Source organism: Ictidomys tridecemlineatus, chromosome 8 (genome assembly GCF_052094955.1).
Source record: "Ictidomys tridecemlineatus isolate mIctTri1 chromosome 8, mIctTri1.hap1, whole genome shotgun sequence".
NCBI classification, from domain to species: domain Eukaryota; kingdom Metazoa; phylum Chordata; class Mammalia; order Rodentia; family Sciuridae; genus Ictidomys; species Ictidomys tridecemlineatus.
The window spans coordinates 33157257-33433707 of NC_135484.1; the positions used below are offsets into that span (position 1 = coordinate 33157257).

Genomic DNA, 276451 nt, shown 5'->3' on the forward strand with positions numbered 1-276451 from the left:
CCAACTGGCCTAGTGACAGTTGCGATGAGCATCAGCCCCAAGTACTTGAGACAGAAAGCTCCACTGTACTATGTGACAATCACTTCCCTAATTTTTTTTTACCTCAATTCTCCTTTTCCTCCAGTAGGATCTGACTTTGCTAAATGATTTTTCCCTTCAAGCTCAACCACCAGTGGAAGATGTTCTTTCCCAGGATGGGATAAGGCATTGATTCAGGAGAAGGCATATGCTGCCGGCAAAACTCTTCCAAATCTTTTTGTCATCTTGGCTTTTGGACTTCAGGAAAATAATAACAAATATGCAAACAGAAAAAAAAGTGGCAAGACATTTTCATGGTTTCTTAAGAAGTGCTTTTTTGTGGTTAATGCCTCTTTGTGTTATGCTGCCCCTGAAGATTATAAGTCATGTTCACAGCCTTGTCCATTGTCTTTGGAGTTTTAACAAATTTATTAAATAAGACTTGCTCATAGTTAGGATGTCTACCTAAGTCATGTCTCTTCCTGGCCTTAATAAGATGAGGCCCTTTAATATTTAACATAGACTTCTTTTATTAAAGTTATACAACTTAAATAATGAGAACAGTTTGGTTGCAGCATTCACACATAACGTTGTCATTAATTCCGTTTATTCTTTTATTTTTATTATTGTGTCTTAAAATATTTAAGAATGACATATGACCTCACATTTTTGAACCCTTCAAATGTTTCTGAAACTCAGAGTAAGCTACCAGATATGTTTTTTCTCATTTGAAGTATTGTTTGCTCCTTGGTGTAGAAGACCACAATAATATATCCATAATTTATGTGAGAGGAAGTTCTAAGGTTGCTACTTGAAAGATATTACATTGCTTAGGGAGTGATTTTATTTTCTTAAAATATTCAAAAGAAAGTATGAGCAAAACCTATTTTTTATTTTATTATGTTTGTTATGAGGCTATAATTTGATAACTGTCCTGTTTTTACCAAAACTAAACTTAGATTAAAAATCTGCAAATGAAAAAAAAATAATATGTGTTTAGTTCCAAGTACTCATTTTATTTTCAAATTTCTGTTTACCCATCAGTGACTGACTGCAAGGCCGTATTTTCTGCTCTGCATACCTTTTCATCTTGGAGGTTAGAGAATTACCCCCCCACCCACCCCCATCTCCTTACTTTTCTATTTTTTTCTAAGTCCTACTCTTCACAAGGAAGTCAGAAGTGTGACAGAAAGGTGTGATTTTTAATTTACACCAGAGTCTCGCAAATAATGACTTTTCACACCCTGATATTGCTGCTTAGCCTAGGGGAGGAGCTCTGTGGCTACTGTTTGTCGTAGCAAATTAAATCCACTGCTGTAATTCAGGAAGACATTCTTCTATATTTAACCCTTGTTTTCAACTTGTGTTTGTGAATACTTACGAGTGTATGGCTTATTACTTTGAAGTATGCTTGTTTTCTAGGAAATCATTTTTGGAGACTGTTATTGTCAGATTGTCAAGTTTGAAGGGAAACTTCTTTCTCCTTTCTACTGTTCTCACAGTGATGGTGGTAATTGTAACTTATTTAAATATTCAAAAATGAAGACTATGACAGTATTTACTTTTAAGACTTCCAGCAATAAAATTGAACTACATAGTCCAACACATACTTTTATTTTTTATTTTATACTTTATATTTATTTTTTATTTTATATCTTTATAGATTAAATATTTAACATTTATAAATTAAATATCTTACATATATATTTATATTTTATTCCATTCCTCCAAGAGTAATTTTTCTCTCTGTCTTTACAGAATGGTCAGTATTTTACTATACTAATAAATATCATTGAAATTGAATATAATGTTAAAAAAATAAAATGTTTAAAGTTTTTTTCAGTTTCTGCCCAATCCATTAGAAGTCTTTTGTACTGAATTGTAAAAAAATAAATGATCTGCTTAAGGACAATAGGAAAAATTATTAATTTTTTTAAATAAGAAAAATCATTGAAATCAGTATACTAGATGGCTGCAGAATAATAGCCTGTACAAGAACAATAAGAAATAGATCTTGCAAATTCTGTGTACACCTCTCTCACTTAGACAAATATTAGAAGAATTTAATTATTTTCTAATTCTAAGTCTGCCCAATTAAGTAGAAAAGAGAAATCAGTGTTTGAGTTCATCCTAGTTTTCTTACCAATCATAATGGTGTTTAGTGAGTTCTAGAACTGAATGGGTTTTGAGTGGTATTGGAAGAAAGGGCAGATACTCTCGGATTCTCCTGAGGCTCCTCTTGCTAAAGCAGACCATGAGCAGGGGCTGCGAGCTCTCTTTCCAGGCTGGGAGCAGCAAGGGGTTAAACAGTCCTGGTGTAATAAGTATCTCTGTCAGGCTTTCTTCTGATCCTTCCTCTTTTCTCTTCTGCCCACCCTTTTTGTAAATGTCAACCACTTCCTGATGGTTTCACACCTTTCTTTTCTTTGTGAAGAAACCTGGGTGTACCATTGTATGTTCTGGCTGGCCGTGAGTAAAGCTGAGGGATGCCTGTGGGGAAAAGTAGGAGCAGGTGAAGATATTTTAAAAATGAGACCAGGCAATGGGTTAAAATCAGTCATGTTTGTAACATGCCTGTTAGCAACTTTTAAATATGTATTATAAAAATATTCATTTAAAAAAAAAAAAACTTAATGTTGGGAGTCTAAAGGAATCTAGCAGAAGAACGAGATTGTTCTTTTTTAAATATATCAAAGAACGATAATCAGGAAAAAACAAGAACAACAACCCTGGAGAATCCTTCCCTGGCCTTTTACTCTACAGGTGTACTATTTATAGGATCCTGCAATGGAAACTTGGTCAGTTGATCAGGTCTGCCTTTGGCTGGTGGAGAAAAACTTAGGAGAGCTAGTGCCTAGGTTTCAAGGTGAGTTGTTCACCCTTTTAAAAATCTTATTTGAGCAGCCTGGATATTGTGAGTTTCTTCTGTTATTAAAAATTACTTTGCTGCTTCATGTCTGTGTGTATGTAAATGTGGACGTGGAATTACTGCAGTAAAGAACTTTTTAGTTCTTTATTTACCATGAAAGAGTTTTTATTTTACCTAGTATCTACAGGAGAAGATATAGCAAGATGAACTCAGTCTTGAGAGGGACTTAAAATACTTATTTGGTACTTATATTTAATATAGACTTTGCCTTATGTAATCTAGTATGTGCAATGTTAAATTAATAAGTATTTAATATTGGTCAGGAGGTATTACTAAGAATTATTTCCCAAAAAGTTTTTTTTCTTTATAAAAATAATGCATGTTACATGGGGCAGGAGGCAGGAAGGGAGGGGGGGAAGTGCTGGGGAGTGATATTGGCCAATTTATATTGTTATATTTACGCATGAATGAATATGTAACAGCAAATCCTATCATTATACACAACTATAATGCACCAACAAAAATATGAAGAAAATAAAAATACTGCAATTTAGAATTAGAATGGGGAAAGGGCATTAATGAGTAAATACAAAGTTTTTATTGTGAATCCCTTTCCTGGTTCTTTTTTAGAAGCAGACATCAATTTGGAATTGTGCAATATCAAAGTTATATTTTTGTCAAAGATACATACAATTTTATAACCACAGAAAACAAGTTTAGACAATCCTTTCAACACTAGAAATAGTTCTGTTTATAAAGCTTGTGTTTTGCTGTGTTTTACTGGGAAACCATATAGAAACTAATTTTTATCTGTTTCTCAGAGGAAGAAGTAAGTGGGGCCGCTCTTCTAGCACTTAACGATCGGATGGTTCAGCAACTGGTCAAGAAAATTGGGCATCAGGCTGTTCTGATGGACTTAATTAAAAGATACAAGCAGAACAATCAAGGACCAAGGTTTCCTGGAAGCCCCAGGGAGATAAGCCTGATCACACAAGCAGAAGCAACCCCAGCGTAAGTGATGTTAACAAAAGGCCTTGTTTTTGATACTATGCTCTCCCAAGAATGGCCAGAGCATGAAGGTTGGGGTTTAAAACTTTTTGGAAAATGTGACCATGTTCAGCTAGATTTATGGGTAAAAATATTTCTAATATTTGAGGAAAGGGCACTCTGCAAAATTTTACGAATCAAGATACATCATGTTTTTTTTCACCACGCTTTAAACACTGACTCCAATTGGTGAAGTCCTAAAAGGATGGGGTTCCTAAATAAAATGCTGTAGGATGAGCAGCGGAAATATAAGTGAAAAAGTGGAAATGAATTCCTGGAAATAAGATTTTAATCCACTAAGCCCCATTGTCCCAGATGTGGGACGCCTATAAAAACTTAAATTGAGCAACAAATATACCACTTAAAGTAACTTTTGAAATAAATATTATGTTTTTAGAGTTCTGTACTTTTGAGAAAAACAATAATTGAATGATTAGAGCACTTGAAAATGCATATACAAAGAATTTAAGTTCTAGATTGTGATTTCCAACCTATTTTAATGTGTCGAATTTGATGAAATTTTTGCAGGTCTGAAAACTTGGGACTTACGAGTTAAAAACCAGGGCTTGCAAAAGGCATCTATGTCTGCTCCTGAGTATTTATTCATGCATTTGTGTCCTTTAGGACCCTATATAGTGACTAATATATACTATCCTCTAGAGGTCTTAGAAAAATGATTTACTAACCATTCTTGCCACAATGAGTTTCCTAATTCTTTAAGAGTATCCTTAGAATAATTAATGCTATGAAAGCACCCCACAGGAAACATGTGGAAACATTTGTGGTGGCCCATAAAAGGCCTTGGTTTTGATCCTATGCTTTCCCAAGAATGGCTATAGCATGAAGATTGGGGGTGTTTTTTTTTTTATCACTGATTTATGCATTAAAAAAATGACAACAGAATTAAGCAAATTAATTTTTTTTTATTTTACAAATCTATATCCAGGATGCTTTCAGGCATTCTGATTTGATGTTTCCTTATTAAGAACTTTTTGCAAAATTTTTGAAATGAAATACTTGCTTCAGACCAATCATTCATTTAAAAATAAGGTTGTCATGTTTGATGATATCCATTCTATTTTTTATCTTTTTGGAAGTTAAATGGGTAATTCCCTCTTTCTCTTTGATAAGGAATACAATATTAATGAGAATTGGCTCATGTATTGATTTCTAGGATTTTTGAATATTTGGGACTTAAAAGCTATAGGTAGTCTTGAAGGGCTGGTGTACATGGTCTATAAATTCTCCCAAATGATTTATTTGAAGGATTTCTAAGCACCGTTATGGTGTATTCTCGAACATATGACTTTTGGAGAAGTTCCCATTGCAAGCTTTTACTACTGTCCAGCAAAAGAGAGGGTGGAAGTTCAAAGCTGGTGCAAAGTAATTTCCGGGCATTTTTGATGAGTAGAACTTTTGAACTGGAAGTTCCTCTCAGTTGACTGGAATCTTGATATTGCCTTAGGCACAGCTTAGAAGAGAACAGGCATCCGTTTTTTTCCACTGCAAATCAGTTTATAATGTTCTCTAGTAAATGAGAGTTGGCTGGATTGCCAGGAAATCTGGGCTTCGTTCCTGGTTCTTCCACTGACTTGGATTGATTTTACTAAATGTTGGCACCCCTGTCTCTTCATCTGCACGTTGTGAAAGTAATATAATACCTAACTCCTGTCAATTCACACTCATGTCAGGAGTATTGTAATTTCTGGACAGAGCAAATCTCTCTTCACTTTCCCCACTCAAAAACAGTGCTTTGTTAACTTGTCCAAGAAGGCTATTTTTGAGGGTAGCCAATACTGGGAACACTGGTTGCCCAAGGATTTAGGAGGGGGTACTCATCACTTTTACATAGTAAATAGCCAACTCACTTTAAGGATTGTGTTCTCTTGTACTTAGGTTAGATTATTCAGGTGTAAAATTACAATTTCATGCGAGAAGAGAATGTTTGTTGGTTATGTTTGCTTATTGTCAAATATATTTGTCAAATATATCGTCACTTGACAAGTTTGTTGTCAAGTAGGAATGATAGCAGAGAAACATGAAAATATGCCCTTTAATTAAACCCTTATGGGAAATGCTTATAAAGATTCGAAACTTGGTATGAGAAAGAACCCGGAATTTAGGTATCAAAATACCTGCTTTCAAACCTCTGTTAGGATATTTGCTACTCATCTAACAAAAGAAGATAAAACTTGGACATTTGTTTGACTTGTTTTAGTTTTAGCTTCTTCAAGTGTAAAATGTAGTGGGTAAAATAAATGATGCTTTTGGCCCCTTCTGAGAGTCTGTAAAGGCATTCCAGATCAGAGACAGGTTTCAGATTCCATTTAATGGCCAATGGTTGCCTGGTATGTTATTTTTGCAAAGGATTTTTGACATTCTATTTAGAACTAAGCAAACAATAGGATATCAATAGGAGAGTATTTACAGTTACTTTATGGTGGCCTTGTTGAATCTGGTAGAAAAATTACTGGACAGGAAATCAGGAAAACTGAGTACAAATCTTGGCACTACTACTGAGTAGCTTGTGGCCATGAACAACTTGCTTTCCTTTCTGGACTTCAGTTGTATAGCTTAGAAAACGAGAGGGTATGGCTCTAAGAATGATGAGATTTTACAGGTAATAAATGCTCCCCCCAAATGGCAAGGAGTGGAGAAAGGATCTGACAGGTAACCATTTTATTTTGCTAAATAAGTATATTAGCCATATGTACTATTATCACTCTCATTTCATAAATGAAAAGATTATCTTAACAGCATTTAAAAATAAGACAGATTGAGGGCTCCAGGCATAGCTCAGTTCCATTCCCAGTTTCAGGAAGAAAATACAACAGATTGGTGAAAACACCCTCACAAACTGGTATCTGTATACTTCTTAGCATATAGAATGCACTGAGGGAGACGTCTTCAGTAGGTCCTCCCTTTTAGTCATGAGTCTCACATGAGCTTGGACAGGAACTCAGATCACAGCATGTACTGTGGGTTGACCCCTTACCCTCAGAGCTGCTGTGAGGTCAATGTTTGGGGCTGTCATTGAATAGCCTCACACCAGTTCTTCCTTCTTTTCTTGGTTCCAGGGATATACAGTCCTCCAGTCCAGCCAGTCATGGGGAGCAGAGGCCGTCTTTCCATCCAGCTGAAAACCTTGATAATGGACTAATTGACCAAAGAGTATTGAAACAGAGGTGAGGTACCAAAGTTAAAACACTTCAAAGCTAAATGATAATATTCTTCTTTATTTGTGATGAGATTTCATGTGTTTAAAATGCATTTCTAATTTGAAACTCTTTGTTTCCCTAGAAGGAAACTTTTTAGTAAGTGATAAAGATGTTTAGTACCACTTGAAGATTAAATTTTATGTGTTTTGCCCTAAAAAAAATTGAAGTTTTGAAGTGATGTTATACATCTCTTTCAAGTATGCATTTTAAGGAAAAATAAAAGAGGATTTCATAAACTTGTCCAAATTAATTTGCAGTGGCTACAAAACGATGGAATTTATTCTGTGGATAATGTTCTATAGAATATGTCTTGGGTACAGTCTTTGCTTTGTTTTGAATTTTGATGTTGTTGCTTTAATTTGACTATTGAGAGACAGTCCCTTTATGTTCCTATTCTGTATTTTATATGGTATAATATTTCAGTGTATTGGTTCCATCGAAACAAAGGAAAGTTCTAGACGTAGAGAACCACACGTAGGAATATAGTGCTCAGATAAAGTCATCAGAGTGATCATTGGTAAGAGGAGCTTCCTGAGCCTTTCATGGCCACCAAGCAGTGCATGCATCTATCATGCATGACAGATATCATCTCTTGTCACTAACTAGCCAACACTGCTCTTCAGGGGCACTGTCATTGTCTGGCTTGCACAGAGGGGACAGCCAGGCAACAGCCAAGCAAAATGGTGTTCTTTTAAAGTTTTCATGCACCCTTTATTCTATCGTCTCATTGAGTCCCCAGAGCCTTGAAATGCTGTTCTTTTAAAAAGTAGGTAGTGTAAAATAAAAATATGCTATTGTTCGCTGAATTTTTGAGACTCATATTGCTAGGGAGGCCTCTTTCCTTCAGAGAACTGTGGTGCCACTGTGTACCCATAGTGTAACACAATCGGTTTCCCTGAAAGAGAAGTTGCAAAGAAAGGAGCAGAAAAGTATATCAAATGGGAATGGCAGAAAGGAAGATGTCTGTTGTTTCATGAAATACATCAGGAAGTCCAGAGAAGGCTATTTATTGGTTCCTGATTCCCATTGGGTTAAAAATCCAGAGATGAATTTCTCTTTTCAAAGTAAGAAAATTAAATCTAAATGAAAGGCACAAATGTATGGCTAGTGGATTTATCTCCAAACAGAATATAAACCAAAAGTGATGGCTTGGGGACAGGAATTTTCAAATAATTTCTTTATTGGAAATATATTTTTAAAAAACCCCACCGTCTTTAATGGAAGTCTGAGAGTTTAGAGAATCCTAAAGGATGATGATAAAGTTCAAGATGATTACTAGGTGGTGGGGGGCCTGGGTGAGCAACCATTTCATACTGGGCAGATGGAGTCTCAGGGGCTGCAGAGCTGGGGAATGGAGAGATCACCTGATGTGGTTGATGGTGCAAACTGTTTGACAGAGCAGTCACTCCTTTCTGCCCAGAGGGGCTTGTTGATTCTTAGAACTCTACTTTGTGGTGGCTCCAGCCATGAGTTTTCTACTACTCCTTTCTTACATGAAACTGCTAAATGCAGCCAGTCTTTTCTGCCACTATTGAAGTGTGAATGGAGACAGGATGATTAATCCTAGTGGGACCTACTCTGGTACCACTGTTTCAGATCTGAAAAACAGGGATGATAAAGATCTTTTCTCAGGGTGCTATCATCAGCATGAAAATAGATGATACCTGCTGAGTTCCAAGCAGAGTGGAAGCACATCAAAGGCCCTGGTGTACAGCCATTTCCCCAGTCTGCTTGAGTATTCCTACTTGTCCTGGGGCATCTTTTCTCTCCCTACCTGCTGCCATTGGGAGATGAGGATGTGACCTTCTGTACATGAAGGTCTTTTCTCCTTCCAGAATTCCTGTTCCTTATAACTGTGCTATGATACTGGGAGAAAGGATTATTATTTCCATTTTTTTCCACAAAACTGAACAAAGAATGGCCTGTGTTTCATGGTATTTCTCATTCTTCATAACCAACGAGGGGGAACAAAACAACAGGATTGCCTTAGAAACTGAGAGAAATGGGAAGGTTTGGAAATCATAACTGAGACCCCCAGGCCTTTTTCTCTCATCACAGCGTCTCTCCTAAGCCTTGGACTTGTGCCTCTGACCTCCCTTCGCCCATTTCTCTACACAACAGCCTCAGTTGTTTCAAAAGCGAGCTCACCTCCCTGCCTTAGAGCATGCATGGTTGGAGCGCCTCTCTGTTGTTTCCCATCTACCTCCTTCCTTTGCTTCTTCCTATGCAGATGGCTTTACCCTTTGCTCTGCTCCCCTCAGACTGGCTGGCACAGCTGACTTGCCACCTCCGACTCCAAAGGAAACTCTCCCTGAGATCAGCTAAGGGCTCAAGTCCTTCCTGTCAATAGACCTGACTTTCCAATGCTGCTTCATTCTAGAATCTGGGGAAAAGAAACAGGCCCAGTGTGAATCTCTGTGACAGAAGGTGGAGGTGGATAAGGGCAGGATAGAGATGCCTATTTTAAATATTTCCCCTCAGGAAATCTGCCTTCTCTCTAGGTCTGCTGATTGGGCTGGAATGGAAGATTCTGTCCCTTCTGATGTACTGCCTCATTCAGGACACCATCTGGCTTGTGAGCTAAAATAATGAGAGCTAAACTTGATGCTTCCCTCCTGGTCCTCTGCTTAGGGCACTATGTACTCAACAGTTATTGATGAAGGGCTTCTTGAACGACTTTTGTATGAGGCTGGGTTCCTCACCTAAGACCCGCTTATCCTTTAAGACTGCTCGAAATCCCTCTCCAGCAAGCCTCCAGAGATGTTCCAGACCATTCAAGGAGCCCTTCTCTATGTAGTACTCTCTATGTATTTTTGCTTTGCTTGTAAAAGTAGATATTGAAATTGATTACTTTTAAGTCTGTATTTCCTCCTTAGACACAAGCACCATAAAGACTAAGACCATTTCCTTTTGCTTTTATAAACTAGTATTTATCTCAGCTTCTGGACTAGAAGCTCAATCAGATGTTTAAAATTGAACTAAGGATATGTGAGCCAAAGAAAGATTGAATATGATTTCATGGGACAGGAAAAATACTTAAATAGCCTCTATTACTATATAGACTTTTTGATACAATCCATAATACATATGTTAATTTTTTTAGCAGAGTTGAATTTAACGGGTTAATATATCATTTACCTACATCAGGCTAAAAAGCTGAAGGTATTTGGCCAGAGGGCTTCCACAAAGCCAACTGCTTTCAGGAGGTAGAAAGGGATAGTAGAGAAAATGCTGGCCTTGGGGTCATCTCTAGACTCCCCGGTTTACTTTGCACCACATGGGATGGAACCACCCATCTTGATATATAGTCTCTGAATTCCAAATGAAATAGCTATCAAAGCATCTTGCAGCTGTCACCACACCACACACAGTGGCAGTTACCATTCTTGAGATATTTCCCCCTATGTTCCTTGAAAGGAACATACGTTTTCCATCCAGACAATTTGCAAACAAAAAGAAAAAAGAAGACTCTGGAGACTGGAAAGTCACCTGACTTTGGCTCTTGAAGAGTCTAGCAATAGTGAAAAAATGAGGTATGTGTGTCCCCGTGGATGAACTGGAAAGAAACGCTAGCATGCTGTAGCACACACAATGCAGCTTTCTTTGGTGATGGGTGACCTGTGCTCTTTACTGAATTACCTAAATACTCTTTCTGGATACAAGGATTGTGGGTCCCAACCTCATCATGTGTTGGGAGTCCTTCAAGAAGAGCTTTCTCTGCATTGAGATTCTTTTTTCTTTTCTTCTTCTTCTTCTTCTTTTTAAATCTACCCTATTAGAAACTGCTTGCTTCTCCTTTGGTAGCTAATAGTGCATAAAATCAGATAAACAGGTAGCAGTTTCCTACATGTTACTTTAAAGGCACTTCATTTGAACTTGAAGTATATGTGTGCAGATGTTTTGCTTGTGCTTTGGGGCATAGCTATAAATTAGTCATGGTTTCATGCATATTTAAAAATTCTTTTAATGATGAGGAATTTTTTTTTCCTCTTTGGTCTGACTACTGCTATGAAATGGTGTAAAGGGAGATTACCATTTTTCAGCCTATGCTCAGTAAGTGAAGAAATGTCAATGGATCTTCAACACATTCAGTGCATTATTTTTAGTCACTCTCACACAGGTAGCTCAGACAAGGGATGACAGGGTTGTGTGTGCCTCCTATTCCAGTATATAAGAAAAGGTAGATTTAGGAGGGGGAGGCAGGCTAGTTTCAGGTCTCATAGTACAAGTTTCCATTAGATGTGTAAGATTAGTCTTCTCAATTCCTACATGTCTAGGTCCTCTATTAGCTGAGAGCTCTAGGAGGTGGGGGTGTCAGGGACCACTCTTACTCACTTCTGTAGGGCCTGACATGACACAGAGTAGGTGATCAACAGATGTGTATTACATGAAGAATCAGATGTATTAAGCAGTTTTTGTGATCTTCTCCTGAGTCAAAGATATGTGACCATAATAGAGAATGAAGGAACCTTGTAAGAGAACAAGGGGTGAGACATGATATCTTCAGACCTATTGCCTTAGTCACAGCTATATCAGGCAGATGGGGCAGGTAAGAGGTAAGTGCAGGTATTGAACCAGGATGGCATCCTGGTTATAGCCAGGTTGGTAAATTTGGAGACACAGGATAAGCAGGTAATTAAGAGTTTAGTTTTAAACCCTAGCTCTGCTGTTTACCAGATGAGTGATGCTAAGCAAGTTCTCCAGCCTCAGGGAGCCTTACTTTTCCCATCTGTAAAATAAATAGAAGAACAAGTTAATGTATTAAAAAAAAATTTTTAAGGCCTGGGGCGTAGTATGAACACATAAATCTTAGCTATCATTTTTATTTTCTGGCTGGTTACCAAGCATAAGGTTCAATGAGACTCAAAAATTCTGCTCTCGATTGTAAAAAGTGGTCCCAGGGATTGCACCAGGAAGTTCTGTCAGACAGCACAGACAGCAGTGTCTGGAAATCCGGCCAGGACTCGGGCTCCAGGCAAAAGGAGGAGATGCTCTAGTCTCCCCAGAAGGCCCGGGACATCGGTGGATAGCTGCCATAGAAGATGAAACAGAAACACTTCCTCTGAGCCAATATGAAAGAAGGGAAGGAGGAGAGAGGCTTTAAGAACCGAAACAAAGAAACCCAGTTACCACTGAGAAGGGCATCAGAGACCACACAGTTGAGAAAAACTCTCCCATTTAGATGCAGAATCCCAGATTCAGCCATGGTGTCCCGTCTCACCTTGGGCCCAGAGCAATGTTCTCTGCTATCTATAGACTGAGGTCTCTGAGACCACGAGACCCAAGTCCACTTTCCTTCTCTAAGTTGTTCTTGTTAGGTATTTTGGTCTCAGCCACACAACAGATTAAATAAGCTGACAGATGGGAGATTTTGATTTTGACCAGGTCACTGAAGATTTCTCCACATGAGGCATATAAAATCAGCACTCTGGGAAGATTCAAATAGTGGTTTTTGTACCCCCAACCCATCCGCATAAAGGTTCTCTGTGAAGACATTTGCTGTTCTCTGTCAGGTCAGGATCCAAAAGCCTAGTAGTGAGTAAGTGGATTAAAATGAAAGTTGCCCTAGATCTACTTAAGCTGAACTAAAAACCAACATCTTGCTACTGCTGAACTATAAAATAGTAGTGCTGAGCCATCTTGAAATAAGGAATAGATCATGTCTGGTTGCTTATTTTTATGTATGAATGAGGAAGAATAAAAGAAAAAGAGGGACTCAGACATGATAGTTATGCGAGACCTGATTGTGTAACTGGCGTGGTAAGTGTAAACTTTGAAGACAAAGGCCAGGTTTCTGGAACTTTGTGTTTCTGCCAAATACGAAGAGGAACTGGGGAATAGGTGGATGTAAAATATTTATTTATATATTGTTTCTTTTCTGATTACTCGGAACCCCAAATACAACTAAGTCCTTAGATTTCATGTTAAAAGCCAAGAACACCGAGGGTAACGAAGGAGTTGCCTGAATGTGGCTGTATAATAGCTGATACGTAATAACTTGCACTGCTCAGCTCTCTTCCCTTTCTTTCTGCTTAATTATGGGTTCCCACATGCATTTTAAAAGGTAAATTCCTCCGGCAGTCTCTAGACTGATTGGCAGATTTGAAAGCCTTGGCTAAAAAAAAAAATATATAGCTTAAAAGCAAACATGAACATTCTGAAAGTGCAGGGTGAATTTTTCTGAATCAGTGGTGGGCACCATCATTGCACCAACAACACTGCATTTCCTTCATAGTCCACACTTGTTTCCTATTTTGAAAATATATATCATAATATCCTTTTCTGTCCTGGAACAAGATAATAGCAAGTTTCTTAAGCAGATGTTGAAGTCTCTCTTTGCTTCCTCCTCTTCTTCTCTGTTTCCAAAATACGTAAGCCTTTTAATGTTTCTGAGATCGAATGCCATCTAGTATGAGAGTTGACAATATACAATTGAGTCCTCAATCTATACTGTTCTTAGTATATAAAGTCTGCAGCCTTGGATGTAGAGAGAAGAACCCAAAATGGGATGTCAAAATAGAGGGCTTGTGGAACATCATCTTTCAGTCCAGCCCCTGGAGAGCATGATGTTTGCCACTATTTTCTCTCTCTTACAGTGGGGGAGTGCTACTCCTGGTGGTATTCTCGATGTGAAAACTTAAGGGTTTAGTGATCTGGCACTTCTTTTCATTGGCATGTTGGCTTGGTGTCTTGCCTGTCAGTGGATTCCTTGTCATGAGTGGGTTGTTTTAATAGGAAAAACAAAACAAACAAAAAAAAACTTTCTTCTTTGAAAGTTATCAATTTACCAGGGTGGTTGTACATGACTGTTATCCCAGTGACTCAGGAGACTGAGGCAGGAGAATTGCAAGTTTGAGCCTCAGCTTTAGTCTCAGCTTCAGTAGTGTGATCCTGACTCAAAATAAAAAATAAAAAGGACTGGGGAAGTGGCTCAGTGGTAAAGCAACCCTGGCTTCAATCCCTAGTACCAAAAAATAATTTATTTTAAATGAATGATTCTATTTTATATATATAACCACAAGTTTATAGAACTGGCTGACGTAGAATTTTATATTTAGCATTTTATCTCTCTCTCAAACATTTCTAGTCCTTTCTATAATTTTTGTCACAAACTGCTACTCAACAAGGACATAAGGAAATCAAAGCAGATGGGGAGCCAAGATAGAACTGAGTGCCCGTCCACAGGGCCCATGTCGGACCAGGCCTGTGTCAGACATCTGGACAAGAAGTTCACCTGAGGGCCAAGAGAATATGGAGGAGAATTCACCCCAAAGAGCTCCAGATAAATCTGGAAGAATGAGGAAAACAGGGTATTTGATGTGAGAGAATCCCACTGCTGACACATGTATAGAACATTCTGGAGGTTTAGCAAGGCTTGTATCTTGACTGCACCCGAGACTTCACCTTGTATGGTAGTTGATGATATGACATCATACAAAATTTACTGTATTTTGGATTATTATAATTATTAAATATGAGGAATCTAATTTAAGATGTTAGCAATAGAAACTATGGAATTTTACTTTTTCTCATGGAATCTGAAAATCCTATCCCTTATTTTATTTGTGGAGCTGAGTAAAAAAAAAGAATGAAAAAATTTCCTTGGATTTTGGAATCAAGTAAATTGGAAGCAACAGTTTCAAATGCGCAGGAAACTGCAACTTGGTTGAAAAATTTTTTTAAGGAAGGAGAATTTTGAGGCTCTTAAGATTCTCTAATTCATAAAGAAACACTGAAGCTTTCTAGTTTGGAGGTTTAAGAGTTTACTTTCTCCCCAAAGCAATGTCATCTACTTTCATGGGGATAAAATAACTACAAGCACTCAATAGTTCCAAATGGAGTTTAATGCAAAGAACAGATTCAGGTTTTTCCTTTCAAATATGATTTTTTACATCTAAACATGTAACAAATCATAGTTATTTTTCTCTTCCTGGAAAGTCCCAGAAACCCAAAGGGATGATAAATAAAGGATGGGCCTGGCTCAGAATTGCTCTCATAAATAGGAAGCAATAACTCAACTCTCAGGGAGACGAGTTACTAAAGATGCTGTTGGTCACAGTGATTTATATAGTAAACTGGGTTGCAGATGATCTACCTGCCATGTTCACCACACAGTGTCTGTCGGAATCAATGTCACTTAGCATATGGAATATGTTGTCAGGAAACTAGATTATCATGCCTATGATAATTGGAAGAATATCATGCATTTTGCATATGAAGAATTACAAAAGGCAGATATCTGGTATGGTCAAGTAGTGAATGTGAATTTATATCTCTCTCATACACTTGGTCTTTAAATTATTGGACTTTAAAATTTGAAGTTATATTTCCACATTGGTTCCCAGTACTCTTTCAGTACCTCCAAGTAGTATTTGAAATTCATTAGCAGAATAAGGAATAGTATGTAGAAATGCTGGATTCTTCAATATTTGGTCTGCATATGGCTCATACATGAGGAGTCTAGAGACAGCTCAGCTGTCTTTATAGACTCCAGTCATAGGAGTAAGACAGACAACTAGTGGATTGTCCTTTTGAGTAAACTTCTTCAGAAGACAAGTTTAAGTGATAGTCCAGGTGTTCTTCAAATCAGGGAAAAATGTTTCATATGATCAGGGCAAATGTGAAAGGCCCCAAATAGTCAAATTTACATCAATGATGCTTCTTTTTCAGCTCCTTATGTTCTTTGTACTTTGTGTTTGCCTTCTCTTTAGAGACACTTATCTATGGATATGCCTCCTAGGAATCCCCTGGAATCCATTTTACCATCATCACAAAGCTACCCAGGTGGAGAAGGAAACTCTCTATAGAGGCTGGCAGGTTACAGAGAAATATTACTTCTGAAAAGTGTTCTCAGATTTTTTTAGCCAGCCAGATCTCACAGTAACCAGCTCCGAGTTGACATAACTTACCTTGGTTACTCAGTCCGACCAGGAGTCCTGCACCCAGAACTCAAGATGCTTCTTTCTCTCCAGAATAGTTACAATATCAAGTAGGACAGGTTTATTTTACTGGGACCCTGGACTATGTCTTGAGTGGCTGGCCTGGGAAGTCAATGGCCAGTTCTGCCTGGCCCCTCCACTGACTAACATGATGAGATCAATGTTTGTATAAAATTGGATAACATTTCAGAGAGGAAAAGTTTTTATGTCTATGTAGGGGGATAAATTTTATGAAATTGGAATTGGAAAAAATGGACCATTTTTTTAATTTTTTATTTTCATTTCTCTTTACAAATTAGATTATTTCTATTGATGTTTCTTTAAATTCATTGACCATTTCTTCTTTATGCTCCATTCTACTCTATTTTTTTTAAATAACTTCTGTCTCTCTGCCAAAATTTCCTACCATTTCAATCATTCTAGCATGTTTTTCTTTGAATCACGGAACACTGTTAAATTAGTTACTTTGAAATTCTTGCCAACATCTGGATCATCTCAACATCACACACTATTGCTCATCTTTACTCTAGAGAATGGGTCACAATTTTTTGTTTGTTTTTGTATTTTAGTGTGTTACTTAATTTTAGATTGTGTACTGGACATTGTGAGTATTGCAATGTGCAGATATTTGAATAAGTCCTATTCACCCAAAGAACATTGTTTGTTTTAACAAACAGTAAAATTGATTGGACTTTAAAACAAAAAATTTCTCTGAGATGTCAATTAAATCTGTTTAATTCTTTTATCTTTGATTGGAATATGTACATGTGTGGTTCAGGATCATTCTAAGACTGAACAATTTATATGCAAAATTTTGAGGTTAACTTCATTAACTTTTTCTTTTCTGCAATTCTCTGATTTTCCTCCACTTTTCCACAAGTTGATTGTCCTGAATGCTGTCACTAGTGTAGTCACTCATAAAAACTCCAAGCTTTCTATTAGAGTTTTAGCAGGTCTGCGTGAGGTCTGCTCTCAGGCTCAAAGCTTTAATAGGGGAAACACTCAATATTTTCCTCTTTGAAGTGTAGTATTGTCTTTAGGATCTTACATCTTTTCAATCTTCAATGTTTTCAGTTTTTTTAAAATATGTCAATATTTATTATTAATATGTGTGGAATAGTTGGTCCACTGTGAGCTTTGTAGACCACTCTAGAAACAGAGCTCACCTAGTAGACTGCTGAAATTGTGAGATGAATGTTTGTCTTAGTGTAGGAGCATGAAACCCAGTAAGAAGTACACAAATATAAGAGATAAAATGTACAGAATTTTTCATGACATCTAGGTGTGAGAAACAAAGACAAGAAAAAAGTCAAGATATTAAGGCTGAGTTGCTATTAGTTAAAAAATAAATAAAACCAAGGAAATTGAAGTGTAGTGTAGGTCAGCTCAGGCTGCCATAGCACAATACCATAGACTGGGTGACTTACGAATAGAAATTTATGTGTCAGAGTTCTGAAGGCTGTAAGTCTGAGGTTAAAGTGCTGACCAGTTCAGTTTGGGATAAGGATCCTCTTCCTGGCTTGCAGACAGCCACCTTCCCTCTGTGTCCTCACGTGGCATTGAGAGAAAAATTTTTCTGGTGTGTCTTCTTATAAAGATAGTAACCATCATTTAACCTTCATGACTTCATTTAACCCCTTTTCCATGAAGGTCTATCTAAAAATACAGTCACATCAAGGATTACAGCTGCAATATAGAATTTGGAAAGGAGGAGGACACAACTTAGTTCATGACAAAGGAGAATCTTGCTCAAAGCAAAAAAAGATCATGGATTATTTTGGATATTTACATATGAGAGGAACAAGTTACAAGTTGTTAGAGATTTGCAGTGGAACATGGAAAGAAGAATATTGGGGACCGATTTATAATCCACCAATGAAGAAGAGTCAGAGCTGATGCTGTGGCACTGGATGACTTCTCTGAGGGAGAAAGCATAGTTCAATACAGAGGATTAAGGAACAAGGACAAAAACCACCTGTAAACTCCCGGAGAATGTGAAGGAGGAATAAATTAGCAAATGAAGAAGTTGTCAGAAAGATAGGAAGAGAAACAGGAAAGTAAAATAGTGTCAAGGGAGAAAAAAAGAGTTGTGAGAAAGAGAGGGTTCTGAGGAAATGGTCAACAGGGATAAGCCCAATAAGGAAGGTCTTGAAGAGGGCCACAGTCAAAGTCCCTATGTTTGTAAACTAGGAAATCATTATTGACTTTTGAGGATGCAATCTCATTAAAGTGATTTTGAAGAGACTGAGATAAGAGCTTAAGTCAGAGCAGGATGGGGCTGATATGAGGGACATATTTAGGGTTTAAATAGGGAGTTGGATTACTGGGATAGTGAATGCAGTTAAGAAACCCTAAAATGTCCAAAACTGCCAGAGAAAATAAAGCCTGCTGGGTAACCTATGCCTTCCAGCTTACCTCATTCATTCCTGCAGCAAAAATCATTACATATCACTTTATTAAGCAATGTTGCATGCACAATGTAAAAATATAGCTCTTCTCTCAAGTAACATCTGAGTCTCTTCTGCTCCCTGCCATCACTCAACTTGTGTTCTTTTGTGCATTCATATTTTTCCTGAGTGAGTTGGCACTCAACTAGACCTGCTTCTTAACAGGACCATGTTCCTTATCCTTTGAGAACCCCCACTGGATCATACTGTTTGCTCTTTTGGAGCAGAAAAAATCAAATGATTGTTTACTCTTTTTATAGTAAGACAAAGTTGGAGAGTCAACATTGAACTTTTCATGAAAACCCCCATCATTCTTTTTAAACATTGAGGCATGATCAAAGGGTATAATGCTTCATTCAGTTAGAAAGGAGAAATAATGGTAAGAATCTGAGGTGACAAATATATTAGCTTGATTCAATAGTTGCATATTATGTATAGATATATCGTAGAGCTTCACTTTGACCCCATAAATACATAATCATTTGTCAATAGTCAATAAAATGTTTTAAATGTGATAACGATACTGCCAATTATCAAATTGTCAGCTTAACTCTTAAGTTTTATTTGATTTAGGATATAAACTTTTATTACTCATATAAACTGAGTGTTTAGTAAGTAGTAGACTGATTCATTTAGACTGGGGTCAGTCCTAGGAATTAACATGTTTTCAAAGCTTTCCCGTTGACTTTATTGTGCACCCAATATTGAAATTCACTGAATTAGAGATCTGTGGTTTTGTGGTGGTGATTTTTTCCAAAGACTCTGGCTTTGAGGTGGGAGCAGAAACATTAATGTCCTCTGAATTTGAGAGTGCTTTCTGCCCTTGCTCTTATTTTAGAGTGACTTCTGTTGGTACTCTGCCCAACTCTAACTTTTTAAGGATATTATGAATAATTTTAACAACACAGTAAAGGATTTTTTAAAAATTCCAATGCAAATTAAATTTTACAGATGAAAATGATTACGCCTACAGTTTATCTGCTTCCAAATCAGAATGTATTATTAGTTTTATGAGTCACCTTTATTGTATAATTCTCATTTTGACTTATATTAGTTGGCATAGTTTGGACTATAGCCACTTTTCAGAATATTGTTACATTGTTTTAATGTAAAGAAAAGGAAAATTCAATGCCTCTGTGTCTAGTAACTCATCTGGAGCATAATGAAAGTATCTGTTTTCAATAGATTATGTGTTTCTAGCTACATTCTAGGTGTTCAGTAGAAATAATCCCATGTATTATAGTTCCTATCATAATGTTGAAAATACTTACAGAAAAATATATATATAACAGATAAAAATTGTACCAAGCCCTATTTTATAATATCAGAATATCAAAGATACCTATTATATGGTGTGAAGTGAGTGAAAGTAACCTCAAAGCCTAAAATAAGCTTGCAACTAGCTTAGCTGCTTGAAATCCACTGGGGAAAAGGATATAGACACTGAAACATACTAAACCAAGTTCAACATCTGCCTAGTTAAATCACCTTTTTAAACTCCAGGGAAGGCACGAAACATAGCCAACAAAACTTGCCTTTATTTTATAACCCTTGGTCTCACAGATAAGGGAGAGATAATTTGGCCATGGAAGAAAAAAATAAGGAAAAAAATAATAAATGTGTAGTTGAAAATGGCCTGTAGGAGAGTAGCTGCCACATAGTAGACTCCTGATGCACATTGGTTGAATGAACGAATGAAATGAGAGAAATACACTGGCAAATAGTTTGGACTGAAGCAGAGATTTATGTCTGAGAATTATCTGTTGCTGTTATAAATCCAGGATTAAATTACTTATGTGCTTTTTTTTAGGATTTTTTTTTCCACCACTGATATAGTAACTGCCAACCAGGAGAAGGCCAAAGGAACTTACCATGAAAACAGATGAAGGTGTTTTGTCCTGCTTGCTTCATTCCCCATAGTCCATTATAACTCCTGTGTTCTTACAAAGGGTGACCTAAAATGCTCAAAGAAGCCTGACTTTTCAAAGCTCATCTGGATTTTGTTTGAACTTCTAAGAACTCCATCATCATTAGAAAAGTAACCTACTTAGGCTAATTTAAGAAATTTCTCTGTTGTCTTCAACTTGGCGTGCGACTACGCCGTCCCTTCCATCCCAATCCATCTTATTAATGGAATAGGTTGACAGTGTTCTAGTGCTTTTGATTAACTGCTGCTTAGAAATTTTACTTTAGATTCTTCTTTATACCCACTCAAAGATCACCCACTCACTATAAGGTTTTAAAGTGGTTCTGATATTTGATTTTATAAACAGCCTAATCGATGTTTAATTTCCATAACATAAAATTCACCCATTTAAAGGGGACAGACAGTTAGTTTCCATCAATTTAGGTGGCCACGCAACCATTGTCACAATCCATTTGGGCCATCCTTAGCCTCAGGCAACCACTGATCTGTTTTCTGTAGTTATAATTTTGTGTCCTGTTTTGTAGAGCTGTCATGTGAATGGAATCAGAATATCTCTGATACACTTATTTTTTAACTAAAAAAAAAAACTAAGTTTATCTTATTAAGATGGCCAAAGACCAACTAAATTAAGTGGACCTTGTATTTCACTATAAATGATGAAGGAGTAATTAGAATTTTCTTATTTGGGTGTGAAGACTAATTTATTGTGGGTTTCATTTACTTTACTGAATTGCAACTTCTTTTCTTTCTGCTAGATATCTTGTTCAGTTTTGAGCTATGCTTTACCTGTTACCTCTTCAAAATATATGGGTTAACATTCTTTCCAACTTCAGGCTTTTCTCTAAAATCTATGTTATTATGACACATTTTTCCAGAACGACAAGTACTTATGTGTGTGTAAAGGCAAAGAAAAGAGAGACTTCCAGAATTTGTGGATAGATGAATGGATATATGATGAATTTATGACTTTATATATTTAGGCTTCAGGAAGTTTGTTTAAAGCATTAGTTCTCAGGGTGTAGAGAACTAATAAATGGCATATATGTTTGGATTAGAATTTCATTTCTTGTGTGTTTTCATTTCACAGAAGAAATATGAAACATGTTCTAGCAAGGAATAAAGCATTACAGTGGACCAAATCCTACATTTTGCCAGAGTTTCCCTATGATGTCAAATGCATGTTAGCAGAGCAGAAATGTCCAGATCACAGCATGAGGATAAGGATCATTGAGTTTCTCCAGGCCGACATGACTAAGTATCTGGAAGGCTCACTGTAAGTGACAACAGGGAAAACTTGCTGGTTTGGGGGAGGGTCTGCCTTGGAGTAGTGTAGAACTCACTTGCAATAAGGTCTCTTCAGATTTTGAGTGACATACGGCATTAAGTCTAACATGCCAACAATTGAGTGTCTATTTTGTTCTATAGAAAGATTTGAAGAGGAGTCAGTGCAATTTAGACTCCTCTTGAATATGGACTGCTAGAAATGAAAGCTATCTCCCTGTTATGAACAGGTATCCCACCACACAGCAATACAATGATGTGGTCAACGCCCTGCTGCACGCCCACCCCTTCCTGGACGAGGATGGCTGTGGCTTTGTAAGTAATGACATGGCACTACCATCCTGTTCATCTGAGTCCATCTTAAGATAATAGTCTGTATTGTCCACTTAGCTTCTGATATTCTTCCCCCTTTGGTTCTCTCTCTTTCTGACTGTCCCTACTTCTTTCTTTCTTTTATTCTCTTCCTCCTCTCCTCTGTTACCTCCCTGTGATAACTTCTCTGTCTCTGCCTCACCAGTGTTCCTTTGTCTGCCCTTCATCATCTTTCTGTCCTTCTCGTAAAGCAGTCTGGGAGCTCCCATGTGACCCTCTAGGAAGGAGAGGAGATGACATGTGTCATGGCTGTCATCAACCAATTGTCTCTTGCCCTCTGATTAGAGCCAGTGGGGAAGTTGTCTGGTTGGAGGTCTTGCTTGCCTATCTCACCTGCCCTTTCACAACTGAGTGTCTTGACACCCCAAGATATATGGGCAGCAGTTCTAAACTCTGACTGCACCTCAGGAGACCCAGAGATTTTTGATTTAATGGCTCTGAGGATGTCGCCCTGACATGAGTAATTTTTAAAGTCCCCCAAATTATTCTAATGTATATCCAGGGTTGAGAACAGCTGCTCAGTACAAATCCAACTGTCTGGATCTGCCTATTTCTTGAATTTGAAAGACTGAGATCTATCTTTGTTGTACAACAGTATAAAAATACTTCGTCCTAGTGGATTATACTCTTAAAAATATTTAGACTATAATAAAAGGTTGAGTGTTTATGATATGCACTAGCGGTATATGATTTAATAAACAATCATAGGGAAATACAGTTCTGCGTACATAAAAACCTACTACTATCCCTGTATTTCTATATGACATGTGTATATACAGTGGTAATCATAGCTAAGTAAGATATATGTCTTCCTGTATCTTACCATGTCTGGGTTGTCAGAAAGTACTTTTTTGTTGTTGTTGTTGTTGTGCTTTCTTAAAGACATAGGGTAGGGTTTAAGCAATTAGTTTCAAATTGAACAAAAAAGATACATGCCAACATCATTTAAGGCCTTTGCTTGCTTGCTTGAATGTTTACTTTGCTTTCTCTCTCTATCCCCCTTCCTTCCTCTCCTCCCTCCATCTCTTTCTTCCTTCCTTTCATTTCATATTTTCAGAATGTGTTTCATTATAAATGAATAAAATCATAGACTTTCTGGAATGAGAAAAGATCTTAAACATATTTTACTAGCCATCTAGAAACTGTAAAATTGTAAAGCCAAGACTAGAATTCAGGAATCCTTGCTTCTAGGATTCCATCTTTTCTAAAATATGCTTCTACCTATAAAACACACTATAAAGTTACCAAAGTTTCTCTAAAATAAAAAAATATATATAATGCATCAAAACCTGGGGTCTCAACATTGTAGTCATTGCAATATGGTTGACAAAATCAAATCTCAGCATTCCTTTGACATTCAAGATACAGGAACTATATCTTGAATTAGTATCGATATCAGTACTACTGTGTATAGAAATACAGTCAGCCCCCCACGTTCAGATTTCACCTCCTGGGATTCAACAAACCTTGAATACTGTGCTTTGTAATTAGGCTTATGATGGTTGTATCTGTACTGAACAGGTACAGACTTTTTCTCTTGTCATTATTCCCTGAACAATACAATAAAACAATTGTTTACGTGGCATTTATAGTGGAACAGGTATTACAAGTAATGCAGAGATGATTTAAAGTAGTGGAGGATGTGTGTAGATTATATGCAAATACTTATGTCATTTTATATGAGACTTGATTACCTATAGATTTTGGTGTCTGCCACAGGCTACTGAACCAATCTTCTGTGGATACCAAGAGATGACTATGGTTGAATTTTTAAAATAATTTAAATTTTCTTTTTGAATAAATTATACATTTACCTAGTTCAAAATTCAAAAGTTTCAAAAAGATAGAATAGTCCCTACCCCAGTTTTCCAGCCACTTAGCTATCCTATCCAGAAGGAACCAATGTTATTAAAGATTCCTTCCAGAGAATCTTTGCACATATATAAACAAATCCATATCTCTCCAATTACATTTTGACCTTTACTTTTATGGTTATCAAAGTGAGACATGCACAGAGTAATAAACAGTGCTTACTTTGCTCTGAAGTGCATTTTACCCACGTCTGTTCCCAGTGGCATTAACTAAAGATGGTTAACTGAGAAAGAGACAAGGAAAATTGCTTAGCAGGTTGTGGCCACTATTTTCACACTTAGAAGTATAGAAATACAGAATATATGGATGGGTGCTTACTCAAATTCTCCCCACAAGTGTTACATTGCAAAGTATAGAAAAATTTTAAGAACGTTTGTGTAGAGGGGGTGGGGAGAAAGTAGGCACTTGATTACTTTTAGGGCTAATTTTATTTTCAACTTTTCATTTTGAAAAATTTCATATTTGCACATAATTAGAATGCTGTGGTGATACCATATACCCTTCAACTAAATCAAGGCTTCTCAGCCTTCACATTATTAATGCTTAGTGCTGGATAATTTTTGTGGTGGGAGTTGTCGTCTGGCCCTGTGCATTTTAGCATATTTAATGGCATCCCTGGGCTCAATCCATAGTACTGGGAGAAAAAAAATAAGAAAAACTGATCTCGGTTCATTAGCTATTAACATTTTGCCACACTTTCGATTCTTCTCTCATGTTTGTTTTAGATGAACATTTAAAAGCAAGTTACAGATGTGATTTCTAAATACTTTAGTGTATATCTTAAAAGTATAAGAACAATTCTCTACATAACCACTATGCAATTTGCACCCAAGAAAATTAAAATAATTGTGTAATATCACATGTAATCTGTATTGCTATTTCTCTAATTATTCAAAAATATTTTTAAAGTACATTATTTTTTGCTATAAAACCTAATCATGGATTATGCATTGCATATGGCTATTATACTTATTTAATTTTGCCTAGGACAGTCTTTCTAACCATTTTTGTCTTTACTGACATTTACTTTTTGGTCAAATGTAGTTCACTTGTTGTGTCAGATGGTCTACATTCTGTGTTTGTCCAAATGTTTTCTAATGATTATATTTTGGATTTAAAATATTGAACAAAGATCTGCTTTGATGTTGTGGTCTACTTCATGTGTCACAACAGGCCCATAATTTCAGGATTTCTTTTTTAAAAAAAATTTCAGAGTGATTAGGAGAACTGTATCAATGTAGAACTTTCATGTCTTCTAGTTGGAAAAGTGTAGAGAAAAGGGATGATTATGCTATACGACAAATATTTTTTACTGAGTCTGTCCACCAAAGGTATCTATGCTCAGTAAATATCATTGATTGAATACTCATTAATTGTACTCAGTTGGTTCTTTTTCTCTTCTTACCAATTAATAAGGAGAGATGGGAGAATCTAAGAAAAAGAATCTGGCAATTCAACAATGTCCTAGCAGTTGATTGCAATAATAACTTCTGCCAGGTTTAGCAGGTGTAGAGGCCCTTCAGAACTGTAGGAAGTATGAGAAACAAATTATTTGTTCTAGTTTATATTTCAGGGCGAAGAGAAATATAAGCCTTCTATTATTTCTCTGCTATTGTATGTCAGCCACAGCAGAGACCACAGGCCTGTGAGAGGTAATAAACATCTCTGATGCACATGTGCCCAGGAACCCAATCTGCACTGAAGCCAGCCCCAACTTCAGCCTGCAGCTCTCCTGGCCAGTCTATCCCAGGGTTTTATGATCAGCAGTTTATAAATACCTTCAATGAGTAGCTATACACTTGATTCTCTTAAAACCCCAGTACAGGGGCTGGGGGTGTGGCTCAGTGGTAGAGCATTTGCCTAGCACATGTGAGGCACTGGGTTCAATCCTCAGCACTAAATAAATAAATAATAAATATATTGTGTCCATCTACAATTAAAAATGTTTTTTAAAAACCCAGTACAGTTGAGGACAGCTCTTATTGTTCCATTTTATAGTCAAAGAACAAAAGCTACAGGGGTTTAATTGTTGAAGGTCATTTGTATTAGAGCTAATACTCAAACCTGGGTCTTCCCAACATAGGTCACAGTGCTTTCTGAAGGGCAGAGAAGACTCTTATTGGAACTTGAGCCATAAAACCAGGAATGGCAAGATCCAAAAGCCAAACACTTGTCTAATGTTATCTCAGTGACATCCCCATTTGCTCCTAAGGAAATAGTTTTTTCTCTGATTCTATTTCCTTAGCTATAATTAAAGGATTATAATTTGTATTGCAATGTCACAAGACTATTGTTAGGATAAATCAAAGAATAGGTACATCACTTCTTTTACTGTGATATAAAAATAATTTCAAGCTCAAGAATCACAGGCGAATATTTTATTGTTTATATGGAATTATTCTAAGCTCCTAGGATTAACTGGCTTGCTTTGTTATTTTATGCAGTTTTTATGGAAACGAGCCCTCAAAGATCGTTTTAAATATGTCCGAAGACCCATAGAAGATGATGAACAAGTAATAAAAAATAAGTGCAAATTTGGACACCGAAGAGGCCAGACAAGGAAATCTCTTGCTGATATAAGATTTGATGAAATTAAAATTGTCCAGATAAAAGTAAGATTGAATCCTTAAATGTTCTGACAACTTTGACTCATTGGTTGATTAAGGAATAATAAGAAGAAATTAGCATTTAAAATCATTGCAGCAAAATTAGAGAACTTTTAAAATTTGAGGTGTGGTCAGGAACCTATTAAAAACAATGGTTTGTGTGGTTAAGAATGTAAGTCATATTTCTAAAAGAGAAGTGTCAAAAACAGTTTTTAGCAAGAATACTATTGAAGATCTCATAGTCCTTTTGTTACAGCCTTCAAAGAATATGAACTAGCCCGTGAGTTCTGGGACCTGAAATGATTTCCCACCCTATCCTTCTGTAACACACTGCATCTTCTTGACAACCTTACTGCATCAGCAAGTTTTAATACTCAAGCATTGTAGAGGTCAGGTGGTCTTGAGTCTTAGGATCTAGGGAGGCAATGGGTCACATGCGTTGGCACAGAAATTCATGCTGGCCTTCCCCTTCCTGCTGGTCCAGAATCTTCTCTTTTGTTGATACATCCATCATCTTTGAACCAGTTTTTACACTCTGTTCCTTCTTAAAACACCCAAGGAGCTGTAGACTTTCTAGTTTGCCCCTTCTAGTCCTCCAGATGAGCCTAAATCCTAGGATGAATCCTGCTGAGACCCATGTAGGGGTCTTTGCTTCAAAAAGAACAAGGAATTGAATATATCAGGGTTAGATGTTAAGTTGCAATAGAATTTAGTTTGTACCTTCCTGTCCGCTGAGCTAAAAATAGCAATTAGCCTTTTTTTCAGATCTAGAGAGACAACATTTTTCCTGGCAAACAAATACAATTGGAAGGATTTACTTTCCCTCCTTTAAAAATGGAGCTGCAAATTGCTGATTCTTTCATGCTGTAGCCTGTTTATGATCTCATGTTCTACAAAGCCAAAAACATTAAAGGATGGAAAATAATCTATACTGAAATATTACAGAAACCATGTATTTTGTACCCTCCCTGGTGATTAAAGCAAATTTATAAGCACCGAGAATAGTGGGAGTGAGAGACTCCCATACTTTGAATTTACCTCACGGAATTGTATTTTCTGGTACTAGGAATGGAACCTAGAGCCTTGGGCATATTAGGCAAGTACTCCATCACTAAGTCACATCTCCAACCTTTTTTTATTTTGAGACAGGATCTCCTTAAATTACTCAGGCTGGCCGCCAGCTTGTAATTTTCCTGCCTCGGCCTCCCAAGTAGGGGAAGGATTGGCCTGAGGCAAGGTGCCTGGTTTACTCATGGAATTCTATCCTTCAGTCTGATTGCTTAAATTTCTTTCAATCTCCATTTTGACCTTCTTCTGATAGCTCCTTTTTAATGTCTGAAGATTTCTTAAGATAAAAGTTTGTTTAGATTAAGACATCCTTGGGCAACTCTTACATCTTTTAAAATTCCTTGTCTGTGCACAATTTTTCCATAGGAAAAAAATTTCATGTGCTACAGAGATGAAAAATGTTGACGCAACCAGGAAGTAGTGGTCTGTGTGTCCGTGCCTTCAAAGGCAGGGAAGTGGGTTGGGCTAGCTGGAAGATCTTGAGAAGGGATATGGAAGGAAAAGAGATCTTAATTAGTTTTTGTTGTGGTGGTGGTAGATGTTCTATTTCTGCTATTGTTTGCCCTTTTGGTGGGAGGATGAAAGAAAATAGATGTCACAATGAAGAAAGGTAGGGATTTTAATTTTGTGATGTGGGCTTCCATAGATAACCCAAAATATTGCAGTACTTGTCTGGCTCTGAGCCCCACTTTTTTTTTTTTTGTCCCCAACCCTCTACCTTCCAGAATCTCTTGTGAGTTTAGCTCTGCTTTTTATTTGGCTACAAAGCCCAGATCATCTGAAATGCCAGAGCAACATCTGTGAGTCATTGTGGCTGGTTCCTCTTATCCCACTGCTAAAAACAATTTCACAATATTACACAGGTGGCTAGACTTGTCATAGTCCCACAAAATGCTGGTTATTTTTCAGTGCTTAAAAATGCCTTTCTAAACTTGGTGCAGAGGTGCACACCCGTAATCCTAGTTACTCTGGAGGCTAAAGGGGGATAGCAAGTTTGAGGCCAGCTTCAGAAACTTATTGGGACCATGTCCCAGAATTAAAAATAAAAGAATCTGAGAATATAGCTCAGTGGCAGAAAATCCCTGGGTACAATCCTCAGTAACCATGCCCCCAACACTCATGCACATGCAGAGCCTTTCCATTCCCAGACCCCTGTTGCTGCTCGTATGCTTGTGCAATCAGTGCAGAACTGTACCATCCCTTCTTATGCATTGACTTTTAGTGTAAAAGGAAACAAACTGAAACACACACACACACACACACACACACACACACACACACACACAGCACAGAGCAATGAAAATATTCCATGAGTGAGTAAACAGGTACAAATGAATTAGGTCCAAATAATATGTAGCCCTGTGAATTGATAAATTTGTTTTCTTTTCTAAATTGCCTTTTATTATCCACATCTTTGTATATTTATAAAGAGATATAGTTCAGTTCTCAAAACAATAGATCTAATTTCAGTAATTTTGTAAGCTGATGACATTATCTTGTTTAAATGATGAAAACATTGATTTCAAAACCTTACAGGAATTGTGTGGAGCTGATCAGCAATATACTAGATTCCTTTATATAGTAGTAAATTTTGTAAGACATCTCAGGTTAATTAAAGTTAAGTGAATCAAACTCCTCACTTCATGGCACATTATCACTGTCCTCTGTTAGGATTTTCTCTTGCTTTATCTATTCATTTTTATCCCCATTCTTATCTGCCTTCCGCCCGCTCCACCTCTGCTGTGAACAACCATTCTAAACATTTCATATGTGTCTGGTTCTTTGCCAGTGCTCTAAAAGATGTACTGTCACTTGGGTTTGTATACATTTGATTTAATGTGAATGGTATCCTATCACTTATCTATTTCACTTTTTTAAAAACCAATACTCTATCTAAGATTCACTCATGTTCTATAAGTCTCCAGTTCATTGATTCTAAGCAATTTGAAGTACTCCTGGTATCAAGTTCTGTTCCTCCCCAGTACAAACTACACACCAGAGAATACCATTATATTTATCTGGTTATGGAGCGATGAGTTATCAATTTGGACTATACATCCAGAAATAAACTGATAGGACACAAGGTGTGCATGGACTTAATGTGACCAGTTACCCTCCAGAATGCCTTCACTAGATTCACTCCCACAGCAGCACAAACCCCTATATTTCCACAAACCCTTGGCATTTTCTGACCTACAAAATTTTGTCAAGACTAATAGGTATAAAGTATAATCTCATTCTTGTGGTTTGCATTTCCCTGGATAACTAATGAACCAGCATTTCTTCACATATGTGTTAGCCTTTTGAATTTGCCATAGAAAATTATCTCTTTAAGTCTATTGCCCACTTTCTAATGGGTTGGCATCTTTTTCTTGTTAATACGAGAAGAAGGAAGCAGTCTTTATAGGAAGCAGTCTTTCCCATGCCCTAAGCCACAAGGATGTTCTCCTACTCTAAGAGTATGTACTAAAATTCCCATGTTCAGATAGTTAATTCATCTGGAATCTATCTTTATATTAAATAGGGATCTCTACATAGTGAACTGCTTTCTGTACACCAATGATTAAACAATCCATCATTTTCTCATTGGTTTATGGTATCCCTTTATTATTTATTAATAGAGCTGGGTGTGTCCTGGCAATTCTCTTATTCCGTGGGTCTGTCAGTCTCTTCTTATGCCACTCCACTTTGCATTTTACTCTTTTATGTTTATTACTTAGTATCACTCAGGGTGGTCTGGATTATCATGCAGGGCATGCTGCATCAGGGTCGCCCGTCAGTGGAGAGCATTCTGGGTAGGCCATTCTCATTTTCAGAATAAGGGGAAAGACAAAGGGCTATCTTCTCATGAACAAGTACCCAGGACTTCTTTGTAGTATCTTTCTTCTTACAGAAGAAATAGCCCGGGCTAGGGGTGCTACACACAGGTGGACCAAAAGAAGGTTTTGAGCATCTGCCAGTGTGAGAAGCAGCAGGACATGTTCTGTCTTACTCTTGTGGAGGATTGGCTGTGATGAGATGGAGAGGGCCTGATGGAAGGATTCCACTCCTTTTGTCCTGACTCTGGAATAAGAGATGTCCCCCTAGGACGGTGATTTCTGATATGCATGGGGCACCAGAACTTGGAGTGTGAACATTATTCTCAGCTTGATGCTCCTCATTTCTTGGTCTTGGTTCCTCCTTCACCCAGTGGATTCATTTAACCTTTCTCTCAGGTCTTTACCAAATGCCACATTGAAGCATAAACGTGTAGACATACTTTTTGAAATGTTTCAATTCTTCCTTAATATCTTTTTTTTTTGACTAATGTATGCATGTTCTTTTCTTAGTCACAAAAATCCCTTTCAGCCAGTAGCACTCTCAATCTATTATCATAAACTTTTTTGTTCTCGGGAAATAAGTTGAATTTGACAATAGCCAGAGGTCTTTCCAAAATCCCCTAAAACACAATGGATTTTATTTTTTAGATACCCAGCTCTTCAAATTCATGGTTGAGCTGTTCATCTCTTTTGAAAATATTCTGTCTGTATGGGGTAAATTCACTCTAAATTGGATGCTTGGTGAAAAATGTGTTTCTGAGCAGTACAGGAAGGACTTTGAAGTTTCAGTTACAGATTTGCTTCTTTTTTTCTATGTTATCTTTCTTTCCTTTTTTATTTTTTCAGTGTTAGAAATTAAACCTAGGGCCTTGTGCTTGCTAGGCAAATGCTCTACTACTGGGCCCTACTTCCAGCCCCTTCTGTTTTTTTTTTTTTCTTTCTAACTCTGTGGAATTGTCTCAGTTTGGAGGCTTTTAATTGTTATCTTGTTGGTTTATGACCAATTATTTGCTGATGATGTTTAGAAAGTACATTTCCCAAATCTTACAGACAGGACCTTTATTTACATAGGTTATTTTATCTTTGTTAGTTTAATGTACATTTGATTTCTTTTTAAAAAATTAGTCAATTTAGTATTATCAAATGTTTTCTCACATTTTTTTAAAAATTTCATTTTCTAAGAAGTCTTCATTTTATGATGTTTTTCACTGTATTTTTTGAATTGTCATATGAATTATTCATTTTATGATGTATCCATGATGAATAATAATAATTTCATATGATGAAAAACAAGGACCTAAAATCTATGTTATCTTTTCCAGAAACAGCAGTTGTTCAAATTTTTTAGTTCCTTGAAATCACCTCCCTAGTAGTTCTCTTTATGATTCATTTTAAAAGTATTTATTATTAGATTCTTCAATTATTATGTTTGAATTGTCTTTTCTTTTCTTTTCAATTCCATCTGTTTCAGTTTTATTGATTTTGGGGCTTGGTTGGTAGGTGTATATAAGTTTATAATTGGTATATCTTCCTGATGTAAGCTTTTCCCATTATAAAATTTCTTCCTTTGTCTCTAGGAACACTTTCGTGTTTTAATGTTTTTTTTTCTCTGAGAGTTAGAGAGCTGTTTCTTTTCTCTTTTGGATACTGCTTGCCTAGTATACCTTTTTTCATCTTTTTGCTTTCAACCTATTTGTGTCTTTGAATCTGAAGTATGTCTCTTATAAATAGACTACAAATTAGATCATTTTAATATCCAATCTGCCGAATGGTAATGGAAAATTTGTCTGTTATTTTGAGGTTTTATTTTTATGTTCTTCTCTTTCTTTTATTACTCCATTCTACATTCTTTTGCATTAAGCATATACTTTTTCATGTACCAGGTTAATTACCCTTGTTATTTATCTTTCATTGTATTTTTTGAATTATTATTTTAGTAGTTATCCTGGGGACAATAATTGACATCTTAGTTTGTAACAATCTAGTTTGGATTAATACCAATTTAATTATAGTAGCATATAAAAATTTGCTTCTATATCACTGTCTCCAGCCTTTTGCGCTGTTACTGTCATAGAAATTGCATTTTAGAAATTGCATGTCCCTCAACACACCTTTGTAATTATTATTTCATGAAATTGGCTTTTAAATAGGACCAAAGAAAGAAAGAAATATAAACACATAATACATTTACACTGTCTCAAATACTCTATACTGTCTCTGACTTTTACCTTATGAAATGATTGTTTCCAATGCTCTTTATTTTCTCTTGTGGATTTGAGTTACTGTTTTTTCATTTCAGCCTGAAGGACCACCTTCAGCATTTCTAGCAAGGCAGGTCTGCTACTGACCCAGTTTCTCAGTTTTTATCTACCTCAGAATGTCTTAATTTCTCCTTCACTTTTGAAGGATGGTTTTGCCAGAAAGCTTTTTTTCAGGGGGGGGCAGGATTGTATGTTCTGGTGTCTCAATTAATATGGTTGGGGCTGGGACTAACAGAAAACTTTGTCTCAAACTGGTTAAAGCTATAAGGAAAGCTATGTTACATAATGAGAAATCCAGATGACTGTGGATGCTACTGCTGCTCAACAAGTTAGCCAGGTCTTTTGCTCGGACAAGCAGCAGGATTGTGCTTCTCCACTCCTTTGAGGTTAGACTTGGCCACAAGACTGGCTTTGAGCAATGAAATGTGAGCGGGAGTTACATGCACATTGCAGACCTAGTATGCAAGGCCCCAGTGCCCCACTTTCTCTTTTAGAGATCATTGACAACATTTCAAATGATGGAGCCATGTTCATGGGTTAGGAGGAGGAGGAGCAGGGCCTCAAGATGAACACTTTGTGTGAACAATGAACATTTGTTGTTCTACGGCCTTGGGCCCATTAGGGACAGCAGCATGGTCTTGCCCAACCACAGTGCCACCAGGGACTCCAACCACAGTTGTCTGGCTTTTGGTCCTTCTCTGTGATTCTTCTGTCCCTGTGCAACTTCATGATGTCATGGAGACATTTTTGAGGATGTTGCTGGCCCTGTCATCTTCTCCAGTGAACTCAGGGTCTGAGTTCTTGCATTTGGGGTAGGGTGAGAGACCTATGAGAAGTATCAACACGGGTTGTAGTAAAAATGTATAAAACTTAGAGAAAAATTACTTTTCTTTATGGAAAAACACCTAGTTTTAATTTTTCTTCCTGGGAGATTCTTTCCTCAGGTCTTTCATCTAGGAATAGATAATTTTCATTGTGGTCTCAGTTTTAAAGACATTTCTGAGAGTCTGAAACATGGCACAAACAAACTAATATTTTGCCCCATTTTTATATGATGCATCCTATCAAACACACGCTGGAACATCATGGCAGTTTCTTTGGAGAGGTCACTTTGTGCCTCCTTTTTATTTTTTTTAACTTACAGGATGTGTAGGACAGTGACAGGGATTTAATAAATGTTTTTAGGGTGTCCTTGTATTCCAAAGCTTTTCAAATAATTACTAAATAAATAAGTAAACCAACCAACAATCAGGTGTTCAATTACTAACACTAAGTTCATCATTCATTTCTCTCTTTAAAACATTCTCTTTTCCTACTTGTTCAGTATATATGTACCCCAGGCCTTTGAAAGCTATGAAGTAGTGTTTTGAGTTACTTTCTTTGGTTTAGAAATAAATTCTTTGGTTTAGAATTAAATATTGTACAAAAACTGCCTAGATGGTCAAATGCTAAGACCATCTACCAAAAACCAAGTTCCTGTAGATTTTGCTTATGGCATTTACTGTTCCTTTCTTTATACAACTGGCCCACAATGATTTATTATGTAAATACTAATTATTTTTATAGCCTTTCCCACAGATGTTTCTCTCATGGTTCAGAACAGAGCGAGACAGCAGAAACTGAAGAAAAATGTTGACAGTTTATTATGTTCTGGATAGAATGTAATTAGGGCCATCAGTGAGCACCAAATTTACTAACATTGCAAAGCTCTGTGAATCAGCTGTGCACTGGGAAACACAGGCAAGATTGCATGGAGGGGACTTTGCTGCTGACTGGCTGAGACACATGCTTGTGTGTTAAACTGAGACACTGTGCAGGTTCCACAGGGGAAGCATCATTTCCAAAGTCTACTTGATGACAACAAAATTGAAGACTGGGGACAACTGGAATTTGCTATGAGGAAAGCCCTAGTATCCCAACAGAAATGCAATACAAGCCACATATGTAATTTTTAATTTTCTAGTCTTCGCATTAAACAAAGTAAAAACAAGCAGATGGAATTAATCTTAATAATGTATTTTACTTAACTCAGTATACCTACAATATTATCATTTCAACATAAAATCATCATAAAAATTATTGTTTTTTTACATTATCCTTTTGCATATTAAATCTTTGAAATCCAGTGTTTCCAGCACACATCTCAAATTGGATGAGCTATGTTTAGATTGGTCAGAAGCCACCTTTGGCTAGTGGCTACCATACTGGATGGCTCAGATACACACAATCTTGGGAGAATTAAGAGAATAAGAAAGAGGAAACATTATAAAGAACATCATAGTTATCAGGAAACATGACCAATTATTTGCCAATGATGTTTAGAAATTATAGACTCCAGATGTCTTGGATGCAGGACTTTTAAAGTAGATTTTTACATATGAATTATTAAATTTTCACATCAAGATACTTTGTTAATTTATTTAGATTATAGAATGTAGAACAAAATTATTTTTTTTATAAAAGTCAGTCTGTGTTTTTATTCATTTCTGGGGGAAAAAAAGGTATAACTACATCTTTCACCATGCTGTGTCTTAGTGTTTCAAAAGTAGTCTCCATCTTCTGTAGAAATCTACCTTAGGAATAGCTGTCTCTTTATTTGTGTTCCAGCTGTCAACTTAAGACTCAAAAGTTGCCTAGAGCTGAGCTCTGCCATTCTAAGCAATGCTGGGAGCCATAGGTCACAGTGACGTTGGAGTAGAGATCCTTCCATGTTACTGGTGTGATAAAGGAGGATCCTCTTTGTCAGGATGCAACTGAAGTTCATGTTCTAATTAATTTATGCTGATTTCCTTTGAAATCACGAATCCCACGGATGACTCCTGCACTTCTCTTCCACATTTTCTTTGGTCAGGATTGATCCCTTCCCTGCCTCATGTCTTTGTCCTCTCTTGAGCATGTCTCCCAATATTTAAGTGACAGATACATCAAAGACAACTCTTGCAGCTGCAATTCTGGAAGACTCAGACATTGATCATTCACTGCTTCTCCCACCTCCATATGCACTATTAAGGAAATCAGCCTTCAGAACAAGGCTTCATTCTGGAGAAGCATGACCACACTCAGGAACCCCTATCCCTGGTTATCTCTGTGTCTGGGAAACTCACTTCCCCTTTAAGGATCTGAATGTGTTCAGAGTAAAGGAAGAGCATGAGCCAACCAATTGCTAAATTCCTTTAGCTCTAGTAATATATAAATCACTAATAATATATCTAATAATATATGAATCATTAGAAGAATGAGATTTTTGAGGATTTTGAATTCTGATACAACCTTCTGATAATGAAGGGCTCTTTAATCTGTAATACAACCCAGGAACATTGTGTTAATCCCAGAGGTCTGATCAGGCAGAAATTCCCCAACAACTTTAGTTTCATGATGAAATAGGGGGTACAGGGAAGCAGTACGTGACACATGTAGTAAATATCAATATAGCAATTACAGAATTTCCATTAACTTCATAGTGGTAAACTGTTTAAATAAAGTTTTTATTGTTTCTCTTATTGTTTAACAAATAGAATATTTTCTTTGTGTTTAAAAACTCATATTTTATGCATTTGAAATATACAGAGTAATTGATAATGTGTGGCATATATGTAATTCATGAGACAAAATGAACACTAGGATTTGGGTCACCAATTGTATGTATCATTGTGTGAGTCTGTGTTCCCTCCCCTCCTTCACCACTTGCCTTTCCAACATCACTGGCCTCTAGAAGTGGTCACTACTCTGAGTTTTATCATTTATCCACTTTTTAAATAAATAATTTTGTCACCTATGCATGAATTCACACTTTGAGTGTGGATTATATTTGATGTTTACAAATAGATATGAAAACCATGTTAGGTTTGATGACTTGCTTTTTTTCAATGTAATGCATTTGAGATTCATCCAGGCTATTAAGTTAAACTGAGTTTATTCATTTCCCCTTTGGCTTAATAATCTGCTATGACAGGGAACCACAGTTCCTGTGGCTGTTTTCCTGTCTACCAACATTTGATTCATTCCATTTTGGGCTGTTATGGATCATGCTGCTGCAGTATGTGCCTTGATGCATTTGTGCAAGCTTTTTCCAAGGATTTGTACTTAGGAGTGGAAGTGCTTGCTCACATAAGTGAGCAAATATTCAACTTTGTAAGACAAGGCCAAATTGTCCTCAGATGAGTATGACCATTTAAGACTCCTGAGAAGCATTACTTATGATCAGATTTCTTTCCCTGTCCCAACCAGTTGTGAATAAAATGCTGTCCTATTTGGTTCTGATTTTCATTTTTGTTATGGATGAATCGATCATCTTTTTCTAAATTTATGAAATATTTGTTTTCTCCTTTTTTTAAATATTTTTGGCCCATGAACTTTCCCTTCTTTCTATTTATTTGTAAGAGTCTTTCATAAATTCTGTAGTTTACTACTTTGCCAATTATCTTAATTGTAATTGACAAAGATAAGTTTGTTGTTTTAATGTAGTTAGATCTGTCAGTCATTTCTCCTGTTGATTCTTGTTTTTAGGAAATCCCCAACCTTCCTTCCCTCCCTCCCCCCCCTCTCTCTTTCTCTCTTTCTCTCTTTCTTTCTTTCTTTTTCCAGTTTTGCTTATCATTGAAGTTCTTAAACCATGAAGAAGCTTTTCCCCTCATGGATAAAACCATTCCTTGCACTTTTTATAAAACAGATCCTCTTTTTCTCAGGGGTTAGTGATGCCATCTCTGTTGTCTCCCTGGCTCAGTCAGAAACTCTGCCATATTGCACTATTAATTATCTATCCCTACAGGAATACCAGCTTTCCTTACCTGCATAGCTGTGAAATGTCTTGATACCTTCCCATCACTGCCTTATTCTTCTTTAGAAGTGTCTTGATTACTCTTGAGCTTTCAAATCTTTCATATAAATTTCAGGATCAGTTTATGAGGTTCTTAAAATTGGGGGGGGGGTTGATAGTGAAAGTAGAGTTTGTTCAATCTATAGCTCCATTTGGAAAACGGTGATTTGTTTATGATATTGCTGCTTTCTGTGAACATGGTAGACCTATCCTTTTATTTAGACCTGATTAATATTTTCTAATGATTTTGAAGTTTTCTTCATAAAGATCTTATACATCATTTATTAGTTTTATTTCTAGGTACCTTATAGGTGTTTTTTGTAATTGTGAAAAATCATATTTTGTTTGTTTATATATTTGTATTCCATGACTCTGGAGAACTCTCAGTTATAATAAATTAGGTGTGCATTATTTTAAGTTTTATCTTAAACTACCACATCATCCCTCCCTCTCTTTGTGGTGCTGGGGAATGAATACAGGGCCTCAGTCACGACAGGCAAATGCTCTACCACTGATCTATAGCACTAGTCCCAATCACATCATCTCTGAATGATGACAATTTTTGTTCTATCTTTTCCAAATTTTATACCTTACATTTATTTCTTCTTTTACTACTCTGGCATACTCATATCATAAGGTTGAATAAGAATGTAGGAGAGCAACTTTGTCTTGTTTCTGATTCTAAGAGAATCCTTTTAAAATTTCACCATCAAAAATTATGTTAGGCTGGGCGCAGTGGCACATGCCTGTAATACGAGCGGCTTGGGAAGCTGATACAGGAGAATCTCCAGTTCAAAGCCAGTCTCAGCAACTGTGAGGCACTAAGCAACTCAGTGAGTCTCTGTCTCGAAATAAAATACAAAGTAGGGTTGGGGATGTGGTTCAATGGTTGAGTGCCCCTGAGTTCAATCCTTGGTAGTCCCCCTCCCCCCCAAAAAAAAATTAGGTTAGATCTAGGTTTTAGGTAGATAACTTTATCAGTTTTAAAATTTTCTTTTTACCTTGACAATTTTTTTTTATCAAAAAAGGATGTTGAATTTTATAAGATGCTTCTTCTTTTCATCTTATTGGTTCATATGATATATAATGTTTAAACATATTTAGATAATCCAAGTAAAATCACATAGTTGTTAATATAATATATTTCTCAAAACCTACTTCTTTTCTGTCCCCAACTATTCTATAACAGTAGCCCCTAAATTGACATTGCAGAATGATAGCATGTGAAATGTAATGGGTAAAACAATCATATTTTTCTTTAGTTTAATATAGTGGTCTTACTAGTGTTGAACTGTCATGGGAGTCAGAAAGAGGAGATCCTAGAGAAGAACCTCAAATCCAGACACCAGGATTCTTGACATGCACAGTGGGAAAGAATTTCAGCATGCTTCAGATATTGAGGCACACAGAGATCTATACAAGAAAAGCAGAAAGTACACACTCAAGGGAGAAAGTGGGCTATTATAAGAGGAAGAAGTGCTTTTAGGGATCTCATGCTTCTCTTTGAAACTTGGTGAGGAGTGGGCATGGGAAGGTATGTGGGGATGACATCAGGCTGGTGGTCACAAGACCTTTTCAGTGGTCTGGCTGTTTTCAGGATCCTTAGGTTGATGTCTTCTGTATTATCTGATTAACAGATTAACACTGGGAAAGTTCCCTATATTATAGGTTCATATCTCCCTTTCCTCAACTTATTCTAAAAATGCATGTATCAGTGGGTTAATTAACAGTGTAAAGGGCAATTTTCATAAGTTATTTTCTAGTAAATTTAAGACTGTGAGTACAGATGTGTAGATTTCCCAGAAAGTTAGGAGTGACCTGGGAGAGAGAACTGAGTTGGGGAAGAAAAGCATGAGGAACTCAAGTACAGAGCTTTCTTTCTTTGGTCTCCTTTTGTCTCCTTTCTACCTACATTATTTCTTCTATCCTATCTCAAAACCAACATTGCATTTCAAGGATAAAACCAAGTTAGTTGTTCCTAATAATCACAACTTTGCTTATAAATGAGAGTGACCTGCACTTTTCCTCTCATACTGTTCTTTGTCCTTGAAGATCAACATCACTGTGGTTTTATAGAATGGTTTGCAGAGAATTTGGAGTGTAGCTCTGTAGTAGAGTGCTTGCCTAGCAGGTGTGAGGTCCTGGGTTTGATCCCCATTACCAAAATAAAAAAGCATCAGTGGAATGGGTTGGAAAGCATTTTTTTTTCTTCCTTCCTCTCTCTCTTTTTTCCTTTCTTGATTTCCTGAAATAATCTGCATAAATTTGGAACACTCTGTTTCCAAAGTTAAGTAGAATTTATCTATAGAACCTTTAGACATTGGGATTTTTCCTTGTGTAAAGCCCTTTGTCTTCTAATTAAATTCATGTAAGATTGTAGGAATTTCATTTTCATCTGTTCTGATGAATTATATTTTTCTAGAAATTTGTTCTCTCTTGGTCTATGTCTTGCTAGTCATCCTGAGTTCACAGAAATTAGATCTATCTGCCATTTTCCCAATGTGCTTATAAAATTTTTGATGTAAGAGCATTTTAAACTCTTGATTATCTTTTCATCATTTATTTAGAGGTAACAACTGTTCACATTCTGATCAGCTTGGAGTTGGTCAACTTGCATTCAAGTACAGTTCAGCCAAGTTGCTCTCAACTAATTTTTCTAAAAAGATTTTCTTCTAGTTTACTCAAAGCTGATTGTCTTATATTTTCAAAAAGAATATGTGAGGTATTTCTTAGCTGTTCCTACCACACTCAGTATACTCATTATAGCATGAACATAGTTTAATTATTTAGCATCACAAAAAATCTGCTGATATTATTCTGAATTTGGATTTTATGGCCTGGTTCTGCAGCTACAAAAAGTCATTTAAAAATAAAAAGACAAGCAATAGCAATAACACCCTTAATTTAAAAACCAGTTTTTAAAATTTCTTCATAACATTTTGTCTTCTAAAATTTAAATGCATTAAAATAAACAATATCCCTGTTAGATGTGAACTTTCTGGATAATCTAGATTTCCATATAAATGGGTAAATGGAAATTAAAGAAACTTTTAGGTCTGTCAAGAACTCAGATTATAATTCCATGGTAAGTAACTAATGAGCTATTGCTTTCATTAAAACTCTCCCTTGGTTACCTAAGTTCAAGGTCAAGTATAATTACACATGGCCATGCTCCCTTTAGGAGTACATTATTAAGGCATGGAATAACAGTCTGTAATTCAGGTTTTCATGATGTATCACCTGCCACTTGAAACATGAGATTCATTGATATTTTGAAAATATTTTGCAGGAAGAATCTGTGTGTTTAGATTCTGAGGTAGATGAACATATTAACTGGTTTCAGCAAGAATATATGAAAACAGAAAGGGATTGGACAGAAATTGACAAGAGGATGAACCAGACCTTGGAAGTAAGAAGAAAGATGATTGGCAGCAGAACACCTCTGAAGGACATTCTTAAAATGTTTCCTTTCTTGAAGTGCCCTTATCAGGTATTCTTATTTGGTTGTAACAATCTCTGATTACAGCATCAAATTGATTTCCCCTTCTTTCCTCTTAGAATAGTAAATGACACAACATAGCAAGATAGTGGATGTGATACTTAGGGTGGATGTGCGACCACTGATGGGCAGAAATTTCAGGAAGCTCCTTCAGATAATAGGCGCCAGCTGCCTGGAGAATTTCCTGGACGTATTGTGGAGGTTGGGGGATCATTACTAGGGATATTTGACAGTGTGAATCATTTCCCCTTTGCATGCTTTTAGATAATTAAGATAGTTTATTAAGAGACTCTTAGTATGCAACATTGATCACAACAAAGTAGATTCTGAGTAAAGGAATCATTTCATAAAGCGATCTTAAAAACACATGAAGCTTGATGGATAATTCTAATACCTTTGTATTGAATTTACTTAGGGTGGTTATTCAAGGTTATTAACTACCATTTTAATTTATTTTAACGAAAGATTCATCAAAACTTTTACCAGAAACACATTTCATGGAAGAATTCAACCAACCACACTGAAAATTAAACATTTTACATATTCTTTTTCAAAAAGAAAACCCTAAACAAGAATTTGCCAATAATTATTATTTTGATAATAATATCAATAGCAAATATCTATGTGTTTACTCAGCAGCAGATATGTTCTCAGGGCTTTATGCAAGTAAATTAAATTATTAATCAGCCACCCTATCTTGTGTTTTGTTTGTTTTTCTGAATCTTTGGGTTGCTAGGAACAGTAATAGCCACTAGCCAGATCGACACACCTGCAAAATATAATTTTAAAGCACAAACCTGATGAACTGATGGTTTATGAAGTCTTCAAACTAGGGAGCATGTTTTGAATATCAATAGTTCCTAAAGTGCCTGGCAGAGTCCTGTGTGTGACACAGCAGTGTTTGTTGGATTCTGAAGGAATTAGCTGGTGGTTGTGAAGGCTGCTGTGAACACTGATGTCACAGCCTCGGGTTCTTCCCTGGAGAGCAGCCCACCAGAGGTTTAGTGATTAAAATAGATGAATTATGGTTAAGAAGCCTTTCAAAGTGCCACAGATGATAGGAAGTCCAAGGCCCATCACGGCTGAGCCAGAAGCAAAGAGTACAGATCTAGGGCTCTGTCCAAGTCTCTCGCTGTAGTCCAGGTATGCTTTCCCTCCGTATTTCCTTAGGCTTTTCACCTTTTATGTCCAACATGTGGATTGGGGGACGGTTTTGGTAATGACTGTCTATATATTGTTTTAAACAAAAGAATAAAACATTTTTAGTTCCTTTCAGGAAGCATTGATCTAACTCAACCCTGCGTAATTGGCATTTGTTGTGTTTCCTAAAATTAAAGGTGTCCTTACTTACAAATACCTGCTATCAGCTATCCCTGTAGCAATCCTCTGCTCCACACACCCCATGCCATTTTGAACCATATGGAGCTTGGGAGTCGTGGATACAGGTGCAGAGGAAGACAGCATCGGTAGGAGGAAGTGGTCCTGGCAGTTAATACTGACCTTCCATTGCTTCCTGTACTACCCTCCTTCCCTCCAAAAAAAAAAAAAAAAAAAAAAAAGTTTCAACAGAAAATTTAAAAATTAAATTTTTTTTAGATTCACTTTATTAGACTATCTAAAATATTATCAACTTGGAATTTGTCCCTAGGACCTATAGGATGTGGTAGAAGGCAGTAGGAGGGGGTTGAAGAGAGTGTTAAACAAAATTTAAACATCTACATTTTCTAACAAATACTTGGAGATGCTACAGTTTTCATAACTGTAATAACTTATGTGAAATCCAGGCACTGTGGCACAGTGCTGTGTTCCCAGTCACACAGGAGAGAGGTTGAGGTGGGAAGATGACTTGAGCCCCATGAGTTTGAGGCCAGCCTGGGTAACATAAGAAGGAGACCCTGTCTCAAAAAGCAAACAAAACAAAACACCACCAACAACAACAACAAAAGCAAACCAAGGGAAGTACGTAAGAAGAATGCTAATAGTTTCAAAGGCAGTTTTAAAGAATCTGAGTTTTGCTTTTGGCTGTAATGGAGTACTCGACTCATAAATGTGGATGAAGCTGGAAGAACAATGGATGAGGCAGCTGCTTTCAGACATCAGTTAACAGGCATGGCAGAATTCCAATCCTTGGTAGAAGGAAAACACAGAAGATGTAGCTCAGTTCTCTGCTGCAGGGTCACTTTCTGGACCTCTGCCTAGAAAGGTGGAAGCCAAGCAGAAGATGGTGGTCTCACTGAACTGGATGGGAAGGAGTTGGGGAAAGAAGAGCAGCTGGTATTTGATTTGGAGGAGAGTATATAGATGCCCATACGGGGATCCCCCAGAGTTTTCGTCTGAGCACTGGACAGCACAGGAAGAGACTCGATGGTGTTTTACAGAGCAAGGCTGTTGCAAGATTGCAAGCTGATTTCAGAGGTCACACGATGTTGATAAATAAGAATTCTGCCTTGAGTGGAGAGAATCGCTGAGCCCCCAGGCATACACTTGACACTGCAGAAAAGTCCATGCCTTATGAGTGATAATCATGCCCTAAGCTTAATGTTGCCCTGTGACTAAGGACAAAACCCAAAATAGACCTGCCCAAACGAATGATAAAAATCAAGTCTGACCGGACCGGAAGAAACAACTGGTAATTTATCTGCCTGCCAGAACAAAATTTAGCCTCCTTTAAAAGAACACAATTTAATCCGAACTCCCTATGGTGGATCACTGCGTAGAGAGTGGTGCCACTCTGACTGTTACCTCTCGATTCTGGGACGGAAGTCATGGCTTTGCAAGAAATAGCACCACGTTTGGGCTGGGGATATAGCTCAGTTGGTAGTGCTTGCCTGACATGCACAAGGCACTGGGTTCAATCCCCAGCACCACCAAAAAAAGAAAGAAATAGCACCATGTTTTAGGTGCTGATTTGGATACCTGTCCTAGCCCTGTAAGTACTGCCCTTTAACTGATGCCACAGCCAAGTCTTTAAAGGCTTGTCCTGTCAAGCCAGTTACTAAAGGGTACGGGAACATGGTAAAATCAGTGAATTCTAGGCATCATCACCCTGGAGAGTCTCACAGAGAAACTGAATATGTGAAAAAAGGAACCAAATTGAAATTTAGAATGAAAAGTAGCATTTATCTGAAATAAACTCTTCACTGGATAGGCCTAATAGTATCTTAGAAAACACAAAGAAGAAAGGGTCTATGAATTTAAAGATAGATCAATAGAAATTATTCAATCTGGTAATGAAAAAGGATTAAGATTTATAACCTGTGGGACAAAAGCTGGTAGAAAAGGAGGATTTTCTGCACTAGGCCATTCACAGCTGGGAGTTTAGCTGTGTGGACATGGGGGAGGTTTGTGCCAATAAGTGAATACACTGAGGATAATGAGGGCCAGGTTTTTCACTACTGAAAATTGACAAGTATGGAAAAAAGGAAGGTTAGAGGAAGCCCTGAGGTGTTAGATTGGAATTGAAAGTAAGTATCTAACCTCATGGCTTTTACTATTTATATGTACATATACGGTATAGATGTTTGTATGTTTTTTCCTGTGTGCATCTGTATAGATTGTCAACCTAAATAACAAAGGGAGATTCTCCAAAGATGATGAATTTATCTGAGAATGGGCATGGCGTTAGAAGTATATGTGCAATGGTAAACCCTGTGTATTGAAGGACATTAACGCAAGAAGAATATTATAAAAGCAACATGAGTAGGATTGCATAAGTTGTTTTTGAAACAATAATCACTGGCTACCAAGGATCCATATCAAAGGTGGGGTCAGTCGGAGGTTGGAGAGGTAGCTGTTGGACAGATGTTCTTGCAGAAGTATTTTTGTGTAAAGTCCTGTGACCTTTGAGCAAGGTTGTGGTTCTCAGAGGCATTTTGTGATACTTTTGGTTATCTGGCATACATGTATATGAGTCCTTTTTTCTCAGCTATTGGTTTTATTTATTTAGTTAGTTTTTAGCATTTGACACATATGACTCTATTTTGGTTCTGACAACTTTTGCAATATATATATAAATATATTTGCTAGTTTTGTGCTATAAGAAATTCTAGTGTTAACACCACCTTTGTAGTAAGGAGTACATCTAGAGCTGAAATTTTAGTTTCTAAATGCTAATATTAGTTTATTTATTCTCCAATAAAAGGAACCGGGGCTCTTGGAGAAATGGCTGACTCAAAGGCAAGAGCAAAAAATTTAGGAAAAAAAAAACCAAAAAAACCCAACAAACAAACAAACAAAAACCAAGGTGAGCCTGAAAAGAGCTAGAAATTAAGGATGTGTTCACAGACTAGTGAAATATACAAGAAGAGTACACAGGAATCAGCTTAAACCAGTTCCCCACTGGCCAAAACTAGACAACTTGAGACAACAAAATATAAATAATTTAAGGATCAGATTTGAAATCATTTGATGGTAATTTATTAGTCAATAGTGACATAAACAAATATGTAAGTAAATAAGTGTAGAAGAAAAGAAAGTTCTACCCTACAATAGAAACCACTAATAAATTTAGATAGGGTAGAATAAGAAAATTGCCATTTGGCAGTAGACATAGTGACAGCTGATAGAAGCCAGAATCATCAATGGATGCTGAGTCTGGTGAATATTACATGAGGAAGGAGTTATTTACCTAAACTCAAGATATTCCCCCCCCCCAAAATATTACAACATGTAAATCAACTTTACAGAGGACAAACTTGGCAGATTCCATCTCAACTAAGCAATAAAGGTTAATATCTCCAACACTAGAACTGATTGCCACCTGTACTTGCTGACCCAGTGAGAAACGCTGGCATTTTGGCTCCATATGCATAAATCATGAAGAAATATCATGTAAACCTAAATTGAGAGATGTCCTACAAAGTGATTAGCCACTACTTTAAAAAATGCCAGGGACATCAAGCTGTTTCAGACTAGAGAATGAAGAGAGTAAAGGAACCTCAATCTCACCTGTGATCCTGAATTAGATCCTGGACCCATAAAAAACAAGATTGGAACAGCTGGATAATTTGAGACCTATAGATTAGATTTTGAGTGACCTTGTATTTAAGGAGAGTTATGGTTTGGATGTGGTGTCCCTCAAAAGTTCATGTGTGAGACAGTGCAAGAAGGTTCAGAGAAGAAAGAATTGGGTTATGATGGCCTTAACCCAATCAGTGAAATCATCACCTGATGATATTATTAAGTGGTGCCTGAAGGCCGGTGTGGTGTGGCTGGAGGAGGTAGGGCATCGGGGGCATAGCTTTGGGGTATATGTTTGTATCTGGCAAGTAGAGTCTCTCTCTCTGCTTCCTGATCATCATATGAGCTGCCTCTTTCTGCCACACTCTTCTGCCATGATGATCAGCCTCACCTTGAGCACTGAGGAATGGAGTCTGCTGTTTATGGTTTGAGATTCTGAAACCATGAGCCCCCAAATAAGTTTTTCCTCCTCTACAATTGTTCTGGTTGGGTCCTTTTAGTCACAGCAGCAAAATAGCTGACTAAAACAAGGGATATGGGAGGAGGGCATGTCTACAGCTTTTTTTTTTTTCCAAGTGGATCAGAAATTGGGGAAATTTACATGAAAAACATTTGTGAGCTTCTATTATTTCTTCTACTTTAATGTGAAGTTGAAATTATTTCAAAATGGTTAAAAAACAAAAAAACTCCTAGGCCTTGGGCCCAAGGAAGTGGCATTTTCTACCTTCTTCAGGTAGAATGCTTTTTTACTTCTGTCTGCTTGCTGAGAGAACCATTTTCTAAGGGTATTAATCTAGATTAGCAGTTCACTGGGCAGCCGCATACCCGCATGATGGGCCTCTATAAGAAAGTGCATTCCAGCTTTCTGACAACTTTCAGACCTAATCTTTGGGCAATTTACTTTCCATATTTTTATTAGTGCATTATAATTATACATAATAGTGGGATTTCTTGTTACTTATTTGTACATGCATATAATACAACAATGTAATTTGATCGATTTCTTTCCCCAGTATCCCCTTTCCCTGCCTTCCTGGGGCCTCTTGTGAGCTACCAAAATACCCAAGCAACAGTGAGGCCCAATGAACAGTGCATAAACTGTTCTTTACAGTTTTAAGGAAGGCAAGGATTAAATTAATGCATAGTAATGTAGATAGCTAGTGATCTGAATAATGTTACTCATGGCAACAAAAAATGTCAACAATGTTACTAATATCAACAAAAAGAGTGAGGGGGCAGTGGTGGTGGAATTCTCTAATGAGGGGTAGAATTTAGGAAATGGAAACAAAAGGTGGTTTTGAGAAAAAGGAGCTTTCATAAAGGCAAACTGGCTTTGCTTTGACTTTGTAGTCTAATCTTCTGCACTTAATTGTTTTGACTTAAATTGGAAGATCTCTGATCTTCCAACCTAGAAAGTACTCCCTCCCCCTTTAAGATGCTATGGTTAGGAGCTTTCCAAGGGTTGCTTCCCAAAGTCCAGAAGTTTTCTTCTTTTGTCTCTTGTTGGACACTGCCAAAACATAACAATGGTGTTTACCTAGAGAAATGTAAGGTCCTAGAATCCTAGCTGGGTAACCCAGGAGCCAACATATATACTTTGGAATCCTCATCATTTCATTGGCCCTGCATCTAATACTTTTTTTTTTTTTTTTGTATCAGGGATTGAAATCAGGGGCACTTGACCACCACATCCTCAGCCCTATGTTGTATTTTATTTAGAGACAGGGTCTCACTCATTTACTTAGCACCTTGCAGTTGCTGAGCCCGGCTTTGAACTCACTTTTCTCCAGTCTCAACCTCCCAAGCTGCTGGGATTACAGGCATGTACCCCATGCCTGGCAAAGTTTTAATTCTTAAATAATTTTACTTTCAATTCTAGAAATGGAAAACCCATCATTCCATAAAATAAGTGTTCCCCAAAGCTTTAATTCTATAGGTTTAGAATTTAGTCATGTCCATTATTTATCTTTTCTTATTCATTTTAGGCTTTCATTTTTTCCCTCCTCCCTCATCTTAAGTATTTACTTCCCTACCAAAGCTACTAAAATAATTAGTATGTATTTTAAATCAGCATTCAAAGCTTAATTCTAAAGTTATTTACTTCCTTACATAACATATGTATATAATTATATATATATATATATATATATAGAGAGAGAGAGAGAGAGAGAGAGAGAGAGAGATACACATGGAAGTATATGTGTGTGTGCTTTTCTTATGATCTGATATTACTTTCTTCTTTTATCAGATATTCAGAGAATTCCAACTTCTTACAAGAACAGATATTTATAAGAAAACAAGGCACATTTTGGAATCCTATTCAGAAAAAATACTGACTGCTTTTTCAGTTGTGGACAATCCAATCAACATTGCATTGCAAGAAAAAATGAAAGAGTACACAGATGAAGATATGTTGAAGTGTTAGTAAACCTGGGGTGGGGTGAGCCGGTCTCTGTTATCTGTGTAATACAGGATAATTAGGAAAGCTCTGCTTTGGTAATAAGTACAATTCAATGAAACATTGATGTGGGGGAAAAAACAATTTTTCAAATGGGGAAAAATGGAGGTATGGATTTAAAAAGTACACTCAATACTGTGAAATTACGTTGGGGGAACTAGTAACCTGTTAGTTTTATTATACAAATCACAAATTCTACAAGCTTATCCGGAAAGCTGCAGGATGTAGAATTTGTCTCTCCTGGCAGTTACCTGGAAAGCAAACCATGAGGTCTCCAGGTTTATTACATGTTGACTTAAATAAAAGTTGTGAAGCATTCCTCTAAGGCTAGCTTGTTCTCTGTGGAACCTAACTGTAAGAGTCCAGATGTTTTAACACCAGCTCTGTTTACAACTGTCGGAAACCTATTTTTACTCAGATACCAACATGTTTGCTCTGACAGATATGAAGATGACAGCCACATGTTTACTCCTCCCAGATGTTTTTGGGGATGATCCCAGCCTTTTTGCAGTTGTGAATGAGAAGGTACGTGTGTGAATGGCCACTGGTTTGCCATTCTACACCTCCATATGGCAATTTATTTAAAAGCACCACAGTGGTCCACTTGGAAGTCTGTTTTGTCATATTTGTAACAAGCTCATTCATTGTGATTTTATGGTTCAGTTCAGGCATGTTTGATTATTTAGCTACTTTATCCATCATGGGGTAGTGACTCTGTTTTTTTTTACAGGTTCAAGTGTCCACGCCTGTGTTGGAAGTTAAAAACCCTTTCAACATCGATGTCTGTGAGTTTTCTTTATATTTAGACAAAGAGAAGCTCACAAAGGTGGATGACTGTGTGACAGCCGTGGCGGCTCTAGTAGCTACCTTTCATGTATTTGGGATTGAGTGTCCAAGAAGACTGTCCCAAACCCTCAACTTCCTAGAGACACTGATCTTTGATACGCATAATTCCTGTTTCCCTTCTTTGAAAAAAAAGGAAAGGGAAGTAGGATTTCAGCCCCCAGTTACTTAACAGCTATTAAATATTGTATCAGAATTTATCTCTGGGACAAGATTTATAAAAAATTGTTTTGATTTAGGATTCTGGTAGAGGTAGTATTATAATATCATCTTTAAAATCAAAGATATTAATGAATTTAAATGCCTTCAATCTTTACACTCAAACTTAAGTTCTTTGCGAAATTCTGTAATAAATACTCCTGAAGCAATTAACACATTCTTTCTTTCTTTTGATTTGTGTTTTTAAAATTTCCATGGTCAAAGCTTTACTTTCAAGGGTGCCCTCCTTAGTTTTAAAAAATGATACTCTGCACTTCAGGCAAACTCAAATCCTTCCAGTTAGGATATGGCCTTGCACATAATTTGATGTGCCCAATTTTCAGCTGCACATTTATGGTCTGTGGGCAGCCTCCCTGTCTTTGGTCTAACTTGTAAACATCCTGAACTTGAACATTTTAAGGGGCACATACCTGTAGTTCTCTTACCCTGATGACTTGTCTGGTCCCAAGAAACTGGTTTCCTTCACTCACTTATTGAGAGCAAAGGTACCGTAATATTGAGGTCTCGCATTGCCAGCTGATCTTGGCGGCCAAGCTTCTGCTGGGTCCTGTGTCCACCTTTGACTGCTTCCTTCCCAAGGGAGTAGTGCTGCATGCCCACTCTCCACTGCCCAGAGTCCCACATGAGAACTCTGTTCCCAACAGTGGTGGCACAAGAACTCTTGCTTGGGTCTAAAAAGACTCAGTGTAGTCTTACATTTTTTTTTAGAATATTACACAGGGAAAAGCTACAAAACTAGTTTGTTTGCAATTCTGCAGTACTACAGACTGAACCCAGGGGTTCTATACCACTGAGCTACATCCCCAGCTCTTTAAATTTTTTTTTTTAAATTTTCATAGAGGATATCATAAGTTGCATAGATTGGCCTTGAGTTTACACCCTCAGAGATAGAGTGCTGAGATTTCCATGGAATCTTGTACCACCCTAATGATGCATATGCCTTGCCTCTACCATACAATGGCACACTGTCTAGACTGGATGTGTTAAGTATGATTTAGAAATCTCATTACAACATACACTTTAAACTAGAAATGAAAAATTTCTGATGTGTATAAGTCCTACTTGACAAAACCATGTAATTTTAAATTTGTTGCTGTTGTTATTGTTCATCATATCTTGGGACATAGTTTGACAAACCATACTAAATCCTAATCCTAGAGATTTATTAGATAGATGCCCTTTTTCATGTCCTCCTTTTTGTGGTCTTGAGGACCAAACCTAGGGCCTCCTGTTGCCGGGCAAGCACTCAACCTCTGAGCTACCTCCCGGCCCCTACAGGGCTGTCTCAACAACCCTTACGCTTGATGTTGTCCCTGATCTTGTTCTACCTCTCCTGTGTGGCAAGCTTCCTTAAAAATCATACATGTATAAAAAAGTATCTGCAATTAAGACTTTATTTCATTTATATCAGGTATAACAAGTGCAACTTGAATGTACAGATTCTGAACAGAACATAAAAAAGGGGGGGGGGAACCAACAACGAAAACTTATTTATCAGATTCATGCAAAGAAATGAATGGGACACTACAGATGTCACTGACCCTCTTTTACCTTAAATCATGACAAATGCAAAGGACTGCTAACAGATCCCAACAGAGCACATTAAAGGAAGTTCTACATCAGGGAAAAAAAAAAATGAGAGCAACTAAGGAAAGGGGTGGGACTTTCATCAGAATTCAGACAGCATGCTACAAACTTACTTTCTATTTTTAAAATAGTCCTTGAATAAATGTCTCATCCTGGAATTCAAAAGTACATCGAAAGACTGACAAAATAATTTACTTTTTCCCTTAGAAATGCATTCTTACAAAAGAAACACTGCCAACTATCGGTTTATAGATAATCAAGGGTTTTCATTTAAAGTGCATCCGAATGCTCAGATAGTGAGGCAAAGTATTTTACAGAAAGGGGAATGCTTCCAGAAGGGAGGTTCTTGAATGACTGCTTTGGGATTCACCTCCCTGACCTATGAGCACAGACATTTGTGTCTGAGGGTGCGGCTCCCTCACTCCAGACCCGCAATATAAAACCTAGACACTTGTTCTTCAGCCAACCCTGAAGAAAGTCTTTGGGTTTGGAGGACACCTCAAGACTGGAGACAGCTCTTCATGGATTAGTGTTTCCACCAACAGAATGAGCCTTTCATTGCTGAAAAGCTACTTCAATGACAATTAGAGAAAAGCTCAAGATAATCTCATAAACAGTTCAAGAGCCCTACAAACAGCCCCCCACTGCAATGTAACCACACATTCCTCTGGTACCATCTGACTCTCGTAAACAACACAGGCACCACGATGTATGAGACTGATGCCGCTCAGATATGCTACCTAATTTATTTATGTTTATATATTTTATTTTTCAATTCCATTCTTTTATATACATGTTTTTGGTAATTATAGTAAAGATGCTGGTGAAAAGTAATTTGTTTAAGATTTCACATAATGCGTGCAAAAGTAAAAACACTGATTTGAAGAAAAGTAATTTTTACAACTCTTCGGCCCCAACAAATGATGACAAGCAGTTAGGCAATACCATGACTTGCAAAGTTATACTTAGCATCATGTTGCAATTCAAAATATGGCACAAATGAACAATACAGGTAACAGTCCCACTGGCTAGACTCAGCCAGGTTTTGACTAATTTGGTATAAGTTGAAATTCAATTATATAAAAAGGTTTCTGAAAGTACTGAAAAAGAAAAAGTGTACATGAAAGAGAATTCAACAATGTTTACAAAATGCCAAAGTTCTTACTCTGCCCCCCCTTACCATAAATAATTAATGAGGTCCCCCATTCCCCCACCCCCCAGCCTCAAAAAGATTTACAAAGATAAATTTAGCTCAGTGAACAGAACCAAAAGATGACTGTTGTTAGACAGTACTTGGTTAAAAGCTCAAGCACTTTCCTAAGAATTCATATATATTGTCTCTTGAGGAATATAAATATCAGATAGTGTTGTTCTTTTGAGTTTTCGAGACTTCTCGCTTAGGAGTTATATCCGTCCTTGTGCTTTGAATAAAACATGAGCTTTAAAGCAGAAAGCTGATGGTACTCAGAATCCACCATCTTCAAAGTTCATTGTGAGAATTCTTCTCTGCAGCTTTGAACATCAGAATAGAATTGAAAATTTTGAGAGCAGGGCCCAGCTTAATGCTCATGATTTTAACAATGTCCGTTTGAGTCATGAGTAGAAATGCTTCTCCATCAATTTGCTAAAATATGGGGAAGAAACAGAAGAATGTGAATTAGCCAGGAGTTGTGCTGTGGAAGTATCCAAGGTTAAGTTCTTGCTGGCCTCCACACAGGAGTTACACAGAGGCTTGGTGTGCAACTGCATTTCCCAATATTACCTAACCCAGACCACTCAAATGTGGCCTGGAAGCAGAGCCCACAGGAAAATGAAAGTGCCCATCCCTTCTTGTGATTCCCATGAGTTAGGTGCCTAGTCAAGAAGAACATAGGAAAATCTAGGGTGCCCCACACCTAGTTCAGCAGACTTTTAAATTAAAGATAATAAGCACACAATGTGGACATAAGCCAAGGAATTTGAGAAAGCATTCAGCTTACATGCTAACATTTTTTTTTTCCATTTGTCCCCTACCATGAAGGAAAAAGGTGACAAGGATGACATTTACTTCTAGCATAGTCATAATTAGTCTTTACATACACAGAAGAAAAATAATCAGCAGTGTTACCACGTGGGCAACAGTAAGAAAGACCCTCCTCTCTCGGGACTACTTCTAAGATAAACGACCTATTCCTCTAGAAAGCACTTCCTGGTTCAAAGACACACTGCCACAAAGATGATGTCTGGTGTTCTTGGTGGAGAGATTTTACAGTTTTTTTTTTTTTTTTTTTATTTTGCACGACTTTCAACTCTTGGGGCATTCCACCACCTTAAAATACATTAATTCACTCCTCTTTAGTTTATCCCTTTGCATGAAAAGTAAAATACACTCGTTTTCCCTCTTAGACTGTGTTAGAAACTTCTTACAGCAATATTGCATTATGTAGTTGAATTATGTCCCCTGCAAATTCATGTGCCAATGTTCTAACCCCCACAGTCCCTCAGATTGTGACCTTATTTGCAAATAGGGTCAATGCAGATGTAATAAGATGTGGTCACACCAGAGTAGGGTGGGCCCCTAGTCCAACATGACTGGTGTCCACAAAAAAAGAGGGAAATTCAGATATAGAGACAGATACACATAGAGGGAAAACAGGAAACAGTGGCCGCAAGTCAGAAGGAGAGGCTGCTTCCTCAAGTCTGTAGGAGGAGGCAGCCCTGCCCCACCTTGACTTCCAGCCTTCTTCAGATTTCCAGCATCCAGCACTGGATAATAAATTTCTGTCATTTTGGACACTTACCTGTTTGTAATGGTTGCCCTAGCAAACCGATATAACCCTGAATTCTGCAAAGAGTTCAGTAAACAAAGGCTGACATAATAAAACAGCCATTTCTTAAGATCTCTCTTCTCTAAAAATAAAAAGCCCTGTTCATCTAAATTGACTATATAGTATATATAGTGTACTTAACTATTAAGAACTAGAGTCATCTTATTCAAATTCAAGTAATAATTATGTGGAAAAAAAGGTTTATTGACCTCAGTAAGAAAACCATCTGCTGCAGTAAGCTAGACAGAAGGACTGCCAGGTTGGAAGCGGATTCCATGTTCTGGAAATTTGGCTCTGGTTTCAATTGCTTGTGCTATGAAGAAGGCCAGGAAGAAAGGCAGGGCTGATAACATTTCACTCAACCAAGGAAGACCCTGGCAGAAGGGACAGCCTGACAGAAGTCTTCTAGATCCTTAATGAAAATGTCAAGTAACACATTGCATCCCAAGAAGCGCACAAGAGACTGATGAGTTGATTCCAATTCTGGACCCTACTGGAGGTTTGCAGCAGCCACCGAATATCCTTCAATGTCTATGTAAGACTTTAACATGACAGGTGACTGAAGAAAAGGAACATGTAGAGAACTGAGAGGCTGAGATTTGAAGTTAAGAGTATAAACTGGTTAAATTTTGGTAGATTATTATTTATAAGATTGTGCTAGAATGAAAAAAAATCTTGAAGCCAGTGCCTAACTCTGTGTTATCTCATACAAGCTGCTCTGATGTGTGGCTCTAGAATGAACTTCAAGTGGAAGGACATAAACGGAAGGAAGTGCATTGTGAGAACAGTGCTGTGTTACTGGGCTTACTTCTGATTTGCTTTTGTAATGCACACATAGTGGCCTGACTCTATAGATGAAGTGTTGTGCTAAAGCCCTAAACAAGGAAGAAGGGTTAGGAACTCAGGACCCCTTCCTTCTTTTTCACTGCTCTTCCCTCCTTCCCAATGCTTTTATTCTGTAAACCACAATGACATAGTTCGTTGGAGTCTTTCTCAGAGTATAAAGGTATTAGTATACGCACTCAATGAAAGCATTCTAAACACCTATTATATTCTAAACACTCTTTTGAGGACTGGGCATATAGCAAAGAATAAAACAGATAAAAGCAAAATATGCAAGCAAGCACAACCTCTCTGTGGAGTTTACATTCCAGGAGTGGGAGACGACAATAAGCAACAGACACAATAAGGAAGCAAATTAATTAGTAAGTTAGAAGGCAATTATGTGTTCTGAGAAAACAGAGCTGGCTGGGGAGATGAGTGGGCAGCTGAGCGGGGATGCTCGAGTAGCAGCAGATGGTGATTTCAAGGAAGACAGTCAGGGCAGGACCAATTGAAATGCTGGCATCAGAGCAGAAGGAGACAGTCATGTGAGCATTTGGAGGAAGAGCATTCTAGACAGAGAAGAGCCTGAGCATGTCTGGACAGTCTGAGGAGAGCAAGGAGGCTGGCGTGTGGAACTGTGATGGGCAGCCTAAACAAAGAGGCCAGGCAGCAAGGGGTGTCAGGCTGCAGGCCCCTGTCAGGACATGGGATTTTACTGAGAGACTAGAAGAACCTGAACAGAGAAGTGACATGATCTGCAACTAGGTGTGTTTTAAAAACACAGATTCCACCCTCTTCCTCTCTCTGCACCACTACCCTGGACTGGACCATCATCTCACACGTTGATTCATGCAACAACTTCCTAACAGGTCTCTCTGCCCCTTTTTGCTCTCCTGTATTCTATTCCCAGCACAGCCAGAAATACCACATCAATTTGAGTTTGAAATCAAACCTTACTTTAACTATATAATACAGCAAATCTATAAGGATTATCTAGCTATTAACAGAATCAAAAAAATAGAATTTACAAAATAAATTGACTGCTTGTTTATTTTCAAAAATATTTATCATTTTTAAAGGTAATGACCACATGACTCTTTCAAAGAAAGCACAATGACTCTAGGGTGTGAATCTAAGGCTATGCAGGGATAGAAAATTCACTCAGAGTAGTTTTCACAAAGACAGGACCTTAGGGGGAAAAAAACCCAAATGAGCAACTGGCAACTAGAAATCAGCTACAAAGAAGACAAAACATTTCTTCAGTAGGAACATAAACCAGAAAAAAAGGGCATGTTTAAAATTAGATCCTTGTGCATTTTAATTGGCATCCATCTAAAGAATAATTATATCTCACAGTTTAGTGCGGCCTACAACCAGTTGCTGAATTCTCAGCTGTCCTTACACTCTTGCAATGCTCTTAGCTGCAAGTGTGCTAGTCTTAAAAGCTGAGGTCTATACGTGAGGCAAACAAGGTGTGCATGAGTGTAACTGTAGACAGCAGGTGCTGGAGAAAGCCTTCTGAAATTATGCAGTCTGTTTTCTGCCTTGTGGCAGTAGTACACACTACCCAAATCAGAGCATTAATGGACTGCTCTGCTTAGGAGAGATGACAGGCAAGTGGCTTATTTTTACAAATCTCTGGTGAAAAGGCTCCTGCTGTACTCTGACTGCATCACCTCTAGGGTAGTAAGAAAGCAAATTCCTACTTACTCTAATGTTCAGTCCGGGTGGTCATTATTAATCATCCCTTATATTCAATTTTTGGAGAAGCGGTGAAACAATAAATAAAATAATCTTCCCAAAGCAGACTGTGATAAATGTCTATTATTATACATAATAATGAGAAATATTTAAGAGGTAAGGGATTGTTTTTAGCAATAATGGTAATATTATTTATTATAAGTATCAAATATAGTTAATCTTGGTATTGTTAGAAAAATATTTGAAAATAAAATAATGGAAACTAATTTCACTTTATTAAAAAAAAGTTGCACATTTCTCTTTTGGGCTTCTTTTTATGCTATAAGCTATGTAAGTGTATGCTATTGAGTTTTGTGTTTTTTAAAATAATGAGTCTAATGCTCCTGTGCAGAATAAAATGGTACTTACAAACATTCCTTTGGCTCTCATCTACCAAGACATTTTTACATAACTCATTACTGCTCTCTGTTAGACAACTATGTGTCAATTTCAACATAACCCATTTGTTGATTCTGCCAATTCAACGTATTTCCCCATTGGATGCACTCCAGTGCTTTGATCCCATTAAATGACATTACTAGCAATTTAATGGAATACTTACTTCATCTTTAAACACCTTTCCATGTTCTTCACACCCAGGTAAGCTCTGTATGAATTCTGACACCTGTCAAAAATAATACCAAATCTCTGAGTTAAAAAACAAACCAAAACAAAAAATTCAAATGCTACAGGTTCAAAATATTTAACCCAGATGTTTTAGGAATGTGTTAGAATAATTCCTTCTCTTACAGGGAGTAGTGGGGAAAAAAACCCAAACAGTACCCTATCTACTCTCAGTGTGTCGACTTCCATAAGTCATTACTCTTATACCTGCTGCCTGAAAGACAAGAAAATAAAATATACCTCATCCGTGCTCCATTTGGAAACTTTACTCGCAGGGATTCCAGCAACAGTTGGAAGAAGTTTGCTCTGCTGCTCCCAGCGCAAGGGCAGACATGGAATTGGGGACTTAAAGGACAGAAAGACTGCTGACCTACGCTGTGCCTGCTGTACGGTAGGCTCCTCCCGGGCACCTGCTCAATTGAAACAAATGGGATATCATTCTCTGAAAGCAGCAAAAAAGCCCCAAATGCCATGCATGTCCCCCAGATGATGAAGTTGTGGGAAGAGGAGGAAGTCTAGCGGGATTCTTTTCAACATCATGTCATTGAACAATCACCATCTCCTTTGTCTTTACTGAAGGTCACTGGAAAAAATCAACCACATTCAACTTACATGTTTGCTACAGCATCCATTATTAAAGCCATGTTTCACTATGTCGTTCAGTGTTGCCTCTTGAATGCTGCAGATGAGAAATGTGCCACAAGGAAAGTAACTCTCACCTTGGTAAACTGTTCCTCTTTCTGCCTCAGAAGTCATAGAGGGAACAGTTGCCAATTTGCATGCCCAAGTGCAGCAACTGTGCTCACCAGCTGGTTACTATACTTGTTCCCCCTTTTGACTCCACCTTGGTTTGTTTCTAATTTACTAATCAGGGTGACTTTTATGTAGCCAACTTAATTTTTTTTTTATTGAAAGGAGATAAGAAATTACTGCAACAAAAATAAAGAAGCAGAAAGGCAAATGCTTTTGTGATTCTTCACTTGCGCAGATCAAACTTAAAGTTTCAGAATTTTCTATTTACATGCTAGATCTTCAGAAATCAAACAGGTATGCTGCTGCTTTGTAAAAACAGACATTCTTTAGCAAATGACCTCTGTCCTTAGAACTCTTAACTCAGACTGCCAGCAGAAGAAAGGCAACTCTTCCACAATAGACTCCCATCACACACAGGTCAGCTGCGGGGATATTTCAAGTGCATCAAAAATCCTTGCCAAAATGGCTACTTAGTTTAGGTTTTTCCCTTTTTTTTTTTTTTTTGCATGCATTCTCTCTAAAAATATATTCAAGTAAGCTTCTTTTTTTCTCTTGAAGAATAAGATTTATAGAAAGGCACATGAATTTTAAGTGTACAGCTCACTGAATTTTCACAAAGTAAACATATCCAAGTAGTCAACAACCAGATCAAAAAGAAGGTGGCCAGCACATTCTTATAACCCCATTGGTTCCCACCAAGGGTAGCTATTTCCCTGACTACGAACATGGTCGATTCATTTAACATTTTGGAATTACAATTAACTGAGATCACTGGTTTCACTGAACAGCATATCTGTGAGATGCTTATGGTCCACATAACGACAAACTCTTGAGAAGTGCATATTCATGATTTATGCCCATTTTGTACACTGGGTTGTCTTTTCTTGTTCTCACAGATTTACAGATGTTAGCTAAGTACACCCTAGGTAAGACTCCTTTGTTGGAAAAACACATTACAAATCTCTCTCCCACTCTGAGTCTTCCTTTTTACTTAATAGGATCTTTTGAAAAACAGAAGTCCCTAACTGTAATAATGGTTATTATTTTTTCCTTGTATGCTTAATGCTTCACATGTCTACTAAAGAAATACTGTTTTCCCCAAAGTCATAAGACGTCTACTCAGTTTTCCTCTATAAACACTCTATGTGCATTTCTTACATTTAGATCTACAATCCATCTGAATTTATGTTTGGGGTATTTATGAGGTAAGAATAAATATTAGTGTTTTTCACACATGGATTTCTAACTGCTCAACCACAATTTACTGAAAAGACCATCCTTTTTCTACTAAAATGAAGTGCCAGAGTTTCCATCCAGATTTTTCATTTTGACATACTGACCTCTTGACCTCAGCATGGATTTAATGACTATCACTTTGTAAGTGTCCTGATATCTATGAAGTAATCTTGTTCAAGATTGCCTTGGCTATCTATCCTTTCTCCTTTGCATTTACATGGAAATTTTAAAATCAGCTTGGAAAAAAAAAATGAGAAATGATGTCTTCACAATACCAAGTCTCTCAATCCATGAGTACAGCATATACCTCTATTTCTTTGGGTCTTTTTAAAAGCTCTCATTAATATTTTGCCATTTTCATCTAGAGATCCTGCACACCTTTTATTAAATTTATTCCTAAGTATCTGATGTTTTCTGATGTTGTTACAGAGGCACAGTTTTCTTAAAAATTATTTCCTCTTGCTCCATTCTGATTTTCTAATTCTTTTTTTCCTCTTCAGCTAGTCTAATTTAAATTGTTCTAAATGTTATCAAGTCACTTTACAAGGTCAAAAATCTATTTTTACATGAGCTAACACCTACTGGTCCTGATTCTGCTCTGTTGGGCCCACACAGCAAATTTTCTCCTATCATTTCATATGAAACATCTCTCAACATTTTTAAATTTAAATTTAAATTTTTAAAAATCTTTCAACATTTTTAAAAAAAGTCATTATAACTCTTTCCACATTTCATTCAATCAGTCTCAAGGTTTTAGATCATCATCTGATTTTACCAAACCAAATGTATAAACCAACACCAGTTTGTTTTATTCTTTTTAAATTATCCAGAGCTCAAAGTAGTTTTGTGTAGCCAGATAATAGGATAGAGGCTGGGAAGTATCTCAGTGGTAGAGTGTTGCTTAGCATGCACAAGGAGCTGGGTTAAATTTCCAGCACTGCAAAAATAAATAAATAAATAAATAAATAGGGGTAGATGAGGGGAGGCTGGGGATTGGGGATGTAGCTCAGTGGTGGAACACTTGCTTTGCATGTATAAAACCCAAGGTTCCAACTCCAGCACCAAAAATAAATAATAATAATAATAATAAAATTAAAAGAAAAGGGAGAGGGGTTGGTGACACCTTAAAAACATTCCTTTAATCTCAGATATTCCCAAGAGTTTAATAATCATTTGAAATACAATCACTGTGTATATGTCACAAGACAGGCTCAAATGAAATGGTAAGGTTTTCAATTCCATACTAGAATAAAATAATAGAAATTACTTAATTATTTGTGTCTGACTGTTTGCCACATACAGTCCTTTTTAAACCCAAACTCTACCCTGCCCTATGTATATGTTCCATTGACACCTGGCACTTTTACTCTGTCACTATAGCTCCATTCTATTTCCTACTACAAGTTATATTACTTGTTCATCACAGTTCTTTTCCAATGCTCCTACATTATTCCTCAGAAAAATAACTCTAAATTACTAAAAAACCTAAACTTCCTGTATTGGTGGTGACTTCTGCATGTCTTTGGACTTGATAGTATAAGCAGGCCTTAGACACATACTTCACAATTCCAATCCTAGTACCAACTTTGCTTCCTTCACTTTGAGACTCCACTTCCATTTGCTGAATCTTCTGTGCTGACTGATGCCCAGAGATCCACTGTTATTTTTTGACAAAAGGGGTAACTGCAGTGTTTACCAGCCATAGAACATACCATCTCCTATGATTCTAGTCCAAGAGGAATAAAAGCAACTTCATTTGAGTGAATCTGTATTTGATTCTGTGAATTGCTTAGAAAAGTGAATCCAGGTTTTTACTTAATGTGTGACAGAGACTAAAATAAACGCAAAAACATTTTGGCTCCAATGACTGGCTCAGTGTCAAGAGCAAGGAATGGTTAGTCTGAATGTGCACAATATGTTTTGGAAAACACAGTGTTTTGTTCTGTGAGACATTTCCACCACAAGCATTTTATTAAGATTCTCTTTCTTACTATCCTCCTTTGCAAACAACTACCTGCATGAAAAATAATACTTTTAAGGAGTTTCCTATAGTTTTCAAGTTTCCTAAAATAAAAATTGACCAAATATATCTGTTTAGATTGTTTTGACTCTTTTGTGTTCCTTTAAGCCAATGACAAAAGTGAAACCAAAACCTTCAAACGCCTGCTCGCATTCTAGTGTTGAAACAGTGCCATGAAGGAGTTTGTCTCTAATATGGGGAAACTGAGACCCAGCCCTCATACACCCAAAACCACACTGAGAGATAGGAGCCACATCAGTGTGTGGCCTGATCTCTTTTGCCTCCTGATATAAAGTATAGGGTCTGGATCCAGATGGCAAGTTCTGGAATACAGCTGAGAGGCCTGGATTCAAATCCCTACTCTGTCAGTATAATATTGGCTAAACTAATTTACATGTAAGGATTACAGGATATTTTCTAAATGTTTATCCTAGCATCTGACATTTACTAAGCACTTGGCAAATGGGAGAAATTACTACAATCTTGAAATAAAGGCATGTAATTGACAGTGTATTGGACAAAATGAAGAAGACACAACAATCTGTTTCAGCTAATATTCCAGAAGACTACAAAATATGTTCTTAATGTGAAAGGAAAAAATAAAACCAAAAGAAATGGGATACATCTGGTCACTATTTTTTTCCCCCTCAAATGAGGTTAACTGTTAAATAAATATAAAATGATCAACAACAAGTGTTTGGGTAGAATAAGTAGATTCAAAGGATCGAGGAATACAGAGATTATTAACTTCCAAGACACTTAACCTCAGGCATGAAAGATTTTTGAAGATCATTTCAAGTTAACAATCAAAATAAACAGACTTCTATGGAGGAAAAACTGGAGCCTGGTTTTTCCAGTAAGAATCTGGCACATTACAAAATGGCGTTCAACTTTTTAAAGATATAAGCCCCCTATGAGAGAATTCTTGAAGGAGAGAAAACAAAACCATGGAAGCAAAAGAGTTTAAACTTGAAAGCCAATCTACAGAATTCTTTATTAATGGATCTTTCCACCATGGTGGAAATGAGCTATTTATCCCTTCAGGTAGAAAAGATGAGAGAAAGAAGACTATCAAATTATATTCCATAAAAGCCTCTAAATGTCCAATTCCACAACAGGGCATGAACCATCCAAAAAGGGCTTATAATTACGCATACTGTGCTGAATTAAACTGAATTAAATGAAGAGACATGGGAGGAATCCTTTTTTTCTTTTCTTTTTCTAAAACCAATTTGTTCCAAGATTCCAAACAAAATCATCTTCGTGGACCTACTGAGTCACTAAACCCTACTGGGTTTGGAAAGACATTCAGGGCGGCTGCTTCTCAGTCTTCTTTGTGGTTAGGTGCAGCCCACTGCAATGGGCTTCCCCTCACTGCTCCGTAGCACCCCCAGCCCCGCCAGATCTGGAAGGACCACAGGAATAGAACTGAGAAGGGGCACTGCTGGGCACCTCCTGGGCTCAAGGGAGTGGGCCGCAATGCAGCACCTGTACCTGACCTTCACCTTCACCAGATCTGAAGAAGGGATTCTGTCCTGACCCAAATGGGAAAGTGTTCCCTAAAAGACACAGGGAACTACCTCAGGGCTCAAAAATGATAAAAGAGAAAACAGTCACCATGGAGCCTCTGATAAAAAGCTCTATAAAAACATCAAAAGGGGAGCACTGATTTATTGACAAAGCTTAATAATTTTAGTAAGTCACAGGGGACATCGCTTTTACTAAACAAAAAAATAGGGTATGAAAAGAGAAGAACAAGACAACACGATTGGAAATTATAGGAAAATAAAACACACTGCTGTTAAAAATCCACGTTACAAGCAGTAAATACGAGATATCAGAAGAGGTTAATGAGCTATTTTAATGTGGGAAACATGTCTAGGACATCAAAAAAATCGCACAAGCTGTTAAAATATTAAAAACTCTTCCACAGTGGTTGATAATAATCACCTCTCCACCCCACACTGGGCCCTTGTGGAGCTTCCCCAAGACACAGATCTGAAGGAAGCTCATGATACAGCGGGGAGCTGTGAGACCCTGCTGGAGCAATAAGACCACTGCAGGATACAACCATTTTTATGCAATGCTGGCTGCTAAAGAAACTGCTAAATATTTTACATATCAACTCTTAGTTCCAATCCAACAACAGAAATCACTAGTCAAGAAAGAGACAAACAGAGTAAAAGTAAAAGTCAAAACTGAAGGAAACTTTTTGGTTCTAAGGAACACCTGGGTCTAAAAAAAAAAAAAAAAAAATCAACAACGCACATTACTTCCCAGGAAATATTCATGCAAAAAAAAGTACATTTAAGAACCGGGTTCATTTTTCAAACTCAAAAGACTGGACTGAATTGGGGTAGCCAAATCTCACTGGTGTAAAATGGTATTTTGGTTTCATTTCTTCTGTTTGATTTTTCTTAAAAGAAAAAAAATAGGCCAAACAACTGTCTAGACACAGTGAATTCTGGAACAGACCACTCAATTCCCCTTCATGCTAAGGCCACCGTTCTTCTACCTGTTGCATTTTGAAGGCTCAGAGCTGCCTCCCTCTCTAAGAGCTGCCCTAAAACAGAGGGAGCTTCTTTACCTAAGGACACCCACTTCTGGCCAAGATCTGAGGTCTGCTCAATCAGACACAAAGCCTGCTCTCTCGCCTAAATTTGGGATAACTCTGAAGAAACTTAGGGCAAGGACTAGGTCTCTTTTGTAATCACATCCCAACTCGCCTTCTCATCCTATCCAAACCGATTTCTGTCAGTGTCTCATTGGTACCATTCCCAAGAACATTCACCAGCAAACCCCAGACAACACTCTCTTCATTAGAAAATGATTATGAAAAAAAATCCACTCATTTAAAAAAGATAAAGGAAGTTTAAGAAAGATGTTAAGTGAAAGACAGCCAATGAAATGATTTCATTACAGATAAAATTAATTTTATGGTTGGAATGATAGTGGAATGAATCAGATATAATCACCTATGTGCACACATGATTACGCAACCTGGGTAACTCTACATCATGTACCAGACAAATGAGAAGTTATACTTCATTTAAGTATAAGGTCTCAAAATGCAATCTACTGTCACGTATAACTAATTAGAATTTAAAAAAATCAAAAACCGATTTTATGGGACACTTACTCAAAATGTTTCAAAAATGTGAGAGACGGATAGTTATCAAATTCATTTTAGGAGGCTAAAGTTGAATGAGCCAGTAAAGAGGAAAATTATAGGCCAATCTCGCATAAACACTTACATAAAAAAAATGTTCACAACTTATTTTACTAGGCTTCCTTTCACAATACAAAAAGATAATAATTCAAATATGCATACTGAACTACTGGTTTTATAGGTTCAAAATAATAAAAATAAATGACTTGGAAAAAAACACAAAATTAAGAATTATATATGAATTCTAGAAATGTTTCTTTGCAAAGAATTACAAGAGGAAATTCAAATCAAGAAAAATAGAAAAATAAAAATAGAAACTAAAAGTAGGGAGAGAGAAGACCATACGTATCAAGTGTTAATAAATCTAGAATTCTCTATGAAATGGGTAATTTTCTGGAAAAAAACTATCAAAATCATTTAGCAAATAAAAATTAAATAGGTCATCAAGTTAAACTACAGTGTTTTAAATTATTACTCCTTCCAAAAGTTCAGGACCTAGAAATTTTTACTATGGATCTGCACCATCAATGAGATACAAAGACATTATTTCCCACAATATTAATAGTACTAACAAAAGTGGTATATTCAATCCTCAGAATGACTCAACGTGTGCGTATGGGGACCACATCAAATTTTTTTAGGAGGAACTGAGGCACAGCCACAGGGCTAGTATGCGGCAGAGCCGAGACTTAATGAAGGCCATGCTATTAACTTTTGGTAGACCGACGCCTACAAAGAAAGGCTGAGCCTCTGTGTGAGAACTAGACATAGCCCTGATAACAAAAACTTCAAAAATTAAATATTTTTCTTCTTTTTCAATGATCAGAAACATTTTAAAGAATCAAATCCTTGCACAGGCTTACTATGTGGCAGCCACTGGTCTAAGGAAGTAAAAATGTTATTGTGTTTCTCTCTCACTACAACCTCAGGAAGAAGTTATGTCACCTACTCCTTCTGGAGAGATGAAAAACAGACACACTAAGAGATGTTTTTAATGACATGTCCAAGATCACACAGCTAGCAAGTGAACCCTACTGAACCCTGGCCATCTGTAGGATCTGGATGTGGTGTCATAAAACATGCTGTGGACAGTGCTGAACATAACTTCCAAATTAGTCATGAATTATTGCTCTACGACAATCAGCTACAGAAACCCAAGCACCACTGAGCGAGTAGGTCACTGCAGAGTCATTAGGAACCATTCTCGCATCTTATGTGATATCCAAACAAAAAAAAAGGGTATGTGAAAAGCAAAGTCTCCAAGAATAATCATCACACTCACTAACAACCAGACATTTTCTTATGAGAAACAAATCATAAGTTATATGTGAATTAATAAGTACCATCTATACCATGACTAGCAGTGGTTACAACTTAATTAAATCACTGCCTTTTCAACAATAATGTGAGTCAAATTACTTTCTCTAGTATAACTTAAAACATTTGTTCAAATGATTTTTGTGATACTGAATGGAGATCATATTCTATTTGGATTTCATATAAACTCTGAATTGAGTTTTAAACATATTAAGCAAATAACACCAATAATACTAAAGAAAATGTAGCCCAAGAACCAAGAGAATGTCTCCTACCAAGCTGTATACAATATATGAAACACATTGTGAATATAAAGCCATACATGAATCTTTATCATTATGAATTATATGCTAAATAAATTTTATTGCCTGCATTAAGGATTAAACCAACCAAATAAAGCTGATCTTTAATATAAATCTGACTACTGTATTCCAGTTAAATTCTATTTATTTTGCAGTGCTGGAGATCAAACTCAGGGCCTTACGCATGCTAGGCAAGCACTCTACCACTGAGCCACATCCCTAATCAATAATTATGAGTTTTACATTCTTGAATATTAAGAGTAACACCCATCAATAAGATGAGAATATCATAGTTACCTCTGGCTTCATGTGATGTCCTCATTTCACTTTCTGTTCTCTCTTCAAAGTCTTCTTTGACATCATCAGCATGCTGGTCTCTGAGGAAAAAAAAATGTGTTTCTGTATTTTATAAGAGGAGCATTTTAAAAAATAGTTCATAGCTATATTTTAACAACTGTTTTTTTTTTAATTTAAAAAACAAGTACTACCAAAATATTAGAAAGGCTATGTAGTTCTACAACAAAACAATTAACACTAATAACATCTACAAATGCCCCACTTTCCTCATCAACAATTTTTTATTATTATTCAGAAAAGAGATTTTTAAAACTAAGAATATTAAGATGAACTATTCTGGAAAATGTAGCTATATAATAACCCAGTAATAATTTCTCATGCATTCATAATAAATTTTACTTGTTCTGCTTGGTAAGACTTCAATTTAGGGGGAAAAAAAAAGGTTTGGAAGTCTTGGACAATTATTTACACCATTTTACATCTCGGGTTCCTAGGACTTGGGTTGAAGCTGAGACTGGTCCATAAAAATCAATCTGAATTTGAGGAAGTTTTTCTTGGATTAATTAGGTCAAATCCATAAACTGAACTGATTCTATCACTTTTTGACCAGGAATGACCTAACACTAAACTAAACATAGTACAGATTGCCTAAAATAAAATGGTTTCATTAAAAATCTTAATTTAGATCTTTTCCCTTAAGCCAGGAACAAAAATGGCTCTATGAAACTGGGCATATGATACTTATTTAAAGCTAAATTTCAGAGATTTGAAAAATTTCAACCCAATGTATTCCATTTTCAAGGTTCAAAATAAACCTCACTTTGTAATTTCCCCTATCTAGGATACAGTATCTATCTGACTACATATTACAGTGCTTTGTAAAACTCTCACCCAGACCTCTTTTATTGTTGAGTTTAAAGAACAAGGCAAATGCATATGAAACAAAATATTCCAACAAAACATAAAAGGTTCTACAGTTTTAATTACAAAATAGTAATTTATACTCCATTTAAAATTATAACAATGTAACATAATGATGCTAACATAGTAAGCAGGCAATCAGTGTTTTAGAAAAGATTATTTCCAAGAGCAAATGTGAAATTTCATTTGAACCTGACCTCCCAAGCTTGGTTCATAGTAAAAACAATCAGTCACAACTGCTTAAAACTATTTGTGCTCAGTTGAGAATGGGGAAAATCACTTTAGTTGTTCAATTAAATTGTATTTTTTTCAAGAAATTCAGAAAGCTCTGAATAAGATTTTTAATGAATCCATTCCAGCATGTTTGGTATAGTAGTCGGTCAACTCAATGGCAGAGGCTCTTACTCCAGAGAAAGTAAAATAAACGTAAGAATATCACTGATAACTGAAGAATGAATGTTAGTTGAGGTATTGATAGAAAACTTTCTTCTCTGTTAAAGCAGTGCCCCGAAGTCACACTTGGTGATTACGATATGTTAAGATCGGCGTACTAAAAATTAACTCATAAACTTACAAACTTGTTTCATATTAAATTGAAAATAATATTCTTTGAGTCAAATTTTATCTTAGTAAGTACTGATTGTAGCCAACGAAAAATGTTGCTTATGGGTAGCTATATTGATATTTATTGGAAAAATGCACTGTGATGATACAACTTAAAAGTGGCTTTTCCCAGAGTCAAAGAAAATATGTTCCTAGAAACTTTGATTAGTAATTTTTTTCAAGAGATGGAGCAAAGACTAAAAATAAGTTTTAAACTTCTCTGTGTAAGTTTTCAAGTCACTTTCTAATGAAAATAGAAAGGGAAAATAAAACCTTTGACCCTCCTTGTTCTACAGTTTCAACTTCCTAAGCAAAAGTTATTCTAGTTACATAGTCTTTCAATTATAGACAAAGTATGTTTATATCAGAATGTGAAAACTTTGGGATAATATAGCAGTATATTCTGCAGCATAATATAAGATATGCTTCCTGACAGATTTTTAAAAACTAACTACCTGAAATATTTTTATACTATTGTTAATATTACAACATCACTCAAATTAAAAGCTTCTTGACCTGCTCTCCTTGATCGACATCTCTCGGTGCCAATACTTATTTAGGCGGGAGCACACACTAGCTAGAGATGGGTGTGTCTCAACACAGAGAAAGCAGCCCAGCAACAGTGGTTACATCCTTGGAAGCAAGATGACCTGGTTCAAATTTCAGGTCTGCTACTTACTCATTTCACAGGACCTTCAGCAGCAAGTCACTCAATTTTCCCTAATTCTCAGGTGCATCATCTATCTATAAAACAAGGATAGGCTACCCTCACAGAGAGCATTTTGAGGACTAAAATAAAAATGTCTAAAAGTGCTTAGCACAGAGCCAGGAGCATGACACCTGGCAGTGATGACGATTTTCCAACTACTAATATATTAGGATAAAATTACCTGCAGATCTGTATCTTTTGAATATTAAAATAGGTTTTCAAGTAATGGTGCCTACAGCTGAACTGCCTGGGTTACTGGCCAGGTTCGCTCCTGAGGAGCAGTGTGGCCGGAACCAAGGATGGGGGTGTAACGCAGCACCTACATCACCAGAAGCCTGAGTTAAGTGAGCTTAGGTGGGAAGAAGCACCTAGAATATAGCCATTTCTCCTGGGATTCTAGAATTTTCCAGAACCAGTTTTCTTCAATTTATACTGAAATACAATCAGCAAAATTTTACTCAAGAATACTCTTTTGGCTTTTAATCAAGACAGTGGCATCCACTCAGAAAAAAAACATGTTCATTGTGAGTCAGCATCCTCTTTTCCTCTGTAATTAAGCAGCATGTTTTAGATGTCTTACTATCTTACTCTAATTATGCCTTGTGGTAAATATTAGGGAAACAAACATGAGAAGAGTAAATGCCTAGGAATAAGATGACATTTGAATGCATACAGCTGTATTTCCTTAAGTTTGTTTATTTTTCATTTTAAAACAATCCCTAACCAATTATGTTTCAACTGGTACCCAGTGTGCTAAAAACGATAGAGGAAAATATATGAAACAATAAATAATTTTGCTTCAATTTAAGAATGTATTCGTTTTAACCACCTCTCTAAATTCAGTATGTAAGGAGGAAGTAGAACATGCAATGTTAGCAGAAATGTGCCATATACGTCAGGCGCTTAAACCTCAGTGACTGTCAGCCCAGCCTCAGACACACTGCCACAGGTCAAGTGCAAAAGGCCTACTCCTTAGACTAGCTTGAAATAACCTGCTATAGTTTAGATCTGAAAAGTTCACAAAAAGCCTATGAGTTAAAGCCTTGGTCCCCAGCCTGTGGATCATTGGGAGGTGGAGGAAATTCGGGAGGTGGAGGTCTAGCTAGGCCATCAGAGGCATGTCTTTGAAGGGGATACTGGGACCCTGGCCCTTCCTCTCTTTCCTTCCTTCTGCTATCTCATTGCCAGATGAGCAGACTTCTTCTGCCACCCTCCAACCTCCCACCGTGATGCCATAGACCCCAAAGTAACAGGGTCACGTGACCTTGGCTAAAACCTCTGGTGAGCCAAAATAAACCTTTCTTCCCTTTAAGTTGATTGCCTCAGGTATTTCAACAATGGAAAGCCAACCAACACACAACACACCCTTCTCTTTCTGTAGTGGCTAATTACTCTCATAGGGGCCTTGTCAGGGCTGAAAAGGACTAGTACCCCTAGTAAGAAGTGGGGGCACAGTGAATGCCAGAAAGCCATTAATAAAATGTAGGTTTTTCTGTTTTGAACTTCAAAGGGATGCCTATTTGCACATCCCCAGGAATTTTTTTGTTTTTTGTTTTTTAATACCAGGGCAGAGGTCACATAGAGGTAAAGATCATAGAACAAGAATCCCCGAGGTTGCGCTTTGTAGGTTTCAAATACTTAACCTGTCTCCAAAATGCTTGTTCCTATAAATGAAGAACCTTGAGAAGCTTCAAGGCAAGGAAATAACCACCCTCAGAGGAATTCAGAAAGGTTGGGAAAATGAAACCAGTGGATTAAAAGTCTTATGTCTATGGTTAACATTCAAATAAGGGATTTTTAAAATTAAATTCCTTTTGAAATAAATGATACTACAGCCAATAGTTTTGTTTGTTTATTTTTTGGTACTGGGGATTAAACCCAGAGTGATTTAGCTTCATCCCCAGTCCTTTTTCTTTTATTTTGAGACAGGATATCCCTAAGTTGCTAAGGCTGATCTCAAACTTGTGAACCTCCTATCTCAGCCTCCCAAGTTACTGGGATTATAATGTGTGTGGCACTGTATCCAGCTGTAGCAGGTTTTACTGAATCAGGTTTTCATAAATATGGCCCAAGGTAAACACAGCTCACTCTAATGATTAAAAATAAAGACATTTTGATTAAGAAGCCCATTAAATTAGAAGTTCACATAAGGAACACATATTAGTGAAGGAACATAATAAAGCAATATAACGAGTGAATCAAGTGAGTATTATCAAGATACTAAGGAAAAAACTGCAGGAAAAACTCACTGAACAATTACTCCATCCTCCTATGGAACGGAAAGCCCTGTCCACTAAGGCGAGAACTGGGAAATAAACATGACATGTCACAGACAGACTGAGACCGCTGGTAACTTTTTGCTGTTGTGGAAAAGAGAATAGATGTCACTGCTGTTCTCCTTCTCATGGAAGAGTCCCCTGAGCAGGAATTAGAGACAGTCAAGATTCTGCTGCAATACTGCTGCGACAACTTCATAGGCATCTAACAGAAACATCCATCCTCCCTTACACTTGGAATGGCTGCCTCGGCGTCACAGCAGTTGGCATCAGAACCTCAGTGAGGGTTTAACTAAAACTGAGCTTTTCTCCGGCGCATACAAACGACTACACAGATTAGACCTAGATTCCCAAGAGCAGGAATATTTCAAAATTCCACAGCTCCTAATTCATATGTGGCAGCCCAGCAACAAAAGGAGGGGAGGCTTTGCGAAGCCAGGGAATGCTTGGTCAGCGAAATGACTTTCTCTAATCTTCCACACCAAGCCCTCAGGCCCAGAAAACCTCAGGAGGAAAAACAAAGTTCCCCAAGACTACTAATTAACTTTGGTAATCTTTTAGAACTCTGGCTCTAAAACTAATTTTATTCTGCTTGGTGTGATAGTTTTGCAAAGTAAATAGATGTATTTAGACTTGTAGTCTGATATTTTATGTTAGCTCATCTCCCCACCTGCTTAATAAGGTACAGAGGCTGTAGTGTGACTGGCAAAACTGTATTAGTGTAAAAACTTTAAATCAGATTGATGGTAGCAATTCCTACAACCTGTTCCATGTAAATTTCAGAGTGAAAACATGGGCCCTACAACTAAGAAGTCGTTTTAATAGCTTATAATAAATAGAATGAACTACATTTTTTTTATTAGATTACTTTAGCAGCGGGCCTTTGTCTTATTCAAGGAAATACAAGCATTTAGCAGGCATTTTCAATATGCTTTATTGTGTTCCTGTGTTTATATCTACACAAGTTTAAACATGGGAGTGTAAAACATTGATTTTTAATAAAGATAGCACCTAATTTAGAACACAATTAACAAGCAGCTGTAGGACAGACCTCATGCGAATTAGACTATGTAGGATGGATGCCTAGTGTTTTCTAATTGATAATACATTGTGAGTCATTACTCCGGGGAAGGATGTTTACATTCAATGGTATTTTCCAAAGCCCCCCGCATACAGAAGTCTTGCAGGAGCTTGTTAAACATGAGGATGAGAACTTCTCATCCTGGGTTGAGAACTTCCTTTTCCTGACAGTATCTCTGGAAGCAGTGCCTGAAATCCACATTTTTAAAAAAGCACTCTGGATAATGCAGGTGCAATTCTAAGTTTGAGACCCATGGTTTTATTAAGACACAGAAAGAAATACACATATTCTTTTACTCAGCTTGTGGACTTGTAGAATCGTTATCAGTCACCAGGAAAAGCTACCATCTGATGCCAGGGACAGAGATAGATGGCTGCTGCCATGGAGTGAGGCCATCACCTTCTGGAAAGCCCCAGCTCAGCACAGGTGTTCCTTACACTTCAGACAGATGAATGGGTGAGTGGGAAAACACTGTGTGCCCATGTTTCTACCTGGACAGGCACTAGGAAATGCTCATGAGTCTCTGCAGGCAGAGTCTAAGCACTCAGCAGGGAGAAGACTCAAGCAGGGAGCTGTGGAATGTAGGGCAGAGCTTCCCTGGGTGCAGGAGCACTAGGATATTGATCCCTGCAGGCCTCCATAACCCTCTCAGGCTCATCCATGTCCTTGTTATTCCTTACAAATGCTGTTACTTCTCTAGTATCATTATCCGTGTGGCTGGGATGGTAAACAACAACAGACAGGAAAGTATCAACCTCATTTATTTAAAAAAAATGTAGATATGTATTTGGGGGAATTTATCTTATTTAATAACTACTCCTTGGATATCTGGTATGGTGATCTTACAGAGTTGGAAATGTAGGAGTTTTAAGTGAACAAAAAGAAAGTATAGAGCTACTGCCTATTAGGCTATATGACAGGCTTGTCTCCTTTGAAGACGGACAGATGAGTCAAGGTCACCATTACATGTTGAGGGATGCATGGCAATATGCTCAGGGCTGAGGTTAATTCAGAGTGAGATAGGAGGCAGTCTCTGCCTTTATGGAGTGTATCATTAAGCGCAGTACACAAACACTTTAATAGAATCAGGATGTGTGATATGAGAGCACGACAGAAGGGCAGAATTGGCAGTCTGGAGGACCAGAAGAAGCTTCCCTGAGGAAGGGACAGTTAATGTAAAACAAAAGATGAGAGATATGCCAGAAGACACACAGAGGTTTGGGGTAGAGAGAAAAGGATGGTTGAGGACCAGGATGCATGAAGCATTGACTAAAAAAAAGGGCCTGGTGGGGGCAAGGCTGAGAAGTTCAGCAGGGGCTAGTTGACACAGGACTTTGTAGGCCACATGAAGTAGGGTCATAATCCTTAGTAATGGTAAGACACTGAAAAATTTTAAGCAGAGGGATACACTCAAATGAATTTTTAGATGCAAATTCCAAGGTTCTTTCCTAGAAAATTCTGGTGATCTAGGAAAGGTTCCCAAATTTGAATTTTAAAGACGTTGTGGGAATCTGACATGAAGCTAACTTTAGGAATTACTATTATGGAACATCAGTAATTCCTGTGGGTTTATGCGAGTAAGTAGTGCTTAAAATAATTCTACAGTGTGTACAGAATACACACGTTCAATTGTTCATTTATTCTTGGTCATATTATATCAGCCCTGGACCAAAAGCAACACCAGCGTATCACTCATTCTAGGGGCTATTTGGCATGTAGAACGGGTGAATGGGACTTAGGATGGTACAGCACTTGCTATCAGCACCTGTCTACTCACTGCCACTTCAGCACACATGGGGCTGATGTCCCCTATGCCACCTGCACTGCTTTCCTGCAGGATTCCGAGGGCAATGGCTGCTTTGGCTGCCATGCAGCAAGGCAGATGTGCTGAGGAATGCCATGTGCAGCCTCACTGTGGTGCAACAGAAGTGGTGTTGGCACAGTTCAGCTCCCTCGTCCCGCTACTGGGCTAGATCTGAGATGTGCAGTTTGGACAGCATCTCAGAGTTTTCCCAGATCTGTGCTCCTGCTGCCCACGGTGGCAACCAGTATGACAACTATGTTTCTTCTGGCTGCCTTTCCTTCCTTGTCCCCTTCTTCACTCCCTGACTCATGTTTTCTTCACATCCCAAGGAAATCACCTGCAACCATCTCCTGGTCTCAGGATTTACTTCTAGGGGTCAAAACTGTCTCTTGCCGTCACAAAGTACATTAAAGAAAAGACTGGCCAACTGCATTTTAGCAAATTATTAGGAATGCTGCAAAGAAAATCTGCTAAAATCTGAGTGGAAAATTATATCCAGGCAAGCAATGATTACAGGAAAAAAAAAAAAGAAAAGATAATTTGATATTACATGAATCATCTTATTTAAGCCATCTCTCCAAAGCATAACCCAAAAATATAAAAGAAATTGGCCAGCCATGCTTTTGTTCCTAAGGAACAAAAGAAAAACAGATTGAGCTCTCCCAATCCAAATTTCTAAAATCTCTAAAACCTGAAACTTCTTGAGCAATTTTAGAGAATTTCATAGTAGGGATGCTCAACTGGTAAAGTCCATGCAAATATGCTTAAATTTGAAACACTTCAGATCCCAAGCATTTTGGATAAGGGATACTCACTTGTATCATGAAACAAATTCAACCTCATTAATAAAAACTAACATTTATGCTGCATGAAGTGGCACATGCCTATTGTCCCAGCAGTTCAGGAGGCTGAGGCAAAAAAATCTTAAGTTCAAAGCCAGCCTCAACAACTTAGCAAGGCCCTGTCTCAAAAAAAAAAAAAAAAAAAAAAAAAAAGGGGCTGGGGATGGGGCTTAGTGGTAAAGCACTCCAGAGTTCAATCCCCAGTACAAACAAACAAAAAATAAAACAAAAAACCCACTAACATTGATAAAGGGCTTTTTTACTTATTAATCAAATTATAAGAGCTTTATATTATATTTAAACTTTCCATCTCACAAACTCTGAGGTTAATAACACGTAAGGAGCAATTTGTCTTCTCCTAAGAAGTAGGGAAGCCAAGATTTAACTAAACAGTACCCTATGCCTTGACTCACCAAGTTATACTCCTTTTCTATGAAGAAAAGTACAACGACAACATAAAACACTATGATGTGCTCTTACAGTGCTGGATCTAAAATATTTATTGGTTTGCACCTTGGATATGAATCAGAAATATTTAATATTTTTTTTTCTATTATTAGTGCATTATGATTATGCCAATAGTGAAAATTGTTGACACATACTTGTACATGCACACAATATAATTTGGTCAACAGTTGTGTTCCCCAACACTCTTTCCCTTTCCTTTCCTCCCCACTTCCCCTGGAGCCTTTCCTGAACTTTACTGATTTCCCTTCTGTTTTCATGAAATTTGCCCCTACCTTTCTTTTTTCCTCTCTAGCTTCTACAAATGAGAGAAAACATATGACCCTTAACTTTCTGAGTTTGATTTATTTTGCTCAACATAATGTCTCCAGTTTTTTCCATTTTCCTGCAAATGACATAATTTTGTTTTTCTTTATAGTCGAATAAAACCCCATGGTGCATATAAATATGTGCCATTTATACACACACACACAGACACACATACACCCCTCATATGTGTTCATATATGTCACATTATATATATTTCACATTATGTATATCACATCAACTATACCAAATTATATATGCACATATATATGTATATATACAAATACTACACCATACTTTCTTTATCCATTCATCCATTAATGGACACTTAGGCTGATTCCATAGTTTTGACTATTGTGAATTGTGCTACTATAAACATGGTATGCATATACTGCTACAGTATGCTCAAAATTCTTTAGGATAAATATTGATGAATGGTATAACCGGGTCATTTTGAGATTCTATTCCTAGTCTATTGGGGAAACTCCATACTCATTTCCATCATGGTTTTACTAATTTACACTCTTACTGACAGTGTATATATGTCCCTTTCCCCACACACACTTTCCAGCATTATTTGTATTCTTGATGGCTGCCATTCTGACTGGAGTGAGATGAAATCTCATTATAGTTTTTGATTTGTAGAGAAATACCTAAGCTTAAAAGCTACATTTAGAGATTAGATAGTCAAGCTTGGAGCCTAATGGCAGGAAGCTAAGTGTTAACATCAGACAAGGAAAAAAACCTGACAAAGTTTAGTAACATCAACTTTTTAGGGTCCCTTGGGTTTGTACATCTTAAGCTCTTATCAGGAGCTGGGGCAATGCCTGTAGTCCCAGCAACTCAGAAAGCTGAGGCAGGAGGGTTGCATGTTCAAGGCCAGCTTTGACAACTTGGTGAGACGCTGTTTCAAAATGAAAAATAAACAGGGCTGGGATGTAGTTCAGTGGTAGAGCGCCCCTGGGTTCTATACCCAGCATCACTAAATAAATGGGAAAGCACTGAACAGAAAAGGATTTTCTGTTATATATGCACATATATATGTATATATACAAATACTACATCACCGATAGTATTTACTCAGGGAAATAACATTTGAGAAAAATACCTAGAAGAAATGAGAACCATCATTGTATAATACCTAGTATAGCATCAAAAATACTCAATAAATATTTTTTAATCTACCAATAATAATTTACTTTCAGGAAAGTTTAACTTTTCCACCAGGAATTATAGAAGCTCTTAATCAATATGAGGTTACTTACTTCCTCTAGGCTTTAAGTGATTAAATACTTTTTAATTAAGCAAAAAATTGGTAATGCTATGTGCATTCCTGAATATATTCCAAATAATCTTATTTAATGTATAAATATAATGTACCAGTTAAAAACAAAACAAAACAAAATAATAAATAGAAGGAAGACCAATAGAGCAGAGGAAGAGGATTGTGAGGGGAGGTGAGAAAAGAAACAGGAAGCACTGGGGAATGAAATGGAGCAAATTATGTTATGTCCATTTGTGGAAAAGTCACAATAAATCAATATCATGCATAATTATAAGGCACTAATAAAAACATAATGAAATATAAACATTTTTTTCAAATTGATCATCTTTGTCATTTTTTTTTTTTTATTCTAACTTCTTGTTATACTACTGATTTGCCCTAGGTGGACCTTTCTTATTGTTTCTTGGTTAGGTGGAAAAAAATGAGAAGCAAAGTAGAATTCCATAAAAAACTAGCTACAATGTCTGTGAGGTAGTTTTTTTTTCCCCGTATATTAAAACTGCAGCTTTCGCCAAAGTCAATGCAAAAAGTGAATTGAGAAGATGCAATTAAAGCAAGTGAGCACATGTGAACCCTCAAGAACAAGGCTCCAAGGCTCTCTACAGAAAAGGATCAAATCCTATGACCAGCAGAGTCCTGCCCCTATTTCTCCTCTCTCACTTGACATCAGGTCACTGCTGCTCTGTCATTGTCCCTCCACAAGTTAGAAAGGGACACATCTGCCATTTTCATCATAATGGAATAAGACACTTGAAAACTATTAAAACATACACACAAATCAAAGTAAAACATTACTAGTTAAGATCTTCCTGAAAAGAAGGAAATGCACTAGGAAAGAAAAGGAAGACCATTTCTTTACCTACTAAAGACAGTGTTTCCAGCCTTGGGCTACACACTGAAATTAGTTTTTTTTTTTTTTTTTTTCAAATGGAGGTCAGTCCAGCCTTGAACTCCTGAGCTCAAGCCATCTCCATCTCCCAAGTCCCTGAATTTACAAGTATGAGCCACCATAGGCAGATTTGTGTTAAGGTTAAGAAGAAAACAAGAAAAAGTAGAGGGAAGACTCTTTGATCTCTTGGGAAAATGTGAGTCAGGATGGAAGAGCTGTCAAGCACTGAATCCTACCATCATTTCATAGATGAAGTGCCTTTTCAACAATGCACGAGAAAACATTACCACAGAACATAAAATGTCTAAGACAGGCAACCTCTTCAATCAGAGTGCTTCCCAACAACACAAATATCATCATTTTAATTACCTGATTTCAGGAGATGAAGAGCTCTCATTTGTGTCTGTCCTTTTATTTCTTGGAAATGATGGGCTAGCTGGAGGCATCTCACCACTTAAGCGGTCTGGGAAAATTCGGTCTTTATTCAAATTGATTTCTGAATAGGGACAGTTGGCAGCACTAACAGATTAAAAGAAAAAGAAAAGAACATTTCCATTAGACCATACTTACTTCTTTCAATTAAATGACAGGCTACAGAGTATAAAATTCTAAAATTGATCTGAGTATGTTATGTATATTTATATATGTTTATACAAATGATCAAACCTATTGTATGAAATACTGTATCTTTAAAACATAATTTAGGTAAAGTCTGATAGAAAACATGCCTTTGCATAGATTCTTAAGAAGCAATTTGCTGCAATCTTTAAAACTAAGCAATGGTCATTGAAATTTTTTCTTTGTATTGTTCAAGGGTAAAAATCTGTGCATATCTCCGAGAAGAAAATGCTTAAAGACATCACAGGAGGGCTCCTGAGAGAAGTAGGAGAGACTAATCTGGTCAATGAGGCACATCTGCTTCCTAAGGGGATCCTCCAGGCTCCAGAGAGTCAAGAGCTACTAAATTTCCTTTGTAACAGTTGCTGCCTCCAAAGGAGAGAGGACCCCCCTGTGGAACATTCCCATCCTCAGGTCTGCACCTATAGCTAATGTATTAGAAAATACACACATATACCTAATCCTATCCCTAATATGATAAGGGACCAGAAGCTGACTTGGACAACCACCCCTGTAGCTCCTTTCTCTTCCCTCTCTGTGCCTGCAGGTCAGCTCTGAGGTCTGAGGATGATGGCTCCTATTATCTAAGCAAAGGAAACCAAGGTCATTAATTGTTAATTTAGGTAGACACCTGTGCTTGGGTCTCAGCATTCCAGTCTTCAAAACAAGTGGAGAACTGAAAACAAGTGAGAACCTGTATCTCACTGACCTCTCTAACTAACTGTCTACCTTGATTGTTTATAGGAAGCACCCCCAGACTCCACTCTGGGGTTCTGATGGAACTCAGGGCCTACAGAGACTCCTGATGCAAGAACAAGTACTCTGCCACTGAGCTACAGCCCCAGCCCCAGGAAATCTTCTTAAATCTGGAAATGATTTTTCTTTGGGTAAATTATATTCATGTCTTATGTGTTCTTTTCTTTAGTTTAGGTCGTAGTGAGAATATTGATAATTACCCAGGGGAAATTTTAAACAATGCTTATTTACCTACCATCCACCAAGAGAAACTGATACACACTCCTGGGAAGAAAGAAGAGTTTTTCCTACTAGATAATTCTAATTATAAAATTTATCGCTAATAACCTGTAAGAAAAAATGCAACCTTTATATCATTTAACTACATGCTACTGTACACTGGTTAAGCAAAAGAAAAAAGTAAATAACACCTGATCATATGTTGATATAAATTCACATAATGTTAACCCAGCAATAACAAAAGCAATAGCCAGTAATATTTATGGAGCATTTACTATCAATCAAGCATAGGGCTAAGTGCTTTTCATGCTACATTTTGCTTACTCTTCCCAACACACTATGAAGAAAGCATTTCATGAGATAAACTAGGGCTTAAAAAGTTCAGTAACTTCAGTCTTTAATTATTCCAATAATTTTGTATGTATTTATCAAGCAAGTATTTATCAAGTGCCTATTATGTGCTAATTACCTTTCAAGGCATTGGAAATATAATAGAAAATAAAAAGACTAGATCCTGATCTTATGGAGCTGATAGTCTATGGGGAGATGGGCAATGCAGTCATCCAAATAAGTTAAAGAAATTCACACTGAAGAAAGTAAAACAGTATGACATAAGAGAGGATGTGAGGTCTCCTGGGAGGAGCAGCATCTGGGCAGAGTCCTAATGGTCAGAAAGCAGATGCTCAGTCCACTCATAGGGAAGACTGGTCCAGGATGTGGAACCAAAGCCAGAAGTGTTTGAGGGAGAGACAGACCAGCTTGGCCAGCATGTGAGAATGAGGCAAACCAGGAGATGCAGACAGGGTGAGGATCATGCAGGGCCCAGCAGTCTGCAGTAAAAATTTTTACTTTTGGTTTATTGGAAACCATGGAGAGCTTCAGGTAAGGGAATGATAGGGTTTAACTTAAAAAAAAAAATCACTCAGGCTGCCTTGTGGCTAGATCTCAAGGGGGCAAAACTGGAGCAAGGTAAGAATTTAAGAGTAAAGACACGATGGAGATGTGCATATATGTGGCCGAAATGGAGGAAAAGTGAAAAGGACCACCATAGTGTCTTCTGTGATCCCAACGTGACCTGTGAGTGAACAAGGGAAGGCATGTAAAAACAGCCTTTAGGTTTCTGGCTTGAAGAACTGGTGGTAACAGAAACACCACTTTTGTCCTTTTTTTGGAGATAAGAATGACTAGGGATAAGTAGATATGGGGCATATCAGGAATTAGCCATCCAAGCAGAAATACTACTTGTCCAAGGTCATATAGTAGTGAAGCAGCTCAGCAGAATGAGTGCTCTATTTTATTCATCTTACTGAGAAGAGGAATACAGAGGAAGGCTGAAGGATTAGGCTTGGGCAGAGAGCAGGGTGCACCAGCATAGTCCCTTAAAATGGTCTGCATAGGATGGGGCTCCTGGGCCACAACACTCATGCCACTGACCACAGGCTCCCTGCCACACTCCGACCTATTCCTCAATTTCATAGAGGTGCAGATGCCAACTCTGACTTGCCTTCATACCACTTCTCAAGATGAAAAACCCGGATGGGTTTTGTTTTCACTGATCCTGATTTCAGGCAGAATCCAAATGTCTACAAAATGCTTCTACTCAGATATCCTAAGTCACCTAATAAGAGATATGTTTAAGACCAAAATTTATCATCTCTAGTAAATCCTGCTCCCTGTCCCCCATCCCTGAAGAGTAAAAACAGAACTAGCTCCTCCTGCTAACTCCTGTTCTCTTTTTCTTTCTTCTTTTTTGGTAACAGGGATTGAACCCAAGGGCACTTAACCACTGAGCTACATCCCTAGCCCTTTTTTTGTATTTAGACACAGGTTCCCTCGTAGGGCCTCACTAAGTTGCTAAGGCTGGTTTGAGCTCACGATCCTCCTGCCTCAGCCTCCCAAGCCACTGGGATTACAGGCATCCACTACTGTATGGCTGGCCTATTCTCTTTTTCTGACAAAGGAAACACATTAACCTGCCTCAGATCTTAACCATCATTGATTCCTCTTATTTTATATGTTTATTGCAAATTTATCTACTTGGATTTTCTGACAACAGAAGAGAAGAAAAAAAATTCAAAGACAACGTTTTTGTTTCTTTTGACAATATGCTGCTAATCCTAGAATAGCACAATCATCAAGTTTCACTTATTGTTAAGTTCACTTATTGTGGCTTTGCGATCAGTGAACAACAGATCACCTTGGAATGTGACGGGACACAAAGCAAATAAAAGAACATACAGGTCCTGTTCACAGTCCCAATAACACAAAGACTTGCAGGATTCTTAGATGGCTGGGTCCCCAGCTAAACATCATAGGCACAGAGTAGATGACTTACATTACATGCTCTTCAGGGCAGGACTTCATATATTTATTGAATAAATGAAAGAAGAACAGATATTTCTTGATGACCTTTGTAAACTTGGGTAGCCAAGAGAAAAGCAGAAATGCTGGTCAGATGATGCTTACTATCCAAATCAATCTCTTTCTGTCTCTCTTTCTCTCTCTCCTTGGGGCAACAGATTGCCAGAGCCCAGAAAGGAATCTCAAAATTCTCAATCCAAAGTAGGGAAAATAACCACAGGCTCTCAGCAGAAATTTACTAATGAGCAGGTAAACACCACCCACCCAGGGAGCCCTGTGATGATCAGCTATTGACTTTACACTGACCCTTTCACTTCTTTTGAGCCCCGAGAAAAATAAAAAATGCTTGCACACCATCCATCCTGCCGCTCCTGTGGGGTGGAGGAGGATGCCACTGGCTACTGAAGCAGGAGGTGATGAAGAAAGGGGATGCCACAAAACACAAGCAGCCACAGCCCTAAAGGGATGGCATGCTGTGCAAGAGAGCAGGCAGCCTGGTTCTAAATGCTCTCTGCCGCTCTGTCCTCCACTCAGTAAGGATCAAGCACAACTTTCCAGGCTATTTCTTTATCATCCTCAGTAAACTGTGACCTCTCTGGGCACCTTACCAGGCTAGGTGCTCTATTTGTCTTACCTAATTCATCTCTCACAACCCTAGGAAGTAGTTCCTACTACCATATTCATTTTAGCAGATGCAGAAACTAAGGCTTGTACAGGGCAACTGGGCAGTGTCACTCAAATAGTTCTTGGTGGAGTTTGACCATGAGCTCTGGCTGTCTCTTAACTGCTGTGCCATACTGGTAAACAGTGCATGGGAATGTTGAACAATTTTCTTATTCCTAAGCCATGACAATGAAATGGATGTGAAAGTACCATCTTGTAAGCATGAAGCTGCCACCTGTTCTCTAGATGTACGCAGCTCAAACGTACCACACACTTACTAAGTACCAGGTACTGTTCCAAGTACTTTATCACATCCTCCTAGTAGTCAGATACTACTGTCACCCATTTTACAAATAAGGACACTGACAGAGAAAGGTGAAGCACTGGCTCAAGGTCAAGGAACTTTGTAAAATAATTCTTACCTGATGCCTTTCAAGGCAAGCCAACACACAGACATATGCCATGTATTTCAGTACCTCACCCATCCACACTGACTCCCCCTTAGGATAAGAATTATACTGCAATTCATAAATAATCATGTTTTCAAGGAATTAAGGTCACTCCTATGTCTCCTGCTTAAAGGAACACAAGAGATTTGTGATTTTTTTTTATCATATTAGAAATGCTGAGTATTCTGTTTACTATTTCTTCTGTAATGTATAAATAGAAGTTATTTTTTAAATTGTACATGAACTTTGAAAAGTCACTGATACAAAGAGTTACATTCTTATAATACATGTAATAATTTCTAGTTTTTCACGTATTAAGCTTCTAGTGACAAAACCTTAGTAAGGTTTCATTCTATAAACAATGTATGTGTATTCCATTACACAATTCTTCAGAGCAGAGGAATAGAACATAGGATTACACTGTTCTCTCTTTTAAGGGTTCTATTAGGCTGCATGTGGCTCCATTAGCAAATAATTCCATATCAGCCATTTAGACAAATACTTGCCTAATGGTCCCTCTCAGGGGGGCTATTTTTTCTAGGTAACAATGGTCTGCTCATTAGGTAAGGTGAAAGGACCACCTGACTCACTACTTTCCATTGCCATTTTAAAAACTTTATAAATGGAAGCATATTTATTTAAATAATCAGGCAAGATCTTGTTTAAATGTTCCTATGAACATTTAAATGTTCCTATGATCATTCTCACACTCTGTCCTGACAAAAAAAACACAAGACAGGCTCTATCAGGAAAGCCAACATATAGACATATGCGGAGACACAGATGCCCATCAGGGCTGAGGTGAATCCTGCTTCTTCTGACACTCTTCCTGGGCACACACCTCAGCTACCACATCTATAAGATGGTGCCCAATTCACAGACTTGAGGAGCATATTAAACAGGTCAAATGTGTGAGTCCTTGGAATAGTGTGTGGGAAATCTCTGCTACATCCTACCAAATTACTGCTATGAATGCTGCTTTACTAGGGGGTTAGAATTAAGCAATATGGCTAGGAATATCCCTAGAAAACATGGTACCCCACATCTGACACTCTCACTGATCATTTTTATTCCTAAAAAAAAGGTCACATTCTCAAACTTCATTACTGAGATGCATGTTCTGTTTCTAACACTTCTTGGATCAAATTCAATTTATAATCTTCAGAGATGATAGCAACAAATGCTAGTCAAAACACAGCCTTTCTGTTATGTGTGCACAAAACGGACTATATTCATGCTAAAAGAGCATCTTTCCTTGTTATCTAAGCAAAGAATGCATGTTTTGATTTATGCAGTTTCTCAGTAAATTAATCCAGAGAGAATTTTCTCATTATGTTTTCCTAAACGCAGCATTCTCTGCAAGGACAAAAATAAGTGCCAGTGAAATGAACCTTTCAAAGAATATCCATGATGCAGCAAGCTATTCCATGAGCCTACTAAAGAAACGGAAAGCAGGCTGGCCTTTTAAGGATTAATATCCTGCCAGAATAAAGAACACTGGGAGTCGAAAATAGGACAGCCTCGTCAGGGATCCTAGGAAAACCCGGTCCAAAGGCTGAGAAGAGCAGAGGGCACTTGGGCAGAAGGTGGAGCCTCCCACCCATTCTGTGAACTGCATTCCTCTGTCCAGAGGCCCCTGACCACCAAAGATCAAATAAAAATTCAATGGCATCCCAACAGCACACTGTCAGTGTTCACCTGTATTTTGAATTTCTTTATTCTTTTCCTTCACATTTGAGCAATTTGCCTTTAGTCCACTGAATGCCATGGGATTGTATAGTGCTAAGGTAAATGTGACAAAGCTTCAACATTAATTACTGTTTTGTATCTTATATTTTAATTAAATTGTGTATAGCTATCTAGTTCCATCAGTACATGAGTCTTTGAAGGCTAGGTAGATGATGATTCATGGAGTAGTGCCTTGAAAAGCAGCCAGGGGGAGTGGTAAAGAATACAGAGCCTCAAGCTATACAATGCTCCCATCAAACCAGCTATAAGGCGAGTTATGAAACCTCTCTAGTGTCTCAGCGGTCTCACCAAATCTTGTGGGAAAGTAACAGCTCTGATATCATTGGGTTGTTCTGGAAAGCTATCCAATACATGTAGAACAATTAGGGCAATCCCTTGCACAGAGTAAATAAATGGTCGATATGTATTCATTGTTCTATTGGCTGCTCACAAAAAATTTACTAAATGTACAATGGCAAATTAGCATGCTCATGAATTGTTTCTGGTATTTAGACTTATATAAATGCCTGAAAAATTCAGCTGCTTTCACTAGGCAATATTTAATAACTTCCAAGATGTAGTATTTTAAACTCAGTTTAAATTAATCCAGTAAATTAATCCAAAAAAGGACTGCTAAATGGATACTTGCAAATGGAATCATCATCCTCTGTTCAGATTTTTTATTCTGGGACATACTGATCCTCATAAGAAATGGGGAAGAGTATTGTAAAAAGAAGATAAGCATGATTAGAGGTCACAGAGATGAAAGAAAGAGGAAACTATACCCAGGAGAAAATAATTATACCAATCTTGCAATTCCTTTAATACTTGGAGGATTAGGTAGAAAATTTTCAGAATTTTTAAAGACCTAGATTTACAACCTATATAAACTTGGAGAACTAGATAAATAAGAAATAACTTGTCATAGTAGGTATTTCAAATAACATGAGTTTGTAACACACTGACAAATTATTATTTTAATACACACCAAATGGATGATGTTTTTGTTCCTTGGAAAGTTCCAGTTAAATCACAAGAATTTATTGGTATTTTACTAATATTTTCAGAATATCTACAAAGATCACCAAATCAATTAAACAATAACATTAAATTTAAATGTAGAGATTAGTTTCCTTTTAGTTATGAGCAAGAGAAAAATATTGAAAAACACTTCTCAACTCCACTTTCTCACGTTTAATTATATTTGTGCTTTTCTGTGATCTTCACTGATAATCCACAATATTCTAACCTCTCATTATTCAAACTATTAAGTCACCCAATCACATAATATTTTACCAAATATTTTCAACAAGGCCCCTTCTCATTACTAATGACAAACTTAAAACAACTAGAAGCCACACATCTATAAAACAAGGCAGAATGCCACAAAAAGCCAAATAGCTGGAGTAAATCTATTTTAAACAATGAGTGCATTTTTCTCCCAGCAAGATTTAACTTCAGATATGCTTCAATTTTACACAGTCACCATGGTAACCATGTTTCTTATAGAATCTAAATTTAAAATTAGTTCACATCTATTAGAATGAAATCATTACATACACACACACACACACACACACACACACACACACACACAGAACAGGAAGCCATCATATGACCATTTAAGCATTTGTCATGTGAAGGGCTGGGGTTATGGCTCAGTAGTAGAGCACTCACCATATGTGAGGCACTGGGTTCAATCCTTAGCACCGCAGAAAAATAAGTAAATAAAATAAATTAACAAAAATAAAGGTATTATGTCCACCTACAACTACCGAGAGAGAGAGAGAGAGAGAGAGAGAGAGAGAGAGAGAGAGAGAGAAAGAAAATAAGTGTCACATGAGCATAGTGTATGCTGAGCACTTACCTGTGAGGGCCCAGGTGTCTGGCTCTCTTAAAATGGCCAATCCCTTTACATCCTGGGGTTGAGCATCCACCATGTTCTGAAGCTTCCATTAACTCTAATGGGCCTTAAAATAAAATTAATAGAAAAAGAAAGTGGGACAAAATGTTAAGCAGACATCGGTAAGAATTAAATGTTTAGGATCAGAAAAGGGGAAGAAAAAAGTCCTTAAAAATTCAATTTTTGAATCAACATATACAAAACAGAAAAACAAGCAGATTCTATAAAAGTTAAAACCATATTAAAAATCTCTATTTTTATGGAGTTTTCTCATTGACTTCATTCACAACCTATACAAACTTATAGAAGTGGATAAATAAGAAATAACTTACAGGTGATTCAAATAACATGAGTTTGCAATTTGCCTTTAGTCCACATGATTTATCTTTCTTTCTTCAATAGTGAAATGGTAAACTCTGATCTCTCTCAGAATTCCATCAATTACATAAGATAAATCTTAATGAGAAAATTTTAAGCAATATTTATCAAGTAGATAATATAATTTACCTATACTCACACACTGTGAAAACTTCAAACACTATGTAACAATACAGGATAAGGATTACAAACCCCCTTTCTGGCTCTTCTCTGTATTCTGACCTTTCATCTGGGCCACATAGGGGAAGCTTTACCCTCCCTAATGTGCCTCTAAACATTCAGATTCAATCTATATGTGTATATGCACATGTATCAAGTTTCTGGTTTTGTTTTGCCATATAAAAGGTATAATACAGATGTGTACTGCTCAGAAACACTCTCCTTTGGTTTTTAACTTGTCTTATAAATCTTCCTGTGGCAATATTAACTTTCTTCATGAATTCTGTACAGTGTCTGTAGTATGGTACATCACAATTTATTTAAACAATATTTCCAAGTTTTGTTATTTTAGACTTGCTGCAATGAATACATGTACCTGTGTTGTTGTGCCCATAAGCAGTTTATAAGCAATAACCAAAAGTAAACTAAATAAAGAACATTGATATTTTTTAAAAACCTGACTATAGTATATCATATTTCCTATGTTTTTTTCTAAAAGTTATTTATCCTCCTCCAAAACTGAGACCATGATATGTTAAATACTCTGTTCATCTGTTTTTAAAAACTGAATTAAACTGAAATGTTCACTGACATAAATGTAGATTCCCATGTAGTCGTAAGTAATAATACAGAGGAAGATCTCATTTACGCTGCCCAGTTTCTTTTGGTAACATTTTGCAAAACTTATAAGGTCTACATTAGGGTTGTACATTAAATTTAGATACTCTGACACACTGTCTTTCAAAAAGTAGTATGTTGTGTGTGTGTGTGTGTGTGTACTGCATTGTATATATTTTGTTGTGTTGTTGTAGGGTTTTTTGTTTGTTTATTTTGGGCAGTACTAGGTATTGAACCTAGGGGCGCTCCGTCACCAAGGTACACCCCTAGCTCTTCTGATTTTGAGATAGGGTCTCAGAAAGTTGCTGAGGCTGGCTCTGAACTGAGATTCTCCTGTCTCAACTTCCCAACTCATGAGGATTACAGGTATGAGTTGCCTCACAAAGCACTAATTTTAGAAAGCAATGCTTATTTTTTAATAAAATTAAAGGAATATCTATATACTTTTCCAGGCACTGTTTTTTTTCCCTTTATGTTTTTGTGACTATGATAATTAAAAATCTAATAAAAAAGGATTATATAGTATAGAAATATTCAGTAGAGATAAAAAGAGAAGGGGAAAGGGATTTTAAAAAATTACGTTACGCTTGCTACAAAAACAAATGGAAATATTTGTTCAAGTTATCCTGTGTCTCTTACTCAAGGGAGGCTGAAGAGCATGTCCAGTTTTGGAACACCAGCCTACAGGGTGAATGTCAGGAGAATCTGCATCTATCCAGTAGTCATAGCATCCATTCCAGCCATCAAAGTGAACCTATAGAACAGAACAGGACATTAATGGTCACAAAAATTTCTATGGTAGAAGTTCTGCCCATAGCATAACTTTATATACACTCTCCTAACTTACAAATTCATACCATGAGACCAAAGGCCCTTTAAATACCTTCAACATAGTATCTAAGCAAAAAATACCAAAGGCTTCTGAACATCAGTTCTACAGGTGTACTATGCATATCTTTCAACATTATAAGTAACGTGAGTACAGCAAGTATTACAGTATTTTCCTGTGATCCACATTGAACACCCAATAAATATTGCTGAAACAACTAAAAAAAAAAAAAACAGGTAAAAAAACAAGGGGAGACAGAAAGGAAGAGTGTAGAGGAAGACCTTCCAAGTAGATGTTAACTAAGGATTTTACAAAAGAATTCAATGCCCTCCTGCAAATATATCCAAATATATACAAAATACCTCTCCAGTAAATGCATTTTTAAATATCTTTTTTTCCCTTGTAAATCAATACAATATCTCTCAAAGATACAAAGAGGTCAGTGTTGTCAACTTTATTGGTCACCATGTAAAAGGGCAGCTGACCTTTCAGTCAATGTCACTAGGAATGAGTTACATCTTTTAGGTAGCATATATTTTTTTGATCTTTTAAAATGAGAGAAAATACTGAAATGCCTTATATATTTTACCTTTTCCCCCCTCAGTGATTTCTTTTTTAAAGTCTACAGATCTCTAACTTCTTCTAAGGCAATATATGCCAAATGGATTAAAAATTCAAATATTAAAAGCTGAACAACAAATATTGTAGAAGATTGCATGAGTATTTACTTGTAATCATGACAAGTCACCAAACTCAAACCCATTAAAAAATAAAGACTGATCAATCTGACTACGTAAGAGATGTAAAGCTTCAGAGTGGCAAATACAACCACAACAAGACGGAAGACCCACAAGAAACTTGAAAAACACACAAATTACCCAGGTGATCAAGTACCTTCTTCCTTAATCTTTATTAAAACATATATCAATATAAAAAATTAAAACTCCCAACAGAAATATGATAGACAGAAACAGCTCATTATCAAGAAAATAAATATAAGTGGTTGGTAAACAAATGAAGAGACAATTTCACTTAAAACTAAAAAAAAACCCTACAAATCAAAGCCACAAGATGCAATGCTTCACCAGCTTGCCAAAACTAAAAATGCTCACATTTTGGTGACTCCTATTGCTGGTTAACTATGAGAATAAACGGGCACTCCCATAGACTGCTGATAGGAGTGTTAACTGGTGAGACACTTCTTGAGAGATATTTGGCAAAAACAATCAACAAAAATACATCATCATTGACTTGATCATCTCAACAAAACAATTTGTAATAGAAAACAACTAGAAGTAACCCAACGATCGACTATCAGGAAACTAGCAAAATAAATTATGATATGTTCACAGGATAAATAGTATGCAATTATTAAAAGTACATACTTATGGGCTCAAAATAATGTCCTCTGCAATGAATCCACTTTCTCAAGCTTAAATTATCCCCTACACCCCACCCCCACCAGATTCAAAGCCTCACAGAATTCCAGGCCTGGAAGAAATCACAGATAAGATCTTAACAAGGAAAAGAGACTCTTAAAGATTAATTACTTAGCTGACAGTCATATAGCTAGTTATGAGGAAAAACTAGACCTAGAACTTAAGAATCAGAAATAAAATAATTCATCACTCACATACACTGAATATAAACAGCATTCTTAGTTAACTCAAAACCACCCTTTCCTCTGATCAAAAATAATAACATTAAGAATGACACTCATGATAATCTTCTGAAAACACAAATTTGTAACATCAATTCTACCAATAGGCTTGGGGATGTGGCTCAAGCGGTAGCGCGCCTGCCTGGCATGCGTGCGGCCCGGGTTCGATCCTCAGCACCACATACAAACAAAGATTTTGTGTCCGCCAAATACTAAAAAATAAATATCAAAATTCTCTCTCTCTCTCTTTAAAAAAAAATCTACCAATAAATGAGTAATCATAATTTATGACATTATAGTAAGTTTTAAGGATTCTAATTTTCAATTCATCAGAGTAGATCATCTTTGTTGTACTAGACATGAAACTCTAATTATTTTGATCTTGCCATCCCTAGATTCTTTCTTTTACATAGGAATCAGTGTTAACATAACTCATGCTCCCTTTATTGTAAACAACAAAATTTCAAAAAATTTAGTATCTGTCTTTTGTAAATGAGCTCCAATCCTCAACAAGACAAGTGACTCTCTACCCTGGATACACACCAGAATTATCTATGAATACTGGGGGGAAAAGAGAAGAGGGAGAAAAAGGCAGAGCCCACCCTGGAGGTTCTTACTGCACAGGTCTGGCTTGGGTTGTGTCCACCTGTGTGTCATTTACTAAACTTCTTAGTAACTTTGATGTGCATTAAGAATTGAGACCCAATGATACTAAGTAGGACATTACTGTATGGCAATATAGTCTCCAAAAATCTTAACAGCATCACAGATCAAAGGGTTTCTTTTTAATTCTCCTCAGGTATAAATACAAATAATGTTTATATTGAAGCTATTATATCTAGTGATACCATATCCTTTCCAAGTTTTCATCTAAACTGACATCTCAGTGTGGCAATTTAAAGGTGATCTAAGATTAATATACCTTAGACACTGAAGATAGATCTAATACCATCAACAAACTACGCTAGTAGACAATCTGAAGACTTTTAGAGGCTAAAATTTCATGTATAAAATTTAGTTTAGAAATCAAGAACAAATGCATTCAGAAATATACTATCAGATTTATATAAATATGCACAAAAATAAGTATTAATCTTAACATTCTAACTTTAGAAGCCTAAATTTAAAAAACCATTAGGTAAGTTTGTATAGTTTCATTTCATCTTTGAAAACTTTTAAGACTTCAGTCTGTAGCATATTAACAGTTTTTTAACAAACAAAAACATCATGTTATAGAAACGTTTAGTAACCATTCTCCTTTTGCTGGGTACTACCCTGAAATAAAGCCAAAGGCCTAACAAGAACGGCAGCAGAGAAAGACACATAAACATATCATATGACACATTTACAAATTTTACAAACACAAAAGAGAAATATAAAATTATTTGGACACTATTCTATTGTAACAATCCTGAATTAAAAACAATTCAGCAACACTGTTGAATTTTATTATATTTCTAAGGGAAACAATATTATTGATCAGAGCACAGAACAGATAATGTAACTGTTTAAAACCATAGTTTAGGAAACTGGATACATTTTTCACCTAGAAGTATAATTTAAACCCTTTAAATTGTATACAGTGACAATTTCAAGATTAAAAGTTATGTTTTTAGAAAGCACACTATTTCTTTAAAAACAAGAAAAGATTTGGCCAGCTTTTGTTCATGTGAAGGCAACTCAGTAAACACACTGAAGACCCAGGAACTTACCTCCAGTCTCTCCTGAAATTCAAGTTATACTTGAAAAGGCATCAACCCACAAGGACAAACTAGAAAGGAAAGCAGCTGATAGTTGGGAAATGACAATGATGATTCTGGGAGGAAAAAACAGGCCAAGGAGGTGCTGAATTACTTAGGGGAGTGGAGGACTGAAACTCGGGTGCCTGCAGAGGGGATCAGAACAGAGCTACTCCATTCCCCTGCAGAAGCTAAGGAGGACGTGGGCTGGATACCACAGGTGGGTGAAGAGAAGGGTCTCAAAAAGGGCAAGACTGGTTTCCACTCTGAATATGGGACTGCTTAGAATTTTATATCTGCTCCTCCACTCCACCCAGTTTGGCAAGGCCCTTTTCAGCCACCCTGCAAATGAGCAAAGGTTTGCTTTCTAGAGAAAAACCATCATGGGCATGTGATGAAGTACAACATGGATCGTCTCTCCCAGCAGCAGCCAAGTTCAGCCTTCCCCCAGCTGCAGACCAGCAGAAACCGATAGGCTCCAGATGCCAAAGGTGGGGATCTCTCTGGGAGAAGCCTGCCTCTTTGCTTTCCTATGCCATGGCGCAACCTACCAGTCAACCCAGGATTTCCCCTTTATCAGTTACCTTAGGTACAGTGGTCAAAAATATTACATGGTAAATTCAATATTTTTAAAAAGAGAAGGGGAGAGAGAGAAACCGCATTCACATAACTTTTATTGTGAGATCTTCTTAAAACTGTTCTATTTTTATTAGCAAGTAGTGTTAATAATCTCTTATGCTGTCCCTAGTTTATAAAGTAAACTAACCACAAGTAGATACATATGGGAAAAACTGTGTGTGGGGGGGGGTGTCAGTACTATCTGTGCCCTGACCACTACTGGGAGGTCATAAACACGTCCCCACAGAGAGGAGGAGCAACTCTAAGTCTACCCATGAAAGCAGGCAACGTATGGTATCTCTTTCTTAATATGAACAGAATCAAGGATCACTAGACATTTGAGGAGAGCCAAGGAAAGCAGAGACCACACTAATTAAGAAAGAAATTTGCAGGAAATAAGCAAGGAACAGAAGAAAAACCATCACTTGTATCCTCAGATTAAAAAAATAATACTAGGACAAGATATAAAAAGAGATACTATTTGAAAAAGAAGAGGACCAGAAAAAAAAAATCTTAAATTTTTTTTTAAAAACCACAGGTGTAATTTAAAATGCAATAGGAGGTTTGGAAAATAGGCTCAGTATTTATAAGCACTTAGAATTAAAAAAAATAAAGAGAGAGAGAAAGACTTGCAGAAGAAAGAAGGAAATAAGAGGGTCAACCCAGTGCAGTACCAGAATAGCAGGACTTCTAGAAAGAACAGAGAGAAGAGGAAGGTATCAAAACAACAATAGAAGAACATTTCCAAAAACTGAAGGACATGAAGCTCCATGGTGAAAATGCACAAGTACTCTGCCTGACAAAGGAGAAGACCCTTGCAACAAGGCACACTACCACAAAGCATCAGAACATCCGTCAGGCAAAGACGGACCTGAGAGCTTCCAGTCAAGAGGAACATCGCCCAAACAGGCAGAATCAGAATGGGCCTGGGTGTGCCGAAGCCCAATGCCATGTCTGAGAGGAAGGTAGAACTGTGTTCTTAACACCCCAGGGGGAACAGCTCTTTACCCACAACATCTCGCCTAGTCATGGTAAGAGTCAAACACAAAGCTGGCACGCTGGCATCTTCAGACATGCAAGGAGTCAAAAAATCCGCTTCTTACACCCCCTTTTCTTAGGAAGACACAAAAAGACATGCTTCAGCAAGATAAGTGTACACAAAGAGAATCAAAGTGCATGACTAGACTTTGAGATTTTCAGGAAAATGAAATACAACTTAGTCGTGTGTCAGCAAAGAGAAGTCCCAGGCTTAGACTATATCCACTCAAGAGGCAGCTGCTGAGCTGTGGGGAAAAGATTTCAAGGAAAGAAAGAAAAGAAAAACACACTTGAGCTTCTGACTCCAATCACAAATACTGGAGCATTTGTTAAAAAATTCATGAGGAAGCGGAAAATTTAAAAAATAAAATAAACTATGAAGAGATTATCGGTGCTCAGAAAAACAAAAAGTCTTAAGAAAAGACTACTTGGCACAGTAGTACTAACTCATAATGAGAAGAGTGAAGGAGAAAAAGGAAAGAAAACCAAACCAATATTGTACTGCTGAAAGAATAAGGGAAAATAAGAATGGCTTAAGGTATAAATCCCATTGATGAGAGAATAAATTAGTATAACGGCTATGGAAATCATTATGGAGGTTCCTCAAAAGACTAGGCATGGAACCACCATATGACCCAGCTGTACCACTCTTGGATATTTATCCTAAAGAATTAAAGTAATCACACTGCAGTGATATGTGCATCCCCATGTTTAGAGCAGCACAACTCACAATAGCCAAACTTGGAACTGGCCTAGGTGTCTGTCCATCAAAGGATGAATGGATAAAGAAAATGGTGTGTGTGTGTGTGTGTGTGTGTGTGTGTGTGTGTGTGTGTGTTTTATTCAGCCATAAAGAGAAATGTAGTTATGTCATTTGCAGGAAATAATTGGAACTAGATACCACCAGGTTAAGTGAAATAAGTCAAATTCAGAAGATGAAAGCTCTTACATGGAAGCTAGAGACAAAAATGGAAAACAAAGATGTGGGATCTCCTAAACATCAAAGAGAAATCAGTGGAGGAAAGGGACCAAAGGATGAGGACAGAAAGGGAAGGGGGAATGTTGTGGAGTGGTATTGGTCAGATAATTTTGTCATATGTGTTCATGTACGATTACATAACAACACATCCCATCAATATGTACAAGTATAATGCATAATAAAAAAGTGTGGTAAAAAATCTAAATCCTGAACTATCATAACAGGAAGAAGCCTTACTTAAAACTGGTGAACTGAGAAATGCCAGGATATATAATATTTTAGAAAACTGTAGATAAAACATCATAAGCAACCACCAAGAGTGCTGAAAGTTCTTGCCTCTGGGGAGCCAGACTGGGGACTGGAATGGATGGAGAAGGACTGAATTATGTTCTGTTACAAAAACATATGATAGGAAAACACCATTCTGAATGTTTTTCATCAAGATGGTCTGATAAAATATCAGATTTTAAAACTTTTTATTATAATAGCCCAAAGTGTGGAATATTATATATTGTTTAACTTAAACATTGAGATTTTTAAGACTTGATTTTATCTCTGAGAAACTTAAAATAATAAACCACACTAATGACTTAAGTATATATTTTCCTCTTCTTTTTCTTCCTTTGCAAAAAAAGAATAAGCTTTCCTGTTGTATCACCTCTCATATTATTAGAAAAACTCCTACTGTTGAAACCTTTTATATTTTTACAACCTCCAGTGAATCTGGAAGTGAGTCACTGCCCCTGTTTACTGACCTTTAAAGGTGATGATACATACCAAGATATTTGTACAGTGTTCACTTTCAGCTGTGACATTCATTCCAGTAATTATGCAAAGGTTTTCATCAACTGTACAGCTCACAGCCAGTTCTTTTGGGGGGTGTCAAGTACTGCCAAGGATGTTGTTTTGGAGGAAGGATTCAGCTTCAAGTAAAAGGCTGGATTCTAGCCTAAACCTTTCCTGTTAACTGAGTCCTCTACTTGAGAGTGTTGAATGTCTCTGGGACAAAATTTCCTCATATGTAAAAATCAAAGAGTTAACCTAATTTTTTTTTATTCTGAAACTAATATATGTTCCTGAAACCATTAACAAGAGAAACCTAATGATTTATTAATCTTGGCACCCTGAGATAAGCACTGTTATTACTACAGTATGTTTTTTTCCAGAACTGTTTCTAACTGTTCTTCAGAATAAAAAGAAAAAAATCAAATAATATTATACATAATGTTAAACTTGAACTTTTTACTTCTCAATATTAAACATGCATCTGAAATGCTTCATTTTAACATCATGTAGATGTACTTTATCTTGCCATTGGTGCCTGTGTTGTCCTTGGTGTTAAACCAGCGTGTTGTTGCCTCCTTTTTTTGGTTATTCCCCAACATAAATTCCTATGACTAAAATTCTTGAATTAAAGAATGAAAAATACTCTAAGATTCTGGTGCCAAAACTTTTCTTCATAACAGCTGGGATATTTATCTTCCTACCAGTCATTATGTGAGAACAACTTTTCATGCACCTAAACTAAAATCAGTTGTACTTTTCAATTCTGTGCAAACTGACTTATAAAGATAGTATCATGCTTAATTTCACATTTTTTTATTGCTGGTCTATATTGTTTTTAAAAATACTTCTACATCTAAAATATTCTGATTACTTTATGATTTACACCAGAACCAAACACAAGTGATAAGAAAATGCACTTGAAAAAGATTAACACAGGCCTCACATTATTTCTAAAATTTTCACAAATGTTACATGATTATGTAACCTTAAGTACAATTCAACATTAAAATTTCTATTTTATATAAATACTACATTGGTTTGTTTTTTTTCATGTTATTTTGAAATTTATTTTCTCATACGTTATCTCATTAGTTAGTGGAGGATGTGATTTTCTTTTTTAAATGAGCTTATGATTAAGGCTCCTATAGCATGGAACTGAGACTTAGTTCTGCCACTGCCAGTAATGAATAAAGTAATTCATTTAATCTTTCTGAGTCCCTGACTCATTAATAAAATAGGGATGACAGCACACATCTCGCCACGATGCAATTACTACAAATGTCAACTAATGCAAGAACACTGCTACCCTGTAAAATGCCATGTACGACGAATGTCTTGCTGTTATAACTATTATTATCCGAACAGTAATTCCAAACAATCCCATGAAGGAAGAAAATGGATACTGTTCTGGTTAAAAAGGGAAGTAAATGTTGAAGCCAGAAACAGATAAAACCTTCAACAGTGCCCCTAACCAGGAACCCTATACTCGCTGCACCACACTCGACAAACTGAACCCACCTTCCCCAATTTTCGCTTGCCTTATAAGAGGTTTTTATGAATCTCCATTTTTATTTATCAAGCTATTTATCTTTATTTGTCCTGTATTCAAAGACAGTATATTCTTCTGAAAAGACTACATCTAACACACCTTACAAGAAACATTAATTATTTTTAGAAAAACATACTATTGAAGAATGAAGATATGTTTTCTTTTGAACAGAACATTAGTTTATTGTATCTACATTTCTCCAAATACTCAAAACCTTAAATTGTCACTTAAAATTAAAGAGAAAATGTCTGAGGTAGATTCAAGGAGAAAAACTTGGATGAATGCTGACTTTCCAAGAAGCATAGTCACTGACTTTGCGTATTCCTATTCCTACTGTTTAAATACAGGACTTTACAAGTATTTTTCTGAAGTTTCCAGGCATGGCACCTTGTAACAAAAGCCAAAATCAAAGCACACAGAGTACTTACTTTTATTCGGTGATCATCCGTGTCTGCGACAGTTGCTACTCTAATAAACATGGGGTTTCTTTTGTCTACAACCTCAAGCTTCATTTTTTTCTGGAATCCATGTGGAGGTTTCTGCCATAACAAAAATGTCATGAAGTGAGATTCAGAGGAAGAGCAGGTGGGCTCAATGTTACAAAAAAATAAGAAATAGTTGAGCTATTTAGGGAATCAGCTTTTTAAACTCTCAAGCTCCCAGACTGGCTCTGGATGGCACCATTCCTATCAAAAATTACTATCCCAAGGACATATGCAAGAGAAACAGTCTGAGTGCCTAGCTGTGGACTGAATACGTAAGGCTGAAGCAAAGGTATTTTAGTTATTTGATTAGCTATAGGGACGATGACAATTTTTAGCTGGAGGTAGCTCAGCAAAACTCAATAAGCATAAAATCCAATTTTAAAAGGGGGAGGAAGAACATTCAAGTGGCTGAGACAAGACACCAAGACTAAGAAGTGTTAATGAGAGAAAAAAGCAGAAGAGAGCTTCAAAAAGAGAAAGAAAGAATATTAGCAAGATACAACAGATCCTACAGGACAGAAATGGAAAAGGGGGACCCAGAGCCACCTCTACCTCAAACCCCACAGACATATGTTATAGGCAGCCGAAGGTGAGGGGATAGCTGGGCACGGTGCAGGACTATGCAAAGCTTATGTTTTGTAAGCTTCCGGGCCCTTTTCTGTAAAACGAAAGTGTGTGTGTGTGTGTGTGTGTGTGTGTGTATACCAACAACAAAAAGCCAGTAACAATTATGACTTACAAAATCTTTAAATTTTAAAAATATCTCACTTATCCTTTTATTTTCTTCTCAAATGTTTACCAGGACATCCTCTTTTTGTTCTTAAATTTCAGTGACTAAATAATATCATCAACACAAATTAAACAAATATAGTGCAAAGCACATCATCTCACCACTTTGAAAGCTCTTGCAGGAGCTGGTAAAGAATTTGTTTCTTCTAAATATTTATCCCAAGAAAAATGTTTCACATTTGGATATCCTACAAAATAAAACAAAAATATTATATCCTATGAGTTTTAACCAACAATAGTGAGAATAACAAAATGCTCTATGAAAAAATTATGAAATATTGCTACCATAATAATCTAGGCAACTCTTATTCACATGCACATAACATCTCTAAATCAGTCACACACTCAGAACTATTTGTAATAATCATTTTGTTCTCATCTAGATCATGATTTCTCTATCATTTTTCAGATGAAAATTTTATATATATATACACACACACACACACACACACACACACACACACATATATGTGTGTGTGTCATTTACACTCTCAAAAAGGATAGGTTTAGACATAAGACACACAAATACATTTTAATCTAGCAGTTGTATACCTTACTGACAAAATTTCATGTATATGTATGAAGACAATGCATAATTATTTGTAAATGTGAAAGTAGAAAAACAAATTAAATAGACACTCAATATAGAAATATGCAAAAATGTAAAGTACACATGAAATAGGATTTATTAGAGAGAATACTTAAGATTTATACGTGTTAATATATGATATTCCAGATACCTCCTCATATTATAAGGTCAAGGAAACACACAGATCACAGAATATTATTAATAAAAGGTACAAAAATAACTATCATTTCCTCTCTCCCACTGCTTTTTGTTTCCTCCAGAGCCTAACATCCATTAGGTAGGCAGGAGCAGACATTAATGGTGGCCCTGTAGGACAGGAAATTTGCTACACAAAGGGGACTGAGAAAATAGGTAAACATATTAGAGATAATGGAAGCCAGGTTTCTCCTAGACAGAGAAGAAAGGCATAAATATGGACAGAGTAAAACTGGAATGAAGCCAACAGTATTGGATTTGAATCAGAGCTAATAGTATCAGTCCATAGTTTCAATATATACAGATGCAGAAACAAATCAAAATATTAAGTTTTTGTATATATTCACATATGTGTATATATTTCCTAAGTCCATTGAGAGGCCTGCGACACTCCAGTAGCAAAAAGCACACCTAGCAATCAGATCTTAGTTTCTAAATTTCAATTTTGACAACACCAAAAAAAACACAAAAAAACAAAAAAACACAAGGATCTCTGGAGAAATGTTTGACTGTAGGACTGGGTCAAGGCAAGCTGAGCCAGAAAGTATGATGCTCTCAAAAAGTGGTTAAGGTATGTCAAAGGGACAGGTCTCCCAATTGCTAAAATTTCACAAAAATCTTACATGAAAATAAATAATGTCACTCACTGATTAAAAAATAATAATCTATGGGTCCAAACACATAACTGAATGAGTAAAGCAAAAGTGAGAAAGCTAGTCTTTTCAGAACAATGTTAAATAATTACAAAGAGTTATGGAATAAGAATAATTACATTTTATCAACTTAGAATAATAATTCATACTAGAAATATCAACCGATGCCAAAACTAGTGAATGAGACTGAGATACAGGTTAGTTAAGGAATCTCAAAGTGTATCTCCAAAAAAATACATATTAATTACAAATAAGAAAATAACTACATTAGTGAGAAACCAGGCAAATTTGGCCATTATCAATTAATGATAGGAAAACTGACATCATGTATCACCTGAGAGGATGCAATGAGAAAAAAATGCATAATCTGCTTCTGATCATGAGGAAATACCAGTCGTACTCAAGTAACAATATATAAAATGATTTATCTGTAACTCTAAAACAAATTAAGTCAGAAAACTCAAAGACAACTTAACCGAGGGAGACTATAGGGGTCTGCTATTGATGCAAAGCCTAATCCTTTTGATATAAAGGATATCATTGGGACAACTGACAAACTTGAATCAGTTTCTAGGTCAAGCTAGGGTAGTAAATTCTGTACTATTCTTGAAACTTTTCTACACTTGAAATGTTTTTAAAGCACATATGCAAGTCTATTTCTATCTATACATTTTTACAATATAGTTTTAAGAAACTTAACTTGCACAATTTAAGCATTTAAATCAGAATAATCTACTAAATAAAACTGATATAATTGGGCATGGTAGTTCATGCCTGTGATCCCAGTTACTTGGGAGGTTGAAGCAGTAAGATTGAAGGTTCAAGGTCAGTCTTAGCAACTTGGTGAGATCCTATTATAAAATACAATTTTAAAAGACTAGGGATATTGTTCCATGGTATGGTGCTTTCCCAACATGTGCAAGGGTCTGGGTTCAATCTATAAAACTGCAAAAATAATGATACGTAGACAAACACATGAGCACACACATATGGAAAAGTGCTAATGACAAACTAATATTGAAATATTAAGAAAGAAAGTGAAATAAGCCAATCCCCAAAAACCAAAGCCAAAAATTCTCTTTGATATGCAGATGCTAACATGCAATGGGTGGGAGGAGGGGGGAGAACAGAAGTTCTTTGGATTAGACAAAGGGGAATGAAGGAAGACAAAGGGGAGTAGGAGGGAATAGGAGGAGGAAAGAGGAGAATTTATCAGACATAACTTTCCTGGGTTCATATATGAATTCACAACCAGTATAACTCCACATCATGTTCAACAACAAGAATGGGATCTCATTAGAATAATTTATACTCCATGTATGTTTAATATGTCAAAATATATCCTACTGCCATGTATATCTAAAAAGAACAAAAAAAATTTTTAAAGATAACAAAAAAATAATTTTAAAATGTGAAGATATTAGTTTTTGGGAAAAAAAAAAAAAGTAAAGACAGGTATGTTTACAGAAAAAGTAACACAGGGCCAGGAGGGCTGGCTGGTCAGGGGATGGACTCATTCTTGAAGCAGCCAAGGAGGTTCAAGAATAGCTGCCCAAGGCACCTGGCTGATCAGGATTTCTTTCCAGACAGGCGGTGGGAGAATGAGTCAGGAATTTTCCTTTACACCAAGGGTGTCTTTTTTTGTCATGGAGCAAAGAGCAACATCAGCACATGCCCAGTAAACCACTCTTATAATCTGCAGGTTGTGGTTGTATTTTTTATTGTGGTAAATTACATATAATTTACCATATTTACTATATTAGTCATTTTTAGGTATCCAATTCAGTGGCCTTAAGAACATTCCATTAGGCTTCATGTACTTTTTCTTCCAAATTATAAAAGGCAATGAAAGCACACAAAAGGTGTTGAATCTCTCATAAGAAGTTGGCAATAATGTCTTACACCATCCCTTCCCAGGGTACATCACCAGGAACCTCTGTTCACTGGTTTTTTGTTTTTTAAATATCAGAATTTATTTTCTCCTCTTTTATTTCACAAAGCTCTTAGACTATTGACATGTGGTTTACTGTTTATTTACCAAATTTCTGAGTATGACCAAAAATGTTATAGAAAGAAAGGATTGATATAAAACTAGAAAATATTAGAATCTAGAGTCTTAGAGTATAATCTAAGAGTAGTTTAGATGAGAGTGACAGAGAACGACTACGCAAACAGCTAGCTTATTCTGTAAGCTGCGGGACACAAGAGGGCTGAGTACCAGGCATTTCCAGGCAACACCATATTTGGGCAGTGATACCACTAACACCTTCTGCTAACACTTCATAACTTAAGTCTCTTTCATCTTCAAAACAACCTGTAAATTAGGTCAGAGGCTTTCCTTTCCTCCCTTTAACATATCAGAAAACTTAGAAGTGGAAGGGACTAGGCTCACCAGCCACAGGAATGGTTGGTCCCCTGAGGAAGAAGATCAGACAGTCTAAGTGAGGCACTGCATCAAGGAACTGAGGACAAGCCTTGAAATGAAACCAGCCCCTAGAATGGAACGAGACTAGCATTTAAAGCTCCAAGCTGAACCTCTGCTCTCACCTGCTGTCAAGCTGAACCTCTGCTCTCACACGCTGTGGACCACATTCACAAAACAGCTCCTAGCAAAGCTAGGCCTCCCCGTTTCCTGTGACCGCTGAGCAGCCACCTCCTGTGCTCTGAGGCTTTGTGTCAGCCGGTGACCCTGCCTTTCCCTACCAGTAGGGACTATGACACCATCCATAGCGAAGTGCTCAAAAACACAGTCTTGACTAGAAAGAAGCTGCAGAATCTGTTCTTCAGCACACAAAAAATAAATTCAAAATGCCACAGAACAAGGATGCAAGCAAGTAAGTTGGGAAGACCGTAAGGCCAGAGGCGGACAGCTGGAGGACCAGAGAACTTCAAAGAAAAGAGAGGTACCACTACTATAAGGTGCAAATCTATTTCTGAACCAGGAATCAATCTCTCTCTCTCTCTCTCTCTCTCTCTCTCTCTCTCTCTCTCTCTCTCTCTCTCTCACACACACACACACACACACACACACAAAAGGAAAAGGGAATGTATGAGCTCTAGGTAAAAACTTTAAACCTTCAAGTGCTCACTTAAATATGAATGGTGTGGCCCAGTGTTAGGTATAATTATAATGCACCAATAAAAAGGAAGAAAAATATGAATGGTGTGAATATCATGATGCACCCACAGAGCTGTGTCCCCCCAGGCACCTTTCTGTACTTGTTCAAGCCTAGACAACTCACGTCTGTAGTCAGACAATATCTTTAAATTAGACAATATCTTTAAATACTAATATAAAGCCTAGAGATGAATTTCAAGTTAAAAATGATAGTTCCTTGAAAGCACAACTTATATTTCCAAAGAAGACAAAAAAACTGAGACTGATACAAACTTAGCCAATGCTTCACCTACTTGAAGGGACCTCAGGGGTCAGTGAGCTAAGCTTGCTGCATGTTTTACAAACACTGTGCGACTACAGCACAACCACACTTGTTCACTATTATAACCTGTGGCTGCTTTTGTGCTACCATTGAGTTGAGAAGTTGTGACAGACTCTACAGCACGAAAACTTAAAAATATGTACTGCCTGGCCCTTTCCAGAAAAGGTTTGCTGACTCCTGAGGTGTATGAATGATACTAGACAAACACAAACCTGGTGGAGTAATAAGGGTCCTTCTATGTTCTTTACACCAACCAACGGGATGAATGTGGGGACTAGATGCTTCACACCTGTAGGTTACATAAATTCAAAAAAATGTAATTAGATAAACTCACAAATAATAGCAGAATTTTTTTTTAAAAAAAGGTTAGAGATTCTGAACACTTTACAGAGTTCTGCTTATTATGGTCATATTTGAAAACAAATTGCTGGACTAAAAATCTTTTGCTCTTCCAATACATCGATACCAAGTAGATTTTAGCAAATAGCATATGCTTTTGACACCATGAGGTTTTCTTTGCCCCACTAATTTTGTTATTTACTGAAACTTCAAAGATAACATTAAAACATTACAAAGGTAACATTAAAATTCGGAATTTCCATTATGTAGAAAAATAAATAAACTTAAGACCATGTGCACACAAGAAAGCTAAAATTATTTCACAGCATATGTTCAAAGTTGGGAAGCTCAATCACAGTCAACCACATGCTATTTCTATTACCCATTAGAATGGCAGAGGCCAGATACTAGAACATGCTGTTTCTTTCCTCACCTCTTTCTTCTCCTCTCTGTTATCTTTACTGCAGCCACATATGTATTCTTCCAGAGCCTTTCTATCTATATATAAATGTACATCAGACTTCCTCCTAACCATACTTTTTCTATGTATTCCCCACCTCAACATGCAATATGCTTCACCCATTCACGTGCACACTTCCTCATTCAAATATTGAGTGTCGATTATGTGCCAGGCACTGTACAGAATCTGAGGAAAGTGTGGCAAATAAAACAGATTAAAACTTGCTGCTCTCACGGCATTTGCAGCATAGCAAGAAGAGACAACAAATAAACAAACAAAATACAGTTGTCCCTCTGTATCTTCAGGAAATTGGTTCCAGGATCCCTACAGGTGTCCACATATACAATGGCACAGCATTCACATACAACTTCCATGTCTACCCTCCTGTGTACTTTATCTCTTTTTCTTCAAACCCTTCAAGTCTTTGCTCATGTGGTGTCTTACTTGGAACCTGTTTTGACTAGGCTACATAAAAGGAACACTTCTGCACTTACATAATTGACTCCTTGACTACATTTTATGTCTACATAGAGTTGTGCCACCAAAGTATCTATACAGTTGGCCCTTGTTACCACTGGGCTCCACGTCCACAGTCAGCCAACCACAACTGAAAGTGTGGCTCAATTGGTAATGGTTCACCTAGACTGAACATATGCAGGCTTTAGACCTTTTTTTTTTTTTTTTTTTTGCCTTTAGGTTTTTATTTATTTTTTAATCCAATTTGTGAGCTTCTCACTTTTTTTTTTTATTGTTGGTCGTTCAAAACATTACACAGTTCTTAATACATCATCTTTCACAGTTTGATTCAAGTGGGTTATGAACTCCCAACTTTACCCCGTATATAAATTGCTGTATCACATCAGTTACCCTTCCATTGATTGACATATTGCTTTTCTAGTGTCTGATGTATTCTGCTGTCAGTCCTATTCTCTACTATCCCCCCTCCCCTCCCCTCCCCTCCCCTTTTCTCTCTCTACCCCTTCTACTGTAAATCGTTTCTTCCATTTGTATTATCTTGTCTTACCCCTCCTTTCCTCTTATATATCATTCTCACGGCTTTAGACCTTTTAAAAAATTTTTCTAAACAGAACAGTATAGCAACTTTTTACATAGTGCTAGTACTATACTAGATACTACAAGTATGCCAGAGATAAAGAGAACTGAGCCACTTAAACATATATGAAGGAAAACTATACTGGACAGAAAAGACAGCAAGTCCAAAGGTTGTGGAGTGGGAACCTGGCAGGGTTATATCAGGAATAGGAAGGAGCAGACTGAGGGAAGCAGGACAACAGAATACGATGTCAGACAGGAAGGGCCTTCAAGCCACATTAGGACTAGGATTTTACTGGGAGTAAACTAGAGTTTTTAGGCAGAGAAGAAGCTTAACCTGGTGCATGTTTCAAATTTTTCTGACTTCCACAAAGACAGTAAACCACTCTGGTGGTCAGAAGGCGACTGCAGGAGTTGATCATGGTAGCCTGGGCCACAGGCGTGCTAGCCAAGAAGTGATCATATTTTAGACATATATTTAAAGAGAGAACCCAAAGGATTTACTAATGGATTTAATGTAGAATGTGAGTCCACTGAAGAAGCTGAGACATCATAAGGCTCTGGGAACGCACAACAGGAAAATAGCTTCTGTTTTCGGAGGATGAGGGAGACAGCAGGCACAATCACTGGTGTTCCAAGTGTTGAATGAGGAATTCTGTTACTGACATGTCTGACAGATAATAAAAGATGTCAAATAGATAATGATCACAAACCCTGCAGTTCAAGGGCAATATCAAGGCCCTTGCAAAAATACAAGTTTGGGAGTCACCTGTATCTGAGATCATATTTAATACCACAAGCAGAGCTAAGACATCTAGAGAGTAAGCAGAGTAGGAGGCAAAGTCCACGCAGAACTGATGGTAAGTAAGGGGAGAAAAAAAAGAAAAGAATGAAATCAAATGGGTCACATGCTGCTGACAGACCAAAGAGCAGAAGAAACAAGAATTGATCACTGAAGTCTTCAATGTAAAAGTCATTAGTATCCTTGACAAGGGCTGTTTTGGTGAAATTGGGAATGGAAAATAGCAAAATACTGAACAAACTGGGTTTAAGGGAAAATGGAAGAAAAGACAATGGAGATGGACATAAAGAAAATGTGTTTAAGGGATTCTGTCATAAAAGAAAGCTGAGAAATTAATCACTAAAGAGGAAAAGAGAAGTTTTGCTTTACTGTTTGAGTTGTGAACTTAGGGGAAGATGGGTGAGGTATTTTGGGGAATTCTTTATACTATTTCACAAACCTTTTTATGTTTAAAACTACTTGAAAATAAAAATGTGCTTAACGAGATGAAAAAATAATTACCTGATTTAGGCAAGAAGTACATGCCTAGCAAATTCCTTAACAGGACATTGTTTTAGATGCTAGGGATACAATGAGTATTAAAACAAACAAAAACCCTTCTCTTACATGTGCACTGGTAGAAATAATTCAACAGAGAAGGTTATCGACTGATGAAGAAGAGAGAAGTGACTCAGTGAGAGGAGATGGAAACCAGTCCCTGAGAGGAGAGTCCCGTCCCTGAGAGCAAGGCATGTCACCCACAGTCAATCTATGGGTGGAAATGAGAGGTGCTGCCATGAAGAAGTCTCCTCTGCTTTTTTTGTTTTTTTCCTTCCCAATGAAATAGGAATCAAGGTATCAAGAAAGAGGGAGGATAGGAAGAAGATGTGAGAAGTCTGAAGCAGGGAAAAGGGAGAATGAAATTTAGTAGTTTGGGAAAAATAGACAAGGACAGGACAGGACTCCTAGCTCACTTGAGGTTGGCAGCCACCAATAGCAAGTCGACCAGTCAGTGTGCCATGTGTCTTTCTCCAGGTTTATTGAACTGCTCCCCTACAGGAATAAAGTGGGCAGAAAGCTGGATCCTACTAGGTTTGGGATTTTGCCAGGCAAATACAGTATAAGGAAATGAAGGCTATCTTCATAAGGGGATATAGACACAATAATATTACAGAATGCATAGGCACCTAAAGGTAATGTCACAATATGTTTTTGAAAAGTGGTTATGATAGTTCCCCAGGTGTGTTCTCAAAGATGATAGGTATCCTTAAGTTAAAATACATATTTTTTCATACTTAAATATTTTGACCATGTGACACAACATAATACTTCTCAGAGATTTACATTCACATGAGCATACTAAAGACTATGAAGTTATTCTATAAAGAAACTAGTTTTGAATTGTTTAAATGTAGCATTTCCTAAAGACAGTTAATGATGAAAGACTGCTTTGTTAAGCAAAGTATGAATATCAGTTTGGGAAATGTTGGTCTAAAGGATGCCAAGGAGCCCAGTCTTCCTCTATTCTCCAGGCTGTATTTATTCTGAGTGATCTGGAAGTCTCAACACCATCCTTCAGATGGGAAACCAGAAGGTAGAAAGCCAGAAGGGCAGCAATGGTTAGAGTTTCCAGCAAATAAGCAAGTCTAATGAGTACTGAAACACAAAGGACTTGTTCAGAGTAAATGAGGTCAGTATATAGTCCCACCTACAAACCAACCTTCCAGAGGATGCAGCCTTGTGCAGTAGAACATGATGAGTTGACATAACCACTATAGCATGCTGATTTTTTTCCAGCACTTACTTCAGTAAAATATACCTTGAATTTTACAGTTAGATGTTTCTTCCTTTCTTCCTTTATTCTTACATTGTCTCATACCTTCCCCTTCCACAGATGGCCATTTTTCTTTATATATTATAAGTGTGTATATCATTATTTTAGGAATATGCAAGAAAAACAAATACTGCTAGGTCAATGCCAAATTCATATGGTAATCACTATATTTCTTACATTTTCATAAAATATATTTCAATGTAGCTGCATTGTTATGAGCTACATAAACAGGGTTATGGGGCTTTATTTCCAGCTACCCTAATGTTTTTGTAAATATTCACTTTGGTTATGGATTATTACTAATGACAAATTGTCTTTACTCTAAAAAAGGATGCTAATTTACATATGGATTCAATAAAAATGAAAAAATAATAAATATATAACAACTGTCTGATTCTTTCCTTCTCACTCTAATACAAATGTAGAGTACTTTTTAAAAATTATCTACCAGACTCAGGAAGATTCCTTTAAAGAACATTAAATATTAATAACTCTGTTTTTATTTTATTGGTTTTTCTCTTTAAATAATAATTAAGGAAAATACCATGAGCTATTATGGCCACTCACTCCTGTACTACCTCAGTGTTATACAAGATCTTACTATCTATATGTTGATCAAAGTTATTTTAAAACAAGAAAGCCATCTCAATAGAGAATATAAAAATAGGCCCACTTTTACCTATTTTACTTAAACACTCCCAGTAGCAAACAACACTTCATTCAAAAGTGAGAGGCTGTGAAGCCCACTGCAAAACAAGTCATCTCTTAGTCCCACCTAGTGTTCAAAGGCAGAACTGTCACCAAAAAAAGAAAAGAAAAGGAACAACCAGTGGTGAAAAGTTCAGCACATCATTGATCTCTGTACCCCTCTATCTTAGGGTTTTGTGTATATCATGAAAGAATTTTTTAAAAATTAAAGTACAGGCAGATTATTAATGAAGACTGTTAAGAGTCAATCAGATGTAGACTAGTAGATAATTAAAAGGGCAAATAATTATATGAATAAAAAATCCATAAAAAATCTATGTTTATTGTGGAAGGATAAAGTGAACAGAAATGAAGACCATTTATGGAAATGTAAAGAAGCTAAGTGACTTCACCAAGCCCTTGAGTTGGAAAAAAAAGAGATCCTCCTTTTATTTTGTTTATTTCACTCATTCATTTTTGGTACTAGGGATTAAACCCAAGGGTGCAAGCTACTCCCCAGTCCTTTTTGATTTTTATTTAAAGACAAAGTCTTGCTAAGTAGCTGAGAGCCTCACTAAGTTGCTGAGGCTGGCCTCAAACTTTCAATCCTCTTACTTCAGCTTCCTGAGTCACTGAGATTATAGGCATGTGTCACGGCATCCAAGACACCCTGGTTTTATTAGCCACAGCCAAAAGTTAAACAAAGATAATGCATACATTCAGAACTTAACAGATCTAGGCATAGGTCAAGCAAGAACATTTTAAGACACTTGCTTAGGGTTGGGATTGTGGCTCAGAGGTAGAGTGCTTTCCTACCACGCGTAAGACACTGGGTTTGATCCTCAGCACCACGTAAAAATAAAATACTGTGTCCGTCTATAACTAAAAAAATGAAAATATATATAAAAAGACAATCGCTTAAAGAAAACATCAAAGTATCCTCATTTAAGCAATAATGATTTAGGTTCTTTGAAGAAATGCAGGACACTTGGCCTCTCCCACTCCTTAAACCCAGAGCATGACTCTGCCAACTTACTAACCAGGACCAGACTCTTCGGGCTCCTCATCATATGCTAACTCTTCAGGGCCTCCTTCACTCTCTGCTGTACCACTGAACCCCAAAACTCATCAGGTTCAGTCACCTCTTTCTCCTTTCCATCCCTAATTTGACCAAGCCCATTCCCCACAGTAGCTGCTGTAAATATTAATTAATTGCTTCAAGGTGAATATCTCTAATGCAGTGATCTGGAAAAGATGAAGAGGATGTCATCTCATCACACAGATTTCCAACTTTCCTTTTATTTCTTCCTTCCAGGCTGAGAGAGACAAAAATTATTGGTGTCTCCACAATCTCAGATACCTCCACTTGCCCCTTGCACAGTGGTCCATGACCTCCCTCTGCCAAACAACCACGCTCAAAACACCCTGTGTGCAGGAAGAGTCCCCTTAAGCAATAATCCTTTTCTGACTTCAGCACCAAACTTCTCTGACTTCCTTTATTACAATCTCTTCACTCTTTTGCAAATTTGTTTCTGCTCCTAAAACTTTTTTTAATTCCCACCACACAGGATGAAATAGGTATTAATATTAATTCCCTCTTTTCTTTAGAGGAAACTAAAGCTTAGAATAGTTAAGTCATTTACGGAAGAACAACATTCTACCCCTGGGACAAAACACATTTTTATCATCTTCCTCCTTTGAAGGAAGAAATACTTTATTACAACCAAACATGCAATATCACATAAACAAATGTACATAGACTATCTATGTTTTCTGATTCCCACTTGAATACAAAAAGAAACAAGATTACTATCCAAATCAAAGGAGGAAGAAAATCTCATTTCAAAAGTATTTCGAATTGAGAAAGGCAAGCCAATCTGTAACTTCAATTACACACCAATGTAGTTTATGCAGATAAAAACCATTCCAAAATTCAAAGATCAAAGAACATAATATTTAATAAAACTGGAGAAATTCCAGTGTGCTTAAGTAATTTTCAGTGTGCCTTAACTGAATGTTAAGGAAGAGAACATACAGTATTCTTTTGACAATTAACAATATATGATTTCATGTCAATAGTCAAAAGTATAAGTAATCCCAAAAAACATTCCATCCTTAAAATAATTACATTCGTTTATGTTTACAAAAGTGTAAAATCAGAGTTAGAACAGTCTTTTTCTTTACTTTTTCTAAAAAAATTCCAGGATCCTTTCTGTTTGTTCCCTAGGCATTTGACACTAAGAAAAATGAGTGTGACAAATTCTTTTAGATTTTTTTTGTTATTTTTTTTCCAAGACCAATTTGAAAGGCAATATATTGTCTATCAAATAAGCAATGTATATAGTACCTTTAAAACAGAACAATACTTATGAGCATAAAAATAAACTAATATTCATCCATTTTGTTTAAACCACACAAAATCTTGAAAATAAAAATTCTCCCAAAGTGAATCAGAACTTTAAAAACAAAACAAGGGCTGGAAATGTAGCTCAGGGACAAGAGCTTGCTTAGAATGCACAAAGCCTAGGGTTTGAACCCCAGCACTACAAAATAAAAATTTAAAAAAATAAAAAGGAAAACAAACTCCCCATTTCAACAAATTCCAGTAATTTAGTATCATTTATTACTAAAAGGACTGGATCTAGAACTGCATCTTCACAGACCACCAAACAGGAGCAGTAAAATATGTTTGACCTACGGCAGGTCAGGCTATTTCTACAATTAAATTTTTCTCATCTATTTACCCAAAATAGATATAAACAATCTTAAATGAAAAAAAAACAACAATTTTCAGGAAATATGAAGAACAGAAAAACATGGTATGACAAATAAGCAAACCCATATTGTGGGAGACTCAACAGAACAAAACAATTCAATAAAGATTAAAAAGTAAAAAAAAAAATAATGGAATAGGGAGCTATCAATAAAAAGAGATCAAGAAAACATCAAAGCAAGTATAAAGAATATGCCTTATTTCACCCTAAAATTAAAAAAAAAAATCCAAATACTAATAAGATACCAAGACAAAACTGGGAGAAATGTTTGAGTACATTAGTGACATTATAGCTATTACATAAAAAATTTTTTAAAAATTCATCTTTCAACACCAACTGAATTATTCACACATCAAAACCTATGTTATCTGGAATTGGCTTGAAAACAATCTTAGAGTTGGGTTTTTAACAGCAGGGTTACAGAGGAAACGACACTGGACATAAGTTGGCAATTGCTGGTATTAAGTAAAAGACATTCAGGAGGAACTTTGGTGGGGGGGTACCAGGCACTCAACCACTGAGGCCCATACCCAGTCCTATTTGGTATTTTACTTAGAAGCAGAGTTCACTGAGTTGCTTAGCATCTAGCCGTTGCTGAGGCTGGCTTTGAACTCATCATACTCCGGATTACAGGTGTGCACCACTATGCCCAGCTAATTGTTTTTTATATGAATATATTTCAATAAATTTTTTGTCACAAACTGAATAAAACATCACATGAGGCAAAATTATGCTTTTGAAAGAAAAACATAAGGGAAAACAACCAAAATATTCTAAAGGATTTGACTCTAACATATAATCATGGAATGACTTGTCTCCCTGAGTTTACAAAAATTCTGTAAAAAGTAAACATATAATAGAAAGCATTTAAAAAATCTGAATAGCAAATAAATTTAAATTCACTCTCTTCTTTCTTAAAACAATTCAAGATAAATATCTAAGAATTCAGTAGGAAGAGTAATGAAAGTTCATTGATGGGTCTATTGAATATTTAAATATGTGCACATTAAAAGTAAGGTCAAGAAATGAGCTTCCCAGAATCTTGGCCATATTGATATAACTTAATGTTCACTTGATACTATAACATTAGCCAAATTTTACAAACACTTTTGTCACTTCTCTAAAATATTCTCATTTCCAGGGTTCTCTAGATAGAACTGAAGACTTCAAAAATGACTTTAACCAGGAAACTGAATTCTAGCAACCAATGAACATGAGTTGGGTATAGAAAAAACCTTTGACTGTTTAATTACAGTTTGATGGCTTGTCAGGTGTGGGGGTACACACTTGTAATGCCAACTACCTGGGAAGCTGAAGCAGAAGAATTGCAAGTTCAAGGCCGGCATCAGCAGCTTAGTGAGACCCACTTATTAAGTCCCACTAATTGACTCAAAATAAAAGGGGCTGGGAATACAGTTCAGTGGTAGGATGTCTGCTTAGTCTGTGTGTGGCCCAGAGTTCAATCCCTAGTACATCAATAAATAAATCAATGAATTAATAAATAAATAAATGAAATATGAATGCTTTACTACAACTATTTTCCAATCACATAATTTTAGAATATGTTGTCTTTGCCTTTTACAGTATATCTAAAAATGGTAAGGATTAAAACAATGTTCATCAATTAATGCAGCTGCATTCAGCTATTATGAATGGTGAAATTAGCTACCAGGTATGAAAATATGGAAAATTAAAATAAATTCCTAAAAAAAAAAATGACAGAAGACACTCAGATGAAGGGGAATATGTGAGTCTGTATGTGCACACACACGTTACACTGGGAATGTGGGGGGTGGTTATGGATTTCACTTTCATGGCAGGAAGTCAACTAAAATAAAATCATGAAATAGCATTGAAAGATGTTATTTAGAAATACATGCAATATGGAGCAAGTGAAAACTGAAAAATCTGAACTAGGAAAGAGTGGGGCAGAGCACTGTTGGCTTTGTTATAAGCTTTGCCTTGTTACTGTTTTCAAACTGTGCACCTAGTTAATGTGGATAAACACTGCATTTTAAAAAGCACACATTAATGGAAAATGTCTCACCAATAGTCATAGCTCTCATCCCAGTTGTCAAAATGTACCAGGAAACGATTGTCCACCATATCTGTTACCGTAGCAACACAGATGAACGCAGGATTCTTTTTGTCTACAGCCTCAAGCTTCATTCCAACTCGAAAGCCTGATGGGATCACTGTCTATGGAAACATGCAGATTTAATTATAGACAAGCACACACTTAACAACAGCCAAGACCTGCACACTCTGCAACCCTGCTCAAAGGCCCAGCATCTATCTCTATATTCACATAATTTTAAAATCATGAGCTGGTTTCACAGCAGGATCATTCCCCTCCCCCACAAAAAGACAATTAAAAAATACCCTCTATGGTTACACCCAATTAACTTTCTGAGCCTCAAAACTACAACATCCACAGCCTAGCAGAATAATTAATTTTAACATGTGTTTTGGTACCTTAGTTAGAAGACCACGCTAGGCAAGCAAGTTTTATTCATCATATAGTTCCCATTTTGGCTTTCTTTTCCTTGATTACAGACTTAACAACAAAAGTTATTTCACACAAAATATGCACTTACTTAATCAAGTTAAAAATGTGCATGAGTCAGTACAAATTCACTCCCACTTTTGAGAGCTCCCAAAAGAGTACTCTACAGAAAGTAGGTCATCTTCATATATGAAAGGCTGCAGATTATTACAACTTTTATTTAATGCTACAACAGCAGCAAATGAAATGACTGTTAATGTAAAGACAGTCATTCAAAATAGCTGGTAATTTAAGGAAATCTATAGATTATCAGTCATCTTAGACTTGAAATAAAATTCAATATGAGTTAGTGCTTGAGGGACAGTAATATGAAAACATCTCTTATAATCTTTTATGAGAAAAATATCATAATCTCAGAATAGGGTACTCAGATGTCAATTATGTCAATTGCAAAGGTTTTTGTTGTTGTTGTTTTGGATTTTTTTTTTTTTTTTAGCCTTCTAAAGAACCCTTTCTATTCAGATTGAAGTATACAGGTATTATTCTAACTAAGCAAAATAAATATTATTTCTCATCTTACTATAATTATACAGGGATTGTTATAAAAATATAGATAGTTATATATCTGAAAAATGTTAGAGAAAATTCTATACGAATTAAAGGAGCAAGTACAAATAGTACACAGAAATTTTTAATACCCATTTTAGTCCTGCAATTATTTATCAGTGTTATGAACTTATATTTGACTATTCTGAGGTAGAGAATCTAGAAATAAAAAAATCAGTTGCCTCTTGGATATCAAACTCACAACCTGAGATTAAGTTGTATGCTAGCAATGCACAGAATGTAATAGGACAGGTCAGCACAGTTAATCAAATCCCTGCCTGAAATCATCAGAGAACCAGACAGGGATTAGGAACTCGGAGCAGAGATAGCAGGCTGCCGAGTTTCCACCCAACTGACCTTCCTCCCAGGGGTAAGTCTTAACCGAAAACCTACTGACAAAGCAGTGTTTACATTTCAGCAATTAAGCTATCTTCTCAATTAGAATGTTATAAAATAATAACCTAGCCCATTATCTCTATTAGATCTCTAAACACACACTCACATTCCCACACATTCACTTTCTCATATATCTTAATTTCTCTAATTCAACCTGGCTTTTATTCAATTTAATCAGAGAATATTTCATCCATTAGCCTGATGCCTTCAAACCAACTGGTTAATGTCATTTCCCAAATGGAGGGTTTTTCCAAGCTCCCAATGTTTATTTCTATTTGGAGTGAACTCTGTTCATGAAAAATGACTGCCACTCTCCACACTGCAACTCACTGTTACCGAGCAGGTGCATATGGGAAGGAGGGGAAGCTGGGCTACAGGGTGCACAGCTTCTACTCTGCCAGAGAGTCCAGTGTTCCCTGGCCCTAGCAGGTAGAGAAGGGCAGTAAATCCCTTAAATTCTGGGGCTAGGATCAAGAAGTTCATTTGTCTGCAGAAATAGGTCATGTATGTTGTAAAGATGATATTTTGATTTGCCTTCTGCACTTTCTGATTAGAGAAGAACTTGGGAAAGAAAAGAGCCTCTCAAGATTCCAGGCTTCTCAAAGATGCAGAAAAGAAACGGAATGAGAAATGGGAATATAGGTCAAGATGTAGTAAAAATGCACATATCCTGCCTTGCTTCTGTTACATTTAAATAAAGCTGTAAACCACAGTGAAGTACTTCATAGACTCCAGTGACCTCCTGCGTGCAAACCCAAACAGGGCTATAGTCATCTCACCATATGAATCCCATCTGAACACCACTTCTAATTAATTAAATGATGGCAACAATAAAGTAATCCACTTTGTATGCATCTTTAAAATATTACACCTGGATTTGAACTATGTTGCCTACTATCACTCAATAATAAGACAACCTTAATATGGCTATGACATAATATTTATTCATGAAGATTTTAAGTTAATTTTAAAGTTTAGTAATGATAAGAGAATTCTATTTACCAAGGCAATAAAATTTATGATAGCTCCTTGTTATCACTTGTAATTTATCTTATAAGACTCTCAAAAATCACTTCCTTTGAAAGAAAAAGTATTCTGGATATACTTACTATATTCTGATTTTCAAATAATGACTTAGGAGCAGCTTGGGCTTTACATGTCTTAAGATAGGTCTGCCAATTAAATTCTTCCTCTTTGTATCCTACAGTAAAAGCACATATGAACAGATTAGTAAAATATCAAAACATTTTGCACTTAACTTTTCCAGTCCGACTTTTATCTGTAACTTCAACATGCCAAATTCAAGCATTTGCACAATTTTTTTCAATAAATAAAATTTAATTCATAATTTATAACTGCATTTTGAGACATGAGCTGTGTTTAGTTTCAATAAGTTTTGATAATCTTTTTCAATTCTAAATGAATAGAGGTGGCTACAAAGAAAATGTGTAAGGAAGCAAATACATTTTACACCTATGTGCACTTTTCTTGATCATCAAGCTGTTTCCATCAGAATTCAGTTAGAATCCTCAGCAGTACAGACTTGAGGCTGTAATGGATTTTATTTTTTTCCTCACCTATTCTATTTTGGGGGAATATTATAGGGACAAGTGGGAAGTTGAAGAAATATTAATAAAGCAGGTAAGATCTTTTTAGCTTATCATCACAAAAATGACAATTCAAGGCTTCTGAAGTAAGGATATTACCAAATCACCAAAGGAAAACCATCCTTGCCTTAATTTTCATAATTTTATTAAAGTTAACATTGCCTCAGAAGAGGAGATTGAGCATTTTACTTATCTGATAACATCTAAACAAATAGGTACTTACTGATTTTAAAATATGAAACAAAAAGTGATGATACCTTTTGGAGGATGAAGTTTATGGCCAGTTTTCTCACACCACCCAACTGGATGAATATCCAGAGCATCTGCATTTACCCAGAAGTCATAACAATCAGAATATCCATCAAAGTGAAGCTTTATTCGGTATCCACAAACCTGAAACAGGAACTCAGGTTGAGTAATTAAAGAAAAAAAGTACACATACAAAAACTAATTAACAAGGACATCAAGGTACGAAATAGCCTACGTTCATCAAGCCACCCTCATTAACAGCAACAAAAACAACTACACAAATTACAAAATCTAAAGGCAATATTGCAAAGAGCTGATGTTCTGGCCACATTTCTGGTACCATTAGAAGCACAGGGATATGGGGTGAAGAATAATTTTCCACAAATACAAAATATCTTCTCTCCATTCCCTGAAATGTACCAGCACAAATCACCATGGTGAGCTGGCAGGGCTGAAACCAGACCAGCAAACTGGACCCAGCTCAAGCAGGACCCAAGGTAGAGGCTCCTACTCTGCATATTACAGGGCAAGGACAGAGGAGACACAGAGAGAAGTCACCTGAATCCTCTCTACCAGCACCTGGGCTAAAAGAAAGAAAAGCTGCTTCCAGTTCATACTTAGGCTAGACAGGTTCCATGCAATGCTAGTAAGAACTCACAATGTAACCCTCACTGTACATCTGCCTACACAGCCACAATGAAGGATATTCTGGATTTATGGGACCTGTCTTGGGTAATAGTCTATCCTGGGCTCCTATAAGATTCAGCCCCTCAATGTTCTTTTCCCAAGCACCAGTAGATGAGTTCCAAGTGGAACTCCCAAACACGCCAGACCTCTAACTACTCCAGGAGCACATATGTGTCCTGCAGAAATCCATCCAACAAGCCTGAGACCAGAGTACACAGTCAGAGCAATTAATTCCAAAAGAATGAGGCAGTTGTACAGTTATTGTCATGGAAAGATCTCTAAGACACACTGTTAAGCTTTAATTGGCAAACAAATTATATAGGATGAGTTTGTTTTTGATAAAATTATACGTGTGGGAGTCTGTGTGTGTACTTAAGTATCTTTGGCTGTGTGTATATACATACATATATATGTATAAAGTACACATTTATTTTTTAAAATACTTTTCATTGCAGGTGGACACAATACCCTTATTTTATTTATTTATTTTTATGTGGTGCTGAGTATCAAACCCAGTGCCTCACATGTGTGAGGCAGACGCTCTGCCACTGAGCCACAACTCCAGCCCTAAAATATGCACTTACACATATGCATTTATGTATACACTTACAAATATAAGTTTACTACGTAAATTCATACTAAAAAAAAAAAAAGCTTAATGAAAATTTGCCAAAACATTTACAATAACAATGATTTCTTCTGGAAGTGCAGTGAGAAGAAAGAGGCAAAACAAATGATGCCCTTTTTTTTTTAATTTTATACATTAGTATTTTTTCAATTAGAATGTATTGATACATAAGATTTACAACTAATCTGACTTCCCTTGGAGACTACAGAGTCTCTGCACTGAGAAGAGATTGGCAACTCTGGGAAACACACTCTCTCAGAAAGGGCGGGACTGTTCCCACCTGTACGTCCACCCATGCCAAGAGGGAGTTCATGGGCTGCTTCTCTACCCTGCCTTGCACGCAGCATTCTGTGGTCCATGGGAAGGAGCTAAGCCCCTTAGTCACCTACAGCCTCTTGTGTCCTTGTAGTAGCACGGCTTTGAGCTTCTACCCCTTGACTCGCCCCCTTCACTTCTCTCCATGGTCTGTCAATATACCTCTTGGTCTCTGGAATGCTATGCTTTGGGAACAATCTCAGATATCCTCAGCCTCCCTGCCCAGAGATTCACCCAGTCATCCCTCTAAAGCTTTTCCTCAAGGCTGCTCATTTCTTCCAACTCTCCAGCACAGACTCATGAGTACTTGGCCATCCACAGGGAAACTCACCCAGGACCCTGGTTTCCTTGTGCCTTTCATTTCCTCTCCATTTGGGAGACTCACTCCTGTGATCTGATCTGCCTGCCATGAGGAACTGCTCTGCCTCTCAACACCTATACTAAAAAGTCCAACCCTGGGAATACACCTTCTGTTCTTCCAGTTTGCTCACCCAGCTACTCTCAATACACTTCTGCTTCTATCTCAGCAAACAAGAACCTCGCGTTGATCCTTCTATTTTCTTCCTAGCAGCCCCTCACCAAGTCTTGCTTCCTTAGCAATCACTTAAAATATTTTCTCACCCATTTTTCAAAACTCTGGTCCTGGTATCATTCCTGAAACTTCATCTGGCTAAACTTCAATATCCTAAGGGTGTACATACTCCCTAGCTATACCCACTATACCCAGTCTAGTGATTAGTGCTGGGAAAGAAAAAATGACATACGATTGGTTTTCATTATTCATGCATTCCAAATTTGAGAATACACCTGCTTGCTAAAACCAATTTCTAACCCACAAAATAATACACCAAGTGTTTGTGAACATGTGCATATACTGTGGCAAAAAAAAAAAAAAAAAATGTGAGTCACCCAAGGCTGACAAGGCGGTATTATCTTCTTACTTTGGTCTATACTGTAAATGAGTCTCCTTTGATGTGTCTTCTTGGTAATACAAAGTGTTAGCTTTTTGCAACTGTGATCTTACAAGAATAACTTAAAGGAGGGAAAGTTTATTTCAGACTCATGATTTCAGAGGTTCAGTCCACGGTTGGCCAACTCACTGGTCTGGGCCTGAGGAGAGGCAGAAGGGCGTGGTGGAGGAAAGCTGCTCAGCTCATGGCAGTCAGAAAGCAAAGAGAAAGCAAGAAGCCAGGAACAAAATATAATCCCCAAGAGTACCACCCCCCAGCCCCTACTTCCTCCAGCCATGCCCCACCAGCCTTGGGTTACCACCTAGTTCACTTCATCTCTGAACATTCCTGCACTGGGGAACCATGCTTTCAAAACATGAGCTTTTCAATGAACATTTCTAGATCCAAACCATAACACATGGTTGTCACATTTTTGTTGATGTCTGCTCTTTAAACCCAAAGAGGTTGGTGATATAGTTCAATGAAAGAGTAGTTCACTTAGCCAGCACAAGGCCCTAAAGTTCCACCCCAGTACTAGAAAGAAAAAAAAGGGGGGGGGGGCCTGAATGCCAGAATGCTGTGATGTGCCTTACAGAGAAAATATATGGGTTATATAAGCTTCATGTAGACATGAGTTGTAGTGTTGCTGGCTACAGGCTCACTATTAATGAAACAAAAATATAAGCTAAATAAGAGGTCTTTAAACAGAAACTCATGTAAATCAGGTTATCTATTGATCAGTTTATAAAAATACTGTGACCAGAGCCATGAAGGAACCTAACACTGTATGTCCTCTGGAAGCAACAGTTCCCTGTGCACTAATTTGTGAAACAAAACCATTTCAAATAGTGTCAATAAACTCCTGAGAACCACCCATGACCGAGTGCTGGGATGGCCCTGCTACATAGGAACACTCCCAGCAGCTCTGTCTACTCCCTCTCCCAAAATGCATGACAGCCTTCAAATCCTCTCCTACAGCTGCCCATCCCACTATTTCCACTCCTCACTCCCAGGCAATGATTCACCTTCTGTGTCAAAGATGCCCCTCAAGTGTCTTCCTCCAAATGTACGACTTGCCTGTGCTCAGGAATAGCAAGCTGTTCCCCTTTCTTCTGTTCAAATGCAGGAAGAAACTCCTCCTCAGGGCTGAGACCTGTACTCCCCTGTGTATCTGCATCCCATCTGCTCCCATCCCCTGTGTCAGCTGCTCTCTCAGAACCTTCCAGGACCAGACTCACTAGTGGATTTCTCAAAATTCAAACTATTTATGGTTTCTTTCCATTACAAAAGGAAAAAGAAAAGAGGAAGAAAGAAGGGGAAAAGGAATATGGAAGGAAGGAGGGAAAGTTTTAAAAATCAAGAAGAGACTTGTCTTTTAGTCTTAAACAAATTTTCATACATCCTTTGTGAGAATGTAACAACTGATATACTTATGAATCACCAAGTAGTAACACACATCAAAAATGTAAATACCCAAGCCTGATGTGGTGGCATTTGCCTGCAATCCCAGCAACTGAAGGCTTAGTGGGGAGGATCTCAAGCTCAGAGCCAGTCTGAGAGACTTAGTGAAACCTATCTTAAAACAAAAAAATAGGGCTGGGGATATAGCTTAGTTGGTACAGGCTTGCCTTGCATGCACAAGGCCCTGGGTTCAATCCCCAGCACCACAATAATAATAATAATGGCTAAGGATGTAGCTGCCGTGGTAGAGCTAGTGCCCCTGAGTTTCATCCTTAGTATAGTGGGATGTGTCACACACACACAACACACACACACACAAAAAAAAAAAAAAAAGAGAAAGAAAGAAATTTAAATGTCCATAAAATGTCCAGAACTTCTCACCTGGCAATTCTAGGAATGGATCTGACAGATGTACTTACATAAGCAAAAACATATCAGATATAAAAGATATTTATCCAAGTACTTTTTGTTAATTATAACAAAGAAAACCACACAGTTGTTATCAATTTGAGAGTAATTAAGTGAATTAAAGCAATTCCATGAAATGGAATAATACCCATGGCCAAAAGTACATATATATATTATATATGAAATACATAATACATATGAAGTACATACATATGTATATAATATATGTGTCACAAAGAAAAATATGCATAGAAAACATCTAGAAGGACACAGTAAACTTCTCAGGTCATGCTCTCTGGGCTACAAAAGAGGAAAAGGGGATGGGATAGAGAACTAGTGCTTTCACACTAGTTGATATTTTCCCAGTGAGCAAACAAAACTTCTATAATAAAAAAAAAAGTCTGGAGCTGGGCATGGTGACACACACCTGTAGTTCCAGAGACTCAGGAGACTGAGACAGGAGGATCTCAAGTTCCAAGCCAGCCTCAGCAACTTAGCAAGGCCCTGAGCAACTTAGGGAGACCCTGTCTCAAAATAAAAAATAAAAAGGCCTGGAGATGTGGTTCAGTGGCTAAGTACCCCTGGGTTCAATCCCTAGTACCAAAAATACACACACAAAATCTAGACAAGGTAAAATACATCTCCTTCAAAAACCAAGAGCTGGAAGACACGCACACAGCTAAACTTCTCAAAGACAATCTATGCTTAATCCAATTCTGCTCTACTTAAATTCAAATTCAATTCTGCTCTACTTAAATGGGCTGGCTCAGGACACAGTGACCTCATCCTTCTGGAGAACAAGCACAGCATCTGACACTATTCTCCCCTTCCTTTCTATGGCAGACCCTGCTCCTGGCACCCTTCTCTGTCTCTAGCTGCTCCTCAGAATCCTCCAGCTCATCTTCTTCTACCTGATCCTTCTTCTTCAAGGGCAGCGCTCACACCTGGCCCTCAACCACTCCAGGGTTCTCATCCTCTTCAAAGGACACTGTCCATAAAGAAGCTCTCCCCTTCCAACTCAGGGGTTCTAACAAAGCTCCAGAGTCCAAAAAAGAGAAAACACACAATCTGAATCACACTGTCCCAGGATTCTCATGCTGTATATAGAACCTGCAGAATACAGTATTTTCCTTTCACTATATATGTGAAAGATAGAGGAATGGCCTCCATCTCAAAAGCTTGTTTCCAGTATAAATTAAGAGATGGAAGGAAGCTGGATCACTACCTGGCATGTGCTGCAGGTTAGAGTAACTGTCGTTATCACTCACTATAATTGCCATCATCCAACTGTCATATACTATGTGCTCTGCAAGAGCCAAGCTCCTTACAAATTCACCAAGTCACTGAAAGAATATTATGATAACTAAACCTAGTAGCCAAGATCATCTTATTCTTTGGGGAAGGTTTTTAAAAGATGCATAACCTTGGATCACAGGAAGGAGCAAGGAGGCAAATAAAGAAGGAAAAAAAGAAATCAAAAAGAAATGTTCCCAATAATACTCTGGACTTATAGTACATATGGAGAAAGAGATATTTGACGTAGCCACTTTTTCAAAAATTTTTCAGAGACACCCCAAAACACACACAAAAATATAAATATCTGTTGGTCTGCTCCTTATGTTAAGGAATGTAGCATGGAAACATTTATGGAGTCAGAACTGAGGCGAAATCCTTGTTCCACCATGATGAGGCTCTGTGGCCTTGTACATATCACCTCCGCATCTCTGAACCTTAGCTCCCTCATCTATAGAACAAGGATAAAAAAAAACACAATTGGCACAGGTCAGAATTCTCAAGAAGGTCGGGGAGATAATGTACACACGACACTGAGCGACCTGCCTGGCATGAAGTGAGCACTCAGCCCAAGGCACAGTTTTCCTAACACCCAGTATCACCATTTAATTTTAAAAATAAGAAAGAGGCAAAGCTTACCTCAGCCACAGTCAGGACGCAGTACACGGACTGATGCTCAGGGTCCACACCTTCCAACTTCATGCCAACTTTGAATCCATTTTTGTTATATGGGAAGGACTGGTACTGAGAAGCAATATGACAGCAGCTTTAGTATCACCTCAAAGGCCCAGTTATAAATGTGAATAATTATCATTCCTAAAGACTCTTTAGCCAGAAAAATAAGGGAAAAAAATAAAAAAAAACTAAATATAAATTATAACAAAATATCCAGAATAATTCAATGCAAAATGGACAAAGATTAAGGCAAGTCATAGAAAAGAAAGTTAAGGTTTACAGCCTTTGTCTTCCACACATTTGAAAAGATACTCAACCTCACCTATCAGTTGCACAAATTAAAATTAAACAAGGATGTCTTTCACCTATGAGACTGGTAAAGAGCTGGATAGGTGGCTCTAGGAAAACTGGTAAAGGTATGCATTGCTAACAGGAACGAAAACTGGTACAATCTCTAGTAAATTCATAATATCTGTAAAAAAAACTGAGTATTCTCTTCAAATCAGCAATTCAAAATTTTAGGAAATTACCTAACATACAGGTGCAAAACGACAGGTGTACAAGGTCACTAGAGCATATAATGAACGTCTGAAAATATGTATGTGTCTGTGTGTCAATCAGCAGGGAACAGTTTCAATTTTTATGGAGCAGATGTAAGACACAGTAATACACAGGAGTATAAAGAATGATCAAGGGATAAACAAAATGAAGTGGAATAATCCACAAACTATGAAGTTAAACAAAAAAGCAAAGTCCAAAATGTATGGGACACATGGTGTCACTGGTTTTAAAAGAGGAAGAAGAGGATTTAGATATGCAGGTTGCTAGTATGTACTTAAAAATTTCTAGGAAGGAAATAGAATAACTAGTACTGGTGGTCACTTCAGGGGAGGCAAACCTTGTGCTTAAGAGGACAGCGGCTTAGTGGACACCTGGCAAACCTGGTGCTTAAGAGCACAGAGCTTTAGGGAACAGCTGGAAAACCTAGTGCTTAAGGGGATAGAGCTTTAGGGGACTTTGTGTTTTATGTTCTTTTGGTACTTTTATATTACGAATCACTTGAATGTATTACTGATTCAAGTAATTAGTTGTACTTTCATAAAGAAGAGGAAAAAAAAATCTGGTAAAGATCCAGACTTACAGAAAATAATTATCCAGAACAAATTCATGTGAAAAACAAATTCATTGTTTAAATTAAATATTGTCATTGTTGATGTAATTACCCTAATACAGAAGGAGTTTTTAAAAAATGATGATATGTTTTAGAACCTCCTCATGTTCATTCATGAAGATATATATGATAGATTTATTACATAACCACAATTAATTATAACTAAATAACTTAAACCAAAGGTTAGCAAACTGCAGTCTGGGAGTCAAATCCAGCCCACCATAAGTTTTATGAATAAAACTTTGCAGGAGTGAGCTAACCACCCCCTGACTCTGCCATGTTCTACATGGTGCCTTCATGCTACACAATCAAGTTGTGCTGATGTAGCAGACACCAAAATATTCACTATCTGGCTCCTCTGTTTTAGCCTGGGGCAGAAGTTCATACTCAGAACTATACCTGAAACCTACATTTTTTAACTAATTTAAAAATATTCTATGACAAAATATTTTATTATTACTAATGCAATATAGTTACCCATTTTTAGATGTTTCTTTGTTATTAAATCTCAGTAACCCCTTTTCATTCTCTCTGGGCCATGATGTTAACATGAAATTTCATGCTAGTTTTTCTTTATCCATTAATTTTCCAGTAATAGTATTAGTATTCCTATTCAAAATCATAACTGAAAGTCTAGTAAATGTTGATAGAAAATAGCATGTGTGTGCCACACATGCCACACATGGGAAAGCAGGCATGCACTGGTGCTAACTGGCCTTGGAGGTGCCCTTCTGGGTCACACACACATGAAAAGCAGTGTGTTTGAGAAATTATCCCAAGTCACATTTCCTAAACAGACAGCGGAAATGACAATACTAATCCACATCAGTATTCGAGCCCCTTCGCCCTTACACACAGTACTTCTAGAAAGGTCGTACCTCCTTGAACAGCTTTGCAGGCACTGCCACTGCTTTCTCTTCCTCCAGATAGGATGCCCAGCACCAAGCTTTCTTGCCTTTAGGAGGCAAACCTGAAAGGCAAGTGAGACTGAATGATGGCATTTCCAAATCTAAGAAATCCACTGTGTATTTTGTGACCTCTCACTTCCAACTGTACTATTCCCCTCTCTTCTCTTACTTCCATGGCTCGTATTTCTTTCCAAAGAAAATGAGAGCTGTGGTGAATACCCACTGATATGAGGGCGGAACAAAGAAGCAGAAGAGCTTAGAATAAATGAAGGAGACCCGCAGGAAGCAGAGAGAGGTCAGTCCATGGAACCTACAGGAAGTGAAAACTTCTAAAAGCAGGATGCTCAAAAATTTTTTTCCTAAGAGATTATGAAGTAGAAGACTGAAAAAAGGCCAGTGCACTGAATGTTTAGGGAACATCCACTGATCTTAGAAAAGGAGAGGAAACAAATTGATGCAGTGAGAGTCAGTATTTTTCAATTCAGAAAAAAAAATATGTAATTGATAAAACAGGGAGGTAGTTCATATCTATTTTATTCTTGATTAATCTGATAAAAATATTAAAAATGAGGGAAGGAGTACAACAGCTTGATGGATAGGAAAGTTAGGGGGAAAATATTCAGGGGATGCACTGAAACAGGCAAAAGAGAGAGAGAGAGAGAGAGAGAGAGAGAGAGAGAGAGAGAGAGAGAGCCCCCACAAGGAAAAAAAAATCAGGACATTTAAGGGGAAAAAAAATGATTAAAGGAAAAAAGAGCTAGAAGAACCAAGGGGTTGAAATTTCATCCAGAGCAGAAATTAAGCGGAAAGGAAAGAAAGGTTGAAGAAATAAAACATTTTGAGACAGAGTGCTGAATAACTCAGGCATTTCATTTACTCCCTTTAATCTCACTGATAAAAGCCATCTCTAAAAAGATGTAAAAATTACGCTGCTATCTTGAAGCAGGTGAAATATTTCTTTTTTGAAAAATTAACAGGAGAATGAGCAAGGAACACTTCCAGGCACCAATGGAATGACTTGCAGGAACCGTGTAACTGCAGGTTGGGAGCTGGGCTATGCAAAGAGGAGTGACCCAGAAGGAAGGACTGACAGGGCAGATGCAGCAGGCCCCAGATCCAAGCTGCACAGAGGCCGCCATATAAACGAACCAAGGCCCATGCCAAATAGGGGAACGAGTGTGTGCAGCCGAATAATGAAGCAAGGGCTGCAGCCTGGATTCCTCCTGAGAATAAAATGCTGCCTGAAGAACTCAAACAGGAAAAAGGTTCCATGTCTGGAGTTGGATACGCTGAGAGGGAACATGAAATGAACAAGAACAGAGGTTTTGGAGCAGGAACCATCTACCCAATTGGGGGGTGGGGGTGGGTGATGTTCGCAAGCTTGCCATGAACCTACTTGAAAGTTACTAATTCCCATCTTTTTCTTTAAATCTACTTCCTCAAAGTCATTTTTAGTGAGAAAACTGAATCAAAGAACCACAACGATACTTTAACTATGACAGTATACAGAATAATGGGGACTAGAACTTACTTAGACGAAGTGTTTTCAATTTCACTCAGTTACAAGCAAAAGTATTCTCTCATCAGCTCACCCTGCTTTAAGACAGCCGAGTCCCCTCGTCTTTTCCTTCGGGCTCTCTGTGAACCTCTCAGGATCCTTCCATCTTGTTTGTTCTCCTACAGTAAAAAAGGAAAACTATGACTTTAAAAGTTCATGAAACTGGCACCAATGAAAAGCAAGAGACCTGTCAGCAAGCTTATTTTCTTGCTGTTCTTTTCAATTTCACTTCGTAAATTTGAAGGAAATGTAAGAATATCATTCATTTGAGTACTGTGTTGCTTTTGGCCTGAGGTCTCCAGAAAAAGAACAACGCTTCCAAGGATTACACTATGGAAGGGCATAAATGCTGCCCCCTCCTCCTCAAAACATAGTTTGCTCTCAGCTTCATGACCACTATGTTCTGGCTCTCCTCAGACCTCACTAGCCCCCCTCTCACGCTCCTCTGCAGATGTTTCTGCCAATCCAGCCCCTTCTCTCCTCCATCTGTCCACTTTCCTTGGAATCTCAAGGTCGTTTCTATGCCAAACACTCCTAACCTTCATCTCCAGCTCCCTGCCCTGACTCCATGTGTCTGTGCCCAACTGCACACATGGGATTTTACTTGAGATATTCATGAGTATATTAAACTAATGATGGCCAAAGGACTCCTGGTTCTCTGTGCCACCCCTGCCTTCCTATTCTTAATCTAAGAAATTCTTAGAACTTCTGAGTCTTCCCTTTCCCTCCCACAGCCTGACAACCCTACCTCTACCAACAGTTCTAAATACACTGACTTCTATCTTGTATAGCCCTCTGACCTATTCTATTGCCAGCAACTTCTAACTGGTTCCCTTTATCATATCAAAGCATCTCCTTGCCTTCAACTTCCCATTACACCCAGGAAACAATGAAAACCCATGACTCTGGTTTACCATGAAGGCCCATCTTCCCTGACTACACAAAACCTCTTCAGCCTCACCTCACTCCATTCTGCCCCCATCCCTGATGCTTGACTATCTTGTCTTTTTGATATTTCCTTGATAGAACATGCCGTGTATATTCTCACCTTAGGCTTTCCCCCTAGAAGTCCAGCTGCCCCAAGGGCTGCTCGCTCCTAACTGCTCAGCACTGGCTTCTCATTACTGTGAACCACAGTGATCATCTGAAAACCCAACTTAGATGATTCAGCCAATCCTAATGCCCCATTTTAATTCTCAACATAACACTTAGGATGGATATTACTCCTGTTCATTTACTTTATCTATTATGTCCCCCTAACAAGAAGAAAATGTCTCTGCAAGGAGAGACCCTGGCCTCTTTACTCTTTCATTCATTCCCCTATACTCCACACTTGCAGAATAGTGTCCAGCAAATAACTGTGGCTTGATGTTGAAATTAAGTGAAGCTTTATGACTTCTAAGTACTTTTTTCATATGGAACCACTCAGACATACTTTAGGGATAAGATATCTATGTTTTAATTAGCACAATTTGAATGATTTTTTCCCCAAAGGTACTTGATATTTATGTGCCATCTTCTATCTACTCATATAGTTTTTTGAGCACTACTTGTAATTTATCAAAATGGGTTTATCATTTTACAAGGTTTTGTTGTTGCCTCTTAGCCCAGTAGTAAATTCCAGCACCTCCCACTTCCTTATCTGAAAGGAAGGTACTATTACTTATTATTCTCCTTTTGAGAGGAACACAGTAAGACACAAAGAGGCCAGGCAACTGTCAAACAGTAACAGTAACAGAACAACATTTGAACTCAAATAACTGGCTCAAGGGCAGTACTTGAGACCACTTCACCACCCACTTGAGAAGCATCCCCGTGGTCCTTGGCAGTTACCTAAGAGATACTAACCATTTCATCATCTCTCTCATCTCCATCCTCCTTGGGGTCAGCCTTCAGAGATAATTTTGGTTTTTTCTTCCGACTACACTTAGGATCCTCTTCCTCGTTGTCTTCTCCTACATCCCTTTCTTCCTTCTGGTCTCTGTTGTGTTTATAACCCCAAAATAGTGACAGGAAACAATACCTATCAAACATCTACATGTTGATTATCAATTCAAAAATTATTTTCAAAAATCTATCTCCAAAGGAAATATATTTAATATTTAATCACCAGGAGAAGTTCATAGGCAGTAGAATATCACATTCAGAGAACAGTTAAAATCACTATTATGTAGGACACTCTATCAGGGTTGAAAGTATAAATTACCTTATTTGTCAATTTTAAAAGGGGACCAGCAATTTTAGTGAAATAGATGCTAACAAGTATACAATTATTTGTCTGCCATGTCTGCCATCTAAAGAAGAACTAGTGACTTAGAGGTACTTATCTTCAGATCAATTTTAAAGCAAGGATCTAGCAATATTAAGAGTGGGAAAATAACTAAAAAGGTGAAAAGCAACTTTGTATAGCATCAGTTGGCAACCAAAAAAAAAAGAAAATTCCAAGGCCATGAGGATTTAAATATGTGGGAAGCTCCACTACACTTAAACATCAAGTCATCTGTCTATATACACAATTACATGTAAGAAATATACCTTCTTGCTGACTAGCTCAACCCTGTCAGGGTCCCCAAAAGGGAAGGTCACACAGCACCTGTCTGCACCCTGAGATCATCCTAACATGACTCACTGTGCTACCCTCCATGGCCACGTTCACTCAGGTGACTCACTGCCAGCCAGTCAGTGGGAAGCTTTGTTTCACTTGTGGAGTTTTAACTGAATTACCTAAGAACTCCCGAAAATACAAACAGAACTGTGTTTCCATACATACTGTTATCATTAAGATGTGAGTGTATCCCAGAAAAACCTAAATACTCTTAGCTGGGGTATAATCAAGTTAATGTAAATGTAAGGCTGAAGGCAGAGGCACCGTTGTACTTCAGGGAGAACACTGGCAGTACAATTCAAATCAGGTGTGACAAGAGTCACTAGACCTAAAAAGGACCCGGGTTATGTGTCCCCAAGGGGGAAAGTCTCTGAAAAAGAAGGCAAAAATGGGTGACACACAGCAGAGTGCGCAAAACCTCTGTATTTAAAGGCACCGTGATGTTGGACTCCGAAACCCACTTTATAGATGGAACAGGGCAACAACCTACTTGTCTTTGACATGCCGAGCACAATTCTGGCTGCAATAGTTTCCTCCAGAAAGACACTCATCTACATTGCCATACTGACAACAGTTCTCACAGAATTGAAGCCCTTCTACTTTCAGTGGATCCTTCAGCCTGAAAGGCACCCCAGTCTTCTCTGAAAAGACTAGAAGATGAACAGAAGAAGAAAAGAATTAAAATCATGGCAGAAGACATTCCAAAATATACGTATAATTTTCCTTCTAATAATTTTGTTAGGAACACAATGAAGAATCCTGTTTGCTGAATGAATGGAATATTGAACTACAGAATTTGGGAGGGAGAGGGAAATGGTCTTGGCAGGAAATCACTCGAATTATTTCTATAATAAAATAATCTGCCAAAAAATAAACAGATGCTTGTACAAGGCTTTTTCTACGGAGTTCAAAGCAAAATGGAGAAAACTTCGTTAATCACTCAATTCCAAAGATACAATGGTCAGTCTCTAGAATTCTAATCTATAGGTGCATCTCTGATAAAATCAAAAGGGTCATTTATTGTCATTTCATGTTTCTAGCCTTTTGATAAGTAATTTTGTTTTACTTAATTAGCATCTATTTTACTTTTAATGTAGTAGATTTTCTGAATCATAATTACACAAATCATTGGGTAACTCGAATTTCATTTTGCCTAAATCATTAAACTAATCATTCATTCAGCAAACATTTATAAGGCAACAATTTATGCTACACACTGGTAACGACAGTTATAGACCTTGCCCAAGACAGCTCACAGTCTAGAGGAGGAGACAGGCAAGAAAACCAATATTTACAATAAAATGTGATGCATGCAATAATAGAAGCATGAACAAGTTCCAGAAGTAGTGCAAAGGAAGAAGTGATTCATTCGGCGTGGGGTGAGGTCAGGGAAGGATTTTCTGATACAAAGCCTCAATAGGGTTTTGATGGCTGAAGAGAAATGTGCCAAATGGACAAAGAGAGAAATGGCATTTGAGCCAGAAAAAACAGCATGAATAAAGGCAAGGAAGCATGAAACCACAAGCTGAGTTGGGAAAATCCCATATAATTCTGTGCTGCTGGCACTGGCAGGACACAACACACACAGAGAAGGGGACAGAAAGGAAGGAGACAGCAAGCAGGTGGGTGCAGGTCACCCAAATCTTGGTATGTTTTGCTAAAGAGGCAAAGAGAAATCAGCAAGTGTCAGATAAGCAATCTACATAATTCTTCTGACTTCAGGGTGCAGGGTAAGTTGGAAGGGTGTGAGATTAGAAGCAAAGTAATTACTTAAAAAGACTTCTGCAATAGTTCAGGTAAGAGTTGATAAGGGCCTAAATTAAGGCAGTAGCAGTGATAATAGAAAAGGCCAGATCTGAGACATATTTAGGAAATAAAAACCAAGAGCATTAAGTAAGAGGATATGGGGATGGGAAGAACAAATTCAGGATGACTCCTGTATTTCTGGCCTGTCCACTGGGCGGATGGTGCTAGGTCAACTGAAACATGGGTTACGGAGGAAAGAACAGGTTTGGGGGAAAGGGAGAAAGAAATAGAAAATGAATTGCATTTCAGACATGTGTAGTTTGAGGTACCTGTGGGACATCCAGGTGGAGATGTCCAGTAGGCAGGTGGAAATACGGGCCTGGAGCTCGGGGGAGAGGTCGGGGCTGGAGATAATAGATTTAGGAGTCATCAGCATATAGGTGTTAGTTACAACCATCGGAATAGATGAGAAAAAAAGTGGCAGGCTTTGGCTCAATCACCTGTGTAGGCGATTACAACTTGGATTTACTTGATAATTTCAAACTAACTTTGTGCTATTACAGATCTGGCATTAGGAAAGAAGACAGTTTATAGTTATTTTAAATATTTTAAAAGCTGGCTCCTATCATTTTTCATTACAGAAATTTACCTAAGAACATGAGACACAAAAATCACCCAGGACTTTCAAATTTCCAGCCTGTTTTAAAACCTTAGATATTCTCATTTCGAAACTCTCAATGGGAATAAATAAAAAGCAGACGACTCCTTCTTACCTTCTTGAGCAGTTGGTACCATCCAAGTGGTGGTAGCAGTTGCTTTTTTAACATTTTCCATTTCACTTTCATCTGTAATAACTTCCAAGGCTCCAAACTCATTTACCCGAAACTAGGGATGACACAGCAGAAAGAGGCAAGATTTACAAAAATGTTCAGGACAATAATTATTACATGACTCATATATAGTCTTTATACAAATTAGCTATGTGTTAAAAATTAATTGAAACAATTGCATCTTGGACAAGACTTTCACCAACATTAAGACCTTTGCATTTTGCAAATTTCAAATTGGGGGAAGGAAAACAGAACACAGGTGCAACTGAAGCTATGCAGTCCCATAGATTTTCCAGTTGTATTTTACTTGTATTGATGTCTCCCTCCCAGAGCTGTGCTTCCTCTTTCTTTACTGCCTTTTAATATTCTCCATTATTAGGCTGGAGATATAGCTAAGTTGGTACAGTGCTTCCCTTGCATGCACAAGGCCCTGGGTTCAATCCCCAGCACCACCAAATATATATATATAATCTCCATCCCCCACTATTAAGTCATGTGTAGTGTGGTACACACCTGTAGTCCCAGCAACTCAGGGAGGCTAAGGCAGAAAGGTTTCAAGTGTGAGTACAGCCTGGGCAACTTACCAAGACCCTGCCTCAAAAAGTAAATACTGTTCAGTAGCAAAGCATTGGAGATTTAATCCGCAATACAAAAAGGAAATATAATAACAAAAAGAATAAGCCAGGCCTAGTGGTGCACACCTGTAATCCCAGCAGCTTGGGATTACAGGTGTGCACCACTAGGCAGGAGAATCGAAAGTTCAAAGCTAGGCTCAGCAACTTAGCAAGGCCCTAAGCAACTTAGTGAGACCCTGTTTCTAAATAAAATATAAAAAGAGCTGGAGATGTGGTTCTTGGATTAAGCATCCCTATGTTCCATCTCCAATACCAAATAAAATAAAAGTCTCCATTATCTTCATCTCTAGTTTACAGAACAATTTTATCATTAAAAAGTAAAGGTATTTTGATTACATGGACATTCACATTCCTAATATTGAAAACTTCCTCTCACCTTATGGCAAGCTTCAAACAAAGTAGTTTCTGCAATAACCTGAGTTTACTGTTTGTGTGTTGGATGCCTGACAGTTATCTCTGTGCATGGCCCTGAATTCACACATTCTAGATACAAGTTCTCAAGGAACATGTGTGTAGAACATTTAGCATGATATAGCAGTCTGGAAAATGGCAAAATTTAATGAGGTGGAAAAGAACTAAAAATAAGTCAAATTAAAAAAAGAAACAGAATTATTCTTACTGATCAACTCTGGAAACAGAATATTTCATAATAAGGCTGACAGTACCATCTACTGGGCAAGAGAAGAAAAAACAAGCTGCCATGATAATTATTAATTAATGGTATTAAAGAATGTGACAAAATCAATTCTGAATTATGATTTTTAAAAAAATAAGGGAAAACTTGCTAATTAGGTTCAGGTAAGATGTTTTACTTTACATGTTAATTTATATGCACTTTTAAGTATTACACGTTATTTCATATATGCTTACTTGATAAATGCAAAAAATAGCATCAAATATTTTCATAAACAGAAAGGCTGCTGTGGCTGAAGTTGTAGATTTCTTGCTCAACTGGAAACCACTTTGCATTTCAAACACTAAGAAACAGAACACTACTGAATGGAATCTCCAAGTAAAAATGCACAACTATTATATTTAGAAGGATATGGCTCAAAAACTTTTGAAGAAAAAAAGGTAATATCCCCACAACACAACATTTAACCTGTCATCTTTTCCTTCTAATATTAATTGGCAGTAATTGATTCACAGTCTAAATACAAAATAAAGATACAATGTCACTAGGGACAGTAAGCTTCTCTAAGTCAGAGATCTGTGGATAGACTTCAAGGGTTGATGCATGAGATGCTTTCAAAATTATGGTTATGTGCACATGTATATTCTGGGGCGGGGGTGGAGTCCATAGGTTTCATCATATCCTCTAAGGCATCCTGTAACCCTGAGAAAGTAAAGTACATCTGCCCTTATCAAAGTTACTTATCTAAAAAATCAAAATCCTCAAAGCATTTTCAAAGCAACCTTATCATATGCAAAAGGACACAGAGATCAACTTTTTCTGTGTCTTCTCAAATTCACATTCACTATGTCTTCTACCACCCACTACTGTAGAAAAATGTGAGCACACGGTTTTAGGCCTTGCTAACATTACCAAAGTCCCAATGAAAGAATTCCAGGAAGACTGATTTGCTAACTTGTTTTTTCCCCCAAGTAAACAGTTTCTGAGGCTGGTAATGCTTTTATGGCTTTGGAATGATGAGAAACTTCATCTCTCTCTCTCTCTCTCTCTCTCTTTCTCCCTCTCTCTCTTTAAATTATCAGTTCTTTTAATCTAGAGATCTCAGAGCAGTACAAAAATTTGCCAAGTGGCTCCCTTCTACAATTAAGAATTTCCAAATTTTAAATTTTACAAAAGGGATTATCAAGCAAAACAAACACACCAGCTGACATGGTAATGTCTTCTGCATGTTGATGTAGCCAGGTCAATCAGAAAACAATTATGTCTGAAATTTTTAAGGGGTAGCAAAAGTGTGGTTTGTTTGGCTTGGCTTGAACCACCTTTAATTGATTCAAAATTCTCTTCTTTATTTTTGCTTTAGGGACAAAGGCTCTTTTTCTATTTTTTTTTTTTTTTGTCTTCAATAATAGATCATTAGAAGACACTACTGAGGTTATTCTTATCATTTTATTACTTTCAATGCTGACATTTTAATTCTAATTACCAATGTGTTTTAAAGGCAAAGATGTCTGGTAACTAAACAGCTCTAAACATTCATCCAGGAGGGCAAAACTGAGCGTTAAGAGAGCACTGAGCTTTGCAGCCACATGGTCTTGCTCTCAGCTAAATGGCAATTATTCTTACTAGATAAGATGCTATCACTCTCGGGAGAGTATCTGCATTTTACTGAGGGACTTTCAAAGACTAAATCCTTATGACCCAGAGGAATAATTCTCTGTGGATAAATTTCAGACATCATTAGACGTTCAGGTAGAAAAACTGCTCTGGCACTGGGAACCCTGCCAGGCTCTTTTCCACCACCACTTAGTCACCTGCCTTTTCTGATGGCTGGCCCTAAGACATTAATCTACAAATGCTTCTCTGCATTTAAAAAAGAACAAATTAGGCAGTGGTAAAGTTTCCAAAGCTTGCTTAGGCAAAAAGTGCCTTGTTAATGACCACAATATTTTCCAGACCACTGGTGGAGACCTGCTGTTCTCCTCTACCACTCTCTGGATTTTGAAGTTCCTGCCTCTTCTAGATACCCTTCTCTCTTGCCCTCCTCCCATTGCTGCCCCTAGAAGTCTTCACTGAATCTCTATTTTCAGCACCGAAAGACCAAAAGAACTCTGCTTTTCAAAGCCTTCCTAATTTCTTCAGCTGACATAAGTTTTTACCTCCTCTATCCCTGTAAATTTTTCTTGTATCTCTGTTGATATGAAAATATTCTCAGTCTTCAAGCAGCAGTATAGTATATAAGATTAAGATAATCAACTTTAATACTAGAGAAGCCTGTTCTCAATATCCAGCTCTGCCAGTAAGTGACGTGAACCAATGCAATAACCACTCTGCACCTCCTTGTCTGTAAACTGACCTGCAAGATAGACACTACCCCCAAAGGAGTACATAAAAGGGTGAAACAAGAAGATGCAGGTAAAGTGTTCATCAGAGAGGAAGTTCCCTTATTCCTCCCACATCTGTCCTCAAAGACAAAGTTTGCTTTGCTTTATCTAAGGGTTAGTTGGCCTAGGGAGGGGAAGGGGGAATTCCAGCACAGGGAACAGTAAAAGGGGTCCAGAATATGAAATCTCAGTAGTTTGGTATGGAGAGAAAACAGAGGTGCTGAGAAATAAAAGGAAACGTGCCCAAAGGGAGGCCAGATCACAAAAGAAAACAAAATCATATCCTACAGAAAATTTCAGGGGACTTGAACTTTGCTGTGAAACATACCAGCAAGTGCAGAAGAAAGACATAACTAGAGTGGCCGTGATCATGAGGCTTTCCCAGAGGAAAAGCCTTTCAAAATGGCCAAAGCTGAAGCACATAAAAACCTGCTCCCATGATAGAAAACTGAGTGAAGTGTGGCGGGCCGTCTGAAGCTACCATACTGTTAGGAGAACCCCATGCCCCCCCCTACTCGTGAAAAAGCAGAAGTATGGCTAGTATCCAACAAGCAAAGCATGATGTGAGAGGGCAGATTTTACAACTGATTCAAAGTTTTAACTTTCTGCAAAATCATTTCCTCAATCAGATCTCTTAAGCAACTCAGATTTTAATACAACAAGCACGTGAATTAGACATCCAATATAATATAATCAACAGGCTAGTCTCTGAATTTTAGACACAATGGGTAATAAAGCCATAAAGTCAAAAATAATTTTCAAATTATTTTCTGAAGTGAAAGTGTCAAACTGTCTGCAGCACATAATGGGAACTGGACACCTGGCAATGACCCAGTAATTAGACGAATCTAAAAGTCATATCAAATAACCCAGATTATAACACCCATTAAGTGGTTTAACTACCTGATTGCCTTAAGAGGTATAAGCTGATTTCTAAAGGTCATTGCTTAGAAAACCTTAAAGCAATCCAAATTTCCTACAGGTAGAAACTTCAATCTCCTGTCAAAAGCTAACTGAACACAGTGAAGGATATATATGAACTCTCTGTTCACATTTATGCAAATTTTCTGTAATTCTATAATTATTCCAAAATTTAAACTTCTTCCTAATTGATAAAATACAGATTTTTGTTTTATAACTGTATAATAACACTATATTTTGATGTTAGCTGAGAATACTCAGTATTGGAAATAGAAATTTAATTTTTCTGTGTCTTCCTTCCCCAGTATTTCTTCTTCCTCCTTGATTTCCAAGTGTGTTATATAATGCATGGATAGAAAATACAGTCATTTTTCGTTACAGAGTTAAAAACCTAAGCCCAATAAAAGTACATGCCACTGCATTATTGAACTGTAGAATAGAAAGATTCCACACTCACGTTTACTCCATGTCCATTGTTTCACATGTTTCTTACCTATTATTCTGTGTTTTTAAAAGGTGTATTTTTTGCAGGGGAGTGATATTGGCTAAATTATATTGTTATAGTGTGTGCATGTACAAATATATAACAACAAATCCCATCATTATGTACAACAATAATGCACCAATAAAAAATGGGGGGAAAACAGCTAACTGAACAATAATTGCAAATTTCTCCATTCACTTGATGTTAAAAAAATAAAAAAGCCATTAAGGAATAAAAATACAAGAAAAATTAAGGGAGTGCAGCAATAAAAAAGATACTGTAAAGCCATAAAAAATTGGTTAAGTGTTTATATACATTAGTTTTTTTCAATCCTCATAACCATTTTTATGGTTGTAAATCTTATTATAGATTCTAAAAGCCCCATTTGACAGATACGGCTTCCAAAGCTTGGGAATTTTAAATAATCTGACAAATTTTAGGTGGCTCATATATGTTTGGCTTTATTAGAACTTGAGAAATATTTTTTCTTACTCAAAAATTTTCAGTACTCTCTATCATATCATGTCCAGATGGACACTTGGAAAGTGCCAGAGCAGAGAAAATCCTTAATATTTGTTTAATTCCTTATTTTATAGAGGAAAATTGATCTGAAGAGTTTAATTAACTTGTTGAAGGTCACACAGAAGTAAAATTAACACCCCAACTTTTTTTTGTAAATTTTTAATTGCCACAAAATATTTCTGCATATTTATGGTACAGTATAATAATTCCATATATATGTATACATTATGTGTATATACATATATGTATCACACACACACACTCAATGTGTAATGATCACATCAGGGTAATTAATATTTCCATCTTCTCCAAACATTAATCATTTCTGTGTGTTGGAAATCTTTGGACTCTTCTTTTGAGTTACCTTAAAATTTATCTTATCATTCAGTTTTAGTCTAGTTATCAACCATTATGCTATAGAGAGCTAGAATAAATGTTCCTATCTAACTGTATTTTTGGTATTCATTTAAAATAAATCAATTTCTCCAGATTTCACTAAACTCATTGCAATATTTCCGTGACAGTAAACTTGAGATGTTGGAACACTGCACTTAATTAAACCTAACCAAACTAAAATCTCAAGTATTTTTCCAACGACAGCCAGATTGTTCAAATCACCCCACTGAGGATGAGTGAGGGCAGGCTTGGCTAAGATACTTGTCAAACAGCCACGAAAAGGGATTAGATTCCAAGAAGCCTCTATCAGGGGGAAATTTTTCTATTCAAGATAGTTCAGAACACTAAGCCTTAAAGAGGCCAGTCAGATGACAGTCGATTAGGGAGATCGGAAGTTCAAACACCCAAATGACCAAACACAGACAGAAAGTCTAAAAGGCCACCGACAGGTTCAAGGTCTCAGTGATAGGATCAGAGCAAAAGTAAACCAGATATGAGAGGTGGGGGCAGTTGGCTCCCCAGATGGAAGCTTGCACAACCATGTTTCACGGTGCAGCACAGATGGGCCTAGAGTAGAACAGGGTCCTGGGGAAAGGGGCAGGGCAAGCACGTACAACAGAAGCAGAATGAAACTCCTGAAGAGGGTTCTCATCTAAAAAAAAGGACTATGACTTACAGCGAAGTCCTGTTTTGAACAAGTGATTATACAAAAAACAATTATTTACATTATAAGTAATTTAAGAAAATGAAAGTCTGTTTATTCAGTATTTTAACATTATTTTATCCAGTTTTTAAACAAGAAGGCTAAGACAAAGAAAATATAGTTATTCCAAGTAGCAAAGCCCATTACTACAAAATCCAAGAAGATAAGATTTCTATGAAAATCAAAAGTTCTGCACTTAATCTCTTCATCTCTGCCATTTCTGTATTTACTGGCCCTCATGATGGAGTCAAAACTGAGATGATCCTCCTGGAAGCTATAAATTAATTTCTGTAAAATAAGAACATGCTACAGACTATTCTTATATTCTTAGTCTTCTAACTCAAGTAAAAAAACCTTCTGCCAATCCATCAGCATTCCAACGTGTCTTGTAAATTTACTGTTGATGTGTGAGCATGACATAAAATCCGAAGCACTGTGCTTAATGCTTTTCTTATTTCACATATGTATTCACTTAAAAATAAACACACATACAGATGTACACACACACACACACACACACACACATACACACAAAATCATAATAATAAGGAGAGCCTACCTTTAAGTCACTTCCTGGTAAGGTGCCCACTCCATCTTTCCAGTCCATAACACTGAATACATCAAACTCTTGACCACTTGTGCTAGAGGCAGACTCAGTCATGATTTATTTTTTAACCTAGAAGGGGAGGGGAAAAAAAAAAGAAATATCACTAAATATTCCACATGCAAATCATTTTTAATTTAGTAATCACTACTTCAATTTCTAGTACACAATTATCTTGATTACACTATCCCATAGTCATAGATCTAATAATAATTGTTAACTGAGCATGGGGTAAAGCTTAGTGGTAAGAACACTTTTCCTATCACACATAAGACCCAGGGTTTGATCCTCAGCATCTCCCCACTCCAATCTCTATAAAATTATAGGAAAATAATTTTCTAAGTGCTATGGTAAAATTGTGCTATTATTAAAAAAAAAGAAATTCATTCATTCATAGCATATTCATTTAAAACAAAAAAAAATCATCCTCTTTGGGTACGGATATTATACAGCAAGAATTTCTTGCCCTCTAAGGGTGTTTTCTTTTCTAAGACACTGAAAAGAGAGTAGGTGTGGATAAAGAATAAAATGTATACAGTAGTCTGCTTTTATCCTAGGGATACATTCTAAGATGTCCAGTGGATGCCTAAAAATACAGTACCAAGCCCTACATGTACATTTTTCCCCATACACACATATTTATGACAAAGTTTAATTTACAAATTAGGCACGGTAGGAGATTAACAAAATTTACTGTAAGTCTTAGCAATTGTAGCATATGACCTTTTTTCTTTCCTCATTGAGAATTTTCACCTTTTCACTTACAGGAAACAATTTATGATTTCTCTTTGGCATGTTCAAACTGTCAGCATCACTACTCTTACACTCTGGAGCTGTAAATAAGTAAAATGAAGGTTACTGGAACACAAGCACGATGATACCACAGCAGTCAATCTGACAACTGAGGCAGCAACTAAGTCACTAGCAGGTGGGAAGTGTATACAGCATGGCCACACTGGACAAGAGATGATTGATGTCCTGAGCAGAAGAGGGCAAGATTTTGTCAATTACTCCACACACCATTGAAAGCTTCTGAATTTCTTATTTCTTGAATTTTCCATCTAATATTTTCATATAGCCGCTGACCTCCAATAACTGAGACACCCAAGTAATTGAAACCCCAGAAAGCAAAACTGCGGATATAAGGAGACTACTGGATAAAATATTGATAAAAAATAAAGAGGCCAATTTGACAGTTAAAAAGAACAGGGAAAATTTAGTCCATTATTGACTGTCATCTACATTACATTTATCAATTAAGTGTCTGATCTGCTAATGTAACAAATACACAATGTGATTGAGTCAGAAAGTAAACAGATTTACTCAATTCCATTGAAATAGCTGCAACTATGTTGCTTTAAGAAACAGGAAAACAGTCTTAAGATGTACAGCAAACATCAATAGTAAGGCTCAGTTAAGATAACCAATTTGGCCAAGGGCAGTGGTGCCCATCTGTAATCCCAGAGGCTTGAAAGGCTAAGGCAAGAGGATCCCGAGTTCAAAGCCAGCATTAGTAACTTAGCAAGGCCCCAGCAACTCAGCAGACCCTGTCTCTAAATAATATAAAAGAAGTCTGGGGATGTAGATCGATAGTTAAGCACCTCTGAGTTCAATCCCTAGTATCAAAAGAAAAATAATAAGAACCAATTTGGCCAGGCATGGTGGCAAGCACCTGTAAACCCCAGCTAACCCAAAGGCTGAAGAAAGTTCAAGGTCAAACTGGGCAACTTAGCAAGACCCTGTCTCAAAAATAAGAAAGGGCTGAGGATGCAGCTCAGTGGTAGAGCACTTGCCTAATCCACTCCAGGCCCTATGTGGAATAAAAAAAGGCCAATTTGACTAGCTAAACTAATAATGTTTTTATTTTCATTTTTTAATTACAAAACTTTCCATAATCACATCATTGGTGGTAATACTGATATTTTCTGAAACTCTCATTTGTTTAATATGAGATAAAACAAGTCAGTCATTATGTGCATATCATAGACAACTGACAAAAGGATCAATGGATCCTAAATTTGAATTGCAAGTATCAATATAAATTCATGATATATTATGTCTATTTTCCAGCTATCCAATCACTAATCAATGATAATGAGCAGTTTGGTTCTCTGATTTAGGAGAAATTGTATTTAGTTACCACAATCTTCCCAGAAAAGGAAATGATTTCTGCTCAATGACAGAAAATGTCCCAGATGAGCCTGGGACATCTTGTCAAATAAGAAGGCAAAGAAACTATCAAAGACAAGGGACATCACAACCAAAGAACTTAGGGGCTAATTTGAAGAGGCTCCTACTAGACAAAATAAGGCAAAATAGTACTCTTACTAGTTGCAATTAATTAAAATACATCAAATAAATTTAAATACATGAAGCCAGGCACAGTGGCACAGGCCTGTGATCCCAGCACCTTGGGAGGCTGAGCCAGGAGAATCATGAGTTCAAAGCCAGCCTCAGCAACTCAGTGAGGTCATAAAGCAACTCACTGTCTCTAAACAAAACATAAAAAAAGGGCTGGGGATAAGACTCAGTTGTTAAGCACCACTGAGTTCAATCCCTGTATGAAAAAAAATTATAAATTCATATTAATATTCAAAACAAACAAAAAAGAATATTTCACTGATCACCTTTTTTAGTTTAGGAGGAAACCAACTCACTATTTGGAAAAAGAAATAAGCACTGGTGAATTGTTTGAGATGGAAATTAAAGCTGCTTTTTGCATGGAATTCCATTTTTATTTAACAAACTGTATTTATTCAGGTTTGGATACTAGGCAAATATTTTGTCAAAAATAAATGAAGTGGGGCTATCACATCAAAAAAAGAAATACTAATTCGAGTATTCCAGGGAAAAAAAGAATTTTTGAATACTTATATCTATCACCATGAATTTGACAGCTTCCCAAGACTTCACAAAGGATAGATGGGTGGTGATAACAATAAATGTGCTACTTAAAATACTTCATAACAAAATTTGTTAACACTTGAATGATATATACAATTCAGTGAAGAAATATTTTCCTCATGACCAATGCAGGATGTTACAAAACTACGCATGGATAAGGGATTCGTGCAAAATGCCAGACAGACCAAATGGATTTCAATGCCTCAAAATATGAAAAACTCAACTGATAAGATTTCAAATTACATTCGACTAACCTTCAAGAAACCATCACCTGTCAAGTTTTAGTGTGGTATCAAAGAAGAATGTACACTTATTATTGAAAAGATTAGTAAAATATTTCTCTTTTCCAACCCTCTATATGAAGCCAGATTTTCTTCATATACTTCAACCAAAACAACAGATTTCAATAGACAGTGCAGAGGCAGATATAAGACTACAACAATCTTCTATTAAGTTAGATATGAAAAAAAGATCTGCAAAAATGTGAAGCATGCCACTGCTCTGGTTTTTTTTAAATTTTTATCTTTCATAAAAATATACACTTATGTACAGTCTCATGTACTGGGTTTATTGTTGTTATTTTTAAATAAACATTCCAAAACAACCTATTTCTAACAGTAAATATTAGTATGTTATATAGACATGTAGATCTATCTGTCTATATCTATATATCATCCAAACAATCCCTCTTTTTTAACCATTTTTAAGTATAAAGGCAATGTGAGACCAAAAAGTCTCAAAGTCACTATTTTACAGAATAAAAACTTTTTTTTTCCCACAAAGATGAAATTGCAAGGAAAAAACTTGAGGAAGAAAATTGAAACAGAGAAAGATATTTAAGATATATATCAACCAATCCCAATATTACAATTCATAGATCTGGTCTGGACCCTGATTTAAACTATTTTTTTAAAAAATATTATTATATAGAGCTAGGAATATAGCTCAATTGGTAGAATGCTTGACTTGCATGCACAAGGCCCTGGGTTCAATCCCCAGTACCACTACCATAAATAAATAAATATTTATTTATTTATTTATTTATTTTATATATAGAAGAGGAACTTTAAATACCAACTGGCTATCTGATGACATCAGAAGAAATAGTGTTGCTTTTTTAAAGGGGTGATGCTGGTATGCACTTTTTAAAGGGGAGCTGTGCCTATATTTTAGTGATACAAGTGAAATGGTAGAGGAAATGACATACTAGGAGAAATTTGCTATAGAGTAAACAATGGGGTGAAATGGTGAAAATAAGACTGGCAACACATAAGGAACTGTCCAGATGTAGGTAGGGTCCGTGGCAGCTTATTACACTACATCCTAAGCTTTGTACGTGCTTGAAAAATATCTTTCCAAGTTTTTTTTAAATGTAATTTCCTTATGTGTGTTTAAAAGGTTAGGTTTGTGGATTCTTTGCATAATATATTATAGCACTTTAACATTTTTAACATTAATTTTTCAATAGTCAATAGAAAAAAAGACTACTTGGGATTCCTTGATTCCTTGAGGGATAGCTGTCTTCGGTTGAAAAATTTTAGGTACTTCAATATTCTTTCTTTTTTCTTCTTAAATATTAAAAAAAATATGAAACATTAGACATTTCAAAATGTATACCCAGTTTTAATTTGAAGAATCAGATTCCACTATCATTAACTTAATCCTCAAAACAGGAACTAGGATGTGAAGACGTAAGTAAGAATTAAATTAAGAAATTGTAAGAGTATGAAATAAATGAAGACTTGCACTTAAATTCTTGTATACTCCTCCCGCACCAAATGGATAAAGACCAGCCATAAAATTGACTCCCTATCAAGGGATGTAGGAGTGGCAACTTTTTTTCTGACAGAGGGTAGTGATAGAATAATTTTCCCCCTGCCGGATAAACTGGGTAAAACCAGAGTCCCTGGTCTTTTTCCTACCCAAAAGTCATACATGTATAGAATTCACAGCAGTAAAATCCTGTCTGTCCAGGAAGAGAAATCTAAAAGCTAACATTTCACAAAACCTGAAGTTAATGTTCATTGCGAGTTTTAGGAAATAATCAGAATAGGCTTTTGTTATATAAAATATTAATAATGTTACACAGCGTGCTCAGTCTGTAAACATATTATCTAAAATTTGTAAAGCTTGTTTCATCCATTTTTTTTTCATTCTAAGGTTTGTGGACTTTTTTGTACAACACAGAAATATTATTACACTGTTTTTCGCATCGTCATCTAATTTTGAGGCCACCGGTGGCTTACTTTTTCATAAGCAGTCTGAATGGCGACAACAGATTTAGTGTTTTCAACCACCTTTCATTCAGGTAGAACAGCCTGCATGCAATACTATTTTAAGAAAAGCTACTGCTTCTACGACATCTCAAGTCTTTCTTCCTCATTTCACCCTCCCCATGTACGTACGCTTACATACAAACATTCGAAGGCCTTTCACTTCAACAAATCACACCCAAAAGACTTCAGCAATTTTTTTTTCAATGCTTAGAAAATGTTCTTGCTTTTGTTTTGTTCCTGTAATTACCACCTGCTACATTCCATAATCATATATGTAACCTGTATTCTACAGGCCATAAAAAGCAGGTAGACAGGAGTCATAATACAAGGAATAGAGTTTCTCATTCTGCAGAAAATCCCTCCCCCAATCTCTTGTTAAATGCTGCTGAGATTTCCTAAGAAAATGTCATAAAAGTGCACCACGATGGGCCTCTGTGCTTTCAAACAAGATTCAGCATTTTTCTCCTACTTTCTGAGTTCTAATGGTCTCTGGCCTCTACTGATGTCAGACAATACAGCTTTTGGGTTCAGACATCTACCAAATGTATCAGTAGAGCTTTCAATTTCCCCTAATATACATGTTATGGCTGACCGTGGTAAAAAACGAAGGCATTGATGCCCAGCAGGCCCCTACCAGTGCCCACTACAGATATCTTGCCAAGGAACTGATGACTTCACTGAAGACAAGGGCCATTGCTGCTAACACCAATACAAATGCACTATCTTCCCAAAGTATCTTTTTTTTATTATTTTAATTTTTTATTTTTCAGGTGTAGATGTGGTGCTGAGAATCGAACCCTGGTCCTGCCCATGCTAGGTGAGCGCTCTACCACTGAGCCACAATCCCAGCCCACCCAAAGTATCTTTTTACAAAACAATTCACTTCAGCTTTCATTCATTTTTATTATAATCTTCTTGCCCTAGCCTCTAACCAAAGGTCTAGAGAGCAGCCTAAATGACATATGACACTATATCCTCAGAATTACCTCCTGTATGTCTCTCCTACCCCATTCCAAGTCTCCAAACCACAGCTGTGCAACTTGACTCTCCCTGGAGATAATTCTATTGGATGAAACTCCTCACTTTCTCATGTAAACAAGTCCCTGGCCACCCCAGTCTACCAGTACCACTTTTGTTAGGTGGTAATGAAACTGGTTTTTTGGTATTGCTTTGTTTTGTTTTTGCACGGCTGGGGATTGACTCTAGGGCCTTAGGTATGCTAGGCAAGTACTTTCCCACTGAGCCACGCCCCTAGGCTACTTACTGATATCTTACATTTAAAAATCCTATGTTATGTGCATGTACAAATATGCAACAATGAATCCTGCTATTATGTATGATTATAATGTACAAATAAAAAATATGGAAAAAAATATTAAGGTACTGGGGATATAGGTCAGTAATAGAGAATGTGCTTATTAGCACACACAAAAAACAATTCTGTTATCAGACTACAGGGAAACAGACTTCTCATATTCCTTGATGAAGGCATTATTAAGTTGAAACAACCATTATGCAGATCAATATTCAAGATCATAACCTCCAACTCAGCAATTATACTTCTAGAAATTTATTTTATAAATACTTGTGCATATATGTATAAAAAATTATATACAACTTAACTGTCCATCAATGGAGAACAACTATAGTAAAGTCACACGATGACATATAATGCCACTGTGAAAGACAACAAGAAAAAACTTCACACCGTAATAAAGAATTCCAAGACACTATTAATAGTACCAATTCTACACAAGGTACAAAAACTGCATGCTACACTTTATGTAAAACAAAAACAGATAAATATAAATACGTATATTGCTTGTATATGTATAGACCAACTCCAGAAGGATTTGTCAAAAACCACTTCTATATCCAAGAAGAAGCAATGGTTTGCTAAAGGACAGTCATGGGAGGAAGCCTTCTCTTTGCACATTTTTGTGTCCCTTTTGAACATATTTAAATTTTTCTTAATTATAAAAATGTACATTTTTAAATCCTGTTTCATGTTTATTTAAAATTATGTTATAAGCTGGATGTGGTGGCACATGCCTATAATTCCACTTACTCTGGAGGCTGAGGCAGAAGGATCGAAAGTTCAAGGCCAGCTCGAGCAACTCAGTTAGATCCTGTCTCAAAATAAAAATAAAAAAGGGTTGGGAGTATAGTTCAGTGGTGGACTGTCCTTCGGTTCAGTCCTCAATACCACAAAAAATTTAAAAATAAGACATGCCTTTTATAACATACCTATGTTTATCATGAAATTTGTTAACTGATGTCAAAAACTGAATCTATCACCTAATAGTCACTAAGGGAAATCAACTTCTGCGATGCTGTTGGGTAAGTTTACTAGTAGGTGTTAACTATATGTGCATGTGCATCAACTCAACAGCTGAATGGGAAAAAGAAGTGTAGGGTTCACTCCTGCATAACCAAGGTATGCATTCCCAGACTGTATATTGATGGTTTCTACTATTCCTGAGTGACACCTGAGGTTCTCGTGACATTTCATAATTTTCCGTTTTACATAGACATGAGTCTGAATCACACATACCATAAAGAGGGGCAGGGGCAAGATAGTCTGGCCTGGCCAAGGTCCAGTTATGCTCTTAGTCACAGTGCTCCGTCTTAGTGCTGTGAACACTGTAAATAAAGTGATAAAAACTCTGCTTCTTTTTAAGAAATAAAACAAACAGAATTAACTGCTAGTTGAGTCTAAGAGTTGATGACAGAATGAGGGGAATATGGAAATGTTTATGAAAGTAATAGGCCCTAGCCACAAAATAGAAGTTTCAGATAAATTAAAGACTGAAATGTCAAAAGCAATGACTCAGACACACTGTGTGAACAAAACTACCAAATGCTCCAAAAGTAAATCAGTAGAAAATACATGTGAATTTGTGTCAATAAGTTCTCCAGAAATTACCAATATCCCTCATCAAATGAGAGAAGCAGTTAAGGGTCTAGAAAGATCATTTAAATATTTCAGGTATACTTTTAGTAATTTTTTGGAAGGAATTATGTGCTACAATGTTTTTTAAATTTTGAATTGTTAACTGGCTTGGGCCATATCCCTCACAAATGTCAAGAATCTACTGCATCTAATTTTGACATAAAATGAGTTTATGTCCTTCATCATTCCTCCCTCATACCATTTCTTTGCTCCTGTCTGCCATGAGTGGATAACAGACAGGGTCAGTGTGAGGGGCACAGTCTCCCTATATGCCGAGCTCCTGCTGCAGACTCAAAGTGAGGAGCCTGCCTGGGCAGAGATGAGGAGAAGTGACCTAACAGGACACGGCACAAAGCAGAAGAGTGGGCCCTGTCTTCACCCCAAGAGTCTGAGCCTGCAGATATGGGGAAAAACAAGGATCAATGAGAAAAAGCACTAAGTGTAGCCTATTCCTGCTCAACCCATTATTCTCCCCAAATTATATTTAAAAGAACAATGAGTTGATGTCCATTAAGACTAGCTAAATAGTTGTAATTATTTTATGTTTTCTTTCTTTAGAGTTGCATTTTATACCTCTGTAGCTAATTGGTGCAAATTCAAAATTAAGGTACAAAGATACTGTGGTTTCGAGCTGAGAGTATAAAATGGGAGTAGACATTACCTCAAAAGCAGAATCAGATTAAAATTCTAAGAACTAGAATCAGATTGAAATTGTGTCATTCAGATAACAGGCATGAGATATCAGGCCTGGTGTTGATGAACTAAGCCTTCCAGATTTTGGTTAAGAGGGCAACGTTATCTTCTCTAAAGAGCAAATCAAGAATGCTAACCCTAAAATCACTATCATGCACACACACATAAAAATGAAAACAGTATAGAAGAGGAACATGACAATGAGAAAGGCCATCCTCCACTGTGGGAGTCAAAGGCCTTGATGCCATGATGATTACTGTTAGGCCATTAACTGAAGAGGGCTTTTGGTTTATTTCATAGAAATCATCAGTTACCAACCAAATGCTACACCTGGCACAGAGAAACACACTCAAAAGTCCTTAATATCATTCTTCAGTTATATGAGCTAAAAGGGCTCTCACTGTGACATGCAGAACTGCTCTGAACCCCCATTCTCACTCTCTTCTGGCTCCTTGGCATCTTTCAAAGGCACGAATCAAATGACTTCACGAAGTATCCTTCAGACCTGCTGTACTCTCACAAGTCCTTTCCATCCTTTACCCTTCCCCAAACTAGTACTTTCCACTCCTCCTCTTCATTCCACTTCCCAAAATTTGACAATTGCTTCTTCTGTGACTGTGGATGAGTTAGTCACTTAATCAATTTCCCCTCTGTAAAATGTAGAGGATCACAGAATCTTTTCTTTACTGAGTAATGGTGAAGATTAGATAAACCAGGTAATATGTTAGCTATCCTGTAGACAACAGTCAAATATAATGTTAACTTCTAATTATAATTATTGACTTTAACAATTACCTGGGTTCATAAGAGCTCCTTAACAATCAAAAAATTAAATAGCAGTTTTTCTTTTCAACTCATTTTTAACTTAAAATTAATTCAAACATTTATTAATTTACTTATTGTTGCAGTACTAGGGATTGAACCCAGGGATGCTCTATCAATGAGCTACATCCCCAACTGTTTTTTAACATTTTATTTTGAGACAGGGTCTTGCAAAATTGATAAGCCTGGTCTTAAACATTTTATCCTCCCACCTGAACCTCCTGAGTCACTGAGATTACAGGCATGCATCACAGCACCTGGCTAGTCAACTCATTTCAATAACATCCAAGATAGTAAGTCACTTGTATTCAAACCTACATCAGAAGATGTCAAGATTACTATGTTAAAATTAGGTATTGTATTATTAATGATATTAATAATAGCTCCAGAAAGACCCCCATTTTTGTCATAAAGCAATCCATCCGAAGTAACGTAGAAAGATCTGCCATGTGAAAAAGGCCTGAAGCCACCCAATCCCCAGAGAAGCCCCACATGTGGTCATGAGCTACCACACTGGTATGACTCCATTTAAACAAGACTAGATGAAACACTAGGACAATATTTCCCAAAGTCTGCTCCCCAAAACACAATTTTTTAGAAAGCCATTCATTCCTATCCCAGATAAAATATTCAGTGATAAAAGACATGCAATTTCCCAGCAGCCTTTGGGAGATGCACACTGGCTGTGGTGCAGACACCTGTGTAGCACTAAGTCCACAGTCACTATGGACTTATAATCACTGTCACAGCACACTGAGTTCTACAGAAACCCCTCTGTGGAAAATAACATGAAAGTTAAGGTAGTGTTTTACAGAGTAGATGTCATTCATCTTCAAGTTGGATGCAACTTGAAGGATGCTACCTTCTGACTTAGCTCCCAGACTGCAGCCATGTGTGGAATCCTATGATGTCTCATACTGAGGCATGTTCTTTTAGTTCAGACTTGAGAAAATAATGCTGAAAAAGATATGGGCCCTGCATCCTGAGACTGCCCTACAGCTTTTGATGTACTCTATGATGATGTCCTTTACAACACCTAAAGACCCAACATTTACTAAGAGAACTCTGTGTCCACCAATACAAGGCCAAATGGGGTAATCAGACTAACCCATTAATACTGATACACATTAAAGGAACACGGAGATGCTGGGGCAGAAGGGGTTCCTTAATGCCTTGTCATATTAAAGGATCTCACCAATACCAGCCTACTTGACCTCCACAACTCTTTCAAGACTGATAAGAACTATTTCCTCATTTTACAAATAAGAAAATTAAGAAACAGACTTTTATCTCTTAAGACGGAGCCCAGGACGCTGTAATTTCGTCAACAGAGAAGACTATGAGATGGTGAAAGGCAAAGGCTCTGCAGCCACAGCACCTGGATTTACATCCCAGCCTCGTGATCTACTACGACCTGTACACCATAGGCACGGACCTCCCCTCTCGAGCCTTAGCTCCTTCAGATGTAAAGTGGATTGAAATATCTACTTCATAGAGATATAAAAACTTTTTTTAAAAAATTATGCAAGTTGGAATGCTTTGCACACAGAGGACACTCAGTCTATAAGAGCTTCAGTGATTGTGAACAAAAGAAAACAATCTTCTCTCCAGTGTCCATGCGCCCTCCAAGCACCAGGTCACCAGGTATGTGCAATAACAGAGGGCAGGAGATGATACCTGTGCAAAGGCCAACACCTTGGATTCATTAAGCCCTATGTACATTTTCAAGAGTCCAGAGATTGGGGGTGGGGGGAGTAGTGTTTAAGAAAACTGCAAGACTCCGAGTTGTCACGGACAAGTAGATTTCAGAGTGGATTTGGGAGACTTTGTAAGGTATCCTAAATGTAAGATCAATAAGCATTAGCTTAGCCACGTTCTTCTAAAGAAAAGAACATTTTGACAACCAAAAAATAATAATAATAAAAATTAAGATAAAAAAGCTACCCCAACAAATTAGGCCACTGGCAACTTTACTGTGATGTTTGTGCTCTGAAAACATTGAAACCTCCTCACATGCCAACAGTGGCTCCTGAATGCACTTCAAGAGACAGACAGCGGGTGCAGAAGCAGACAGCATGCACTGGAAGGACCGCGGCAAGAGGCTGATATGAAGAGGAGAGATGAAAGCTAAGGATCCTCCCCACGAGGCTCCAGTGACCCGGCCATTCTTTCTCTACACAAGCCCTGGTTTGTGTATGTGCACCTAAAACATGAGGAGAAGAGGCCAGGAAGACAGCATGGATACCCTGATGATCATCACACTGTGTCATCACCATCTGCATACAAGAAGTACTGATGGAGACCTTGATTAACTGGGCTTTATAATCCCTTGTGAAGATTCACAGTAGGTACTGATAAAGGTTATCAAATGAATGGATGAAACAGGGGAAAACACGACAGATTAATGGAGAGGAGGGTTAGAAAGACAGGAAATCAGAAAAAAAGAAATTTATTTGTCCATTGGTCTCACATTCCCCAGTGAAAATTCCAACTAACAACTAGGCTGCTAAGTATTTATTTATTTACCTCCTTGGCAGAAGCATAACATCACCACTCCAAGAAACTCTCCTTATTTAAGCGTCAGTGAAGAACACATCAAAAGAAGTTAAATTCAAACCTCTTAAACGGGCTTACTCAATAAGGATGAGAAAAATCCAAACTAACACTTGAAGCATCTTTCAACAAACACATATTGCGACAAAGAAAATTTTTCCTTTCAAATCAAGCATGACAGATACCAACTTTGATATTCCACTTACCCTGCTTGATAAGAACTCTGAATCACACACATATTGGAACTGAGATCTGTGGTAGAGAGATGTGAAATTTTGCCCTGAGGGCCCAAGTTCATAGATTTTAAGCAGGCAAACTCTAGATTATTTCAATGTGAGAACGGAAATCTTAATCCTATCAAGAACAAAGCCTTCAGAATCTGGGTCTTCTATTCTCAACCACACGTGGACAGCAGATCTTGAGCGTCAACTAATCCATCTACCTTTAAATATGAAATCAGCAGGAAGAATGCTTCCTCCTCAATGCTTTCTCAAGAAAGCGCCCACTTGACCTCCTCACCATACTCTAGTGAGAATGGTCCTATTTATAAGGTGGCAATGGTTCATCTGATTTCTCATCTATGCTGCCATGGAGATGGTGTGCAAAGGAGTACACCAAGGGTAACTTAACAAAATCTCAACTTCCTGCCCCTGTTTGTTACTGTTAAGAAGGATGAATTATTGAGATTCTGTAACCTCACCTACTGACTTCCTCTAAAAGAGGAACAGAAAATGAAAAATGCCTTTCAAGAAAAAAAAAATGTACACAGAAAGTGAAATCACACTAACTGACACTAACAGGCCTATGGCCTATTTAATACACTCTCACCAAATGCTTTTATTTGAAGTTCATCTTCAATGTATGCACTACAAGATATCTCAACGTGAGGCAGAAATTTCTTTAAAAATGTTATCTCATCAACATACTACACTAGAAAGATAATAATAGAAATTTTACACCCATTAGAAGGATTCAAAGGCCATAAAAAGAACAAGAACCTGTCTGACACAGATATTTCTATGCTTTTGCTGCATATGCATAAATTTAAATTTTAAAAGAAAAACTAAAAGTAGTGCCTTGTTCTTTTTTATTTCCCTTCATAATTTTTTTTCAAAAACACTAAAAGTGATATCTTCTTTTACTTATTCTGCTTCATACTTTTATAGAACATAGAGCTAAAATTAAGATTTACACTTGATTTCTCTTATGTCATAAGTTAGATTTGATCAGATTTTATTTCTCTCCCAGAAGTCATGCCTACAGCTAATCTTGATAATCATTTGTGACCAACCTGCTTATCAACATAAGCCTCAAGTTCACCAAATATGACCACAAATCAACAGGGTGAATTATTTAGATCATTTAACAATCAGACCAAATTGACCACTTAGAAATTTCAATTCATTCTTCAGGGTGCAACAGTGTAACACATGGGGAGAAATACAAAATATTTCCTGAACATCCTATTAAAGAAGGTTGGGAGTACACAACAGATTAATGTTCTAAAACCTGAACAAATTTAATTCCATAAATTTATATATAATATAAAGCTGTTGTCCCACCTTGAAAGGGCTGGGGCAGAATAGGTGCTCAAAAAATTTTACTGAATAAAGTTCAAGTTAGGAGAAACAAACAGGTGTGGTGATGCACACATATAATCTTAGCAACTTGGAAGTCTGAGGCACGAAGCTTACAAGTTCAAGGCCAGCCTGGGCAACTTAGTGAGACCCTGTCTCGAAATAAAAAATGTTTTAAAAAGGGCTTGGGGCCGGGTGTTGTGGCTCAGTGGTAAAGCGCTTGCCTAGCAAGCATGAGGCACTAGATTCAATCCCTAGGATCACATAAACAAACTAAATAAACAAAATAAAGGTACTATGTCCATCTACAACTAAAAAACTATTAAAAGTTCATGTGTGTGTTTTTGGTGGGGGTGGGGGGGGCAGTGCTTGGGATGTAATTCAATGGTAGCATGCCCCTGGGTTCAATCCCCCATATCCATTTGAAGGAAAAAAAAAAAAAGGAAAAGTTTATTACCTCTAATCAATGCTTGTAGTAGCATCCTGCTAAGTCAGACCCAGATACCTGGGTGAGGCACACAACAGGGAGAAACCACCCAACCAGGCAAAAGAGACTCCCTTCCACCATGCAAAGATGGCCCCTGGCTCTCTGATTACAGTAATTCAGAATTAGTGTATTGTTTTGAGTATCTTCTTATTTACATTTCATCTTCATTTTTATTTTGATTCTAGGATACTACAACTGCCCTTCATTCCTCCCCTTCATTATTATCTCTGTCTTATTTTCTTACTTCTTTTAACAATCCTAGCTTCAGAGTAAATTCCATCAACTTTTGAGTCCCCTCTGTAAACTTAGATCCCATTCTTTTTGATGACTGCTTTATAATGGGTTCACGAATTAGACCAAGGAGGTTTTTTTTGTTTTGTTTTGTTTTGTTTTGTTTTGGGGGGTTGTTTTGTTTTTTGGTACCAAGAATTGTACCCAGGGGCACTTAACCACTGAGCCACATAGCCTTTTTTCTTTTTCATTTTGAGACAGGATCTCCATAAGTTGCTTAGGGTCTCACAAAGTTGCTGAGACTGGCTTTGAACTTGCATTCTTCCTGCCTTCCACATTGCCAAGATTATAGGCTGCACCAAGGCACCCAAGGTATTCTTTTCCAAACAACTCAACAATGAATCTTCTCAATTCTTGGTTTAAAAAAGGAAAGGAAAAAAATAAAAAGATGAATTTTATTCCCATTTATTTTTCTTATATTTGCTCATTATTGTTCATCTTAGTATAAGCCATGTATAAGAGCAAATATATTAATCTGAAAATGTGTTTTCTTTGAAATAGCCTAGGAACCACTGTTTTGAAAATCAAAAACCTAAAGATAAAACAAAATAATCCCATGCCAATATCATTTTACCTGGTTCTACCCCTTTCAAACAGCATAATATAAATATAGACAAGTTACTAAGTATCTCCAAGCATCAGTTTGCATTAATAGAAAAAAATAATAATACCCAAAGTTCAACATTAGTGAAAGTAGCAGAAATAATACCTCTTGCTTAGAGCAATATGTGGACATCCAGAAGGTAAGCACTAGGTATTTGGGGGGTGAATAAATAAATAAGTGAATGAATAAAGCACTGAGCTTAATGCTTGACATTCAGAGAGCACTCAAAGTATACTTCACCTTAAATATTAATACTATAAGTGTTTTGCAGAGGTTACTCCACCTGCCCATCACTATCGCAGGAACATGTATTACCACAGTATTACCATGGTACCCATGACTTCATCTCTACCATTCACACATATTTAACTGCAGCTTTGTTTTGTAAACTATCATTTTATGTATATGATTTAGCTCCCCAGATTATAAACATGCTGAAGCAAGGACTGATATTCTATTTCTTGTAGTCCCAACACATTCATTCATTCAATCCTACTCCAAGTGTTGACTGTGTGGAGCAATATCGATTTGCATAGTATTTGTTGACTCCATACAAAGCACTGACTGTAAATATGACAGAAACAAGAATAATACAGAAGGCATTTTACTGTATTCATATAATATGCATGCAATCCTTAGAATAACCACCTAAGCCCTTAATTCCAAATCCACTTCTGAGGAAGAAACTCAACACCTTAAATATCATCCAACTTTATTCACATTCCCTTCAAATTTCCTTGTTCTTTCCTCTAAACTATCCTGTTTCCTAAATGGGGATTTCTTAGAGCTAATAAATTAAATTTAGTTGTTAGGTACCAATTCCTGGTGTTTCTTTCCATCTGCTCCCTGCAATAACTGCTACAATCAACACTAACTAATCCATCATCTCTTCTATTGACTCATATCTACATACATCAACTAAGAAACTTGACACAGTCAAGAGAAATCCTGAGAACATCCCCACTGGATAATGAAGCCCTTAAGAAATGTATCTTCTACAGATCCCTTGAACTTCAAGACATCATATAAATAGAGTATCTTTGGGGCTACGGGTGTGGCTCAGTGGGTAGAGTACTTGCCTAGAATGTCCAATGCCCTAGGTTCAATCTGAGTACTGCAGAAATAAACAAACAAATAAGTATATATTTTTAATACATATCTTCACCCATATTATAATCACCCCAAATCCCTGTGAGGAACAAATACCTCAATAATAGCAAACAGGAACAGCAGTAATGAGATATTCACCAGAAAGTTGCCTGTCGACGCAGTGATCAAAGAGAACAAGTCAACCCAATCCATCATTCTCAATCATTCCTTGACAAAAGGTGAAAAGCTGCATACTAGCTTCTGAAGGCTAATCATTAAAAAAGAAATATCCTGTACTCTGCCACATGTACATGATTACAAGCCAGGGTCCTGCATCGTCCAGCCCCCAAATCCATGTTTCTTAGCTCAATGGCTTCCACAGCTGCTAAAACTCTTTTTCTTTTTCGCTGGTACCATGTGTAATTGTTACAGTATTATTAGTGGAATTCAGAGCTATGGCCACTTCTGGAGAAGATCAAGAAAACTCCAAAGGGCAAAGATCTAGTCTTTTAGAATTCATACTATAAGGATGGACAAAAACTTGGTAATTAACTAGAAACACTGCTGGATGGATGGATCACTCAGTGTCACATCCTTGAAAAACCCAGAGTACTCTCGTCCCACACCACGTAAAATAACTTCTGTAAATATCCCATCTTAACTGCATCTACAGCAAATCATGTTGGTTGAAATAGTATATAATTCTTAAAAATAAACTAGCAAACAGAGCAGGGGAAATTATTCAGGAACCAACTCTCAATTACTCAGGGACTAATTAAACAGGACATATTTCTTCTTTCCTCCACTAGTGGGTTTTTAAATTCGTAAAACATTGATTGGATAATATATAAAAGAGAGATGAAATAAAACTAAAACATGCCAGGGTTTATTTTGTCAAATTCAGAATCATCAAATTAAATATAATGACAAATAGTACCTGTGAGGTATTTTTCCATCTAGATTTTAGAGACATGGCTATAATTAGAATGCGGTAGCAAAGGGGTCTAGAAAACAGGTGGGAAGAGCCCATGTGGATCTTTACCTAAATCCAGTCATTCACGGGAATCATTTTCTGGTCCACATAATTAGTTTAAATCACAACTAGCCCAGATACCTATTTTCTCATTTTCTCATTCTCTTCTCCCAGCAGACTCACGCAACAAAAATATTAATTACAGTACGTGAATTCCCTTCACACCTACTCTTCTTCTTTAACCACCCTACCATTTCCACAATTAGGCAACATTTTAAAGTATTTTTTTCTTTTGCCCCTTCTCCTTATTAAATGACTAGGCTGGGATAAATAAATTTTAGGCTTTGTACCCAGTATTATGTTAGAATATGTTCCTCCCCTCCAAGAGTCAATACTATCAACAATAAGTTACTTTTTGCTCAAGGAAAAAAATATTGCTGGAAATTCTTTGACAGGTATTTATAATGCATATACCAGAAGCCAATCTAAAAACTTTGGCCAGGAATTAAATTACCATGTTCTGCCCTAGACGACCTACCTTCTGCCCATCACAAAGCCTGACTAAGGCACAATGATAATATAACCACCACATGTTTGAATAATTCTTTAAAGTTTTCAGAATCTTTTGTTATTTAGTATTTAGATATTTTTAAAAAGTAACTATTGTTCCTATTTTCCAGATGAAGAAATCTAGGCTAAAGGAAGTAATATGACTTACACAAGGTGATATACATTAAATGACAAAATTCTGTCTTCTGATGCCTACTCTGACATTCTATCCAAAGCTATAATGACTCTCCCCAAAAAGAGAAACAAGGGCTATCCTCAGCTCAGCATGTCCAAACATGAAGCTCATCTTTCCAGGAAACACCTACTAATCTGCTTCTGTCTGCATGATCTTGTAGTTGTCTTGCCCCATGGGTCTCCGCTGCATTACCTACACATTTACAGAGACCACATCTATATACTTCATAATGACACTACTCAAATCAACCCACAAGCAAAAATGACAATAAGCTCCTGTTAAAAATCATTTTCATACTGGTAATTTTGGGTTTGACTTCTAGACCATACCTGGCCCAATGATGATTATTAGTCTTGCTCAGAAAAGTAAGTCTAATCTCTGTTACATTTTGTTTGTGCTGAACAATTAGTGACCCAATTTAGTACTTACAACAGAGAAGGCAGGAAACAAGCAGAAAAGGAGAAAGCAAAGTTAAGGAGGAAAAACAAAAAAAGCAAAAGAGGTATTAACAGTAGAAATCACTATGTTCTGTCCCACAAATGGTTGCCCCCCCCCTGCCTAAGAATAATCTTGGTAGGGGGGCTGGGATTGTGGCTCAGCAGTAGAATGCTCACCTAGCACATGCAGGGCTCTGCATTCAATCCTCAGCACCACATAAAAATAAAATACAGGTATTGTGTCCAACTACAACTAAAGCAAAATATTTAATATATATATGTATGTGTGTGTGTGTGTGTATATATATATATATATATAAAATCTCTTTGTCCTGAGAATAGGTCCTAGACTATGGAAAATAAGCCCCTACCCTCCAAATTACTAAAAAGACCATACTGGACAATAATGATATTCTCCATGGAGATATATTCAAATGCTGACAAGACCAAGGTAACCCACTGGAGCCTCACCATGACTCTATGCCATGCTATCTGGTACACACCAGCCGTATTTGGATTCAAGCCATAGAAGTTACTTAAATGTTATTTAAATACTCCAAAACTCTCATTGTAAATTTTACCTACAAAATTTTACTACAGACCCCCCATCTCACCAGTCTTAAAAGTTCGAAATCTTATGGCTGGGCATATAGCTCAGTGCTGGAGCTGTAGCCTAGCATGTGCAAGGTCCTGGTTCAGTCCCCTATAGCATCCCCCACAAAAAAATTCTACAGTCTTCCATATCACTATATACCTACATAATAGTTACATTATATTATAATTCCAGTTTCCCCATTTTTCCAAATTCAAAGAATAAAACAATTTACTCTCAGAAAATGTGTTGAAATGCTAATTAAGAATCCACTAAGTAAGCCAAGGGAGATGGCTCATCAACTGAGGAGGCTAGCTAGGGTAGAACAATTACAGGAGGTCAGCTCAGCATCTTAGCAAGACCCCCAGCAACTTAGTGAGATCCTGTCTCAGAATTAAGAAGTAAAAAGGGATTGGGGTGGGGGGTGTATAGCTCAGTTACAAAGTACCCCTGGGTTCAAACCTCAGTACTGAAAGAAAAAAATCTAGGAAGTAAGTGGATCTCACAATTATCCAGGACAATTTCATTCTCCCTATTGTTTCATTCAGCTCTCAATCACATTTAGTGCCAACACTTCCACTCATTCAAAGAAGCCCCCACAAACCTGTGCTTTTCTGCTAACCCTGGCCCATACTCTCCTTTCTGATTTCCAAAAGCAGCTTTTAGCATTTAAGTACAACAAGCAATTTATATCAACAAGCAAATCTTACCTTGTGGTGGTGAAGAAACACAGAATTGTCTGGTGATCTTCACAATTGCTGTGCACCCCAAAGACTTCTTTTAAGAATCTAGCACTGATTTTAAAAGAGGAAAGTAAAATCAAAAGTACTGCCATCAAAAAGAAGCCTTCAAATCCACAAGTAATGAGTTCACATTTTCAAACACTGACATGCATAATTCCACATTCTACCACAATTTTATGTTAAAATAAAATAGTTCCAGATAAAGTGAAACTGATTTTAATCATTTATATCCTTCCCATATCCTAAATTCACCCAATGACAAACAGATGAAAGTTTTAATTTTAATTTCCTTCATTATTTTTATCTTTAAAATACTTGAAACTTGACAAAACACATGCTGGCAAAAGACTAGATATTACCTAAGCAGTTTTTACCCACGTATTTCAGTGTATTAAATCACAGATTATACAAAGTATTAATAAATAACGTTTTACAGTGAAACAAAATTACAATCTAACTAGAAAGTTCTACTTATTTTGACTATATAACTATATAGTTAAAAAATGAAATACTAGCCTTAAGTTATACTTATGGGAGAATAAAATGACCAATTCATATGAAAGGCAAATTTCAAAGATCTTTTCCATTTCTCCCAAGTTTTAAACACATATTTCATTTTCTATTTTTATTAACATTCGAAATGAAAAGTGTCTGCTTTGACTTGTGATTGGAAATTGATGGAAGATACGAACGATGACAAATACAAAAACAATTGTTTCTTTTCCAAGGAGGGCCCAATCTCAAAACCCAGAATAAAAGCAAAGTGCTTTTCTCATATAAGCCATGTCGAGTGGAAACTACGGGCCCTGAATCCTCAGAATTCATTGCTCTCGGATTTAACAAACTTTCTATTTCTGATCAGCATCTTTTCACACAACATCTGGCTGCTCGCTCAGGTCCTCTAATTACTTCCACGTCTGAACGGACTACGTAGCTACAAGTAAAGGCCAAACTTTGCTCTCGGCCTTCCGAACTTAAGATGCGTTTAACCACTAGAGGTCTCCCCTTGGCCAGTTTTGCACGTTCGCTATTTTGCTGCACTTGAAACTTTCCGGAGAAATGCTCTCTACTCGAGTCAGTGTTTTTCTAAAAACTTGCGCAAAAATCCACGCGACCGAGATAGCCAGTACAGAGACTGTCGTGCTCCCAACACTAATGAAGACATCACAAACCACGATCTAGGAAAATCAAAATGAAAATTCGAAGCACTGGCCCGAGCCGAAGCCCCCCCCCAACCCCAAATCTTATTTCTCATCTCAGTTTCCCTTAACTTAGAAAAATTAAAAATCTGTTTTTGTTTCTGTGCACTTTGAATGATCTCGAATGCATTTTTCTGGCCGTAGCCCCGAGGTGGCCAAGGAGCGGGCCAAGGGATGCAGAGAGGGGGAAGGGCCGTGCTCACGGCGCCCGAGGAAGTTGCATAAGGAAAGAGACTCCGTTTTTCGGGTCCCCTCAAAAAATCGGCGGGGAGGGGGAGGAAAAGGAAGCGGGGTGGTGGCGGAGGGGGACTGAGAAGGGAAACCGAAGCGACGTTTACCTTCGTCTCCCCGTGGAAGGGTGGGGCAAGAGTCGGTCCACGCGACCCGGGAGTGCGGCTCGTTACCCCTACCTCTCTCCGAGCGCAGACGGACAGACAGACACCCCCAACCCTGCGCGGGGAAGGCGGAGAGGAAACCGCCCGCTTTTAAACTTTCTCTCACGGTCGCGCTGTGGGCCGGGCTCTAACCAGAACCGGGGGTTAAAATCATAGGGCCTTTTTTTTTTCTTTCAAGGTAATTAAAGTTTTACCAGTCCCGAAGTTGCACCCTCCCCCCGCCCGTGCCACCGCGCCCCCTCCCATTCCAGGGCTCTCAAGTTTTCCTCCTCCTCCCCCCACCAGCTCGCGGGGCGCGCGGCGGATGCCTCTGCTCCTGCGCTTCCCGATCCCCACCCCCGCCGGCCTCTACTTCCCCCCGCCCCGCCGCCGCGGCGCGAGGACGGCCCGCCGGGCCCAGGACGCGAGTGTGCAAAGCCCATTATTCCGGAATGGCACACGCACGCGGCGCGAGGCGGGCGGCGGCCCCGGCTGCGACCCCGCTCGCCTCCCCAATATAAGGCAGGCGTAAACAAGTTGCAGGAACAGCAGCCCCGCGCCTCCCCCAAGCGCAGCCCGCCGCCCCGGCGCGGCCGCCGCTACCACCGCCGCCGCGGCCGCCGCCTCCCGACACACGCCCGCGCCCGCACCCGGGCCGGCGCGGCACGGCACGGCGCGGGCGAACGCCGCGACGGCGCGGGCTCCCGGCCCGGCCCGCGGCCCGCGCCCTCCCCCGCGCGGACGGCCGCCGCGGCCCGCGCCGCCTCGCTTCCCGAAGCACTTTCCTGCCTCGGGCAGAAATAAACCGGAGGGTTTATTTTTGTGCAACTTTCCCAAAATGGCGGAAATTGGAGCTGATCTATATGAAATTCTCACACACTCGGTCGGGAATGGGGAGGCGGCGAGGAAGCAAACGCAAACTCTCGGCCGCCGAGCCTGGCCGCGGGTCCGTGTGTGTGTGCGTGCGTGTGAGTGTGCGTGTGCGCGGTGGGAGTCGGGGAGGCCTTTCCGCCGCGCACACACAGCACACGCCGGGGAGACGCGCCTGCACATTCAACCAGTCCATTCTCCGCAGCCCGAGCGGGGAGAAAGTGGCCCGGCCTCTTTTCCCACTGCCTGGGTCTCGGTACTTGTACTTCTCGCGCTCGCTCGCTCGCTCTCCGGTGCGCGCCCGGCACAAAGGCCACACGGGCGGAGGGGGCCGCAGGGGCGGCGCGCGGGGCTCGCGCCTCCCGCCGCACCGATCCGCGGCCCCGGCCGCCCCCGCGCCCCCCGCCGGCGCCCCTGCCTCGGCCGCCGCGCTGGCCGCCCGGGCTGCGGCTCCGCGGCGCCCACCCGGACACGCACCCCGGCGGAGCCCGGCGCCGCGGCGCTCCCCCACCCCGCGCCCGGTGTCATGAAAGCGACCAAAGTGACAAGCTCGGGGGGCGCGGGGGAGGGGGCCCACACGCATCCCGCCGCCTGCGCGCGGGCGAGAACCCGACGCGGCCGTCTCGCCCCGGCTCCCTTCCGCACGGCCCCCCACACCCTTCCCCGTGTGCGCGCAAAGAAAAAAAAATACAAGTCTCTCCTCCCCCCATTTTTTCCTTTCTCTTTTCTCTCTCTTTTGTTCCTCTTTCACACTCGCACTCACTACTTCAGAGTGAGATGCCCAGAGACTCCCCCTCCAGCCGTTTCCGAGTCACTTGCCCACTTTTTTCCTCGGGATTAAGTTTTCTCCTCTTTCCCAGAGGCGCAGAGAAGTGGGGGAGAAACCCCTTCTGTCCTTCCCCTCCCCTGATCTGTTTCACAAGACGAGGGTGCGCTTCCTTCCCTCTATAGGTCTCTTAACTTTCATCCTCACCCAGAAAAATAAATGAATGGCTTTTGCATGGACAAATCTTCAGATTAATTAGAGATTAGATCCGATCAGCCGCTTCTTACCCCCAAATTTTCTCTTTTTTTTTTTCTCCGTCTCACGAGTAGTCCTGACAAATGGTCCAGGGCTGCGGGCGCAGTGCGCATGTGCGCGTAGAGTCAGGGCTGGGGAGAGGGGAAACTGCGCTGGTGCCGGTGCCGCCGCCGCCGCCGCCGCCGCCGCCGCTGCCGGGGAGGCTCGCTCTGGCTTCCCTGTTAGTGCTGCTGCGCCTTCGCCGCTGGAAAGCAGCAATAAAGCCGCTTGGCAAATGCAGCTGCCCGCAGATACTGTTTCAGGTGCATCTTTTCGAGATCCTTGTCACCGGCTGGAAGCGGGCTCAAGAACTGTCTAAACAAATGTGAAAGACTGCTAAGGTTATAGATTTCTTTGTCTGTTTTTCACTTTACTTTTTTTAAAGGCAATTCTCCTAGCAGCTAATCCACCATGTGCTTTTAAATGTATGCATTCAGCCATTAAAGAGTGGGCCTTGGCTTTACACAAACGCTACCCAAAGCCTAAATACATGCTACAGGTCATGAAAAATAAAGTTTTAAGCTTCTACGGAGTACATTCTCTCCCTCCTTTTAGGACTGGAAGAATGCATAATAAAGTATGCATTAAAAAACTTGCGCGCGTTCTTTTTACTTCCTAAGTGTGAATCTGAATTAATAGATTTGATGGGTTAGGCCTCTGTTTTGAGATATGCTGGGATTCCTACCTTAACTTAGAAATCACTGTTCAGGTACCTTGGCAATAAGCAGGTCTAGGGTTACCCTCCTAATGTATTCAGTCAAGATGGCTGAGTGGTCCTAAATAGCAAAACCTGCCTTTGTCAACGTGTCAAAACTAGTATTGTATTTCAGTATTGACAGCTCTCCGCTTATTGACTGCAGGCTGTCTTTGGGGCAGCTCACCGTCCTCCTTACTAGTTAAATGTACTTATACAAAATAATTCAAGTAATTAAAGTTGGGATAAACATGTTGACGCCAATATCCAAGTTTGCTGGGGGGAGGGGCGCAGGAGTAGCTAGTGTGATTTTAAGAATGGCAAAGCCAGCCTTATATTTTGTAAAAGTGAGAAGGTGAGGAGAAGCCCCCACCCCTCCAGTGAACTATTTATTTTGTATCTAATAAAGGGTAAAGGAGACCCTTTTCTGAAATTGTTGCCTGAGGCTTAGAATTTAAATATATCACAGATGGAAATTCTGTATTAAAAATCCTTCCCCAAAAATGTAAGTAATATTATTCTTGATTGAATTTTTTTCACCTAAGGAATGTTCCTTGAGCCAGCTTCAGAAAATAAACTGTTAAATTCTTTCCTTAGGACCATGAAATTACCCTAGAGAAGCAGACCACCCAACTCTTTCTTCTGTTGGTATAGTGACTGAATTCTCCAAACCAAAAATCAAGGCACATAGCTTGATGTATACTTTAGACAAAGGTACAAACCCTGTGATGCGGAAATGAGCTTATAAAATATGCTTCATATACTGGACAGCTATTGGTTCCATTCGGTGACGGGGAAAGACTGGTTTAGTGAGAGCTATGGATAATCTCAAACCACTGTTCCCTACTGATATCACTCACCACATCCAGCCTTTTTCAAAGCAGCTCTCAAGTAGTTTCATTAACCAGTCTCAATTTCAGCTTCTTGCTTTCTAGCCCTTGAATAATAAGCAGCAAAATGGCCAAAGGCAGACTATGGGAGAAAAAAAAAAAAGACCATGAATTATGTGGCAAACTAAGACCTTGCCCCAAAAGAAACTCAAATTAATTTTAGATTCCTCTTTCTAAAAATCCATCTTATATTCAGATTATTTCTGGATGGTATTTCTATTGTATATGGATTTTCAGAGATATTGGTTCAACAGTCTATAAATGTATATGAATGGTCTGTCTTGTGCTAAGCACTCCACAATGTGCCAGAGGTAAACAGATGACCAAAACTAGGCCTTGGCTATAAGGAATTCAGTTTGGTGAGAGAGAGACAGTGTAGTAAATTTGGCATTATTTTCTAGTGTGGTAAATGTTATAGTAGGGGTATGCGGAACAAGTATAGTCAAGGAGCATGGGTGGCAATAAGGAGATTTTTTAGAAATGATGTTTCAGCTAATTCTTGAAAGACATGCATCCAGGGTGTGTGATGTCCCCTCATTTCCAAGGTGTCCAAGTACATGCTCCAGTCATAAAGTACCTGATAAAGGCCCAAGGTTGTAGAGAGCAAGGCTTGCCGCACTGACTGAGGCTCACTAATAGAAATAAGGATGACATGAGGCACTCTACAATAATACATTGTCTTTCTCCTTCAGAGGTCATTATTAGAACCTCATCTCAGTTGTTCCCAAGATGTGGTTCATGATAATAAATATTTTGAAGGTACTCCCCTGTAAGAATAATGACTTTAAAGGCTACTACCAAGATTTTTGTTTTTTTTTTTTTAATTTTTATTAACAAGAAATCTTCAGTGCCACCATCCAAGACAGGCTGAATACACCATTAGCATCCAGATAACATTGTTTTATTATTTATATAAATGAGTACTATTTAGAGGATTTTCACCATCTGTTCCCTAAGTGGTAATATACTAGAAGCTTCTCTGCCATACCTTCAACCTTCTGCTGTTCAGTCACTGGTTAATCATGCATGATGAATACATTTTTTCCAGCATCATTTAATCTCATCAGTCTCTACCCCTCTCCTCACTTCCCATTCTACTTTGCTTCACCCTACCACACCTACATACCAGATCCATCCTTCAGACCCAGGTCTCCAGATTCCCTGACTGTCCAAACTATTTTTCTTTGTATTTATTTGCTCATACCCAAACTTCCACTCCCTGCATATGACTCCATTCCCAACTATGCTGAAGTTAAGGTCATTTTCCACCGAAAATGTTTTAAACAATTCATTCTTCAGAGTTTTTGAGGCTTCTGATCACCCCATAAATGGAGGCCATTTAAACCTCACACTGAGCCCATGCAGGGGTGCATGCCAGTAATCCCCTTGGCCCGGGAGACTGAGGTAGGAGAATCACATGTTCAAGGCCAGCCTCTGCAATCTAGTGAGACCCTGTCTCAAAATAAGACATACACAAGAGCTGGGGATGTAGGGCAGGGGTAAAGGGCACCTGGGTTCAATTCCCACTACCATAAAGAACAAACAAAACCTCTCAGTGTATGGGGTCCTATAACTTCCACTATGCCTGAAGTTAAATTTAGAAATCAAACTCCCTGTTCCTAACGTAGGGTGCACTCCTGTACTGACAAATTCATGGATGATCTCCTCCATGAGCCAGGCCCTCACAAATTGAAAGCACTCAGAAGTGAAGTCGAAGGGGTTCATGTTCTAATCCAGTTTTCTGCCACTACTGCTGGCAACCATTTAGCAGGTCACCTCACATTTTAAGGCTTCAATCATCTCCCTAATTTGACAGAGAAAACAGAAACTGATTTCTGAGGTCTCTTGGAATGCCATGGCCCTCCCTTCTCCCCGTCACATGTATTGGTAACACTGTCACAATTTAGTAGGAATAATATAGAACTAAGAAAGGAATTTTAAGTAAGGAGTAAAGGTTCATTCATCTGCTAGGTATCCAAATGTTATCAATAAACAGCTCATTCAGTGGGGCTAAGCCTGGTAGTAATGAGATCGAGGTCAGGGATTCTAGTCCCTAATGGCTAGTTTGTTTTGATCTGTTTCATAGCCACAAACTGCTTTTCTAACCCAGGTCCCCATGTTGCAAAGTCTGCTATTATTGGTCCCAAGTCTTAAGGCAAAATTGAATCTTTCTACAGACATTTTCTAAATGAATAATACTTGAAATCATTCTTTTTAATGCATTGTCTTACTTTTAAGTATGAGTCGAGCTATTGATTTTTTTATCCTACATAATTGTGTACTCCATGTTTTTCCAAGTATAAAAATGATGTTAACATTGATTTGGCCAAAATTCTTATCATTGATATTTGTAAATGCTGAGTTTGTTCTTCCTGCTAGTGTTCTAGATAACACTAAAGGTTCATAGAGGTACTTTAATTTGAATCCTGGTTCTTTCTTGTGACATATCTGCATACTTTCTTAGCACAAGGCTTGTAATAGTGAAATGTAATTGAAATGCTGAGGGTAAAGAAAAGGAATATATTATTTATCAGATAAGGAAACAAGTATAATATCTACCACATTCTAAACATCTTAAGGAAATTAAATATATAAAAAAAAAGCCTCTGGATGGAAGTGAGTATTTATTACAAAGAAGGTCGAGATAGATATATTCAAGAGTGGAACAACATTGACTTTTAAATTTAAAAGGCTATTTTTAATTTTATATAACACACTTATTTAAAAACCTAAATCCAGAAGTCTTATATCTAAAAAATATTAGTGGAGACAAGCCAGATTTTAAAACATGTCTGTGACAATAGCTCCCGATCCCATTACAGCCTGGTTCTAAAATCTTTTTTCTATGTGACCTGGCCTCCTGCCGCAACTGATTGGTCCAGGAGTGGGCATTTAAGTCAAGAGTAGAATTGAGCAGTGAGGGGGGTAGCCTAGGATCAGCAGGAAGTGCTGGCCCATATGAATAGCCAATCATATTCTCACACTTGACTATATGAACTGGAGGTACTGGAGATGAAGTTAGTTGATAGGCATTGCAAATACTAAATGACTCACAGAAAAAGGTAGCACATAGGTATATTGTAAAGTGCTTCAGCAGAAATCACAGGAAAGAGCAGAAATTAGCCGGCAGGAGAAGCAAAAGATGAAGATGCCAGCACCTCCAGACTCTGCATGACCTCTCATTCTCACATGACATTCTGGTCCAAAGAGACCTGGCCATTCTGTGATCACCAGGAAGTCTTCCTGAAGAGCAGAATTTCTGACTTCTCTGCCACCCCCACAATAAGTGTCTATCACATATAGAGAATTGAAGAGTCTTCAAATTAAATAAAACAAAGACCCCAAGCAATGTGTATGACACCATCATTTTGGCTTTACAAAATGATAGAGGATCAAGTGTGTAGTTCAATTTAGTCATTTCCGTACCAAGTCATTTTTTCTCATTAGTGGAAAATGCCAGCCAGACTTCAAGATTCAAATCCCAACTACATTTCTTGCCACTGTGCCATCTTGGGCAAGTTACTGAACCTCTCTTCCCTGTTTCTGTATCTGTAAAATGGGAATATTAACCATACCAAGTTCAAGGAACTGTTTCAAGGATTTAATGGATGAATGCAATAATAATCCTGGGCATTTAGTTAGTAGTCAATAAATGTTAGTTTCTGAATAGAAATTTTTGCCTGCTTTTATTATTCTTTACTGGAAGTTGACAAATTATAATTGCATATATTTACAGGGTACAAAGTAATATTGTCATACACACACACCACACACACACACACACACACAATGTGGAATGGTTTAATCAAGCTGATTAATGTATCTATCTCCTCAGATACTTATTAGGTATTCCTCGTGTCTAACTGAAATACTGTAATGTTTGACAAACATATTCCCATTCCCTCTATTACATAACCTCTGGTAATCACCATTCTGTTTTCTGCTTCTGTGTGTTTGAAATTGTCTTTTTGTTTGTTCGCTTACTTGTTTTTTTCCTCCCACATGTAAAAGAACCTTTGGGTATTTGTCTTTCTCTGTGTGGCTAATTTTACTTAGCATAATTTCTTCAAATTTCATCCATGTTTTCTCACATGACATAATTTTTCTTCTTTTTTTTTAGATGGAATAGTATTTCATTGTGTATATATCTCCCATTTTCTTTATCCATTCATTGGTGAATGGACATTTAAGTTGATTCTCTATCTTGTCTTCTCTGAATAGTGCTACCAAAACATGAGAGGGCAGATATCTCTTTAACATACTAATTTAAAATCCTTCCGATACATACCCAGAAGTGGGATTGCTGGATCATATGGTAGTTCTCTTTTTAATTTTTTGTGGAACCTCCATACTGTTTTCCATAATGGCTGTACCCACTTAGATTTCCCCCCAACAATATATAATCTGCATCCTTGCCAACACGTATCCTCCATTGTGTTCCACAATAGCCATACTGACAGGTGTGAGTGATATCTCATTGTGGTTTTAATTTGCTCTTCCCTAGTGGTAAGTGATGTTGAGCATTTGTTCATGTATCTGTTGGCCATTTGTATGTCTTCTTTTGAGAAATGCCTCTTCAGGTCCTTTCCCAGACTTTTGCCAGTTTTGTTCCCTGTATATGGATGGCAAGCATGCAATAAACACATATTAAGTACTTTACAGAAATATTATCATGGGAACTGTTACGTTGCTATTTTACTTGCCCCTTTCCCAGCTGGTTATTAGGCCACAGCATCATGTCACAAAGCATGTTCATGGGTAACATCCTCCTAAAAGTTCCTAAAAGCATGTAAACAGAGAGTGCTAATGGAATTCATAGGCCCTATTTCAAAGAAGCCTGCTGTTCAGAATATATTATCTTTATTTAGCATTTATATTACACTTTTACATTTTCAAAGCCCTTTTCAGTTTTTTAACTAAATATTTGTTATAACATTCCTACATTATCTTTCATAAGGGAGGTAACTGAGGCATGGTTCCAATTGCTAATACCTATACCTGGAATTGAATTTGTCACATAAATACAGTAAATGTAACTGTATATATAAAAAAAAATTCTGGAACATTACTTTGTTCACATAGAATGCCGAATGGAATGTCAATGTAAGAGAAGAAGACAATCTGTTACTTTAAATTATACTAGCTATGCCTTGCACTTGGTACTATTTCAGAAACTAGAATCAATAGAAAGGTTTATAAACTGAGGTTTCTCAATGGGCTTGACATCTTTCAAGAACAAAATTTTGAAATACAATATTCAAACATTTCATCATATCTCAGTAGTTTCTCAATATCTCTAAATGACAGCCTCTTGAAGAAAAATGGTTCTTGCCCAGTGTCTATACATGGGGGTGGTGGGGGTGCTCTGTGTGTGTGCCCTTAGAATTTGTTGACAGTGAAAAATGAAACTGGTGAAAAACAACATAGCACTGATGAAATCAGTGAAGATTGATCTAACTTAAGCATCTATAAATAGGCTAAGAAGGTTTGGGAAATACCCAAACCCAATCAGGTGTCTCTGTGGAATTTCAGGAAAGTCTAAAAATGTATTGGTCTGAAAGAGACACAGAGATTTCCTTACTGTCCCTATTGATTGGCTTCACTACAAACAATACTAACTCAGAGGAGCCCTCAGTAAAACGAGATAAACTATTCATTTAAGCCTACTTGTTTCCCTCTTCTTCAGTCAAACTAGCTGTTTACTAATCTCCAGGCCAGCCTCCATCTGAGGCCACCAGAGCCTTACAAGGTGGCCTCCATTACCACATACGTTTCTCCAACTCTTCCCTTTAGCTTCTAAGCTCTTTCTCTTCCATCTTCAGGAAAAGGATATCCTTTCCTCTTCTCCCAGGCTATGCTTTTAAGTGTGTTCTGGATTGTACTCTCTCGTCCTCCATCAATTTTCCTCAGTCTCCCAATATTTTCAGTCTGCTTTTCTCCACTGACTTTTTCTCCAAAGCCCCCAAAACATGCTCTGATTGTCACAATCCTAAGAAAAAAAAAAGAAAAGAACTGGAAAAAAAAAATCTCCGTTACTGAATCCCACATCCCTCTGAATACTGAACCATAATTTCCTTTGCTTCCAGTTTTCTTGAACCAAGAGCTCACAAGCCCTTTCTTCCCTTCCCGACTTTCTAAATCACTTCTCAGTGCATGGACCTTGAGCTGTGTCCTTTGCTCTGTGGCAAGTTTCTGATGGCTTCCTAAAGGCCCAACCTAGTGGCCACAGTCCACTTCCTACTTCAGATTCTAGAAGCAGATTCTAGAAGCCGACTCATCCCTTTCCTGAAACTGTCTTCTCAGGCAGCTTTCCTGTCACTTCCCTGTTCTGATGGCGCTCTGGTCCCTCAGCCAGCCCTCCCCCCACCTTTTTCTCTCTCTCCTGATAAATATGTGTTTGGTAGTTAATTTTTGACTGGATTAAGAATTACCGAGAGAGCAGGTAAAGAAGTACTTCTGAGTGTGTTGGTCAGCGTGTTTCCAGAGGACAATGACATCGAGTCTGGGAGGACTGAGTGGGGAAGATCCACTCTCAATGTGGTGGGCACCACCCAATCAACGGGGGTGGGGGGCCTGGATAGAACAAAATGGCCACTTCCTGCCTCTCCTGGAACATGGTCGACCCTTCTCTTTTGCCTGTGGACATCAGAACTATAGGCTCTCCAATCTTTGTACTCCAGATCATAGACCATCACCCCACACACAGCCTCTCTCAAGCCGTGGGCCTCTGGCTGAGAGTTACGCCATTGGCTGGTATTGAGGCCTTTCAACTTGAACCGAGCCGTGACCCAGAACTCCAGGGTCTACAGTTTGGAGATGGTCTTTATGGGACTTCTGAGTTTTCATAATCAAGTGGGTCCCCTAATAAATATCCTTGCATCTGTCTGTCCATCCATCTGTCCATCTATCCATGTATCCATCCATCCATCCATCCAATTGGCTTTGCGTCTCTAGCGTTCCTTGAACTTATATAGTGTGTTTCTGGAATTGAATTCTGATCTTCCCTTCTGACATTACATTTTCTTCTGAGTGAACTCACGTACTTTTCCAGCACCCCTTGAACTCACCCTTTGGTAAAGAACTGGACTACACTTTCATTGCAAGCATTCAAATGGATCTCAAGAATTGGATTTCCAACTTCTCTTTTTTGTGGGGGATGCTGGGGATTGAAATCAGGGGCACTTGGCCACTGAGCCACATCCCCAGCCCTATTTTGTATTTTATTTAGAGACAGGGTCTCACTGAGTTGCTTAACATCTCGCTTTTGCTGAGGCTGGCTTTGAACTCTTAATCCTCCTGCCTCAACTTCCCAAGCCGCTGAGGCATGTGCAATTTCCAACTTCTTAAGAGATAAATCTAGCTGAATATGGTTTGGCTGGGCTTGGTGGCATATGCCTATAATCCCAGTGACTCAGGAGGCTGAGTGAGGCAGGAGAGTCACAAATTCAAGGACAACCTCAGCAATTTAGGAAAGCACTAAGCAACTTAGGAAGACCCTATCTCAAAATAAAAAAATAAAATAAAAAGAGCTGTGGCTTGGTGATAAAGTATCCCTGAGTTCAATCCCCAGTACAAAGAGAGAGACAGAGAAAGAGACAGAGAGAGAAACAAATCTATATGGATATTCTATGTATTTGAAGACAACGGAATATTGTGGTAGAATCTCAATTCTACCACTGAACTGTACATTAGACAGCTTCATCTACATAAACTGAGTTTCTTCCTATATACCATAATCCCCATTTTACTGGGTCATTATCCATATTCAATGAGATAATATAGTGAGGTACCAAACACATAAGAGCCCAATAAATAGTAACTCTCGTTTTTGCTTGCTGCTTCTTCCTCCTGCATCTCTCATCTCAGTTTATAATGTCGCCATGCTCTCAGGCAGATTTAACAACTTCCCTTCCTGCCACCCACATCCAGTTAGTCAACAGATTCCATCAATTGTACCTGTAGGACATGTCTACTCTCTTCCTCTCTCCTTTTACTATTTCCTCTGCCATTGCCCTACTTTGTCTCCTGCCAGGATGATTACCCCACATTTATAACTACATCTTTGCTACTACAATTATCCTCCTTGAGTACCAAGTCAGTAATGTTACTCACCTACCCTGACCCCTAAATGGTTTGTCCCAATTTGACAAAAAAATTTTCTCTTGGGTATGGCTGTTAGTGCCCTTCCAGGACAGACTGACCTTTCTATCTTCCCCCAGGCCACTCTTATGAGTAAGCCATATACAGCAAGCCCAGGGCACTGTCATCGGTTTTTGCTTTTTTAAAATTTCCTACATATAAAATGCTCTCTCCTGCCTTGACCTATCAACATTTCTAGCTCACTCAGACAGATAATTTGTATATCCATGTTCATATCAGCAGTATCTATCATGGTCAAAAGATGGCAACAACCCAAGTGTCCATACATGGATGAATGGTGCTCTGGTTTTGATCTAGAGAGTCCCCCAAAAGCTCATGTGTTGAATGCTTATTCAGAGAAATGTTCAGAGAAAGGAACTTAGGGGAAGTGTTTGGATCACCAGGACTCTGATCTCCTGAATGGATTACTTCATTAATGGGTTCATAGTCTAATGGACTACTAGGAGGTGGTGGAAACTGGGGCCCAGTTAGAGCAAGCTGGCCACTGGGGACATGCTCTGGAAAGATGTATCTTGACCCCAGACCCTTCCTCTCTCTCCTCTGCTTCTAATCACCATGAGCTGAGCAGCTTTGATGGACCACATGCTCCCTGACATGACTTTTGCCTAACCACAGCCCATAGTAATGGAGTCCAGCAACTATGGATTAAATCTCTGAAATCATGAACCAGAACAAATTGTTCCTTCTCTGAGTTGATTTTCTCAGGTATTTTGTAACAGCAACAAAAAGCTGACTAATACAAAAGAGTAAACAAAAGGTGGTGCATGTTATGCATGTACTTGTGTGACTGTCACATACAATAAAAATCAGCCTTAAAAAGGAAGGAAATTCTGGCCCATTCTATAACCTTTAAGACAATATGCTAAGTGAAATAAGCCAATTGCAAAAGGAAAAATACTATGCTATTTCACTTAAGTGAGGTACCTAGAAGAGGCAACTTTATAGAGACAGAAAATAGAAGGGTGGTTTTCAGTGGCTAGGATGAGGGAGGAATAAGGAATCATTATTTAATAAAAAATGATTTTGCAAGATGGAAAAAAAATTATAGGTGGATGATGCACAATAATACAAATGTACTTCTTTGACACTGAAGTGCAGATTTAAAATGATCAAGGCCTGGGGATATAGCTAAGTTGGTAGAGTGTTTGCCTCACATGCACAGGGCCCTGGGTTTAATCCCTAGCAACACACACACACACACACACACACACACACATAAACACACAAAAGAATGGTCAAAACACTGCCAGGTGTGGTTACACAGGACTCCTGGCTTGGGAGGCAGGAGGATCATGAGGTCAAAGTCAGCCTGAGCAACTTTGCAAGGCCCTAAGCAACTCAGTGAGACCCTGATTGTAAATAAAATACAAAATAGGGGATGTGGCTCAGTGGTTGAGTGCCCCAGGGTTTAATCCCTAGTACCAAAAAAAGAAAGGAAAATAAAAATGGTCAAAACAACATTTTATGTGTCTGCTTTATCACATTTAAACAATCTTTAGACTCACATTTACTTGTCCATATTAAGGACCAGGGACTGTTCTAGGCACTGGGAATAAAAAAATGAGTAGAATGTTTCCTATTCCTAGAGGGACATACAATCAGGAAGGGCGCAAATTTTACCTTAACCAGAAAAACTCCAGGTAGCCACATTTGAAATGTAAAGCTTGCTTCTGTCTTTGTAACTATTTTAGCACCTGTCATATCCTGCTTTGTATTGTGTCTGGTTCTCGTAACGTTTGTCTCTCTTTTAAGATAATAAAATACCCTAAGGTCAGAAGCTCTGTCTTATCTATTCATTTTTTAATCTATCAAAGCACTTAATACAGTTCATTGCACGTAATGGGAGCTCAATAAATACTCGGGGAGTAGAACAGAACAGAATGGACATTAACCCCAGCCGTCAAGGATGTTCCAGGCCAGGAATGATACCACCTGACAGATAGGACTTCCCCAAAATGGATGTATCGACCAACGGCAGCTGGCAACACAGCTGGGAAATAACCTCACTTCCAAAAAAAAAAAAAAAAAAAAAGAAAAAAAACCAGCAAGGGACTGAGGTATACATCAATGGTAGAGTGCTTACCTAGCATGCACAAGGCCCTTGGTTCCATCCCCCAGCACCAGAAAGCAAAAAAATGGAAAACTCACAAATACATTACCTAATACCAGGAACTGAAAGATATTGTCAGTTTTAGAGACAAAGCCACTTGTGAGTAGGCCAGATATTATGGGTTTTCTAAAATTTCAAATTTAAAACCATGATTCAAACATGAACGAGCTGGCCTCAGTACACCCAGTGTATTTACAGTGAGAACTATGTACCCACCATTAAGAGTCCTAGATGAAGAGGAATAGCCACTCACAGGGGGCTTCCACCCTGGTCCACTGGAATCTGGAGGAGTCTATCTCATGGTTGGTTGGCTTGAGTACATAGCAACAAACAGTGGTGTGGATAGCATTGGGAAATCTATAACTTCCTAACCTCTGATAACTTCTTAATTATAAGTCATCTAGGTAGCAACAGGCACTTAAGCCTGTCTTCCTGAGTGTTAGGGAAGTTTTGCCCTCATCAGGATGGAATTTGTCTCTTTATCTTCAGAACCAGAGGTTTCTATTGTGCTATCTAAAATTTGCTGAGTGATTACCATGTGCCAAAAACTGCTTTTTATTTTTTGCATTTACTATCTCATGTATTTTCTTTTGTTTTTTTAATATACTGGGAATTGAACTCAGGTGGGAAGTAGGGGTGAGGGGGAAGAGGGGGATTAATCACTGAGCTACATCCCTAATCCTTTTTCATTATTTTTTAAATTTTGAGACAGGATCTTAAATTGCTGGCCTCAAACTTGCAGTCCTCCTGCTTCAGCCTCCCAAGTTGAGGGATTACAGGTGTGTGCCACTGCACCTGGCTTCCTGTCTTTTCTGAATTAGCTCTAGGAGCCAGCAGGGTGATTTTGTCTGTGTGTGCCCACCCCAAATCTCTTTCCTCTCCTCTCAATGATAGAATCACACTTTCCCTTTAGGGAACTCCCTTTCTCCCTCTGTGGGATTGCAGGGCCCCTCCATTCTCAAGCTTCCAGACAGGGATGACAATAAGGCCAACTAGACTCTGTTGGGAGAATTTGATTCATGGAGAAAGTGGCAAGAATGATCTAGGCGAATTATTTCAGAGAGCACACGTTGAACTTTCTGAACGACAGCCTCGATGTTGCCCTTATTCCTGGGATCCTCAAGTACCAATCATTGAAGTTTTCCTTCAATTTTATGACATACCAAATTTTGTTCCAATAAATGCTGCTTCTTTCTATAACGTCAGCTAGAATCAATTGCTTATAAATTATAAATTTTCCTGATAGGGAAAATAGATAGTACATTGTTACGTGCTGCTATATAACAGATATCTGCCCAAAGCAGCACACAATTTCCTTTCTCACAGCCTCCATTGTCAGGGTTCAGACCAGAGCTCAGCTCTGTAGAAGCTCTGCTTTGTATCACACACAGTGTCCGTCAAGGTGCGGACAAGGTCTCCCTTGAGGTTTGGAGTCCTTGTTGGGCATGATGAAACACACTGTAATCACAGTGACTCAGGACTGGGGATGTGACTCAGTGGTAGAGCCCTTGCCTAGGCCTGGGTTCAATCCCTAGGACTGCAAAAAGAGAAAAGAATGTTGGGGTGGGGGTCGGGGGAGTTTGGAGTCTTGTTTCAAGCTACACAGTTGTTGTGAAACTCCATTTCCAGTGGTGGACTATCACATGGGGGTTTCCTGCTCTCTGGACCTAAAGGATCCTGCAGCTCTTGCCATGTAATCCTATCCATAGGTGTCTCAAAACATACCACTTTGTTTCTCAAACTCCAGCAGGATAATCTCTCTCCCTTGAAATGACTCCCTTCAGGGAAGCCTGCGACCTGCTTTAGAGAGCTTGCCTGATTAGGTCAGGCCCACTCACGCTAATCACCCTTTTATAAATTCAAAGTCAAATGATTAGGAACCTGCATCACATCTGTAAAATCCCTTCACCTTTGTCACAGAGTAAAACTGCAATAGATCTCTCCCACAGAGAGAAGGGATGACACAGAGGGTACACACTCATTGGGGAATATTGGGAACAGCCTTATAATTCTTCCTAATGCATGTAGCTACAATTTTCAACCCCCCCCCTTACAGATGAATATGCTAACATTTAGAGAAGCTAAATCATCCACCCAAGATTATCAACTTCTAAGTGTTCATGTCAAGACTTGAACCACAGTTAAGTCATAATATTCTTGGAATGATCTTTATCTTCTTGTAAGTCTTCTTATCCTTGCTGAAATTTTCCTGTTTTTTTCTTTTTTTCTTTCAGTTTTGGGGGATTGAACCCAGGGGTGCTTTGCTACTGAATCACATCCCCATTCTTTTTCATTTTTTATTTTGAGACAGGGTCTCACTAAGTCACTGAGGGCCTTGCTAAGTTGCTAAAAAGCTGGCCTCCAACTTGCCAGCCTCCTACCCCAGCCTCCCAAGTCACTAGGATTATAGGCACCACCACAACTGGCACATTTCTGGGATTTTTTCTTTTCTTTTTTGAAAGGTGGGGATTACTGGAAATTGAACCCAGATGCACTTATCACTGGGCTACATCCTCAGCCCTTTTTATTATAATACAGGGTTTCACAAAGTGATAAGGCTAAGCTCAAACTTGGGATCCTCCTGCCTCAGCCTCTCAAGCGTCTACACTGGAAAGGTGTGTGCCACTGTACCTGGTGCTTTTCTGTACTTTTAAGAGTTTTATCTAGAAAATTTCTCCTTCACACTGAGTACCCTTGTTCCCTCTATTACATTTTCATATGGAAAGCAGGGGCAAGACACTGTTAAGAGAGACACAGGCATTCAACAAACCTCTAGAAAACATCATGTACATGAATCACTGTCCCAGGTGGCAGGAGAAAACCCAGGGCTAACGCCAAGAACCCCACTTTCTATCAGAAGACACACCACTCAGGTATGGTCACATCTGGGAAAAGAGTGAAGGGTGTGGAGAAAACAGAACCATGAGGTCTTGCTAAATGAGAGGGCGAGAGAAGTCTTCCAGATGGTGACAGCGAGGGTCTTGTCTTGTAGAACAATGAGGATCGGCAGGGAACATAGGTGACCTGCCTTCCAGGAGTTCTGTTCTTCAGTAAATTCCTGCTCTCTTTATCCTTGCTCCTTATAAATTGACTTACGGTCAGTGGCTATGGTTGTTACTGCAGTATTGAATGCAGGGCCTCGTTGTACTAGGCTAGTGCTTGACCTCTGAGTTTTATTCTGGGATAGGGACTTGCTAAATGCCCAGACTGGCCTCAAACTTGCCATCTTCCTGCCTCAGCCTCCCGAGTAGCTGGGATTATAAATATGCATCACCACACCTGGCCTTAAAAAGTTTTTTGATAATTAAAAGAAAATGATAAGTTTTCCTACATCCTGAAAGTCTATTTTCTTAGTTAGCTTGGGAATGTTTATAAACCAAGGAAAAGAAAAAACAAATTTAGTCAAACTATAGAAAATAGTACCTTAACAGTACCATTAAGCAGAGCACAGTGGCACATGCCTATAATCCTAGCAACTCAGGAGGCTGAGGCAGGAGGATTATAAGTTTGAGACCAGCCTCAGGAACTAAGCAAGAATCCTATCTCAAAATAAAGAATTAAATGGGCTGGGGATGTAGCTCTGTGATAGGGTACCCCTGGGCTCAATCCTCAGCACGATACACACACACACACACATACACACAAAGGAATCAAGAAAAAGAAAAAGGAAAAAAAAAACCAGTACCATTAAAGCACATTTTGTCTGGGCTACATCATGTATATGATATGGCTTTATTGACTGCTAATTTTCTCACGTGATCCAACCTTTGCTTCTTGGAGAATTCATTCTTACTCTTAGGTCCAAGGTGCTATTGATGGCCTGTAAGGCAAATAGCACAAAGTCATTGGAGAAGGGAGAAAAAAAACAGAAGAGAAAATAGCATTCTACACTATATTGAACCATAGTATATCTACACTGGAAATACTATGTGTATTTGTATTGCTAGAAATTTTATAAAAAACAGTAAAACAGATAATGTGAGGATAGTACTGCTTAAAGTAGTTGCTAGAATAATTGAGATTTTTATTTTTTATTTAATTTGTTTTTAATTTTTTGGTAGTAAGGATTGAACCCAGGGATGCTTTCTTATGGAGTTACACCCTCAGCTCCCCTTCCCCCACTTTTTTAAGTCAAGGTCTCACTAAATTGCCTAGAATGGCCTTGAATTTGCAATCTTCCTGCCTCACCCTCTCAAGAGGCTGGGATTATAGGTGTGGACGACTGTGCCCCACTCAAGATTTTTAAATTAAAATTTTCAGAGCCTGGGGCAGTGACACAGGCCTGCAATCCCAGCAACTCATAGGATAAGGCAGGAGGATCACAAGTTCAAGGCCAGCCTCAGCAAATTAGCCAAGCCCTAAGCAATTTAGTGAGATCCTATTTCAAAATAAGAAATGTAATAAGAATTGTAATGCATTCTGCTGTCATATAAAAATAAAAAATATTTAAAAATTAAAAAAAACACAGAATCTGCAGTCAGACCAAGGTAGAATCTTTAGCTCTCTGATTCACTGTATGACTTTAGATAAATTGCTTAAATATTTTAATTTTTATTATTTTAATAATACCTCTCTTGCAGAATTTTTAAAAGCTGAGATTAATGACTACATTTGCCAAGCACTTCACATTGTGCACAGAATACAGTCTTAATAAATGGTGACTACTAAAAAAAAAAAAAAGAGGGTGGAGGGGGTGGAGTGACCGTGGCACAGTGGCAAACACTGGTAATCTCAGCTCTGGAGGCTGAAGCAGGAGGATGATAAATTCAAAGCCCGCCTTAGCAACTTAGTGAGGCCCTAAGCAACTTAGCAAGATCCTGATTCCAAATAAAGTATAAAAAGGACTGGGAGATAGCTGGGTCAAATGGTGGTTCCATTCCCAATTTTCCAAGAAATCTCCATACTGCTTTCCATATTGGCTACACCAATTTGCAGTCCCACCAGCAGTGTATGAGTGTGCCTTTTCCCCCACATCCTTGCCAACACTTATTGTTGTTTGTATGCGTAATAGCTGCCATTCTGACTGGAGTGAAATGAAATCTTAGAGTGGTTTTGATTTGAATTTCTCTAATTGCTAGTGATGATGAGCATCTTTTCATATATTTGTTGATTGATTGTACATTATCTTCTGAGAGTGTGTCTTCAGATCCTTGGCCCATTTATCAACCTAGATGCCCTTCAATAGATGAATGGATAAAAAAAAAATGTGGCATATATACACAATGGACTATTACTCAGCAATAAAAGAGAATAAAATCATGGCATTTGCAGGTAAGTGGATGGAATTAGTGAAAATAATGCTAAGTGAAATTGGCCAATCCCCAAAAAAACAAATGCCGAATGTTTTCTTTGATATAAGAAGGCTGATTCAGAGTGGGTTAGGGAGCGGGACCGAGGGAGGAATAGTTGAACTCAGGGTAGGGCAGAGGGGTTGGAGGGGAAGGGAGAGCGCATGTGGTTACAAATGATGGTGGAATGTAATGATCATTATTATCCAAAGTACTTGTATAAAGACATGAATTGGTGTGAATATATTTTGTATACAACCAGAGATATGAAAAATTCTGCTCTATATGTGTAATAAGAATTGTAATGTATTCCGCTGTCATATATACATTAAAAGCAATGGGGGGCTGAAGATGTGGCTCAGTTGTTAAGCACCCCTGGGTTCAATCCTTAGTACCAAAATAAATAAATAAATAAATAAATAAATAAATAAATAAATAAATAAATAAAATTTAAAAGGACCAGGGATGAAACTCAATGGTAAAGTGCCCCTGGTTCAATCCCTGGTACCAAAAAAGAAAAAAAGATTAGACACTCAGACCCCATATTCTAGCCAAAATTGTCCCATTTATTCATTAATTTAACCAATATTAATGGAGTATCTACTTTATGTCAGGTGCTAGATTCAGTTCTGGGAATAAAGCATAAAATAAGTCACAGCTTCCCTTTCTTTAGATGTCAAATACCGCGGGGACATTGCCAATAAGCAAGCAATTAAAATATATCATAATATATGCTACAGTAGAGAAATTTCAAAGTCCTATAGGGATGTGAAGGAAAAGAATTTTGTTGTATTTTAGGGAACCATATGAGATTTCCTAGTGGGGAAGCTATTTAAGTTGACATGTGAAGACAGAATGGTAGATGTGGAACACCTTTTAATGAGCAAAAATAATTAAGCACTCCCCCAAATTGTGATAGTTATCTGAGGTAGGGAAGGGTGTTACTGAGGATTATCACTGTTGTCTGGAATTTTCTATTGCCGTAACTGAGTACCACAGGTTGGGTAATTCATAAAGAATAGAGGTTTATGTAGCTTATGGTTTTGGAAACAGAGAAGCCAATATGAAGGTGTTCACAGCTGGTGAGGGCCTTCTAGCTGTATCGTCATAGTGAGTCAGAACAAGCATTCTAGCTCAAATTCTTCTTTGTAAGCCCTCATAGGGGCCTTATCTCTAGTATTCTATCTAAATCTAACGATCTCCCAGAGACCCCCATCTCCAGGTACCATCAACATATGACTTAGGGGTCAAGTTTCCAATTCAAGAACTTTTAGGGAACACATCTAAACATTGCAATCATTTTAAAAAATTACTTTAAAAGGTTAAGATCTTTTTTGAAAAAAAAAATCTATTCCCAACAGGGCTCAGTGGTACATGCCTGTAATCCCAGCCATTCTGGAGACCGAGACAGCCAAGGAACCCAAATTCCAGGCATGGTGGTGCACGTCTGTAATTCCAACAGCTCTGGAGCCTGAGGCAGGAGGATTACAAATTCAAAGCTAGTCTCAGCAACTTTGCAAGGCTCTAAGCAATTTAGTAAAACTCTGCCTCAAAACAAATACTAAAAGGGACTGGGACTGTGGCTCAGTAGTTTAGTGCCCCTGGGTTTCTTCTCCAGTACTAAAGAACAACAACAACAAAAAAGAAGGAACCCAAATTCAAGACCAGCCTCAGAAACTTTGCAAGATCTTGTCTTAAAATAAAAAGGGCTGGGATGCATTTCCTTGATAGAGCACTCCTGGGTTCAAGTCTCAGTACCTCCCAAAATAAAAGAGGAATAAGATGCTTCATTTTGTTACTATGAGCCCATATTTATGAACCGCAAGTGCTTCCCTACAAAATCCAAGCAAAAAGTCAAGAACTTGTCTTACTTGTCCACAACGGATTTTTGCCTGGAATCTACCTCCACCAGCTCTGAAATCTTACTTCTGTAATGACAGGCACCCTCCCCCTCCACTGGCCACCATGAACTTGGAATTTTAATATGCTGAGACCTCGTGTTCATTGATGCAGTCAATGCCAGCTGCTTAAAGGCCTCCAACCAAAGTTGCCAAATTGTTTCAACCATATGCCACACAAATGCCAAAAATGTATGACTTCTAAATTACGTTCATCATGCAGGGTACTGAACATTACCTCTTACATATTACAATAGACTTTACAATTTAATTTTACTTTTTTAAATTTCAAGTTTTGCCTCCAATCATGTAAATTGCACGTAAGTATACATACTTAGCACTCAATTCCATTGCATTTATCTCACCACAACTATAACATTGACATAACTTATTTTTGTAATGTTGAGATATATTTCTTACTCTTTTTTTAAAAAAGTGCATGAGTTTATACATTTTCAGCATATATGAAAATTACTAACACACTTCATCCTTGACCAACATTTATATTCCCTTGGACCTTTCTACATCCAGTTGTAACATTATATAGGTACAGTATTATTCACTGTGGCATTGTCTATATGAAAAACAAATTGCTTTACACATTCATCAATAACGTGTTGGTGGAAAAATTACAGTAAATTTTTACAAGGAGATAATGTGTAGCCAGAAGAATAAGAGAGTTCTAAATGTTCTGAAATGGAACAATGTGGCAAGTACAGTGTGTGATTTTTTTTTATAATTTTCTTTTGTAGTTACAGATGGGCAGAAGGCCTTTATCTTGTTTACTTTTATGTGGTGCTAAGGATAGAACCCAGTGCCTTACACATAGTAGGCAAGTGTTCTACCTCTGAACCACAGCCCCAGCCCGTGCAGCGTGTTTTGTATAAGAAAAGGAGAATACCTGAAGCACAGAGAGACAGCTATAAACATTTGGAGATTAACAGATGACTAAATGAACAGTTTTTAAATTCCAACTTTTATGATCTTGGGCCACCTTACAACAAGATGTATTGAGGAATCCAAGCAATTTTAATTTTATTTGACCTTTTTTGATACCCGGGGTGGAACCCAGTGGCACTTAACAATTGAGCGACAACCCAGCTCTATTTTTTTTTAATGCATTATTTTGAGAGAGGGTCTTGTTAAATTGCTTAGGGTTTCGATAAGTTGCTGAGGCTGGCTTTGAACTTGATCCTCCTGGCTTAGCTTCCCCAGTCACTGGGATTACAGGCTTGTGCTATTATGCCCAGCCCAGACACTTTTTATTATGTGGGTTCTATCTATTAATATTTACCAAGTAAGAAACTGAAAATGAGAAAAATTTTAATATTTATTACAAAATGACAGTAATAAACCCATTACAGTTTAACATAATATTTTTATGAAAAATAACTAGGTTTTCAAAAGCAAAAAAATAAAGTAGTATATCATGTTTTGAAAAATCTCTTGAATGTCCCCTTTAATAGAACACATATGTATTTTCAACCTGCTTCTGATTTGATCTATTGTGCTATATTGTTTTGGGTTAGTATATGAAGAAAGTCTCACACAGGTATTAGGTTTGAAAAAAGAGATAGATTCTAAATTTTTTCAGAGAACCAAGAATATTATTTTTTATATTATACCAAAACTTGATAACTAGTAGTCTATTAAAAGTTAATTGTTATGTACTTTTTGAAATTCTGTCAAAGAGTTATTCATACTGTTACATTAAAAACCACTGGTCTGCCTTCCACTTCCAATGGCTCTTTTTTCTAAGTATAATTTTTTTAAGATCATGCATTGGTCATTAGGAAAATACTGATCTATAGAGTTATCCAGATCTTCTAAATGTTAAAACATGTCATTCTAGAATATATTAACATTGCATTTGTTATATCACCACCTAATTTATCAGAAAAGTTTTTATATATTGGAAAGCAATCGAATTCACAGCAGCAGATACAAAAAACGTTTTCTGAAATTCTAGTTGGTGGTGGCACACATTTGTAATCCCAGTGAACGTAGAGGCTGAGGCAGGAATATCGTAAGTTCAAGGCCAGTCTCAGAAGTTTAGCAATATATTGTGTCAAGATTAGAACAATTAAAATAGCTGAATGTGTAATTCCAGTGACCTAAGAATCTGAAGCAGGAGAATAGCAAGTTGGAAGTCAGCTTCAGCAATTTAGCAAGACCCTGCCTCAGAATAAAATATTAAATGGGCAGAAATGTAGGTCAGTGGTAAACCCCGCCTTGGATCAATCCCCCTTGCCTAAATTAGTAAATAAATAAACAAATAGGGCTGGGGACATAACTCAGTGGTAGAGGGCCCATTGATTTAATCCCAAATCAAAACAAAAGTTTTTCAAAATTCTAATTTTTACCTAAAAGCTCAAATTTTATCATTTTCAAGTCACATTATTATTTTTAATTTATTTTTATGTTTATCTATTAATTTTTTTTTTGCCACACTGGTTATTGAATCTAGGAATGCTCTATCACTGAGCTTCACCCCAAACCCTTTTTTAATTTCGAATTTTTTTTTTCAATTGTCTGTAAAATGTTTACTTAGAAAATAGTAGAAAATGTGTTTCACAAAATGAGTTTTGGGGTTTTATTGAACAAGATATACTTGGGAAAAAAAGCAATTTAAGATAATCCAATTTAATTTCTAATCTTAAATAGGGTCTCCATAAATTGCTGAGTCTGGCCTTGAACTTGCATTCCTCCTGCCCCAGCCTCCTGAGTTACTGGAATTAAACACATGTGCCACTGCCCTGGTCATATTTATTTTTTTTAAACTAACAGGATTATTTGGCTTATTTTCAAAAAAATGTTTGCCAGGCAGGAATGGTGGTGTATGCTTATAATCTTAGTTGATACAGAAGGTGAAGCAGAGGATCACCAGTTCAAGACCAGCCTGGTCAACTTAGTGAGACCTTGTCTTAAAATAAAAATAAGAAGGGTGTAGCTCAGAGGTAGAGCCATGCTAAGTTCAATCCCCAGTACTGGAAAAAAAGAAAAAGAAAAAAAAAAGAGCAAGAGTCTCTGCCAAACACATATCTGACTAACCTTATGTTATCTGTCATTCTTTCAGATAGAAATGATGTTACATGATAGAATGAGAGACCATCATGTTCAGCAGAATATGACAAACTCAGAAGGTGGAGGGACATATGTTTTCTTTCATATGCAGAAGCTAGAGAGGAAAAAGGAAAAGAATGATTGGGGGCGGATCTCATGAAAATCAAAGGGAGCTCAGTATTGGAAAGAGACCTACAGACTGGAGGTATGGAGGGAGGGGGTAGCTTCTGGGAAGTGATACTGGCCAAATTATATTGTTATATTGTGTGCAGGTGTGAATATGTCATAACAGATCCCCTTATTATGAATAACTATAATGCACCAATAAAAAATGTGGAAAAAAATATAAATAAACGATGTTCCATGAGATATTGGGCTAGTTGAGGGTTCAACTCCAGCAGTCCTACGAGAACTTTTCCCTGGAGAGGACCGTGGCATTGTGGCATGCAGCAGGGTCTTCACTGTGTTTTTTTCCTGTGCGCTTCCTGTTGCATCAGACTGAATATTCAGAAGACCGATCCGATACTCAAGAATCAAGACAATAGAATTGTTAGCTTTTTCTGTGTCATTAAGGATATTCTTAAGTGAAATTTGAGTGTTTTCATCTCTGAGTGTGTGAGAATGAAAAATACAATGACCCCGGTACAGTTTCCTGCTGCTGTTGGATCCACGTCAAGGCACTCTGTGTATCTATTGCTTCTGTATCACCAGTGCAACTACCAACAGTGAAAATGGCAAATCGTGTCTTCTTATCACTATGAAAATACTTTGGATCTCATAGACCCCGTCAGTGTATCTTAAGGACCCCCCAGGTACCCACAAATCACAACCAGAGGACCACTGGCATAAAATATTTCTGGAGTCACAGACTAGAAACTGATTACATTGTTTATCATCAGTGAAAAGCCCTGATAATTGGGGTCAGGAGTGGGAAGAAGACATTTCATTCTATGCCCTTTTAACTTTTTAAATTTGAACAACAGGCATGTATTCGTCATTCCAAAATTAATTTAAAAATGATTTTGAAGAGCATAAAAAACTGAAAGTCTAGGACAAAGAAAGTGGGGGTGATCACATATACAAGAATAGTATTCAACCTGGCTGCCTAGTCACGAAGTGGCTGGTGGTGACAGTAGAGGATTTTTGAACCCTGGCTCACAAGGATGTTTAGCCTGGACTTATTGGTTGGGCTCACACACAAAGTAATTAGCACAGTTCAGGCATGGAGAGTTAGCAGATTTGCCATAAATCGCAACTTGATTTGATAATAAAACTCAGAGAGGAAAATCAAAAGATTATATGTGACTGCAAACAATTAAGAACATTCAATAGTCCCTTGTTTCCCCCAAAAGTCCAGCTACACACCCAGGCAATAAATCCACACAACTGTATACACTTGTCACTCGGAAGGGGCCACCTTCGTCCATAAACTAACAGATGTGATTACCTGCATCCCCATCTTGGCCCATCTGACTCACTTTGCCCTTCTTTTGTGGAAATCAACAGTCATAAACTGAGATGCTCAGAGATCCCCAGCAGGTAATATCAAGGAGCAAAGCCACTAAAAAGACCCCCTATGCTCTCGGTGTGTTTTGTATATTTCTGCTTGTGGCAGAGGCAGAGTGTAGGAGACATGCCATAATCCTCTGGACTCCATAATATGAAAAACTAAAGTTCAGGGGTGATAATAAATGGAAACTGACAGCTGGGCCTCCGCATCTGGAGGATTATCAGAACTGGTGGGGACCCTGGTGAGTTGAGGAGCAGATGCATGTGTGGAGAGGGCACCTGCTCCCTGGCTTCCTTCAGCAGCTCAGGGATCTGGAGATGCCTCTAGAAATGTGCACTTGTAGTGATCATCATGTCTTTCATTTTAGAGGGAAAATGGCAATCTGGATGCTTACGGAACATTATCCTACCTTTTGAAAATAGGCAACCAATAGAAAAATACTTTTGACTATGCAGTCTTTGTATGGAGGCAAACACTCTATCGGGCAAAGAAAACATGCCTACGGGTTGATTTCAGACCATAGGCTTATAGCTTGACATCTCTGATCTAAATTAACTTTCTAATATCTTAGTGAATATCTTCTAAACCCAAAGAGGATTTCAACACAACTGACCTGTTGCACTTCACTCGGAAGCTCATTCCAACCAAGGCTAACTCCCCAGTCAGGGAGAAAGAACTACTGGCAATTAAAGCCTTCTTGGCAGTACACTAAATTAAAGGGGCTAGGCACACTGGGGTAGGTCCCCACTCAAAGGCTATGAATACCAAAGGCAAACTTGGAGAACTCTGCTTGCATCAGAGGAGAATGAGTTCTCTTTTTCTCTCCAGTCACTAAAGAGACAGAAACTCAAACAATCACACTGACACACTGTTCTGTGAGGCAAATTATCAGCCCATAATGAGAGATATTCTAATGCAAAAACTTTGTGACTTCAGTCTCAGAAGTGGGAAAGTTGGGAAGCTGGCCAATACCTCTCTGTGTAGCACTTGATCAGTATCTAAGGCCACCTTATAGTGTTCCCAGCACTGTGGTTCTGGGATGTGAGGGAGACTCCTCAACCAAACCTATCAGATACATATCCTGGCATGAGGTACACGCGCCAAGTACTGTGCTTCTACCATGTGCCACTGAGGTCGTCTGGAATATCTGGTGACTCTACCTTTTCATGTTAACAACCAAAATGTAAAGTATCATGTCACATGTACACAGGCAGAATAGATCTGGGAGTCTGGAATAGTTACTCAAGACAAGGAGCCTTAAGGACCTCTGAGATAACCTCACCATGGATTTTATCACTGGCTGTCCCCTTTACCTACCTAAGCAACACTATCATCTTGGTAGTAAATGCACTCACCAAAATGACATGCACCATCTCTCTGTGGGACATACTGGGTCCTCACATTTCTTTTTATTCACCAAAGAAGTATTTTGCTTCCATAGATTCCCAGCTACTTCATCTACCCACTCTAGAAAGAAAATTCAGCTTAGGCCCTATCATCCATCTATACATCTACATAACAAGGCAAAAAGAAATCTTGGAAAATGCATTTTTGCTAATAGTATATCTGGTCTATCCCATTTGCTGTATGAAGAATTCACCACAAACCTCCACCAAGAATACCCTCCTCCATAGCAACACTACTGTCATCTCCAATTACTTATTTACATTACCATCTTTCCAGAAAATACTGAGTGCATAGAATCACTTCAAGCTACCCCCAAAGAGCTACAGAACTTGCTTGAATAAAGCAAGGATAAAACCCAAAGGCAACAGACCTCGCAGGCAAAGTAAGAATTTGGAGAGATCACCTAGCACTCATACTCCCTAGCTTTTCAAAGCTTCTAGAAAGACTCCCCCAGGACTGCTAAAATCATGAGAGCAATAATCAAATCTCAAATAGTGATAAAATAACTAGATAATATGCTCAATCCCAGGACACATCTGGTTCACTTCCTGAACTTAAAACTATAACAATGAATTAGTCTGATACTAGGCAGAAAAACAAGTCATCTACAAAGGAAAAAATGTTGACACCACACTTTTCTCCACAGCACTGTTCAATGACAGAGACAATAATAGTAAAATATAAAAAGAAGTCTGATGTTAAAACATTAAGACCATAGCTGGGCATGATAGTGCACCCCTGTAATCCCAGAAACTCCAGAGGTTGAGACAGGAGGATCACAAGTTCAAGGACAGTCTCAGCAGCTCAACAAGGCCCTAAGCCACTTAGAAAAACCCTGTCTCAAAGTAAAAAATAAAAAGGGCCACGGATGGAGCTCAGTGGTAAAACCCCTGAATTCAATCCCCAGTACCAAAAACAAAACAAAACAAACAAAAAATTAGGACCAGGCCTGAAAAAAATGAATTTAAATAAGAACAATCTCAGAGAATATAACATATGAAGTTCTTTTTGCAGATAAAAAGAAAATAGTTTTGCAGTAATGAAGATTGAACCCAGGACCTGGAACGTGCTAGGCAAGTACCCTACCACTGAGCTGTATACCCAGACTTTTTTTTTTTTTTTTTTTTTTTTTTGAGACAGTATCTTGCTAAATTGCCTAGGCTGGTCTCAAAAGTGTGTTCCTACTGCCCAAGCCTCCTGAGTAACTGGAACTCCAGTGTGGGCCACCACACTTGACTTTTCAATGTTTAATTTTCATTCATAGGGGAAGAGGGGTCACGGGGTTATTAATGATGGTGGAATGTGATGATCATTATTATCCAAAGTACAGGTATGAAGACACAAATTGGTGTGAATATACTATGTATACAACCAGAGACATGAAAAATTGTGCTCTACGTATGTAATAAGAATTGTAATGCATTCTGCTGTCATATATAAATAAATAAAAATTTCATTTGTAATCAACTGCATTTTGTCATCAAATTTCTTTTTTCATTTTCTTTCTTTTTTTCCTTGATAACAGGATTGAACCCAGGGTGATTAACCACTGAGCTACATCCCCAACCCTTTTTAGTTTTTTGAGACAGTCTCACTAAGTTGCTTAAGGACCTCACTAAATTTCTAAGGCTGGCTTTGAACTTGCAATTCTTCTACCTCAGCCTCTGGAGTCACTGGGATTACAGGCATGTGCCACTGCACCCAGGTCTAATTTATTTTTATGTTTGGGATGGCAGTGCATGCCTATATCCCAGCTTCCTAGGATACCAAGGAAGGAGGATCACAAATTCAAGGCTATCCTCGGCAACTTAGTGAGACACTGTCTCAAAACAAATTTATAATAATGGATTGTGAAAGTAACCCAGGTGGCAGAGCACTTGCCTAGTATATCAATGCCCTGGGCTCAATCCTTAACACCAAAAAAATAAGATTAAAAAATTGAAGAATGGCTAAGTGGCAGAACACATGTGAGCAAAGAATTTATTTCTAGAGAATACTAGAAAACACCCAGTGCAAATAACTACAAGTCTTGATAAAATAAAAATTGAAACATACACCATGAAAAAACTGAGAGAGACAGGTGACAAGAATCCTAAGAGTGCTCACAACAGAGTTGATTGATACTAAAATTAAGTCATTTAGCTGAAATCAAAAACATAAATTTGATCCAGGGGTGCTCTACCACTGAGCTACATACACCTCCAGCTCTTTTTATTTTATTTTTTAATTTTGAGACAGAGTCTCACTAGGTTACCGAGGCTGGCCTCCAACTTTCCATCCTCTTGTTTTGGCCTCCCCACTATGTGGGATTATAGGCATGCACTGTTTTGTCCAGAATTTAAATAAACTTAGTAATTTAAATAAACTCTTTTATAAACTGAATTAGTGGGTTTTTAAAGAAGGAAATCATGTATTTTGTGGTTAAGAAACATACTTGAATTCCAACCATATCTTTAATTTTTCTTCTACTCAATAAAATCAAAATGACTTTTTAAAAGGAGTCCATTTAACACAAGCCTCCTCCAATTGACTCCTCGGCCTTCTTTGAGAGTGGTGCCAGCTGGGGTGAGCAACTGGGAGGCTGGGTGCTTGATCTGTGTACTTGTGTAGAAAGACTAGGAGGGTGTTCCCTGTGTTACTGCCTGTTTCTTAGAGGTAGAATTAAATTGAATTTAATTTTTTTTCTATTTGCATTTTTTAAATATTGCTTGAAAATTCTACTCTTTTTCAAAAAGGATTTACCTTTAAATAAAAACAACAACAACAACAAAAAAAAATAAAACTCCTTAACCTTGAATTCTTCTCCATAAATGAAGCAGTCACCCAAAGCCTCTGCGTATTTTCACACTGCTTTGCTTCAATTCCATCTCCCGGGCTACAAATGCTTGACTCTGCAATTTCAACCTTGATCCCCACCCTTATCCTCTCTATCTCCATTATTTGGAACCTAATTTTCCCCTCTGGAATTCTGCTCATTCTCCAAGTGTCCTGGGAGGAATCCAAGCTGTAGATTTTGCTGCCTAAAGATTTCTGTGCCACCTTCTTTCCTTGAGCCTAATGTCATAAATAGCGAATGCTGTTTTCCTACTCCCAAATTAATTTAATAGAATCCTAGGGTTTGTTCACAATTATACTTTGTGACCTTTACTAGAAATTAGTTATTAATTTGGGCTTTCTGTTTGGGTACCAAGATTTTAATTAATTTTACCATTTTAATAATTCTATGCATAATCCTAAGTAAAATTAGAAACAAATATTTTAAAAATTGGCTCTTTAACATCCAAACATCTCTCTTTATTGGGGGAATTCATCAAAATATGAGTCTTCCATGGATGCTGACAAGACTAGAAAGGACATTCCACATTCACAGACATCCAGACCTAGTCTTGCCCAGTCACGAGAACCCTATCTGAGGCTTGAGTCTGTGTGAGTGGCAGCCTCTGTTCTTCAGCCACGGTTCATTCTGCTGCTCAGCCTTTCCTTGCTCCTGCCTGTATTCAAAGCCTGGCATTTTAGTCTTCCTAGTAATCCTGTGGGCTACCCAACAACCTCTCAATGCAATCCAGCATCTATTATTTGTGATTTAAAAACCTGTTCTGTGTGTATCTACTTGTGCTTTAAATGATGGGTACTGAGCCTCTAGTCTTGAATTCCAATCCCCACAGTTGTCTACGTTGCTAATTTTGCTTACACTTTGGACAACCTATTTGGACTCCTATATTTTTGTTTTCCTAATATATCCAACCTACATTCATCGTACTAACCATTCTACTGGGATCTGGAGTTGAAGGGGAAAGCGGCTCTATGACTGCCAAAGAGGAGATGACAAGGGTGAACAGGGGAAGAGAGGTAAGGAATCAGGAAGCGTGGCCCTAGGAGGCCACATAGAAGGCTGAGTAGAAGTGGCCTGGTAGAAGGGTACCTGCAGTCTACCCAGAAAAGCAAAGTGGTATGTTCAGGTATTCAGAAAGCCACTGCTAAATTGTTTTTCTAAAGTGACAAGAGAAATGGGCACACCTGAGGGATGTGTTTCCCAAACTTGTGTGATCAACAGAATCATAAGGCTTGTAAAATCTTAGATATAGAGTTCTTTCTTTGGGGAATTCGATTCACAAGGTTTAGAGTTCAGCCCCTGGTGATTCACAGGGAAGGGAAGCTGTCCCAGGGAAAGAGATTGGAGGCAAAATTCAGAAGGGCATTGTGTGCTAAGAAGGTTGAATTTTATCCTAAAGGTAAATTTAAGGATTTACAGAAGAGAAATGTTGAGATCAGATTTGCATTTTAGAAAGTTCACTTAGGTAGCACTTAAACCAAAACCAAAAAAACAAAAAAAACCTGAAGAAAATGGCTAGGCCAGTCCTCAAGGTACTTGCCTATAATCCCAACTATGTAGGAGGGTGAGGCAACAGGATTCCAAAATAGTAAGACTTTTCTCAAAATAAAAAATAAAAAAAAGCTGGGATGTAGGTCAGTAGCATCATATTTAACTAGCATGCCCAAGGCTTTGGGTTCAGTCAAACCAGCTTTGAGGGTCAGAGGGAAGAAATGAAGAAAAGGGAGTTTGACAAAGGAACATCAGTTAGGTTACTAGAAGTATGTATTTGAGCAAGGCACAGTGACACATACATGAAATCCCAGCGGCTAGTGACATGTGGGTTGTGAGGCAGAAGGATGTAAATTTAAAGCCAGGCTCATCAAACTAGCGAGGCCCTAAGCAACTAAGCGAGAGCCTGTCTCAAAAGAAAGAAAAATTTAAAGGGCTGGGGGTGTATGTGGCTCAGTGGTCAAGCACCTCTGGTACCAAAAAAAGAATATGTATTTAGCTAAGTCTGTAATCTGCAAAGCAGAGAAAATCAGCAGGATGAAAAGGATTGCAGCAGACATGGTATCCTGGATCTGTGTTGAAAGGAAGGTGCTAATGTGGCTGAGTCTAAGGCTTATACACAAGTGTGGATATGGGTGGTGCTCACCTGCATAAGACAGAAGAAGAAAAACACAAACTGAGGAGTTCCATTTCAGCCATGTGGCATTTGAGGTAAGATAAGAAGAAAAGATAAGAATCAAATATGCCTTATGGGATCTTATGCTCAAGTCTGGAGCTCAGAGCATGGGTCTGGAGAGAAGCTGTAGACTCTCTTCCAAATGGGACAGGGGAAATTACATTAGTGCCATTCAAAGAATTGGAAGGCAGGCAGTGGTGACCCAGTTAGAAAGATCCATTCTGAGCGGAGTATCAACATTCTGTTTACCTGGAGACTTATAAAAAGGCAAGTCTCCTGGGAGCCACTGGCTAAGGTTTAAAGGAGAGCCTAGAAATCTGCATTTAAGAGAGAGAGAGAGAGAGAGAGAGAGAGAGAGGATTTTGATGAGTAACCATCATATAGAACAACAGTTCCCCCAATTTGCCACACATTAGAATCACATGAGAGCCAGCTTCTACAAAGTCCAATGTCGCAGTGTCATCCCATACCAATTAAATCAGCATTTCTGGAGTGGAGGTCAAATGTGAGGGTGTTTGTTGTTGTTGTTATTTTTGTTTATTTCCTTTTTTGCTTTTTTTTTTTTTATACTGGGGATTGAACCCAGGGGCCCTCTACCACTGAGCTAGATCCCTTGCACTTTAATTTTAATTTGAGACAGGTCTGGCTAAATTGCCCAGGTCAGCCTTGAACTTGCAATCCTCTTGCTTCACCCTTCTGCTGGGATTACATGTATGTGTCACAATTCCTGGATGGTGTTAGTATTTTTTAAAGAACCCCACTGCAACCAAATGCATAACAAATTTTGGAAAGGCTGATGTAAACTGTTGATGGCTAGATTGAGCCAAGTGAAGTTTTTATACATAGTAGCGGGAAGTAGTGTAGTAAAAGGCTGAGGCAGGAAAACAGTCACAGAGCTGAAGTCTGGATCAGAGCTGAAGGGGCAGCTCCAAACATCAGATCTGCAGAGAAGAGGAGGTTGGTAAAGCTGACCCATGTGACCTCAGAAGTGGGCTACAGCCCAAGCTATGTAAGAATCTTATATGTTTAATTATGTTCTCCTAAATGAAAACTGTGAGGTTAGTCCATAAGGCCAGGTTCTCCTCTTTCTGAAGACTGACAGCTAAGCAACTCTGAATACATATGTATTGGGGATTGTATTGGAAGTAAACACAGGGAAAATTGGAGATGGTGAGCGAAACCTGGGGTACATGGTCCTCTAGGAGCATCAGAGGAATAGGTACCTTTGAGGTGAATGGAAAGGCAAATCAGAGAGGGAGGAGAAAAATGAGCAAGGGTGACATTGCAGAGGTTAATAACACAGGGAATTGCAAGGAGGGAATAATCAGATGTGTTGAATGCTGCAGGAAGTAGTGGTAGAATAACTGAAAACCATCAACTGGACTTTTATTCATTCATGTTAGAAATGATTGGAGGGGAGAATGCCTTTTCTCTTGCAACCTGCTCAACAACCACTATCTCAGTCTTCTTTGATTGGTGCATTATTGAGGGATGGAGACGTACTATTTGAACTACAAATCTCATTAGCATCTTGTTTTCTCAAGTTCACATTGCACGGGAATGATCACATTTCTAACAGAAGCACCCCGAAACAGGGCCCTAAAATAATCAAAAAGAAAGAGATAAAGGGCGAGCTGGAAGCTCTGACTAAAAGGAGTAAAATGCTTTAGTTTAGAGAGGTGAAGGCTGAGAGGCCTCTGATTGAAGCATCCAATTAGTCATCAAGCCTTCACTATTCTAACTCGGCAACGTGTCTCATTTCCATTCACTTTATTCCACTCTCACTCCCACTGGCCTTACGTGAACGACTCCATTACTGCGCTCCTCTCGAGCATCCCCACCCTGCCCATGCTCGCCCAGCTCTCTCCTCTAAGAAAGCTCATTCTTCTTTCCGTTTCCTTCCAGGACCAATCAATCAAGGACTGACTTGGTCTCTGAGTAGATTGCTCAGGTCCCTGCTCTGCCACTCACCTGTCATGTGACCTTGAGCATATAAAACCTTGGTGTCTTGTTTTTATCACCTGTAAAAGGTTAATAACTGCCCTTACCTTATAGGATTGTTACAAAAATTAAATGAGACATACAGAGAAGGTGGATACGATGTTAAGCAATTAAGCTCACATTCAGTGTCTCATCTATAAAATGCCTATAAAAATTGTATCTACCTCATTTTGTTCTGGAAGTTAAATTAGCCTATGCACCTAAAGTACATCAGCCTAGTGTCTGCTAAACATTAACAAATGGTAGCTGTTATAATTTTGGAATCCCATGTAAATTGGAACCCCCATCATGAAGGCTCTTCTATGCTCAGTTTAAACAGGTCGCTTCTTACCCATGCTCTGCTCTTCATTTTGGTCTTAGTATGGCCATCCTTTCTCTCTTCTTTTTATTGTTAGTTCTTTACATCTTCTTTTTCTATTCCAGATAATTAGATTGAAGACAGAGAACTAAATATTGTATTTATTTAACTCTTATACTATGTAGAACTTGCCCATGATTTTTAAATTCATTTAGGTTCTCATTAACTGGTTGTTGAATTGCCTGATCTATATTTTTATATTGAGCTTTTATTTCCTATAAGTTTATATTGTGAATTTTAATAATGCTCAGCATGGATGCAGTAAGAATGTGAAAAAAACTGTAGGTTGGAGTGTAAATTGAAGCAATTGTTTGGAAGAAAATATGGAACCAGGATTTCCAAAAACAGGGTAATGGTTACATAAATTAGGGTATATTGACATGATGGAATAATATGAAACATGGAATATTATCTATTCACAAAAATGGGCATATACAAACATACATATGTATGCTAATAATGAAAGATCTCTAAAATAGATCAGAAGTGAAAACATTATGAAACAATGTGAATTGCATGCTTCTTTTTGTGCAAAATTAAAGATAGATGTGAGTTTATGCAGATTTATGCTTTTTTAAATTAGGAAGTATAATAAGCAATTGTTCACTTGGAGAAAGTAGTAAGGAAGAAGAAGGAGAGAAACCCGGCTGTTTACTTTCTATTTTGTAACTTTCTGCACTATTTAAATTTTATAATTTTATACATGTATTATTCTTTTTAAAATTGTTGACAGGAAGGAAAATTAAAGCCTACTTTTTTTAGGTTGTTTTATTCTTTGTGCCTCAGAATTTTTTTTTTTTTCTTGTTCCTTTTCTTGCAGTGCTGTGGATGGAACTCAGTGCTAGGCAAGCTCCCTACCACTAAGACACATCCCCTGTGTATTTTGTTTTAAATATTGAAAAACTTTTCCCATTAAATGTTCCTCAAAATCATATTTTAATAATTGTGTGATGTTCCACCAAGTGACACACATAATTTATTAACCTTTTTTATAAGAGTATTCAAGTTTACATTGTTTGGGTGTTTTTGATACTGAAAGGAATATTTAGTTCTGCAGACAAGTTCTGGAAAAGAAATTGCTGAGGCAGTGGTAAATACAGGCCACTGATAACCCTTTTAAGAACAGTAGGGCTTAGAAATAAAGATTCTCCGGAGTGCCTTGAAGGGTTTACTATGCGACTTTGGAATTCGAAATTTAGAAGAAACAAAATGCTCGGCACAATACAGAATTCTGAACCCCCAGAGGCAATGGGGGGCAGGGTGAGAGAGGGAAAAAAGAGGCGAGACTGGTGCTTCAAGGATGTGATGCCCTCTCCCTAGGAGGGGATTTCTTTTGGAGACACGTGATGAAGAAGCTGAATTTATATAGACAGAAACTGCGTGCAACACAGGAGCCTGAGGCCAATTCTACTATTGCTGTGAACCTGGGAATTAATAGGAACCCGGGGCAGGACGAGAAAGTTTTAGCAATCAGGGAATTAGGGCTGAAGTCCAAGGTAACTAAGTATCTTGCTCAGGGGTGGACTTTCCACCCCTATTTGCCAAATACGCCCCTCCCTGAGGGCATCTGTTACTGGCATCTTAGCACCTTGTGAATCCTGTTGCCAAATGGCCATCAGCAAGGATGCACGCAGGTTGGGTTTCCACCAGCCAGGAAGAGGCTTGTTTCCCTGCCAAGAATCATTAACAATCATAGCTTTTAAATCTTTAGCCACTTAATAGAAAAAAAAAATCTCATTGTTTACTTACATCACTCTTAGTTTTTAGAAAGATTTACAATTATTATTTTTTTATCTTCATCTGATTTCATGAAGAAAATAGAAGGCATCAACCAGGACCTTCTTCACTGAGCCCCACTGAATATTACTAGCTGATATGTATGGTACCTGGTATATGCTGATATTTCTAAAGTGCTCTTAAGTAGCTCCTTGAAAAATTCACAGAACAAATCCATACAGGGGCTTCTAAACCCTGTGTCACGCTACCTGTTCTTTTTCCACTCTCTGCAGACTTTCCTACACGGTTACTCTCTCCTTCCTTTTAAGTCAAACTCCAATCCTTCCATTCTTCTCTGGATGGCACCACCCCCAAACCTTCTAAGAGCCCTACTCATCAATTTTCTCCCTCTCTTTTTTACTTTCAATCTCCTTTCAGTCATAATACCACCCACCTTAAAAATAATCCTAGGAGCTGGGTTTGTGGCTCAGTGGTAGAGTGCTTGCCTAGTATGTGCCAGGCACTAGGATCGATCCTCAGTACCATATAAAAATAAATAAATAAAATAAAGGTATTGTGTCTAAATACAACTACAAAAATATTTTTTTAAATAATCATAGCAATACGGAAACAATAACAACACTCAGATCCCTGTTTCCTTTCTACTACAACTTTTTTTCCATAGTGTTAAGTACACACTCTTTACTTTCCCTGCCTCTGTGTCTTCTCTACCCATCCTGATCTTGCTTCTGCTTCTACCAGCTACCCAGCAGGTGTGGTAGTGCACACCTCTAATCCCAGTAACTCCGGAGGCTGAGGCAGGAGGATTGCAAGTTCAAGGCCAGTCTCATCAATTTAGCGAGACCCTGTCTCAAAATAAAAAAAAATTAAAAGGTTTGTGGATGTAGCTCAGTGGTAAAATACCCCTGGATTCAGTCTCCAGTACCAAAGACAAAAAGCAAACAAACAAAAAAACTACACTTACTAGTAGTACATCAGTGGCTTACAGATCCTTCTTTCTTTTGCAGTACATGGGATTGAAACCAGGGAGCACTGAGTTACATCCCCTGCCCTTTTTTATTTAACTAAGTTGCCCAGGCTGGCCTTGATTGTGCCGTCCTCTGGCCTCAGCCTCAGTAGTTGGGATTAAAGGTGTGTGCATCACAATGCCTGATAACTGATTTCATTTCATTTGGTTCAGTTTGCCTTTCCCTATTCTTGGTATACTATATTCTTCTGGCTTTCATTCTCGGCTCCCCATCTTACCTGAGTTTCTTATGCCTAACCTCTAAATCTTAATTTTCCTGAAATTTGAGACCTGTGATCTCCTTTCTTCTCACTGTACTCACTCTCTCCAGTTGACCACATTCAATCTCATGGCTCTAAATTTTACCTGATGATGTCTTTCTAATTGATTTTAATGTGGTTCCACTGGGGTATCTACTGGGGTACCTCAAACTTAACTAATTAAGTTTAATTTTTGTTTTCTCCCAAGTCAGAAAACTTTCTCACCCCCTACACCTAATAAATTCCATCATGTCTGAGGCCAAAGTTGTTTTGATGCATAGAACCTCAAACAGTTACTTACACATAGGGGGTGCTAGGCAAATGCTTAACGAGTGAATGAAAGAATTTGCGATTTTCAGTTTGAGATCATTCAGTTCTAAACCAGTGTTCACCTCCAGGCTCAAAATTGGTTAATAATACACAACCAAAATTAGTGAAAGAAATAATGTATGTAGTGAATGACTGAAAACTAGAAAAGGGCTGAATGTGGTGGCAAGTGCCTGTAATCCCAGCTACTTGGGAGGTTGAAGCAGGAGGATTACATTTTTCCTCTTTCTCCTCTTCTTCTTCTCCTTCTCCTTCTCCTTCTCCTTCTCCTTCTTCTTCTTTTGAATCTGAGGATTGAACCTAGGGATGCTTTACTGAACAACATTCCCACATTTTTTTTTTTTAATTTTGAGAAAAGGTCTTGCTAAGTTGCTTAGGGTCTTATTGAATTGCTGAGGCTGGTCTGGAATTTGTGATCCTTCTGCCTCAGCCTCCCAAATTTCTGGGATTTGAGGCCAGTCAGGGAAACTTAGCAAGACCCTGTCTCAATAAATAAACAATTTTAAAAACTGGATGGGAAGAGGTGGGGAACTTGTGCTGGGATCCAACTTAGTGGTAGGGGACTTGCATAACAAGTGTGAGGCACTGGGTTCAATCCCTAGTACTGGAAAAAAAGAAAAAAAGGACTTTAGACATTTACACATTTTCTTAGAATGTAAAATTTTGGACTTGTAAGTAATCAAAACTCAAATATAATGTTTTATCTATGAGGAAATGAATGTTCATTTTCTTATTTAAAATTACATGGGTTTTGGCAGAGCTGGAGTAGGATACTAGCTTCTTACTACAAAATAGTAGATTGTGTATAGGTTTATTTGTCTGTGCCTATATTCAAGAATATAGATACATGAATATTTTTATACAGTGAATTCATACAATGAGTATCTGTATCACTAACTACACCTACTTCCCAACAGGAGCCCCAGAGCATAAAAACGTACCAGATACATAATGGAATGTTTAACAAATATTATAAACATTGTTGACTGTAACATTCAGTGTTTTTTTTTTTTTTTTTGCCTGTACTTAGGATTGAACCATGAAGCCCTCTAACACTGTTCTATAACCTCAGTCCTTTTTATTCTTTATTTTGAAGTTGGGTCTCTCAAAGTTGCTTAGGTTACCCTTAAACTTACGATCCTCTTGTCTCAACGTTCCTAGTTGTTGGAACTATAGGCATGTGCCACCGAGCCTGGCTTTACAGACTTTCAAATGTAGCAACAACTAATATAATCCCTAAATTTCTTTTTTTTTTGTTTCTTTCATTTTTTTATTCTCTTCTTTTTAAAAAAGTTTAAAAAAAATTTGTGGTGTCAGGGATCAAACCTAGGGCCACAAACATGCTAGGCAAGCACTCTACCACAGAGCCATATCTTCAGCCCTAAAGTTCTTTTAAAAATAAATATGGTCACCTACTTTCTAAACAAATAAAACTCAGAATGCATACTACGAGAAGTGTGAATGACATTACAGGATCAGTGGGGTACTGGAAATTGAGCTTTCTTATTTATTTTTTTATTTTTTGTAGTTGTAGATGGACAGAATGTCTTTATTTTATTTGTTTATTTTTATGTGGTGCTAAGGATTGAACCCAGTGCCTCCCGCATGCTTGGCAAGTGCTCTGCCACTGAGCTACAGCCCCAGCCCCTTGAGCTTGGTTTTTAAAATCTGGGATGTGAGGTTCTTTAAAAATCTGGGAGATGAGGGGGCAAATTATGTCTTTTCTATTTCCTCTCTGTATTTTACACATATTGTCTCATTTAATCTTGGCAATCCTGCAAAATGGGTGTTAGAACCATTTCATATAAAAGGAGACAGAAACTCGAAAACAATCTGTAATTTGCCCAGACCTGTATAATAAATAAATCAAATATAGGATTTAAAATTTAGATCTGAAGCCCTAGCACGGGCTTTTCCACTTCTAATGGGCTGTCTTTTCCACATCAGTGAGAACAAAGTTTCATTTTCCACTTACTACACTACCGAGTTCAAATTAATTTAGGGCTGGGCAGGGAGGAGGAAGAAAGAAATTATAGTCATTTTTTTCTTCCTAATACCCCCCTCCCCACCTGCAAAAACCCCTTAGGGTTCATAAGAACCAAACTCTCAACTTATTTTTTTTTCCTGCTGGAGTCAACTTCATGGAGGATGATTTTATATAAAATAAAATGCACCCATCTTAGGTTTATAGTTTAATGAGTTTTGACAAATGTACATACCTGTAGAGTCATCACACCAATCAAGAAATACATTTCTATCACACAAAATAAGTTCCGTCATTTCTTGCTTCCTGGCTCCAGGCAACCACTGATATGCTTTCTGTCTTTTTAAATTAGTTTTACCTATTCTAAAATTTCATATAAAGGGAATCATATGGCATACACTTTTTGTATTTGGCTTTTTTTTTCCACTCAGAGTAATGGTTTTGAGATTGATATACATTGCAAGCATAAGTAGATTGCTCCTTCTTATTATGCAGTGGTATTTTATTTAATGAGCATACCATAAATTTCTTATCTATTTACATATTTTTTCAAACTTTTGGGTTAGCTGAAAATTTGAGGTGTTATGAATATAGCTGCTGTGGTCATTTGTGTGTGATCTTTGTGTAGGTACTTGATTTCATCTCTTGTAGTCATATATCTAGGAGTGAAATTGGTGGATCATACAGTAACGGTACACTTGATTCTATAAGCAACTGTCAAATTATTTTTTCAGTGTGACTGTACCATTTTACGAGAATTCAGTTGCCTTTGTCTTTCTTTTCTTTTTGGTACTGGGGATTGAACTCAGGGGCACTCAACCACTTAGCCACATCCCCAGCCCTATTTTGTATTTTATTGAGAGACAGGGTCTCGCTGAGTTGCTTAGCACCTCACGATTACTGAGTCTGGCTTTGAACCTGCAATCCTCCCATGTCAGCCTCCTGAGCCATTGGGATTACAGGCGTGTGCTACCGCACCCGGCTCCTTTTGTCTTTCTTAATGCTTTATAACTTTATAACTTTAGCCATACTTATAGGTGTGTAGTGTATTACATTGTGGGTGAATTCTCATTTCCCTAGTTGACTATTGATGGCAAGCATTTTTATATATTATTTACCACCTGGATATCTTTATTGCTAACTATTACATTGCATAAAGCAGTGAAGCGTCACATGAAAATACCATACGTTTTTATATGTTGATATATTCTGAAGTTCTGTTATTAGGTCTACTTTTTTTTTTTTAACTGGGAAATAATCCCAGGGGTGCTCTCCCATTGAGTTACACCCCTTAGCACTTTTTATTTTTGATTTGTGTTAGGGTCTTACTAAATTGCTGAGGCTATCCTTGAACTTATGAGTCTCCTGCCTCAGCTTCCCTAGTGGCTGGGATTACAGGCATGTGCTACTATGCCTGGCTTCCTGTATATTTTAAATTCTAATATTTTCCATTTGGTTATTTTTTATGTGATATATTTTTCTGCTGAAATTTCCTTCATTTCATTCATTGCACGTGTGCTCATTTTTACCTCAGCAAACCTTAGAAGCTAATGTGAAGTCCTTGTCTGGTAGTTCTAATATCTCCATAATCTCAGGGCTGACATCTGTTCATTATTTTTTTCTCTTGAGAATGGATCTTATTTTCCTTATTATTTTTACAGTAAATCATTTTGGATTGCATCATTGTCATTATGACTCTTTCTGTGTATGTGTTGTGGGGAGGGTTCTAGGGATTGAACCCAAGGCCTCAGGCATGCTAAGCAAGTACTCACCACTGAGCCACATCTCAGGCCCCCTTTATGACTCATCATGTGTAGACTTTGGGTTCTGGTATGATCCTCTGGAGAATGGTGATATATATATATTTTTTTTAGTAGGCCATTCATCTAGATGGGTTCAGATGCTAACCTATTTTTGCCTTCTATGAGTGGTGGCCCAAGTCTCAATTTATTTCTTTGAGCTTTTACTGTGCTGTTTGAGATCTGTATCTTGCATGTGTGGCTCTGGGGAGGCAGAGGTTTTTCATGTGTTCATGAACAGAATTAGATGATTGCTCTCTGCCTTTGAAGATTGCTTTTCACTTCTAGCCTGCCTAAGCTACTCTGCCTGTCTCCTTTATTAAGAAATATGTCAGGGATTTTCTGGGAGATTTAGCTGCTCATACTGCTCCACCTCATCCTGTCTTGGGAAAGCTACAAAGCAACAACTACTACGATAATCTCAACGTCCAGAGAAACCCACCCTTGTGCCCGTGATCACCTACCTCTCTGTTATTTTTCTGTATGATCTGCTCACCTCTCTTACTCTTTGGAACTCTCAGGTAGTTTTTTAAAAAAATATATTGTTTATTGTTTATCATTGTTATCATTAGGAGGGATAAGCAAAAGTTTTTTGATTTTGATGAAATCTAAATTAGTCTCTCTTTTTTTTGTTTGTTTTATGGTTAGTGTGGTTTTTTTGTCCATAAATGATATCTTTGACTATCTCACTATCTCAAGATCATAAAGACTTTCATTTAAGTATTCTTTTATTGTGTTTTCAATAGGCATTGTGTTTTCCTAGGCTCTGCTTCAACTTAATTTCTCTGTGCAGTGCAAGGTAAGAATCAAAGCTCATTTTTTTTTTTCTGTACTGAGTATGGAACCCAGGTTCTCCAACATACTGGGCAAGCTCTCTACCTCTAAGCTATGTCCCAGACCTTTTAATTTATTTTCCAATAGGGTCTCATTAAGTTGCTGAGACTAGTCTTGCACTGTGATCCTTCAGCCTCAGCCTCCTGAGTAGCTGGATTACAGATGTGTACAGTGGGAAAAAAAGCTTACTTTTTTCATATAAATTTTAATCTTTCTAATACCATCACTTGAAAAGATTATTTCTTCTTCATTGACTTGTATCACCCTCCTGGACTTTCTCTTCTTTTCCATTAATTTTCCTGTCTGTCCTTATACAAATTCCTCTCTATTTTGAGTAATTTGGCCAACATTTTGGAAACAAAGAAAGACCCCTTAAAATTTCTTTTTCTTTTTCAAAATTATTTTGGCTATTCTAGGTCTTTTGCATCTTTACCTAAATTTAGAATTAACTTAGCAACTTCTCTTTTAAAAAGGTGCTGAAAGGTGTATGGTGAATGAATTAAATCAGTAAAAGGTTTACTGGGACTAATTAAAATTAGATTGAATTATGGAGAATGGTCAATTATAATAACCATATATAACTATCAATATAAATGTATATAAAAACCTATTATATATATGTATATATAATATATATATATATACACATATATGTACACACACACACACATACACACACACAGAGCACACATGGAAGATTGAAATCAGAGTGCTTTACCATTGAGCTACATCCCCAGACCTCTTTATTTTTTAATCTAGAAACGGGGTCTTGCTAAGTTTCCTCAGCTGGCCTCAAATTGGCAGTCCTACTACCTCAGCATCCCAATCACTGGTATTACAAGATTATCTTTCTATATATTTATATCTTTTTCTCAGCAAACGTTTCATCAATTTTAGTACCTAGGTTTTATACATATTCTGTTGAATATATTCCAAGTATCTTATGTTTTTATGCTATTGTAAATAATATTACTAAAAAGCATATTCTCCAATTTTTCATGATATTTATTTATTATTATGCTTTGATAATGTGTCCTACAACACTGTTAAATTAAATTATTATTTTAATACTGTTTGAGATTGTAAGTTCATATCATCTGTGAATTTAAACAGTTGTATCTTTCGAATCTGTATTTTTCCTGTCTTATTGCATTGGCCAATAAGTTCAAATATTGCTGAATAACAACAGTGATTAAACTGAATTAAATGGCAAAAATGATGATGATGCACAGCTTTACCTCATCTTTGATCTTAAAAGGAAGACTCTTATACTTACTTGAAGGGTAATATGTGATATTAGTTGCAGAGATTTTATAGAAAACCTTCATTAGTTTGAAGAAGTTCCCTTTCATTTCTAATTTACCAAGAGTTTTTCTAATAAAATGGCTTGTCAAGTGCTTTTTATTTGTCAAGATGATCATTGAACTTTTTTGTTTATACTGTTGATATGATAATTATCTTTACTAATATTTGAATATTAAACCACCTTTATTTCCTGAGATAAATCCTAATTTGTCATGATGTATTGTTTTTTATGTAATCCTTTTTTGATTTGCTAATATTTCTTTAGATATTTTATTTTGTGAGTTTACATGTAATTTTCTTTATGGCAATATATTTGTCTGCTTTATTAGAAGATTGTTTTTTATCATAATATGAGTAGGGATGTATTCCTTTCTCTTCTGTTTTCTAAATGGTTTTTTCTAGAATTGTATTATGATTTTTATTGTTATTTAGTTTGACAAAATTTACCAACAAAGGCAGCCAGGCTAGTGTGTGTGTGTGAGTGTGTGTGTGAGTGTGTGTGTGTGTTTGTATGTGTGTGTGTGTTTGTGTGTGTGTGTGGGGGGGTAAATTTTAAAGTCCATGTTCAATTTCTTAACTGAGTTAGTGCTATTTAGAATTTCTATTTATTTTTTAGTCCAATTTGGTACTTTGCATCTTTCATGGTATGTGTTCATTTTATCTAACAACTTCATTCTTTTAAATTTGCTCATAATATTTCTCTATGATTCTTTTAAGTTTTTTATTTCTGGTATTAGTCATCTTATTTTCTCTTGTGATTTTTTTTTCTTCTTCATCCTAGACAATGTTTAAAAAATTTTATTGATCTTTTCAGAGGACCAGCTTTTGATTCACTTATTTTCTTTATTATGCTTTGACCATTTTTTATTTTGTTGACATCTGCTCTAATCTTTACTAATTCCTACCCACTGATTCATTTTTTAATTTAATTGACTCATCTTTTCTAGATTTTCAGTATAAAAGCTTAAATAATTAACTTTAGTGTCTTTTTTCCTAGCATGACATTTAAAGTTATTTCTCTTTCTAAGCTCTACTTTAACTACAGCACATAAATTTTGTTGATTTTACATTTTTACTCAGTTCAAATATATTTTAAATGCTCTTGTGATTTATTCTTAAAAATGGATTATTTACTCATGTATTGTTTAATTTCCATATAACTAGGATTTACTATTTCTGTTAATGTTTTCCAATTTAATCCCCTTGTTATTAGAGAACATAATACAATAGTTACAGTAGTTTCCCCTTATCCATGAGGGATACTTTCCAAGACTGAACTCTATTATGCCTTTTTCATCTTGATATTTATAATGCAGTGTGGCCTTTTGCAGTTTGAGATACAATAGCAAAACTAGAACAAATTGCCTTTACTTCTTTATCATCTCATGAGTAGAAAATTCATTCTTAGCATAGATCTTAGAAACCCCAGCATATGATTTTTTCCCTTTACTTAATAAGTTGAGAGCTTGCATCTTTTTCCTAAAAGGTAATCCTTTATGTCTTTTCATTGGCATATCCAAAATGCCAGCATTTCTACTCTTGCACTTTGGGACCATTATTAAGTAAAATAAGAGTTTATTGAACACAAGCATTTAATACAATGACAGGATCTGAAAACCAAGATGTCTACTAAATGACCAATAGGTGAGTAGCATATACAGCATGGATACATTAGTTAAAGAGATGATTCTGATTCTGGGCAGAATGGAGCAAGAGGGTCAGAGACTTCATTACACTTGTAAGAGTATGCAATTTAAAATTTATGAATTATTTATTTCTGGAATTTTCCATTGCTGATTTGCATACCACAGTTGACTATGGGTAGCTTAAACTGCAAAAAGCAAAATCACTGATAGTGGTGGTGGGGATTTATGTATACGTTTTCAATCTATTTAAATGCCAGATGTTTCACTTTTGGCTCAGCATGTGGTCTATTTCAGTGTTTCATTTACACTGGAAATGAATGTGTATTCTTCCTTAGTTTGATATTATGTTCTCTAAATGCCAATTAAATGAAGTTGGTTTTTAATAATAATTAGCTGTTTTGTATTCCTGTTAAATTTCTTTCTACTTAATTTATCGATTACTGAGAAAAGAGTATTAGTGTCTTTAATCTTCATTTTTTAGTTTATCCTTTCATTTATATGTTTTGGCTTTATATATTTTAAGTTTTATATTAGGTACACATACAGTTTAGATTTGTATGTATTTTTGATAACATGCTGCTTTTATTACTTTTAAATGTTCTTTATCTTTGGTAATATTCTTTGTCTTGTGATCTACTTATTCTGATACTAGTATTATTACATCAGCTTTCTTATGATTAGTGTTTGCATGGTTTACTTGTGCTTGTAACCTGTCTTTCTATTTAAAGTGTGCTCTTTTATAGGCAGTGTATAATTGGGTCTTATTTTCTGTACAGTCTGGCAGTTTCTGCTTTTTAATTGAAGTGATTAGACTATTTACATTTAAAGTAATTAATACAATGATTGAATGTAGTTCTACAATCACATTATTATTTTCTTTGTTTCATTTGTTCTTTAATATCTTTCTTCTTTACCTGCCTTATTTTGCATTTCCCCAGTCTTTTTTGGGGAGAGGTACTGAGGTTTGAACCAGGGGCATTTTATCACTGAGCTACATCCCCAGCCCTTTTTATTTTGAAACAGTTCTTGCTAAGTTACTTAGGGCTTTGCTAAGTTGCTCAAGGCCTTGCTAAGTTGCTGAGGTTGGCTTCAAACTTGCAATCCTAGTGCCTCAGCCTCTGGAGTTGCTGGCCTTAGAGGAATGGGCCCCCACACCTAGATCAATAATTACTTTTTATTTACACAGTTGACTTATTAGATATACCTTATTATTTTACTTTGTAAAGAGATTGTTCTATGAATTAGCAAATGCATCTTTTTTTTAAAGTTGTAGTTGGACACAATATCTTTTAATTTTTTTAAATTTTAATTAAAAAAAATTTTTTTTGTATGGTGCTGAGGATTGAACCCAGGGCCTCACAATTACTAGATGAGTGCTCTACCACTAAGTTACAACCCCAGCCTTGCACCTTTATTTTTTCATTCTCTCTTCAAATAATATTATACTTCTTTGCCTTTAATATAAAATCCTAAATCTGTACACTTGTGTTTTCTCCTCTGTCTTTTTTACTATCCACATACTTAGCTTTTCTCTATTTAGAAACTTCATAGTGCATTTTTTTTGCTTTATTATTTAAGAATATTTAAAATTTATAAAAGTTTTTTATATATTTACTGATATATTTAGTTTCTACTGTGTTTTATCTTTTTGGTAGACATATGAATTTCCTTAAATATAGATATATTTTTGTCATGTGTAGAGTTCTAAGTTGTTAGCCATTCATCTATCTCCTATTAAACTAGCTGTCCTTTGTTCAAACTCCTTGACCAGGTTTTAAATTGAGCTTATTATCTTTCATTATTATTTGTAGAAGTTCTGTAGATGCAGAATAACACTCATTGATATCCTTTGCAAATATTTTCTCTCATTTTGTAGCTTACATTTTATTTTCTTAATGTTTTTTGAAATATAGTAATTTTTAATTTGGTCATTTTTTCTTTTATACTTATTCCTTTCTATAAACTATCTAAGAAAAATTTTGACTTCCACCTCATAAAGATATTTTTATATTTTTTTCTCTAAAAATACTAAGATTATTATTATTATTATTAGGTACTGGGAATTGAACCCAGAGGTACTTAAAGGCTGAGCCACATCCCCAGCCTATTGTTATATTTTATTTAGAGACAAGGTCTCCCTGAGTTGCTTAGAGCCTCGCTAAGTTGCTGAGGCTGTCTTTGAACTTGCAATCCTCCTGCCTCAGCCTCCAGAGCCGCTGGGATTACAGGTGTGTACCACTGAGCCTGGGTTGATTTTTATGTAAGGAGTACTAGTCGATCTTCAGTTATTATGGCATGAGATAAATATCTATTGAGCTTTTATTTGCTATGTTTTAATTTCTAAAAGTTCTATTTGCTCCTTTTTTTGAATATGAAATAGCTTTTATGTCTTTGTGTGCTCAACAGATACCTTCAAGCCTGTTTTATTTTTTTAAACACAGTGAACATTGTTTTCTATCTCATTTCTGATAATTCTAATATTCAAAGCTTGTGTGCACCTGTTTCTCCTATCTGTTGTTTCTGTTGATCCTAGTCACAGTCTCATTTCCTTATTTGCTTTTTCATCATTTATTGTGCGTTGGGCATGGTATTTGCAAAATTTTTGTGGAGTAATTTGAGACCTATGATGAGGGTACTTCCTTTTGCAGAGGATTTACGTTTGTTTCTTTCAGACACTTCGGGGCACCGCCTGACCTGACTGTGTTAAATCAATACAATGAATGAGATTGATCTTAGTCAAAAGGCAGAGAAACAATTGAGCTTGGACATTAATTCAGTTCCAAAGTTTTGTCTTACCTTGATAGTGTAGCTCACTCAGGTGGTAACTTTTTGTAGGGAGATCTCCTATCTTAGATGATTATGGGTTTTGGTTTATTTTTCCCTCATTTTGTTAGCTGTGAAAACCAAGGTTCTGTCTTTCAAGGACCAAAAATGCTTTCAGGGCAAAGGCATATTTGAATTAACAGAACTATCTGGGTACTGTTTTCTTTTTGGTTAGGACTAGAAATTCTTTTCTGTCTCATGGTATCTTCTACATTTCTAAGAAAATAGTTTTTTGTTTTTTGTTTTTTTTTTTTTAACACTATGTAGGCTCTTTAGTTATTTTTTCTCAGAGATGATCTGAATAGCCCAGTTTACAATTCCTATTAGGATTCCCCCCACTCCCAAATGATTAATCACTTGCCTAACAACATATGTTGAAAAATGAATTCTTTCCACCCATGTTTCAAATGTCACATTTATATTTTACTCAATAAATACATTGGTCTGTTTCTGACCTTTTTCTCTATGCCATTTGTCTCTCATTATTTACAGTAGAAATGGATGGTTGGAGAATACCACAAGAAGTCTGCCTATTCTATTTTCCTTTCTTGGTTTTCTTTAACTAACAGCCCAGATTTTTCAGGCAGAGAAATCAGAGAAAGCTTGCCTCAAATGTTGGTTTAGGATGTTCTCATATATGGCTTATGGCAAAACAAAATAGTGTAAATTTTACAGTATCAGCATCAGTTAATCTCTTTAAGAGATTACAGGTGGTGCACACCTGTAACCCCAGTGAGGAAGGGCAAGTTAGAGGCCAACATCATCAATTTAGTGAAGTCCTAAACAACTTAGTGAGACTCCATATCAAAATAAAAATAAAAAGGGCTGGGGATGTGGTTCAGTGGTAAAGTGCCTCTGGGTTCAATCCCCAGTACCAGTATTAGCATTAGTAGTAGTAGTAGTAGTAGTAGTAACAACAACAACAACTACTACTACTACTTATATGCATTTATCATTTTAATGCACAAATACCACTTCTAGGAAATTATCCTTAAGTCACACCTCAAAAAAAATCAAAATTCATATTTATAATATTCATTCCAGCACTATCTGTATTTGAAAAGAATACTAAAATGAATTAAATTTTATACATAAGAAATAGGGTCAATAAACTATCATCTATCTACACAATGGTAAATGGAGATTGTGGATCTATTAAAAACAAAACAAAACAACTTAGTTAAATAAAAATTGCAAAGTATAAAAAAGTTTGCATGGTATACTACCATTTATTTGTATGAGAAAAAAGAACATATCAAATCTAACATATATCAAAACAGTCAAATCTAACATATATAGAAACAGTAAAATTATCACAGAAAAAAACATAACTTAAACTCTGTATACCTTCAATGAGAGTCTAGGGAAAAAAATTATAAAGAATTCTTGAGAGGGCTGGGGATGTGGCTCAAGTGGTAATGTGCTTGCCTGGCATGCGCGGGGCGCTGGGTTTGATCCTCAGCACCACATAAAAATAAAGATGTTGTGTCCACCGAAAACTGAAAAATAAATATTAAAAAATTCTCTCTCTTTCTCTCTCTCTCTCTCTCTCTCTCTCTCTCTCTCTCTCTCTCTCTCTCTCTCTCTCTCCTCTTTAAAAAAAAAAGAATTCTTGAGATCTCCTCATTAACTGGTAATTGCTGTTAGTGGCACTAGTATGTAAATCTAAAGCTACATTGCCTGTATTTAAGGATAAAGCAAATGAGTGAATATACTCATTTTATTGGGAACCAAGGTTATCATTGTGGAAGAAGGGAGATATAAAAACTGATGTTAGGGAAAGGAAGAAAAGAATAAATACAGAGTCCCAAAATATTCCCCTTTGTTTTATTTATTAGTTACAATGTGAGGAAATGATAACTTTTTTTTTTTATGGAGAAACTGACAGACACTCCCTTAATCAAGAGATGAAAGTCAAGATCACCCATATTGAGACAAATGATATCATGGGCCTTCTGAAAAGAACACAATGTCACTTCTGTGGCATTTCTACCAAAAAATGCATAACCTGCCTCTACTAATAAGGAAACATCAGACATACTCAAGTGAAAGAACATTGTATAAAACAACTGCCCTGCATTCTTCAAAAATATCATTGTCATGAAACACAAAGAGGAGTGGGAAATTGCACCAGATTTTTAAAAAAAGGATAAAAAGACATGATAATTAAATGCAATTTATGATCCTATATGAGATCCTGGCTAAGGGGGAAAAATTGAACAATTTAAATACCGACAGTATATTGCATAACAAAATTCCTGTTAAATTTTCTCTACTCATAAATGAACTATACTATGACTATAGAAAATAGTGTCCTGGTTCTTAAGTTATGCACACTAAAATACCCGGGGGTGAAGGGGCATGCTATTTTCGTCTTACTCTTGAGTGATTCTAACTATGTTAATAAAACAGCGTGCACATATATGTCCACATATATGCCTATGTACTTTCATATGAACATACATGGAGAGTATGTGTACTAAGGGAAGTATGAGGAAAGGTTAACATTGAGTGAATCTGAGATTTTTAAAATGTAGGCCACAGGAATCTGAGAGTCTGATATGGAATCAGATTTGAACTTAAGGTCTTCAGTTTAAGAAGAAAGTGGCTTACTGATTCAAAGTATTTTGTGTGGTAAAGAGTTGGTACCAGGGATTGAATTTTAGGGTGTTTTACCACTGAGCTACATCCCCAGCCCTTTTTATTTTTTATTTTGAGACAAAGTCTTTCTAAGTTGCTTATAGCCTCCCTAAGTTGCTGAGGCTGCCCTAGAACTTGTGATCCTCCTCAGTCACTGGAATTATGATGTGTACTCCATGCTTACTGTGTGGTATACAGAGTTTGGGAAGCTACCTACCAAAACCAGAGGAGCCAAATCTCTGATGGATTAAACCAGATATGGTGTAGAAACTGCTTTAGGAGATTGGTCAAGGACATGCAGGAAAAAATTAAAGTAAAAAAAAAAACATATTGATCTATTTTAAAGCTTCCAAGAGATATAACTTCAAACTCACTAGATGGGCAATCATTAAAAAAATCTTCCAATTCAAAGGTTGAGGAAATGGAAACTCTCACCCACTGCTGGTATAAAATAGACAATTGGTTCAACCATTTTGGAGAATAACATGGTTATGAATCAGTCTGAATCAGTAATCACACAGTCATTTGAACAGGGAAAGTTCAATATCAAGGATGACTAGTTCTAGCAAAAGATTAAAGTAACAAGGGATGCGTAGTAAGAAGTGAACTCTGAAGAATACAGGAATATCAGCTATTAGGAGTAGCTACTATCTTTGTGACTGAGTCTGATGCCCCAAGAAGAGCTTCCTGCTTCTCACAGCTGAGATCAAACTCCAATCACCATCCAATCACCATCTCTACCACTAATGTTCTAGTACAAGCTGCTCTCATGTCTTCTGGGGATTCTTTTTTTCTTATTTACTTATTTTTAAGTGGTGCTGAGGATTGAACCCAGGGCCTCACACATGTGAGGAAAGTGCTCTATCACTGAGCTACAACCTCAGCCCTTCTGGGAATTCTTATAAGAGTCTCGTAACTTGCAACCTACTTTATTTTTTATGCAGTATTCATTGTTAGAGACTTCTTTGTGACTTCATATCCTGACCAAGAACATAATCCAAAGCTCTTGCCTTGGCCTCCCAGGTCTCCTATAACGAGTATCCTGACCATTACCTCTCTGATTCCAACTCCTACACTTCGGCCCTTTACTCGCTGGGCTCAAGCCACAGAAAACCCTTTTCTATTTCTCAAATATCTCACACTTGCTCTCTCTGCAGAAGCTTTGCTTTTGTAGGTTCTCACGTGTGGAAAATTTCTCCCCTAGAAATCTTTATGCTCGCTTTCTCAATTCCTTTAGGTTTCTGCTCAAATCTCTCCTGAGTAGAAAGACCTTTTTTGAACACCACATCCCAAAACAGCACAATGTGCTTATTAGTCGCTCTCTCATTATCTGTTTTATTTTCCTTTATCGCATTTAGCACTGACATTATATAGCTACCGAATTTCAACGACTCTGAGATGTTATGAGCTGAAATATGTGCTATTATTTTATATAGTCATGGAGAAAGACAAAGTTGACATTGTCTTTCTTATCACTTACAACTTTTATTTTATACTCATTGAAAGAGCTCTTTTATACTTAGACATGGTGTTTAAAAACTCATATATCCTTCACACACAAAAAGGAAAACAAATCAATTTATACTTTTACATTTAGAGTTTTATCTTCTGATTCATTCTTCAACTTGTAGTTGTCAAGTCAGTGTTTTCCCCACATAATATCTAGATAATAAAATGCAACACAACTTCATATACTTTGGGGTACCCTCCTTTCTTAGGACCTGTGAAGCAAGAAATATGGAATTATGGTATTCTTCAAATAATGATACTTGTTTTTTCCTCATATCAAATTTATGTCTGATTGTTCAATTTCTGAGCCTGGCTGGTGTGCATAATAACTTTTCTTTTTCAGCCATATAAAAATACCATCTTTTGAAGGTACTTGAAATAGTATTTGAACTCTACACATGTGGTACCAACATGCATATAATTTGTTTACAGTTATAAGCAGCTCTGATAAGTTCCCACAGGAAAATGACTGATGTCAGGACAAATATATTTATAAGATGCCAGTGATAACTAGTTGCATTCCCTTTTTCAGAGATCAGAAAATATGAAGAAATGCATGTTTTTGAGTCAGTTCAATATAATATGTGATTATTGTTTGCCTCTTCCACCAGAACATGATGAGCTCTAGGAGGGCAGGAAATTGACTTGATTTTTTTTTTTTCATTGGCTATTTCTTTTTATTATTTGACTGGTTAGGTTCACTAGCTATTTCTCATCATCTAGAAGTGCATTTGGAAAAGACTTCATAAATGTACAAAGTTCCATAAGTGTTTGTTGAATGAGTGAATGGATGAATTTCTGCCCTCCATTACTAATGTTTGACTCTCTATTACTTTGTATTTAAAACCCCAAGACAGGTGTGGGGGTGTAGTTCAGTGCTGTATCACTTGCTTAGCATGCAGGAAGCCAAGGGTTTGATACTCACAACAAAAAAAAAAATTAAAAGAAACAAAATTCCCAGCACAGAGGATCTAACTGGCTTACTTGGTCACCATCTAGTATATGGTGGCCGTGCTGGACGGCTATTCACATACCGATGAAGAAACATCTTGACAGCCAGTTTTGACGTACTTGGCCATCGTTGACATTGGCACTCACCTCAGAACCTTGCCTGCAGTAATTACGGCTTCTGGAGAAACCTAGAAAAAGACAAGTTCAGATCTCAGAACTATGTGAGGTTTTATTACAACTGTGAAGCCTTCAAAGGGGCCATGGACAAGGCAAACATTTCAAGGTGGCAAAGAAAGTGCAGAGGAAGGAAGGAAATTTGCCTGGTCTGACTAATAACCATTTGTTTTTTCATTTAATCCCTACTACAGCCTTCTGAGATAAAAATCCTTTTCAACATTTAGAGATAAGAAAATTAAACCAAGAAAATGAATAGGTCTCTTATTCAATACCATACAATGGCAGACTTTTAAGGGAGACTTTGTGTATTTCTACTAGACTATGCACTTTCCATGTTCCAAGCACTGGGTTAGACTGTTCTATGTGAATAAAAGCAATCATAGACCCTAAGACCATGCAACTTGAGCCCACTGAATTTAGAGACATTGATTAATGTAATCTTAGCCCATGTACACAGCATGCACTAAACATCTTAGTTCTCACTCTGCTTAATTCTATCCTACTCTACTTACTTTGGTGCCTCTTTTCCTGACTACACACACTCAATATTCTAAGTTATATAAAGGTTTTGGGGTCTTAGGTGAAACCAAGGCATATGAAAACCCTTACAATTATGAGACTATTGATTTTTGTTTAGTATAATCATTCTTTTTTTTTTTGTACCGGGGATTGAAATCAGGGGCACTTGACCACTAAGCCACATCCCCAGCCCTATTTTATTTAGAAACAGGGTCTTACTGAATTGCTTAGTGCCTTGATTTTGCTAAGGCTGGTTTGCAATTCTAGATCCTCCTGCCTCAGCCTCCAGAGCCGCTGGGATTACACGCATTCATCATCATGCCCAGCAGAGTATAATCATGGTCACTGTTTATGGTCCCATTCTGTTCAAAAGTTCTTTTGTCAGGGAACCAATATAGGCATCATTGTCCATGTTAAACACCCAGGCCTGGAATCCCTTCTCCTTAGACTCTCACCTCCTGTGAGCAATTAGAGACCCAGGGCCTCTCCTTCACAATTTTCAGAACTTCTTGCTATATATCTGTCAACCTCTCGAAATCACTCTCCTCCTCTGTAATCTTACCACAAAATCTATTCAGTGGGTGTCATAGAGAAATTGTTGATCTCAGCCTTTTATGCCTAACTACCTCACCAGGGAATGAAAAAGCCTAGTTAGTGCATGAAATAGGACAAGAGGAGAATCCAGTAGCATAAACAAATTATTATATAGTCTATTATTCTGCCAGTCTCCTTTACAAGTGTCCTCCAAGAGGGTTGGATCCAGATCCCTGTTCCAAATTGGGTTCTCTGCACTCTAGCAGCACCTGGATGGAGACTCAGTATTTGACCCAAGTCCTGTCTATTCAGGTGTACTACTTTCCTATGTAGACTGTTTTACTTTTCTGTGAGATATGTGTCTCCTCAGGCCCAGAAACATGTGAGAAAGCCAGGGGAAGTCTGGAGATCTAAGGGCTACCTGACATTTCCTATAATTCTCAAATATAAAATGAAGTTTCCTATAATGCCTACTGAGGCAGAAAAATGACATATATTTAATTTGATGTCACATATATACTGCCTGATTTCAAAAGGAATTTAAAGTAGCTAAGAAATTTAAGGAAGATATTTATTAACGAATACTGAAACAGAAGGGGGGCTGCTGCTTAACCTGAAAATTCAATTTAGCAAAGTGGTTTGTATAAAATGTTCCTGTTAAGCAAAATTTAATTATGCTTTATGTTTGTATATACTAGTACAACATTTTCTTCTCACTCACACGGTGGAGAGAGTTCTTGAATGAATTGTCAAGCTAGAGAGAAAGAGAATTTTATTTTTTTGTTCTTTTGCAATGAGGTGATTAGTGTTCTCCTATTACTTGTGTAAATCTTCAGTCATTTACTAAGGCATAAAAGCTCTTGGGGGAAAAGGGGAGGCAGGCAGTGATAGCCACACGATATCCATCATATTACCTGGGTTGAATACTTCTGAGGTAATGTATACTATTATATTCCACTTGATGTGGAAAGAATTCGTGTTAACGGGTTAGCAAATTTTCAAGTTTTAGTTTGGGCTGAGGTTACAAAGACCAAAAACACAACAGTGTTTTCCAAAGGTCCTGATATTCTAAAAAGAGATGCTAGACCACCCCTATAAAAATGGATTACGTAAACCTCTGTTCTTCACCTGCCTGAATGTGTAAACTTATAAAAGTTAAAGATTGAAAGAGAGGGGGAGAGAGGGAGGGGAGAGAGAGAGAGAGAGAGAGAGAGAGAGAGAGAGAGAGAGAGAGAGAGAGGATTTCTTAGAGTTTGAATTACAATGTTTTGGGGTCCTCCTATCACACCTTGTGAGAGGAGAGGAATGATGGCCTTTCATTCCTTTCTTCGACTTCAGCCAAGCTTGACAGGGGCTTCAAGACAACCATTCACATAACTTGGCCCATGCTTCCTGAAGTTTGGGAGCATGAAGGCTTGGCCAGAACAGCCCAAGGTGGCAGAGCAAAAGAGGAGGACAGAGGTGTACTGAGAACAAACTGCTCTTCCAGCAGTAGTGGGCAAGAATGCAGGAGTGGTTCTGAGTGGGCCACATTGGGCCACATGGGAGTAAGCTGGCCTAGAGCCCTGTTGAATCAGGTTCAAGAGCACTGCTTGGAAGGGAGTTTGGCTGACATGCAGGGGCTTTGGAAGACAGTATATGTCGCCTGCCAATTGAAGCATTGCTCATATCTAGGGACTGCAGAGGGAGGCCTCCACTGAGGAGTTTCTTCAAGGAATCCAGGAAATCATATCAAAGGAACAATCAGCATTGAGAATTTGCCCCACCCATGGGCTGCGGGGCCTGATGACATCACTGCCAATCCAACAGGCTCCTCTCCTCCCTTCTTCCTCTACCTTACCTCACTTCCAGCAGGAGGCACAGTCAGGACACAGGAAAGGAAAAACAAGGCAGGGGATTGCTGACTTCTGTGACGGAGTAGGCCCAGGCTGGGTTGGGGAGAGGCTCTGACTTCCACTGAAACTTGGGAATGTGTCACACTGAGACGCATATGTGCTTGCTTTGATGACTAAATATGACTTGAGTGACAAGAAAGGCCAAGAACCATCAGAAAGGGTGGACGGATAACCTTGTTCACTGTTCCCCACCCCCAGGGGAGTTCTGCTCATGCAGCCAGTAGAATTATCAATGGCTGGTGCTGGAGACGGAATGCTCACGCTGAGTCCTCACAGTCAAGACATCCTGAGGGTGAGCCTGGCAGGCTAACAGGAAAGCTTGTTAATCCCACTCTCTTCCTCATTCATATATGGGATCTGATAGTGTCTTCTTTAAACAATATCCAATGGCCTCAAATAACTATGTAACTGAATTATTACTTTCCTTTGTTTGTTCCTTTCCCTGTTTAGTTGTTTAAGAATACCAAAGCTTCTTCCTATACACATTGCTATTCTCTGTGGTCCTCAGCTGCACATCTATTGCCACTAGGAAGCTTATTTATCTATCTATCTATTTATTTATTTATCATTCTTAAAATATTTATTTATTTTTTTATTTTTAATTTTATTTATTTTTTAATTTTATTTTTTTATTGGTTGTTCAAAACATTACAAAGCTCGTGACATATTATATTTCATACATTAGATTCAAGTAGGTTATGAACTCCCATTTTTACCCCAAATACAGATTGCAGAATCACATTGGTTACACATCCACATTTTTACATAATGCCCTATTAGTAACTGTTGTATTCTGCTAACTTTCCTATCCTCGACTATCCTCCCTCCCCTCCCCTCCCATCTTCTCTCTCTACTCCCTCTACTGTAATTCATTTCTCTCCTTGTTTATTTTCCCCTCACAACCTCTTATATGTAATTTTGTATAACAATGAGGGTCTCCCTCCATTTCCATGCAATTTCCCTTTTCTCTCCCTTTCCCTCCCACCTCATGTCTCTGTTTAATGTTAATCTTTTCTTCCTGCTCTTCCTCCCTGCTCTGTTCTTAGTTGCTCTCATTATATCAAAGAAGACATTTAGTATTTGTTTTTTAGGGATTGGCTAGCTTCACTAAGCATAATCTGCTCTAGTGCCATCCATTTCCCTGCAAATTCCATGATTTTGTCATTTTTCAGTGCTGCGTAATATTCCATGATGTATAAATGCCACATTTTTTTTTTATCCATTCATCTATTGAAGGGCATCTGGGTTGGTTCCACAGTCTAGCAATTGTGAATTGTGCTGCTATGAACATCCATGTGGCAGTATTCCTGTAGTACGCTCTTTTAAGGTTTTCAGGGAATAGTCCGAGAAGGACAATAGCTGGGTCAAATGGTGGTTCCATTCCCAGCTTTCCCAGGAATCTCCATACTGCTTTCCAAATTGGCCGCACCAGTTTGCAGTCCCACTAGCAATGTACAAGAGTACACTTTTCCCCACATCCTAGCCAACACTTGTTGTTGTTTGACTTCCTAATGGCTGCCAATCTTACTGGAGTGAGATGGTATCTTAGGGTGGTTTTGATTTGCATTTCTCTGACTGCTAGAGATGGTGAGCATTTTCTCATGTACTTGTTGATTGATTGTATGTCCTCCTCTGAGAAGTGTCTGTTCAGGTCCTTGGCCCATTTGTTGATTAGGTTATTTGTTGTCTTATTGTCTAATTTTTTGAGTTCTTTGTATACTCTGGATATTAGGGCTCTATCTGAAGTGTGAGGAGTAAAAATTTGTTCCCATGATGTAGGCTCCCTATTTACCTCTCTTATTGTTTCTCTTGCTGAGAAAAAACTTTTCAGTTTAAGTAAGTCCCATTTGTTGATTCTTGTTATTAACTCTTGTGCTATGGGTGTCCTATTAAGGAATTTGGTGCCCGACCCCACAATATGTAGATCGGAGCCAACTTTTTCTTCTATCAGACGCAGAGTCTCTGATTTGATATCTAGCTCCTTAATCCATTTTGAGTTAACTTTTGTGCATGGCGAGAGGAGGGGATTCAGTTTCATTTTGTTGCATATGGATTTCCAGTTTTCCCAACACCATTTGTTGAAGATGCTATCCTTCCTCCATTGCATGCTTTTAGCTCCTTTATCAAATATAATTGTAGCTTTGTGGATTAGTCTCTGTGTCCTCTATTCTGTACCATTGGTCCACCCGCCTGTTTTGGTACCAGTACCATGCTGTTTTTGTTACTATTGCTCTGTAATATAGTTTGAAATCTGGTATTGCTATACCGCCTGATTCACACTTCCTGCTTAGAATTGCTTTTGCTATTCTGGGTCTTCTATTTTTCCATATGAATTTCATGATTGCTTTATCTATTTCTACAAGAAATGCCGTTGGGATTTTGATTGGCATTGCATTAAACCTATAGAGAGCTTTTGGTAATATTGCCATTTTGATGATGTTAGTTCTGCCTATCTATGAACAGGGTATATTTTTCCATCTTCTAAGATCTTCTTCTACTTCTCTTTTTAGGGTTCTGTAGTTTTCATTGTATAAATCCTTCACCTCTTTCGTTAGGTTGATTCTCAAGTATTTTATTATTTTTTTTGAGGATATTGTGAATGGAGTGTTTTTCCTCATTTCCGTTTCAGAAGCTTTGTCGCTGATATACAGAAATGCCTTTGAATTATGCATGTTGATTTTATATCCTGCCACTTTGCTGAATTTATTTATTAGTTCTAGTAGTTTTTTTGTAGACCCTTTTGGGTCTTCTAGGTATAGAATCATGTCATCTGCAAATAGTAATAATTTAAGTTCTTCTTTTCCTATTTTTATGCCTTTAATTTCTTTCGTCTGTCTAATTGCTCTGGCCAGTGTTTCGAGAACTATATTGAATAGAAGTGGTGATAGAGGACATCCCTGTCTTGTTCCAGATTTTAGAGGGAATGCCTTCAATTTTTCACCATTCAGAATGATGCTAGCTTGAGGCTTAGCATAGATAGCTTTTACAATGTCAAGGAAAGATCTTCTTATCCCTAGTTTTTCTAATGTTTTGAACATAAAGGGATGCTGTACTTTGTCGAATGCTTTTTCTGCGTCTATCGAGATGATCATATGGTTCTTATCTTTAAGTCTATTGATGTGGTGAATAACATTTCTTGATTTCCGTATATTGAACCATCCTTGCATCCCAGGGATGAATCCTACTTGATCATGGTGCACAATTTTTTTGATGTGCCTTTGTATCCGATTTGCCAGAATTTTATTGAGGATTTTTGCATCTAGGTTTATCAGAGATATTGGTCTGTAGTTTTCTTTCTTTGAGGTGTCTTTGTCTGGTTTCGGAATCAGGGTGATGTTGGCCTCATAGAATGAATTTGGCAGAGCTCCCTCTTTTTCTATTTCCTGAAATAACTTGAAAAGTATTGGTATTAATTCTTCTTTAAAGGTTTTTTAAAACTCTGCTGTATACCCATCCGGTCCTGGGCTTTTCTTGGTTGGTAGTCTTTTGATTGCTTCTTCTATTTCATCCATTGATAATGGTCTGTTTAAATTGTGTGTATCCTCCTGACTCAGTCTGGGCAAATCATATGACTTAAGAAATTTATTGATGTCTTCACTATCTTCTATTTTATTGGAATATAGGTTTTCAAAATAATTTCTAATTGTCTTCTGTATTTCTGTAGCATCTGTTGTGATATTGCCTTTTTCATCCCGTATGTTAGTAATTTGAGTTCTCTCTCTTCTTCTCTTCATTAGCATGGCTAAGGGTCTGCCAATCTTATTTATTTTTTCGAAGAACCAACTTTTAGTTTTGTTAATTTTTTCAATAGTTTCTTTCGTTTCAATTTCGTTGATTTCCGCTCTGATTTTAATTATTTCTTGCCTTCTGCCACATTTGCTGTTGTTTTGCTCTTCCTTTTCTAGGGCTTTGAGATGAAGTGTGAGCTCATTTATTTGTTGGTTTTTCCTTTTTTTGAGGAATGACCGCCAGGCGATGAATTTCCCTCTTAAAACTGCTTTCATTGTGTCCCATAGATTCCTATATGTTGTGTCTGTATTTTCATTTATCTCTAAGAATTTTTTGATTTCCTCCTTTATGTCTTCTGTAACTCATTGATCATTCAGTAACATATTGTTCATTTTCCATGTGATGTAGGATTTTTCCTTCCTTCTTTTATCATTGATTTCCAGTTTCATTCCATTATGATCAGATAAAATGCATGGTATTATCTCCATCCCTTTATATTTACTGAGGGTTGCCCTATGGCATAATATATGGTCTATTTTTGAGAAGGATCCATGTGCTGCTGAGAAAAAAGTATATTCACTTGATGATGGTTGATATATTCTATATATGTCAGTTAAGTCTAGGTTATTGATTGTGATATTGAGTTTTATAGTTTCTTTATTCAACTTTTGTTTGGAGGATCTGTCCAATGGTGACAGAGGTGTGTTGAAGTCACCCATAATTATTGTGTTGTGATCTATTTCATTCTTGAACTTGAGGAGAATTTGTTTTATGAACATCGCAGCACCATTATTTGGTGCATAAATATTGATAATTGTTATGTCTTGTTGATGAATGGTTCCTTTTAACAGTATATAATGTCCATCCTTATCCCTTTTGATTAACTTAGTCTTGAAGTCGATTTTATTCGACATGAGAATGGCCACCCCTGCTTGCTTACGAGGACTGTGTGTGTGGTATATTTTTTCCCAACCTTTCACCTTCAGCCTGTGTATATCTTTTCCAATCAGATGTGTCTCCTGGAGGCAACATATTGTTGGATTTGCTTTTTAATCCATGTTACCAGGCTATGTCGCTTTATTGGAGAGTTTAAGCCATTAATGTTTAGAGTTACTATTGTTATATGGTTTGTACTGCCAGCCATGTTTGATTAATTAGCTTTTATTTTTTTTAATTTAGTTTATTTCTCCATGATTAGCTTTCCCCCCTGCCCTTTGTCATTACTGAGGCACTTCCCACTGATGGTTTTGGTTGTTGTTTTTCTTTTCTTTCTCCTGTAGTGTTTTGCTCAAGACGCTTTGCAATGCTGGTTTTCTGGCTGCAAATTCTTTTAGCTTTTGTTTATCATGAAAGATTTTTATTTCGTTGTTGTACCTTAAGCTTAATTTTGCTGGATACAGAATTCTTGGTTGGCATCCATTGTCTTTCAATGTTTGAAATACGTTGTTCCAGGATCTTCTCGTTTTCAGCATCCGTGATGAAAAATCTGTTATTAACCTTATTGGTTTACCCTTGAATGTAATCTGCCTCCTTTCTCTTGTAGCTTTTAATATTTTCTGTTTGTTCTGTATATTGGCTATCTTCATAACAATGTGTCTTGGCCTTGGTCTACTGTGATTTTGTGTGCTCGGTGTCCTGTATGCATCTACAATTTGTATATCCGTTTCCTTTTTTATTTCTGAAAAGTTTTCTGTAATTATTTCGTTCAGCAGGTTACTCATTGCCTTGGTTTGAATCTCTGTACCTTCCTCTATCCCGATGACTCATAAGTTTGTTTTTTTTATGTTATCCCATATCTTTTGGATGTTTTTCTCATGATTTTTTACCAGCCTTTCTGAGTTGGCTAGACTCTTTTCAAGATGATATATTTTGTCTTCATTATCTGATGTTCTGGCTTCTACTTGCTCCACTCTGTTAGTGATACTGTCAATTGAGTTTTTAATTTGGTTTATCATTTCCTTCATTTCTAGAATTATTGTTTGATTTTTTTTATATTCTCCATCTCCTGATAAAGATGCTTAACTTCTTCTTTTATCTCTTTATGTAATTCATTTTCAATGTGTTCTTTCACTGTTTGGATTTGCTGTCTCATATCCTCTTTAAAGTTTCATTCCATCTGTCTAAGGCATTCCTTGAATACTTTAAATGACCATTTTTCTGATGACTCTAGGTCCTCCTGAATATTTAGGCTGTCCTTCATTGTTTGTACTCCTTTTCTTCCTTGCTTTTTTATGCTGCTCATGTTACTTCTTGTTCTGTTTTACTGCTGAGTTACTGTTTACTCTTATAAATTTATTTGATGCTTGGGAGGAAAGGTATTAGAAGGGAAGGGAAGAAGTCACTAAAGAGAATGAGAGTAGGCAGGTAGAATTCAAGGAAGGGGGAATAAGAAAATTGAAAAGAAATGAAAAGACAAAAGAGAAAAAAATAGAAAATAAAGAAAGAGAAAAAATTTTTTTAAATAGTGATAATAAAAAAATGAAAATTAAAAATTTTTTTAAAAATAATAATAATAAAATAAAAAATTTTTAAAAATTAAAAACATTTTAAAAAGTTAAAGAACAACAACAGCAACAACAAAAATGAAAATGAAAGAAAAAAACAACCAAATTAAAAACAATAATAATAATAATAAATGCAGTCATAGAGTTCGATTAACCTCTCTTCCAGTAGGTGGCGCTGTGCCCACTGGGCCAAGCTTCTCCTCTCAATAGGTGGGAACCAATCACTGTCCAGCAGCTCTTCCTCCCAGACTGGGCGTGTCTCCAATCCTGAGTGTCTAGGGCCTTCTCTTGTGTTTCCTCAAGCCAGGCCCCACTCACCTGTGACACTCACCACAATACTGGCTACACGCCAGGTCTGCTGCTCCTGGGAGCCCTGTTTTCATGAACACCTGGGCACACTCTCCCTGTTTGCCTCCCTCAGACCCTAAGTTTGTAGAGCTTGGGGCTGAGAACCCCCAGCGAATTTGCTTGCCCTCCAGTAGCCACGACTCCGGTAGCTGGTGCAAGAGACCTCAGTTGTCAGCACTGGTGGGAGCTGTAGCCGGGAGTTCCGCGCCTCGAGTCCCGTGTCACTCCTGATTCCCTCGGTCTGGCTATTGAGCGCTCACGGGAGAGCTGGGAGGGGCCCTTAAGGTTTCCCCGCTGTGTGGAGAGGGATGGCTAGGGGATTACACACCTGTCGCCGCTGGTTTCAATGAAGTTATCTCCTCCGCCCTTGAGGTCAGTTCTCTGCCATGGTGGTATCCCATGCAAATGGTGACCGTTCGTTCCCTTTGCCGGGTGACCAATGCAATGTGTGGGTCCTGACTGTCTCTCCCAAGCCACGTTTCAATCCTGTGGCCACGGCCTATGAAGGCTCTGTTGGCTTTTACCTCTGTAAGTTCAGAAGGGCTGACCAGTTATTTCAGTGGGATCGTTGAAATAACTGGTCATGAGAAGCAGGCGAACCGGAGCTTGAATGCAGCCGATCCGGGCTTGGTGTGTGTTCTGAGAGGCCCAAACTATTCGCCCCAGATCCATGTCAGCTTAGCATTGCCTAGTGATCCTGAGCAAACAGCATTTAGACAGTTTACGACTTCCTATGCCCGCGCAGCTGAAGAGGTCAGAGACTTGATCTCTCCGTGCCCGCCGCTATGTTGGATCACTAGCAAATTTAGATAGATTGTCTTTAAAACAAGAGACTTTGTTTTTTAGAGTATTTTAGGTTCACAGCAAAATTTAAAAAAATAAAGTTTAGAGTATTTCCAATGCCCTCTGTAAATTTCATATGTGAAATGGAATATGCATATGCGTATTGTTTGTGCATTATATATAAAGAAAGGTAAATATGTACAACAAGTGTGCCGTTGTATCCATTTTTAGCTGTATAGCTCAGTGGCATTATGTTCACATCATTGGGCAACACCCACTGTCATCTGTCTCTAGAACTTGTTCATCTTCCTGACTGAAACTCTGTACCTATTAAACCTTAACTCTCCATTCTCCGTTCACTCCAGCCCCTGGTAATCACCATTCTGCTGTCCATCACTGAGATTTTTGCTACTCTAGGAAACCTCATGTAAGTGGCATCACAGCATATTTATCCTGTGTGTCCATCCTGTTTCACTTAGCACAATGTTTTAATATTCATACTTGTTGTCAAACGTGTCAGGATTTCCTTCTTTTTAAGGAGTAATACCATTTCATCATATATATGTACACCACTTTTGTTCATCCATTCATCCAGTGGACATCTGGGTTGTTTCTATTTTTTTGGCTAACTGTGAATAATTTTTGTCACTTGAGTTGAGATTCTCCTAGTGACTACTTCCCTCAAATAAAACTTCCTAGCCAGCTGCGGTGGCACATGCCTGTAATCCCGGCGACTCAGGAGGCTGAGGCAGGAGGATTTTGAGTTCAAAGCCAGCCTCAGCAACTTAGTGAGGCCCTAAGCAACTCAGTGAGACCCTGTCTTTAATAAAAATATTAAAAAGGGGCTGGGGATGTTGCTTGGTGGTTAAGCACCCCTGAGTTCAATACCTGGTACCAAAAAACCAACAACAAAAAAAAAACAACCCACAAAACAACAAGCAAACAAAAAAAACCCCAAACAAACAACAACAAAAATACCTTTAAAGCCTTTCTTAACACTTTTATCCTTTGCTGAGCATTCTTTTCCTTCCTACTATACTTATCAATTCTTTACTCAGAAATTCCAGTATTTTTCTTTGCTCATCTACAGTACAGAATCCAAGATTATATTTATTTATTTTTTTACACAAACCTGTGCAGTGGAGGATTTAAATTCCAATTGCACATGTGAATGATCTCTGAGGAGTTTCTAGAAAGATCTCCATGACTGGACCCCACCCTAGATCAGTTATGTGGGACTCTTTCTTTATTTGGTTCCAAAGGAAAACCTGCCACATGTTGAGGTTGAGTGGGGGTTGAGTGTGCCTTGAATTCTCCATTCTCCAGCTGTTTCTTTGCTCTCACCTCTGCTGCTTTCTGCTTCACTTATTCTGCTCCAGCCCTGCAGGTTTCCTCGCAGTTCCCACCGCAGGGTCATGTAATGTGCTGCTCCTTCCGTCTTATTTTTTTTTTTTCTCCAATACCCATATCACTTCCCTTTCTCACTTCTTTCAGTATCCTACTAAAGTAAGTGTCCCATGACCTTCCTAAGTTAAGCAGCACACCAGGTCCCACATGCCCATTCACCTTACCTTGTTTTTATTATTATTATTTTTTCTTTTCACAGCTCCAAACATACATTTTTTTTCCTCCCTGCCTCTCTCCTTTAGACTGTGTCAATAGAACCAGGACTTTGTTCATCAACATTTCTGTAGTCACTAAAAGAGTGTCTGGCAATTGTGTGCATATACAAATATGTACCGATGAATCCTACCATTTGTTTTAATTATAGTGCACCAGTAAAAAAAAAAATAGTGTCTGATAAAAAGTGCACATTCAGTAGCTATTTGGTAACTGAGGGATTAATCCTAAAATCTTCAGAAGGAGCATATCCAACTCAGATTGAGGAAGTCTGGGAGAGTCTAATGTCCAGAATTTCGGTGTCATAATACCATACACCAGAGGATTTCACAAGAAAGTTAATGCTTCCAAAATTACAGTCACCCAACATTTCCCTCTATTCTTCATAGTCTGGAAGGGAGTTGATTGCTACTTTTCCGTGACAGAAAGATTTTTCTCTGCCTTGCACCACTGATGGTTTGTCAGTGCTCCCGAGATCCTACAGCCTGACCTGCATGGGTGCTGGGGCAACACAAAGCCGTGATCAGCCAAACAGCTTACCTCAGGCTATGTTTACTGTCGAGAAGAAAATTAGTAGTGCAGAAATTCTACAGGGAAAGTGTGTCAGATCACGGAGCAAAATACCAAGAGGTGGAATTAATCAGGGAAAAGAAAAGAGGAGGATGATCCAGGAGCCCCAACAGAGGATTAATTTCCCATGCGTGACTCCCGCTGGAACTCAGACAGAGGCAAATTGGAAGGAAAAAATAAACCATGGGAGAAAACCTCCCTGACTGGCAAGAGATGTGAATATACAAATTAATAGGCCTCACCAAATTTTAGGAGATGTTATCAAGAAACACTTTCACTTCTGGCCACATTGGAATTAGACTAGATTTACCTTCCCACACTAAATAAGTAGAAAACCAGCCAAAATGTGTGCAACAATCGTGACCGCTGAGAACAAAGAACCAATGGCAGGGAGCTCTGTCAAGGTTCCCACTTATTGCCTGAGAGAGTTGGAGTATCTTAGTGAAATTCTTGAACTTTGAGAATAAAAAACTACAAGATGAGAAGAACAGAGCATGTAAGAATGAGGAAATAAAAACACTGTAATTCTCAGTAGGGAAAGGGGAGAAATGAACAAATGAAGTGTATAGGGTCCTGCATAATTATTATGTTCTGATATTATAATAAACGAGTATGGATTTGATTATCAGTTTAACTGCCAGCAGAATTTAAGATAGAGATGAAATTCCAAATCACCAAATTTGGAAAAGCGATGAAGAAAAATTTGACATAGAAAGAAGAACTAATAATGGGAGAAAACAATAGCAACAAATAGCAAAATATAAAGAAAACATGCCACATAATGAAAAGCATAAAGTATATAAGTTATCACTAGATTATTAAATATTGTATATTAAAAATTATTTTTAAATGACACTCATCTAAAAGCAGCAAGGAGACGCTGAAAATGAAGATGTAAAAAAAGATATACCAGTAAACATAAACAAATAAAACATAGATGTTAAAACGTCAATATTCAACAAGGTCAAAACGTTCTACAAAACTGAAAGAGACATTATTTAATGGTGTGAGAGTTCACTTAGACTTGGGAAAGTTTCCTCCCATAATTTATACATAAAATTTTATGCACAGAACAACATATACATCACACATATAAAAATGTTCCATAAGTACTGCTCAATCTTTAAAGAAATACAGTGGGAGAATTTAATGTATCTTTTCCAGAATTTGATAGGCCAAGAAGATAAATTACAAGGACATATATTATTTTAATAATATAATCAACAAGCTGTATGAAACATGGCCTTACATCAGAGAACATATATTCTCTGCTTAGACTCATGGAACACTTACAAAAATCAATCTTGCTCTTGGCCACAAAGAAAAATTTAATAAATTCTAAAAAGCAAAGATTTTTATGGCCCACATATTCTAATAGTAATTCAACATAGAGATAAAAAAGATATAATCATCAAAAAATTAACTCCTTGGAAACGAAAATGTGCTGTTTTAGAAAATCCTAAATCAAAGAGAAAATCAAAACCACAGGAAAAAAATGATTAAAAAAATGAGAACCATTAATGATAAATCCTGGGGAACATGTTAAAATCAGAAGAAATTTTATGGCCTTAGAAGCTTTTATTAAAAATTAAAAGGAAGATTAAAGTAAAATGAAAAAAATTCCAATATGTGGTATAAGAACAAGGAAATAGATTGGAAAAAAAGCAAAAGGGTTACAAACTCCATGGGATGAGTGATTTTCTTTCTTTTTTAAATGTCCACAAAGTGTTCAGTTACAGAGAATAGTGCTCAATAGTTATTTGTGATATTGATGGAAAGAATAAACAAAACCAAAAGCTCAGTTTCTTTTTTTTTAAAACTAATGAATGACTATCAGGTAAAACAGAACAGTACAAAAAAAGATAAAATAAATTTTATAAAACTGAGAATGACACAATAAAATTACATAGAGATACAATTAAGATTAAAATGATTATAAAATATCCAGGAATAAATGTAACCAAGGAGGTGAGAGAAATGAAAACTATAGAATAGTGAAGAAATTGAACTTCCTCAGAAGTTCCTCACAAGATAGAAAAACCTCCCATGTTCCTAGATAAGCCAAATTAATATTGTTAAAATGGCTATACTATCAAAAGCAATAGCCTGATTCAATGCAATCTCCATCAAACACCAATGACTTTCTTCACAGAACTAGAATACAACAGTCCTAAAATTCATTTGGAGGAATAAAAGACCCAGAATAGTCAAATCAATCCTAAGCCAAAAAAACCAATCTAACAGGCATTATAACACCTGACTTCAAATTATACTACAGAGCTATAGTACCAAAAACTGTATGCCATTGGCATAAAAACAGACACATAGACCAATGGTAGAGAATAAAAGATATAGAGACACAAATGCACATATATACAGTTATGTTGTCCTTAACAAAGATGCCAAAAATATACATTGGAGAAAAAACGGCCTTTTAAACATATGATGCTAGAAAAATTGATTATATAGATATGTAGAAGAATGAGACTAGACCATTATGTTTCACCTTGCACAAAAGTAAACTCAAAATGGAGCAAAGACCTACAAATTAGACCAGAAACTATACCTCTCCTAACAGAAAATGCAGAGTTAATACTTCAACATAAAGGCACAGGCAACAACTTCCTCAATAGAACCCATAAATCTCAGGAAATAATGCCAAAAGTTAATAAATGGGATGGCATCAAATTAAAAAGCTTCTGCAATGAAAACAATTAGAAATAAGAAGAGAAAACCTACAAAATGGGAGAAAATCTTGGTTATCTATTCTTCTGACAGAGAATTAATATCTAGGAAATAATATATATAAAATCCTAACACCAAAAAACCCAAATAGCTCAATTAATAAATGTGAAAATTAATTACATAGACAGTTATCAAAAGAGAACATACAAATGGCCAACAAATAAATGAAAGAATGTCAACTCATTAGCAATTATGAAATGCAAACCAAAAATACAATGAGATTTCATGTTACTCCAGTCAGAATGGTAGCCATCAAAACAAACAAACAAACAAACAAACAAACAAACAATAATAAATGCTGAAGAGAATATGGAGAAAAACAAACATTTTTTTACACTCTTGGGATTGTAAATTAGTCCAATCATTATGGAAATCAGTATGGCAATTCCTCAAAAGATAAGGCATAGAACCACCATATGACCCAGCTATACCACTCCTCTGTATTTATCCTAAAGAATTAAAGTCATCACACTATAGTGATACATATATACCCATGTTTATAGCAGCACAATTCACAATAGCCAGACTATGGAACTAGCCTTGGTGTTCATCAACAGACAAATGGATAAACAAAATGTGGTATATATACACAATGGAGATTTATGCAGCCATAAAGAAAAATAAAATTATGTCATTGGCAGGAAAATGGATGGCACCCAAGACTATATGTTAAACAAAATAAAGCAAACTCAGAAAGAAGATTAAGAGGCATATGTTTTGTCTCATATGTGAAGCTAGAGAAGAAAAACAAAAAAAAAGGTGGGAGAGGGGTGATGAAGATCTCATGAAAAGCAGAAGGAGATCAGTAGAGCAAAAGGACCAGAGAGTAGAAGGAGGGGAGGGAGAGGGGAAGTGTTAGGGAGTGATATGGACCAAAAGTATATTGTTATATTGTGTGTATGTATGAATATGTAACAACAAATTCCATTATGTACAACTATAATGCACCAACAAAAAATGCAGAAAAAGAAAAAAACAAATATAAAAATATTAAAATAATTGTAAAATATCATTGTGTGCAATTCTATGGTATTGAATATGAAAATTCAGAGAAACTAGATGATTTCCTAGTGAAATATGTAACTATTACTGTAGAGGGACACTCTTTTATTTCCTCAGTATTTCTTCTTCATGGACCCAGAGACTCCTTGTCAGGCTGAGATCATGAGACTGAGATCTGTCCAAAGAAGTAAGAATACAAGTGATACAAGCCACTTTCGGGGCCTTGCACATAAAAATATCTTGCTTATTTCTTTAGTCCTCTTTTATGATGACTTTAGAAGACACATATTAACTATATGCTGCAGGCTAACTATAAGTTGCAGGATGGCTCTCTAATCCATTTCAAACTGTGATGTGAACAGTTCATTGTGTGAAACTTCTCCAAGGTAGGGTTTTGTTACTACAGCTTAGGATGACTGATAAATCTCTAATATTTGTTTAAGAAGTAAAAACTTGAATAGAAAACAAATAAACAAACAAAAACCATGTAGGCATTGGAATGAAGATACAATGTAAACACTTAAAAATAACCAGGCCCAGATCTGGGGTTGTAGCTGAGTGGCAGAACTCTTGCCTCACACATGTGAGGCCCTGGATTCAATCCTCAGCACCACATAAAAATAAATAATAAAAACATTGTGTTCATGTACAACTAAAAAAAATCAGGCCCAATACAGATTAAATTAATGATAACATTTGAAGAATAGATAACATTGATCTTATTTTTTCTTTTTTTAATTTGTTCTAATTGGTTATACATGACAATAGAGTGCATTTTGACATATTACACATAAATGGGGTATGACTTCTTATTCTTCTGGTTGTACATGCTGTAGAATCACACTGATTGTGTAATTATATATGCACATAGGGTAATAATGTCTGATTCATTATACTATCCTTTCAACCCCAATATCCCCTACCCTCCACCCACTCTCCTCTGTCTAATCCAAAGTACCTCTATCCTTCCCTAGCCACTCCCTCATCCCCATTGTGAATTAGCATCCACATATCAGAGAAAACATTTAGCCTTTGGTCTTAGGAGGATTGGCTTATTTCACTTAGCGTGATATCCTCCAGCTCCATCCATTTACCTGTGAATGCCATAATTGCATTCTTCATTAAGGCCGAATAATATTCCATTGTGCATTTATACCACATTTTCTTTATCCATTCATCTGTTTAAAGGCATCTATGTTGGTATTTTAACTATGTAAATTCATAGAGAAAAAAGGAAATCTCCTCAGTTAATTTTATAAAACCAATCTAACTTTAAACCAACACCCAACACAGATAGTAGAGCAACACTGGTTGTGTTGAGCAACAGGAATAAATGTCATGTAGGCCAAATATCTAACAGACACAGGTGCAAGTTTTCCAAATAAATGACTATTTTATAGAATAGCAGTACATCAAAGGAATGCTGTGCAATCAACTATTTTTTTTTCCAAGAATGTGTAAATGATCCAAAAGCCAGGAAATCTTTCAATGAATTAAAGGAGAAAATATATCATAAGTGCTAAAAGTGTTTTGATAAAGAATCTACTTTTGTTCAATGTAAAGTAGAAAGAAAAGAAAATTACTGAAGAATGATAAAGGCAAAACAAACATGATTGTCATATTAATAATGAAATGTTATATGTCAATTTAAAATTGGGAACAATACATGAATAATCTTAATCTAAAGGCCAGTTTTTCCATAAATACATATTTTCAAATTAAAAATCTCAACTAGTAAATATATTGCTAATATGGTGATCTTTTGGAAAAATCTCCTGTGAGTACTTTTTATCCTTGAAGTATTGCTTTGACAGCTTTCAGATATGTTATTAGTATCTGATTCAAATTACTTTTATTGAGGATTCATATCCAGAATATATAAAGAGTCTGAAAAATTTACTATGAAAAGAACAAATAACCCAATCAATATATGGGCAAATGAACTAGATAGACATTTATTCAAAGAAGAAATACAAATGCCCAACAAATATATGAAAAAATATTCAACATCTTTAGCAATCAGAGAAGTGCAGATCAAAACCAGGCTGAAGATAGGCCCAGTTTTTCACATCTATAATCTCAGCATGTCAGTAGGCTGAGGCAGGGGGATCACACGTTTAAGACCAGCCTCAGCAACTTAGCAAGCCCCTAAGCATAGTGAGACCCTGTTTCAAATTTTAAAAATAAAAAATTCTGAGGATGTAACTAATTGGTAAACTATCTTTGGGTTTAATTCCTGATACTAAAAAAAAAAAACAAAAAACAAACAAAAAAAAACCACTGAGATTTCATCTCACTCCAGGTAAAATGGCAGCACCATCAAGAATCCAAAGAGTAAAAAAAAAAAGAATTAATTAATTTAAAAAATTAATATATTCTGGTGAGGATGTGGGGAAAAAAGCACTTATACACTGTTGCTGGGATTGTAAATTAGCACAACTACTATGCACAACAACATGGAGTTTTCTCAAAAGACCAGGAATAGAACCACCACATGATCCAGATATACCACTCCTTAGTATTTATCCAAAAAAATTAAAGTCAGCACTTTATAGTGATACATGCTCACCCATGTTTACAGCAGCACAACTCACAATAGCCAAGTTATGAAACCAGTCTATGTGTTTATCAACAGATAAATGGATAAAGAAAGTATGGTAAATTTATACTACAGAGTTTTATTCATCCCAAAAGAAGTATGGAATTATGTCATTTGCATAAAAATGAATAAAATAAAATGAAAAAATAAGCCAGACTCAGATAGTCAATTGTCATAGGTTTTTTTTCTCTTGCATGTTGGAGCTAGGATGAAAAAGATAGGGGATGGAGATCTCATGGAAATGGTAAGGAGCTCAGTAGAGTAGAAAAAGGAGACTAATGAGAGGGAGATGAATAGGGAAAGGGGAAGTATGGGGAAATACTTTGACCAAATAAAAAAATAATCAATTTTACAAAAATAAGAAAAATTATAAAGCAAAACAAAGAGAAAATAGCTTTCATCAAATTTTCTAACTTTATGCATTTGTCATATGTTAGTTATCACATGAAACTGTAGAATCAGACTTGCTTCCCTGATAAATGCAAAATCCTAATTTTCATCTTTCAACTCAAGAAATACAAAAATAGTGTAAAATATTAATAGCTAAAATAAAGACAGCCTATTCAATATATACAAGAGATTGACAATAGAAACTGAATTTGAATACATTCTCTTATTGATTTTCATCAATAGAGACATTTTTAGCTGTTGGAGCTCTTGTATGAACATATGTAGACCACAGCTTCCATGACTATTTTTTTTGTGGATTCCACCAGGAAATAAGTGAAAATTTCTGAGCAAGACACAAACCTGGACAACAGAAATTATTTATTATTCACTCATATTCCTACATAAGTCAAATATATTTAATCATGGACCTATAAACCTTTCACAGAATTATAAAGTCATATAGAATATTTGACTTAAAAGCAAATAGGAGATAGCATATTCAATATTGGCCTGATAAAACAAAGTCAAATATGTTTTCTTTTTTTTTAGAATAGAATCCCTTCCTCTTCTCCCTGGGCCCCTTCTCTTCTTCCACCCAGGTTCTTATGCATTCTAAGCAGGAGCCCTTCCACTGAGCCACACTCCCAGTCTTAGAGTACAATTTAAAGTTCTCACAGTGTCAGAAAACAGGAGGGTTCACCCTAGTCACTACAGATCATCTTTCACCACACTTTTGTTGTTATTTTGAACAGGGGGTTGAACTCCAGCATGTTACCACTGAGCTACATCCCATTCCTTTATTTTTTATTTTGAAACAGTGTCTTGCTAAGTTGTTGAAGTTCTAAGTCATCCATCCTGGTCTCAAACTTGGGATCCTCCTGCCTCAGCCTTACAAGTCTCTGTGATTACGGGTGTGCTCCACCAGAACCAGGCTGCCATTGTGCTCTTTAGGCATGCTTAGTCATAACTAAATCTCAGTGGCAGAAATATTTGGAGGGGAATTGAAATCACCTATAATAATAATGAAATTTGATGAGGATTTGGTTTATTTATTTTTGGTTATTTTTCTGGACATATATACATGTATGTGTCATTTGAGTTTACTTAAACCACCTGATTAAATGTAAAATCACTTCAACAGTGTCACTGCTAATTTGCTGTCCTATGAAACTGTAGAAACTCAGTCCAAACCAAAATCTTGCTTTGCTCCTAGCTCGTTTCTGGGGTTTCTAAAATGTATCACACAGGTGTCTCTGTAGCTCCTATATGTCAGACAGACCAGGTCCCAGGCCCTCACCCACCCCAGACCCCTCTAGGTGCCCCCAGTGTGACTTCTGCAGTGCCTGGCTGCCTTTTACTCTCAAGAACAGCCCTGACAGAAGCCTTTAAGGTTTCAAAGTGATCAGTGGCCAACAGAAAAGCAGCCAAAAGAAAAGAAAAAGCTCCCTTTCACATCTGTGTTATAGTGTTGTGGCGCATTGCAACAGTGTGGTGCTTGAGTAATAGCTACTCCCACCTTTGTATACAGTTGTCTCGTAAGACCAGCTCTGAGATCCCAGAGGCTGATCTAGGGCAGATGCAGCTTTTAAATATCCCTGGACTCAGAAGGACTACAGCCTCTTACCCCAAGGCTTTGTCTCTAATTTGTCTCTTTGTCTCTAACTCCCTTTCTGCTTAGAATGAGTTGTTTTCTAGGAGGTTCTCTCGTTCTCCCAAACAAACTGAAAGAAGCCCAGAAGGCCACCCACCAGTTCCTAAGGCCTGCCCAGACATGCTTACATCTCAGAAGGCGACACACAGTTTCAAACCAAGACTGCCCTGCCCCCACCTCTCATTCAGATTGTTTGTTCATAAAAAGAGGATCATGCTATATGCAGTTTTATTTTGCTTTTGTAATTTAATACTATGTCGAGCTTGTCTTATATGCCACTAGAAACATGACTATTTAGTCTTATATAGAATTCTGTTTCATGAACATGCCATCAAACATTTAATTAGATTCCTATTGTTAGACATGGAAGTTTCCAATTTTTCTGTAAAACATAATTGCAATGAACATCCTTTGATAATAAAAATCTTATGTTTCTCTCTGGTTATTTCTACAGAATAAAAACCTAGGAGTGGAATTACTTTGTCTTGATTTGAACATCAAGTTGCTTTCTAGAAAGTTTGAAAAAATTTTTTATTTCCATCAATGTCTGAAAGTATCTAATTCACTATGTTGGCCAAAAGTGATTGATATAATATTTTAATCTTTTCCAATTTGCTAGGAAAAAATCGACATGGTATCTTATCGAATGTGTATTTCTTTTAATAAAAGCAAGCTTGAATTATTTTTGCTAGTTAATGATTAGTTTTAGTTTCTCTTTTGTTAAAATATATGTCTTTGTACTTAAAAATCTTGAGAAAATATAAAGAAAAATATAAAGAAATACCATAGAGAAAGAAAATATAAAGAAATACCATAGAGTCACAAAATTAAATAATAATACAAATCACCACTTTGTGTTTACTTAGCTTAGGAAATAGAAAAAATTAGCAGTAGAATTGATGTCCCTATGGACTCCTTCCTAATCACATTCCTCTTCTTAGCCCCAACAGAGAAAAATTACACACATGAATGTGTGTGTGTGCGCACACACACACACACACAAACACACACACACTCTCACACAAGACACACACAGATTCCCGTGTCTCTGAATACATACTGTTTTGAATCATGTATTCATTCCATTAAACAGTATTACAGCTTATGCTGTTCTTGTTATGGAAATCTCAAACATTAGGAAAAGCCGATAGAATAAGGAACCGATCCTGGATTTTTAACAATTTTCCATTCATGGCCAGTCTTGCTTCAGTTATGGCACCAATCTATTTATCCCACCTTTGCATAATTTTGAAACAAATCCCAGATAACATCCAGCTCATCTGTAAATATCTCAGAATGTGTCTCTAAAAAAAATAAGGGCTCTTTTGAAAATGCCCACAATACCATTATCATACTTGAAGAATTGCTGATTCTTTTTACCATCAAATATCAAGTATTAAAATTTCCAGTTGTCTTCTACCTCTAAGTATTTTACAGCTCAATTTTGAATCAAGATCTTAATAAGATACACACATTGTGATTCTTTTATCAATTTTTATAATGTATTTTCATCATTCCACTTGGTTTTTAAGACTTCTTTAGATTGTCTTCTTAATTTTTCCTGTTACATTGTTAAAATATTGTTGTTATTTGCTTTACACTTGCTGAAGCTTTTTATTTGTAGATATTACAAATTTTTCTGATATTCAACTCAATTTCTCCCTTTTAAAAATGTGTTTGGGCAGGGGATGTGGCTCAATCGGTAGCGTGCTCACCTGGCATGTGCGGGGTGCTGAGTTCGTTGTGTCCACCGAAAACTAAAAAATAAATATTAAAAAATTCTCTCTCTTTCTCTCTCTTAAAAAAAATGTGTCTTACGAAGACCTTCCTCAACCCAATATCTATGCTTTATGCTGATTCTTAGTTTTATTCTACATTTAACTCTCCATAGATCTAGAACTTTAAATTATTTATGTTACGAATTACTATTCCAACAAAATGATTCTAAAATAGCTTCTTTCCAAGGACAAGATGAGGAAAATGAATCTGTTTCCTTTTATTTTTTTTACACAGCAAAATAAAGTCTAGACCTTAATCTTCCTACTTCTTAAGCCAAGTTACTCTTACCTGCCTTCCTTTCTTTCCCCCAAACCAGTTTGGTGACATAGATGATCTTATGAAGTGTTGAAGGTACACTGATCTCAAAAACCACTATCTCAGGGGGAGTCTCATTCACTCCAGCTCCAAAGGCTATCTTCCAGAACAATGTACCAAAGAAATAGTACTATGTTCTCCATCAGTATTTGCAACATAACCAAATATGAAACCCGTATCGCTGGCCTTCCAAATTTCCAGTTCTATATCAACTAAACTTGAACAAAAGTTATTTAAAGAAAAATTGCATCTGTAATCGAACATGTATACACATTTTTTTAATCATTATTCCAATAAGCAATGTGATATAGCAATAACTTACATAATATTTACATTGTATCAGAAATAATAGTCTAGAGCTGATTTAAAGTTTTTGATGAGATGTACCTAGGTTATGTGTAACAATTATGTAATTTTAAAAAAAATATTTATTTTTTTAATTGTAGTTGGACACAATATTTTTATTTTATTTATTTATTTTTATGTGGTGCTAAGGATTGAACCCAGGGCCTCACACATGTGAGGCAAGCGCTCTACCGCTGAGCCACAACCCCAGCCCAAATTATGTGATTTTTATCTAAGGTACTTGAACATGGAGGAAGGCAGAGCATGGCTGAAACCAATCCCCTGTGGATACTGAGGGAGGACTGTACTCTTTTTCTTGTAAACTGTATTTTAGACTTCAGTAAAACAAAGTCTCTCAAAAACCTGATTAATAATAATAACTAATTCAATACTTACAAGGTACCAAGTACTATTCTGCAGGAAAATATTCTAATTCATCAAAACTTTTCAGAAACTCTGTGATATTTCTTTTAAATCTCTAATTTATGGTTAAGAAAACTGAGGCATAGAGAAAAAAAAATCTTATACATGATTGATAAACAGATAACAATCAGGAGAGCCAGGATTTGAACTTCAGTGGCCTAGTTTGAGTCTGTGTTTTAAACTACTTATAGTAATTGCAACGAGTGGCCCCAAGGCAGTGGTCACAGGTGCTAATCTGGCAGAAATAGAATTTGGAGAAATCTTGAGCTCTCTGTGCCTGGCAGATGTATTTAGTGGTTCTAGGCCAGAGGGACATATTTTGATTTCAAACAATTATTATGTTCTCTTGCCTGACTCTGTACATGCATGCTTCTCTGTGAGATGTGAAAATAAAACACAAGGACACATGATAACCTCTATAGCAAGCAAATCTCTAAAGAAAACATTCAAAATATAGAAAACATTAGTTAGCTGCAAAAGTAGATAAATAACAAGCACAAGAGTGAGAAGGGGGGGGGGAAGAGAGAAGAGAGGAAGCTGGTGACACTAGAAGCTGACAGTTTTATTATGACCTTAAGGGACAAGGCTTATTATAGGCAATAAACTATATTGGTTTACAGTTTGGATTTTATTTTGATCAAAAGCAGATATTTTCTCAGGCAATCCCCAGCCACAGCCTTCTTGGCTGAAAGACTAAATGGCTGGCTACTCATGTACTGTTGAATGTCTGAGTATGTTTTTAGACACAGAGTGTAACAGAAAAAATTAACAAATCAGCTTTTTTTTTTTTTTTTACTCCTGTATCAGCAGAAGAAATAAGCTTACATAATGAGCCCATGAGATTGATAGGAAAAGCCTGAGTAATATTGCCACAGTCAGAGTCCCATTTTTGTATCATCCTATCATTGAGCTGCTAAACTTAAAAAGAAAAAAAGAAACAGGAAAAAAAGGAAGAAAAGAAAAAGGATTTTATTCTTCATCAAGAGGGAGGATAGAGTAGATTTCAAAGAACTTTCTAGCTGCTGATGCCAGGTGGTGCCCACTGACTTTCAAGCTTGAACTAAGTTGTGTATTTGAGAAGGGACCCTCTTCCCTCCAAAGCCTGTGGTTGAATTATTTGGAGTAAGCTGCAGCTGCTACTAGCCACAGAGGCTGTGATCCATTTAAGAACCAGATTCCAACCTGCCATTTCATATTGAAATAGCAAAGCAGTTTCAGCGCTGGGGTCTCCAGATATATATACAAAGCTATGTAGCAGATGATACCCAGATGATAGATCAAGGATGGGGAGAGGAAGGGAAATGACATCACAGCATCACATAGCATCTTCTGGGAAGCTTGAGGAAACTACTTAAATTCTCTGGGTCTTGGATCTTTACATAAAAACAAAGCAGGATAGTTGCACATGACATTATTTCATGTCAATTCTCACGGATGTAGGATAATTAAAGGACTAAAACGATAATTTCCAAGTGCTTAATGACATTTGTGTGTTGGGAGCTTGTTGTTCAAAGAGACATAAATAGCCTTTCTTGAATTTTAGAAGGATAGGAGGTAGTTGGTTTTGCTCAAGGGTAGGAGTTGAGGCGGATGGAAAAGGATCATTCTAATGCTTGAGTATGAAGGTGGCATTTGGGGGTTTGACTCAACCTTGGGGCAGAGCTGGGTTTCCAGAGGCTAAGAAAGTAGAAGAATTGTGAGACCCCCATGTGTCACAGACAGCACTCTGACCTAACCTCAGGATGTAGTAGGACCTCTGACAGGTCAGCATGTGTAGACCTGGGGCTTAACTAAGGGTTGCTGACTTGAACTTGAAGGAAGCATCATAGTGGCTAGAGGGCAGCAGAGGGTGTCAAGAGCAGCAGAACTTCCAACTTTGAATGTGGCACATGGTCAGTGGACATCTCAAGGGAAAATGTACTCATGAGAGTTCTCCATTAAAACAGAACCAATAGAGATTTGTTTTAAACAATTGGTTTATATTATTCTTCGGGGCTGGTAAATTTGAAATTTGTAGCGCAGGCAAACAGCCTGGCAGCCTGGAAACATGGGGAAGCCTTGCAGCCTTGAATCCAAAATTTGGCAGGATTTGTTTGTTGTAATCTTGACATAGAATTGCCTCCACTTTGGGAAACCTCAGTCTTTGCTTTTACTACCTTCAACTGATTGGGTGAGGCCTACACACATTATGGGGTTTTTGATAATCTGCTTTATTCAGAGACTAGTGATTTAAATGTTAATCACATCTAAGATTCTAAGATATACCTTCACAGCAATATCTAAGTTGGGGATTGTCGCACAACTGGGCACTATAGCTTAGCCAAGTTGACAACTATCACAGGGATTGTATTGTAAAGCCAGAAGACCACCCCCAGTGTGTGGGGCTGTATGTGTGACTCTGAACTTCTACTCAAGGAAAGGCTACCACTCCAAATGATGACAAATAGATTTTCAATAATCTTAACAGTCAGGGGCCTCTCATGATTTGATTTGACTTGGAAACACTGAGAAGTGTGTGTGTGTGTGTGTATGTGTGTGTGTGTATGTGTGTTTATTAATTTTTTAAAATGCAATACTGGGATTGAACTCCAGTGCACTGTACCCCTTAGCTAGGTTACCCAGAGGCTGAGAAGGTAGAAGAGTCATAAGACCCCCATTGTAGCATAGACTGTCACTCTGATTCCATATAGCCTCAGGATGTAGTAGAACCTCTACTATTTATTTATTTATTTGACACAGGATCTTGCTAAGTTGTTGAAGCTGGCCTCAAACTTGCAATGTTCCTCAGCTTCCTGAATGCAGAAATTATAGGCATGCACCATTGTATGCAGAATTTTTTTTTTCTTATTTTCAAAGGTCATAGGGTAAATTCAAACAGTTAAACATATAACATGGACATAAAAGCTCTTCCTGGTGATTTCTAAATATCTCATGATTTTATCATACTCTGTTCTGACAACCTGACCTGAGACATTGTGTAGGTTGTCCCGTGTTCTATAGTAATATTTTCTGGGTAAATTCAAATAGCAAACTCTACTTAAAAATAGTTGTCCATTTTTTCCCCAGATATAAACATTCTAAACAAAAACTGATGAAAGTAGATTTTAAAAATATTTTTTCAATCTCATTGGCAACTCTTTATCTAATCTAAGGTGGATAGATTCAATTTGTTTTCAGGATCTATAACCTGGAAACTTTCCAGACTCCTTAGAGTAGTAAAAGGAAATTGCTCTACATATCAATTAAAATTTTATCCCTAAGATAATAAGGCTTTTCATGAAAAATCTCAGTAGGCCCTTATCAGTATTATGAGAAATGTTAGTAGTAAAAAATTCTGTGGCAATATATATCCTCAGATTAATCTGTAAAGCAGATGTAATCACAAGTTTCTAACTTACAATTTATGTCTTTAGTTTACAAAAAAGTAAAAAAAATTTTTTTTTTTTTTTTTTTTTTTTTTTTTTTGCTAAGCCAAGCTGTCATCCATATTGGACATATAAGCAGCATAATCACTTGCAAGAAAAATATCTTTTTCCACCCCTTGGTAAGATATGGTGAACGAATGGCTTTATATCAAAGCATATTTTAAGGAAAAGTCTTCTGTGATTACCATAATTTAACTATTAGGTCCCAAGACTCAAGGTTATTATATTGCTTAAAAAAAATACAAAAGGGCTGTATTGGTAAGAAGCAAATCTTATTCTAGGAAACCAGTGGCTTTCCAATTCACTATTCACCCTAATTCAGAGGTTACATTTTAAAACAACAAATAAACAAGCCCTATACACTAACACTCTCATATCCACACCCAACCACCCACCCATCCACACACCTACACACAATCTAATGGCCATCTTTTCCTTTGCAAAGGCACAAAAGATCAGAAATACTAATAATGTTTACAACATACTCAGAGCAGTGAATGAGCTTCAGTTATTACTCCAATAAAGGATAGGATAACAAAGAAAGAGGGTGGACCTATTCCTGCTGATATCCTGAAGTGCTAGTGTAGGAGGTGATGATGCTAGTGTTAGTTGTCAGGCTTAGCAACAATTTCTGTCATTGCCAATGACAGTGGACTTCTTTCCACTTGTCTTTCTGGAAGAGATGACTGGGAGAACAAAGCAAATGGCCCGAGAAAGTCAGTGGAAGTAGCGCTCAAGGGAGGGTCACATCAGGTCCCAGATCTAGTCCTGTCACTGGATGAAGTGCACCACGCCCTTCAGAGGAACTTTTAGTGATTTCCTGCATTTTGGATTTGTGCATAAAATAATATGTTCCCCTACCCACTTTATCAGTGTTTGTGGAATGCTCACTGGTTTAAGCAATGCTGTGCATCAGGGGTACCAATGACACACAGGAGGGGAAGCATCTTGTCTTCACTGTGACTTACACAACCCTTACTTGGATTAACCACTGAAGCGGAAAAGGAAGTACACAGAAAATGAAAGCCTAACAGGGGTTCCTAACTCAGTTCTTATTTTTCAACTTATTTATTTACTGGGATTATCCTCTTTCGTTTAATGTAAGTAAAAACAACAATGAAAAAAGTTGGTCCAAAAACGGTCTCAAAACTGCTCACTTCCAGGCCCTGAAGGAAGTGACAGAAATGATCTTATTTGTTCTTCAAGAATAAATCTATATCACTGATAGAGAATGAGAAAAGATGCCCAGAAAATAAAAGCTTCTAGGAAGATAAATAGAAACGAAATGAAATCAGGCTGATGAAGAAACAAGGTTAGAGAAAACCTCAGGCTAAAACATGGGTAAGAGAAAATTGTACAATGTTGAAGGAATTTCAGTGATTATCCAAGCTCAGAGTCAACACATTCTTGAAATAGCTAGGCTGGTTGGGCATCTTACTCCTCTCTCCCCTTCCACTTATTCTGAGTGGCAGGGATTAGCAGTGTGTGCCCTTGGATAAAATCAGCAAAACCCTCTCTGAAAAGAGAATAATCTGCCACAGGAGGCCAAGGCCTCCTCAGAGAATTGCCCTGCCCTGGACAAGCTGAGCAGAGCCACAGGAGACTCCCCTGGAAGTTCGGCACAGATGTAGAGCAAGTTAAGGGGACACATGTCTAATGGCACTTGGGGGGATCCACCCCCAATTAAAGTCCTCTCAATTTTGGCCTTCCTGATTTCCTGCCCAGAATGAAACATGACAGTGAGATGCCCTGCCAACCTCACCCAGGTCTCACCTTGGAGCCAGGGCTGCCTGGGGAAGAAAAGCAACACAAATCAGAGGAGACCACATCTAGTTGCCTAATTACCAGTCAATAAATCTTTGTCATGGGTGATTAAGACGAAAGTTAAAAGAGAAGTTTATCATAAGAAATAAGGAAGAAAGACAATTTTATATGAATAGATTAAAAAATCTAGATGAAAGGACTTCTAAAAGATATACATAATTTGTACTTTGAGGATGTATAAAATCTGAACAGGACAATAACCAGAGAGGAGACAGGGAGGTAGTCAAAGATCAGCCTTGGAAAGGAACTCGTCCCAGATGGTTTTACAAGTGAGTCTTTCCACCTTTCTGTAGGGAAAACCATACAGAAGATTGGAAGGAAATTAGAAAGACATCTCCCAAACTATGTTTTCTGGAAATTGTTTGGAATCTTTATGTGGTAAAAAGCATCCATCAGTCATGTGCTCCCTGTTTCTTGCCACAGGATGCACCGTGTCACTGTGGAACTCTGCCAGCAAGATGTGACCCTTGGCCCTTGGCCCCAAACTGAAAGCCAAAATAAACATTTTTTTTTCTTCGTAGCTTAAAAAATAACTTCCTAAACCTTATACTATATCTAGACACCATAAAGAGAAAGGCTTACAATGCTGGTTATTTAAAAATTGAAATTCGTATAATAAAAATACCACAAAGTTAAAAACCCAGGAATACTTTACCACTGAGCTACATCTTTTATTTTGAAACAGGGTCTTGCTAAATTGCTGAGGGGCTAAGTTGCTGAGCCTTGCTATCCTCCTGCTTCAGCCTGCCAAGTTGCTGGAATTTCAGGTGTATGTCACTACACCTGGCTTCTTGTGTACGTTGATTTTGAAAAAAAGGGTAAAAAATTCCAAGAAGAAAAAAAGGTTTTTGAACAGACAATCCAAGGAAAAATAAATCTAAATGACCAGTAAACATATAAAAAGATATCTATTCTCAGTAATTATCAGCAAATATAAAGGATAATTTTTTTAAATTTTCAGATGGGCAAATATAAAAAGGCTTGCTGGTATCTATAATTGGCGAAGTTGTATGGAAATAGGCAATCTCAGATGCTGTTGGAAGGATGAAATTCTTACAGGTTTTTCTTTTTCCTTTTTGTAATAATTGTGTTCTTTTGATAGAAGAAATATCCTTATAGGAACATTAAGAAATATGTACAAACACATTCATCACACAAAAAAATTATTTTTCTTTGCTGTCCTGGAGGAGATTGAACCCAAGGCTTTATGAGTTCTAGGCAAGTGCTCTACCCCTGAACTACACCCCAGTCCTATGGCCATATTTTTAATATTAAAAACAACAAATATTCACCAAAACATGAATTGGCGTGAACATACTTTATACAAAGGTATGAAAAATTGTGCTCTATGTGTGTAATAAGAATTGTAATACATTCCACTGTTGTGTATTTAAAAAAATAAAATCAATTAAAAATATTCACCAATAGAGGAATAGTTAAATTACATCTTAATATAGAATGTTAAGCAAAACTTACTAAGTCTGTATGTACCTGCATTGGAACCATCTCCATTACATATCTACAATTTTTTTTTTCCTAGCACTGAGGATTTCACCCAGGACTTTGAGCATGCAAGGTAAGTGGTCTACTACTGAGCTACACTTCCCGTCTCCCCACTGTTTTTTAAATTTTGAGACACAGTCTTGCTAAATTGCTCAGGCTGTTCTCAAATTTGCAGTCCTCCTGCCTCAACCCCCTGAATAGCTGGGATTACAAAGTGTGTGCCCTCATCCCAGAATTTTTGAAAACAACTACAAAATTCTGTTTAATTCTTATACTTTGATACCAATTTTGTTAAAATTTTAAAATTCCAAGTTATATATATTTTATATGTATGTGAATATGTAAGTACATAGAAAAAAGTCCAGATGGATATATAACAAATTAATTGTTAATGATGATTTTGGGAAGGCAAGTTGGATTTTATTCATAAAAAGGGGAATTTATTTTTTAGTCTGTTTATGTATTTTAAAGCGGTGTATGTTTAATGATGACTACATATTTATGCATTGATTCAAGTACATAAACCATGATCCTAGAGAGTTAAAAAAAATGATAATTTACAGGTTATAGGAAAGAAAACTTGACTTTTCATTCATATGATCAGCAGCACTAAATTTTTCTTACAACAAAAATGCATTTGTGTATTGCTAGTATACCTTAAAAATGAATTCATTAAAAATATATAACTCTAATATGTAAGACATATTGTTATGTGACAAAACAAAAACATATCGTCCAACAACACCTACAGTAAGATTCCCCCAAGGAAAAAGTTCTGGAAATTTACACAATGGATACAAGGAAAAATGTATTCATATACTAGTAATATAATTCTCAAAGCAAAAAGTAAAATAAAAGTCATACTTCTTTTGAATTCAGAACCTATTGCACAGTCATTTGATCACAGTAGACAAAATCACACAGGAGTGGGCCATCACCTGCCCTCAGTGACAACGAGGGAATCAACACTCAGGCTTTTATAAGGTGACTCAGCACAGGGTCAGAGGGTCCAGGAACCTGCACCTAAGTCAAGCCAAGACAATTCATTAATGAATGGGACTTAGCATGTGGCTGGCCAGGTACCTTCCAGTATCTGCAGGAAGTGGGGTGCCATCTTCTCTCTTCCCGTGTGCTGAGGGGTAGACAGGTTCTCTTGGCAGAAATCTAGTGGTAGAGAGCTGAGGAAATGGGGTTTCTGGGAAAGAAAAGGACTTCTTGTTTTCCCGAATCTTTCCAGTCCTGTTTTTCCACTGTTCCTGGTCCTCAACTGTATTTCTTCTCTGGGGTTGAGGTCTTCTCTAACCTTCTGTATATTTCTCTTCCTTGTTACTATTTGCAACCAAAGGGCAAAGGCAGCATTTCCCTGTCTGACCATGAAGGTATGTTCCAGTAAATTGGGTTTGTCAGTTTTTATGGCTCCTGTCCTATTAAATGGGTCCTGATAGGATAGATATAATCTGCATGTGTCTGATATTTGACACGATTTCAAAGTCAAAATAATGGAAATATATATATATATATATATATATATATATATATATATATATATATATATATATAATATATATATATAATATATAATATTATATATATATGTTTAATAACTTTAATAACAAAAAAGTCCATGTGTAGGGTATTTTCTGGCTATCATTTTTTTCCCCTTGTGTGCTGAAGTGATAAACAATATTTACCATTTCATGCTAGAGTCTTCCTGGGAAATTACTATATACATGCCCAGATCAAAGGAACCTGCCCCATTCTCTTTCAGAAGTTTTATGATTTTGTTTGTGAAAGAACTCTCAATTAGTACTTTAGAGTCCAAAAGCAGCCTTAATGAGGAATAATTAGTCTAAAACATCCTTGATTTTGGAAGCTTATAGATGTGACATGATAACATTGTTATAAAAATGACATAAAGGAATTTAACTCTCTTGTAGTCATTATTTTTTGAGGGTGTAGAATGTGACTTCACAGCTGCAAGGACTAGATGTATTATGGAAAATACAAAGTTATTATTTAAGCAGAAAGTATAGGGTTACATTGTTGAGACTATCACAAAACTGTTACCATAAAACAAATTTAAAATATAATTAATGACATGCATGTTAAGAAGTGAAAAATTAAGAACAAAAAGCTAAATTTATATTCTGATTGAAGTTTTTTTTAAAGAATTAAAAAAATGAATATACAAAAATAATTAAAACAAATATTATCGGTACTCATCACAGGATTTATTTAATTCTTCTTTTGATATATTTTCCAATTTATTTTTGCAGAAAGAATGAATTGTTTTTGTAATTAGAAATTAGTTATAAAAATTAACATATATTTTTGAAAAATAGTATTTCTAAATAAATTTCTGCATCCCTGATAGAATTAATGTGTAACTTTCATAGAACTAGAAAATATGATTTTATTTATGAGTTATGATTTAAATATTGAAAGTTATCTGCTTTATATTCTGTTAGATGTCTTGTTGCCATGGGAACATTCAGGTTAATGGTAATGTTACAGAAAAATAATCTGTATTTAATCTGCTTTCAAGATTTGTTTTTTTAAGAATATTGACAGAGTTTCAAATGTTTCAGCACACTCTTCAATTCTGTAGAGCACAAAGTATTATTATTAAAATTGAGTAATAACTGATATTTTCTTTTCAAAAAGTTACTGTATACCAACTGAATGCTTAATACTTAATTGGTCAGCAATTTTTTTTTTGTGTGTGTGTATTTGTATTTCTAATGTAACTATGTGTTTCAAAATAAATGAAGTAGTTTATCTGAATTTAATTTAGACTCGATGATTTTTGAAAATAAGTAGAGAAAAGAATATTTTTGAATTATATAATTTGTGCTGCAGTGGTTTAAAAATTGATTAGAAAAATACTTTGAGGAAAACCACATAGTGCTAAAATCAAACTTGAGTTTTGAAATTGACTTAGGATCCATTGTATTTTACTGTTGTTGTCATTGTGGAGAGGAAAAAAGAAAAAGAAGACTGAATCATACCAGATCAATTGTGTTTTCTACAATAGGTTTTGGCACTGTGGTGAAGCATGTAGTAGGTGCTCAATAAAAGTTGGTTGGTGAGCATGTGAGAAGCCTTCATATTGTAGCTTCATCCCACTCAGATTCTCATTTCTGGGTTGCTGTGCGTCTTGCCCTTTCTGCTATAACACCTTCTCCTCCCCTGGTTCTCTCTCCCAGGTACTCTGCCTCTCCAATCCTTCCTTTTTCTGGAGCATCCCTCCTCCAAAAATTCCTGCTTGCATTTCCCCTGACATAGATGATGTCAACCATTTTAATACAGTTATTTTGAGGTCTCAAGAGACTGTGGGTAGGTTCAGAAATCCTTGTCCTCTTACACCCAGAAGTGTTTAAAGAACATCTTCTGTGGGTCCCAGGGTCGTGACATTTTCACAGGCTATTTCGGTATCACCGTTTTGAGGTGGCCACGAGGACACATCTGTTTTCACTGTGGTCTTTGAAACAGTCACTTGGCCATAGTATTTTCCAAGGTAGGAACCTTTGTTTTCCTTTTTCTTTTTTACAATTTGTATTACTAGGTAATGGGAAAATTTGCCCTACTTTGCCCCATCCTTGGGAAAACTTATTTCATTTTGTACTCTGCTGATAGGATGGTAGTCTATGATGAAGGGGATCAGAGATGGGAGGAGAACCATGCTGAAGTCTCTAGCAGAAACACAGTCACAAAATCTTTTGTTTACCTTACTCACTCATCTCAGAAAAGGCCATCAATCATTCCAAGCAATACGCCTGCTCATATCTGAGAATTCACTTGCATCTTGATTGAGCCACATTAAAATTCTCTCATCTCTGTCTTAAATTTAAAGACACTGGGGAGGAGAATACTCAGTTCACATATGTGATCTCCTGTTCTTTGTTTTAGACTGCACAATATTGTTAGCTCAATTAAATGTCTGACATTTCTCTCTCGCCTTAGTAGTATTAACCAAGTATAATTACTATTGTAAAACTTTATAGTTAATGATGGGTTTGTGGGACAGGGCTATTATTTCCATCCCAATTCTATCAAATTACAAGAGTTGTTCCCCTCCCCCCCCAGTTTATAAAGTAATACAAATCTATAAACATAGAAAACACACTCAATGAAGTCGAAACCGCCCACTTGCTGTCTTGGTGTGCCTAGGAAGAAGGGAAAGGTTCTGGATATCACATTCACCAAGGGAAAAACAAATCTACAAAAAATAGAAGAGTATTCGGCACTTTTAACAGGAGCATCTAAATGTACCCTGCATGAAAATAACCTGAGCTCTATCAACATGTCCAGTCTCATGAGCGGTTCCCATGAAGTGTGTAGCTTACACTTTTCTCCATCCACTCCGCTCACACTCTGATTCCTCCGAAACCTCTCCCCTTTTGGCATTGTCTTTGGCTTCTGTAGTTACCTGAGAATGGCTCAGATGTACACAGTCTTCATGCTGAGATGACCAACTTCAAGGCTTCAAACTAACCCTAGAGGTCTCAAGGAGCCAAACGAGGTGGGCTCCTGCAGACTCTCCATCACTGCCTGCCTTTTGCTATTTCTACTGGTCTGGTGGAGCAGCCTCTGCCTGCTGCTCTTCTCTCCTTAAGGTTCAACCATAGTGCAGACCATCCTGCAAGTGAAGGGGGTTCTGGAGCATACTTCCTGGTCTGCATCCTACACGTGCAGCTGCAGGATCCTAATTAAGTTAGGTGAGCTCTCTGTGCTTCTGTTTTCTCATATGCAAAATGGAAATGAGAATTATAAGGCCTGCTCCAGACAACCCATAATCTGCCTCAGTGCACCTGTCATCATGACGAGTTGTAAAGAAGAAAATATGAGTTAAGGACACACAAAATTCCCTAGAACTATGTTCAGACTTGGGCAAACATTTGATGAATGTCCATTGTTATTTTAAAAGTGTGTGGGGGGGAAGGAGCTGGTACCCAGGGACAGTGTGCAGGTAGTCTCAGTTCACCCCTACTCTGTTGGGCCTGTACCTGGATTGGCAGGCTGCCATCAATGCACTCTCACATCAGCAAATGGCAGACCGCATCCAGGTCTCATGCTCTCATTTGCTGTACTGGGACCATCCTGCTGCATCATTTAGTTCTTTTCTCCTCTCTGTGTCTCCCTTCCCCACCCGTGGGTTCCCAGTCCTGGAGGACATGGTTGCCTAGTAGTTCTGATAAATGGGTTGGGGACTGGATGGAGAGATGGTGAGAGTGTTTATACTGGAGCCGTGGGTGCTGTCTCCAATCCCTTTGTTCAGGACTGCTCAGTTCCTGGATTATATTTAAACAAATATCATTTGATAAAAATTGTACTGAATCTTCAGTCAAATGGAAATAGACCTTACAAGAGAATCTCATTTTAAATGGGGAATTGGATGTGAGACTATGAAGATAATACAATATAAAAATGCATGGAAAGACTGAACAGCAAATGAAGAAGTTTCTCCTTTCGTAGTGTTCTGTTGCAGCATCCTTATCCCACCGTTTAGAGGATGTGATGATTTGGTCTTAAATGAAACAGTATATCACGAAGCCTTATTTTTATGAAGATATTTTCTTCTAATTAAATTCAGTACCACCCAGTGGATGAATAGCTTATTCAACATGACACATAGAAATGCTTTTCCATTACAGGGTTCTTTGGGGGCATTTTCTCTAAAAGAAACATTTGGGTCTTATTTCCCTAGTGGAAAAGAAGACTAACACTGATTAATTTACTATGGCTCATGATAAGGCAGTATCAGGGAGATGGGATAAGTTTCCACTGTGATAGTGACCCCTACTCTTTTAATTATTGGCACTGAAGATTTCCCAAACAAAAACATGTAAATGAAGAACAACAAAACACAGGAGGATAAAAACTTAGATCCATTTAAATTATTGATGGTAACATTTACCACATTCCGGGGGGGTTCTGCAGCTTATTCAGCAAAACGTTAGGAAACCCTCGTGTCATATCAAGCATTGAGCTAAGTCCTGGAAATGCAAAGACGCAGAGAACACACAGATGCTGCTTTCAAACGAATCAGTCTGGTAATTTGGGCACATTTGCACTTTAATAAGAAGCCTAAAGGAAAACACCTGTATGTATGTGGACATGCAGTTCTATTTATTCCCTTGCAGAAAACGTATTGGCTGCAGGTTTAGTGAAAAGGAATGTCATGAGGAAAAATGAGTAATTTATAATTTTTTTTTCCTTTAGGAAGCTTTTATCCTGAATTCATGTTTGGGACTGACAAACTTTACATAGTGTGTGACAGTGTTAACAGCAGCAATAACCGAAAAACTACTCAACGAGTGGAAAAAAAAAAAAAAACTATTCCTGACATCCTCAAAGTTCTGTCTTAAAAAGTCTCAATATTAAGATGATTAAGATGTAGAGGAGGGGGGATAGTAGGGGATAGGAAAGGTAGCAGAATACAACAATTACTAATTGGGCATTATGTAAAATTGTGGATGTGTAACCGACGTGATTCTGCAAACTGCATTTGGGGTAAAATTGGGAGTTCATAACCCACTTCAATCTAATGTATGAAATATGATATATCAAGAGCTTTGTAATGTTGTGAACAACCAATAAAAAATAAAAAAATTAAAAAAAAAAAAAAAGATGTAGAGGGAAAACTATTTATGTAAATACAAGCAGAGGAAGAATCCAAAGTAAATAAGAGTCACCTAATAGCCGTGTCAGGGTTTCTAATCCATTCTAAAATAAAAGAAACCAGAACTCCTTGGAGCAAGAAATATACAAGATGAGCTCAGAGCATCTCATAGTGCCAGGAAGAAAAGAGGTGTTTCAAAAAACTAAAGGATGGGGACGTGTCAAAGGGGCTCAGAAGGCAATACGAAGGAACTTGCAATGGCCAAAACTAGAACAACCTGAGCATCAAAATTTAAAAAAATAATAAAGTATTATTACATATACATACATATAAAATAAATATACACGAGTCTCTGTAATACAAACAACTGACTGAATACATAAACAAATGGGGTAAAGAGACAAATATCTTATACAAAAGAATCCCAAAGAATTGATGTGCAGAGTTCCCACTTAACAAGGTGAGTATATCTCCCTACCCTTCAGCGGTGGCTTTGCATGGTGACTTCCTTCCAAAGAATACAGTAAGGAAAGGGGAGGAAAGACTAACTTTCTCATGGAAAAACCCAGAAAATACTACCTTGTCAGATGATCAAGGTCATCAGCTGGGAGAAGTCATAGCAATAGTAAAAACACATGCTGCTATGTGAAAATAATGGCACTTTACGCCTGAGATCTTCCTCCTTGCCAACCGGAACCTTGGTCTATTCACAAGACAGCATCAGACGAAATGAAACTCACAATCAACCAACCAAACCCTGACTTAACTTTCAAAACTGCCAAAATCAGCTGGGCACATTAGCACATGCCTATAACCCCAGCTTCTTGGGAGACTGAGGCAGGAGGATCTCAAATATGAGACCAGCTTCAGTAATTTAGGGAGGCCCTGACTCAAAATACAAAAAATAAAATAAAATAAAATAAATTAAAATAACCAGATATTTAACTCAGTGGTAAGCACTCTTGCATTTAATCCCAAGTACAAAAAAGAAAAAAATAAAGTGCCAAATTTTTAAAAATAAAGTCTGAGAAATGGTCAATTCCAAGAGAAGATTAAAGAGATGTGATGGCTAAATGTTTTATGGTGGATGGGACCATGGAAAAGAAAAAGGAGATTAGGCAAAACCAGGAAATTTTTATGAAGTATAGACTTCAGTTAGTAATAAAGTACCGATGTTTGTTTTTAGTTGCAACAAATGGGCTACAGTCATCCTTGAGGTTAATGTAGGAAGGGTACTAAGTATTGGAAATTCTCTTTGCAAATTTTCTGTGGATCTAAAACTATACTAAAATGAAGAATTTCCTCAAAAATAAACAAAAATTTAAATATCTTAAAACAGTAAGAGTTTACATAGTTATTTTCAATGAACAAGTATGTAAATGCTAAAATAAATATAAAAGCTGACATATTTTATTCCTACTGTTTCATTACTGGATTGTGTAATATGCTTTAGTGTAGTATGAGTCCCATATAGCGTAAAGTCTAAAAAATGGTACTCTAATAATACAATTAAATAATAATTGCATAATTATCATTTATTATACTATGATTATTCTGGAGACAGGGTCTTGCTAATTAATAAGGTTGGCTGAGAACTTGCAATCCTCCCGCCTCAACACCCAGTCATTGGGATTACAGGTGAGCACCACTGTGTACTCCATTATTACTCTGGATGTAGGAATGCCTGGTACCCTTTCACCTAACACTGCTCCCACCATCACCCTGCTAACATTTTCAGGGACTTTAGGCATTTTGAAAAATTTTCTAGTTATGTGGCTTCTAAATATGTTGTATATTTTTGGTCTCAAATATACTTTCTTCATGTAAGTAATTCTGATTATTAAAATTTTGCCGATTTTCTCATGTGGTTGATCACTACTGCGTGGTACAGAAATAATGTTATATTTTAAAACTTCTGTGACAATTGAGTGTACTTGCATTTTATGAAAATTTGAAACAGTGTGAAAAATAAACATTTCACTAAAATCTCAATTTATGAAAAAAAATTGAAATAAAGCTAATTTGTCAAATTAAAAGAATCAATTTTAAAGCCCATGCATTTTAAACTGTTTACACTACTACCACATGGTGGCGCCATGTCAGCTGGTGAACATAAAGCTTTGGCAAAGTTTGGATTAGTCTTGAGTTGACTGACAAACTATTTGATCTCATGCAGTCTCTGCTCTGATTCTATCTTTCATTTTACAGATGAGATATCTGGAGTCTACAGTGTTTAATTATTCCAAGTCCACACAGGTGTCTGCTACTGAACCAGGAATATAATGTACTTCCTGTCATTTAGTTCTCTGCCTTTTGTCTTGCCCCTCTCTCTCTCAATATATATAATATATAGAGACATACGTGTGTGTGTGTGTGTGTGACCTAAATTTCTACAACACCACATTTTCATGGTGAAATAATGTATCTTAAAATGTCACTTTCAAGTCCATATATATATAAATAAATATCTAAAATACATTTATTGAAATCTTGACTAAGTACAATTATCATTCCCTATGCTCCTTAAAGTTTCTGTGCTGTGGGTTTCTCTTAGCAAAATTTTGGCAATAGAACAAAATTTAGAAGCCATTGGAAGAATGAATTAGAATTATATGTTGAATTGGGGTTATTTTGACAAAATATTATTAAGTGAAAATATAAAAAAACCAACATCATATTTGCTTTAGGCAATCTTTATGAACCAAATAATAAAAAAATTAAAAATAGCCTATGGTATGTATATACATGTTCAGGTCTTCATACAATTATTTGAATGCAGTGAAAAACATGAAATGGTATATAAATTTTTTAACATGAGTTATCTTTGCAAGGGAAGAGCAGGGACTCAGGTGAGAGGCAAAGTAGGAGAGAATGAGGAAAAAGCCAAGAGAAGGAGGAAAATAGTTGTATACATAGAATTCCTAAACATTTATATAAAATTATGTTCAAGTGAATATACATTTAAAAATATAAACTAAAATATTTGGATCAAAGGCACTGTAAATAAAAACAAAAGAAACATGAAAATCTAGAGAAACTTTGATAAAAATAAGACTTGAGGGAATAAGTAGCTAATTTAAGAATAGAAAGAAAACCCCTTCTATAAAGCAATTAAAAATAAGACCAAAAAATCTAATAGAAGCCAGAGCTCAGGCTCAGCCTAGACCCACCTTGCTAACCTGCACAGGAGCCAGGGCCCAGGGTAAACTTGGGTCTGCTCCCCCACCACTACTTGGGAGCCCAGGTCTAACTCACTTCCATCTTGAGTCACTGCAGCCATCCCCATAGTCTTCCCCATGCAATATCCTCTACCTTGGGATAACAGACAGGGCCTAGAAGCAGCTGCATCTTGGAGCAGGTATCCCAAAGCCAGTATAAGGCCACCCTTTCAGCCCCATCTCTGAAAGATGTTTGGTCCACCTTGGAGCACGTCCACTGCTATCTGAATTATCTCCTGCTATAGTTGCAGTAGCATCCATTCTGGGACACCGGCAGGGTCCGGAAGCCCAACACCAAGATGACCTACAGAAAATATGCATAGATATTACAATATTATAGGGTAGAAACTCTAATATCTCAGATCCACAGTGCAAGTAAGGAAATCACATAGACAACATGAGAAAACAAGGGAGGAAAGTGCCCCAAACAAACCAGGATACTATAATAACAGAACCCATGGACAGTACAGTTGATGAGAGGTCAGAGAAGGAGTTCAGAATGTTCATAATTAAAATGATCTGTGAATTGAAGAATGATCAAATGAGAAAATATAGGCAAAAATTGATCACTCCAACAAAGAGATAAGAAAGCAAATACAAGCAACCATTGATGACACCAATAAACAGATAAAGGAACAAATACAGGCATCCATTGACCACACCGACAAAGAGATAGTGGAGCAAATACAGGTAGCAAAAATTACTTCAAGAAAGAGAGAGTCTAGAAAAAAATCAGAAATCCATGAAATAAAGGAAACAATAAACTAAATAAAAACTCAATAGAAAGCATCACCAACAGACTAGTTCACTTGGAAGACAAAACATCAAATAATGGAGTCAAAGTATACAATCTGGAAAATAAAGTTAACCACACAGTGAAGATGGTAAGGAACTATGGGCAGAACATCCAAGAATTATGGGATAGCATCAAAATACTGATAAGAGTTATTGGGATAGAGGAAGGCACAGAGTTTCAAATCAAAGGAATGCATAATCTCTTCAATGAGAAAATATCAGAAAATTTCCCAAACACAAAGAATGAATTGGAAAATCAAATCTAAGAGGCTTACAGGTCACCAAATGTACAAAATTACAACAGTTTTACACAAAGTCACATTATAATGAAAATGCCTAGCATACAGAATAAGGATAGAATCTTAAAGGGTGCTAGAGAAAGTAACCAGCTCACATAGAGGGGAAGACCAATTCGTATTTCAGCAGATTTTTCAACTCAGACCCTCAAAGTCAGCAGATCCTGGAACAGCATATACCAAGCTATGAAAGAAAATGGATGCCAACCAAGAATCATATCCATCAAAATTAAGCTTTAGATTTTAGGATGAAATAAAAACCTTCCGCGATATACAAAAGTTAAAAGAATTTACAGCTAGAAAGCCTGCACTACTGAACATCCTTGGCAAAATATTCCATGAAGAGGAATTAAAAAACAACAATGAAAATCAGCAAAGGGAGGTATTACACTAAAGGAAAAACTAATCAAAGGAGAAACCAATTCAAGTTAAACACCAAAAACAAACAAAAATGGCTTGGAACACAAATCATGTCTCAATAATAACCCTGAATGTTAATGGCCTAAACTTACCAATCAAAAGACATAGCCTAGCAGGTTGGATTTTTTTTTTTTAAAAAAAGACCCAACAATATGCTGCCTCCAAGAGACTCATCTCATAGAAAAAGACCAAAGGTGAAAAGTTGGGAAAAATTATACCACTCTCATGGACTGCAGAAGAAAGCGGGGTTTCCATCCTCATATCAAATAGACTTCAAGCCAAAGTTAATTAAAAGGGATAAAGAAGAATATTTCATACTGATTAAGGGAACCATTCATCAATAAAAGAAATCTCAACAAAAGAAATAATCAGTGAGGTGAATAGACAATCTACAATTTGGGAATAAATTTTTACCACACACGTCACATAGAGCACTAATCTCTAGGATATATAAACAACTTACAAATCTTAACACCAAAAAAACAAAAAACCCAATCAATAAATAGGCCAAGGAACTGAATGAAAACTTTTCAGAAGAAGATATACAATCAATTAACAAATACATGAAAAAATGTTCAACATCTCTAGCAATTAGAGAAACATAAATCAAAACTACTATAAGATTTCATCTCACTCCAGTCAGAATGGCAGCTATTAAGAATACAAGCAGGGCTGGGGATGTGGCTCAAGCAGTAGCGCGCTCGCCAGGCATGCGTGCGGCCCAGGTTCGATCCTCAGCACCACATACAAAGATGTTGTCTAAAAAAATAAGTAAATAAATATTTAAAAAAAAATAAAAGAATACAAGCAACAAGTGTTGGAAAGAATGTGGGAAAAAAGGCACACTTATACATTGCTGGTGGGACTGAAAATTGGTTCAGCCAATATGGAAAGCAGTATGGAGATTCCTTGGAAAACTTGGAATGAAACCACCATTTGACCCAGCTATCCCACTCCTCTATCTATATCCAAAGGACTTAAAAAACAGCATACTACAGGGACACAGCCACATCAATGTTTATAGCAGCCCAATTCACAATAGCTTAACTGTGGAACCACCCTAGATGCCTGTCAGTAGATGAATGAATAAAGAAAATGTGATATATATATATATATATATATATATATATATATATATATATATACACAATGGAATATTATCCAGCATTAAATGAGAATAAAATTATGGCATTGTGCAGGTAAATGGATGAAGTTGGAGAATATAATGCTAAAAAACCCCCAAATAAATAAATAAATAAATAAATAAATAAATAAAACAAATGCAAAATGTTTTCTCTGATTTAAGGATGCTAATTCATAATGTGGTGGTGAGGGGCATGGGATAATTAGATAAACTCTAGATAGGGCAAAGGGGAAAAGGGGAAGGAGTGGAAGGCAGGGGCAAGAGGGGTTGGAAAGATGGTAGAGTCAGATGGACATCATGAAGAAGACATGAATGGCGTGATTCTCCTTTTTGTACAACCAGAAATATGAAAAATGTGCTCTATATATGTACCATGAATTGCAATGCCTTCAGTTGTCATATATAACAAATAAATAAAAATAATAAAAAAGATTAAAAGCCTAACAGAAAAAAATAGCTAAAAACACAAACAGGCAATTTACATTAAAAAAACTGCTTTTGCACATCTGTAAAATTTTTTCTTCTTATCTACCATCAGTGAAATGCAAATTAAAACCACAGTAAAAGTGTTTCAAATTACTCATATTGGCAAAAATTATTATATCCTAATGCCAAGCTTTGGCAATGGAGTACATTCTTCTATAATGCTGATGAGAGTAGAAACGGGGACAATGACATTTGAATGCAATTTGGCAATTGTAGTGAAGTCGAAGAACCCAAACTCCATGACCAGAGGTTCGCTCCTGGGTGCATGTCTACTCCTGTGATGAGGAGACAGTCACAGAGATGCTCCTGGTGGCGTTGTCTGAAAGAGTGAGACTTGGAAACAACCTCAACTGACTTTAATGGTAGGACAAGTGAGTGGTGATGTATTCATCCCATGGGTTACTGAGCAATTGGGCAAATGAGTGAATTTAAGATAAACAAACACTTTGAATGAATTCTCACAAAATAAGGTTGAGGTTAAAGAAAGACACACGGTAGAGGAATACATACACTATAACACCATTTGTGTGAAGTTTAAAAACATGAAAACCAAGTCTATACATACACACACATATAATTTGGGAATACATATAGATGTTATAAGATATAAACTAATACCTGGAAATGATAAATATTAAATTCAGGGTAGCAAATACTTCTGAAAAGAAGTAATAGAGAAATTTAACAAAGAAAGGATATACAGTAGTTTTCATCTGACTGGTAATATTTTTAATCAAATGATATACATTTATGTAATTTGTTATTATATTGATGATATGTTTTCTATGTCTATAATTATTATATTACTATATTGGTTATACTAATATTAATTTATCTACAGTATTTTATTGTATTATTATTATTTTTTTAGCCAGGTGTGGTTGCGCACAATTGTAATCCCAGTGGCTCTTGAGGCTGAGGCAGGAGGATGGCAAGTTCAAAGCCAGGCTCTGCAACTTATTGAGACCCTGTTTCAAAATAAAAAATAAATAAATAAACAAAAGTTCTGGGGATGTAGCTCAGTGGTTAAAGTGCCCTTGTACCCTGCCCCCCCCAAATATAGTAATTTTTTAAAAAAAGATGTTCAATCCTTATTTAATCCTCTCATAAAAGAAGTACTTCATGACAGCAAGACTCTATTTTCCAATTATCAGAAAGCTAAAAATAAACATTTTAATAATAACCTGTTCTGGCCAAGGTACCGGGGCACAAGCACTTTCAATAACTGATTTTGGGCTAGTACATTTATGGAACTCTACTCATGAATGGGATGATTTAACATTGTTTATCAAAATGACATGCATATACTCACACTGTTTGACCTAAGCCATCTACTTTTAAGTGTTTAAATACATTCTAGCAATTGTGCAATGGTGTATATATGCAAAGCTAGTCCTGCAAAATTGTCTGTGATAACAAATGAGCAGAAACAACCTTTAGAAGGAGCTGGTTAATAAAATGTGATTCATTCATGCAATGGTTATATGCAGAAGATTAAAAAGAATGGGGTACCCCCTCTAAAAACTGATATGAAATACCATCTAAAATAAATAGTAAAAAGGAAGACAAGTAAAATGAAGAACATTGGTTTGGTAATTTACCAATTGGTAACTGGGTTGTCTCTATAATATGGACCTGGGGCTTGGGGGACAGAAGCAGGAGACATGGATTTGACCAATCTTACTATTTGTGTGATTTTAATTTTTGATCTCATATGTGTATTACCATTAAACAAACTTCTAAAGATGGAGAAGTAAATAAAGTAGTGAAAGAATAAATAGATTAAAAATGAGAATCGGAACAAAGACGATGCTCAACATTTCATTTCAAGAATAGCATTAGTGCTTCAATTTTAATATTGTCACAAATTTGCATCACCTGCTTTATGTCCAAAGCCTAAGGCTTCAATTAATTTTAGGGGCAATCTAGTGACCAAAGAGAAGCGTTTTATTAAGAAGTGGCAATTGGCAGAAGCCCTGGGGACCGGGGATGGCCTTCCTTCAGTTTCTGCTCAGGAGAGAATTTGTCCATACCCCGCTCACCCACAAACTTGAGGAATTTGAGTGACATTCCCACTACTAGTTTTGAAATCATTTGGTTAAGCCATAACACTTATTGTTCTAAGATTGAAAATCAACTGACAAATAGGTACAGAATATATATGGTTGATAGATTAAAAACCAAGTAAGAAACTGAGGCAATTATCTATTATTTTTATTTCTACTTCTTGCTAATTTGTGTCTTGTATAAAAATGCACACAAATTCAAAATTGTTATGCATTCCTGGTGAATTGAGCTGTTTTGTTAATAAGGCTACTGATGCCTGTTGCCTTAAAGTCTATCATTACTGATATTACTAGTGTTATACCAACTTTCTTTTAATTTTTTTTTCTGCATGGTGTATTTTTTCCCATTCTTTCAACCTTTCTGTTTTGTTATATATGGTAAACTGCATATGATGTGATTGTTTTCTCAATCCATTCTGGTAATCTGAGAATTTTTAAACATTCAGTCCATTTACTTTTAATATAATTATTCATATTTGAACTTATTTTTGCTGTCTTACTTTGTAGTTTTGATTTTCTCAGCTGTTTTGTCTTTTTTTTTTCTACTTTTTTTTGGTCATTTTTTGTACTCCTGGGATAATCCCCTACTGCCTATACTGTGAGATTGTGTGTACGTGTGTGTGTGTGTGTGTGTGTGTGTATGATTAAGTCCTAAACTCAGAAGCAGGACTGATAAAATGTTGAAAAATGTTTGAAACATTCTGAATTAAGAACTCTTAAGACTTGTGTCCAGTTAGGTGGGAGAGGACAAACAGGGAAAAGAATCCAACGAACATGGATATTATGAAGATCAAATTAGGAAAAGTATGTCAAAGGGTCTTAGAAATATAATTGTTCAAACCTCAGAAAGAAGAGTGGCCAATGCAGAGCGGTGCGCAGGACTTCACAGCTCTGGGGCATCCAGGGCTGTGGTACAGAGACGCACCTTTCTTTCCTATTCTTTTCTGTGGTACCACAGGATAAATAAATGGCCTTGGAATTGTGTTTAGTTTTGAGCCTCCCTATAAAGGTATTTTCCTAGTTTTGTTGTATTTATACTATTGGGAAACAAAATGTACCATGACTTAGTTTTCATAATTGGAGTAGCTGAATCTCATGTTTTTATTTAAGCACTTTCCCAACAAATACTAATTTATTTTGCTTCCCCACAATATCAAACCATTATGTGGGGATGTTCCAGAGACACATTCTAACATATGTGTGTGGGTGTAAGTCTGTGACCTGGGAGGTATGTACCTCTCCAGACTCCAGCACTATAATTATATTTGTAACCCAGGTCTCAGCCCCTTCCTTAGGACTCAAGTAATTGCTTGATTAATAACTCTCTTTTCTCTTTCCCAAAACCCAGTCTCAGAAAAGAATCTGGAATTAATTTATCTCAAGATTTAAGTGATTATTAACAATCTAAATATGACTTTCCAAGAATACTTACACATTAATAACAATTATAGCTCTGAGATAAAAAAGGAGAAAAATTTGAATAAATGCATTGGGAAACAGAAAATAGAAATACTGAGTAACTGTAAAAATTGGTTATTTGAAATCAAGAAAACATAAAATAGAGATGTCACTAGCTGATATGACTAGAATAAAAAGGAAGAAATATGCCAATTAAGAACGAAAATGGGAATGTAACCTAAATACAGAGTGAATGTAAACAATAGGAAGGGATTATTTAAGTCAACTGCATGAAAAAACAATTTGAAAGCCTCTGTGAGCTCAATCAGTTTATAGGAAAGTTCAAATTGCCTGAAGTAATCACAGAAGTAGAAAATGTAAATAAAAATAGTGTAAATAAAATATAAATAAAAATTCACAAAGAGCCATTTTATCCTCACTCTCCTCCCTGAATGCGTAAAAGGACTAAGTGTTTCACAAAGTGTATTTTTCTGAAACATCAATGACTAGAGAATAACAATGCTAATTAAACTGTTCCAGAACATAGATAATTAGTGAAATTTTCAAAGTTCTTTTTAAGGAACTGGAATATCATTAGAAAACAGAAGTAATAAAATCAATTTTACTTATAAGATGACTTTTTAAAATCTAAAAAATTAACAAGTAATATTAATCATACTTTAAAAATTTTGACTTAGATAGGGACCATCTCAAAGGCATGAGAATGTTTCAGTATTAGGAAATCTAATAATATATTTGACTACATTAGTAAATAAAAGAAAATATAATACTCATTCATAGATGCTGAAAAGATATTTCATCAAACACAAAACATTTATTTGTGATAAATGTTCTTAATAAAATAAAATGAGCTATATTAACATTTTTTACTTGATAATTTAATATCACTTGGATTTATCCTTTCTATGCACAATTAGTAACCAGTTTGAAAATGTAAGAGAATAAGTGTAAAAGTAACTAAAAGATAGACTACCTGAGAACAAACTTAAAACGAAATGCATAAAACTCTATATGAGCACCATTTAAAATGCTATGAAGGAACACAAAAGACATAAATAAGTGCAAGGTACACTTTATCCTTAAAGAGAAAGGAGAATTATAAATACCTCAACTGTGCCTAAATTAAACTATATTTTTTTTCACAGTCTCAGTAAGAAACCAGTAGATCTTTGTTACAAGCTTGTAACCATCACATGGAATAATGAGCACATGAGAATGGTTAGGAAACTTCTGTGTGGAACAAGATTCAGTTATGAGGGAAGATTAGCCTTACCAATTATGTTGCCTAACATTGTGTTGTACTGGCACATAGAAACACAGACGAAGGAAATACAAGAGTGGGCTTATAAACATCCCCCAAATGAAATATAGTAAATGATACAGGCATTTGTATCATTAGAGAAAAACAGAATTTTCAATACATAATTCTGGAATAATTGAATTTCTGAAAATAGAAAGTTGATTTTTCACTCATACTACATCAGAATAAATTCCAGATGGAAAATTCAAAAATTAAAATATGGCTATAACATTATTAGAGGAAAGTGAAAGTCTTTTTATGTAACTTGAAGAGAAGAGTTTTCTGAATTTAAATATATTTTAAAAACCTGCGTATTGAAAGTTCTTTCACTAAAGTCCAAAGATATAGAAATTAGTGGAAAATATTTGTGTCATGCTATAGACAGAATGTTCATAGCTTCACATATAAAATGTAGCTGTGAACAAAAATTTTTAAAAGACTCAAGTGCAATAGCAAACAGCTATAAATAGTCCAGAAATAAGGAATGAAATACAACTATTAAACATTTGAAAAGATATTCAATATCACTATAAGAATATTTCCATTTAAAACGAAAGTGAGATACATTCCACCATGTTTCATCTTTATCCTGTCACAGATAAACAGATTTGATAACACGCTGTTTTGGCAAGGGTATGGAGAAACTGGCACCCTCAGACACTCAGAGCACACTCCCTGGAGGTTAATTGGCATCCATTAAAATTTTTAAAAATGTGCATGCTCTTTGGCACATCATTTTCATTTCCAGTAATTAATTTTACAAGTATACTTGCACATATGGGCAGAAAAAAAATATGTACAAAGATAACCATTGCAGCACTGTTTTTACTAGCAAAAGATTAGGAACAACCAAATGTCTAACAAAGATGGACTGTTAAATAAATTGTGATACCAGAGCATAATGGATATTTGAACAGAATGAGACAATTCTGTGTTCTGTCATGAAATTGTCTCCAAAATACAGTGTACCATTTGTGTAGAAAAAAAAGTTTTATATGTTTATGCAAAGACATTTGCATGTGTAATATTCATGGAATATCTCTAGAACTCTACAGAAGAAACTGGCTAACAATTGAAGTCTTTAGGAGACCCCTGGGCAGTTGAGGGTTGGGATTATAGGGTGAATTATTATCTGTGGTATATTACTTGGTATTTTTTTGAAATTTTTACTAAGTGTATGAATTGATTAAAAAATCAAGTAATTCACTAGCTCCAGCATGGACTTTTTTTTTTTTTTAGTTCAATGTCTTTTTAAAGTTCTTTTTAGGTACATATAACATTATGATGCATTTTGACAAAATCACAAAAGCATGCAATATAATTTGCTCTAATTTAGTCCCCAACACCTCTCTCACCCCACTTTTGCTCCCACTGTTCTCCTACCTCTACTCTACAGATCTTTCGATAATTGATAGTTTTATTTTTAAATCAGTGACTTGTGGATATACTTGATGTTAGGGTTCACTGTGCTATATTCATGTACGTACATATGTAAGTTCAGATTCATTACTCTGTTCTTCCCTTTTCCTGTCCCTTCTTCCTCCTCCACAATCCCCTTCACTTACTCTACTCTATTTTGATGAAACCCCCTTTCCTTTTTTCCCCCTTTCTCTTTTTTCTTTTTAATCCCCCTTTTCTTGTTTTGGATTAGCTTCTGCATATTAGAGAAAATATTCAACTTTCGACTTTTGGGGACAGGCTTATTTCACTTAGCATGACAGTCACTAGTTCCTTTCATTTACTGGAAAATGCCATAATTTCATTCTTCTTTATGGCTGAGTAATATTCCATTGTATATATGTGCCACATTTTCTTTGTCCATTCATCTGTTGAAGGGCACTTGGGTTGGTTCCATGGCTTGGCTATTGTGAATTATGCTGCTATAAATATTAATGTGGCTGTGTCAGTATGGTATGCTGATTCGAAATCTTTTGGATATATACTGAGGACTAGGATAGATGGGTCTTATGGTAATGACATTCCTAGTTTTTTGAGCTATTTCCTCACTGTTCTCAGAGTGGTTGCACTAATTTTCAGTCCCACTAACAATGTATGTACCTTTTCCTCACATTCTCACTAGCATCGATTATTAATTGTATTTTTGATAATCAGCATAAGACTTTTAGAAGATGATCAAGGGCAGATCTCGGTTAGTATTGGTGAATAGAAGAGTTTTTTTTTTCCTTACTGTTCTCCTTATATCAATCCACACAGGCAATTTTCCACTGTTCCTTAAATTGTAAGGAATTAATATCAGGAAAAAAGACTAGTATTGCTGATACAAATAGGAATGGGGAAGAAGTGCAATTAGGAAAAGCCTTGGATGCTCTGGAGCTCTACACTTGCATTAGTCATTGTTACCTCATTATTCTTTGACAAAATATCGGATGGGCTTTTATTGTATAACCTTTAAAAAGTGGGTTCCAGTTTTTCTTAACTCTTGAGTTATCTAATTCTAGTCCGTTAAGTTTGAAAGCAACCTGAACCTTCCACAGACCACATTAAAATAAGTCAGCAGTATATTCAAAAGAGTGAGAAAATGGTGAGGGATCTAACAATCATATCACATGAGACTGTTAGAAGAAAATGACTTTTCTACACAGTGCCAGAGAGGAGAAGTAGCATCATTGAGTGCAGTTACAGGAAGCAGAATTTGAGTTACTTTAAAGAAAGCATTTCTAGTGATGAGAACAATCTGAAATTGTATTGGGCTCTTTTATTAGATTTATTAGAATTTTTTTATTGTTCCTTCTCTAGACTGATCGATCAGATCACCTTATGGGAAGAAATAATCATGCACACTCAAAGGATCTTTAGCCCATGGTATAATTCTGTCTTTGAATGTGGCTTTTTATATGTTGTCTTTTTTTATATTTGTGTCATCAAAATTCACATAACTATAAAATTAAATAGGGCAAATTGTACCATATATAAATTACATCTTAACAAACATGACTTTAAAAAGAAATCTAATTCATGAAGTATTTTAACAGTATTGGGCACATACTAACCAACTGATAAATAATGGCTATTATTATGATTCATTAAAACAACTAGCATCATAGTAGGGCAAGGAAGGGGAATGTGGGAGGAATAGATGGACTCTAGATAGGGCAAAGGGTTAGGAGGGGAAGGGAGGAAGCATGGAGTTAGAAATGATGGTGGAACGTGATGGACATCATTATCCAAAGTTCATGTATGAAGACACTTATGGTGTGAATATACTTTGTATACAACCAGAGATATTAAAAATTCTGCTCTATATATGTAATATGACTTGAAGTACATTCTTTTGTCATATATAACAAATCAGAATAAAATTAACAAGTTAAAAATAGCAAAAAAAAAAAAATAAATAAAAAGAATAAAGCCCATCTCTTGGGCTCAGTGGCATATGCCTGTTATCCCAGCAGCTCAGGAGGCTGAGGCAGGAGGATTGGGAGTTCAAAGCCAGCCTTAGCAACTTGGTGAGGCCCTAAGGAACTTAGTGAGACCTTGTCTCAAAATACAAAGTAAAAAATAAAAAAAGGGGCTGGGAATGTGGTTCAGTGGTTAAGCATCCTTGGGTTCAATGCCTGGTACCAAAAAAAGAAAAATAAAAGAATTAAGTAATCCAGTTATCATCCATTCGAAGTGGTTTCTTTTAGGGCATTGAGACAGGAAGGATACTATCTAACTAGTAAAAAAAAAAAAAAAAAAAAAAAAAGGAAAGTTAATTAATAAATTAATTAAACCAACTCCATTCCCTGCCCAAAGTTTCTTATTCTATTATCTCATCTTTCACATTAAGGTGTCCAGAATTATAACAGTTTAGTAATGAATCATACATTTATCTCTTGTAAATTTAACTTACTTATTTGACCCCAAAGATGCCTAACTAGTACTACTATTGACACACTGTAAATTCAAGGATGTGATTGGCATTATTGCCATTTCTGTGCCAGCACCAAAATTTGTGAGGCTCACTGGCATAGAGATGGCAGCATTTAGCCGAAGTGACTGCAGTGAAAGAGATTTTATTTATTCACATTTGAAATTTATTTAATAGATAACCTTCTCCACAAATGTATCACTACACTCAAAAAAGAAGAATGTCCGACAGGTCCACATTTATAATTTAGCTTTGCCTCAGGAATGTTCTCTGTATGCATTTACGAGAAAACCCTGACAAAGAATATCCTTAAATTATTCTCTAACAATCAATAACCTAACTCACCATCCCCCACTATTTTTCTTATTTTGGTGACTGTTATCATTTTTCTTCCAGATTTCTAGACTCAAATTCTGAACTCCCATATAACCAGTTGTCAAGTTGACAACAGACCAAAATTGATAATCTTTGGAGGTGACAGACCTTTCACCCCCAACCCGTCACAACCTCTGAAGAACAGGGCAAGCCCAACCCTACCATGTACCATGTACTTCATACTGGCCTCTGATCCCACCTATCCCTGATCTGAGCTATTTAGAAGTATATGGAGCAGCAATCAAAACCTGTCCATCCACAGCTTGGCCAGAATTCTGGGGTGGGGGGGAGACCATCTGAGGGGATCAGATGTTGCTTACAGGGATTTTCACATTAAAGTGTGTATTCCCAATGGGTCAGAGAAGTTGAAGCTGAGGCTGGATAATTCTGGGCAAGTTTAGGAAGGTGGCTAAGAGGGCACAGAGACAGGAACAGACCTGCAGAGAGATGGAGAGGTATGTGGAGAGATGGAGAGACACAGTTTTAGTTTCCAATTTCAATTGCTAGGAAATTTCCAAATTCAATTGTTATCCGAATTGTAACTCACTGTCAGGTTTCTCATGAAAGGTTTAGATACCTTAATTTATTCCCACTTTCTTTTGTTTTAGCTGGTTTTAATGGATCTTTCCAATTCAAAGTCCTAAGTAAAATAATGTCTTCTACATCAACCCCCAACATTCCCTTCTGTAGACTCACTCTAGGGAAAGCCATTATGATCTTTCAACTCCTCACCAAAACCGCTGTGACCACCTCAACACCATTCTCCCATAGACTACTCCGTACCACCACCCACTTGTAAGTTTTCCACTCCCAAGTAAATCTTCAAAAGCCCGTTCCAGCCACATCACTCCCTTGTTCAAAATCCTTCCATAATCCCCTATAATTTAGCAAATAATACACAAAGTACTATCATTTGAAACCAACCTACCTTTGCAGTCTTGTCTTCTGCAACTTCTAAAAACACAGAGAATTGTGTTTTCTTTCTCTCTCTCCCTCATCGGTAGTGTGTATGTGTGCACTTGTGTGTGTGTGTGCACAATTCTCAAAATATACTACTGTGGGTCTGGTTCACCTGTGATAAACATGCTAATTGTTTTACCTAATCCACAGAAGGATTTTATATTCTTCTTTCTTTTCTTTTTCTTTTTCTTTTCTTGGTACCAGGGATTGACCTAGGTGCACTTAATCACTGAGCAACACCCCAACTCTTTTTATTTGTTATTTTTAGACAAGATCTCACTAAATTGCTGAGGCTGGACTTGAACTTGTGATCCCCAAGCCTCCTCTCAAACCACCAGGATTACAGGCATGCACCACCATACTCAGCCTATTCCTTATGTTTCAAGGCACAATGATACATTTTATTTATTTCAAGTGGCATACAGATGGTTTTGTCTAAGTCACTACTCTTAAAGAGAAGTAGCCAAAATCTTTACTACTTGGTTAGGAACAGAACAAAATCCTATTCAAATTACCTAGTTGAAAACTTGAATATTGAATATGTCTGTCTTTTGAAATACTAGTTGTGAAATACATTTGAAATACATCCTAAAATTCGAGTTACTGGGGGGAGACTTTTCTGATTCATGAAGTCACCTTTGATTTCTCTACTAAACCCCTTGTTTCTTCTTATGATATTTCTTGTAATATTCTTTATGCTTATTTCTATACTTCTCCAGCTCTGTGTTTAGGTTAGAATGCCTTTCAAGGCAGGTCGTGGGTCTTATTCTTAATAATGGTCCCTCAATACCCAACAGAGATGTCTGTCTACTAGAGTCGTTCAATAGATTGTGATTTAATTTTTTAACCCATGTGATCAAATGGACATAAGTCTGCATAACATATTGCTTGTTAACAAAGCTGATCTGGCATCTCTGGGGTTTAGAATCTCTTAACTAATAGCACGAGGACACCAACTGATGTTAGATAAGGCACAGAACTTTTAAGTATGGCCAAGACTCCAAATGCTATTGAGAAAGTCGTTTCTTGCTTATCAGTACAATTTATTTCATTTATTTTTGATACTGGAAGCTGAGCCCAGAGGCACTCTACCACTGAGCCACAACCCCAGTCCTTTATATTTTTTATTTTGAGGCACGAAGGACTCAATAAATTGCTGAAACAGGCCTCAAATTTCTGATCTTCCTGCCTCAGCCTCTGGAATTGCAAGGATTACAGGTTGCACAACCACATGCGGTTTATCAGTGCTTCTTTTTTTTTGGGGGGGGTACTGAGGATTGAACTCAGGGGCACTGAGCCACTGAGCCACATCCCCAGCCCTATTTTGTATTTTATTAGAGACAGGGTCTCACTGAGTTGTTTAGTACCTTGCTTTTGCTGAGGCTGGTTTTGGACTCACAATCCTCCTGCCTCAGCCTCCAGAGCTTCTGGGATTACAGGCATGTGCCACCATGCTCCCAGCTATGAGTGTATTTTAATCATGTTTTTCAAACTATTATAACTATTAGAAAATAAAAATAGATTCCAAAAATATAATCTGACCAACAGAGCAAAAGACAAATTCTACATACCTTCTCAAATTATGCAGAAAAGTGCCTTGTTTGACTGAATACAAAATATTTGCATTTGCACTCTGAATGCTAACTGACCCCTTCACTTACTAATCAGGATAGTGATTTCTTTGTTCATTGAGATATCTGCAGAAATTTTCATTACCTGGCAACTGTTTACAAAGCAAGGGTCAACTCCTGTGCAGAATACAAAACATTTAAGACATCTGCTGTGTGCTGAAGAAATGTGGAATCTACACAGACAAATAAAACAAAAATACCTGAAAATATTTTAAAACAAAATAAATAGCTGCATGATTATTTGTGGTTTTATCTACTACCTCATAAAAAATGCTTGTCATATAAATGAACCAAAGACGGCCCCTCAATATTGACCTGTATGTTGTTAGCTTCTTCACAGAAGACGACTATTACTTCAAAAACTATCAACACTAAACTCAAATTCTTACATATACAACTTAAAAAGATAACTCAAATAAGCATATTTTTAGCCATTTGAAGGCCACTTTCTTTTCATACCCCATGAACTATACCCAGTATACACTGGGCTGGCATAGGGCAAAGCCGGGGATTACACATGACCCCAGGTGGTTATGCTGAGGTCATCCACCCCCTGTGCCAATGAACAACAACAACTGTGCATGCCACTACTGTCCCACTTCCCTGACCCCTTGAAGATTTTACGTCCCTCCCCCTTTCTGGAGTTTGTCCCTCACTGCTGTCTCTCTGGAAGTTCTGCTGCCAGGGACATCCCTGCCATGCAACCTGCCCAAGCTCTTCCTACATAAAGCTCTTGGTGTACCACTGCCTCCTCTGGTCTTGTTTCCTCCTTGACAAACCCTGAATCTTTGAGACTCTACAACATCCCCAAATTTAATGGCTTAAAATAATAAAATCGACATTTATTTGGATCGATTTGCAATTGATCCAACGTGTTATAGGAATGGCTTGTCTTTGCTCTATTTGGGCACCAGCTGGAGGGAGAGGTTCAACCTGAGGTTGCCTTCCAAGATGGCTTTTGTTGACGTGTCTGGCACCTTGATATTTCTCTCTCCCGTCCTCAAGGGCTTTGCCATGTGGCCTGGACTTCTCACCACATGGTAATCTCAGAGCCGTCAGTCTCAGCACATGCTAGGGTTTCTCTAAAACTAGCATTTTCCAAGACCCAGACACAATTTACAAGATTTCTTACTTCCTAGTGTCAGAGTCTCAGAATGATACTCACACAGCATTCTGTTGGATAAGAAGGTCTCCAAGGACAACCTCTATTCAAAGGGAGGGAACATAGACCCCATTGCTCAGTGGAAGAAGTAGCAAAGAATTTGTAACCAGCTTTAATCTACTCTAATTTATTTATTAATTTGATGTAATTGCTTAGATCAGAGTTGGCAAGCAATAGCCTATGTGCCGAATACAGCCCACTACTTGATTTTGTAAATAAAGTTTTATTGGAATATATCCACACCCATGAGCTTACATTTGTCTATGCCTGTTTTTGTGCTACACCCACAGAGTTGAGTCCTTGCAATAGAGATTGTGTAATTTGCACCATCTAAAATATTTGCTACCCCATCTGATCTTTTATAGGATGTTTGCAAATCCTTGCTCTAAAATGTGGTTATACTATGCCAATGCTTGATTTAAATTGCTTTCCTAAAGATATATTTCTTAACCATATAAACTCCTTAGGAAACGGCAGTTTACGAACTTGCAACTTACACATTGCTATAGGCGCACAACAGCACTGTGCTCTGGGGCAGTAGTGAGACAGTTCTGTATGCCACCAACAGATGGTGTTGGCAGCTGTGCCCTCACTGGACCAGTGAGGCTGCTGTGTCTGCTGAGGTGTGCTTAGTTTAAATGTGTTTCAAACAGTGGTTACCCTATCAAAGACCAATAAGTGCAAAACAGCACGAAAAGTGTTAAAAACTGTTAAGTAGCCAAAGGCAGCACACGATTATGAGAAAAAGTAAAAATAACTTTAAAAAGGTGAAAGTGATATGAAAATTCCCTTACTTATGGTCATGGGGCAAAGAGTCAAGTTAGGATAGGTTGTGAGGAGCTAGGCATGAGTCATGCCACTTAGCACCAGCGAACGTGAAGATGACACAATGGAAACCAGGTGGGACGTTGAAGGAGCCATGGCCCAGCGCCTCCTATCTCTTGGCCCAGTGTTTACCTAGGAGATGATTGTCAGGGCTTAGGGAGTTGAAGGCCAACAACAGTGACAGGATGGTCTTGAAACTTCTGCTGGAAAGTGAATTTTCCTCCCTGAAATCCACTTGGTATCAAAGTGAGGGGAGTATGAAGACCAAAGGGACCCTCAGAGAGGAAGTCTGCCACCTCAGCAACTTTCAGGGTGGACACACTGTTTTTTTGTTTTTGTTTTTAAATATGTTTGACAGCCTGCATAGGATCAAAGAGGAAAAAAGAGCGTGCACTTGAGAGCTGCAGAGAACCACCTGACTCTCATTTGGTGAAAATCTGTCCCAGAATTAGGAAGCTTTTTGGAACAAGCCTGATCTTTAAATGTATTTTCTGAATTGCAAGTTAAAAACAAACAAACAAATAAACAAACAAAAACACAAGGAAATGAACAGACTGGCAAACCAGCCCCTTACACTTAAGTCAGTGATGTATCCCATCTCACCACTGTGACTTCCACTAACAAGTTAACTCTCATTGCAAACCTTGGAGTCAAGTTTTGATGTACTTGTGACTTGTGATTGTAAACTCAGCCATTAAAAATGCTTTTATTAACAGTCTCTACTTATTTTTCTAAATGGAATCTCTGCAACCAAAATAAAATACAAAAGTATATTGAAAGCTAAGAATTTCAGCCTCAATCATAACACTCAATTCTATTTTTTTTTTGTGGCCTCAAAATATCCTCATGGGTTTTATTGTTTGGCTTTACCATCAGTTCTAAAATAAAATATTACTTGCATCTCTTTTATACACAGGAATTCCACATAAGGATTCCTTTGGGGGCGAAATTCTACTATTGCAAAGCTCCACGATCCTGATGGTAAATAAGAGAGACTATTGAAGATTTTTGAGCAGGAAAGTTACATAATGAAAGTGGTGTTTTAGGAACATATTAATCTGCTTATATGTCAGACAGATTGCTCAGAGACCAGTTAGAAAGACACCATGAACAGCGTTCTGTGAAAATAACCATTAGAATACAATAGAAAATGGAAATAGACCTATTATATCTGTTGGGAATCATGAGAAGCATAAAATAAAGTGGTTGAAAAATTATGTTTACATATCGAATAGGCAGACCGAAAGGCCTTTCACCTTCAAGCTCTATGATTTTCTCTATTTTATATTCAAATAAAAGATGTAAAATAAGAAAAGAATGATATTACAGAAAGTGCTCAGGTAGATCCATAATATAAGAAAGTGCGCGTAGCCGAAGTTACCTTACTCCACTTAAAATGCCTCTGGTTGGTTTAACAGGATTGACCAGACTGAGAACTGTTTCAACTGAAATTTCAACAATCAAAGTCTCCCCTCTGCCCTACTTTTAACCGGAATTACTTTTTTTCTTGACTTTTCAAAATTATTTTTAAAGTTAATAAATTTTCATTATGGGAAAATTATTAAATACGTAGCAGCAAGACAAAAGTAAATTTTCTGAAATTCTACAACTTAGACTGATTGAGAAGGCTATACACTTTCTTGAGCAATCTCTCTAATATTATTCTATACAAATATTTACCAAAAACCCAATAAGGCTTCTTATAAAATAGGATTCCATGGTATGTTCAGCTACACGTTTAAAAGATGTGACCCTATATATTTATAGTTGAATATTTAGCTACCAGAGAATGATTAGATAATAAACACCTAATTCAACACATAATTTTAAGCTGACAATCTTGGCGTTTAGACTTAATTCAAATTATAGACATAAGGTAGGTATTATCTCCAAAACAAAATAAACTTCATTAGTTTCCAACTGTAGGTTCCTAAACAAAGTATTTACATGTATCAATCCTTTTTTTTAAATTTCAATACATTGTTGACCCAGCGTAAACAGAATTTAGCATTATATGGGTCCATCTGAACATCTCACTATATTGAAACCAAAACAGACTCTGACTGTTTCACTGCTCCCAGATTATTCGCTGGCTCAATAGTTTCAATTGATAGTATCAACACCATACATTTTCTGCTGCCTTTAATTGGTGTTGCCTCCTTTATTCCTCCTCCTTTAGCAGTAGTCATTACAACTTTCCTCTCTCTTTTCCCATTATTCTGCTTCCTGATTTTCTTGCACATGGGAATACTGAGCCTCTAGTGATTTATGACTGGATCAAAGCACACAATTAGTGACAAGCAGATCCTGGACTTGACTCCTTTCTCCTGTGTTTTTCTCCTGGCTTGTGGGCAAGGGCTCTTGCCACTATACCTATTAACTCATATGAAAGATCTGTGATATAAATCCTGGGAACCCTCATTAACACAGTTCCACTTGGAGCAGTGATTCTGTGACATGGAATCAAGGACACAGTGTGTGGCAAAGAAAACAAAACAAGTTTCTTTCTTTTTTTATCTTTTTTTTTTTTTGGTGGGGTTCTTTTGGAACTGGGGGTCAAACCCAGGACTTTGAGAATGCAAGGCAGATGCTTTGCCACTGAGCTACATCCCAGCCCTACAAGTTTCTTTTATATTACCTAAAATAATATATTATTTGTGAATTAAAGTCTGACTTATTAACCAACACAATTTTTTTCACTTATCAGATTGAAAATAATCAAAAAGTTGAATATAATCCTGCATCTGAGGCTATAGGGTAGCAGGTACTCTCCTTCATTACTGGTGAGAGGACACAATGATACAATCTCCATGAAGGACATTTTGGCAAGATTTTTAATAGTTACGAATGTGTTTGCTCTTTGACTCAGCAATCTCACTTCTGGGAATGCATCATACTGACACATCTGCACACATCAAAATGATTTATGTCCAAGGTTATTCACTACTGCATTATTTGAAAAAGCAAAAGATTGAAAGCAACCCAAGTGTCTATCCGCAAAGGAGTGGTTAATTAAATTATGGTACGTGCACACAATGGAATATTAGGTAGCTATAAAAAACAACGAGGAAGCAAGAGATGTACTGATAAAGAAATATTTCTAGGAAACATTGTTAAAAGTGAAGTGAGAAGTGATGAAAAAAGTAAATAATAATCTACTATTCTTTGTTTTCTGGTTCTAGGGATTGAACCCAGGCCTCCAACATACTAGTAAATCTCTACCACTTATTATATCCCCTTTCTTGTATTTTTTTTTAAGATAGGGCCTCAGAAAGTTGCACAAAGTGACCTTAAACTTCTGTTCTTCCTCTTTCAGTCTCTCAAGTAGCTGGGATTATAGGTATGTGCTACCACATCCAATGATGATCTACATTTTATATAAAAAATAAAGGGAGTAGTATGAGCAATTAATACAAATGGTTAACCAAAAGGGAAGTAAGGAGTGAGGTATATAGGGGGAAAAGGGAAATAAGTCTTCTCATTTGTGTTATACTTTGTTCAACTTTAAGTTTCTAAAAAAGAATCATTCAAACATATTATCTATTAGAATAACTAAATAAAATTTTAGAAGATACACTTTGAGTTTCATTGTTCTTGTTAAATTGCAGATTGGGTAAAGAGTCTCTTACACTCTTTCAAATGGGAATATTGAATTATCTCCTCAGATAGGCTCTCCTTCTAAAAGAAAAGGGTAAAAAGGAATACTAAATCACTCTCTAATAACCTCACTGAATAATCATTTAGTAACTTACTGCTCTGTGGCATGAAGATATCTAACAAGATTGATCTGGCTGATGTTTCTCACTGTTTTTTATGTTATTTTATTTTGGCTAGAAAGAGTAATAGATCATAAAGACCTCCATATTCCAATTGTGTCCATGTTATGTCTGAAAGGGAACTAGCAAAACTAACATTTCAAATGAATAATCACTATTTTTTAAAAATACCATGAAATACAGCAGAAAAACATGACATGATTAAACTAAGATGCAGAGAAGTGTAAAATAAATAAATTTTAAAAGCTTCTTTATGCATCAGAGTTGTTACTAGAATAGAATAGAGTTGGAGAGAAATCTGGTATTAATGTTACATAATCAGAACTATACTTTATCATTATATATTGTTATCATTAAAAATGAAATAAACAGTAACTGTGATTCTAGAAAGATCAGTTAACCATGTCTGAGCCTCAGTTTCCCTACCTTACATGGGAATAACAATAATATCTTGTTCCCAAGGGGGGCTTAAAGAAATAAATGACATGATGTACTTAAAACTAGGCCTGACATTCAGTAAGTGTGCATTAAGTGAAAGCTATTATTTTTATCTTATTTGATTGGCAGGAGTTGTATAAGATAGAAAATATCAATTTTATCAGATATGATTCTGATATAAATTTTAATAACAGTATAATACTTATGACTGCTAATCATAAAATGATATATAAAATTCAATGAATACTATGATAGAAAAAGATGAAATATACAAGCACATTAATAGGGCAAGTATTGGTGTAGTAAAACCATCTCTCTCTATATTTTTTCTCTATATTATATATAAATTATATATATAAAAATATATATATAATTCTTTCCTATATAATGTTTTAAAATATTTAATAACTTTATGGCAATGAGGATATATATATATATATATATATATATATATATATATATATAAAATTAAATTTGGCAGGGGAGAAAGATAAAATAAATTGTCAAAAATAATAAACTACCTTGATACAGATTGTAATTGAGTGTCTACCACACCCCCACTCTACCCCCAATACACAAATACTCTAAAAAACACTACTGCAATTGTGTGTAAACTCTTCAAGGTTAGGTCTGTAAGATGTGCTTCTAGGACAGGGAATGAGTTACATCACAATATGAAAGAAAGTTAAGTTAGATACTGCTAGTTGATTTCCCAGTATCTTCTCCTCTTCTGTAGTAACAGAACCCCAATTTTGTCATAATGGCATTGTTCTCTATTAAAAATACTTTCCTAGACCAGTAGAGTAGGGATGGAGATGAAGGAGAGAAGGCAGGAAAGAAATAGGCCATACCATGCTACATGCAGGTATGAATATATCACAATGAAGCTTACTTTTATGCACAGTAATAATTCACCTATAAAAACGTTTTTAAGAAATACCTTCCCTTGGGGCTGGGAATGTGGCTCAAGTGGTAGCGTGCTCGCCTGGCATTCATGTGGCCCGGGTTCGATTCTCAGCACCACATATAAACAAAGATGTTGTGTCCACTGAAAACTAAAAAAATAAAACATTAAAAAATTCTCTCTCTCACTCTCTCTTTTTTTTAAAAAAAGAAATACCCTCCCAGAGTTCCTTGCAGCTCTGATTGGCCAAATGACACAGGCTAGCCAATGAAATACACCCTATTTTGCCATATAATCATTGGCACTACATTAACATATATTCGGGATTATTCCATGCATTCTAATCTTGCACCAAAGACAGTTTAGTAAAAAATAATTTTTAAATAATACTGGTGCAACTTATTATTTTATAAGAGATTCATGTAGTAGTTGTACTCCACCTTTTTGCAGAACATAAAAATTTAAAAAATGGGCAAAAAATATGCAATGATTATGTGGTGAAATATGGTAATCAGAATCCACAGGAGAGACTCACCTGGCCTGGGTTTTTTTTGTTTTTTGTTTTTTGTTTTTCTTTTCCTCCACCTATGGTCCTATTCTCCTTCTTCCTGTTGGGAATGCAAATGTGTTGTCTGGTCCCAGTAGTACTGTTACAATTGTGCTTCAGAAGTGACATGCTAATCATGGCAGGATAGAAATGTGTGAGTCTGGGTGTCTGCCAGGCCCAGGTTCTTCAAGTCACTTACTTTCCTGGACCAGTCTTCTTGTTAGGTGAAAAGAACTCCTTCTGTATATAGAAGAATATTTGGTAAGAATATTTTTTTCCTTTATGAAGGCAAACACATTCTAACTAATATGTACCAACCACCAACTATGCCTAAAGGTGATTTCAGAAAAGGATCTCTTTTCTGAAATTTGGAACAAAACAAAGCGTGTCAGAGTTCAGAAGAGCATTGAACAGGCCATGCTAACTCTGCTTATTCATCATACATCTACTAACGGCATATTTACCTCTGTGACTCTATTCTGGAATGTCACCAGGACCTGCTGTACTTGTGAACTTGTTGTTTTGCTTGTCTGTTTCATGTTAAAAAGGCTGATAATGTGGCATATATTATATTCTTCCATGCCAGGAAACCAGGTCTAAATGCAGTCTTAGAATTATGTGTATCAATGTTAATCAGTAATTATTTAGGTTGCTTTGGGCAGAGGATGTT

The 276451-nt window shown here is 37.2% G+C and overlaps 2 protein-coding genes across 19 annotated transcripts; one reads left to right on the forward strand and one right to left on the reverse strand.

Annotated features, from left to right (window-relative positions):
- Positions 1-2140: 2140 nt before the first annotated feature.
- On the forward strand, positions 2141-49691 carry Samd3 (sterile alpha motif domain containing 3). The gene is made up of 10 exons (XM_005340349.4): positions 2141-2884; positions 3709-3898; positions 7012-7119; positions 21553-21738; positions 21977-22061; positions 26435-26602; positions 40850-41050; positions 48267-48438; positions 48919-49001; positions 49207-49691. Exons 1-10 carry the CDS (start codon positions 2806-2808, stop codon positions 49489-49491), a joined length of 1557 nt encoding a protein of 518 aa, XP_005340406.1. The 5' UTR covers positions 2141-2805; the 3' UTR covers positions 49492-49691.
- A 1223-nt stretch (positions 49692-50914) lies between these two features.
- On the reverse strand, positions 50915-161754 carry L3mbtl3 (L3MBTL histone methyl-lysine binding protein 3). Of its 18 annotated transcripts, none has more exons than XM_078019177.1 (24): positions 161640-161754; positions 158111-158194; positions 139170-139237; positions 138360-138476; positions 131068-131179; positions 130624-130698; positions 129039-129198; positions 127792-127966; positions 125978-126062; positions 124356-124447; positions 122271-122375; positions 115898-116033; positions 115143-115234; positions 112573-112724; positions 102810-102886; positions 97823-97908; positions 96875-96985; positions 87888-88002; positions 86058-86160; positions 77766-77915; positions 66216-66295; positions 57362-57534; positions 57060-57122; positions 50915-52749 (listed from the first exon to the last, which is right to left on the reverse strand). In XM_078019177.1, the coding sequence occupies exons 4-24, from the start codon at positions 138459-138461 to the stop codon at positions 52606-52608; spliced, it is 2388 nt and encodes a 795-aa protein (XP_077875303.1). In that variant the 5' UTR covers positions 138462-138476; positions 139170-139237; positions 158111-158194; positions 161640-161754; the 3' UTR covers positions 50915-52605. The 18 variants fall into 18 exon arrangements, with proteins under 18 accessions (XP_077875303.1, XP_077875304.1, XP_077875305.1 ...); XM_078019178.1 differs by lacking the exon at positions 139170-139237 and adding an exon at positions 145653-145713; XM_078019179.1 differs by lacking the exon at positions 161640-161754 and adding an exon at positions 160597-160884.
- Between the last annotated feature and the right edge of the window lie 114697 nt (positions 161755-276451).

Coding starts and splice junctions, on each gene's coding strand:
- Samd3 (XM_005340349.4), top strand. CDS start 2,806: ATGGAAACTTGGTCAGTTGATCAGGTCTGCCTTTGGCTGGTGGAGAAA. Junction 2,885..3,708: donor GCTAGTGCCTAGGTTTCAAG/GTGAGTTGTTCA, acceptor TCTGTTTCTCAG/AGGAAGAAGTAAGTGGGGCC. Junction 3,899..7,011: donor CAAGCAGAAGCAACCCCAGC/GTAAGTGATGTT, acceptor TCTTGGTTCCAG/GGATATACAGTCCTCCAGTC.
- L3mbtl3 (XM_078019173.1), bottom strand. CDS start 138,461: ATGACTGAGTCTGCCTCTAGCACAAGTGGTCAAGAGTTTGATGTATTC. Junction 124,448..125,977: donor CTCGGCTGTCTTAAAGCAGG/GTGAGCTGATGA, acceptor CTTGCCTTTCAG/GTTTGCCTCCTAAAGGCAAG. Junction 116,034..122,270: donor GCGTCCTGACTGTGGCTGAG/GTAAGCTTTGCC, acceptor TTCCTGTTTCAG/GTTTGTGGATACCGAATAAA.